This window comes from Folsomia candida, unplaced genomic scaffold, assembly GCF_002217175.1.
Source record: "Folsomia candida strain VU population unplaced genomic scaffold, ASM221717v1 Fcan01_Sc006, whole genome shotgun sequence".
Taxonomy (NCBI): domain Eukaryota; kingdom Metazoa; phylum Arthropoda; class Collembola; order Entomobryomorpha; family Isotomidae; genus Folsomia; species Folsomia candida.
Window position 1 is genome coordinate 8,263,336 of NW_019091198.1, and position 231,894 is coordinate 8,495,229.

Consider the following 231,894-nt stretch of genomic DNA (forward strand, 5'->3'; position numbering starts at 1 on the left):
TTTTTTGATTTATTACAACTTGTCAAACACAAACTCCCCCGACCGCAGCACAACTTGTGTGGTGGTGTGGGCACACAAGTTGTCTCCCTCATCCTCCTCCCTATTTATTGCCGAATGCTAAGGAGGAGGTGACAGGTGAGTGACTTATCTAACTTGGCTCTCAACTTTTGATTCAAAACGTGTAGGCTGCACAAACGCATATTTTGCTACGGTGTGAGATGTAAGTACGACAAATCAGAACGACCGTCTTTAATTTTTGACTTGTTGATGCTGCGTGATATGGAAAAGGCATGCACAAACTTTCACTAGTAAATGATAAGAAAAAGTGAATTTTGGAGGAATGTGAGACAACATACTAATTTCTTCAAGTATGCAAAAATATATAAACTGTTGTATACGAGTATGTTCCCAATGTCCTCTACGCATTGCACCTCTCTTTCTAGGTGGGTGTTGATGACAACATAAATTTACACAGTTATTCTCCTGTCCTACATGTATTTGTATTAGTACCCGGATTTTGGTGTTAATAACGTCATGAGAAACTAAGCTGCATTATGTTTATCTGATAACATGTGGACGGATGAATGAAGCCAATTCGTAAAGTAGACATTCATATTCGTTTCCCCTGCATAAAATTAGCCATGTTTGGACAATAATAAATAGTACGCAATAAATGACTCAGGATGATATAAACCAAACAGTGGTGTAGATCATTCCTTGGGTTCGATTTGGAGGGTGTTAGGTGGAGATAAGGAGAGTTAATGTTTGCCTTTGGTAAGCTAAGCTTGTGTGAAATGTTATGCATATTCCGGTTGTAGATTCAGATAACACACTACTTTCAGTTCTAACACCACTACGACCAAGATACTGGGTGGACGTGCCTTAATGAGCTTCTGGCTAACTGTACTACAACGTTAACCAACTTTGTCCTACGACCACCGGTAGCTTTGTTCTTCCTCGTTCTGCACTTCCCTCCTTCCTTCCTCACACTTTCACAACAACCACCCTGCTTACACCTTGAGGCAGTATCTTGTTATTAAGCTATTGCATTCCTGCTGTTGCTTTTGGGTGTAAAAGTGAAAGCAGTTGAGTGAGGCCGACAGAGTGATGATAGCGAACAGAAAAGAAGCATATGAATTCACGTTTAGATATGTTTGCAATGATATAATTACATTGGAAAACCTGCGAGTTGAAGAAGTGGTAGAATGCCCACGTTTTGTCTTGAGGGGAAACTGTATCAAGTGCGAATGGATGTAATAATGATGACGTGCAAGACATCAGCGTCAGCGTCATCAGAATAATGTTAGTATATTTATTATTCCAAAATTGGAGCAACTAAATATTTGCAATCCATTTTTGATACACTTTAATTATTTAGTGAGACAGTTCTTTTTTTGGTGTTCATATTTTAGTAAGGGTCGCTTTCTCCAAAGAGATAGATATGTACATTCACGAGTTCAAATTAATATTCGTTTTACTTTTCCGGAATAATGAAAGAAAGTGATATTGACGTTGTTCATCTTTCCAACAAGCCTCGTCTCATCAATTGTCTGATTATTAAAAAATGGTAAACTGATGACAACTTTCTCCCAAATTAAACATTTCTTTTTTAGTAGACACGTTGCACGCAAAATAGCGTCCTCCCACCAGCAGTAGTCACCTATTTATATACGTATGTATACGTATAAGTAATATCGTTTCCTTCTTCCTACTTTGATCCATCCATGCAAAATCCTTCTCGCCCACTCGATGAAATCCAAACATTATTGAATTAAAAGTTCAAGTTGAGCAAATAACAGGAAAAGCCAAGATCTCGGGACGACGCAAGGGAAAAATTAGGGATGGGTAGGTCCGTCGTGCGACATGAATCGCATATACAAAGTAAGGCTGCTTCTCCTTTCAGTCGGCGATTTATCGAGTGAGTGGGCACAAATCAAATCAAATCTTAGAAACCCATTAAGAGTTGACAATATTTTATGTTATTCTAATCCTCATAAATCACATAGTGGCGAAACTGACGAACTCGGTGGGGTATAAAGTTCACAAGTTTCGGTGGGAATTTTGAATTTTTTTGCAAAAAACTGCAAATATCATCTGGCATTGTTTATGTTTTTAGTGGTTTCCAGTGGGAAGAGTATGTGTGGTGGTGGCTTCCCACCACGCATACTCAAATTACGCATATGACAAATTGAGACGAATCAGGAAAAAATGCAATTTTTTGAGCTTCTCAATCTTATACCGAGATTAAATGTGCACTCAAAAATGTGAAATTTGTTGAATTACAACTATTGATAGTTGGGCAACAAGGGAGCATGCCCTTTAAGGAATTGATATGCTACTTTTATTTATATTAAATGACCAATATCAATTTCCATCAAAATTTTGTTTTCCTCGAGATTAATTGATTAATATAAATAAAAGTAGCACATCAATTCCTTAAAGGGCATGCTCCCTTGTTGCGCAACTATCAATAGTTGTAATACATCAAGTCTCACATTTTTGAGTGCACATTTAATCTCGGTTTTCGAATTACAAGATCAAAAACCTGTGCAAAAAATAATGCATGGGGTAACATACGGGAGAAATATTGAGCGAGAGACTGTATTGGCTGATAGAGCGGCCAGAGCAAACTATTACGCCCCGTTAACACCCCGATGCACACTCGCACCTTCGTCATCGTCGAAGGTAATGGATTTCATTAAATACAAGTATTAATTCGCCACGAGGGAAATTCTGTTGGTTCCGCGAGCAACCAAGAGGCAAACTTCCAAAAGTTGTAGATGTACATATTTATAAATATAAAACGGTTATTTAATTATTTTTGAATAATATTCCACTCTCAACTTGCAGTTGAATTTGGATTCCACATGTATTTGTATCTCTTTTCGACAACTGTCTTATTCGGAACGACGAGGTGTTTTAGAACAAGAAGAAGAAACCATCGTTGCTAAAAAGATCCCGTGGGTGTTCGTGTCAATTGTTAAATTTGGAAAGATACAGAACGCCCGAAATAAAATATATCCCTCAAAACAAGTCTCACCGGAGGAGGACAAGTGACAAGTGAAAATCTTTGAATTTCAGAATATTTTATTTTTTCTTTATGCAATGACGGCAACGAGAAGACGTCTGCATATTTTATGGTACGTCATATCATAATGAGCGTTACTTGACATAGTCGACATTGTTTTGCAGATTGCTTTATTTACAGGCTGAACTTATTTATGTATGTATGTGCGAATTTGATGATGGGGTAATCAGCAGACGAAGTAGACTTAATTCTTGTGGGCGAGGATGATGGTGAGGAAATGCGACACACACATGCAATGCCAACATATGATGATATTTTGTAGATCAGACAAATCTATGAAGACATATTTAGTTCCGTCGTCGTGAGAAGCAATTTTCTAGAGTTTCAACCTTGGAATGAGAAATTTATTGAATCGAGGAGAAAGTAGTCAACACTTTCTCGCATGACAGCCAGTTTCAGTAGGGATGAGAAACCCACCTCTTGAGAAATAAGAATTATGATTACGAATCCGAGTTGTTCGAATGCGAAACTTGTCAACCCAGAATTTTCTCAGCTTTGTTGTGAGAACATGTCAAATATAAAGAAGGAAATAAATTGACCAATTGTGCATTGGGAGTATTTTCTCGTAGAATGCTCGCCTGCTTTCACCGGATGCCCCACCTTCTCACCATCTCCGTAGGTGAAAATAATAAATGGGAAAACAAAAAAACTATCAAGTCAGCCGACAGTATGTCGGATGATACTACTTGGAAATTTAAAATTCAAATGGTTCCCATTCGTCATCATCAGAATGGATGTGCCGGTGTCTTGGAGGAATAATTTGTGTGCGAGTTTACAAGGCTTCCCCAGAGGTTCCGTTTGACGCATCTTTTGGAAATTTCTCTGCTTTGAAGGTCACCAATGTTCATATTCGTATGTACGTACGTAAGTAAATGCAATATATCCATCTGCATATGTATGTATGTCTCAATATACAACATAATCTAATTTTAGACGCTTCTTAATTGCTCTTTTCTCAAGAGCGCATAGATAATTTAACACTACGCAAACAGTAAATATGTAATGACTTGAAATCAATCCTACCCTTACATCACCGCAAATTTAAATTGCCCGAACGGAGAACCAGACAGATTGCATTGCTCGTACATACACATTATTATTGGCACCATGTATGTATTAAGTAGTCACCGTCGTCGATATCGAATGAACATGTCGCCTGACGTCAAGCCAACTTAACTCTGCTTCCTCACCCCTCCCACCTTAAGCCTCCTGCAACATGGTTGATACACTTGCAACTAGTCATCGAGAGCAGATCACGACCGTTCTTCTCGCTTGATTTGATATTCCATCCGTGTTTGGTCATACGACTGACTACGTGTTTGTATGTATGTAGGTTATCCCACAAAGTAACTGCCATTGGCCAACATCATCATTCTTCTTCATCATCAAACAGTTGGTTGGTTGGTTGGTTGGGGTGCAAATATATAAAGCAATGTGGGGTACGTTTGAGGCGCACAGTGCTCAAAAGCGACGCTCTCTCAACCACCACTGACTCAGGCGATCGAGGTACAAAAATTGGGATAGCTTTCTCTCTCAGAGTTACTTAAACTTGGAGACTGACGGGGATCGGACGGAGCTTTCTCTTTCACTCTCGAACCCGCTTTCACTCCACCACCACCACCACCACCACCACCACCGACCACCACAGCCAAACATCAACGACCCACCGACCACCACCCAGAGACAGCAAAGCCAGACAACCCTAGCTAATATCACAAATCACAGGTCGCCCCAAACCCTCAATCATCTCATCTCATCTTGTCTCAATTTGCCTCATTTCATCCCCATCTTGATCCTCTCTTCTTCACTTTCTCTACTCTTGTTCATCTTGTAAACGACAAATTCAGGTGAGTCTTAAGTTTTTGATAAATTATTTGGTAAGATTTATAAAATGGTACAAATTAGTAGGGTTTTTTACGTATAAGTAAAAGTGCAGAATTATATTTGACAATTGCCTGTATTTTTAATATGTTGAATCATATTAGACAAGCATAAGTAACATGATGAATAGTTTCAAGAATTTAATCATAAAATACAGCAAAACTCTACAATTTGATCATAGTTCGATTATAAAATCATACATATGTGTAAAACAATTCATAGTTTCTCGACCTGTGACCAGTTTCATATGCATAACTCGCTATTTCACGTTTACTATGAGTCCTTTAGGGGAACAACGTCTAAAACTTTGACATTCAGGATCGGCGGAGAAATTTTGTGACGGATAAATGACAGCGGTTTTGTTTGATGTATGTAATCAAAAGGTATTTCCTCATAAATAAATGAACTAAGATTGTGGTTGAAGGTTCCCTGTGAAGAACGACATATACTGAATGAACGAGTTTCAGACCAAATACGTACTATGACATATTTAGTCTGAACTAATTGATTATTTTGAGGTCTTTGGTCGACAAAACCAAATGTTTGTGTGGGTGGGAATTGGGAAAGTCTGATTAACTCAAAAGTTTAATCCTTCATCTTGTCTATTTATTTCAACAAATCAATCTAAACTTCCCAAAATAGTAAATTAAGAAGAAATGAAGTCATTGCATGCATTGAATATGTGGGCGTACATAGCAGGACGATTCAACAGGTAACCAAATACGGTCCCACTTGATGAGGCAACTTGAGAATTCCTTTGATCTTGTCCCAAAATATACCCGTCGCATAAATTCCTTTAAGTTATTATATATCAAACCAATGATCAATTGGCTTAGCAAAAGGTTATTCCATATTGTCACCAACCAGAGAAATAGCGAATTATCATACATACGAATATGAGACATACAAATGTATAAATATTCCGTTCTGGCACCCCCAGTGCCCACTTTACTTACACTATTCTGGAGTCCATACGTACATATGCACTGTACATTTTCTCATGCAGTCATCCTGATGACGACGACAAAAATGAACACTGAAGCAAAAATAAGTAAACTCATACCAGTGGGACAATCGGGTTCTAAAACACTTTAGATGTAACGTAAAACGTATCACGGGAGTAGGCGTGCATAATGTTCTGCTCATTATATCATTTATTTCCGAAACTTGTTCAACAACTAAAATAATAACACAACAACAACCATCGTTCTATGTGCTTCACCCAACAAGCAACAATTCATTGCATTGTGCCATCAAAAACTTTTACTGCCCTTTCTATTCAAAACTTTCCCTTTAGAGCACGAAAGGAAGTGAATTTGGGACAGGAAAGTTTTTGATGGTTTTTCTTGGGCGGATTATTTCTTAAGAAAATCTGCTCATCTTAAATAAGTGCAATGCAATGCGAAACAAAATTGTATCTGGACCTGCGGTGCGGTGGTTGGGGATATAGATTCAATTGCTGTCGTGCTGTGTGTGTGGGACTATTATTTTTTATGCTCAAAATTTCCCACTTTACTGGTCAAATATAAAATAAAGAAGTGACCGGGTGCGACCTTCTTTTTCTGAGCAGCGTCATGAAATGATCTATGCCAACGTAAATTCACGAGAGAGTTCAAATAAGGCCGTATCTGTATCTGGCTAGATTCACGACCGAGATAGGTCACGAACCAACGGTTTGCTCAAGTTGGTACAGTTAATTGAAAAAGATAATCGCGTGTAAGTTGATAATTCGGTGGAAAAGGGGAAGTAGTAACGAACGAAGAAAAAAAAGCTTTCATTTTCACTTCGTCCTAGTTTTTATAAAATACAAAAAACAAATTTTTTCACAGTTCATCAATCCCTGACCACGCATATGTAGCAAACTTAAATTGTTAATACTAATATGCAGGATTTCTGCATTTATTTATCCAGCATGAACATGAATGATCTTAAAATGCATTTTACGATTGTCTCGGATTGTGAGGGATTGCTTCATAATAATTCTATGTCATAACCCTGCAACACGGCATCTGACAAATATTAATTACATGCTATCATCCTCCATCACAGAATATCGCAGCTTCTTGCTAGTTATGTCGCTCTAGGCTTGTTTGGCAGCATCAAGTAGTCCTCTCTTCAAATTATCACGGGAGAAGGGTTTCCTCTTTCGCTCTCCTTGAGGATGAAGTGACAGTCGATTGTACATACAATACCATTTTGACTAGCTCATTAACGAAATCACTAAAAATAACTTGAACAAATTTTCCGAATATGTCAAATGACGTGTTTTCATCATGACAAATTGGCGAAATATTATTCTGTTAGTAAAATTGTGTCGCATTGCACACAAGTCGGGAACGCAATATTTCACTGCAAATTTATATACATACACGCGTTTAGGTATGTTAGGAAATGCTGACTAAAAAGTTTTTGTTTGTGGTAAAATTTTCAGTCATGCGAGTACAAAAATGTGTTGTTTTTCCTGCTTCTAAAAATATGCAATTTCCTCGCCCGAAAGACGCAATTGTATGAAATATGTAATGAAATCCTGGTGAGCGTCAAATGTCAACCAGGAGACGTTATTTAGTGTCAAATCAAATTGAATTAGCTCAAGCTTATCACTCACTCTCAAATTGAAAGGTCAAAAGCAACGAGGATTGCAAAATTCAATAAAAAGAGGAGAAAGAAGCGTGATTATGCAAATTCAATCAATCTTTCTTTCTCGCTCTCCTCATCTCAATAAAAAATCCACAGGTGGATGATTTATTATTTGGCGTGTGACACCATTACACACGTGTAGTACATACTTTCAAATAAATAAAATTGGAGAGTCTTTTATCAAATTAATCAAGAAGGGGACGTTGGTTGAAAGGAAATCAGACTTGTCTCGGCACATGCTAATTTGATAACGCTATTACAGCGTTACCCTCCAAAGAAACTGTGTGGCGTCTGACAATAAAATAGCAGGTGTGGATTTTCTCTAAAACTAGAAGTTTTATACATAGGTCCGACACATATGGATGCATACATAGCTTCAGTTACCATATGTAACACTTTGCTTTTTTTAAGTAATCTCTTTGTATCTAATCTCATAGTACGTTATGCGTCATTTGTGTATGACGCATAATTGTAAAGTATTATGCTTTTACTTTTCTGACAAATGAGTTTGACGTGGCTGACATATCAGAAGAATTAATTTTATCCTTCTAATGAAGAATGAGTCAATTGCTACAATCTTAACAATAGTTAATTGAGTTAACAGAAAATCTGGCAGTTGAAAGCAGTTTGCATTTCCGGCTCATGGCATTCGTGACATTTCCAAACAAAGTTTGACACATTAATTCCCAAATGAGATTTCGCATCAAAATCTTTCGAGAAAACATTTCAGTTTTGAAGTTCAATACCATGAAATATTGTCGACGTAGATGTTGCATAGCACTCTTCTCGAGTGTGGAGAAAGCATTATTTAGCAGAATAAATGTAGAAACAGCCGTTTCCGTCGCTTTACTACTTTTGTTTGAAATTTTATTATGATAATGACATCAAAGCTTAAACTGTTTACAGAGTTTGGTAGTTTGCACGAGTGGAAAATATTATATAAAGTGAAAATTGCTGACATTTTAGGTAGCTACGTAAGTACTTACTTTCACTTATCGTTGAGTCGATAATGTAGTTATCTGGCACAAACAATATTGGACTCAAATCTTGTTTGGCTATAATTCTGGGTACGTGTGAAGTTTTCAATGTCATTGTTTTTGAAAATACTTGAAATTTAGTATCATAAACGTGCAGGGATTGGTTGATGCTACAAATTAAACTAAAACCTTGGGTAGAGGTGTGTCGAGCCAATATTGTAAATCCCAAAATATACATAAATTCGAAATGTTCGTAAAATACTGGCATGTGTAACTTTCAAAAAAGTTTGAAAAGCCATTATTTTACTCTCCTTGTGTAGAATTTTCCGATTGATGGATAAAATCAAATTGTACATTCGCATGTGTGCATAATTATGTTTACTAATTCGGTTTATCAAAACTTTAGGGAAACATTAGTTCTGACGTACTGTTTTTGTTTGTCGAGTTCATTTTGTTCCATTTTTCGAAATAATTTCTTACTTGGTCATTCTGGATTACAATCTTCCTTGGGTCATATAGTTCCTTACAAATAAAAACATTTAGAAAATTACAGACTTGTACCTGTCCAGAACTGAATCCTACATTCACATATGTCCAAATTCTGCGTGTTTATCCTAATTTCATGGCATACATATGTGCAGAAATTTAATGAATGATTCCACATTTCTAGATCACTCACTATTAATTCAATTATTCTGGTATGTAAACAGTTTAGTAGCCGGACGTACTTAAATTATTAAGTATAATGACAAAAGGAAAGAAGAATTATAGGAAACTTGATCCACAGTAAAATTACTCTGTTTTGAAGTTCATTGCAACTTTCCCCAATGAAACTTATCAATTGGATTTTGGAATTGACGTAAATTTTTAATATGCAATTCTATATGATGTATAAATATATATATTGCACCTTTTTATGCATGGAATCAAAATCAAGTGGGCAAATGTAAAATGAATGTCACGACATGAAGCTCGATCGACCAGGACTAATCCTGCTCTCATGGATTGGTTTTGTCTTTCTGCTAATTAAACATCAATTTCCGTTGCATAACTTAGTGTCTCTTTTGCCCTTTTCTTTCCAAAGGTGAGAGTGCATTATGCTCAACCAGTCTGCCATGCTTGAAAATTATTACTTTGTCCGCGTACGTAATTACTCCATTGGCATATCCAACAGCACAAAATTCCACCAATGTGGACAAAATAAAACTAATTGTAAGCAACTCAAATAATTTAGTAGTTTCAACTTGGCACTACTAGGCAGCAACAGGAGTTCCGTTTACCAACGCAGCTTTCACATTTAGTTTAGCCGACTTATTTATCGAGAGGTTTACTCGCAAAGTTTACTACTTACGCAAGAAGTTGAAATGTTTTTGGGTTGGTGGGAGTTTCTGGAAATACTTTTATATACGACCTGATTTAATTAGTATTAGTTTCATTCATGACATGGCAGGATTGAAAGCTGGTTGATACATGCATTACTACTAAACGTGCGGCATGTGCTGGAGAAATGTGTGATCTTTCACTTCCCCCCACTCATTTTCACACCAAATGCTAAACAGAATAATAGAAAGTGTCATTTCTATTTCTGTTCTGCTATGAATTTTCCACAACTTTCACCCACCAACTTTTGCAAGAGTCAACATTAAATGAAAGTTCAGCATTGGATGGAGGGAGGATAGCCCAAGAATTTTCCGATTTAATGTAGCTCGACATATTTAAATGAAATTGAGGCAGTAAAGTGGAACATGGTTGAAATTTGGGGACGTGAATATTAAGGCTTTGGTAAATATCATGGTAAAACAGTTGCAAACTTTCTACTTTAGTATGCTAATTTTTCCCGATGTGTACTTTTCTTAACTTTAAGATTTGGTCGATTCTGCATGCGTTCTTTTGTACTTTGGGAATGAAACGCGGAGATAATTGAGAAACAGTGTTTGTTCTAAAGTGCTTACGTAGATATTGTAAATATGTACATACGTATTCATGTGTAAGTTGGACAAGTAATTTAAAGTTTTCATGTCGTCATTTTATTATGGAATGTCTTCTTACATGGAAAATTATTCTGAAAGTGGATCGTTCTATAATATTGCGCTGTTCAGCCAAAACTAAATATTCCAAGTGATAGGTTTTTATGAATGCATTTTATGAACCTTTTTAAGCAGCTTATTAAATAGCACCTGTGCACACGTAGATAATTATAGTTGTATCTATCTACATACATACTTGGGATTGTAAATACTACTGTAGGATGCGAGGGCTAATGGCCGTAATGCAATGAGTTATCTACCTAGTAAATTACTATCTAGCTATATATCCGTACTTGCCTGGGATTTGAATTAGTAGAAATTCCAACTCATTATAGTTTTGCATACAATAGTCACGGATTGAGCGAAATGTGTTATGGTTGGTGTAGCATTGCCAACTTTCACAACCCGGTTTTTGATTGAGACATGGACAGAGAACAATAAAGGAGGGCAGTATTTATTAAACAATTTATCTAGCCATGAATCATCCCGGTTATGCAGTAGCGAACAAAAGTACTTGTTGCAAAGTTGATATTACATCGTTTTTAGGTATAAAGTACGATATGAAACCATTTCCTTTCTGGTTGATTGCCCGTTTTCCTTTGCTGACAGTGAGGTGTGTTATATACAGTCATCCATTGCAGGACAGGTTGCATATTAGTATCATCCGGACAATGTGGTTATGGTTGGCTGAAAACAATTGAATTCGTCACTCTCCAGCAATATATCCCTCTTTTCGTGATGGATTGAGAACCGAATCAAAGCTAGTCGCTCTTTTATGATGGTTAGAGATAAACTCAAAGTCGGATTTAGAACTAAACCAGTAGAACCTTATCACCTGGCTTTCGGCTCATGAAATATTAGTTTTTAACCGGAGCCACCTGGTAAGACTCTGATATTGCCGACTTTATAGCGACCACCAATGTCAATAATAATTTGATAGCTGTTTGCCACCATGCACTTTGTGACTGTATGTCCATATGTACGTTCATACATATAACTTAGCCAAGCAGTGCGACTTAATGGCGGAATCACAACTTCTGCGTGGGTGACTCCGTGGTTGATGGAAAGAGTGAAAACAATTTTTATAAAATGAAAGCCACTTCATAAACTCAGAGTGTTGTTCTTCCTCCGCTTATTATGAGAGATAAGTGCAATAATAAATAGATTTCTGACAGGCAAATTATGCACAACTAAGTACGTATCAGCTATGTAATACGAGGACGTATGTATGTATGCATGGTTGAATCCTTTACCCGCATAATTTCTGCCGTCAAGTTGGTTCTGATCGTTATAGACTTTCTCCAATCATTATCACCACAAGTACACCATTATTATGGAATCGTGGGGGATCTCAATTTCCCTCTCGCTCTCTCTAATAAAATAAAAGCATACTTTCAACTACTTTCCAAACCAAGTTTGTCAATTAATACCTTTAGTGTGCTATGTGCTAGAAATGTATATATTTTAAATGTGTTGCACAACTTTTGAGGTTTTGCGGCATCGTCGTAAAAGGAAAATTACTGCCACAAAAGACAGTCATTATATGTACATACATAATATGCAAGCTAAACGTACTTATAAATGGTTTGGAAGTTGCCTGATAAAATCCCAACATTTATTCGATGCAGCCTTATATACAGCATGAAAATATGTGCAGGATATTTCACAGAAACATATTGTTTGCATCAACAATTGAGGGCAAACCAAGTCTTTCGCAAACATTATCGTTTAGAAACAGGCTTAAAAGTCTAGACCAATGAATGAGACAAATCAGGAAGTAAAGGGTTGACACTTTCCTCAGCAGCAGAATAAATGGTAATGACCAGTGAACAGCGATGCAATGCATGTGCAATTGTGCATGCAGTCAGTTGGTGATGCAGAGTTAAAGAAAGTCGTGAGTCGGGCAGTCTGAGAATTTGAGACGTTTCCATTACACGCCGTCGTCCCATACGGCTGCCCATGACTAAACCCTTGAGATGCTAACAGCAACACTCAACACTGTCTCAAGTTTCAGTTCAAATTTTAAGAGTTGAGACGGATCTTGATGCTGCTGGAAGTAATTATGTTTGAACTCGATCCATTCGTCCCAATTTGATTGTGCAACTGGACTGGAGTGTGTTGACATTGTTACAATGGGGCGATCGGGTGACGTGGAAAAATTGCCTTGGATCGACAGATATTTAAGACAGTTAAGTTAGATCGCGATTTGTCAGTTGTCAGTTGTCTAATGACTCAAAAGAACCTTTGGCGGCAATTATTCCTCTGCAAAATGGCAGTAAATTTGATCTAGCATTTTTTTATCTTGTAATAAATTTGCAAAAGTTTTTGCCTTGCCAAATTTTTCTACTGCCACTACTTTTCCAACGGTAAAACATTTCACGAAAGAACGAAAGAATTTTAATAAAAATGAGTATGTAGATAAAGTCAAAAGTGGAATGAGTGACGTAGACGGACAATTATTTGCACACACAATTGACGTTACTTACAATTCCATCCTGAACAAAGTTGCATATTCAGAACACTCCGTTTAATTCTGTCTGCAGAGAGAAAAGAATAAAACTGAAATAACTTTCCTCATTCATCTCCCACTTTGAAGTCCAGGGCAGAATTTTATCTCGGACTTGGAAAGATAAACCAAACGTCAGTCATTCATTTAAAGAAAGGAAAACTGCGAGGAAATAAGATGAGTAATTGGGGAGGAATAACATGAATGTGGAAATGAGACGTGGGAATTAGCAGTCTAATATCTAAAATTGTATGTAAAAGCGTAAACAAATTTTCTAAATTTCCTTTTCCTCTTTTTATGTCCTCCCTGCAGACTTTAAACGATGAAGATGAAACGCTCAGGCAATATGACGACGGCTGCCCCCCAAGTAATCCTCCTCGTCTTGGCCTCTTGTGCCTGTGTGTGGGCTGCCCAAATGTCAGACAACTATGAAAAGATGAGGTTGCTCTACAACTACCCCTCTGGCTTCAAACGACTCCCTTCTTACGACTTTGGGTTGGGGAAACGGTCCTTCGGTGAGTCGGACTTGGCATCAGCCTCGTCGTCATCATACGAGGAGCAGCTGTCCCCACTGGACGCTCTGCTAGAACAGCAGCAGCAACAACAGCAAGGGGGTGGTCAACAGCTCGCTTACGTGTACCCCAACGCCTTCGGGAAAAGGACCCGAGCTTACGGATTCGGACTTGGCAAAAGGTTAACCCAGAATGAGAATTGGAAATTGGGTGGCTCTTCTTTCGCTGCGCCCACATATCGGTTTGCATTATTCGCTTTCTTCTCCCTTGTCGATTATCTTCCTTCCTCTCCTTCTTCGTATCTGGCCACTACTGCTTTTACCAGTGAATTGAGACACATGTCATGCCATTGAATTTCAATTTGCGAAGCTTTTCATCAGCAGGGACTAATATCTATGTGGACGATGTTGAGACACTACATAATCTCGACCCAAGTAGCAACAGCGTATCAGATATATTAGCAGAGTTAGTTTTATCGAGATGATGATGAAACATCACAAGTTTTCTATCCCAACTTATTTCACAATCTAATACCAACCATGAACCAATCAACTTTCACTTTTCTCACCGGGACATACACGAATGCACGTATTTCCATCTTCTGTATGTAGTGAGAGCAACAGGCTTGCTAAAGTATTATATTTTTTGCCTCATGCATGCAGTTCTTTTGACACGCATGCATTCTCATAATGGTTCTGAGGTGATTTTAATACAATTCTGGCGATAAATAAATATGATAAGCAAATATAAAATGAAAGCGTGTATCAGTGAAAACCATGCTGAAAGTATTCTTTAGCAGTATTTTCTATCTCTGTCTGTGGCTTTCACTCGTCATCATTTCCTCCAGAATTTGCAATTGGAAAAAGTCATTTTCGATGTAGAGTAAAGTGAGACAAGAGCATAACAGTCATAAAAAAGCTCATTGTTGCCTCTGTTTCTGCTTTCCAGGCAAGAAAGGCGTTCAAAGATTTATTCCTTTGGGCTGGGGAAAAGACAAAGTCATGACGGGATGGAGGATTACGATGGAAATGCGAGTCCACCGACGGCAGAAAGGAGAGCAAGTTCTCAACGACAATTTGCCTTTGGACTCGGGAAACGGGATCTCAATGCTGCAAAGGAATGAGGAAAAATTGTAGGAAGTTGGCAATTTGAGTCCAAAACTTTCACCATCACCAAACCACAAGAAATATCTTCAATCCCACCAATACCATTACTACTACCATTACCATCACCAACTACTACCAACAACATCGCCACTACAGTACCATCGCCAACGCCAGTCCGTACTGGTATCATGCACATCAAAAATATCAGCCATGACAAAGAATGACGACGGTCGACAACGACGACGACGACAACAACGATGATATTTGGCTACAAAACAGCAACACCACACTTTCTCCAGTATAAATTTAAATATGTACCTATTTATAATTCTTTAGTCGACTAACAATTATGTAGATTTGTACAATCCTCATCCTTTTATCTCGATAATCTCAAGTTGAGATTCTCAACCACTATTTTCCCCATCCGTTCGTTCCTTCCTACGGCTTCTGCAACATCTAATTATTGGATCCCGAATAAAAGCTTGTTCCTTTGCTCTGTAAGTAAGTGTCGAGTAATCATCAAATGTTACCAAATATTGTTGCACTTCCGGTTCCATGCACCTTCTAAACATGTAATTCTTTATCTGTATCGTCAGAATCGTGTACTTTAAAACTACTAGTTTAGCAACGTTTCCACCAAAATTGTCCATCCTGTAAGATATCCACTTGTAATAAAGGAAAATGAAAATGTAGAAATTTAAATCCTAAAAAAATGTCAATCAAATCTATGTACTCATTCGCCTGCTACCTTAATTTGCATAATTATCATGACTTGTTGTTATTCCCATTGTTGTAATCTTTCTAAATAGCTGGCTTGGTGGCTTATTCTTACGCAGTATTTGCAGCAGAAGTATTTCATGTTCTATGTCCTCCGGTAGTGTATAAGTTTTGTGATTTCAGCATGTAATTGTTATGTATAATATTGTATATGGAAATATGTTAGTTGTATATGTAGGCTGTAGTTTTAGACTGGTTATCATATTCCCTTATTTTTGTCGTCCTATCGCTACTATGCTGTAAATAGTTTTAGTACAACAATTAGCAGAAAATTGTATAAAATATCAAATGAAAGTAGATATTCGGAGTATATTAGTTGTTGTTGTTTGCACCTGTAATTCACGAAATTCAGTTTGTATTATTAATTCATAACATTTACATGAGCAGTGTAAAGTGCACATTATTCTCATGAAATCCATATTATTAATCAATCAATCGATCGATTAAAGAAATCGGAATGCAGCAGAAGCAGAAGCAGCAGCAGCTACATTAGACTAAACTGCAACTATAAAATTTAATTGTGCAACCTTATCCAATATGAGTCATAAAAAGATTTAATTAATGTATGAAATTTTTGCTTGGGTCTAAATAAAAATGACCGAATGGTTACCTTGTTAAGATGTCTATATGAATTAAATATATGGGACATTGTGCATCATATCTAAACTTAGTTGTTGGCTATTATTCCGTGAGTGTGATTAGAATAGTTCATGAATGAAGGGAGGGCCTGGCAATAGGATGACTGAATTGCATACGCGAATAGATGGAGTATTGCTAATAACTAAAATGATGATTTTTTGTCGAGGTTGAAAGAAAAAGAAAACAAACAAAAACTTATTGAACAAATAGCAAAAATTATAATTACAATTGCAATAGAATTACAAAGTTCAAGTAGTTCATTTTTTTCTCCTTTAATATCAAAACAACTTTTTATTAAGAATACTTCTCCTGGTACTTAATTGAAAGTAGTGGAAATCGGCTATACTAAAGAAAATGCTAGCAAACATTCCGTATGCTAACATTACCTAATATAGTTTAATATATAGGAAATGCTACTTTTAAGGATTAATGTACGCGTGAAGAAAGTTGTTCGGGACGGTGGGTCGCTCCTCCAGCTTGTCGTACTCCAGGATGAACTCCTTGGGAATTTTTCGGAAACTGATCGGATCAAAAAAGTAATACATTCCCCTTTCAAAACTTCCTCCCTTCTCCACCGTGCTCAGCCCTGGGGCCCTCGTGATCCAAATCTTCTCTTCCTTGTGGTAACGCCAGTCTCGGTTGAAGAGTTCTCCTGCAGCAAGGATTTGTAAAACATCACCAGTATACGTGTAAAACATGTAGAATAAGAGCTCTTCCTTGTATCTGTTCATTTTCAGAGGTGCCAACTTCTCTCTGCAAAGATGACAATAATTATTTATAATCCATAATCCATCGTTATTTTGATCCAATTAAAATTTAAAGTTGGGCTTACCGAACAGATGAGACAAATTCGTGTCCATAGCGTAGCTGATCACTAATGTTGTACTCTTGAGGAACTGGAAATTCGACATCCTCTGCCCTGACAGGACCTTCGCCCCATGGTCCCCCGAAACTAGGATACAAGCTGTCAGTCGCGTTCAGATTCAGTCCTAATGCCGTCAAGTCGAACCCCAGGGCGAGTGATACCAAGTTAGGGTCCGTTTCAGCAACTCTTATGAATGTCAATAGCCCAACCATTCCAAATTGGTCGTTCACCATACTTGCCGGAATATTTGTGACCTTCCCTGTAAGCACCACAAGCAAAAACAAAAAGATGAGAAAGTTTACAAGCTAGTTGTTTTTAGACAAGACATTTACATTTTAAGTTTTGTCTATAATTCGATTTTATAATTATTATGTATATTACCATCTGGAGATGTGACGATTCCCCGTTTTTGCAATGAGTCCACCGTTTGATTGTTGATTCTGGGCTCGGAAGAAGAAGGATCAATTGGTTGAGATGCGTTGGGTGCTTGAACTTGAGCTCCTGGGTCATTGCTAGCTCCACCTGCCCCCGTAGGAGCAGTGCCAGGAAGTGCAGGGAAATCTTCCGAACTCATAGTGAAGGCGCTCGTTTCTGAAACAGGTTGCTTGACCATACCTTTAATAAGAAAGACACAATTTATAGGATTATTTTCATTACTGCTAAACGAAGAGATCACTTTGATTCCTATCAAGAAAATATAGAGCCTTATTTCTTTAAAAACCATATCGCTTCCTCCACCCAGAGTACAACAAAAAAACTTCTAAATGTTTGAGTGTTCACGAAAATATAAAAAATGAATACTCACCATAAGGCTTGGCCGGTAAATTTTGATGATAGCCATCCGCCCCCTGGCCGAGATTTCGATTTGTCAAAGATGGGAATTCAGATGGGTCCAGAATGGGTGGGTAGTGGTCCGAATTCCCCGGATACCCTCCAGGAACTTGCTGCCTCCCCAGGCCCAAGACCGACATCCCACCCGCACCACCTTGCAAAGGTCTACGAAAAAAAGTATCCCCCATTAATTCCCATCCTACCAAAAACATCCCATCAAAAGCCAACTTACCCCATTCCAAGCCCCATCATTCCGCCTCCACCCCTCCTCCCCCCGTGTTGGGGAGCAGAGATGTACGACGAGGACGAAGGGGGCCTCTGGTTCATGGAAGCAGCCACCGCATTGTTATTCCCACTTTGTACAGGATTCATTCGATTCGGACTTAAGGGTGGTCCTTGCATGTTACTCGCGGCCACCACCACGGGGATGACCGAACGGGGGGGTGGTTCCTGTCGAAAAAAGGGGGCCAGAATTTTTTATTCCTTCCTTCGACTCGCACTCGCTCTTGTCTTGTGTCGTGCTCTTCTTGGTTTGTTGTTTGCTTGGCTGCAGTATAGGTTTCCCGCACACCACCACGTCCACGAGAGCCACCTACTTGCCCAACTGGGGCACCAGCCTCGAACACTGGGCACGTTGTGACTCGCTTGCTTACTCTTTCTCTCTCCTTCCTCCAGCACAAAACCACTCGCTCACTCACTCACTCACCCACCACGGCCGAGGCAGCGAGGAATTAGTGCTCTTCTCTTCCCTCCTCCTCCTCTCTACTTTGGATCCGGTAATCGCTCAGTACCATCGCCCTTCTCTCTTATCTTGCTCCTCTTATCATCGAGACTTATCATCATCCTCACCCCTCCTGCCCGCCCACTACTCTGCAACAGCAGCAGGAAGAAGGCGCACTTACCCACCGATTGTGATTTCACTACTTCGACTTCTTCTCGTAAGTTCTAAACGATTTTTTCCATTTCTTTTTTTTTGCATTTTGAGGAGAAAAAAGTTACAAGTTGGATAAGTAATTACTTACCGGTGCACCCACCCATCTAATATATAGTAAATGGTTACGTTGGAAAGGGGCGTTAGAGGAAATAAATGTTTTGGATGTGACAATAAAAAAAAGTATTATTTTCTGACGAAAAACGTGACAATTTTTGCATTGCTGATTGATATAAACCGCACCTGTTCCTCCCCTCGAATCTAATCATACTTGATCGCGAAAGATAGGAATAAAGTAGGATTGTCAGGTAAGGTCTATCATGGTGTGGGCGGGTGATCAGTTTTCGAGAGGGTGGGTGGTGGGGGTGGATAATATAGAGCTAATGATAAAACTCTATGTGTAGAAAAATGCCATCAGCAAACTTGCAAGCTGAAAAGCTTGCGGAAAAGCCTAATGACTTGGATTACGTTAACCAACCTATGAAGCCTGCAATGACGATCGTTGAACACAAAATCCGGAACCTGGAAAAAAGAAAGGTAGGTGTTATCCAGTGCATCAAAGGTACATTAGTCAGAGATTGGGTTTAATGTACAGTTGGCTAATGTATTAATTGTGTAAAATTTTAAGGCGAAGTTGGATTATTACAAAGCCAAACAGGATTCGGGAGAAGTACTCAATGCAGATCAGTTAGTTGCAGCTGCCAAGTACGATGAAGTGGTTCAGCAGTTAGAACTCTCTAAGGATTTAATGAAACAAATCACCCAAGCCAATGATGATACGAGGAAGGAGATTAAGAAACATCGAAAGGCTGAACTTGCTGAAAGAGCGGTGCAAGAGACTGAGAAACTACGAATGCTGTTCCTTTTTCATTTGGTTGTCAAAGACTTGGTACGGTATTAATTTGACACTTTATTCGCAAGTAAGAAAAAGTATTGTAAGTTTTAATTTGTTTAAATAAACTAACAGGAGAACTGTGACTTGAGTAACGAAACTGATGACACCGCTGATCTCAACAATGCCGTCCTCGTCATTAAGAAACACGAGTTTGTTCGCTACTCGGAACTTTTGAAACTTCACGACCCCAACTTTCAGGCCACAGTGGAGATGTTGGCAACAAACTGGTCGCAAGTATTGGGTAATTTAAATGCTAACCTATTCATTCATTTCAATCCGTTTTTTGTATTTTGTAAACTCATCATAATATATAATGTAAATGTAGATGGAAGTAAAAAGTCTGTGGGCGCTCAATCTGGAAAGGACCGCACGACTTTTAAAAATATTCGAGATAATCTGCTCACTGTTGCCAATTCGGAGTTTTTTGCTAATCGACAACGCAAGGAGCCGGTGGTTGAGGAAGAGGAGCAATTGCAACAAGACGTTATTGGGGAAGCTCCCATTTCCGAATCTGAGTCCATTCCGTCCTTAGCCCAAAACATTGAAAACTCGGCCTCCACACCCCAACAAGAAGAGACTCCTCGAGTGGAACAAGTCATCCCGACGCCGCCAGTGGCCCAGCAACAACCACTTACTGTTTGCCAAATGATGGTTCGTACCATTCACCCAATTTTGTATACCAATGTCATACACATCCTAATGTCCTGACTTACTGTAGGATTCGACCTACAGTTTTTTGCAGGAGTCTCAGATTGACTTGGAATCGCCACATTTCGACCCAGCCGTCGTAGCCGTCTCATCATGCCTTCCTGGACCAATAAGTGCGCACATTGATCATCGTCAGCAACCAATTAGGGACGGTTACACTACTTCTTCGGCTTCTGTTCCACCGTACCAGCAACTGACGTTGTCTATGTCAAATGGAATGAATGAGGGCACATCAGAAGACTACTGTAATAAGCCGATGCCCTTGATTGATGATAAGCTAAAAATCACTGAGTGGAATTCCTCCGAGTCAAAACTCGTTGAAGGAAACCCCAGTGACGACAATGAACTAGGTAACGAAATGAACCACACAATTGAGATAGCATATGTCGTGTGTATGTATGTCGCCAATTACGTGTCATTATTCTGTCTTTTATGTGTTTGTTCGTAAATTGATAGTTAAATGTAAATCCTTAAATGTTCTACGACGGTGACGGTAACATTAAGTGTATCAAGTGCTGTACTTGAGTATTTCCCAAAATCTGTTTTACGAATCTATGAAGATGTTAAAGATAATCCGGAATTTAAACCAACTCAATATTTGTATATCAAACTGCATGACGTTCTTCCTATTCCCGTTAAGTTACAGACCTAGAGCATGCTTTCTTTCTATTCTATATTTTGTTTCGTTATATTCAGCTTGCTTATTTTCTTGTATGCATGCAACAACAACATTTCGTCACTGTTTTGCTTTACTACATTTTGGACGGAATCAATGTTACAAGTCTTCTAATTGCATGGCTGGTAAGAAGTTTCTTTGCATGATACTTTTATTATATTTTAAGTTTATTTTATTCAAGTAATTGGGCGGTTTTTTTATTCTTTATGCATGATCTTGTGGGTGGGTTGAATTAATTTTTGTCTGGTGGTGGACACATTTTTTCTTGTGGATTTTAACAAATTTCGTATGACTGATGCTGATGGTGTTTAGCTGTATTTACTTATGCATAATATTATGTGGGTACCCTAGCTCGTTTGATTAAAGATTTCAAAAAGTTCCCCCGAACATCTGTTCTATGTGAAAAAAAGTTTGAGGGCTACTAACATTAAAAATCTTTAACCAAATAAGCTGAGAGGTACCCCTGATTGTATCGCCAAATAATAAGAAACTTGCTTAGCTTGAAAGTAAATCACCAGGTTTAGCGCTGGTTAATCACTGATTGCAATTTTGTTATGAATGAGTAGAATGAAAGGTATGCTTGCGACTTAGTTAGTTTACTAAAAATGCCTTGGAATAATTTTCGTCTGTTTGGTCCGTAACTAAATTGCACACCTTTTGTTTTGCTATGCTGAATAGGGATTTTTTCCCAAACTCCGTATAGGGATATTCCCAGTTATTTGTTGAGTTGCGTTGAGCCGTACCGTAACCCGTATTTATTCTCGCCGCAACATAGTTTGTACTCTTCACAAGACAGCTTGTTTTTGGGTATGTGAAAGCTGTAACCGTTCGTAAGACAGACCACAATCCCTCCCTTATCTCTCAGGGGATCAGATCTCAACAGTAGGTGTGGTGTTTTTTCAGGCGGGACTCAACAGTATGGAATGAATAATAATAATAATAACAACAACAACAACAACCGAGCAGGACGGGGGGCCCGAGGAAATTTCCGTCGTGGATCCTCTAATGGCTTCATTCCTCGGGGTAGTTCCCGAGGACGAGGGGGATTTTCTGGGAACCGCATTGGATATTTCCGCAGCGATCAACAGCATCAAGACTATGGCTTTGAAAACCCCCGAGGTATTTTGAATATAAATATGTATAAATTGTGTCCTTGTTTGCTAAAAGTTTTATTGTCAATATTAATTGTAATATATGTAATGATAATTGTATTGCTTAGACTTCCGAATTGGAGGCGGGTATGGCAATACTGATCGGAGCAACTCTGCCGAACGGAACGGAATAGGTTACGGGATCAGTGGTAATGGATTTGTCAACTCAGGGGGTGAGAGAGTTGGGAACGTTTACGACCGGAGCGGGAATGGATTCAATAACAGTGATCCTTTCTACAACAACGGTCGTGGGGGCTATCGTGGGCGTAATGTTTCATCTCAAGGAAACAACGGCAATGGAAATAACTATGGTGGTGGTGGTGGAGGCTACCGTGGGGCTGTTCGTGGAAACAAGGCCTCGTCTCCTCGTTCTAGTGAAAATGGTCTCATGGCCAAATGCTATTAATGTCATCATCTCGGTTAACAAATCTTGCTTTTTATACCAAACTATGTTAGGTAACTGTAACGGGACCCCGCTATTAGTAAATTTAAGGTCAGTATGAGTCATACAGAATGAATGTGAATTAAGAGCGAGTATTGTTATCCATTTCTTACTAGCGATGTCAGCAACGAAACGTTTTCAATAAAGAATTTTTCATACAGCATAATTCTCCACTTTGTATGTTGTAAACCATTCATTCTTTCACAAATTCTGACTGACGAAATATCAAAGAAATTCAAAATTTTATTCCACAGTTATCATTAGCACAGAGATTCATCAAACACAATGAAATGAAATTAATGCAACGACGTCATGTTTATAATTTTAGTAACATTATAATATTTAGAATTCCATATTTACCATTAGATGAGTATATGTAGGTTTTGGCTTCTTCTCTTCAGTATGCCAGTTATACAATTAGTACACTTGTGGAATGTTTTTTACAGCGTTAAAAATCTTATAAAATGAGTATTTCTGAGTTGAGTAAAAAAGATTGGCATTTTATGTCTAACCTCGACCTAATCTGTATCATGGAAATGTTGACAACTATTTGATAATGAGTATTTTTGCGATTTAATTAACAATATCCGGCATGGCAGGACAACAATTGGGTTGTCTAATGGTGATAAATAAGGATTAAATTTTAGATATTTAACCTTTATCCAAGAGATCAGAGAGAGAGAGAGAGTTGTTTAGAAATATGATGAGAACAAGTAGAGCACAAGTACTGGCCAGGATGGAGGTGACATTGCCGATCTTCCACCAAGATCTTAATAGCACTTTATAATTATAATTACTTTGGATAAGTTCACATATTTTACGATAACTATGGATTCTGTGAATGTGATTTCCTAGTAGAAAATTTCTACACTCACAAATTTTCAAACCAGAACATTAAACAATTAACAACCTTGTATATAGAATAGGAATGCAAAGCTTCTTAATTTCACACATCGAAAGTACTTACATATATTCCTCATGGTTCTACTTTACATGTACATAAGTTTATAATTATATTATTTTTTGTTTGTTTTTGTATTTGGTAGTTTATGTAGTTTGTGCACCTTTAATTGTTTCCATTATTCTGAGAGTGAACACTGGACACTGGGGATTGGCTAGTTGTCGCATAGCTGTAGTGGGGTGTAGACTGATCCTCCCTCCCGTACTCTTGCTGACTTGCAAAACTGGGATAAACCGGACTGTACTGACCATCACTGTCCCCTTCTCCTCTCCCCCCTCGCCGACTGCTTCCTTGTTGGTGGGTTGGAACTTGTTTTCTATTTCGCCCAAACCCATCTTCACTTTTTACCGGTGAAGATGCATCGGAACCTCTTGGACTTGGGTGACCCTCGTCGTCTTCTTCCTCTTCTTCATAGGCGAATTCTCCACCGCCTGCATTGTCCTCTTCCTCTTCGTCACCCTCTGCAAATTGTTCTTGGAAACCACCCATGGCCATGCCGTGACCGAATTCGACGTCATGTTGTTCCAAGTAGGAGTGTTCAGGTAGCATTTCATCCCCCGTCGGAGTCTGGTCGGCATCTGGTTGTGGGTCGAAATCTGGGTTGGAAGCGTAGAATTCTTGTTGATCTTGTTGTTGGCTGTGGTGCCCATTGTTGTTGTTTCTCGTGTCATAATTTCCGTTCGTCTGCTTTGTCAGGGTGGTCTCGTCGGTGGTATCTTGTGGCGGAGGGCTATCTTTGCTGCTCCCATTTAACGTTCCGTAAGGATTTAGCAGATTTTTGGTGCCTTTCCCCTCTGGGTAAACACAGCTTAAGCTGCGCTGATGCGATTTGCCATTCCATTCGTTGAGAGTTTCAAAGCCGTTCTCTCTACCATTTCCGTTCCCATTGCTCTCATGAACACGAAGGCTCAGGTTTTTACCAAGTTTTAGCTTAGTAAGAGGTGACCTATCTCGTATGATGAAACTTGCTCTTGAACTCATACTGCTGATGTCGGACCTGGAAAAAAATCATGATTGGAGTTATGACCTCCCTTTCTCATTCGTTTCTTTAGCTAATTCATACCCAAGCGTTTCCGAACTGGCCAGAGGCACTGTGCATTCATATAGTTTAATTGGGCCGAAAATCTCCTTCATCGTGGTGCCAAGCTCGGAACAGGTGGAGCTCCCGGAACTGGAAGTGCGAGTATGGGAATTCTTCCTCGAAAGTTTTAACGGGTGCTTGCCAAGCTCTTTGAATATGTCCCAGTTGATTTTGAGAGAGAAGAGTGTTTCCGTCGAGTGAGAGCCAGCCACCGAAATGTACTCGTCGACATCTTCGTCCGCGGGGAGAACGTCGTCCTCCAACATCATCTGCTTTTGGGAGGATGACCTTGCTGGTGGGGATGGTTTTGATACTGAGACGATGGCTGCTGTCGTGGTGGTGGTGGATGTCATGGCTTTGATTGGGGGTTCGTCATGCCTGGCGCAAGAGCCGGACGCCTCACTGGCGAAACTAGCCCCGGAATGTTGTTTGGAAGAATGCTCAATGAAATCACCACCGCCACCAAGAGAGGATTCGTTGATCATGGGCGATGCACTGTTGGTCATGGCTCGGTGGGGTTTAGCTGGACCCAGGCTTGTGGTGACCTATTAAGATAGGTTACAGTATGAGACATTAATTTCCTACCTTAATTTTCTTAATTAAATGGTTAATCATGTATAAATACCCGATTCAACGCCTTGAGTACTTTGTCCGGCAAGTGATCCTGAATCATTCCGGGAGAAATCAGAACCTCGTCATAGTCGGTGTTGTCGGTCCAGATGGCCTGAAAGACTGGCTCTCCCTTCCCAACGATCCTTCTGTGAAAAATGAATTTAAAAATGAGATCTAGCCACATAACGTCACAAATAAGGCACAACATATATAAATATATATTTATTTTGTGAACAACATATATACGTGAGTGTACAGCAGGATAATAACTTACCTCCAAACTGACTCGTACTTTATCCTGCGTAAGACGAGTGCAGTTACAGTAACAGTGATAACAATTAGTTAGCCATACATCGTCAACAATGAAAAGCAAGCTGAAGCAAGGGTGCCTCGATATCTCGACTCAATTACGTGTTTTGCATGAGAAATTAACATGTTCTAGAAAAGTATACTTGAAAGTAAAAGCTTGAACAAAGCAGATAATTGTTCCATATTTGTAAATTGAGTAATTTTAAGTCCAAGTATATCGAGACACTTAATTTTTTCACAACAGAAGTACAACACAATAATTTTGTATGGCAATTACTCTACGTGCTCACAAAAGCGGTCACTTACTCGTCTTTCTTGGGATGGTGGCGGATCCAGCATTCGAGCGAGATCCTACACTTCAACAGGCAATTTTTTATGGAATTTCCAATTTTGCTATATATTGCGATAAGATAATTTGGTCACATTACGGAGAGGTACAAGATATACAAAAATTGGAAATTTCATAAAAAAATTGCCTGTTGAAGTGTAGGATCTCGCTCGAATGCTGGAATAGGGTTGATGGTGGCGGAGAATAAATATATGCATATTAACAGTCCCCGGGTCAAGCGGGAATTCAGCACAACCTCTGACCTCATCCCCGTTTTCACTCTCACCACTCCACACTCAAGCTTATTTTTAACTTCATTTCTCATAATTAAAATTTCTATTTTTAAATTATTATGGAGGAGGAGGGACACTCATCAGGCGAAGATTTTGTAGTGAGGAGACCACCCGTTGCTCCAATGATGGAGGGGGAGGAGGAAGTGGCCGGTCCGTCTTCCAACAAGCGGTTAGTTTTTTTTTAATTCCTCCTCCTTCCAGTAATTAATTATTTAATTAATGTACGTTGCAGATCAAAGCGACAGTCTTCCCCTACTCACCAGACCCCATCTGTCAAATTGTTGCCAGTGGAGAAGAAAAAGCACCCCCTCGCTCCCACTGGTTATCTCAACCCTCCCGGGACAAAAGATACGGAAAAGAGAAAGTCGGTCACATCAACAAGTTCAGCTAGGGAGGATGACGATTTCGAGCCAATCCCATGGTACTACTTCCCAGAAGAGGAGGGTGAGATACAGGACGAGGGCAGTGGGGGGATCTACATTCGAACGGGAGAATTAGCTGAAGAATTTGAAGTCAGATATTCGGGAGGAGCGTCTGAATCGAGAATTGGAAAAATAAAGACAGGTAAATGATGAATCATTTCTTTAGCCAATCAAACTAAAATGACACAGTATAATAATAAAACTGTTATTATTATGCTATGTAGAAGAAGGTGTAGATCTCATTAGGAAGACGATTCTACAATTAGTTGGTAAAGACTCTCCCTCCGCACCTGAGCTGGATATAGAGGAATCATCCCCCGAACTAATTTTCACCCAAAAAGAAGAGGGTTTAACTGATGACGAGAGAGAGCTGCTCTTTACAAAGATTTTCGAAGCAGGAGGACGAGTTCCCGTCGTCGATAAGCCGGACTGGAATCTTATCATCCATAAGGCACCAACCACTGGAATAATTCACTTGTGTATAGAGTCGATGAGACGACAAGCGGGGGGAGACTCCGAGTATAGAGCTTATAGGTTATGCACAAAAGAAAGTAAGAATATTTTAACATTGTTTCTATTTATAACCTGCGATATGTGTCTACCAATGTTGCTTGACTTTAATTATCATATTAATTAATACGTTACTATTATAGACTGTTATCAATACCAACGTACAACGGCGAGTGCTGTATTGCCGAAATGTTTATCGCACAAGGAGACGCTAATAAACACAGTAATGGGAGTGACTCCCTATGAAGAAAGAAACACTCTCGTTCGTATACACGTGAAGTTTCTGAACTCCGTTCGGCTGAATTCATCAGATTCGGAGACAAAACATGAAACAAAGTTGCATATGTCCAAGACAATTTCTACTTATCAAACATGGAAGGATTACTGTGCCACAAAAGAAGTCCACCCCATACCAAAAGAGATTTCCATGCACCACTACGACAACGAACAGGATGCGTTAAAACGACTGGCACTAGAGTCGGTTAGTTAATCTAATTCTAAACTGTATATTGTATTTATTGAGACTTGTCAATTGAGCATTATTATTATTTATTAGACGATCGGCATGATGATGAAATTGGCCCCAGGGACTATGCCCTTCATAAACTTGGATGCTGTCATTCCATTCAGCTACGGGATGGAGGACGAGATCGATACGCGCCTTAAGGAACTGGGCATGCATCTCAAAATCCTTCGTAAGTTGAAACCGGAAGAGAACGTGGCTTATCCATTCCCCGGACAATATTTACTAGGAACTCCGGCAGCAGATACACAAAAGCCTGAGAAAGGGACGGCGTTTTTATACACCATAACATCACGTGAAATGTGGTATTTTGGGTGGAGTGACACCCCCGACTTCAAGATTCGACTAGATGGAAGAAGGACTGACGGTGCTAGTGAGTATAAGCGGATTACGGAAGCTAGGACTTATCCACCAGGGATCAACGCCCCCACTCTGACATGCTCTCTCCTCGCTAAATGTGCCGACAAGGATAAGGAGACGATTGAGGCGAAAATGATCATTTCCGGTTATATTGCCTATTTACTAGGACTTCGAAATCCACTTCGCCCTCAAAATCGTTCTGCTCGTTGTTACTCGACCAATAAATGTGTCCTTCTGAGCCTTATTGGCCCTGGTGCATGGAGTGAGATATGTCAGTTTATCAAATTATTTTGGAGAGTCGAGCCAATGTTGGGAAAGTTCGAGAAGCAGCTTCGTTCCAAGAACCGTGTCAAAATGGTAAACTTGATTTGCAGATATCTCGCTTTAATTTACTAAAGTTTTTGCCTCTTTTTCTTAGGACGAGGCTGAAGAACAGAGTGACGGTGAGGACGAGTCTTCCGAGGATGAAGATTACAATCCAGCCAAGGATATGCACAATCAGAATGAGAGCAGGTATTATAAAAATATCTTTGCATTTTGTAATTAAGCATACATTAATCCAAAGCTATGTCTAGTGAAAGTGATGTCGGTCTCTTCACTGATGCGGAATCAGTTGCGAGCGGAAGTAATGGGAGCGGATCTGACAGCTACTGAACAACACAACCTATTCTCCAATCCCCACCCCTGTCCACCTACTTTATTTATTTAAGAGTTATTATTGATCACTTATTGTTAAAACTTAAGGGTCAGGTCAAATCAATTATTTGCCATTGAAAATAAGCTTCGGCTAACAAACAATACATTTTTAAATCAGGGAAATTGTTATCATCATCATTTTTAGGCCTTTTAAGATCTTTTAGATCCTTTTAAGATCCTTTATAAAGATCTATGACATGCTACTGGAATGCTATTCAAACCTGTCATTGGGAACATGGTGGCGGACCACGTGCATGATGCGGCCGGGTGGGTAGAGGGGTCGGTGCATCATCATCGACACGATCGAGTCGTTCGGACCCAGAAGATCTTCATTAAAGGAGGCTGACGAGTTTTCGTTCCCACCAGCAGGAGAAGAGTTTCGGTCGTTGGGTGTGGCAAATTCCGACTTTCCGAAGCATCTGCAACACTTGACTCCAGCCATTATGGTTCTCCACTATTAATTAGAAACACGTAAAAACATGATTAAAAAATATGATTAAAAAACCATAATTTCAGAAATTAAAGATTTTAACCTTTGGAGTATGACTCTTTTTAATGGCGTTGAGTAGATCGGCTCGAAGCGCTTCCATTTGTGAGAGACCAATACGAGGGACCACTGCAAATGGGGAGCAAGTGATTTAATGATGCTGTTGTTATTTTTGGTCAACTTTCATCTAACTTACGGTCTTTCCCGACAATTACAGAAGTCACAAACTCCTTGGTGTACTCGACAGCAGGCATGCTGTACAAGTTTATTTGACACGTTTATTAATCATATTTTTTCTCAACCTGTTGACATACATGTCAGATTATTACTGACCTTAGAAGACCTCCAGGTGGAGAGTAGGCGTAGCAAACCAAATCAGGGAATTGTTCCCGGAGCAAAATTGCTAAAATTGCGGCTGCCCCACCCCCAAGGGAATGTCCGACAATAACCACATTGAAAATCTCATTTGAACGTGCTTGACACATTTCGAAAGCTCTTTCCAAAATGTTTTCTCCAATAAGTTTGGACTTTAAATAGGCAGCAGCTTGCACCATGCCCTGAATAATAGGACAAATTATACCACGTTGTTAATCACCACAATGATTATTTTATGCTATACCTTGTGGCCTAGCCAGTCTTCTTTCACTGGATGAAGGGGCAGAGGCTCAGCTTCGGCATTCAGGTCGGTCATCAAGTCCTGATAATCCAATAGTTTTGAGAAATAGAGTTCAAGAAGAGAATCATATATAAAAAAATCCTCACCTTTAAGGACAACGTCCCTCTAATGGACACCACAATGGCTTGTTTCTCATAGTCTACGACAACAAAAAATGGAGTTTCCCCAACGTCAACGTGGTATGTTGCATAGACAATTTCGAATGACGAGGGGTCGAACATGGTTGGAATCACAGCAACCTTTCCAAACGCATATGTATTAAGTAAGTATGTACTCCTGATATTCACTTTAATGTATATGTACAAGTAAAAAAGTCTTTAGCAAATATTCTGTACTCACGTTACAAAAGCAACAATTGTCCTCCACGACTCTCTCCGATAGCTCCTGCCCCAGAGAATTGCACAGGTATCGATGAAAACAGCATCTAAAATGTCATTTATTGACACATTAAACACCGAGTCATTACTAAAAAGAAGAGCTCATATAATTCTTCGAATCCCACACTTACTTTACGTTTGAGCACAAGTTGAACAACCCCCTGAAGCCGTTGGGGATCACATACCTAATGTAAAAGTGCATAAGAAAGCTCTAAATATGAGACACAAGATCGTCATTGGATTCACTGGTTGCATTAGAATTTACCAAAGCCATCCATAAGCTGCAGAGGAATATCTCATGTAATAAACGACGTTGTGATAAGCCTCCAAATCCTGAGCATCATTCATTGCTGTAGAAGAAAAGAGGGTTATTGAGCAATTTATGTACAGGGTTGATATCCATACTCGTTACCTTACCCACAAATTTTGTGTTTGGCGTTATTGCGATTCCAGATAGAAACTCGTACGTGTTATTTCGCTTCTGAAATTGCATAGGTTCAAAGAAATAATAAGTGCTTGTAGTTACGTATAAGACCAGCTCCAATCCGATGATGATGACGAGAGCCCATACAGAATGGATAATACAAAAGGCGTCATAAAACCAAGTTTAGTGCATAGCATACGAGTTGTAATGCTAGAGAAGGAGTTAGCATTGCTGTACCAATCTCTTGCCAGAACACAAGAGCGAACTTTCACTACTCGTTCAGTTATGAGTAGCAGTAAATATATAGAAAGCGACAAGACGTCATATATAATTTACCTCATTTATTATAGACACTTGCTCCAAACGTTGCAATTTTCTGAGCAACAAAAGTCCCACAATTATATCTGATGGCACCACATCTGCAAAAAATAAACAGAATTGAGACCAAGAAAAAACCATGTAAAAGTGTCCTGTTCATTCTCCTCTTAGAAATCGCCGGCTATAGAATCTGAAACCTGAAAGAAGTACATTCTTACGTACCAAGGTCACGAAAAAACTCGGAAAGCAGCTTCGCCAAGTCACCGAACGAGTCCTGTAATTCAGATAAAATAGAAATCATCATCATCATCACCAGAGTCAGAGGTAAATCTGACTCAGCAAAAGAGTTTGTTAGTTGTCCTGCTTTTATTATAAATTGTCTTACACGATTGCTTTCCGAATTGTGAACACAACAAAAGAGAAATCTGCACCGATTGTTCCAACTGCTTTCATACTGTCGCATCACTTTTCTGTTGGTCACAAAAGAACCCAATTAGAGAAAATTATTTGCATATTCACAAGTAAAAAAGTTTTCTCAGATGCGTCCAACTTTTCCCAAGCTGTAAGTAATTAAGGAATAATAATGACTTTCTCTCCACTCGACACCCACCAACCTTTGTCTCCAGTTTCGTTGTGTACTTCCAGACCGTTTGAAGGATGGGTGGCGATGCTCCTGTTCCTTCACGTTGGCCTGATAGCGTTTCATTTTGACCCAGGACCTCCCAGCCACGTCGTACACACACCACGCCGTCATCAACACGGACCCCAGAACAAACCACACCCAAATTGTCAGTCCTGCACAAAGCGTCAAGAGTTAAAATACTTATCAGTGTTCCTACGCATAATGTCACCTAGCTTCCGTGTATAAATGCATAATATGCAAATTAGTTATAAATATTATAATAGTAAATGATGATTTAAAGGAGGATTATTAAAGGGGCAAAGCAAAGTTTGTATTTGTATTTCTTCATTAGTTTCCAATAAGAAAGATTCACTCGATCAGATTAATAAAAAAATTACGAGTCATGCATTTGTGTCACAGTCATTAAACTACTCGCGACAATTTAGTTAAGCAGGGGAAAGTTTGTATGTGTTTTTTTATCAAAAAGTTTTCGGGGTAGCGGACTGACATAAAAATGGGAGGATAAATTTCGTACCAATCATAACTTGCTTGGTTAAAACAAGATCGCACGAGAAGTAGAATTTTCGACTCCAAATCAGTGCTACAACCGACCATACGATCTCCAGGATCAAGGCAACTGCAAAGTCAAACGGTAAAAAAATTGGCTGAAACGTGGTTGATACTTTCCTTCATAAAATGGCATGCAGTCCTCATTCAGTATCAATATAGCAAAATTGATTCCAATCACATTCAATTCATTTGAACCACCACAAATCACACACTTATGAAAAATATGTCTGGACATAGATAAAGAGTAAAGTGAAAAAGAGAAATAGATTTGCATTGCATAAAAAGATTTCTTATATTGAAAATCACATTCAATCAAAATCACACACAGAATTTTTTCACAGTTACATAGACATTGACATTTTTGGCACGACAATATTTCCAAAAAGGAGAAAAAGGGGGTAAAACGGGAGGAAATTGGGGACGCACAAAGTCTGACGTAGAGGAGGTAAGGGACGCCATTCCTGGGCGCGTCGTTGAGAATGGATCCTCGGAGGGAGACGATGGCGAGGGCGATCTCCAGAGTCCCCGATAGCAGCACCAGGCTAAACATGGTACACAGAATTCCCAGTCCTTGGATTTTGCAGTCAAACTGCGACCATTTAGACTTCTCCCCAAAGTCCAACACAATGGCCACCACGATAAAGATTATCCTGCAATTTAAAAAAAGTTCTCCCTCTAATAAAATACCTTCTCACAGTTGCCGACAAGTGTGGTGAAAGGTCGTAAAAGTGTGGTATTAAAAAACCAGAGCCTTGCCCAACTATATATTTGAGGAGACGAAATTGCCTACCAGCTCGTAAAGAAAGGGTAAAAAACAACACAAAGCTGGCATCATCGTGATCGTCTCAATTTATCAGCAACCCAATTTTCATACGCATCAAATCCACTGTCGTCTCTCGTTACAAAGAACCATTTAGATTAGAAAAGGAGAGAGAAAGCGCAAAGTTGTTGTCTCGTGTGGTTTCTCCTCTTGGTCTTGTTGCACAAATGCTTCCTATCTTTTATCGTGTGGTAAGTATGATGATATGCACCATCTCACTCACGCAACCATCAATTCCATGCTTATTGTACTGTGCGGATTTGTGGATGCGGGCCAAAATGAGGTGAAAACAGAAGAGAAAGTTGGTGGCAATAATGGAGAGAAAATCCTTGTTTACTTGAGAAATGAATAGTCGAAGCATGAATCTAAATCACCTTGGGTGAAATTGGAAGATTGGAAGAACGTGTAAAGCGATTAATGAGGTCGGAAATTTGAATGTGGGGCAACTCAATTGATGCCCCAAGAATGATGGGTGGTTTGTCCATAAGGTGTGCATGTAGGCATGCTGGATGGATGATGAATGTGATGTGGAAATCTATCCAGCCCTATTTTTAGAAATTGTCTCTACCTTTCGTTTCGCCCACCTTGGTCGGGTGGGTATAGATATCTACATTTGTACGTCGAGTTTGATTATAAGGACGAGCAGGGAAGGATTGATTTAAAGTGGCACTAATGCATTCCGCTCCGATATTCCAATTAATCAAGGAGGAATATTGAGTGGTTGGTTCGCTGGGAGAGAGGCAATATTATTCATCCACTAACTATAATTGACAGAGAGCGGAGCGTGTGCAGGGCTGAGGATGAGTGCTGTGATTGAAGCTTATTTATTACATTTTGGATTCATGGCTCATTTCCTAAGTGGATCAAATCAAGTTGAGATTAGGTATTATTATTTTGCCCTATTTCCATCTGCCAAAATGGAAAATAAATTGATTTATACGGAAACAGGATCCAATCTCACTTTGAACATTTATCAGATAATAGCAAAGTAATGGAGTTTAATTAAAATTATGAACTTTTCCATGCTTTCTATTTAGGGCTTGATATATGTACAAGTTGTTATACATATGTACATACACATGTGTCTCAATTGATGCGATATCTAATTACAGGGTTGGTCACCCACCATATGCAAATTGCAGATAATTTGGGGTGATTCAGCTCAAAGGGAATAATTTTGGGTCAATTTCGTCAAGGATGCAAATTAGAAGACAAGTATCTAGTAGTCAGACATGTTAATTTAAAGCATTCATACCAGATAATGTGGACGGTGAAGAGTATAAAGCTTGGGATTAAAAGGTCATCACCTGAAAAAACATATGAAACGTGTTATCCATCTGTGCTCTACAACTGCACAACGTGACCACACACACAATGGCCATCGAAACTAAAAATATTTAGCATAGAACAAACCAGGAAAAAAAAGAACTTACTTCCTATGCTCCACCGTCGCCCGAAAGCGACTAGACCAGGCATCTCGGAGACAGCGTTTAGTTGACCGTGCCACCAAACACCATAAATCTCCCTCCTCTCCTCCCCTCTCGATTATTTCTACTATAATGTCCGCTTAATATTATTACTTATATGAAGCACCACTTGGCAAATGGTATCACGCTCTGTTCGGTAAGTGTCAGTAGTGGAGGAGAAAGTTTAGAAGTTGTGAGTTTTGCCTTCACATCTTGGTCAAAGGAGGTGATGATAAGTCAAAGCTCGACCTGTGGGGACAGCCCCCTCGTCGTCCTTCTCCTGCTTCCTTCCCCACCGGTGGTGGTGCCAATGTCATGCCGCTCCTGGCGAGGGTGGCGACTATCCTCTCACTAAGTGGGCTTCATCGGAAAGACTGGTTATTTTATGAGAGATGAGGGCCACCAAGTTTTAGAAGGGGGGCCGAGTGGAGGAAAGAAAGACGTGAATGCGACAGTGCAGTTGGATGGGGATCTTTCTCCTCGCTCTCCTCCTTCGTTGTGGTGCTGCTGGCTGATGCTCCTCTCTGCTTCTGCTGTCTCCGGAGGAAGATGAGAGAAAGCAAATCCGGTGGCATGGGAAAGAAGACTTTAAATCTGTTCAATACATAGGACTTCATGTTCCTTTCTCTCTCCGCTTTCTCTCCCATCCAGCAGCATGAAAGGCTCTCTCCTCCGACGACACGGGTTCCGAGTCGACTCCTCTCTCAAGAAGGAGCAGTAGTCGTCGTCGTAGTAGTAATACTTGGTCGTCTCGTAGTAGTGGTATTATGCCAGGAGGAGAGTGTTGAAACTCGGTAAATCCGGTGGTGGTTTGTAGGCCTAGTAGATATTTGGCTCAACATCCTATTATGTTCCTCATCTCTCTTTCTCCCCCCTTTAGCAACCATGCGCTTCAATTTCAATCATCAGAGAGGAGGCTGAAGGAGACAATGAGCAGAACCACAAACACCTTTCTACTTCCCCACACACTGCCACCACAATGATGATGAAAATGAAATATCATCAGAGACGAGATGAACGATTCAATCCGCATAAGTCCAAATCTCTCGAAACTTAATCTCACTGTGTGTGTGTGGATGTGTGGGCGAGTAGTCAAGTAGATTGGAAAGATGTAGGAAAACTATAGATGAGATGAGAGAGACCACCCCAGAACCGTGTCAGGATTATTATGTGGGTATGGAGATGACGCTTTTGGATGGAATAATGGAGAAAGTTGTCTCCCCCCTCACACCACCACCACTTGAATATTGGGTGGTAGTGCTGGTGAAGAATCGAATTTTAAACACTTGGATGCGTCCGGTATTGGATTTACGTAATTGAAAAACACTACAAAGTCACCTTGGAGAGGGAATCTGATCTGATATATTGGCTTTCCTCACTCGTACTTTTTCCATCTCTGACTCTCAATCTTAGGTTTTAGGTTGGATTGTGTAATTCACTGAAATTTAAACTTTTGAGCTTGTGAAATCCCGTATCACCACACCACCGAGACACGGAAACTTTTGCAATCGCCGGTTGCTACACGCGCATTCTAAAAATAGAGTAGTAGAAAGCAATAAAGTTATTGCACAGGATGTTTATTTACGCGGAATTGTTTGTTGCAAAAACACGGACATTAGTGAATCACGGAAGATGAGTATCACCCATGTAGATTAATTGTATAGTAATCAAAATCACCTATAACTAGTCTGAAGTATGTAAATGTATGCAAATCATGCAATAAGAAAGTCTCATCTCCAGCAGGGAACTCTATCTTATTAACGATTTTTTATTTAGTTTATTTAGTTTATACAGCTTTTATAAATTTTACAACCTTAATATGTCATGGTTTTCAAACCAATTTTGTAAACTGATATCCATTAACACTCGAATAAACGTTGAATTGAATTGAGCAGTGATTTGTCTGGGCTGAAAATTCATGTAAAATGGTGTAATGCAAACCAATTGATTATTCCAACCATCTCATTATTTATCTTTGTACATGATTAACTTAACTTATTGTCTTCTTGACAAACTAAAGAACAGATAAAACCTTGGGTGACAATATTTGACTTAATGCATAATTAGATAGTAAAATTAATATCCTCTTCACATTCAAACTAAAAACATGATCCATTTTTATTACATGGAGAGATTGAACCGAGTGCATTTGATCCATGTCGTGAATCCATAATGATCACACCAGAGTCAGTCGTAACTCGTGCATTACAAGAGATCGACACACATAAAACCGGATACGATGCTTTCTCAGTGATCCCATTTTCTCGGGCATGTTTCGACATTTGCATCCTATATGCAAACACATGGTGCTTTACTTTTATCGCCATAGGGCCAACTATTCTCATCATTCTTATGTCTATAACATCAGTAGTAGTTTCTCGCATGAATCCTCTCGTCCGTACGACAGGACGCATCCTCTCATTAATTACATCTCATGAATTGCGAATTACTATTAAAAAGAGGTTCGTGATTCTGAATACGACTTGATTAAACAGGAAGAAGAAGAAGAAGACGGAGTTGCAAAATCTGTAGCTGAATTTTTATCAGACTTTCAGACACTATTGTATCCATTCAACAAGGCTCAATCCCTTTCTTGTCCTCCAAGAACATTTTCATTCGCCGGATTCGCTGGCTGGCTGGGGATCGATCGTAAAAATTCGGGGTGTTTTACAGAAACCCGTGCTACGTTTCCAGAGTCAAAGTATGAAAATATTTCTATACCACGGAACTCTGGATTTCTCCAGGTTCCTGTAATATTAAAGGAAAGGCAGGGTTTTTGAACTCGTGAATGCACCAGATGATCTTAAAAGCAACTCTTTCTCTATACTTTCCCCTCTTGTACATGCAGAACTGTGATGTTTTTCCTGACATCCGATCATCTTTATCATTAACTCATCCAACCAACTTTCCCGACAGGACGAGTCGTCATCATGCTTTCGTAATCTCGTCACGAATACACCAGCTGCCAATTTCTTAACATCTTCATCATAAATATTTTCGTGTACGTAATCCACCCACAAAAAAAAACACCTTATTATACCACCGAGTCACCGTCATCCTTAAATTCATTCATTCATTCATTGATGAAGCATGAGGAATCAGTGTGTGTGATACTATTATTAATCGCCATGTGCCACTCTGTCCCACCACAGCAACAGGAATTCATTGTTACGCCAGCTAATTTCATGTGACGCAGTGGTCATGGTCAATTCGTTGTTGGTGGATTTCATCCCATCTTTTACACATTTATTGCGTCGATCTCTAAACAAACTCTGACTTTGTTCCACCACAAATTTTGGCGAGATTATTTTATTGGTGCGTTTTCGTTGACAATCAGGAAGTGAGGACAGTGAGGAGTGGAGGATTTTGTGTAAAAGTGAATCATCATCGCAATATCATCATCATCGTCAACCAAATGCACGGGAGAGTATTATTATTACATCAACTCTTTCCCACAACCCTTTACTTTTAACACGTTAACATACTATTCATTCTCAACTTTTTACCAGTCACCAACAACTTTGTATTCTTTTTTGTACTACTGCTCCGTATTATTATTAGCTGATTCAATCCGACCCACCTGAATCACGTGCTCTCTCACGTAAAATCAGTTGTTCGAAATGTTGCTAATTACTAAATGTGTTCTAGTTGACCGTTAATATCTACAAGGAAATATATAAATATTGGGAAAGGAAAACTTAAAATAACTACATGTTAAGCAAATTGCGTTGCACAGCATCATTTTAAGGTCACGGTTTCACCTAATAATATTTAACTTTTCCTGAGGGAGGAGATCAGTGGTGGTGGAAATGCCATTGACATATAAAAGTGACAGAAGATTAGGTGAATTCTTCTCTGGAAACGTGCTAAAATATCGAGAGGCTAAAATTTCGCCAAACTTTGGCATTTAATAATACTCCACCCTTCCCTGTTATCAAAAGGAGTAAAAAATTTTGACTCAAAATGGAGCACAGGAAGGAGGCGGAAGCTGTCTACTTTGCACAAGAAGACTCGCATATAGTCATGTCGGAAAAGGTAAATAAGTAATTGATATGTTTTTTTTTGTAAATATTAAATTGCAGTACAGGTATCATAGTTTATTTACAATGTTATGGATGTCGTTTTGATTTGCGTAGGTGCAAGCCTTGGCAGGAAGCATTTACCAAGAGTTTGAGCGGATGATTGGCAAGTATGACGAGGAGGTGGTGAAGGACTTGATGCCTTTGGTGGTCAACGTGTTGGAATGTCTGGACCTGAGCTACACAGAAAACCAGGAACACGAGGTGGAGGTGGAACTGCTCAGAGAGGATAATGAACAATTGGTCACACAGTATGAAAGAGAAAAGGCCTTGCGTAAAACTTCAGAACAGGTTAGAAAAATCATGATCATAAGTAACGCATAGTTTGTTAAATTTGAAATTTATGAAAATTTCAGAAATTATTAGAACTAGAAGATCACTCGGAGGAGACAAATAAAGATCTAACTAGCAAAATTGAGAGCCTAGAAGCAATTTTGCGCATGTTGGAACTTAGATCGAGAAATGGGGCAGACCATGGTATGAAAATTTCGAACAAAACGAGCCAGCAGTGAATAAATCTATAATCATTTATATTATGTTCTGTACAGTTTCACGCCTTGAGGAGAAAGAGAACGAAATGAAAAAAGAATACTCCAAGTTACATGACCGATACACCGAGTTGTTCAAGACTCACATGGATTACATGGAGCGTACTAAAATTTTAATGGGAACTGATCGCCTTGAAAATTTCGGCATATCCGGAATGAATAGAAAGTTAAACAACCTAATGACAAGGTCGGCTGGTCCGATGTCATACGGTTTTGAATCACTTGCAAATAATTCTTCAATGATGAAGTCATATACTAGTCCAGATGGGTCAAGTGGCTCAATTCCTTATCAGTCTGGCAACATGCGGCCTCCAAATATACAGGAAGAAATGAGTATGGACGACGTCTCGGAAGCTTTGCCCGACAGCGAAGTTCCTAATGGGACTGATGACGATTTTGATGGTATAGATTTTTTTAAGTAATTAGTTTTCTAGTAAGCACTAAAGTTTGGATTAAGACATGGTCTGTAATTTTATAATCGACAGAGTTATCAGAAAGCAGTATCCAACAACTTCAACCAGCCAAAAGTAAAACTAAAAAGTAAGCCAAAACCATGATTCAGTATTATATACCGTTTTTCATTTTGATTAGTCAGTTAGTCAATTGGATTTTTGTATCTGTTTTCAGGGAGGAAAGAACAAGTAACACACGTGAGTAGATGACTATTTTCATTAAAAGTTTGATGGAAAATCATAACGATTTGAGAGTAACTGATTCCACTTGGTGAAAATGAAGCTTTTCGTCATCATTTCATTGTTATTCAATGGCAATCGTTTTTGAACCATAGAATACCAAATAAAATTAAGTACTAATTAATTTAATTTAGATGGGACTGATCGAGGGCGTTCAAATATCCTGTATCAAGAATGCATTTTCCAAGATCCAGAACTTGCAGAAGAATCAAGTGAAATCACAGGCATGGATATTACATTACTGAAATATTACATATTTCTTCATTTCCTTGCGTAACAATAAGTGGTCTTCTTTTACAGGAAGCTGGGTACACCCTGGAGAATATGCATCGAGCGGTAAGAAGTTCCATTATTCTTGTTTGCATAATATTAATGAGGAACCTCATATCATTCCTTGGAGTTTTAAGAACAAGTCTAAACTGTTGTACAGTATTTGTTAATCATGATAATAGTAATAATGTACATACATATAGCAAATTTAATGTACTAACGTCTGCTATTAATTGTTTTTCGGTGACCGCTATTTCTTAACACTAATCCTACTTTACTGGTGGCCTTCCCGTGTTTAGTCAACGACAACTTTTTTGGTGAGTGTGTGGCTGATCTACTAATTATTTCCTTCCTTCCTTTTACTAATAATGTGTCCAAACAATGTGTGTGTCTAAACCTGATTATACTTAAAACTAGTCTTGCACGTACCATAAACCTTCTGAATCCTTTTAACATTATTCTTATTGACGTTGTAATATATTTAGTATGAAAATGAAATGAGTTAAATTTTGACAATGACATTATTTCAGGAATGGGAAAAGAGGTGGAGAACCTGATTTTAGAAAATAGCGAGCTTTTAGCAACAAAAAACGCTCTCAATATAGTAAAAGATGACCTAATCGCAAAAGTTGATGAATTGACAAGGTTATTTTTCAAATGTTCTTGAAACGTATTAACGTGTCTAGATTTGTGAACTAATTGTAGTAATAATGTTGCAGTGAACATGAAATACTACGGGAAGAAATTACATCTATAAATGCATTAAAAGCCAGAATGAAATTGCGTAACACAGAGCTAGAAGACGAAATAAAAAAGATCAAGGAGGAGTATGAAAAGAAGTCACAAAACAAATCTGATGACGAGGACGATGTCCCACTTGCCCAGAGGAAGCGATTTACTCGTGTGGAAATGGCCAGAGTTTTAATGGAGAGGAATCAGTACAAGGAACGCTACATGGAACTGCAAGATGCTGTCAGATGGACAGAAATGCTTCGAGCTGCAAAACAAGACCCCTCTTTGGAAAAGCGAAACAATCGGGGGATTTTTAACTTGTGAGATAATTTCAAAATCTATATAGTTTTATTCGACCACATTCTAGTCATGACTTTTTTTACAATTACAATTCATCTTGATTATTTTAGCTTCAGCAACTTATTTAGCAAGGGAGCCTCCCCTGCCGGCCCCATTACGACGGATCGACTAGTGTCCACCGGTGGGATGGTGCCTCACGTGTCTCCCACGCGCAACCCTACCACCATGAATCAACCCGGTTCCGACACTTTTCGACCAAACCGTACCTCGGAACTGTAAGTTTGTTTCTTGGACCTGATAAACATGTGATTCAGCAATACGTGCGTGTATACCTACATATGTATTACAAGTAGTTTTCTTCCATCCCCTTTGTCCGGGTATTTTTGGAGGCCTTTTCTTGGCTTGTATTGCTTTTTTGGTTTTAAAAACGACTTATTGTTTTACTTATTATTTAGTTGTTATTGTTCTCGACTGCTGTTAAGAAAGCGTAATGTTCAGTTACAAGGTTGTGACCTACTTTCAGTATTTCTGTATTATTTTCCAAAGTTTACGAATGTATGAATGGGGGGATTACGAACGCATTAAAGATTACGCAATAAGTTATCGCATTATGTTACGTTTTATTTTGTTTGTTTCTTATTTATTCGTCATTCGCTTAAATCCTACTTAAATACCTAAGTTGCCAATTTCAACATCTTGGTGGATTTGTCTCAAGAGGGAGAGCTTATTAATTCTTTCCATCACATTATTCATACAGTAATTAGACCTTGTAGAAAATGAATTTAGAATGAGACCTCCATTTTTGTTTATCTGGCGTAGCTCTGCCGATAAATTGCAACTGCGTCGATTGGGGGAACCACAACAGCGGCGTGATACTGCGACCTACAACAAAATCAAGGCCCATGTGCGGAAGGACGATGGGAGAATGCAGGTATACTGGCATTCTAGATCAATGAAATTATAGGATTTCCGTTTAAATATTTCTTACTCCTTTAAAAAATCGTCACGTGGTATACATATTTTGTACCCAGATTTTAATTTTTGGCCGCTTTTAGTCATTACACAGGGCGAATTTCCTATATAAAAACGGCAACCAATCAGTATGAATCTAATTTAGGCTTACGGATGGAGCTTACCTGCAAAATCCAACCCACCCAACTTATCCAATGCAAGCGGTTCGGACAGCTCTCAACACTCGAGAAGTCAATCTTCAGACAGTCAAGCTGGACGTCATTTACCAGTACCAGTCCCAATTTACTGTAGGCCTTTCATGGAACAAAGTCCTGGGATGCGAGTCAGTAACACACAGAGATCCGTGATTAATTAATCGTGATTAACGGATTAAGGATTGGGATTAAGGATTAATAATCCTTAATGCTTAATCCCAACAAAAAAATGTGTGAAATCAATCCTTAATCCTTAATCCCGACGAAATATTTTTGCTCCATTAATCCTTAATGCTTAATCCCGACGAAGCATGCCCAAATTATTAATCCTTAATCGTGATTAGGATTAATTCTCACGAGAGATTAATACTGCGAATGAGCAAGGTAACAGTTATTCTCAACCATGTGATATTTTTCCATTCTTTCTACTTTCCTCTCCTGAAATTATCTAGCATGCATTATATTTTGTAACTTTATATTGTTGCTTCCATAAAAGTACTGATTCAATCGTTAATCATGGCGAACAGGAATCTAACTGAACTGAAAGGTTTGCCATTCGTTTTGACCGGCACATTTTTTGATGTCGAAGAACTTGACAAGTCTTGTGGCTCTGTAAAGGCCAGGGGCATAGCTTGTGCACCAAAACTTGCCGTAATTGGCGGGGATATTATTCCAACATTGATTTTTATTACGTACTTAACGCAACACTACTATATATTGCACGTTTTGTAAGTATTTGAGATTTGACACATTAATATCGCTGTGTCGATAATTCTGTGCAGGAAAATAAAAATTATATTAATCCTTAATCATGAATTAATCAGGATTAATTAATCCTTAATCCTTAATCCCGAATTCAAAAGCATTGTGAATTAATCCTTAATCCTTAATCCCAGCAAATTGAATTATTTAATTAATCCTGGACTAATCTAATCCCGGAATAACATTAATCCTTAATCCTTAATCCCACAAAAAAATTCATTAATCACGGATCTCTGGTAACACACATACTTAATACGTGGAAAGTACTATATATGAATATTCACCTGGCGTATGCTGACAATTGTACACATGGATTGCAGATCTTTTGTGCATCCGGAGTCAATTTATGTCCTCCTGCAACTGGGGACAGACCGAGTTACTTGTCCCATGTTTGGGTTTGCACAGCTACCCATTCGACCAGTAGAGTCAGTATCATAGATGCCAATCGACCTGCAGAAATTTTGTTAAGTTTCGAAGTCTGCTCATCTCATCTTTTATGCATTTCTTCGGTACCTGGTACGTACGAGAAAATATATAACCAATCCATCTCGATATGTATATTATGATAACTAAGCTGAATAACCTTAAGTACTGTCCCATCTCGATTTCCTTTCGGATGGTCCTTAATTGCCTTAGTTCCTTAATTGATAGATAATTTAGTGTAACTTAAACTTTGTCATAGAACGTACGGTGCAAAATCACGTTTTCGAGAAAAATTTAGCGAAAGCTGCACCAAAACGTGCCAGTTTTTCAATGCTAGATAACAGCCTTCGGAATGATGAAATGAAGTTTATAAATTATATGCCTGTCCATAATTTCATGCTGATCACCAATATGCAAAAAACGATGCAAGCATTTGCCAATTTTTTTTCGAATTTAGAAAATTTGCAAAATTTTCTAAATTTGAATTTCGTCATTATTTTAAATTTCGACAAAATTTTATGTGAAACTTCGTTTAAGTATTACAAAAAAGTTTTCAAGAAGGACTTTTTTCTTATTGCAACAAGATGGACGAAAATTTTCAAAGATTGAAATTCACAATTTTTCATGAAAAAGATAACATGCCAAATGCTAGTCTATTTTACGTATTTTTCAAAAATTGTTGGCGATATTTAATTTTTGCATTGGAAAACTGGCACGTTTTGGTGCAGCTTTCGTCAAATTTTTCTCGAAAACGTGATTTTGCACCGTACGTTCTATGACAAAGTTTAAGTTACACTAAATTATCTATCAATTAAGACCATCCGAAAGGAAATCGAGATGGGACAGTACTTACGCCCTTGCGAGGCCTTAATATGGATTGATGTTTATCAGGAGCGACAACAGGGGACTTTCACGGGGATGAAGGGATCTCTTCCGCAGTTGCAGCTGCAATGGTGGATGGGGTAGTACCGGATGGAATAAATCTAGATTACAAGACCGTTATTGCAGAGACTGATAGCAAAAGTCGGCCTGAGGAGGTTGGGGGTAATAGTGATTCTCCGGAAGATGCAGAAGGTGCTTCTTTAGCTGTTGAAGCTACTGCTGAAAACTTATCAGCTGAAAACCAAGATGAGTTGAATTCAGAGTTAGAACCAAGATCGACGAGTCAATTTGCGACAATGTGGCTTGGTAAGGATACCGAGTATCCGATACTCGTTTTTTGATTGCAGCAAAGTTGTAAATAACTCCCCTCTTTATAGGAGCTCAAAATGGATATCTCTACATCTATTCTGCAGTATCTCAGCGAAATGTATGCCTTCACAAAGTTAAGTAGTTTACTTTATTGACATATGTACTTGAAAAAGTCTAAACCTTCACATTATGTATGTATGAAAAGATGAGAAGCCGGTTTATAACCATTATTTTATTTTTCATAAGCTATATTTTAAATTTACAGTTAGACTTCCGGATTCTATACTTGCCATATCGTAAGTTTGTCATGTCAAACTTTTCAACTCAATGAAGTTATTTTTTTAAACATTGTTCTAAATTAATGATTTATGATAGGCATCATCGTGGTCGCACTTTTGTTTCGATGGCAAATGGAACAGTTGCCATATTTAAGAGAGGTACAGACGAATCATGGGACGTGTCAGGTTATCATCTTGTCGACTGGGGCCAACCACACCATTCCATCAGATGTCTTTCTGTGGTGCATGAAGAAATATGGTGTGGTTTCAGGAACAAAATTTATGCCATTGATGTCTTGACGTTGCAACCGAAGGTATATTCTCGTGTATTGCATTCACATCTGAAATATCATTATAGCTCGTCTCTTACTCATTTCTGGTATAATTGTTTCGCACAGAAAACATTTGAAGCTCATCCCCGCAAGGAGAGTCAAGTCAGACAGACGGCCTGGTGTGGGGATGGCGTCTGGATCTCAATTCGGCTTGACTCAACCCTACGCTTATACCATGCTAGAACCTATGAACACTTGCAAGATGTCGATATTGAGCCATACGTTTCCAAAATGCTGGGTAAACAAATTTAGCCTGAAAGTTACTTTGGACTCGCACTCGACGCTTGATATATGTACAACTTTTAATTTTTTTACAGGGACTGGAAAGTTAGGATTTTCATATGCCAGAATCACAGCGTTATTAATTGCTAGTCAGAGGCTTTGGATAGGAACCGGGAACGGAGTCATCATCTCCGTTCCCCTCTCCGAAACCAGCTTTACGAGAACAAATCCATTTAGTAGTCAAAAGACACCTGGGACAGTGATCCGATTCACTGGAGATGACAACTCTAGAAACATTCCCTACTGTTCCATGCCCCAGGCTCAGTTGTCCTTTCACGGCCACAGAGATGCAGTCAAATTTTTCGTGGCCGTACCTGGTGGTAAGTTGGTCAAAATACTAATTTACTTAGAATATAAAATTTGTCTAATGTATGCACATACGCATATTTGTAAATGCCAATACATAATTTGATCCAGGTGGTAACACGAGCGTCGATCCTGTACCGGATGGAGAAGTCGATCTTGCAATTCGCACCTTATCAGACTCCATGCTGGTCATTTCGGGGGGTGATGGATATGTCGATTTCCGTGTCGGTAAGCACTTCCAGACCGTTAATTTTTTTAAAATTAATCAGGGGGTGAAGCGGGGCGAAATCCCTTTAAGGAAATGTCTTGTCTGTCCGTTTGTCTGTCTGTATCCACGATAACTTTAGAACGGATCCGAATTTCCACATGCGGTTTTCGCCAACGTGTTTCTAATTTTTGAAGTACTGATGAGTTCGAAGATGGGCATTGTAGGTCATAAGGTCACGGCGCTACGGGGATGAGACCAATGGTCAAACGTGTCGAATTTTTGGTTTCAATCGTTTTAGATATAGTTTGGGGCGAGGATTTCAGAAATCTATATAGTTTTGACGTGCCATGACCGCATGACCGTGTAGGCGACGCCAAAGTCGAAAATGTCGAATTTTTTGCCTGGATCGTTTTAGACGTAGTTTGGGACGAGGATTTCAAAAATCAACATGGTTTTGATGTAAGATGATCGCGTGACCGTGTCGCTTCACCCCTTTGCTACATTTCGTTTGCAACGGTTACACGATGCTTGTTTCTGAGAAATATGCAGCAGCAACATTCATTTCCACCTTCTATCGTTCATTCCTCTTATTCACTTTTAAGATGATAATGCACAAATTAGGATAGCAGTAACGCCACGAGACATGACTTCCCCATAAACTGCACAATTATTTACCCAAATATTGTAGGGTCGGTTATGAATGTGGTCACCCAGGAGAAAACAATCTGGTGTCTTCTTATCAAATTTTTTGTCTCAATTTTACAAACACTTCCACCACACCCTTTTTCTGTCCCTTCACCCATTACTTGCTTCTTGATGAAAGTGTTTGTCTGAAATTTGCAATTGTCCAAATTCCATTCCGGCAATCCTCCTTTTTTGTAATTGTATTACTCTCTTTGTCTGTCTATTATTCCATTTTTTGGTTTAATACTTGGTCATCTTATGGTGTTTTGTGTTTGCAATTGTGTACGAATGCTGCAGTTGACGAGACCGAAGGGGACACGGCCAGTCATCTCATAGTGTGGAAGCTACCCTGCTCTGTAGACGCATCTCCCCACAAGACCACCACTTTCACCACCGACCGTCCCAGCATTTCACCAAGTCAAGAGGACTTGTAACTTAATTTCACTCCATACAATCCTTGGCTATCACACGTCACTAATTTAAATGGTATATAACAAAAGGAGTCATTTCCAAGTTGTGAGTCAAAAATGCTCTTTCGTAATTATTTTCGTAACATTTGTGCTTATAAATTGCCTTTCAATAACAAGACCGAAATTATAAATGTCGGGTCAGCATTTCAGCAATAATAAAAGATTAAAACAGACTTGCAGCTTTTGATTTATTTTCATTTTTTGCTCCTGCAATTTAGTCGAAGTGATGCATAAGTACGAATACATTTTGTTTGTATGGCTTTTGTGTAGTATGGCGTGTGACATTTCTTTTTTCAACGGTATTGAAAAACTTCTTGCCATCGTGTGCCAGAAAAATCTGAACAAATGACACTACTCGTTCTGCCATAAATATAGCAGCATCCGAAATTCATAATTCCGGATTGGTTTGTGTGCATGAATCATAACCACTTATGTACAACTTTGTAGAGTGCATATGTACATAAGTAATGTAGCATTTTCTTGATATGACTATGAGCTGCTGTTGAGTTGAGACAAAACTAATATAACAAGCATCTCGTTTTGTTTGTTGGATTCCAAAACATCAAGTTAATTAATTATAAATGACAATTTTCAGGTGATGGTGACGACTCTTCAATGAATTTGAAATCAATGTCGGACCCCAACCAGCCAGGGGATAAGCCACACATCATCATTTGGCAAATACCGTCTCTCACGCCTTCCCCACAACCCCAACAACAAGAACCCACGAAGTAAAATTAATTATTACTTGTCTAAATTAATACTAATTTCATTGGGTTAAATGAAGAAACAAAGTTGCTTCAATGCTACATATTCACTACTGGATGGATGATGTAAAAAGTATTGAAATTTGATTTGAACCAGTCTAACAAAACCCATGGCCTTTTATTTAGTGGCACGATTATAGAGGGACTGATACCATTAAGACACTTCTTGACACTTGACACTGCTTGACCAAAGTGAACGATTGAAAGTCGTACATATAAGTACTGACTTCAGCGAGGTGATAATTTTACGCAAATGCAAATAGCAACAATTTTATTATTTTTCAACTAAATTCCCTTAAGACATGAGAAATTGCAATTATTATTACAACGAGAGATTCTTGATACTAATAGTTTCGTACATGTTACGGATGGATTGTATGGAATCGTGACAGCTTGTTTGTAATATTTATTGTATTTAGTTAGCCGATAACTAATTGCGAATGCGTAACAAGTAAAATCAAAACCAAAGTGTAGAATGCAAATTCAACAAACCAAAGAAAGAAATAAGTGACTTGTGGTATTATACGAACTCGCCTAACTAAAAGTAAGATAACATAAAATTAGGATTTAGTATGACATGCAATGCTTAAACTATTGCATATTATTCGTAGAGAACGCTAATAATGTACAGCTGAAATTTTATCGCAATTATGTAAGAACAATTTGTGATCATTGTTGCATTATGATTTCTTAATTAGGATTAACTTATTGACACTGCAATTTGTATGAGTTTAAAAATTACAAAATATTGTTTTATTAATTAAACTGACCAGAAATAACTGATTGATGGCTCCACCTTCTTCCGCAATCGAAATTTAAAACGAAATGAAAAACAGACTGATTGATTCAAGAATAAATATTTACGTACTTTTTATTTGTACGTGAAAACAAACATTGACGTTGGATATCTGTTGATTTATTGTCATTTTTGAGTATCTCAGGACAAATTAATTAACTAATCCTAGTAATACATAGTTAGTTGCATTCATTCATTCAATAAAATACTCGAGGAGCAGATATAAAAAAGACAAAGAAAGACGGCTCAAAATAATTTTCTACACAGACAAATAGCCGTCGCTAGCGTGGCCATTTGTAGGAGAAGAAGCGTCAGTCCCATCCCCACCAAGGTCAACGTTTGCTTCCTGAACCACTGGTCAATTGGAGAAAGGCAGCCCTGGAAAAGTTATTAATTTAAAATTAGGCAATTTTTTACATGCACATTCCGAAAATATTTAATTTCGCCACGCACCTCTCTGTATCTGTGTCGGAGAGGAATACTTGACGGGGATTGGCAACTGGACAGGTTGAGGGGAACAGGATTGAGGAAGGTGGGCGGGTCGCTCAGCTTGTCGTCTAAGGGACAACATGTCAACGGGTACAAGAGATCCTTGCCCAACCGCTTTGTTCTCCACTCGGATCTGTCGTAATCGACATCGGACTCAACACCGCAGCAATTGAACTGCAAAAGGAGGACGAGGAGGATTACGTAATCATACAAAGTGTTTTTGTGGCTTGCTTTGACAGCATCATGAATGACACGGAGTATTAGATTATGTGTAACGAAATCATGAGCACGGACAAGTTTGGGCGTAATAGGCTTACCCGAGATTGTGCAAAGTCAAAGGATTTGGTGAAGGATTGCTCAAGCCCGTACTGCGTTTGAAGTGTTGCTGTCAATTTCGTGTTTTCAATTTCACTCCCAAAGTTGTTGTGGTACATGAGAAATAAAACCCCCAGCCCGAGTTCTGCCAGAAGGACTAAACATATGCAGGCGATGTACTAAATAAAACACGAGAGTAAATTATTAAGTGACGCATAAAAGCTTTCCAGGAAATCTATCCTTTTCTTTTACAATACGATTTTCTGAAATGTCAACCAAATTTGTGGATACTAAAGTATTTATAAATCGTATAAATAACGCACCCATCCAATGGAACACCTTCTGGCTGCCACAGAACATCCGATGATCGAGCTGCCAATGACAGAAACTCCGATCCCGAGCATGGAACTTGCAATCTGAGTCAAAATAGCGGACCCAGGAGAGATCAGTCGAAAGAGGAGGTAGCGTCCCGTGTCCTCAACGACGTACACGCCCAGAATGAACACTCCTATGCCACATGCCTAACACGAAGATTAAATTATTTAGCAAACTTCAGAGAGAAATACTTAGCAGTGCTATTTATGAATGATTGATAGTTTTACTGCAAATATCAAGTTGATGCAGAAAAGCATGGACCCTCCAGAATTCTTTGTCCGCTCGGGCCTCCGGTGGTAATCATTGGCCATTGTAATTACAAGTTATTGATAAAACTGACCGATTCGTCACAAAACTTCCACATCACCACAATTAAAGATTATTACTTATTAAACACTCGAATTAAACAGTATGATTCGTAGAAGCATGACTACGGTCAAAACGGTGTATACGATGTTTCAAAGAAAAAAGTCACATTTGCGTAGCCATAAAAAAAGGACACCTTGAACAAACTAATATTTTTGATTACATGATTAGTTTAGTTTTATAATTTCTTGTTAAAAGTGGTCGTAATTTTAGAGGTATTCGCATATGAAACGAGGAGGTTTTTGCAAGTATGTAGCCCAGTTGTGGTTAGCACACAAAGGTGCTTATTATTATTACACCGTGAGAAATTCAACCTCATTCAATCAACCCCTCATTCGTCTTCTTCACCATACATCACATCGGGGCGTCTTTAATATCTTCAATTAGGGAAACAATAATTGGGGTCACTTTTTTGCACTGCAACCACGTTCAAGAATAACAAATTCTATACGAATTTCCCCAGTCCAGCACTTATATGCATATTCCAGGAATACTGTCGAAAGAGAAATGAGCAGAGTTAGATGGGCTTCCGATTACATGCGCATTTTTGTAACTGCAAAGTTTCAACAATTTTAGCAACCAAATTATTCGTCAAATTTGCTCTTGCGTCACTTCACTTCAGTTCACTCAGAATGAAACGTTAACATAAACGCTTCACATTTTAGCTTCTGGACCAGGAGACGAACTCGTATAATTTCTCCAGTGGTGGTGTCACTGTCCTGGCTATTCTGCTCTGGAGTTAAACAAAGACTAGCCAAACAGACGCTGGGAATCATTGTGGCAATAAAAATGCATTGAACTTATTTAGACTACGATCAAATTATAACTGCACCTTGGTGATTGTTGTGCTAAACCTGTAGCGTTGAATGCTAGATTTAACACCCATAATCCGCATTACGTCTGCAAACAGGAGCGCAGCCTAATAACTTGCCAATGGGCTCGTGATGTTGTTTAGTGAACCTAATGAAATAGCAATGGTACTTATGCATGCTATTTGAGATACTATGTACAGCGTCGTAGGTAAATACGTACGTTTGTATAATATCTGTTGTGTAGAAGCTTCACCATAGTCAAACAAACACAAAGGGCGAGGGTAATATTTCCGGTCAAAAATCAGGATATTCGCTCTGATGAGTATTTTACATCACGCCGTCTCCTCCTACATACAAACCTGTGAGACAGATACTTTCATAGGCATTTGCTGTAATAGCTGATTCATCTCGCTCAATTTTTTGGGTGTAAAATCCGCTTACGTCATAATAATGGACACTGTGTAGTAATCGTGTATGAGTATAAAATGGGATATTATTATGTTGCAGGCAGGAGTTATTTTCTCTCGGGCCTCTCACCTTATCGACAATGTGGGTTGGTTGTTGGTCGAGGTTTTTTGGCTTCTCGTTTCATGCGGGACCATGTGTAGGCAGGTATTACTTATTATTGTTGTATTTTTTCTGCGATTTTTCCAGGTGATATGCGTTTTTAGTGTAAAATTGTAGCGTTGCTGATGCTAAATTATATTGATTTGTAAGGCCATGGACCTGCGGACTTTGGAGTACATGAATATGTATTTATTTATATGGTACATGCCTACGTATGCAATTACTAATACGGTATTACATATTAGCAATACTGTTAGTAATGGGAGTAAAATGGAAGGGTTACATTTATTGACTCACCCGACTCACCCCTTGATATATACCTGTGCATATATAATAATTTTAATAAATAGTGGTTATCATAATTTGCATATAAATCTATCCGATTATAAATTATAAACATGAAATTATGCTGCATAATTTACCATGCGTTATATGAATCATATTCATAAAATAGCCTTTGATTAATTACCGATTATACAATTGTCATTACTTGAAGGAGTGGATAAGAGTGGATCACACACGCTGTTGTTTTACCGTATGCACCAGCATAAAGATTTATTAGCGCATGCATCCATATGTACACTCCTTGCATCAAGATGCGAATTGTTTTATTATACAAGCTAATCCCTCTAAAACAGTTGTGAGTGATAGCAATCCTTTCCTCCTCCTGCTGGAATCCAATTACTGAATCAACTCAACGAAATAATAATTGGATCCTAGCATAAACTATTTATTTGACTCGACTGTTATTGCTACTTGAAATGAACTAACTTTTGCCCAACCAGCCACCCGAGTACCATTCCTCCATTTAAATAATCTCTCATTTTCATTCTTCCCCGGAAATAATTCCACTTGTCGGGTTTTATGTCAAATTGTGACATTTCCACTCCGCCATGAAAAGAGAGACGAATGGAAGTCAACTGGAAAGTTTCCTCGTTAAACCGCACTCCTACAGATTCGTAGCATAAAATCATGTACATGAAACCACGCCGAGGCCACCGCCACCCACTCAATTTCCTGAAAGAAGAACGAATCCATACATTTAACAAACAAACCTCAGCTTGGACCAAATTTCTCCAATACTTGGACCACAACTCATTACTTTTGGATAGATATACGTACAAAACGGCCTCAGGAGTAGTACATACATAGAACTAATACGTACTTAATAATGTGACGGGCTGACGTTTTGTTGAAAGTTGTGCTATTCCCCGTCCTGAGAGAAAGCATGAGAAGTGAAAGGTAATTTGAGTCGCAAGGGGGATGAGCTAACCTAATAACTAAAAGTCTGTCTCCCGGCGATGGAGGATTACATCTCAACTCTCCTCCTTATTACCAACCACCACGTCCGCCTATCCTATTCTGTGTCCTTTTCCCGTCTCATCTTCTCCATCTCATCTCTCCTCCGCATCCATCACTCATATTCAATTATGCACCATGCAAAAAGCCATATAGCCGCTTGACATTTAAGTCAACTTTTACTTTGTAAAGCTAAACAAGGCTTCTTCCTCCTGACGGGAGAAGAAAAGTTGCGGAGAAAGTTTTTTTATGCATATAAAATGCATCCTTCCATCCATCCATCCATCCAGTGGCTGCTGCTGCCTTGGACTTTGGAAAAGCAATTAAATCTCCAAGGAGGACCGGGAGCCTGGGAAGACATAAAAGGACCCAGTCAACCGACCAGTCCTCCTACTTTGATGATTATCATTCATACTCCAACCCTATATATGATTCCATTAGTGTTGATGAAGCATGGATGACAAGTTTGTCGGATGGATGGATGGATGAATTCCCTCTTCTTGTTGACTAGATAGAAGAACTCGTCCGTTTTCGTAATTGCATTTCCCTTCAGAATCAGCATGATCTGTTCTGTTGAGCTACGTTGTTATGCCGTTGGAAACCAGAGCGATGAGACGACGAACATGAAGGAAGACGACCAAAAGGAAAGAAGAAGAAGAAGAAGAGGAGCACGGGAAAGTTGGATATTTTAGTATAACAAACTCATCGTTTGAATGTGAATATCTCTCTCCGGACGACTTTCTCTCTCTCACTATTTAACTCGCTCAGCACTCGCTCGCTTGTTGCAGTCTGCTCGTGAACAAGGTTCAAGTTAGTTGCATGTTGGCTCTTCTTGGAGAGGATTGCTTTGTGTGTGAGATACATTGATGATAATATTTAGCAGTGCTTCATACTCACTACTCATATATACTCACAGAGAGTTTTATAAAGCAACTATTTCATTGCGTTCGCTTTATGGTGGAGAAGGAGGCGGAATTGTGGTGAACATCTGGGGACTTTTCCCACTAGAAGTAGGTGAAGAAGGGTCTCTCTGTGTCAAAAAAGTAGCAGTGTCAAAGTACAAGTGGTGCTAGTGAAGCACGACGGGGGCATTAAAGGCCTCGGTGTTGTGGTGTCCATCTCCGGCGTAAAGGATGGAGGATATTAAAACACCAAAGGTACAAAAAAAATTAAAGATAACAAAGTAGTTAGAGGGGGTTTTAATGTAGAGCAAAAGAATTTAGGTAAAAAAACATATTTTCGGTAATATACACCCACTCGTTACACAAGAAGAAGGTCGTTTAAGCCGTTATGTACATACTTATTTCATTTTACAATGTGCAGTAGAAATTCTAAATGGCGTTAAAGGATTGCAATTGAGATTGTGTTTTTTTTACTGTCATTTCATTACGTGACGTGTTTAAACATTATTCAAGGAATTTAGCTGGAAATATAAAAATGGTGTGACATTGAATTTAACTGCTGTTTTTTAATTCATGTTGAACTCCCATCATCAGCTTAATGGAATTGCTTATCAGATTTGTACATATATTCAATAAACAAATGTTATCAACAAACAACAAGTGATAAACAAGTACTTATTGCACAGTCTTTAAGTTCATTCATTCATGTGTGGACTAAATGTAGGTTCATTCACTATTACCCGATTTATACCATTATGTCCCATTATGTGCCATTATGTACATATGGGCAACACACATTTTTCTCATGGGTAGAGTGGGTAGTAGGACTTTAAAAGTTATTTATGTGTATACCTACTCTAATAACACAACACAATGTGTCTTGTTAGCTGCGTCAGAAACACAATTTCACAGAAATATGAGTTCCCAGCGGATTCCATTACGGATTCTAAAGTGACAGCGGCGCACAGTCTTTAAAGATCTCCAAACTTGGAGTTTTCACCAGATTATTATACTCACATTCATATTTCATTGCAGTATTATTGCATGTTTCTCTGCTGGTGGTAAGAAATGCAATAATCCCAAGGAGAGAATATATGCACACACATTTATAAATCACAAAGTATGCAATTTAAATATGCATGTCTCGTATAAATCAGAGAAATTGTATTTATTCCTCGCACAACACACAGCCTGTTGCTACATATTCCGAGGGCAACGGAGAAAAGTTGTCAATTATCCAGTAATGAAGAGAAATATTTCTGTTTCATGTTTTTTTGCCGGGTTGCCCCCTGGCTTTTCCACGAAAAGCGTTAAGCCCTCGATCTCCTGTACTTCATTGTGAGATGAGAAGGCCTGCTGAATTTTTCAGACGGGAAGCAAGAAACACACACCTCCGACTTTCCCTCGACAACTTACGAGTAAGAGACGTGCATAAACTTTCTTCGCAAAAACCAGCCAATGGAACCAACTCTGTTCATGTTTCACACACAATGCACCATTTCTCCCGTCAGACCGTGCCACCCATCTAATCCACGCACTGGTTCACTTATCATGTCGCTAGACCCCCCTTGAACGGTGAACCTGGTAGATTGGCATCTGGTCACAAAATATGTATGCTTTTTTCTGGGTGGCACTACTACATATTTTTTTTGCCAATTAACACGCTCAAGTTTTTGCGAATTTTTCCACTGCTGGTCATCATAAATGCCCACTCCGAGCAATTATCTCTCGTTGTGCAGCAGCAGCAGCAGCATGACATTTTACTCATGAATGATACTTGCTTCCAAGCAATTCACACACAGCAGCATTTCGTTTAATGTGAAGTGAGCCGAGTTTTCGGTTGACAACGAGCCACAAAGGTTTCCACTTGATTAAAATCAACGAGATAGGAGGAGGACAACCCACCCAGGCAGGCAGTAATATAGTCGGGCAGCTTTCTTTCTTTCCTCCCTCTGAGAATGGTGAAAGGCATTTGTGCCCGTGGGTGGAGAAAGTTTTGAGCAACAAGGATTTATTCGTCTTTATGGCCCGGGATAGGCTCATGTCCCACTTTGCGTCTTACTTACTCCTAGTCAATCTCTTCTACCTCTGGCAGAACTACTGCGCCTTTTCTGCTCGACTTGTTCACGAAATTCGACGGCCTTACATCACTTTTTTTAAAAATAGTAGACTAGTTTGGTAGCTAGCTAGATATATAGAGCATTCTACCACTACGGACTATTAGTCTTAATTTTTGGGGTTGTTCAGACGACGCTTATTAATGATTTCGACGAATCCGCCTCAATTTACTGAGCTGGACAATACATTTAAAACCAGGAGCCTATCTCAGTTAGCTGACGATAGAAGAATGCATACGGCTAGTGGAGTCTACTCCCTTTTTCGGGGATGGTTTTCTCTGGACCATGGGGTCCACAGGATACACGACATTCCCTTCCAAATGAAGGCAAATTAAGACAGTTCTAGTTCAAATTTTTGTTCATAGTTATAATTTTTCTAATTTTTGTAAAAGTGAAACAGGAGCATTTGTGCTAAAGGGTTTTCTCCTTGTTTTGAATTTCAGGTGGACAATGTGAGTTTGGTGGAACGCTTCAGCTCCCGTCGGAACGCGGTGGGGTCCCTGTACTTGACTGCGACCCACCTTATCTATGTAAGCAACTGTCCTTAAGCTAATCGTATCATGCTTATTTAGTCAAAATTACCAGAAATCAACATCATACATTTTGTGAAATTTCAGGTCGACCATGATAATAAGAGGGAAACATGGGTAAGTTTGAGATTCCTCTGGGATTAATTTGAGAAATTTTTTATTAAATAAGTTTTTTTAATGCCTGGATTTTTCAGATTCTTCACTCTCACATTTCCAGTGTGGGGAAACTCCCTTTGTCCACGACCGGCTCACCGTTACAAATCCGCACAAAAACGTTCATTTCGATGACGTTCATTGTGCCCAAGGAGAGAGACGCACACGATCTGTTCACATCGCTTAATAAGATGTGCCAACCTGGTGAGTTGCAAACATTAGCAGTGAAAGTTATTAATTCCACTTAACTCACCGACTCCATTTTCAATTCGCTCAGAAAACATTGAAGATCTGTACTGCTTCCGATACAATATTGGACCGGATGAAATGGAAAAGTCGTATGGCTGGTCATTTTTCAATATTCGGGAAGATTTCGAGCGCATGAATGTGCCTCCTGAGTCGTGGACCATGACCACTCTTAACAAAGATTATGATGTAAGTGAGCAGCAATTTAAATGGGGAATATGCAAATTATTACAGCAACGAATAAATCCTAAATTAACTAATTTCATAATTATTTTATAGCTCTGTGATACTTATCCGCGGCACCTGTTCGTACCAACAGGTCAGCATTTATTTAAATCATTAGAAAATACGAGTACTTGACATACGTTAAAACAATTTAACAGCTGCAGCCACGTCAGTCCTCATCGGGTCGTCGCGATTTCGCAGTCGGGGTCGACTCCCCGTCATGACTTACATGCATTCCAACAAGGTACGCATTACATAATAGTTTTACGTCATGTCATAAACTCCAGTTGACACTGTTCCGGGACTAATTTTCTTGGTCCACCTCAGGCCGCACTATGTCGATGCAGTCAACCTCTCTCCGGATTTAGCGCACGTTGCGTGGAAGACGAAAACCTGTTCATGTGCATTCAAAAAGCGAATCCGAATACCGCCCAGTTAGTCGTCGTCGACACGAGGCCGAGAATTAACGCCATGGCGAATCGAGCAGCTGGAAAAGGTTACGAGAGTGAGGCCAACTATGAAAACACGCGATTTATGTTCACCGGAATTGATAACATTCACGTTATGCGATCCAGCTTGGCAAAAGTGGTGGAAAGTGAGTCGTTTCCTTTGTAGTAATAACATATAAATAAATAATGTCCACTACCGCCCAATCTTTCTACGATAAGCATGCCAATAAATGCATGCACATAGCTGCACGTTCATTCAAGGACAATAAAAAATATTGACTGGATTGCACGCATGCAGATAGTGCTCCATAAAATGAGAGAGCGACTTTCATTTGGCCGAGCACTTTTTACTAGCACTAAAAGTTGTTCTAATATGAAAAAGAGAAATGTTTTTTAATGGCGAGCAGTTTACTGTGTTCACGCTTAACGTGACGGAATAAATCTGCTTGATGCCTTCGTTCTCTCTGGTCTGTTGGTCTTTATAGATCGGTTGAGTAGCAAATTGTGAGGAATAATTGATTATTTTATGTTTTCTTTCCCTCTCTCAGCTTGCGACCTCAAGTCTCAGATGATGTCCGCATTTCTTAACGGATTGGAAGGAAGCGGGTGGTTGAGACACACAAAGTCGGTCATAGATGCTGCCTTATCTGTTGCCAGGTTCGTGGATTGGTTTTTATGTACATGACGTAAACAGTTTGATGGATTGTGATGGGATGAAAAGAAGAATATTAATGGGTTTACGATTTGAATTATGTATGTAGAACGTTGGAGGAGGGCTCATCAGTTCTGGTCCATTGCTCTGATGGTTAGTCCTTCATTCATTATGCATTTAATCCTTCCTTGTTGAGTTAATTTTATAAGTTTGATAATTTGTTTTCGGAACAGGATGGGACCGAACAGCACAAGTTTGTGGACTTGCTCAAATAATGCTAGATCCTTACTATCGTACCTTTGATGGGTTCCAAGCGCTCATTTGTAAAGAGTGGTTGGAATTTGGTCATAAATTCAGTGATCGAAGTGGACATATTCAGGTCGATCCGAAAGAAGTTTCTCCAGTCTTTACGCAATGGTTGGAATCTGTTTGGCAACTGATTCAACTCTATCCTTTCGTTTTCGAATTTAATGAACGTCTCCTGCTCACAATTCATGACCATTTACACTCGTGTCAGTTTGGAACCTTTATTGGAAACTGTGAAAAGGACAGGATTGATCTTAGGTGGGGTTTTCTTTAGAATGAAATAATCTGTTTAATGATACTTAATTACTATTTATTATCAGAGTGTCAGAAAAGACCTATTCTCTGTGGGGATATTTAGCAACTCATAAAACCGAATTCTTGAACCCACTCTATCAACTAGAAGAAAATAAAAAGTGTGTCTTCACCAAACCACAACCTACTTTACAGCTTCCACAATCAACTTCACAACCTCCACAATCACCTTCACAACCTCCACAAACTTTTAAGTAAGATAACTAGGAAGGCGCCAACTGTCACTGCATATCTTAATTATTTGGTGAATCATGTAGATTTTGGAGAGGAATGTACTGCCGATGGGAGAATGGGCTGCACCCAAGAGAGTCATTGATGGACTTGGCAACGTCCTACAAGGACCACATGCACTCCCTGAATGACCACATAAAACTCCTCAAAAAGCGAATCAGACACCTCGAGAAGAAGAGCAGTGATGACGCCGATATCCCGTACATTAACGGAAATAACACAGAATTGCAACTGGACGACAATCGTCTCAACTACAAGAAAGGGTTAAATGAGCAGGTTAGATTTGATTGCGACTAGACTCACGCATTTTGTAGGAAATCAAGAAGTACCTTAATTCACAAAGGAACATTTGTAATCAGGTTAATCTAAAAGTACAACTTCAGGAGAAGGATGTTAATGAGCACCCATTGATCGACGGGGAGAATGCTTGGAGTAAGAAAGAGGCAGTAGTCAGCAAGCCTAGCCATCCCCTGGAATTTGCATCCGAACAATTTTACCCAGGGCTTTCCGAGGCCGATATTACGATAGAAGATTTAACGGAAGAACTCGAATCCATCGCATTAGATTGGAAATCTGTCAGGACGGCGACAGAGTGTCCTTGTTCTACACCACTCGACTTTTCCTCCTTCAAGGTAAGTTCGTATGACAGCAACGGTAAAGTAATGTGGAATTATTGCCATCATTACTACGCGTTATGTGAAAACCTATAAAGTTATTATGACAAAATCCATATCTTCTCCTCTCCTTCAGAGACATTGCTCCAGATGTGGTGGGATCTTCTGTTCTCGCTGTCTCGAGAAATTGGTGTCACTCCCTGGACACGTTACGCTTCAACAGTCTCGTGTTTGCATGGTTTGCTACAAGGCGTGTTTTCCAAAATCCATGGAGTCGCCGGAATGATTCCTTCACTGCATCATAATCTGTGATTGATTATCTTTTCATGAAAATGTGGAAGCTTAGCCAGCTCAAGGATACACTTTTCGTTAATTTGCCAACAAGAAAAAATGTGATTATAATATTTCAAATTTTTCAGTTGGACTTAAATTATGTATGTGTGGTTTATATGAGCAGCAAGTTAATTGCCAGTTTTTATGAATTCCCTAGTGCTTAGTTCGTATTAATTAAATATTTTGCATTCAAAACTAAGTAAATTTTTTCAATAATATTCTTCCCTTTATTCCTCTTTGTTTATCAGAATTTTCGTAAATTTGTCATAATTTATATAAAATGAACAAGTATTCCATTCAAAAAGATAATAATAAGTAAGATATTTTAATGTCCACTTTATAACATAGTAATAATGATCAGCAATGACTAAATATGTAATAATGCTGCTAAGACTTGCAAATCGCTATATTGAGCATTCGCTACAAGAAATAAAGGGCAAATCAAAAACTAACCTGGGTCTTATTAAATACAGTAATTCTCAGTTGCTATATTAAATGCATAGTTTTTTGTATTTTGATGATTATTTGTTCCAATACGGGCTGAATATTATGCGTATCTTTTCCGTCAAGCCTATCCAGGGCTTAGGAGGGGAGCTTCACCACCTGCCCTTCACAGATCTCGATGCCCTTTGGATATGTGGTAGGGTCCCATGAGTGTACTAAAACCCTGAAGTGGTTTGACTCCATGGCCACATTTGCGCCCGCCACACCCACTCAAAGGCGCCAAAAACACGAAAAAAACCCTGTTTTCATGTGCTTTAAATGTCACCAAAAATCCAATTTTGCTCGGCTTTGATAAAATTTACATTTTTGTGATCCCAGATACTTGTGTGATCATATCCAGTAGATATCTCAACTTTTTTGAAATTTTGAATTTTTTCGAGTAATTGATCAGCTCGAAAATTTCGAAAATTTCGAAAAAGTTGAGATTGCTACTGGATTTTATCACACAAGTATCTGGAATCACAAAAACGTAAATTTTATCAAAATCCGAGCAAAATTGAATTTTTGGTAGATTTTTGAAGTTGGTAACTTTTGTGGTTTTCATCCCTTTGAGTGGGTGTGGGGGACGCAAATGTGGCCATGGAGTCAAACCACTTCAGAGTTTTAGTACACTCATAGGACCCTACCACATATCCAAAGGCCATCGAGATCTGTGAAGGGCAGGTGGTGAAGCTCTCCTCCTTAGTTTAATATCTAACAATATTTGCATGATATTCCTCACCCGCAGTGTTAACACACAAGAAGAAAGCCTCGAAATTGCCTCACTTACATAAATATAAAAATCCAGCCATGTGCATTTCAGGATTGCACAACTTCTTAATATCAAATTAGATCGATGATGCGTCACTTTACTTCATATCATCAGAGCCATATACATATTTACATAGTGCAGTGCAGAATCAGTAGCAGCGATGGCATGATAATTTGACACTGTGACAATTACACACACAGTCGTAATTCCAATTAGTACAACGGTAACGATTATCTCATCTTATGCACCCTGTAACTTATTGATAGTGATTTCCATTATCAAGATGTGAATAAATTTTCAGAATTACAATACGTAGAATTTGCATCAGCGTGAGATAACACTAACACAACATAAACATGTAATACGCGTTAATTAAGATTTCCTCATAATCATACGCAGACAACTGCACTGAAGACAAGTTTTCTTGTTAGCGCATTCCTAACCTAGGTACATTTACCTACCACAAATTCCGCACTAACCACCATACAGTAAACAGAGTGAGATTGAATGAATGACGAAGGCGATGACAATTAAGGTGCAACCTATGTACATATATATGTACATACATTCTTCCGTTTGGACTGTAGTTTAGGTAAGAGTACCCTTTCAACGAGTTTTATATGTCACAGAGCATAATATTACTGTTATTGTGCGTACTACAAATATGTGGATATCGCTTGCACTTGTATAGAATTGGTATTCTGGTCAAAATAATAAATGTTGGAAAAGTACTGGGACAATCTAAAATTGTAACAGATGCATTGTACGCATTCTCCTCTGCGAATCATTATTTTTAACTTAATGTGTTATGACAAAGTACCCAAAATGTATATCACCCCAAAATTTGTCATGTTGCAGATTCTTATTAACAAATTGGGAAATATGCACATATTTATGCGTATATTTCCACTGATTTCCACACAATTCCGCAAATCATTTCAAACACTTGATCATTCACGGCAGCAATAAGAGCCCTTGGGGTCAACATGAACTATTCCAACATTTCAGAAATGTCTCGGTTACTACAATTTGACGGAAAATTGTCCCTTGACACTCACAACTGAATTCTTCCTTGTATCCCAGCAATTAACCTTTAATGCCCTTCCTCTACCGTACGTTTAACGAGTAATCCTATTAGAGACGACCCCACAAAGTACAACGACGTGAACATAGCAACTACATAGTAAAATATGACGATATTCCCTAATCATGCATGATGGTCACAAGCAAAAGTATGGGAACAATACGTTATACGATGCATGAAAAAGTTGTTTTACTAGCCCCAGCGCTAGTTTTAAGAGCACATATCAGGTGAAATCTGTCTCTCTTAATAAAGAAATGTATGAATGTTATGTGTATAACATAACTTCTTTGAGAGCTGTGATGTCGAAATACAAAAATCGTTACTGCAATACAATACAAAACTACTGCGACTACTCCTTTCCTAACCTTTTACTTGTTTATCCCTTATTACGAGTAAGGAAATCATAGAAATATTCTACCATTTAGTTGTGAGAATGCTCTGTAAGTCAAAAGGTGTAGATCATGCAGTGAACGACGGACAGTACACTTTAATAAAGATTCTACTTTTACATGAATGTGTGTTACAAACTGTATTTCAGTTCAAATTAAATTTCACTTTCGGTGCTAAGTGCCTTTAATTGAATGTGACAAGTATGCTGTTTAACCTTTGAAATCCAAACCAAGTTCAAATAATTTTAAGAGGTGCATAAAGCAAGTTGTTAAATTTCAACCATTTCGTCTTGGAAAAATAATTAAGCTACGAATTAAGTTCGCATATAAGGCAATAATAATATTTCTCTTGTGACAATGCTGTCAAATTCCTGATAGCGGCATTAGTTTAATAAGGTAAGTCAATATGTTGATACATATGTCACTAGGTTAAATTTATGGATTCCTTAAGAATAATTATTATAAAAGAAGTACGGACCAAAATGAGAAGACAAATATATCTTAAAAATATATTGCAAGAGACTTGTTTACGGTAAATTTGGTACAAATCTTAAGACACGAATGGAGCCCATAATTGATTGATGTGGAACTTGAGTATGTACCATTTATGTTATGACTCTCGTGAATAACCGTGGGAAAAGACACATTAATTGACACCGTGAAACAATGGCCTATAAATTCCGGAATCGAATTACCACAACATAAAAGTATTTAGTAAATGGAACGCTGGGAAAATTTAAATAAATTGTTGTGTCTACGCAATAACACGCATGGACATAACCAAGACAATTTTGTTACGTATTTATAAATATTGCACTTTTTCTATGAGTGACACAAGGACTTAAATTACACGAAAAACCGTTCCAATTTTTCCAGGAGGACATTGTACCGAATTATTCACTGACAAATTATTTAGTTTTATATACTATGAATTTATGAAGTGGGTCTGGTACGAATTTACTCAAAATATGTACATTAGATTGTCCACACACTAATTGCAAGATCAAATCTCTTCAGTGAGGACCTGATGCTGAGTGTGACAAAGTTGCACAGCTCTTTTAGCATATAAAGTATCATTGGCATTGTTGCCAGTCAATTGTATGTACATATGCTGGCTCAGCATGAAAAAAAAACTATTTAAAATTATCTGCCTTATGCTCACACCTTGCATCTCCTTTAAAGCTTCTAACACGTGTAAATCATCTTGCACTTGTCACAATTGCACACACACACACACATAAATACATAATCATAAGTAGCAGATTATCTCAATTATACTTGCAATGAAATCATCCATCGATTACATAACATGCAGGCAGTGTAAGGTTGGTGGTTGGATAATGCTTATTACGTATGTACGTATGTATATATGTATGTATGCATATATGTATATAAGCATGTTGGAACTATATATAGGCCACTTCAATTTGCCAGGATCATGAAAGCATGTGGACAAGCAATGCAACTTACATATTAACTTGTCACGGATATTTTGCTATAAAATATTTCGCAAAGATATTATTTCTCAAATCCTTATTCATTATTAGCCATCTCACTTTAGCTTGATTGGAATTACCCAAGTTAATCGAGTCAATTCTACGAGAATATAGTGTTCGTAGGGGAATCACGTAGAAGCGAATTTTCCTTGATGACTGGGCACATCTTCCTTCTTCATCTTCTTCATGGTACTCGGCTACTGGTACATAGGTAACGCCGCAGCTGCAACGAAAAATGGCGTGCTGGAGGAATCATCTTCTTCTCGTAGCAGGAGTTTGGACATTTTTTTGCAACCTGGCGAAAGAAAGGATTCCTATGATTAAGAGGAAGCCATAGGAAGGCTGCATTAAAAGAAACTCACTAAATTTATCAAACTCATCCTCGCACGCATAACTTTACAATAAGAATGGGCACCCCGACTTCTACGCCAAAAGAAGTTACATGGCCTGACTTGGCTGCAGCAAATCAAAAAGCCAAGTTAATTGAGCCTCGCATGGCACGATGGAAAGTAAGCGAGGTCGACCTTTTCACGTAAGAGCAGCATGTTGGATGCTGAAGATATTTACTTGGCGATTATTTGAGTGGATCATGATATTACCATGCATCGGGTGGTGTGGTGGGTGTACCAGCACTATCATGGACAGCAGCACCAGTAAGTTAGGTAAGTACGTAAGGATATGAAAACAGGTTGTTGAGGAGGATTCATATTCATCCACGAATAAAACAACCAGACTTAAAGCCACCAACATGTATAGCAGCATAATAGCTGGCATAAGCAGCATCACACTTATGTACACTCATATATGCATGCATCCATGGGATTGATTCAAGATCATGGTCAGTCGGTTAAACGAATCCCCGGTTGAATTATTTAAGTTCTTTTTAACGGCGTTTAATCAAAAGTTTTCAGTCAGTTGGTTGTTAAGAGTCGTCAGTGGTTGTACGTAAGGAAAAAAGTGGTGAATAGTTTATGTGGTGCTGGTGGTGCATGGAGTAAAAGTGGCAATTCTTCTTGAGGTACAGACTCCATGCTTGTGCTTCTTCTACTTGTGGGGTTTTTTGTCGGAACTTTGGGGATCTACTTAAGTTGGTCCGTGTGACGGGTTCCGCTACCAATTTCCAGTTGTAGTCAGTCGTAACATGTACTCACTTTTATCTAGGTGGCTTAACAAAGTGAAAACAAACGAAGAAAGTGAAATGGCCGGTGTAGAACAAATTAACAATAATGAACAGCCAGGTAGTTACACGTAAATATCTTAACACATGCTTTCATCACGTAACAAGGTCGTATTTCTTGACTCTCCGGACTATTAATGGACATACGTTTATTTACTAAATTAACAAACTTACTCGCCTTGTTTCAAGGCTAAATTAATGAAAAATAGTTAAATATTATACATATTTACATATTATGTTGTTATTTCCTAAATACATAACCCCATAAGTTACAAATTGACTGAATTTGTAAAATTATTTCAGGTGAGGTGGAAGGAGAAGATCGAGTGAGCTTCATCGTAGGGGATGAGGACGACAGCCTAAGTTTGGTCGAGGAATCGTCCGACAAGGCCGACGTCCCCCACGACAAATTCGGTGGTTCCTTCAATTTGATGGACGGAGGGGGATCCACTGGAGGCAAACACAACATGGAACCTGCCGGGTTTACCGATCGTCGGAGGAGGCTCAGGTACAAAATTACCTATTGGAGACTATGCATTTATCACCACCGCTTACAAGATCATTATTTCATACTACATATGTACATCCGCTCATATGCTTCTTCATCCTTTTGGGGAATGCAGTTTATCCATAATAAATAGTAATAACCCCTCTCGTCTACGTCATCACCGTTGAGACGATTAACTTTTGTACACCTGAGTAGCAATAATTCAGTTAATACTTCTCCCATAATTAAAGCAATGGATTATTTCGGAGCTGGTATGAAAACTTGCTGTACGCATATGATGCGGGAAATTCTTTAGCCTTTTTGGGGATTATATGTACATATTATGACGGGTAATTGTGCTATTAAATGCATGCTTGGGTTCCCATTTTCCCATATTAAAAACAAATAAATTTTCAGTTCTCACCATATTTTTTAGTCTGAAAACGGAAATATTTTTCACCATTTTTCACATTTACATTAGACTTGAAATCTCTCTGTATTAGTTATTATTTCCTTCACTATTACGTATGTAGCTACATATGATGATAATTATTCTGCTCTCTGCTTATCACACTTTCTACTAAAAACCATCTGTTTATAAAAGACTGAGTGTTTCATCGTAGATAACGCGACACTCTTTAACAAACAAATCCTCGTTAACATGCACCACGCCACGTGAAGCCGGCATTAGTTTTGCATAATAATAATGTCGAGTTAATAATAATTTGACCGATGGCACGAGGCAGGTTGCGAATACTTGGCGTGTGAAATCTCACACACCACAACCACCTCCTCTCACACTCTTTGAGATTTTTGCCTCCACCAAAATAATAATGTTTGACAGGGTAGCAATTTCCTTCCATGCATTACTTTACTTATTATTATTTGGCTTAGTGTCATCCATCACACGATGTACGTTTTGTTACTTGATTTTTTGTTGCTAGAGGAGAAATGTCATCTCATATTTAGTGAAAGATGTTGCTAACGAGTGACGCTCAGTTAAGTATAAATAGTTGACAGAAGCTCGTCCTTGTCCAGTACTATTGGTTAGATAAATATCGAGTAAAACTAGCTTAACCGAGAAGCTGTTCCGTCATCCACTACGTAACAGAATGAAGCAATAACCACCACGCTTTTACTTGTTACTTAATCTGCAAAGATTTGGCCATGACTTTTGGCAAATATGATTTCACTCGTTGACGACGACGAAAATTATATGAATTGACGAGATAAGAAGGAGCAGCTATGACCAAGTTGGTTGATAGATAAGAGGGAATTAATAAAATTGATTTGCTATTGCACCACTTTGCTAATAGTAAGAGCAGCTTGGATACAGGAAGGTCGCCAGTGCAAATTCTTGAGACAAAAAATATATCTGACCCCATTATTATTGCGAGACGATGACATTTAAGATAATTTCTGTATAGGTCTGTGCAATTCGAACCATAAAAATGCTTAATTCATTTTGTGAAAATAAAAACCGAGGCCAAAAATCTAGATTCAACTAGAGAGAGAGACACGTCAGAAAATTGGCAAACTTATGCAAAAGCGTGTATTGAATATTGACATTTTGAAGATACACATACCTATTATGTCATTGTTATTATTTAAAAGTCCGCCTGACACCTGGTGGTGGTATAATTTGATTAAGAATTTTAGCAAAAAAATGATAACTTACCAAAATTCGCACGACCTCTCCATGACAATAATATTAATAATTCGGTCGCACAGCCGGTCGGTCCATTTCCCTTCGCACTCGACTCTTTTGACTCCTACCGACTGATCTTATTCTTTTACCATGTCCGACTGATTATTAGATTAATTAATAATTACTATAATTGGAAACAAGTGTTAAATAAATTTTTAGTCAAAATAGTAAAATTGTTAGTGTTTTTACCGTAACAAGATTTCTCTCTAGTTTTAAACATGTCCATAAATTTTAGTGTAATAATTCCTGTGATTTGACGGCACTGGGGAAAGGAGAGATAGGTGAGAGCTATTGTGTTGTTGGACTTTAATTGATAATAATTTGATGAGAGTGACTTATCTTATTAATGATTACGTATGATAAGTTTTCACGTGGTGAGGGTCATCACCATCATGTGGTTCTAGTTGCATGTTTAAATGCACATTATCGGCAATTAGCGATCTAGTTATAGCGAATTAGTTCATGTCAAAGGTGGACTTAATTTTTCTGCTGCACCCACACACACCACCAACCAACACGCCACAAATAGTTTCAAAATCACTTTAGGAGGTGATGATAACAATTTAGCATAAGTTTCAATACCTTTCACAACATGGTGCACGAAGGGGACACGGGATCATTGGGAAGGTTATTATGTTTTCCATTATTCATTATCCTGCACAAAACCCAGCCTGCTTTTTAGATAGTTCGGAATCATTGACCACAAGTCAAAGTCGTGGTTGCATTTGACACCTTCTCAGATTTTACATATCAGCAACAGAACTCGGGTTTTGTTGCTCGGTTGAGACGGGAACTTTTTACAAAAGACATTTCATTATGCGAATAGCGTGATGACGACGTGCACATAAACTAGATTCGAAACATGATACTGGTTAATACTTCGTATTTAATTATTTATTTATTTATTTATATGTACTTTGTCCCTCCTATCACCAACCCCATTATTTTTCACCCGTATTATTTATTTATTTATTTTTATGCCTTAATTTAATTGCTGTTATCCAACTGCTTCTCTATTTTGCTCTCTGCTTTACTTTTTGCAGTCCACTAGCAGTGAAGTGGTGAGACTCCCAGGAGAGATATTTGGACAGGAAAAAGGGGGCGAGTTAAGGGAGCAACACCACCACGCACGTACCCACTTCCGGAAAGGTTGGACATTTGCTTTTCACTTTTCTTTCTCTTCTTCTTGGTAGCTTTCTCTCTTAGCTTGTAGGAATATGTGGTAGAGGAAAGTTAAATAAGGGGGGATTTATGTTACTACTACTACGTATGCATTGATATTATGCGGATGTTTTACAATTTGTTGGCTCCGCTTGATGAAAGAGAGGTGTTGATGTAAGTAATACAATCAAGGAAATCATTTCCATACAGGCCGAGCATGTCGTACGGCACAATGCTGAACAAAGATGGACGACTCGTTGATGGGCCAGGAATGACTGTGGCCTCGACTGAAGAGCTGGTAAAGAAACTTGGGGGCACGAGGAATATTAATAGGGTGAGTTTTTAATAAGTAATCATATCATGTACGTAGGATTAATAGAGTATGTAATTTATAATGATTTGTGCTGCATACTTATTGTCTCGGTTATGTTATGTGTAGGTTCTTATTGCCAATAATGGAATTGCTGCCGTCAAATGTATGCGATCAATCCGTCGCTGGGCATACGAAGTTTTCCGCAACGACCGTGCCATTCGATTCGTGGTGATGGTCACGCCCGAGGATTTGAAAGCCAATGCAGAATACGTGAAGATGGCAGATCACTATGTACCTGTCCCGGGAGGAACGAACAACAACAATTATGCAAATGTAGAGCTGATTGTCGACATAGCGAAAAAAATGCAAGTTCAGGCAGTTTGGGCTGGATGGGGACACGCTTCAGAAAATCCCAAACTTCCCGAACTCTTGTTAAAAAACAATATTGCTTTCATCGGACCACCAGGTAATTAAGGAGAGCATTTTATGTGGTAGCACCAGTCCACAAGAGGTTAACAAATTGGAATTTGTGGTTTCTTTACAGAGAAAGCTATGTGGGCCCTTGGGGACAAGATTGCTTCAAGTATCGTCGCACAAACGGCGAAAGTACCCACCCTGCCATGGTCGGGAGATGGTCTTATTGCGACTTCAGTTGGGAAGGACAAGAGAATCAAGATTTCCAACGAGTTGTTTAAAAAGGGATGCGTCGAAACTGCGGAGGAAGGATTCATCTGTGCACAAAAAATTGGATTCCCAGTCATGATCAAGGCCAGTGAAGGTGGTGGTGGAAAAGGAATCAGAAAAGCGGACGCCGGAGACGACTTTACCAGTTTGTTTAGACAGGTTCAAGCCGAAATTCCAGGGTCCCCCATTTTCATCATGAAACTTGCCAAGTGTGCTCGTCATTTAGAAGTGCAGCTTTTGGCTGATCAGTACGGAAATGCCATTTCCCTCTTTGGAAGAGATTGCTCAATCCAGAGGCGTCATCAAAAAATTATTGAAGAAGCCCCTGCTGTCATTGCACAACCGGAGGTGTTTGAAGAGATGGAAAAGGCTGCCGTACGATTGGCGAAGATGGTTGGTTACGTAAGTGCAGGGACGGTCGAGTACTTGTACGACAACGATGGCAACTTTTTCTTCCTCGAGTTGAACCCACGTCTCCAAGTGGAACATCCCTGCACAGAAATGGTAGCTGATGTCAACCTTCCTGCGTGTCAACTTCAAATCGCGATGGGAATTCCTCTAAATCGAATCAAATGTATCCGAATGTTGTATGGCGAGAATCCTTGGGGAGATAGTGCTATCGACTTTGAAAACCCGAAGCGTAAACCTCAACCATGGGGACATGTCATTGCTGCTCGAATCACAAGTGAAAATCCAGACGAGGGTTTCAAACCTAGTGGAGGGACTCTTCAAGAACTGACTTTCCGATCGTCCAAAAATGTGTGGGGATATTTCAGCGTGGCAGCGTCTGGTGGACTCCATGAGTTTGCAGACTCCCAGTTTGGTCATTGCTTCTCTTGGGGAGAGGATAGAGAGCAGGCAAGAGAGAATTTGGTGATTGCTCTAAAGGAACTCTCAATCCGAGGCGACTTCAGAACCACGGTCGAGTACTTGATCACCCTCCTTGAGACGAGAGCATTCCAAGAAAATACGATCGACACGAGCTGGCTGGACGCCCTAATTGCGGAAAGAGTTCAAGCGGATAAACCCGATATCATGTTGGGCGTGATTTGTGGAGGTGAGTAATAATTGTATGACCATGACATCAGAGGTTTTGTTTTTCTATTGTATTTTAAGTTCCCACCTGCATATCATTAATTCCACATTCCCACATTTGTACAAGAATAATATTAGAATGTTTCGGTTTTCAGCCCTTCATGTTGCGGATCTAGCCATTGTGAATGCTTTTCAAAATTTCCAATCCTCGCTGGAACGAGGTCAGATCCTTCCGGCCAACACCTTGAAGAACATTGTGAGTGTGGAACTAATCAACGAAGGAGTAAAGTACAAGATCGAAGCCTGTAAAAGCGGACCCAATCAGTATTTCTTGGTTATGAATGACTCTTACAAGGAAGTGGATGTTCACCGCATGTCGGACGGAGGTCTTCTCATTTCAGTGGACACCCAGAGTTACAACACCTTCATGAAAGAAGAGGTGGATCGGTACCGGGTCGTGATTGGGAATCAAACTTGCATCTTTGAGAAAGAGAACGATCCAACACTATTGAGATCTCCATCCGCTGGTAAACTGTTAGGATATCTGGTTGAAGATGGTGGTCACGTCTATGCAGGACAGGCATTTGCTGAAATTGAAGTCATGAAAATGGTGATGACATTGACCTGCTCTGAGTCTGGATGTATCCAATACTGTAAACGACCCGGTGCTGTTCTCGATGGTGGTGCCTTAATTGCTCGCCTAGAACTTGATGACGCTTCAAAAGTCACAACTGCTCAAACCTTTACTGGCAAGTTTTCCATCAGCGAAGACACCGTCGTCTACGCTGGAGACAAACTCAACCAAGTTTATCAATCATGCAAATCTAGTTTGGAACACATTCTCGCCGGGTATTGTCTTCCTGATCCACACTTTGCCATCAAGTCGAAGGAAGTAATTGAACAATTTATGAAAGCTCTTCGAGATCCCAACCTTCCCCTGCTAGAGTTGCAAGAAGTCATTTCATCAATTTCTGGCCGGATTCCACAACTGGTGGAGAAGAAAATACGAAAACTTATGATGCTCTATGCCAGTAATATTACGTCTGTCCTTGCTCAATTCCCCAGCCAGCAAATCGCCAGCGTTATTGATAGTCATGCGGCTACCTTGCAAAAGCGGGCGGATCGTGACGTCTTCTTCATGACCACGCAAGGAATCGTCCAACTCGTTCAACGATACCGGAACGGGATCCGTGGACGAATGAAGTCTGCCGTGCAAGAACTTTTGCGCAATTACTTAGCTGTCGAGACACAATTCCAACACGGACATTACGACAAGTGTGTATCCGCCCTGAGGGAAAGACATAAGGACGACATGGCCTCCGTCACCTCAGCCATATTTTCACACTACCAAGTTGCCAAGAAAAATGCCTTGGTCACCGTTTTGGTGGATCATGTCTGGAGCAATGAAGCTGGACTCACTGATGAACTCGCCCCTATTTTGAATGAACTGACGACACTCAACCGTTCTGAGAATTCTCGCGTGGCACTTCGAGCAAGACAAGTCCTCATCGCGGCTCACCAACCTGCGTACGAGTTACGACACAACCAAATGGAGTCCATCTTCCTCTCCGCTATAGACATGTACGGACACGACTTTCACCCGGAAAATCTACAAAAACTCATCATGTCGGAAACCTCCATTTTCGACGTGCTCCACGATTTTTTCTATCATCCCAACCAAGCCGTGAGAATGGCTGCTCTAGAGGTTTATGTTCGAAGGTAATTTCAATACAAAAATTGAACCTTGTTAAATTTCACTAAAAAAATTTCTTGGAATATTTATAAGTAAATATTTTACTATCCTAAAATTATGTCTTTTAGAGCCTACACCTCTTACGAACTGACGTGTCTTCAACACAAGGAACTCCCGTCGAGCATGTGCATCGTCCAGTTTCAATTCCTCCTCCCCTCTTCCCACCCCAACCGAATGCCCCACAACAAGGCTAGCTCCCAACTCCTGGCTCATGTGCCCTCCTTGGACGAGATGCAACTCGGAGAAATTCCACTCCAATTGGACGACTGTCAGAGAACAGGAATCATGATCGCTTTTACTAAGATGGATGAATTCGAAAATTATTTTGATGACCTCATGGACCTTTTCCTGAGTGACTCTAGACCCGACTCTCCCACCGGTGGTGGAGACGACGAAGTGTCAAAGGGAGGAATTTCATGCTCTATTAGTTCCAGTTTTAGCGATATGGGAATCAACATTAGCGACTACGACCTTAAACCAAGCGAACCCATCCATATTCTGAACGTCGCCCTCAAGTTAGAATCTGAAGTTGACGACAACATTTTAAGCGATAGATTTGGAGAATTTGTCATTAAGAATCGCGACACACTTTTGGAGCGAGGAATTCGAAGAGTGACGGTGATTGTCTTGAGCCGACGCCAATTTCCAAAATATTTTACGTACAGGGTAAGTTAAATAAATAAAACGTGGATATGTATTGGGGACAAAGGAGTCGAAAAATAAATAGGATTGAAGAGGACAATGTTATATTTATACTAAATTAATTTGGTGACTATTTTTTTTTGCAGTCGAGAGATAACTTCGTGGAGGATCGTATCTATCGTCATTTAGAACCCGCTCTCGCATTCCAGTTGGAGATCAATCGCATGCGAATGTATGACTTGGAAGCACTCCCAACTTCGAATCAGAAGATGCATTTGTATCTTGGGAAGGGCAAGGTACCCAAGGGCCAGGAAGTGACAGATTACCGGTTTTTCGTCCGTTCCATCATTCGTCACTCTGATCTCATTACGAAGGAAGCCTCATTCGAATATCTGCAAAATGAAGGGGAGCGTCTCCTTTTGGAAGCTATGGATGAGCTCGAAATTGCATTTTCTCATCCCAACAGCACAAAAACTGACTGCAACCACATCTTCCTTAACTTTGTCCCAACCGTTATCATGGATCCTGGCAAGATTGAGGAGAGTGTTCGGAATATGGTGATGCGGTATGGACCCAGGCTTTGGAAATTGAGAGTTCTTCAAGCCGAACTAAAAATGATCATCCGACAAACTCCAAACAGTAAAATTATCCCGATCCGTTTATGCCTCGCGAATGAAAGTGGCTATTACCTCAACATCCATCTCTACAAGGAAATCAATGATCCATCCTCCGGACTCATCAAGTTTGAATCTTTCGGATCCAAACATGGCCCACTTCACATGTACCCCGTCTCAACACCCTACAAAACCAAGAACTACCTGCAACAAAAGAGGTTCCAAGCTCAAAGCAATGGCACAACTTACGTCTATGACTTTCCCGACATGTTCAGACAAGTGTTGGAACGTATCTGGAAGGAATATTCTGATTCTCATGAACAAGTCGAAACTCCGGCTCAAATGTTGCAATACATCGAATTGGTACTAGACAGTCAGGGCAATCTCGTGGAGCAGAACAGGACGGAGGGAGAAAACGATGTGGGAATGGTGGCATGGCGAATGAAGCTTTTCACTCCAGAATTCCCCGGAGGCAGAGAAATCATCATCATTTCTAACGATATTACTCATTTTATCGGATCATTCAGCGTCCCAGAAGACATTCTATTTCAAAAGGCTTCCGAACTGGCGAGACACCTTAAAATTCCAAGGATTTACATCGCTGCCAACAGTGGAGCACGTATCGGGTTGGCTGAGGAAATCAAACCATTGTTCCGAGTGGCCTGGGAGGATGAAGCTGATCGAGAAAAAGGTTATCGTTATGTGTACCTGACCCCAGAAGATTACTCCAAAGTCGTCAACCTCAACTCGGTTCGCGTCCAACACATTGAGGACGAAGGAGAGTCTCGCTATAAAGTGACCACTATTGTTGGCGTGGAAGATGGCATCGGTGTCGAGAACTTGCGATATGCTGGAACAATTGCGAGTGAAACTTCACGAGCGTACAAGGAAATTGTCACAATGACCATGGTCACTTGTCGAGCTATTGGAATTGGAGCATATCTAGCCCGGTTGGGCCAACGAGTGGTACAAATTGAAAATTCGCATCTCATTTTGACCGGATATGGTGCTTTGAATAAATTGCTCGGAAGAGAAGTCTACACATCCAACAATCAACTTGGTGGCATTCAAATCATGTACAACAATGGAGTGTCTCACAAAACGGATCGGCATGACATGGAAGGGATTTACACAATGCTCAAGGTGAGAATCAAATTTATCCGCAAGACGTAGATCAGACATGCATACTCGTAAAATTATATGTACAGCATTATTACACACTTTAGAAATTGTTTTCCCTGTATTTATTCAATTTTTTCCCTTTTACAGTGGTTGTCTTACATTCCCGCACACAAAGGAGGTCCTTTGCCAATCATGACGCCAGTGGACTCAATAAACCGAGAAATTGGTTTCTACCCTACTAAGGCTGCATACGATCCGAGATGGATGCTGACTGGGCGACCAAGTCCAAGTATGTCAAAACCTTCGTAATTTTTTGAATACCCATTTATGCGATTATTTCTTTTTCTCACCTTAATTTTTTTTTCAAATCTTAGCAAATCCAAACGAATGGGAAACTGGATTTTTCGATTATGGAACTTTCGAAGAAATTCTTAAACCGTGGGGCCAGACCGTGGTGACTGGAAGGGCTCGACTTGGAGGAATTCCTGTCGGAGTTATTGTGGTTGAAACAAGAACAGTAGAACTTAACCTTCCTGCAGATCCTGCTAATTTGGACTCTGAAGCCAGGGTGAGCAGTCCAGACATTTTTAAACTTATTACGTTAAACACACATTGTAAATTTCGTACAATGTAATTTTATAAATCGGATTTTAGACCGTGTCACAAGCTGGGCAGGTGTGGTTCCCAGACTCGGCGTATAAAACTGCTCAAGCCATCAAAGATTTTGGCAATGAAGAACTCCCACTAATGATATTTGCCAATTGGAGAGGATTTTCTGGTGGAATGAAAGGTAATTTAATCGAATGAATCACTAATTAATATCAATTATATCTTTCAATGCATAAAATCATTATTTGTTATTTGTTTCAGATATGTACGAGCAAATCCTAAAGTTTGGTTCTTACATTGTTGACCATCTTCAAGATTACAGCCAACCAATCTTAGTTTACATTCCTCCATTTGGTGAACTTCGTGGAGGAGCATGGGTCGTCATCGACCCCACAATAAACCAACGCCAGATGGAAATGTATGCCGACACCGATGCTCGGGGTGGAATTTTAGAACCTGAAGGAGTCGTAGAAATTAAATTTAGGATGAAAGACTTGACCAAAGTTATGCACAGGTGAGATTTCCTTTAATTTGTAAAGCTACGAGTTTTGTAGCATACATACATATGTGTACTTACTCAATAATTTTGTTATCTAATGTCAGATTGGAGCCTCACCTTATCGACCTTAAGGCCAAAATCGCAGCAACTGACAAACCAGAAGAAAGATCTGCATTGGAGAAAAAAGTGCATGAGCATGAACAATTCCTACGCCCAATTTACCAACAGATTGCTATAGGATTTGCGGACTTGCATGATACACCTGAACGCATGTTGGAGAAGGGAGTGATTCAGGTTGGTTGTAATTCATTATAATAATGTTGGATAATAATTGTTAGATTTGTATTAATTTGTTTCATGTGTTTTTTTTAGGATATCGTGCCATGGCGTACCGCTCGTACCACTCTGTACTGGAGACTACGACGAAGACTTTTAGAGAATACGGTGATCACGAAAATACTAGAAATTCGTCCAGTTTTAGGATACGGACCTGCTGAAGCAATGTTGCGTCGCTGGTTTATGGAGGACAAAGGTGCTATGGCTGTGTGGGAAGATAATCAGACCGTCGTAAATTGGCTATCATCAGAATCCGTAATTGATGAGAACCTTAAGTCCATCTTCCAAGATGCGGCCGTTGATCAATTGAACAAATTATTGGAGGTATGCAATTTACTAAACACTATGATTGATTGATTTTTTATCACTATTGCAATTTGTATTTTTTCTTATCTTCCAGCGATATCCGGAACTCTATTCGGACCCCCGAGTGATTAAGTAACTGTTTGCTGTTGCTAAATGTTGCCAGTGCTTTAAATATACTATATGTACACATGGAATTAGTCCCAATATATCATGCCAATTATACAAATTATAATAATCGAAATCTGCTATATAGTTTGTTACAAAAAAGTGATAAATAGTCGTGATCAAATTGTCTATGCAATTATTTTTTTAATAAATCTCGCCATGTTTAATATCCGCACATGTTTTTATGTGAAAATCGGGTCTGATTCTTACTTATTTCATTATCATTACCAATCATTATCATAACAAAATCTAGTACCAACGTGCTAAAGTTGCATTCAATCTCCATTTCATAAGAAAAGAAAGCAAAGTTGCGTATAACTTTATATAGTTTGTACACTTTTTCACCAAATTGTAATTAAATAGTCCAGACTGTATGGTCTGGAAGTAGCATTGTTCAAGAAAATTGAAAATTCGAAATAAAAATGAGGATAAACTTTTAGAAATTAAAATACAGCAAAATTTCTCTCCGTAAATCATAGATTAAAGCACTAAATAACATTCAGTATTAATAAAATGAATGCATCGGCGAGTGCATATCTTTGTAGAGAATTGTCATTCCTCGTTTCTATTAATAGCTGGTTTATGATGACGCTTTCCTTTTGACGCGTCCCTTCTCCCAAGCCGCGGAGCCTATTGTTCTCCTTCACAGCGCGACCTGCCTGGAGCAAAGCGTCATCAGAGCCAAACGACGCTGCCTGCCAAACACTATGAAGACTAGACCAATTCCCTTCAAATTCGTCATTCTTCAACAGCGACTCGACCTGTGATCAAGTCTCTCTGGTCCTTCTCCCCCCATCGCTTCATGCAGAAGGATTTTCAGAATTTCAAAGCCATTGCCAAATTTTCTGTCATTTTACAAGTATCTACTAGTAGCAAGAATTTAAATTTTTCGAAAGTAAAAGAACATGGATCACAACTTCAATAAAAGATTCATCCAGCCAACACCATCAAATAGAGTTATTGAAACAAGTCCACTTTCTGATCAAACATTTCAAGAAATGTTGCAAGCGTTTGGACCAATTCTACCCCCTGCTCAAGCATTTCGCCAACTGGTGTCCATTCGAGCTTCCGAAATAAGTCCACTATCTAATTATTCATCATCTTCAAATACGCCGTCGGATGAATTCTCTGACACAAGTTCATTCTCTGATCAAGATCAACCATTCCTACGAATGCTGTCCATCGGAGTCTTCGGAACAAGTGAATTTGATCTCTCAGTTCCATCTACTTTGGAGAGTTCTTGGCCTACGACCAATGTCGAACTTCTTCAAACTTTAGACCTAAAGGCTGGAATGGAATTTGAGGACTTTGGCATTGACTCATTCGACAATTTCTCGATTACGATGGACGATTTAACGCTGGACGGAGGAATCAAGAAGCAAATGATGAAGGAAGGGACTGGGACTGACCTCATTCCCCCCGAGGGCTATATTTGGCTGCACTACATCAGCTTCGCGGAAGGAAACGACGAACCGATCGACGCTACAGGAAACATAGACGTCTTGAAATGCCACAAATTAGGCGATGGCGAACTCCTCCTTGGAGTAGAAATCGCTGTGAAGACGATGAGAGTGGGTGAAATATCTTCATTTCTGTTCGAGCCTGAATATGCCTATGGAGAAATAGGAAGTCCACCTAGCATTCCGCCAAGTAAGTCGCAAAAGTTTCGGATCACCATTTTTCAAATCATATTTTTTTCTAATCTAACTTCTCATATCGTATTATAAATATTTCAATTCATTTGATCGTTTCAGACGCTAGAATTCTGATGGCGATTGAAATGGTTAAAGCCTCCATTGAGCCCTTGAATATGCTAGTTTTCCACAATCTACAACTGGTCGTGGAGCAGAGCTATGAAGAAATATACAAATCTGTTGTCGAGTTGGAAGAACTTGGGAATTTGAAAGTCAAATTGGACATGTATCCTGAAGCTATTGAAATGTAAAATTTATATACCTCACTAGTTTCACACTTCTTAATTTTAGCAATAGATTTCTAATAGATTTCCCGTGCAAACTCAAGGCTCGTACTAAAAATTGACTTTCTTTCTCCACAGATATGAGAAAGGGTTGGAACTTTTGGAAGAGGCGACTGTATTCGAAAAGGCCCAGGACGACGCGCGCCATGAACTGATGTACAAGCTGCTCTCGAACACTGCTCTCTGTCACCTTCGCATTGACCAACCTGCTCAAGCCGCTGTCGCCTGCAAAGCAGCCTTGATGCCAAACATGCCGTCGCCACAAAATGGAAAAGTGTACATTGAGTGCGTATGAAATCCAAAATAATTACATAACAGAAGATATAATGCTCCAAATTTTGTGACTTGCCCTCTAAAGTAACCATAATTTCTCATTTGAATATTCCAGATATGCAGAAGCAAATTATCAATTGAAGAAATACGAAGAAGCTTTAAAATACATCAAACTTGCTCTTCAATTTGACTCCAATAATTTCGCCCTCTTCACCTTCTACCAACAGGTAGCAAACAAAACGACATAATATTTTTATACCATACAAATATTTTATGCCAGAACAATGCATAGACAGTTTTGGATTAAAATTTTTCAATTTAATTTTCAGGTGAAAGAACACATCCGTGAAGACCAGAATGAATTGGACAAGTTATACTGGGTGTATCCGACTTTTCAGTAGTTCTACAACGTTTGATAGTTGTAATAGTTTTTATTTTATTTGATAGCCAGCCGGTCTGAATCTAATAGTTTATGTGTATTTGTCGTGATATTTATGTGATTTGTTAATTTTTAAATGAGTATATATCTTGAACTTGACGTCGTGAGAAATAAATATGAGGTATTTATATAGCAAAAAAATTCTTTAGTTGTGCACAAAATTTATAGCATGAGTTTAAAGAGCGTTATTGTCGTGACGGACCGAGGCCATATGCTCTGACTCTTGTCAGAGCGTCGTATTCCATGACGCATGAAAGCTACTCCAGACTTTACCATTTCCCAAATCTTCATATTTCCACAAATTATATGGTCAATAAATACCAGTCGAGATCTTGACTATTTTGTGCATATTTTATTATTTTTAGAAACATTGATATCAAAGTGATATATAAAACGCTGGAAATATATATAATAGGTTCAAAAATCAATTGAGCAACAATTCAGTCGAATTATTTAATTACTCAACCCCACTATCTCCCCGATCTCTCTCATCATCGTTGCCGGTCTTCATATTTCCACCCCTATTGACCCTGCCACGACCATAGTCGCCTTCCTCATATTCAATGCATTGAAGGTCTGTTGAATCAGGGATTCTCCCATAAACTAAAATTTTCATCTTTAATCTATATACAGTTGCCTCAATTTTGATCACACTTGCTCTCATCACGCTCATCTTGTTGCGAAATAATCTATTTTCTGCACAAATCCCAGCAAATTCTGTAAACAGAAACAATGCTTTATAATATACTATGAATATATGAATATGTATGTATATTTGCATCAGGTGAACTTACGAGCGTATATTTCACGAACAAGAGCAAAGACCTGATAAAGGAACGAATGCCATTTAGGTTTGGTCAACGTGGGAATTGCAGCTTTCATCAGTTCTCCCGTAAAATCACAAATTCCGAGCATGTAGTCTGTGAGGGATAATGGTACGGTCAAGGTTCTGCTGCTAGTAGTAGTAGTACTTATTTCTTGTGGCTTGTCGCTTCCATCATCATCATTTGCATCCTTCTCGGTAGCAGAGGGGTCTGTGTTGCACTTTTCATCCTTGATCACCCAAACAAGAAAGGATTTTACATCTTCGTAGGTTGGAATTTTTCGATGCTCTATAAAATGAAGGAACATCATTGCTTCGATGCATTCTTGTACACCTAAACCGTAAAAGAAACAAATGTTGACACAACAAAATAAAATAAAAATTACAATATGATAGATAAGACAACAATTACAGTGTGTGTAACGTCGATAATGCAAACTCATGTCTTCGCCTTCCAAAGCTTTTGCCAGTCCAAGAAAATACCTGTCGCTGTCCAGCAACATGTTCAACTTTCGTTTCGCATCTCTGCAAGCGTCATCATATCTGAAATTTAAGGAATTATTTGTACATCAATACTCTGGATATGGCTTTTAACTGACAAATTTTAGTCTTACATGAAAAAACGATGCAGCACGAAAATAATTCGCTTGGATTCATACGTTATGTCCTTTGTTAGGTGAAAGATTTCGTCATCTTTGTTCCTTTTCACGTCCAGGTAAGCTTTCGCCTTATCAAACATTTCTGCAACTTCTGTCGTGTACAGGACAGGAACGGGAGCCGCTTCAGGATTTGACGACTCCATCATCATCATGTTGAATTTTATTTAATACAAAGAACGATTTAAATCTTAGAATGTAGTGAAAATTCAGCTTTTGATTTATACTGAGTGAAATAGATTTGTTGGCAGGTTATTTAATCAACAATATTCTGTTTCTAATGAAATCAAGATAAATTAGTTAAATATTAAATAGTGAACAGCATTTTATGATTTTACAGCTTTAAATGGATTCTCTCTGAAAGTGGACCCGCCGGTAACCCGTTCAAAAAATGGACCGACCAAGTCTTACGCCTCATTCATGCATTTTCTATGCAACTTACAATTTGATAATAAAAATGTCTGAATTGAGGCCATTTGATCTATTTAATAAGATTTCCGTTAAAATTGCTTGTATGTTCCTGGTCTTAAACATGGAAATTTTCAAAATTTCTTACGTAGTATGCGTATCTATGCTTTTATGCAGAGCTAATGGAGAAAGCTCAGAAAGCCCAAATGTTAAAGGAGAAGTGATGGAAAATAGTTGAGGCGAATCTCTAAATATATTTTATTACTTTTGAATGTGAAACATTATAAATTTTTCATCAACACACACGATGGTTGATGTAACGATTAAGGCAGGGTTATGATAATAATAACAATATAAATATCTAGTTTTTTATGGGGTGACTGTCAAGTTCCCCAAAATAAACGTCTCAGTAGTCTCTTTCTCGAGAGGAAATCCTTTTAATGGGATGGATACGCCCCCCAGGAAACTGTTTTCTTGCAGTGGGTCGTGATGCCATACGGATAACTGGAGAATTCTCCGAAGCACTACATCCAATGGCAGTCTGTACTCGATCTGGGGTATGAAAATAATTGTTCGTTTCAAAAAATTGACAAAATAATAATCCATCAAAATTTGTTACCATTTCCATAAATGTTGGATGTTGAGTACGTTTTATAACGCGAGTTTTGCGTTTCGTAAGTCGTGAAGTGTCTGGTTGTAAGTAGCTTTTAACGTAAGCAGATGGTGGCTGTCCGTTTGGACACGCCAAGTCGAAGGCGTGAAGTACTAGCACCAACAGAGCGCCTTTTGAATACTGAATACATGCCTTGATCCGACCGTGGATTTTGACGGGACTAAGTAAACTTTCCGCTACATTTCAATAAAAAATGTCATCAGCCTACATAAAAGTCATACAGGGTTTTATATTGTGCATTTACCGGCTAGAATATCTCGCTCTTCTTGGCCGTGATATTCTTCATCTTTAAGTAAAGGATGGAAAAAAGTGTATACTAGATCAGAATGAGCAATTTCGTCAGCTAGTAAAAAGAGAGACTCGAGGAAGGATTGTAAGAGTGCCGTCCGTTTCTCTGCAACTTGTTTTACGTTTGACCTTCCAATCCCTGAACTTCTTGGAAGAACGGTGAGAGAACGCATGGCCATGGGGAAATTCATGCACAGTTTCGAATACAGTTCCAGGAATTGTTTATAAGTTCTATTGACAAATGATGGCTGATTTATATCCTTTCTTTTGACCTGTTTTTATACGAGAATATAGTTACAATTTTATCCGTAATAAATCTATGAAAATTCGGAGTAAATATTAATGAAGTTGATCTATACCTTAACCGAGTATGAATAGTATTTTTCTGGATCGTATTTTTTCTCAAAGTCTACAATCGTCACTGACTCAATCCGGCCTTCACTATCAATGTTATACATTTTTGGCATAAACGTGAGTGTTGCAGGATTATCTGTACTGTCAGAGGCAAATCGTAACTGGGCAAGGCTGTGGATGAAGAAGTTCACAGAAGTGAACCAGTTTCTACAACCAAAATCAATGTCAGCATAAATGTCGTAAATAAATTCAAAGAAACATAAGCTTGAGTAAATCTTTTATGTACGAACTTGGAAGAATCCTCGATAAATCGTGTAAATCTTGCAGCAGCCTCGACATTTGAACAATCAGGTAAGAGTGCATTCTGGATGTAAGCGACGGATTTGATGTCCACGCCAGGAATTCCTGCAAACCAATTTTTTAAATATACGGGTCAAAATCGAACTAACAAGGAGAAACAATAAAATGATCGCCCATTTTTTTAGAGGAATGTACCTGCAGTTGCCATCATTGCAAATAGATTCATCAATACGTCCCCATTTTGTCGCACTATCTTGAAGGCTTGACAGCATAGTTCCACAAATTTGTGGAATCTTTGTGACACCTTTTCTCCATCGTTGATAACAAATAACATGTCTGATGTAAGCACAAATGGTGCTCTATCTCGTTTAAAACTTCCAAACATTTGTGCATCGCCTAAGAATTTCCCAAAGTCGATATGAAAGAGGTGGCCTTTGGTTGTCAGCATGATGTTGTCGTTGTGTCGATCACATATTCCTAGAATGTATGTGAGGACACAATATGCAGCACACGAGCGGGTGAAGTTTTCAACGGCTCTTCGGTAATCCAAAGTAGAAGGATTCATTTTTGCAAGCCATTCTAAAAAATTTTGTAAAAGAAAGAGACTAAATTACTCCATCCCTCACGCACCTAACAAATATTCAACCTTAACAATGCTTAATTTAAACAACATCTTATCTACATACCTGAAATCGGACGATTTCTGAAAGCTCCGGTAACACCATAGTCGGCTTGAATTTTGCACAATGTTTCAGCATTTGACACAATCTCGACAACACCTGTCACCGAAAATATCATTTGTGTATAATGTCCTTGGTTTGTATATATTAGCGAATTTACAATGCGTATTTGATTGATTGTTTTTATCCTTAGTATAAGATTGGAATATTTTAAGAGTACCTTGCTTAAACCCTGTTGGGACGCAGGTAAAAGTAACTACTCGTAGATCGAGTCCTTCTTTGAGCCACCAAGTTTCAATCATACTAAAAAATATTAGCAGTTTATGTAACCTTATGTATTTCATATTGTATTTAAGAAATTTATTCAAAATAAAATAAACTGTTACCGTATAACTTGGATGGTCAACATATCTTGTCGAATATCATCTCCTTGCTATAAAGGCAAAAGGCATATTGGTAAAAGATTTCCCTATAATTCAGCAATTAATTCTTTATTACAAGTACCTTAAATAAGACTGGGATAATGCCACCTTCTGGAAGTGCACTTTTAAAATTTATTTTGAGCGGTACGGAAGCTGAATTATAGCAGATGCAAGTCTCTACGTCCATGGAAGTGACCATGTAGGTAGGAGAAAGTGGGAGAGAGTATGTCGTCTGGCCCCCAAATAATTGTACGTCCATCCGTTTTAACTCTTGCAACATGGTGCAACTTCGTTGAGAAGGTTGGGCCAATTTAACCAAGTGGGTGACGTCACACAGCCCCTGTTAAACATTGATACTAAATTAATTTTTGAATGAAATGCTTTAGGAAGTACCCAGTAGTGATTCACATAAAGTCAAAATACAAGCATTGGAATTTTAGTATCAGTTTTACATAGGATAGTTTCTACAAAGAACAAGAAGGTGTGTACCTGGAAATAAATTATCAACAATGCAGCAGCAAAGCTCGAAATTTGTCATCAATGTTTACAAGCAACATAAACCACCACCCAGACCAAAAGTCGAGAAATTATAGCGAAAACAACCTTTGGAATAGAAAATAAATAAATAACTTATGGAAATAACATTTAAATGCGTGCATAGCATGAAGAAGCTACAGAAATGACATAAATTGTATAATTCTATGAATTACATCATTCATTATCATTATGTGGAGATGGTTGAATATATAAGTATAAAATACCTGCATAAGTTTAAATTCCGAAATCAAAGCCGACCTCCATTTGTGGTAAGAAATTGTCATCAGCGAATTTCTCATCAGTTCTAGTCGTCTCCTTCTTGGATCCGTGTCATCATCAGAGTGACGAGGGTTTATAAATTGCACTGTAAAAACTTCAGAATCCACGCCCCATTTACCCAATCCGACTTCAGAGACCAAGTTCCAAAAGAGAGAATGAGCTATTTCAAACCGGAAGAGGGATTTTTTCAAAACAAATTCTGCCAAGGGAGACAAGTCAAACGTTTCGTAGGATAGGGCCTCGACTAGTTGGGGGAGAACAGTGATCAAATCTTCATCGGACATTTCGTTTATCCATTTGATTGCAGTATGTCTCACTTTTGCATCTGGAAAACTACACACGACATTGGTTGGTTTTGATTAATTCATACCCAGACTTAAATATGGAGAGAAATAATAAAATTTGAATAGTTTATTTTACCACGGCAGAAGAAGTTGTAGTGCTTCTAATGGTGACAAAGGAGCCCAGTTTTCCATCATTCTATGCAGTTCACTCAAACTGGCAAAGTCCCAAAATTGTGCAGATAAAAGAACTTTGGGAAGAGCTGTGGGATAAGTTTGCAAATAGTGCCGTTTCTCCCACAATACTTCCCTCTCGTCTGCTGGAAACTTTGTGAATGTCGTTGTCTCAATAATATCCTTGAGTTGAAGTTGCGTGTTGATGTCGAGTGACTGGAAATCTCTGGTGACATGATTTGATGATGGAATTTCTGGAAATTTTAGACTGCGGCCAAAATCAGGGAATTCAATTGCTGAAATAGTTAAAAGAACAATAAGCAAATCAGACCATGGCAAATCATAGATAAATTTATACTAAATCAACATTTAAAAATCATATTAATTACTTATTAGAGGAACGTTGAGATCATAAGAGAATGCAGAATTCGGAGCAGGACCTAGAGGAACAAAATTCAAGCAAAGTTAATTAGATAAACTTTAAGCATTTTTACTTGATTCATACCCAAGCGTTTTTGAGGCATTCCAACAGGCCAAAGTGGTAACAGTTGATTTCCTCTGATTAGAAAACTACAAAACCAGATAAAATATATAAGGTCCCTTATTGACAAAAATATCCATTTCCATATCTTATCTTCTTTTTAAAAAATGGTAGTAAAATTCTCACCCTTGGAAATCAAAACATTGGATACTTGCCCATCCCAACTCTTTCGTTTCATGTATATCCCCACTTTCGTTCATATGTCTCCCGTACACTGTGAACACTAATCTGCACTCTCTTGGTAAAATACAAATAGGCAAATGTTCGAAATCCACCCAAACATCAAATATCACAGTGGTAAAAAACAAATGATCGTCAACATTGGTCAAAGTAGAAATTGGCGAGGTTTGCTTTCCCATAAGACGCGTTCCATGAAAGACTTCAATACCGACAAAGAAATCCAAGTAGGTTGAACACCATTCAGGCTTGACTCGATGGAGCGTACTAATGCGAATTAAGAATGGTTCCAGCATTTCTGACATTGTCTTAGGACCTGATGAAGAAATCCAGCAATCTCGTTAGAAAACGAATCAACAAATACAAAATATGTTGGTTACTGACCACAATCTGCCCCAGGAGTTGACGACTCTAACAAAGAGTTCATCTTAAAACTGACTGGAAAGGATTTTGAGTACATTTCCACCAACATCCTCACTGAATCTATAACGGTTTCTTTGGTACTATGGACGGATTCTTTCCGAGTCTCTAATGGCGTTTTCTCTTCCCTCACTATTTCTACGTAGGAATGGCGAGAACTTAAATCGTTTCCTATCACCGTTCGTCGATTGGATTGCAGCGTTGGACCTGCACTGAGTTTTTGAACCTCTGCATTTAAATTATCACATGCAGAGATGAAAGCCTCTAAACTTCTTCGTATTTCAACTGTTTGTACATCCCCGAGTAGAACACAAATTCCTTTTACTGTTTGCATCAATGGCGTTGGGTTAACGACGGGTCCCGTGACGCACTCGTTCACTTTATCGTTCAATTTTTCCGATTCTCTATCAATAACTTCTAAAAACTTGGCAATTTCTGTAAAAGTAATGACTTTGGAGTTGCACGTGGGCATGATTTCTTCCGGTAAGATGATAGTTTCCACGCTGTCGTCCACCTTCTGCAACAATTAGTCAAAAAATTAGCATGGCGTAAGAGGTGTATGTACGGTGGATAGCCTTAATTAGGCCACTTACTGGACGAGCCCAAACTCCTTTCGCCAACGAAGATTTTTTTACCAGCACCAATCGGACATCTTCATCAAATTTTATGCATTCTTGGATATATCGGAAATCGATGAGGTAATGTCCTGAATCTAAATATTCGTCGAATCCCTTCACACGAAAGACATGATTCACTCCGCCGCAGTCTTCTTCGATTTGCATTTTTGTGAGCGCTTGAACCACAACGACTTCTACCAAGGCGGAAACCACGTCGCACGTGAAAGTGACGGGCTCCGTTGTGAAAGTCTCGTTCCATACGACGATTTTCAAGCTGAGACCTTCAGCCCAACATTGAGATGGGGCTGTAGGGGATTTGATATAAGAGTGTCTATCCTTTGTTCGAGCCATTCTTACAGATACTGCAGCATATCAAATGGATTAATTAATTAATTTTGTATAGAACCTATTTTTCTTTATGACTGGTATCACTTTTGCTGTTACATTTTAAGCGTTGGAGCATGTCGACAAATGCAATGAGTTCCCCATCGTTTTGAGCTATTTTCTTTAAACTTGTAATATCTTCGTACAACTTGCTGCATCTTCCTTTAACCTAAAAATAAATGCGCATTATTTTTACTCCAATTTTAGCTCTTGGGTGACATTAAAAATTTGTGCATATATTAATGAAATGTTAATTACACTATCACTAGAGCGTCTCCCAGCCTTGGCGGCCCTTACTGACTGCGAGGACACATAATCGGAGGGTCTTGAGGGGGACGGAGGGGCCCCACTTGAATAGGGGGATGCATCATTAGGATGCCAGTAGAAACTTGAGCTTTCGGAGGAAATGGAAACTTGGTACAGGTACTCAAACTGATTGTAAGCGTCATATAGGATTGAAGCGGCGTCTCCAGCATCAGACCCCACCCTGGAGGACTGGAGTGTGTCATACGAGGTGGGAGTGGATAAACTCGGGTAGAGCGAAATGTCCGATTTCCACCCATACATTGATTTCGTCGACATAAGGCTGCTAGGTCCACCACTTTGGTCGGTTTCAGGAGTAGTGGTTGAAGTCGTTTCAGCTAACACGTTACTACTTCTGGTAGTCATATCATCTCGTATACTGGTCGTCCCTTTGTTGGCGGTGGGAGGTTGTTGTTGTTGGGTGGTGGATGAAGGTGGTAGTGGTGGTGACAATTCAGGGACAATTTGTGGCTGTTCTTCATGGTACTGTTGTTGTTGCTGCTGCTGCAGACTTGGTTTGTCAAACAATGGATCGAAAGCTTCCAAAACATTTCTTCCATCATCTTGCCCTAAATCAATGAGATCGCGAATTTCATCCTCCAAATTTTTGTACAAATTCCCATTTCTTTGTCCACCCTTCTTGTATGAGGGCAGTTCCACTGGAACAGCAGGAGAGAAGGATGAGGAGGAGGATGAGCAACTATTTCGTCTACTGACATTATCATTATTCTTAAAATATGAAACTGGCGGAGGGGGAGGAGATTGGTATTTTTGCTGATGATTGTTTTGGTGAGGCAATGTAGGTGGTGGTCTGAAGGTGGAAATGAAATTAAACCCCACATTGTTACTACTCATTGAACTAAAAGGTAACTGCTGTTGACTCGGTGGGATCTGCTGTTGTGGTTGATGGAAATGATTAACATGTTTGACGGTCGTCGTTGTCGCATTATTCTGCAGCGTTGAAATGGGCGGATATAACCCATAAGTTGGAACTACACTATTATTGTTTGCCGGTATCTGAGGAAACCCCAGATTTTGTTGCACTCCCCCAAATTGTCCAAATGGATAAGACTGGCTTCTAGTCACAGTAGATTGCTGCGGAACGTCAGTACCAATGTTGTTCCCGTTATTTGCTAAAACTTTGAGACATTGCGGCACCATGAATCCGATGGGCGGTGGGTGGAGGGCAGGAGGTGTGTAAGGCTTCGACATCACGGAAAATGGCCCTATCACAAAATTTCAAAATATTAATAATCAGCTGGTGATGAACACGTGGTTATCATCGTGACATCTAAAACTTTGCATTTCCATTTATTCTGAGAATATCTTCAAAAAAGACTAATATTCGACCACCCATGACGATACTTCCGAAACGAACATGTGATTTTTTTACACCTGCTGATCATTACTCACCTGCCGCAGGAGGAGTGTGATCCTTTGGGGATGACCACCTTTGCACCTCGGTGCTGAAAGAGTCCAGACTTCGTCGTTTCGCTTCCTCCAAATCCTTGAGGAATTGAATGTCGTCGTCCTCCTCTGGGGCGACCTCCCCCGTTCCTCCCCTGCTCATCCTGCACAACAGAACCTTCAGTCCTGTGGCTGATTATGTATTAAGTGGATCGGATGTTGTGTATTTCTTCTCTCTTATTACATACTTTTTACATACTCTTCTCTTACTAAATTTACGACGAGGAAAACCTAAAGTCTGCGCATAACAACAAGTAGTAAGTAGATTGGATGATTATTATGTCACGTAAATTCCCATTCTTCGCAATGAATGGTACTGCTCCGTTGGGGGCAGAATGATCCCAAGTTCTAGCCCCACCTGGTGGGGGCACAGGATGCTGACTTTTTGTCATCAGCCGGCTCCTTGATGTTTTGAGGGGGAGGAGTCTGCGCGCAGAGAGTGGAATCAGCACCCTCACTCACCCTCTCTCTCTCACATTTCATTATGAGATAGGAAATAGAGAGTAGTGAGCAATATTATGAGTAAGAATCGTAGTATCTTTAGCATAGAGAAATTGTGAATTGTACAAAACTTATCGCGATGACAAGCAACAACATCCCTTCTTTCTAGTGCTAGTCGGTGGTGGTGAAGTAATACCAAAAGACTATATTGAATGAAGTAAACTACTTGTGCTCTGTCCCACTACTGACTGACTTAACTTTGAATTGCATAATATTTGTTCTCTGCTGTGTGTGCATGGGGATTGTTGCAATAAGAGGAGTGCGTAAGTGGCTTCCCTTCTTGGTGGTGCAGTCGTGGTGGTGGTGTTTCGAGTCGTAAAGGGAATGCACAGGGAGCATAGGAGGCCTGCTACGAGACCAAATTCGCTTCCTCTTCCTCTTCTCCATCACTTTCTCTCTCCTCGCATCCCAGGTCAGTCCGTCACTCGTGTCACTCCTCCATGTCACTTGAGGAATCGCTGGGTCTCAAAAAACCACTTCTTTCCCCCCACAGCGACCCCACTTCCCCCTCGAAATACTGGGTCCTCTACGCCCCGCAACAACGCCCCGTGAACAATAGGGGGGTCAACGTACGTCCCCGTCTGCTGAGGGGTGGTGATAAGTTAGTGACATAACCATCAGCCTCATCATCATGAGCTCGTCACCAACCCCCTCGAACGAGTCGCTGGGTGGGGGCAGTGGTGGTGGAGGTCACCACCTCCCTGTGGGAGTTTTGTTGGGGTCACTCATGGTGGAGCCGGAGGTGGGAGGAGGTTTGCTACAGTCCAGCTCCAGCTCGTCGACTTGCAGTTCGTCCATCGCCGCGGTGATGCGGCCTGCGGGGTTGTCATCGTCATTTTTGGGCCCGATTGGAGGACCTCCAAGCAGTCAGTGTAGTGGGGGCAGCAGTGGAGATTCTAACAGGCCGCTGTCACCTCCAGCTGGAGTGGGTGTTGGGGTCATCAAGTGTAAGGTTTGTGATGAGACGTTCCAGAGGCCGAAAGTTCTCCCATGTTTGCACACCTTTTGTGAGGATTGTCTTGAAAAGAGTTTTGAGGATGACCATATTACTTGTCCTACGTGCCGGATGGAGTGTCAACTCAGTGCACAGGTAAAATTCAACCTAAAGTAAAAAAAACAAATATAATGGTTGTGATAGTGAATTTACTTGAGGTGTGTGTGTTTTTTTGCAGGGGGTGGCAGGCTTGCTTCCAGATTATGGGGTGAGCAACTTGATTGAGGTGACTCAGATTGGAGAGGATGAAAATGGAAACAAATGTACTGGATGCAAGTCAGGAGAGTCCATGGCCGTGGCTCGGTGCTACGATTGTTCCAATTATTTGTGCTCTAACTGCGTTATGGCTCATCAATTTATGCACTGTTTCGAAGGTCATCGCTTGATTTTCAACAGCACTGAGGTAGCGCGTTCATAATTATCTCTATTATTTTGTAGTCATCTTTTAGTCCAGCGAAGCATTGTTGAAAAATGTAACAGTATTTGACTTATTTATTTTTTCCATAGGCGTACCCAGAGCCGGTGGTCAAAACCCATGTGCCTTGCACCCAGCACACTGAGGAAACTTTACAGTTTTATTGCCGAACTTGTGCAATTCCAACTTGTATTGAATGTATTGATGCAGAACATCCAAAATCGCATCATGAACTTGAAGTATTATCTGACTGTGAAACCAATTATGTAAAGAACTTGGCCCAATATGTACATGAGGTACAGTAGAAATTAAATTCAGATTGTATGCTAGTTTGCATACCAAGATATAGTAATTATAAGAATACATACATTGTAAATTTTGACACAGTTCCGTCTCCGCTCTCTGGATCTACACGAAGTTTTAAAGTCGTTTGAGTCTGCCAACTTTAGGCTGCAAAATCAATATGCAAAAGCACAAACAGAGGTAAATACATCTTAGCCCAGAATGGCAGCAGCAATATTTAAATATTAACTTTACACTTATTCTAATTTTGATACTCTTGGTAGATTTCTGAAGCATTTACATTCTACCAAAATGTGTTGAACGAACGAAAAAATGAACTGACCAGGGAGTTGGAAAGCATATACATTTCACGTCAGGTAATAGAACTCATTTCTGTTCATACATAGGTAGGTACCCAATATGTAATGCATATAATTGCAATTTTCCTTCTTATTATTGCTTGCACAGGTCGCTTTGTCAGTTATCACTCAACGAGTTCAAGAGACATTGGATCGTATGTATCAGACGATTGATTTTAGCGATCGTCTACTCCGTCATGCATCACCTCCACAAATTCTGGTATTCAAAACCCTTTTGGAGACACGATTCCAGGCGTTGTGGGGAACCGTTCCTGACCCCAATTTGGCCAAAACTGCTGCCAGTGGTGGTGATGTGGAGTTTAGTTCAAACTACTCTGCAATGCAGGTAAGACGACGGGTTTAAAAAAGTGTAGAGGTTGCTTTTTTCTATTGCCACATGAAAATATTTTCACGAGTGTGTTTTATTATGACTCCATCATATTTCTATGAAATTGACTTCTTCATCTGTCCTCCTATCAGACTGCTGTGCGCAATACATTAGGATACATAAGGTCTTCATCTGCATCTGAAATCGTTTCTTCCTTCAACAAATCTGCAATAACTCGTCCGTCTGTGAACAAACCAAATTCTATGTCCCTCTCTGGTCAGGACGCTAATCTAAACTCGTGCAATGCTGTTCTTCACAATTCTGCTGGTATAAATAACCATGTTGAGTTGTGTCAACCCATCAACAAAGTCGTGGACATCAATGGTGGACCTACGCTGGGCCCTGGATTCAACTCGGGTGGCATTTTATCCTATGAGAAATGGTCAAGTGCAGGGGATGGGATTTCACTCTCAGGTATTAATACTATATCATGCTAAACAAGTCACAAAAGTTTACGAGATTTGTCGTTTCTCCTTCGACTTGTTCTACTTTGCCTGTATTTTTTCAAATCCAAATGCTTTTTTCGCTTAATTTTTAAAACTTTATTATGTGATTTACAACATGATTGATTTTATATGAATTTGATGGATGAAATTATTGATGATGCATGGGTGATTGATTGTGAATCGTTATTGATTGACGCCTTGGATTTTTAAGGGCAAACTGATTTCATGCTGGATAACACCAATGACTTTTTCTCTACAAAATCCTTGGTCACTTCGGACTCTGTCTTAGAACAACTCACGTCAAAGTTGATGACTCCACTCAATATAAAAGGACCCACCATTAAGCGTCACAAGATGATTTATCACTGCAAATTTGGAGAGTTTGGGACGGGAGAGGCCCAGTTTACTGAACCTTCAGGAGTATCCGTTTCAGGAAATAATGAAATAGTTGTCGCGGACACTAATAACCACCGTATTCAGGTATTTATTAATTGTAGTGATAGTTGTTTCTTCACACAATCTGCGATGTAATCCGTTTTGAATCTATATAATTTTATATATATGTATTTCAATCAATTTAGATATTTGACCAAGAAGGCCGCTTTAAATTTCAATTTGGCGAATGCGGAAAACGAGATGGCCAATTATTGTATCCTAACCGAGTTTCAGTAGTAAAATTAACTGGTGACATCGTGGTTACAGAACGCTCTCCAACACACCAAATCCAGATTTACAATCAGTATGGCCAATTTGTACGCAAATTTGGAGCAAATGTACTGCAACACCCTCGCGGCGTCACAGTGGACAACAAAGGACGTGTTGTTGTTGTAGAGTGCAAGGTATGGCTTATTATTGTTGCGTACATAACTGAATTTTGGACTAAATTATCCGTTTTTGGAATATTCTAGGTTATGCGAGTCGTAATATTTGATCAACTTGGATCTGTTCTTAATAAATTTGGATGTTCAAAGCATTTGGAATTTCCAAACGGAGTGGTTGTGAATGATCGAGAGGAAATATTCATATCAGACAACCGTGCTCATTGTGTCAAAGTTTTTAACTATGAAGGTGTTTTTCTACGGCAAATTGGCGGAGAAGGAATTACCAACTACCCGATCGGAGTTGGGATAAATTCTAAGGGAGAAATTTTGGTTGCAGACAACCACAATAATTTCAATTTAACCATATTTACTCAAGTGAGTTTACAATTTTCATTTCTTTGTGATTGAAAATTTTGATAAAATGGATAAATTGCTAATTTTTATATACATTTTCTAGGATGGACAATTAGTGTCCGCATTGGAATCGAAAGTTAAGCATGCCCAATGCTTTGATGTTGCGTTGATGGATGATGGTTCCGTAGTGTTAGCTTCAAAGGTATGTGTTTATTATTTTTTTAACTAGATAAATTATTTTATTTTACACCATTTATTACAAAGAACTTGTTACTAATCTGACTTTTTTTATAAATATTATTTGCAGGATTATCGTCTCTACGTTTATCGTTATACTCAGACTGCACTTGGACTCTAGTTTATACCCCTCGTAATAATAATATTTCCTATACAGTATATATAGTGTGCTCGTGATATCCAATTTTTATTAAAAACTCGTCATTGTCCAAAGTTTTTTCTTGTCTCTTGCGTCTTCGTGGCAATCTAAAATATATAAATACTCGATTAATCCTCCTCCTCAAATAATAAATGTTCCGAAAACAATAGTAATTTAGAAAGTAATATTTTTATACCAAATACTCGTACGAGGTTTATTTTTTATTTTTATACAGTGTTTGTTATGTCAAAGTTCGTTGATAGAATAAAGATCGTGCCTGTTACTTGAATCTCATAATGAAACAAAAAAACCATTTTTGTACCTATATAATAATAATATAATAATAATAATAGATTTACTCAGCACTCGAATTAGTCAATGATTTACAAGAATGATCAAACCCTATCTGGTAGGAAATAACTTGATCATCTACGCTATTCAGAATTACCATGCTCATCGTAAGTAAATACAAAAATATTGTTCTACAAATATTTCTTAGACTGTTCAAATTATTGCATCAGTAAATAGTCCCTTAACTTATTTTTGCACATAACCTAACTTATTGTTAGCTCATCCTAAATGTCATTAGGCACTGCATTCCATAACAATATTCCCTTAAAAAAAGGTAAAAATATTAACTCAATAATTCATGATTCCTCTCCTGCTGCTGCCATTGCACATGTTTTTTTGTAAAGATTCTCAAGATATTGTCATGTCAAGACGATGACGACATTGTTTTTGAAACGCGAGGATGAAGGGGTACAAAAAAAGTGGCGAATGTTCTCTTTGACGTGCTACCACTTTTTTCCTCCGTTAACTTCGCAACGCTTGGCCACGAGCTTGGAGTGTGTGTGTGTGTGGGCGACCTGTGACGTGAGCTTTCTCTGGCTCATTCCTTATGAGGAGAAAGGCACGACTTTCCACTCGCTTTATTTACTACTTAGAAAAACTGGAGGATAAAAGCTTTGTCGCAAAAAAGATGCTTCTTCTTCCGTTTACTTCCTCCATTTCCTCATCTGCATTAATTCATTGGGACTTTTGCGAGATTGGCAAATATCCAATTGCCAACAACGTCAAACTTAAACGGATTTTGGCCTTGTATGTAGTCCGCCATAAAGCAATGCAACTCTGATTTAGAGGTTGGTTGTTCTAAATGGTGCAGTGTTTGTGATGTACAAGTGCTCTCAACCCCATAAACAAGCTATCATCACATGCCATCCATGCTCTCTTATGCAACTATCCAGAAGTTTGAATTATTTTATTCTGAAACTCCTGCAAAAAAGTAGTGAAAGGAATCATGGATAATTTAGACTGACACCCACATTGGCCTTTGCGTCAATCCGAAGAACAATCAAGGGCTAACTGTCAACCATTTTTTTAAGTTTATCAGTTGACATAAGACAAGAAACGACTAACTAAGTACTTCGTCTCTGATTTATTATGCTGGATCGTAACATTCGCTTGCCCGATGCAGTATTAAAATTTGTGTACACACTCTGTACACACGTACACAGAGATTTACATCATTTCGAGCATTGTAAAAACCGTACTTGCAATAAAGTAAATGGTGAAATCTTGTTTGATGCGGAACAATTTGCTGGATATTCAAAGTAGTTTTGCAAGAAGGAGCATTTTCAATTTTCTTATTTCTTCTCCCTCTTTGTTCGTTTCATGTCGTTTGTGCCAAAAAGCGGAAGGCATAGTATTCTTGGGATTTGTGTGTTTTGCGAAGCAGCAAACTATCACAAACAAAAAGGGAAAATACGAAGAATTGTTGTTGCTGGAAGTATTTAGGAGTAGAGCAGAGTAGTAAATAATGATGAATTAGTTTGATTAACCAAGTGAAAGAATTTGAGAGACAACATCATTGTCAAATGCAAATTGATATCGGAAACATTAAAGTCCCACAATGGAAAGGGTTTGACCTTGTTAAACTACGATGGGATGACTGCTCTCATTCATATGAAGCATGAAAACGGTATGTTGTTCTCAAACTTTGACAAATTTTCTACGTTCGAAGTCATGGACATGAAAATAATGAAAAACAAGGAACAATGTTTTCAAATTAATTTGAATACTGATCATTTGAAACAAAATAGGTAGCCTTGCATCATTACATTTTTCGCTTATTTCGTTTAAGATTCACATGAATGCAAGTTTTTCGCAAGAAAACACAAGAAAACGGTTCAAGTTCATATACAACCGGTCAATTAGTTGAGATGGTAAAACTTTGATAAAAACTTTTCATGCCGCAAAACAAGAAAAAACAATACCTGTAAAGTCTCATTCTCTCGAGGTGAAGGTGAAATTCTTTGCCAACCCAATTTTGCGTTATTCGATCTGGATACAGAAAAAAAAACGGAGAAAAGGAATTTCACAGATTTGGTCGGGGTAACAAAAACCAATGGAAAAAGTTGTAGAAATGAACTCCTTGTATCTGACAGAGCAACTCTAATGTTGCGTGACGAGGGAGCTGCCGAGATTTCGAAAATGCTCATCTTGATGGAGGCAACAAGCAAGCAAGCAGAGAAGAAAAGTGTGAATTTCTTCGATATGATACATAAAACATTTCGTGCTACAAGGACGTAACGAGCACGAAATCGGATCATTTTATCCGAGAATTGCAAAAAGTTTGACAGAGTCAACACATTCATCAGTTGCCTACACGCAATTATACACCGTTAGCTGCATGCTCATCCATGCATGTAATTTTCTTTACACGAACCACCCATACATTTGCAGCTACAAGCAAAAGTACTCCAATCGGATTATGCACACTTGGTTTCAGGGAATGTGTGGGATGTGCGAGTCTCAACTTGCCTCATTGCTTTCCCTTCCTCACTAAATTTCTCACTTTTCATCCCTCCCCTTTCCAGGCCTTGCATGTCGCTATAATTAAATTATGTTTATTCTCAGTTCTATCTATTATTTCATGGTTTAGGAAATTTTTAAAAGAAATTTATATGACTCATCCAAAATTTTTTAATCTCGATGAATTTTTCCATGCATGAAATAAAAATCCTACATATGTAGATCTTGTATAAATAACCGTAAACTTTTCTTCACCAGCCATGCAAAAGTGCAGTCAGACAGAGAAGAGACATAAAAGATTTCCCAAAGTTCCAAAGTCCTCTGCGACTTCCTTGACATCCTGATTTATCTACGTTGACGAAGATAAGGCTGATATCAGTTGTAGCATCTTGTACTAAAAGCTCAGGAAATATTTATGGTTGTAACATTACAATGACATATCAATTAAATCTGTCTAACGTCCACTTACAATGTCTTAACGTTAAGCGTAAGTGCATCTATGTATGTACGAGAAACAATAATAACGTTGTTTGCCTTCTGGTAACTACACATTTCACGTCTACGCCGTCCTTTAAATTGAGAATTGATTCCTTAACGAAACCGTTTCCTCGTCCATCCAGCCAGCCAGGAAACTACGATTTGTTCCAAATGCAGTAAGAAATGGGGGGAAAAGGATGAAAGTATTATTCTTATAGCACTGCACAAAGGGGATTTAATGCATATGAGACCGAGGACTGATGATATGTCCCATTTTGCCTTCTTTATTTCATTAGGTCACTAGCCTGCCTCCTGCCTGCCTTTCTGCATCACACTTTCTCCCTCGTCCGTCTTGTGGAAGTTTTGCCAAACGATTTAACCAGAAATCTCTTAAGGGAGAAGTTAAAGAGTCGAGAGTCACTATTACGACTATCGTCTAAATCACAATTTAGTATAAAAGAGACAAATAACTACGTAGATTCAGTTTTCATTTGCTCAATTCATTTCCCTCATTGTTCTGTCCGGCGACTTGTGTGATGTGATTTCATGGTACCTCCTCCCACACAATTTGCGACAAATAGGGTGGAACGACTACGACGACCACGACGATGACGATGACCACCACAAAAAATAATCATGGTGGCTGGGTATGGGACCCAAACATAACTAACGAACGTGTCATAATTCTCTTCGAGACCCATGTATTGAAACCTGATGGCTAAAAATTGGAATAGTGTAATTCACTCATTATGCACGATTACTTGTCATTATTGTTATTCTTTTCCATTTCCTTATCACACGAATAATTCGAGACAACTTAGAAATTCGTAAATACGTTTAAATAGTTTAAATAGTGGTTGGTAAATACGTTTAAATAGTTTAAATAGTTCTTGTGAATTTCAAGTGGCGTGGTTTCTATTCTACCCCTTCACAATTTTCCTGTAAGATTTAACTTGATAGTTTGAATTGTGAATGTCATTTTTTCTTAGGAAAGCGTTTCCCATGTTGATCCAGTAAAGCAGCACATCTTGAATTAATTTCTTTCTGACCCGTCCACTCGCTTAGTGCGGTTGAGCTGGCAACATTATTCCCCTGACACACCCCGACTGATAGGGATGACAAAGAAAATGGAACGACGTCTCAGGCTTCAAGAGGCATTTGCTTAGTGGTTGTTCGTATCAGTCGTGCAGCAAACTTGAGGATTTTTAAGGATTTCATTTCGTTTTACTGACCTCAAATTCCAACGGCAAACTACTTTTTCTCCTTCAAGATTGCTCAAGAGTACTGATTGCAGGCTTGGGAGGGAAATTAATGGCTCGAAAGAGAAATTTAAGTTTCTAAATGTTTCTGAACAATGCATATAAAAAGATTCGAGTGCTATTACCCTACAATAAGTTTCTCGTTTGATGTTGTGCGTACTCTAAAAGGACAACTGTCATGCCGCATCTCGTGGCAGTGACATTTGTTTCACTCTTTTAAGTTGAACTAATTTGTCCCCCAAAAAATCAGGACGGCACCAACAAATAATCTGGCCCACATTACACAAATGGCTTCTCTAACTCCTGTGTAATGTGTGTACATACATATGTACATACATAGACAATGGTTATTATTGGGCATGATGCCCACCCCGCGACTAATGATGTAGGCTTTAAAAGTGATAACCACCACCAATGCCCCTTTGATGACGCAACCACTGGTGGGCATTCCTCGACAGACGTCACGTACTTGTATCGTTTTGAGTTGAAGTAAGCACTGAAGCATACAAACATATGCTTCCTTAGACTTTTTAAGTGCAGACATATGTACATAAGCAAGTGCAGTGCATGTAACCGGAAAGTTTAGACTTTTTAAAAATTTTGCATGAATTTCACCAGCAAAATATCTCTAAAGTCAATTAAATTTAGAATATGTATGTTTTAATTGCTCGTCCCACCCCACAAACAAGTCTTTCGTGCACATGACATGGAATTGTGTTACGGGTTGGAACGAAAATGAATCCACCTACGATTAAGGGGAACAAGGGGACGATAAAGATTTTTTCTACGTCTTGATCTTAAAGTGGGTGAAAGCAACGTTGGGTTAGACAATTATTTAGTATCTGGCAACCCACTTCTTCCATCCATGGGTACGTAGTTTACTTTCCTGTGGATGAGCTGGTTTGAATCTGGTTGATCTTTGTAGTCCTTTCTCGTCTCGTATGCACAGCGACTCGATGGGAGAAAACAAGAAGAACATTATGGAAGCCAGGTCCGTGCGCATCTCATTCAACAGATAGATAGGAGAAGAGGAGTCTCGAAGAAAGAGTATAAAAGTGCAGAGTTTCCACTGCGAGGAATAACAGTGAGACGGTTGCTTTCACCCCTTAAACCCAACTACTTCTGGACGACGACAACGCCGACGACGACCACGACGACTCATCATTATCTCCACTTCTCGAACCGCTCACTCTCTGAATAACTATTTATACTATTTCATTTAAGCGAAGCACTTTCTGTAGAATATTCTGGACTCCATTTTGCGACTGCAGTACAGGAAAATTATTTCTCAATTCTCTCATTTATCTGCTGTTGGGAAGGTTGAGACATCGTCATCAGTACTACCTCTTGAAGGTAAGAGACGAGTTTTATTTTGCTTTTTTTGATAGTTGAAAGCTTGAAATGAATCATTTTAGAAATACCAATATGTATTTGCATACCTTGTTGTTAAATCATGAAAATGCGACAAGAGGGACACATTCTATTCTTCCACATAGTCCAACCCAATCTAAGGACTGGTCTCATCTTTCATGTGAATTTTATGGGGTTATGAGACTGCAAAAATTCCCCCTGACTTTCACCAGCAGCATGACGTAGAGTCAGGGGAGCAGATTACAGTTGTTTCCTGCTGGCGCACTGGCGAGAATGGTTGTGGGACAATATCTCAAACATCCTTCTAATGGACCGCTTTAGAAATTGCATTGTACTGAGAACACACCACCACACTCACAAAGAGCCAATAAGTCAGCATGCTTTTACGTTGTACGAAACGGACAATGTCGCAATGTGGGAAAGGAGGGTCGGGTGGTTACACAACTTCCGGTCTCAGATTCGTCGCCTCTTAAATCGTGGTGCTGGTGTGAAGGGTTAATGTCTCCCTCTCTCTGCATGTGCACTTTGCTTGGTAGATTAGGTCAGGAGATGCTTTTTTCATCTCTTTCTTGCATCGAGGTGAACCTGATATCTTTCCTGTTCATGTAAGAACGAGGTCATTTCTCGTTATTGTTAGCACTTTCACGTAGCCCATTTTATGCAATACGTAAGGTTTACTGTGTACTTGTGTCTGATAATTAGATCAAAGGAATTGATCAGCCTGTTGTGTCGTAATAATAATGCGGTTAAAATTAATACCCGTGTTATGAAACTTTGATTGAAATTGTATCTGACAGACTCCCATTTGAGATTCTCATTTGCCCCCGTGCTTTCAAATCCTAGTTCATGTTTGCATAATTTGTTTGTAAATGAAACTAAATTGGTACATAAGTCAATGCATTACATAAAGTTCGTGCTAAGTAATTTTAAACCGTTATTTGTTTCGTTTATGGCATAATTGTATAATTGTGACTCGCTTAATAAGAGCGAAATTTAGACGTGTTGCATACGTAAATGGTCGCATTCATGTGTGTCATTGGCTCTCGTTTATATGGCGAATAACAACCTTTGTTCGATTCCTATTTGTCAAAAGCATTGATCACGAATGAAAGGAATATTCATAGTAATGAGGAAAGTCCTCCAAAACCTAATGATTCCTCCTCTGGTAGCACCAAAGTCGTTTAGAAAATTTGCAAATTCTTTCAAATGCAAGTATTCAAAAATTAATGGTTACATGAAAGCCAAGCATATGTATTCGTCCAATAATGGGCTTCCTCCTTTGCAAATCGAATCTTAATGATTATTACTTTGAACTCTGATGATGCAAAGTGCGAATTGAGAGCATGAATTCTATTGAATAAAAGATAAGCTGGGAGAATATCAGATTCTGAAAATGTCGCCTTTTATTTGCTAAGCCATATTAATTGACTCTCATACTGCACACTTCGTCAAATGTTTGTATGGAGAAATTTGAAGGAGACGTCGCAGTAGGGCACTTCCTTACTTGAGTTGTACATATGATGTTTATTTTATTTTATATTGAAAATGTGATTTTAAGCTCACATTAGCAATTAAATCTAATTAAAATGGCAAAAAGCTGTTTTTGAGTTTCCACCAACCTGCACTTGAACCACATTTTCGCCCTGGCCTACCATTTTCCATTTAAGTAATTAGTAATTAGGATTAGGAGAGAAGAAGGGCTGCATACTTACCTGAAATAACAAGTTTGGCTGTTTATCCAACTTATTTAAGTTTAATAAACACTTATGGGGAGGAAAAGTGTTTTTGTGTAAAAAGTGTTCTTGAAACGGAGAAGAAGGTCTCATTTTCTCATTTTCTCAAAATGCCCATCCTAGATAAATCTTTCCTCTTGAGAGTTGAGTACAATGCTGCTGAGCACTTTATTTGCCACTCATTTCTTCTCCAGAGGACATGAGAGCTTAATTAAGGAAAAGCTTCATTATGAGTTGAGACCATGGAATTAGATATGTGTAGACTGCATATAGATACGTGGTCGTGACAATGTGTCATGTCAGGCATAAGTTGTCTTGAGCCTACTTATCTCATCCGCACGGCTATACAACGTATATCTGTATAAATATGGTGTCAATTTTATTAATGTTGGTTGATTTTTATATGCCTTAACTGTGGCTCATCTCCTTCTCTTCGGCTATGTACTTGCATGTCTTGTACGAGTGGGTATGAAAAACTGACTGACATTTTTCAGATGAAAGTAGATATACGTGACTCACCAGAAATTGTTATGTTGCTAAGATTTTAGAAATGGACAACATTAACAATCGGATAATGCTGCCAGTGATCGACTTTTTCCATTTTATTTCATGTGCGCATATATGTACATGAGCACACAAGTAACTTTCTCTGACCAGCAGACATTGTCAAGGTTAATTGTCCAAGGGCAGACGCTGCATTACATGTATGTACATAAATATATCAGATTACGACCAAAGTCAGCTAATCCTAAGATTAACTTACTCTCTTTTAAGATGCACGTTTGCATGCACATCGTGATAGATTTCTCATCAACTTCTACGATGACAATTGAGATATTCGTGGGATTATTGATAATAACGATAAGTGAAAGTAATTACAGGAATCTATCGACTAGGATTACAGTACTTAGAAAAAATAGATCATGTGATTGCATCTAGTTCAGAATGTAATGTCATCATCGCGTGGAACCATGCCACATATTCTTCGCAATTCAAAGCACTTATCTTGCAGGAAATGTCTCAGGATTTGAGGCAATGTTGTTTTTCGCTCTTTGAGTATCCATTGCTTTTCCCAGCAGTACGAATTGGCTGCGGCCTTATACACGTCGTCCAAGTAGAGGACAGACAACCTTCTTTTTTTACCATCTACCAACGTTGACTCGTTCCAGTGTTCATTCTACTTACTTCTTGTTCCCCAGTTGCATCTAAGGTTTCCTTAGCTGCTTCTTGTGACAAAGGAAGAAAAGTTCTCTCGAGTAGTGTGGGTGTCAGTCCGACCAGAAATGTGGAGATGATCCTTTTATCTCATCAAAACCATAAGTGGAGTGGACAGCAGGAAGCGGGGAAAGTGCCAAAAACAAGTCGAAACAATATAAAACATCAAGAAAATTCTTGAGCAAATAATGCGACAAATTAGCACGCAACACTGATTCGTTCATATATAAATTGGCTAAGTGATAAAGCATCACTTGTGACAAGTGGTTTGTCTCACATTTCAAAAACTGATTTATAATTTCCAGGTGACGAAATCCTCCAGTGTCAAAACTGAAGTGTGGTCAAAAGCATCAGTGAACAGGAAGGAATTGGGTTAACCTATTCAGTCATCAATGTAAGTTTATTAGTCTAATTTACCCTTGTAGACCTTCCAGAATAAGCACGCTACACGAATAGATTAACAAATACATGCTCAACTGGATTAGTTTGCTTTCATTCTTATCAAACATGACTCTCTGAGGATTTGGCAAAACGGTTTGATTGTATAACAATGACGCAAAAGAATCAAAATTCCACATGAGTCGTCCTTTGCAAAATTTATGTTACTTGTTCCATTGAATGCACAAAAAGTAAAAAAAAAGCTGCTTCCTTTTAAAATTTAGATATAAATATATTTAGAAAACATGGTTGCAAAATATTCAGAAATCGCGATTCCGGAAATTCTGACTTTCCCAACAGCATTTCCCCTTAAATTTGAGACAGGAACCTGAAAACAACACCCACCACCAGCACCACTTTCAATCATCAAATATGCTTTGTTGAGCTTTCTCCTTCATGTTGGTCGGCGTGTGTGTAATGAATACATAAATATGTAAGCGATACGAGTGTGATACCTCCCAAGATAAATATGCAGAGATGACTTTGATGAGTGACATATCTGAAAAATGCGGAGGGTCATGTTCGTAAAAGTCATAGCTTCACACAACATCTCATCTCATTATCCATATTTTGGTGGATCTCTCAAGTCAGCAATAATATTTCGAATAAGGCACGAGTAATATATCCATTTCAAAACGGATATCTCCTCATGCCCACGACTCCTGCCAACAAGTCGTTCAAAATGAAGTAAACTGTATTCCAACCACGAAGCTGGCCTTGTCAAAAATATGCAAAACAGCAACTTTGGTCATATTTGAGCATATACCGTACAACTGCTGAAACGCATTTGTTGTTCAAAGTGCAAAATTATATATAAACTGCTTACTCCGTTATGCTTGGTGGACATGCAATTAAGAATGAGTCAGTCATGAAAGTAAGAGAGAAAGTTATTATTATTTCAGATGCATAAGACGTCAATGTGGATGATTGTGGGCTGCATTTCAGTAATGGCTTTCCTACGGGTAGCGTTTGCCTATCCAAACTACCAACCAGCACCCGAAGGGTTCAGGTACTTACGTATTTAATGAATGTTTTTAGCACACGTCGCAAGAATAAAATAAATATTTTCAACGGAACGCGTGTTTGACATACTTTTTTAAAAAATGATGAAATAATGTGTAGAGAAAAATGAAAAAATTGACCATCCAATTTCTGGAGATGTCATTTAGACCATAAATGTCTCAGCCTCACGGTTTTATTCGTTTAGATAACGATAACAAATGAAGATCGTAATGCACGATATAAAAAAGGGTAAAAATATAAATGGACGCTATTTGATACATTTTTGCAGGCCAATGGTGGAAGTGGAAGATCCAGAAGCAGTTCTTGAAATGCTGGCTCGACTTGGACAGAGCATTTTGAGAGCGAAGCATGACGGCTCAAAGTAATTGTCTTTTTGATTTCATTTCCCACGCCCCCTTATTTTCTGCTCTGATTTCATAATCATCAATTATGCAACTTGCCTTGATTGTTCCAAATTAAATCTTATCAACCCCTCATTCAGCAGACCTTTCAATGAAGCTTTCAATAAACTGGGAGCCTCAATACATAAACCACGCCACGAAACAAGCGACCAATGAGGAGAGATGCGTTGTGGTTGTTGGCAGTTTGGGGGAAAAAGCCACTTGAAGCAATTTTGTGGTCATTGAAACAGATTTGAGTTGGTTGCTCTTTCCGTTCGGCATTTACAATTCTATAAATATTAGATGAACTCGATTTTAAATTTTCTATCAACTACAAACCGCAGATGTGCACACACAGTCAGATTCTACTCATGTACATAAATCTTCAATTGGAACCTATCTACGTCACTTGTCCATCTCATCATCATCCTTGACGACTGACATTTGGAAAACATTGAGCAAATGTTTGTTGGTCTTTAATGTGATTTCCATGTTGAGTCTTATCGTATTATTCGTAATGATGGGGTCGCAAAAAGGGAGCTGACTTTAGTGTACTTTGAACGAATCGCTTTGACAGGAGATAGAATCACAGAAATTCTGGGAAACCATTGAGTGTGTGGGAACGTGGAAGATTTTGTAACTTGACATCATCACGGTCATTCTTCCACTATTTATGCTCAGCTCTGAAAGCTATTACATATTTAATCTCCAATTCGATAGGTAAAAGGCATATGCACATCCATTAAAGTAACTGATGCGTAGTTTCACATATATATGTATCTACAGGGTTGTTATGCATTTTAGTATTTGATCAGATCTAAAATTGGAAGCACTACCAAAGTGTTTTTCTCCTTGGAACTTATAAGATTTCAATTTAAGGTTGGAGGATACATAGATTCAAACGTTGAGTTATGTAGCAGAAAAATGGGAGAAATATCAAGTATCCGAGTGACACTTGAGAAACAATTCTGAGAATGCATTTTGTGTCCTCTTTCTCTCGAGAAGTAAAATGAATTCAAAATGTGACATGAAAACTGAAACTAAATTCGAAAAGCTGTAACGTTTTGTGCATATTCGAGTATACTTACGACGTAGGTACTTGGGACTTGATACCTTGTAGGAGAATAAGCTGAAAACCTCTTCCACCCACTCGAAGTGGGTACATGCATGCAAAAACCACTAAATTAGTAATTAAAACGCTACGTGTATAGAATTGGGCTAATTGAACAAATTAAATTTACACAAGATCTGCATGAACTTTATTAAATCAAATTCATTAACAAAGAGTACTCATTATGAGATATTTTATGCTGTGAGCACACAAAATTTAATATCATAATGAATAAGAAAACCATGAAATCTCCCCAACTTTCTCCGCCTCCGTCTCAACTAATGAATATAATTTCCCTACTCAAGTTCCTAAGTGCGCATTTTAATTGCAAAGTTGACCAAGCATTTTGAAACAATTTTGCACGAATCTGCCCAGGCATTAATAGGAAGGAACTGTTTTTCTTCGCACAATTAACTGATGCCAAATAGTGTGTGTAGCCTCTAAGAAAGGCTCATTTTTGAGGACTTGAGCACGATTTCCTTGTTGAGAGTGAGAAAAAGAAAATATCCAGAGATACGATTCCAGTACTTGACTACTTCTCGGATTGGTGTTGGGTTACTAAACGAAGCTCTCTGTTGTTGTACATCCGTGGGCGGTGTATCACACGTAATAAATAGATTTCGGTATAAATGGTTAAAAAACCATACATTTTATAGTAGAAGTGAACTTGTATGCTTGTCGTTTATTTGGTTCATGTCCCTGAATTTTGTAAACTATATTGATGACCCAATTATCACAAGAATAAACAATTTGTTCACAATTCACTCTTACTTTTTCGTACAGTGCCAAACGTGGGCTGGATCTTGGTAAGTAAAAATAAACTGTTTATTAACAAACAAAAAATAGATACTAGTTGAACAAGTCGGCTTTCTCGAACTATTTCAACTCTTCCCTCCAAAAACCTCCCACCAAGATAACCCCTTCTTATCAGTAGTTCGTAGTATTTATCACACTTCCGAACCTCTCTCCAACCAAAGGAGGAGAAGACCCGAGGAAAAACTCTGGCACAAAACAGCATGACTGTCAATCACATAACAAACCGACTCACCGGGACCATTGACCTCTACCAGTTTTTAATTTTTCAGGACTTGGTCGTGGATTTTCTGGAAGCCAGGCTGCTAAGCACATCATGGGTAACTACACAATTTTAATAATGCCGAATAAACTGAATGATCACATAGTTATGACTGGATTATACTTTGCCATCTTAACAATCAGTTGCAAAGATGAAAAAGAAGTTTTTCGAAAAACTCAAAGCAAACTCGCCAATCGTTAAAACTTTATTGTGATGACGCAGATCAATCGCGACTTTCACTTTTCATTCAACTAGTCGAACAAAACTGCGCAGTTTATACTCTGGTCATAACGAAGGCAACATGCCTGACTTGTTCAGGGTAATGACCAATTACTCGTAAATAGGAATGACTAAAATATAAAAAATTTCAGGCTTGGCTGCCGCAAACTTTGCATCTGGTCCAGGCAAGAGGAAGCGGATGGAGGGAGCCTTAGATTACCCAGTGAGCTCTTCAGGCCTCGACGTCCCCCCACTTTCTGGATCAGAGTGGTACAACAAGAGTTAATTTTCCTTCATGTCCATGCACAAAGCATTATTCTGGACCTGCTAAATCATTTATATGGTTGGAGGAGAAGACAGAAAAAGAAGAAAAATATGAAAACTCTGTTGATACAGACATCCAAAATCTTACCAAGTCAACAATTTCACCGCATTTAGTAGTACGAGATGTTAATACTATTGTTATTATTATTATTATTAGATTAGTGGATATAGTAATCATCAATTAATGTATGTATTAGTCCTATCAAAATTATTAATACACTAAATACTACATGTAACAGTAGACTTTCACCGTAATATGAAATCGCTGAGAGTGAGTTCAGTATTCCTGCAATATAAATACATACACCAGCCAACCATAACTAACCAACCAACCAATAAATTGCAAATAAAATGCTTGTAAAAAGGTCTCGTGGAAATATATAAGCACAGTTCTTCTACATCTATGTACCTTCCTTACTAGGGCTACAGTTGAGATTGGAATATCATGAATGTGTAATGCACACATGTTATGTAATAATTTAATATATTGCCATCTAATAAACTGTTGTAGTCCTGTTAGTTGCACATTTAAACTTTCAAATATGTCCATAGATCTAGTATTTTAAATGTCCACAGATATAATCCACGTCAATCAGCTATCAACTAATTACTACTATAACTGACTAACTATGTATTTGATTATTTTATTGGAATCTGAAAATGAAAAGTTGTATTATGCATGCAAACATACATACTTATTCTATATAATCATCACTCTAACAAATTGATACAGGTAAATTACAGGAGGATTTCCAGCGTAGAACTTGAATTTCTTTATATATCTATGAACAGATTGATAATTCTTCTCAATAAAATTCACCCACTGTAGCGTTACGTAGTTACTAGTTGTGCATTCAAATTCATGCATTTCCTTTTTATTAACAGCAATGACACGATGTTCCTCTCATATATTTCCTACAAGAAAATTATGCCCGAACATATTACAGTCAAGGACGAAAAATCTTTCCTTGAACAAACATGAGGACTATTTTCGCGAATCATTAAACTTACATTACATACAAATCAGTAAATTCTTTATGTACATGTATGTATGACAGGTCCACTGCTTTTACTGCATGGCACGTTTGGAGATATGCCCGAAAATTTGGCCAATCCTAATGAAAACTTAAAATTATCATACAAATTTAGTACTTGCTTTGCATACCCCAAATGAAGTTATCATCTGTGTAAAGTCAATTTTTTAAGCTTATGAAATTTCCCCAAATTTAAGAAAATCTCGAAAACTTTGACCTTTAATTTATCTGAAGCAGATTGGAGTAGTTAGATTTTTGTGTAATCTAGATACTATTCTGAATATTTTGAGCTATCAACCTACCCAGAGAACCAGGAGAAAGTTTCCAACAGAATTTGCCAAATTTTTCGCAATATCTCCCAATGTGCACTGCCGGATTCCAAAAATATGTCAAAGGCCAGATCTGATCGTGCTTACTAATGTGTAGTTCGTTTACACTTGGTTGAGCTGGGCTCAACACCTCTGATTGTACTTCTGTACTTACACGAGGCTGTGTATAGTTATGCTGAACAGAAATCCTGCATGTGCAGCGCAGGCAGCGTCTTTCTTCTTCCTCTAATCTAAATTATATCCAAAGATGTGCTCATGTACTTATTTTGAAGACGGGCAACAGGTATGTACATGGATGCGAAAATGTGTTAGATTGCTCTACAAGCCATGCACGTCGGTATGATGGAAGGTATGGATATAAAGGAGACATTTGGTGGTAGTGGTTTCCCCCCGGAACGAGAGGAGAGAACATTAACGGGATCTCTGTATTGAGTATTGATTATATTTTACACGCATGTAAATCCCTCGGTGAAAGCCAATTTTGGATAAGTCAGTTTTGGATCGTTTCACAGCCAGGAACAACGCACAGAAAGGTGAGTCCAAAATTCATCCCCCAAGACCCTTACTTTCCTAGTCTCAAATGCACCCCTTACCACGGTAATCAATCAGGTCTTCTCATAGCACAGCCAAAGATAGCACTACATAATATATTCATCGCATTTTTAAAAGCAGGCTGATGAATCAATGTAAAGAGAATTTGAATTTCTAGCCAGTTCAGCTTTTTAACGCCCCCACACTATACTTACTTTAGGCAATAACTATCACATATAAAAATAACACTTAAATTCTCTCTCACCCAAATTTTCCATACAAAGTTTAAAGGTGAAAGTATTTAGAAAACTTTCCCCAACATGAAACCCACCCCACCACCACCACGTCAAACCCTCATGCAACCCCCACGTCTTTAATGTGCATATGCACCTACTTAACTGTGCACAAACATATGCACATCATTCTTATCAAAACCATACCACTTCATCCACCCCCTGTCGATCTCTGCCTCCCTTCCCAGCGGGACAACACACTTCTCTGAGTGGGTGGGTGGGTAGGTGGGCGAAGGTCTCTTCAGGAGAAAGTTGCAGGCAAGTAACGAGAGGCATGCTCATAGAATTGGCTGGTGGCCGTGGTGAAAGTAGCAGCAGTAAGCAGATCCTCTCTCCTACCATCCATCACGCACACGCTTTTACAGCCTTTTTGAACTAACTTAACTGGGGAGAGAGAAAGCCCAAGGAGAGATTGTGCCGTGCTCTTCCATCCGATGAGTACTCAAGGCCTCCTCAACTAACATTCCATCCACTACTCTCGCCTAGAAATGGGTTATGTGTCCCACTGCGTTACTTTGATAGGTATGCAGAACAACCCATGCACATTTATGATGGAGAAAGTCGTGTAGGAAAAGCAATCCAACAAAACTCAGTGGTGGTGGTGGTGATGATGCTGCGGGGTTTCAGTCTACTTTTTTGTCCTACTCTTCTCTGGAGCGAAATTCGTACATGTTTCTTTTCCAATTAGTTAACTGCTCTTCTTCTTCTCCACTCGCTGTAGGATTAACTAAACTATATTTACTATAAACTAACTAACCAACTAGTTGGGTTGGGGTGATAGACGACAGGAGAGGTTAAATAGCTCGAGTCTTGTGTTTATCAACACCACCACGTAAAAAAAATTGTGCCGTGGGTGGCTTTTCAGTTAGGAGGAGGATTGAAGTTGTAATCGTTGAATGAAGGAATTGTGGGAATTCAACAATCAATCTCTCGTGTAACGTGACAGATAAATAATTCAACAACAATCCACCCGTTGCAGTAGATAGAAGTGGTTGTAAACTAACGGCTTAGGATTGAACAGTGGCTCAAGGCAACCTCAACAGGTAAAGTTGACAATCTGCTCTCTGTGTTTAAAATACAATGATATAAATTCTTGGTGCACTACTCTTTGAGTCGTTATCATCATTATTATCATTCATTACATTACTGTGATAGGGTTAAAGAGGTAGAAAAGGTTCAAGTAGAAGAGTTGGCCAAAAGAGAGGAGACGACGAGACTAGAATGTTTAATTAGCTGCGAAATTATTTTCAATTTATTCGCTTTGCTCTTCTATTCTCTACTCGTCGTTGTCTCGCTTTTTACCATAAATTATTAAGGGATCGTTCAGGTAGACAAGGAAACAAGTGTTTCGGTGGATTGGTTATTGGGTTTATCAGTCGCGTACGTTCATATTTTTCAAGTAGTATACAATAGAAGAAGGTAAGCAGCACGAGAATTCTTGTATTTTTATTTTAGGAAGTTACATTTATTTAGTAAACTGATGGCAAAAGGTGATTGAGTTTATGTAGTAATTAGTATAAAGGTGAAATGACAACAATGCATAATAAGATTCGAGAGGAGAATCAAGACCGGTTATTTATTTAGTTCCTTCGTCGGTATTGTACTGTACGGTTTGCCACTGTTAATTGTTTTTTTTAAATATGTTTTTTTTTACTTTTCAGTATAAGAAAGAATCGTTAAAGATGAAGATAACAGAGAAGGAGAACAGTGGTTGTAATAATCAGCAATCATCATGATTCGTGTAAAATTCAATCCAGATGCTCCACTACTGTTCTTCACATTAGAAACTTGGACTCATCATCATCGCGTCTGGGAAAGTAGTCCTTGAATTTGGCATTTTTTGAGACTGTGCAACTAGGAAAATTGACTGATTTTATCTTATTCACTTATTTACACCGTCGTCCTCCTCAAATATATTTTCTATTGGATCGCTACAATTTTTAATTGGATGAACAAACCGTCTTTGTAAACTCAGGCCTGATATTTTACTTTCCGAATTTCTGCAATTAATCAAAAATCATCATCGTCTCTGGAAAATGGACTACAGGAATAAGTATAATTGTGGATGTCAAACGCACAACAACGACGACCGGCTGGTCTATATTAATTCAGTCAAAATTTAATGATCAGAGGTATTGCAGGATATTCTTATCACAATTAAGTACAATCTTGAAGTTTAAATATATATCTAAATACCTAAATTTATATTTACATGTAGAGGAAAAAATACTTGTACGTAGTTGCTACTACTTTTACTGCGTCCTGTACCGAAACACTGCACACATAGACTGATTGACACTCAATTGCAATATTTCTGTTAAACGCACCACTAGGATATATAATTATGGGCGATGTTGATGACTGGGTTGACAAAGCTGAGGAAGAAAGGTTGGGAATAATCGGTAAATACGACAAAGGCCGAGAAGAAGGAGCAGAGATAGAACCATGGGACGACCCTGCGTTTGAAATTTATCATGTAACCGACCACTATGGATTCATTCAGTAAGAATAATAATACACAACCTAATTCCTATTAAAATATTTGTACAAGATGAAGATATTATTAACTCTATAGAATACACACAACATGACTTATTGATGTTATTATATTGCTTTTAGTGACCAACGTTTCCCTCTTAAATTCAACCCTGAAGAAAACAAGTTTAGATTCGTTGAAGCAGAGAGAGCAGACAAGTGGGTGAAGATGCATGCGAGCTGGGATAAGTACAAAAGCAGTGACAAGTTGAGAAACAGAACGTTTAAAGGAATTCCGAATAAAGTTCGTGGCTTCTTCTGGGGATTATTTCTAGACTTGCCAACAATTAAGGAACAGCAGAAAGGAAAATATGAGGTAGTTAATGAATTGAGATCTAATTGCGAGTTCATTTGGGATTAATTTTTTGGTTGGTCCGTAGGAAATGTACCAGCTAGCAAGACAACATTCCTTAGATGTGCGTCAAATCGACCTGGATGTCAATCGAACTTATAGAGATAACATAATGTTCCGAGAGAGATATGGAGTCAAACAGCGTTCTTTGTTCAACATCCTTTGTGCATATTCAATATACAATTCCGAAGTCGGGTACTGCCAAGGAATGTCGCAGGTAGCCGCACTGCTCCTGATGTACATGGACGAAGAAGATGCATTTTGGGGGCTCTCTCAGCTTATGACACATCACAAATATGGAATGCACGGTAAGCCAAAACAAAAGCGACAAATTTCAGCTAAATTAATATCTTTCATTGGTTTTGTTTTTGTTAAATAGGATTTTTCATTGCGGGTTTTCCGAAGTTAGTGCGTTTTCAAAAACACCATGATAAAGTGTTAAAATCAATGATACCCAAGTTGAAGAAACACTTTGACAAGCACGGAGTCGATGTAGGCTTATACACATTGAAATGGTTTTTCCAGTGCTTTTTGGACAGAGTTCCTTTCGAACTTGGCCTCCGCTTGTGGGACATATTTTTAATGGATGGTGATAGAGTCTTAACGTGTGGAGCGTATTCAATACTCAAAATGCACCACAAACAATTGCTGGCAAAAAAGAATATGGACGACCTGCTCGACTATTTGCAATCGTCAATTCCGAACGACCTAACTATCAGCAACGACAAAGCAATTGAAATCTATCAACGCTGCTTAGAGGATTTGCAAAGAAAGAAACTTGACGTTGCAGGAGACGTGGGCGAGGATGAATTACCAAAAAAGCCGTTTGGATTGATTGAGAACATTGTCAAGCCCATCCCAGTCAGAAAAGAGCAGCGAATTTCTATGCGATTGAATCGAACCCCACCCATGGCACAGAAGGAGCTTACTGACAACAGTGAATGCGAAAGTCGCGAAGAAGAGGATGAGGATGCATCGTCAGAGAAAGCTTCTGCATCTCGAGTGACGGTCACATCCGCTGCTTCTTCTTCAATGGCAAACTCTCCTAGAAATATTAGTCGTCCACTCTCTAGTATTTCCAACTTCTCCTATGCTTCTGCTATTGAAGATTACAACTCTTCAAACAAGTCAACCCCATTGAAGATGAATGGAGTATCATCGTCATCTAATAAATCCAAAAGCAGCACTGTCCACAACTCGGATTACAAGGTGACATCCGTCGGATACGGCTGGTATGAGTCTAAACCGGAGCGAGAGGAGGAAGAAGACGAAGAGGGATCAATGGAAAATGGGTCTGTGGAAACAGTCGAGTCAGTAGAGTTGATGGACACCCAGATAATTAGCGTGCATCAAGGTCCTCAAGGAGACTACTCTACCGGATACTCTGAAGATTATAAAGTTTCTTTTAAGACTGGGAAGGGCGTACGGATAAATAATGAAAGGAGTGGTCGGACGCCTCCGCCCCCTCCAGCACGATCTCTAGACCCCAAACCACACCCACCACTTTCAAGCATAATTCATTCGACCACCATTCCAGTGGTGGAAAGTAGTAGTAGTATGGGCAGCAGTAGTCACAACGGTGATAAAAGTATTATTAATAGACGGGAAACAGCGGTCGTGTCGTCGGCTAGGCTTTCATCATCATCATCATCTAGGTCAGCCGTCAAGGAGCACTCAAAAATTTCCCCCATATCAGACGCACCCTCGTGGTCGTCATCTTCAATAAGCATTCCAAGTGGTGGAGAAGCTGTTAGAATACATGTGCCATATAGCAACTCCAATGACATTTCAACTATCCCTGTTTCAACAACTCCTGTTCCTGTCACCCCAAGAAGCAACTTTGATACTCTAAAAAACGACCCTAACCGTATCAAAATAGACATATCTTCGAAATAAATAGATCTATATACTCCGAAACATACATACATAATAACAATATGTAGACCGTACAATAACCAATATGTAAATCTATCATGCTAAATACATTTTACCTCAAACCTGAAGTCTATGACCTAAATTCCTATTTCATATTCCAAATGGCATCCTGCTATTACCTAAAATACTTACTTAAATTTAATCCAACCAATGCTTATGCTTAATTAAAAACATTCGACATATCGTGATTGAAACTTACATAAGGGCCTCGTCCGTTTTATGTTAATTTCTATAAGACTAGGAGCTATCTCAATTTTATGTAAATTTCCCAAGGAACCATATCTTTTTATGTGAACTCCTCAAGGAGACACTTCAACTTTTAACGCAATAAGTTATACTCAGGGTCCTTTGACTGTTTCCTTGGAGGATTTCTAGACAGGGTCATGTCAGTTCAAAAATTCTCCAAATTTTTTTTTGCAGATTTTAAAGTTTGGGAATATGCGCTATTTTTGCTGGGAGAGTTTGGTTGTCAAGAAAAATAAAATATTTTATAAACCGTCGTAAAATGACAACGATTTAATTTAATTGCAAATTAAAATAGTTATAAAATAATTGAACTAGAATCGGTATCAAAAATGGTACCTATCAATTTTTCACATGCACTTATGACGTTTTATAGAATATTTTATTTTTCTTGACAACCAAGCTCTCCCAGCAAAAATTGCCGTATTCTCAAACTTTAAAATCTGCAAAAAAAATTTTGGAGAATTTTTGAACTGACATGACCCTGTCTAGAAATCCTCCAAGGAAACAGTCAAAGGACCCTGGTTATACTGATATAGAGAATTGGACCGAATAAAATTGTCTGTATCGGCGTAATTATAATCTTGCGCTTAATTAAATTATTCTGTTTGTTACTTTCCTGAAAAATTGTTGGTTTTTGAGAGATGTCCCGAATTAGAAATTAAATTACACCAAATGAACGAGGCACCTATGGAAGCCTCAGTAACGATACATTTCTATTGATGAACTACTAACTAGACTTCTTGATGATGATAAATCTATTTACTATTAAATACAAGACGCAAAACTACCTGGATTACATGATAGAATGAATAGCTTAAAATTTATATAGTATATAAATTTAACAAGGTGCTCGCAATCGTGTAGATCCAAATTTACTATTATTATTATGATTCATGTTAATAAGTACTTGAGTGTGTAGAAACAAAGAATTATGTACCAGTCATATTGCAATAAGTATGATTACACATTTATTTCAAAACACTTTGTATTATTTATTGATTTTATAGCAATAAAATACACCACAATATCAATAACGAACAATATATTTCTGTACGTTTTCATATCATTGTAATAATAATAGTACAAAAAATCAATATTCGTTAAATTATTATAAGAACTTGAAAAATGAAAGAAAATTCGAAAAAAAAACTTGGAACAGAAATTTTAAAACTATCTGAATCAATCAACGGATAACTCGGACTCAAGGGATGGGATCGGCATACACTCGATCTCTTCACATATTACATTGTCTACAAACTCAACAACATGAGCAGTAGGCTCACAATTTTCATCAAATATTAACAAAATATATACACAATCTTTATCATCAGTCCTGAAACAAGTCGAAAATGCATCGTAATAATATCAGCCGTAAAATATTATAATTTTTTCGTTTTGGAAACCAGCGCAGATAATATGATAAGCTGCACCAATTGCGTCTTTTCGGAGTTATGTAGACTGCTCTGCTGACCTACTATGTGAAGGAAATTAAATATTCCTTCCAATGGTTACAAGAGTTTTTTTTATTAAGTTAAGGACCCTAATAAATCCAGTGGTTCAATTATAGGAAGGGGATATTGTGGGGGCAAGGCATTTGTAAACATGGTAGTAGATTAATAATTTGCTCTATAAAGTTTACGGAATCATTACAGTTGTTGAAGCTCCAAAATAAAATTATCCTTACACCGTTGGGGGTGTGTTACTGGGTGACTTGGTAGAATGTCTGTGTGTAAGGAGAATGTTATCCAAGACCTTCAACCAACGTCTTATGATTCTTTTTCTGTATTACAAAAGGAGTCTGGCAAAGGTATAAAAAATTTAATTTCAGCAGCGTACGTAATTTAGCGTTTTTGATTGATCAATCTCGATAAAAATAACGAACCCGGGTTTCGTTAAAAATGTACACGGAAAAAATACAGGACGGAAAATATTATAGATATATGTGTATATATATACGAAATAATAAAAAATTACATAAGTGACCCCTCTGTTGGATCGCTACTGGCGTGATGTCCGCTGAGATCATCCTCCTCATCGTATCCTTCCCCTTTGACAGATCCTGAATGAAATCTTCCACCATCCCCTCGAACTCGATTCATGGCATGCTTGTGGCGAGATTCGTGAAGGTATTTCTACAAAGGTTGGCATAAAATTATTTACTCTCCAAAGCTTGCACATTATCTTGTATAATATTAAACAAGGTGACTAGCTTACTGGTCGCTCCTTTGGAATTCTTCCCTCCTGCTCCAGTCTTGCTCTGGCCTGGCGTCTTTTTAGTATTCTATGATACTGTTTCGCATTCACATACAAAGGCTCCTCTTCCAGTAATTCTGTAGGAGTTTGAATAGGCATCCGCGCAATGGGCATTCCTCCCGTCGATTGTACCATCTACAAGATTCATCATCATTTCTTGACTTAATTGTTCAAGTTGTTGTTATTATTATTCTGAGGATAGTTATTTCTTACAATATTTGAGCCGCCAACCATCGAGGTTGGTAATGTTATCGTAGACTGACCCCCACCACTTGACGTATTGATTGGAATCATAGATCCGTTAATTCCAAGTAAGGTATTTTGTGTCGCTTGTTGACTATTTGACCCATCAACATTTACCGGCTGATAGATATAAGCTTGTCCGTCCGCCGTTTGAATAATTTGTGCTCCCTGCAATTAAGCAATGAATCATAAAACAGTCTTGACAAGATTTCCTTCAAATATCAAATAACAAACCTGTATATTCGTAAAATTTCCAATCGGTAAAACTTGAATAGCTTGAGCTAAACCCGGCTGACCAATTGTTTGGACCATTATCGGCTGCTGTGACTGACCAGTCGAATTAACCATCTACACACACACCATTATTTGAATGCTAATTATTACACATAGTTCCTCAACATAACCACAATCTAACAAAAATCACAATCAACTCTAAATATTACGCTTATTCTCTCCAAACATCACCATCAAAACCCTGTACCTGTACTTGCGGCGACGTCTGAACCACGGTCAACTGCTGACCGTGCTGCTGTTGCTGCTGCCCATCCACGACATGACTAGTTGTCGTCGTCGTGTGTATATTATTAGTCGTCGACGCCATTTAACTTACTTCTAAAGTATTTTAAATAGAAGAAAACGGATTGTTTTGGAACAATGAAGAAGCACACGGAGGAAAAATCGGACATTTGCTCAGCAGATATTATTCAACAATTCCCTTCTATCGTTAGTTGTCAATCACTCGACTGCAAATACCAAAACATACCACGACCGACCGACTTTTTGGAACCCGGTTCAAGAGAAAACCCAGCACCACCACCGCTTCTACAACAACCCGCTTTCCCAACTTTCACTGCTTTCTAATTCACTCGGACAATCGGACGAGGTTCTTCTTCTTTCAACTAAAAACCGTCGTGGGGCAAGAAACTACTAAAAATGCTGCTGCCACTTGGGACCATCCATCCATTCCGTGTGGTTCCCCCGGGTCCAAGGTTATCATGCCCAAATGCGACCAAGATTTAAGGAAGGTTAGATTTCGACCAGGCCGTGGGTGTGGCGGAGGGTGCGTGTGAGCCCTTGGGAGACAGTGGCGAGGTTGAAATAGGCGGAGAGGCGCACCACGTGAACTGCAGTCAGAGGATCTGGAGGCAATTTTACAGTGTGATATGTTTATTTCACTTGGGCAGCAGCAGGAGCAGCAGCAGCTCTTCTGTCTGTGAGAGTAGTGTGTGATTGGGATGGAGTTTTAATTTTCAGTGTGAGACCGAGAGAGAGGTCTCCGTCAAGAAATCATCAACATCCATCCAACATCCGTCCAAGGGGATGGATTCATCAATAAATAATTATAATAAGAATAGTAAAAGTGTAAATTTGCCGTGTGTGTGTGTATGTGGACGGAAAATAAGATAAATTTTAGTATTAAAGACTAGGTAAAAGTGGGTGGACTTAAAGACGGAATTATGACACTTGGTGGCCAGCACTCCCAGTCAGAGTCCGTCATGTTGGCTTACAACAAACGGAAAGCGCAGTTGGACCGATGGAAGGAATCGGAAACGGATAAGGAGAGTCATGAAATCAAAAATCGACCTAAACGGGTCAAGTTCGCGGATAAGTGTATTTTCCAAGCGGCATGTGCAGCCAATGATAAGTTGCAAGTGGCTAAAATGATCAAAGATGGGTATGATATCAATGCCGTGGATGAGGATGGGATCACTGCGCTTCATCAGGTAAATTATGCCATTTATTTCCTCTCTACGGATCCCATATACTGCATATATTATCGTTATGAATAAGTGTGTGAGATCCTCCGGAGAAACTTGTGAGAGCGGAAAGGAAATATTATTCTATCAATAGGGAAATGTGCTTGAAGAACAGACGTCTCTAAATTTAGAGTTCATGTTTAAACTACAGACTCCTTTTTCTCATTCCTCCTTCCACAGCCAAGAAAGAGAGAGAGAGAGAGCGATGATGTTATCCTATCTTGGTGGCATAGAAAAGTAGGAGCAATAGTTTTCGAACTTTCTGATGGTGAAAAGTGTGACAGTTTAGTGGTTGCTCGTCATCGTTGAAAGAAGAACAGATGTATGTACTCGGCGTCGAATGCGTTTGGCACATTTTTTAGCGTAGGATTTTTATATGCATAAATTCTGCAATTTTAAAAGAGGACCTGAAAGTTAGAGTGGTACCCTCCGAGTATCTGGTCACAGTTTGATTTTTTTCTTGCGAAATACTTATTTTTCATTAAAAAATTATTTTATTTACTTATTCATTTTCTACAGCGAGCAAAATAAATTCAATAAAACAATGCATAAAAAAACCTCTACTGCTTTTTTATGGGTCAAAAAAAGTTTTTTAGGGGCCTCCTCACAAATTCGGATTTGACGGGTGACTCTCGGATAGTATGTACATTAAATGTACATCTCTAGACTCTCCGAGAGTATCTGCACATTGCAATTTATTGGTCCACTCCTCTACAAGAGAGCAGACAAGTGTGATTCTATGCAAATGTGGTGGGCCTGTTGTGTTGTTATCTCATCATGTTGGCAAGGAATTATTCAGAATTAGCAACAAATATGCAAAACTAAAAGTGTGCTGAATGCATGGTTCTTATTTGTTGGCGAGTGATGATGTACCCGGGCAATCACCGTAAGCAAGAGCTGGAGTCGGAAACCGGAAAAGCATTTCTGCATTGAGCACTCTGAAATTCAGTCGGACAGACTTTCATTCATTCTGGTGTTGCATTGCACTGCGTCTCCTCAACTCGCCTCCTTTGCACATACACGGTACGCAACATGGCGTGAAAGAAGCTTTGAGGTTGAGCCTCAGTGAACTCTTGGCTATCCCTTTGTATGCCAACCAAGATAATGTGTCGATGATAAGCACTTGCCAAAATTGCATGTACGACTAGCCATTTCTCCCCGAAAGACGACTCCGTGTACACAATCCTTGAGGCTGGTTTGTCATTGGCAATTAGTAGATTCGTGATTGATTACTTTAGATGCAAGTTTAAATGGAATGAGTAATGAATCTAGAACTATGTGTCTAGTTTGAGACGAGAGTAAATATATTGCTCTTTTTCCATTTTCTAACTTTTATTCGGAATTAGGAAATCTTTGAATGATACCGTTTCACCGAATGATCCAAGTTTATCGTCATCACGAACCTTGAAGGAACTGACGCACGGCTTCATTCTGATTGATATTAAAAACCCGAATGTCATGTTTATTAGAAAGCAGCTGCGTCTTCGTCGTCAATAAGAAGACAGAGGCGACGTACGAAATCTAAGCTTGGTGTACATTCGTTTTTGAGACTTGATTTGATAGGATCTTTTAAATGCCAATTACAATAAGAAAGTTAAAACACGGAGCACATATTTACTGTTCCTCTGTACTTATCTTGCATGGGCGGAACCGTTTGATGTGATTCAGCGAAAGAGTAATTGACACCTCCCGATCGCAATGTGATAAGAAAATGTTTTCTTGTCCTTCTCACCACTGCATTTGCATCTTATGATAAGCGATACATAAATAACAGTCAACTTTACGATATCCCCAATGATTTCAACCTTCGATTCATGTTGTCAAAGCACATTAAAAAAATGACATGGGTGTGAAATATGGCAATATTTTTTATTGCGAAATTATTGCAAACAGTTGTACATTATTTTACAGCAAACTTTACAAGTAAACAAAAATGCACATGTCCTTTTTGACTGTGCCTTTCAGAATTACATAAAACTTGGTGTACCGCGAAGCAGCCTGGTTATCAGTTTGTAATCTTTTCTAAAGCCAGTTTAATTTTTATACGTAGGCCTGTATTGAGGACAACTTGGAAATGGTTGAGTTTTTGCTCAAGCATGGTTCCGACGTCAATATAAGTGACAACGAAGGCTGGACTCCTCTCCATGCTGTGGCTACCTGCTGTTACGTCTCTATCGCCAAGTATGCAAATTTATTTATTTGACCGATAAGCCACATTTCCATTGAGGTTCATGTTTACTAAATACAATATCTTATCTATTAATCAACAGAGTGCTACTTGAACATGGCGCGAATGTCACTGCGCTAAACAACGACTGCAGTATACCGCTAGATATTTGTAAAAGCGACGAAATTAGAGAAATATTCATCCAGGACATCAACGCCAAAGGTATGAAGCAGGGTCAATATTTTCAATGTTGTATTGGTAATGTTCAATAGTGTATGTTTAGTATCGCAATAAAAATATTTATTATTGTGTCGTAATATACAGGAATCGATTTGAAGGAGGCCAGACGAGGTGAAGAACTGCGAATGGTAGAAGACGTCAAGCGCTGGTCCAGCAATGGTTATTCCGAAGAACCCCATCCAATTACTGGTGCGACGGCGCTTCACGTTGCCGCATGCAAAGGTTACATCAAAGTTCTAGAGTGAGTTATTTAATTGAAAACAAAATTGCAGATTGAACAATATTTAACAATAAATTTCTTATGTTTTTTTAAAATTTTGCACAGTCAAATTATCAAAGCCGGTGCGAATATCAATGTAACAGATGTCGATGGTTGGACTGCATTACACGCTGCGGCACACTGGGGTCAGAAAGAAGCATGTGAAATTTTATTAGAAAATAACTGCGACACTTCAATTAAAGATAGCTGTGTAAGTAGCAAGGAATGTGTTGAGTTGGCATTCATGCACCATAAAATTTTCTAATGAAACACAAACAGAAATTATTCTCATTACTACAATACAGGATCAAACAGCGCTAGAGATTGCTGATAGTAGTGTCCTTCCAGTGTTTGAACAGTTCAAAAGAAAGCGTGACATTAATAAAAACTTGGAAAAAACTACGACCAATATCCACTTAGTCGGCCCAGTGATTCAAATCCAACGGTAATATTTAATTGGCTTAACAAATTGGTACGATGGCATCTGTTTATTCACGAGAGATTCCTGTCTGTCTGTTTTAGAAAACCAACCGAGAAAGACAAACTTCGAAAGGAAGAGCCTGTAAAAATCATCCAAAGCGATACGGAAATGACCGAGTCAAATCAAGGTAGTATATTAATCTTACGATAAATATGTTAACCTCGATTTGCCTAATGCTGATTATATATCTTCTTTCTTTCTCTACGTAACATTAAACTTTAATATTTCATTCTTATAAATTTAAAATTAATTTCAACTAAGCGCATGAGTGAACTATAGAGTGAAAAAGCTAACCTCCTTTTTGCGGTTTGTTCTGTTAGCCCTTCTACCAGAACATAAATCTGCTGCTGATTTTGGAGAAAAATCGAAACCTCTAGCAGCCAATTTATTGCCTCCTTCCCCGATTTCAACCTCAACAGCCCAAATAATACCAACGACGTCGTCATCAACTGATACATTCGTTACCACTGCGCTTCAAACGTACCCTACTGGACAAGGAGAGGAGAGTATGATGACATCAGAAGAAAATTCTCCATCCTGGCGACGCACTAGTTCGCTGCGTAGTAAAACTATAACTGGTAAGGTTTAATTATTTGTAGAGATTTGTAGCGGTGGAGTTGCATTGATTGGAAGTTGATTTGTTGTTTTGAATGTGTTGTTTCTGAAATTCAAAAATATCAATCTATTATGAGTGACTCGGATCAAGTGTTGTATTTATTGAGAAATTATTATGATTCACTGTTAATACTTAGCATCAACAAAATATTTGTAAATGATTACAGTCCCCGGTGAAGAAGTTGTAAAGGAGAAACTACCTGTGCGGCGAACGAAAGCGGAATTAATTTCCACGACTGATACCAGTTTAAGACGGGCGTACAGCTTTGAGTCTGATCCCAAGTACGTTGACATTTCAATTTTATTTTCTAATCTCTTAACGTATATATGTACCATTCTAATAATATATTGCGTTATGGTGGCTTTTATCATGTGGGAGGCGTTTAATACTACTATCGTACTTATTGTTTGTGTGGTATTGCTGTTGCTTGATAATTCAGTGATTTTTAATTCCGCATTAATTAATTTGACATAGATTCTATACAAGACTGCGAGATGCGCGGAATCGAATTAAGGCTAGCAATTCCTCTGCATTGTCTACTAATACAGCGATTCTCGAGCACATTCCAACCGTAACCTCTCCCACTACTGCTAGTCGCATCCTTCCACCAACAATCCCTACTCATCCGAGTTCCCCACTACTACCAACGTCTTTTAACGAAATAACCTCATCAACTGATCTTTGTACTACGAACAATAATAACCAGTGTGCTCTAATTACCTCCAAATTGCAAGAAGGGTTCGAGGGGGGAACTGTGCCCACTCGCTTTACTCAAAACAGGTACTATTACCCTAATCAAGCAAGAAAATTTTCTTGTGTGCTCACCCCTTCGGCTGAATTAAACATGATATTTAATTACGCATTTTTTAATATCACGAGTTATTTAACCTTGCTTATTTATTATGTGTTGCCATTAAATTTGGACATTACATTTTATTTTATGATCCTCTTGCTTTTATAACAGGACTAAGGACGCAGATACTGTCAATGCAACGACTACCGGCTCGCCAAGTCTGCCAAATCGTGGATCTCAGCAAGATGTGAAAGTCAGAAGGTACACATATTTACATACTTGTAATAAGTACAATATATACTATTTCTTTAAGTTCAAAGTTGCAAAGATTTTGTCGACGTTGGCGACATTATATTATAGATACATAAGTAAATATGTGTTGACATACGTATGGGTATTAATATGCACACATCATCATAATTTGCTAACGTTTTCTTCTGCTATTTTGTTGTACAGCAGCAATGATGGGCATATTGTATATGGAAGTGCCAAAGTTCCTGGTCCAGTTTCCAAATTCAAGCAGTTTCTATTCAAGTTCGTCGGTTGTTTTAGAACTTATTTCTGTGAAATGCTTGTGGTAGTTTTGTAGAAAAATGTCGCCAGACAAATTTGACATGGGTTAATTTTTCTTGTTATCAAATTAATCTATTTAGTGATTTGTTTGACATGTTCACCTCTTGTTTTATACACCTATGGCGATTCGACAACGCTGATATATGAAATGAAATAGGTTGGGCGATTGGGATGACTTAAGTCAAAACCAAAATCTAATTCTCGTATCAGGGTACGCATTTTCATGCTCAATATAAAAATTGTGTACGTGATTACCGTAATGCAATCGACCCCCATGTCATGTTTTCTTGCGTTGTACATTTCTGTCTTGTGTCTCGACAACTTCTTCACCGGCCCTGTTTCTAGACTAAAACAAGTAGGTGCAAGTTCGTAACCTATCCATCCAAAAACAACAGTGTGTTACTGTGTGGCGTGTGCTTGGTGGTAATGGTAACTGATTTGACAACGAGGAGGAGGAGAGAGATTTCTGAAACTAATCTTGTGCATCTAATTAATTAATTAATTTTGATATGATAATAACATTTTGATGTGCCGTGTCATGCACGACGTGGGAAGCATCAAGTTATGGAATTGATTTGTGTTTGTGTGTTTGCAGATCGTTTGTTCCTCCTACTCGTGACGAAGAATCAGAAACACAGCGAAAAGCCCATGCAAAACGTGTTAGAGAAACAAGAAGGTCGACCCAGGGCGTTACGCTGGAGGAATTAAAGTAAGTCCATCATGAATTGATGTTTTTGTTTGCGGTGATATAATGTCCGTCTTATGATAACCGAATTTTATTACCAATTGATCAGATCTGCCGAACAGTATGTTAAAAACAGCTTATTAGGAACCGCCGCCGTAGCATCGACGGAGCAGGTAAGTTTCGAAGCACCACGAAATACCTGTACCGAGTTTTGCTTTTAACCAAATATGCACCTGTTATTAGGCTACAACTCCTGTTCCTACACCAGTACCTGCAATTGTACCCACTTCTCGTAAAGAGGATGAAGCCAGCGTTGAAAGACGCCCGTCCTGGCGATTACGAATTGACGAAACGGATCCCAGTAAATTTTCTCTCGAGGACACGAGAAGTTTGCCCCCTACTAAAAACAGTGGCTCTGGTCCTGATATGGCCGTCCAACGCAGTTCCTCTCTGAGAAATAGAGTGGCGAGTAACCGAAGTGAACACGGCGTTCATGGCAAACCTCCAAAGCCTCCGGAAGGCACTGAAATGCAAACCAACAAGAACGTGACGGAGGATGAGAAAGAGAAAGACATGAAAAACTCTGGGGCTCAAGGGGCAATCCTTCGAAAGAAGAAGACAAAGCGACGTTCGACCGGAATTGTTCAATATAATCAGGATGTAAGTGTTTTAATTCACTATTTAAAAATATGAAATTTGTTACACAATGTCCTCATGCCGCATGTCGTCAACACAGGGGACCGAGATCTCTCAGGCAATATCTAGCAGTGACATTGAGGTTTGTAGCATAATTTCTGCACTTGCTTATGCACATATTCCATTTTGCTTCTACATATTGCTTAAATGGGTCAATGCACAATAGCTAATGATGGAAGTAGATGATATATATGGATATATATGGTGGTATGACTGACTTATTAGGAGGCGTCGGAGTGTAGTATGGTTTTTTCTGCGTTTATTCCAAATCCAGCAGTAATCCATGAAAATGATGAGGAAGGAATGCATACTAAATAACAGCGTGTGCGTGACGGGCGCTAGAAGCAAGACAGGCATGCTTCTCTTGTCATTTATTGCTGGCTATTTTAGTTCAGTTTAGGAGATTATTATTATGCTTCTGTTGAATGTTTAGCAGATTTGAGCATGTTTGGTTGTCTAGCAGTAAAAGAAGAAGAGAGAGTCGTCAATTTTCAAAAGAAAGCCCCTCCGCTCTCGGACATGTGTATTCTTTTGTTGCTGGCGTTCGAGGGTAACATCAAGCAAGTGATGATGATACCAAAATAGACATTCATACACACACGGGAGTTCTTATGTGTATCAGTATTATCTGTACGTGTATGATCCTCCTCTGGCTCTCTCTCACCGGAAACCCCTATAACGTTACGTAAGCAAATACGAGAAGAAGTTGTCTGACTTTCCTTGAGTCCCAATATAGAATACTGGCTGATGATTCCCCCACGGTCATATCCAAGTTGTTAATAGAGATAGGTGGGTAGGTGGTAGGTCTGACATTAGACACCACGGTAATTGTTCACATTGAGAATGCAGCACTGTTTTTCTTCATCTTTCGCCTATTCATTCCTCGCTGCAGTTTTCGCCTCCTCTCAAAATTTCCTTGAAAATCTCGGTTGCTCTTTATTATCGAAGGCGGTTGTGAGTTACGGGGTAGACGGTAGCGCATGTAAGTAGAAAGCTCCAATGCTCATCGGGGTGACCAAGAGGCTGCACAGTCTGTGATGCTGTCTTGAATATCATCACAAGTGGTGCAGCAGCCTTTCATAATTGCTTCTGATGTACACACATATATAAACTTTGTGTCGCTATTTATATCGTGGGTTAAGTTATATTTGTGCCGTTGTTGAGTACGAGCCTCTTTACATTATGATATTCGAACACATCTCTTGATCTAACGGAGAACGGCAATATGTCAAATCGGACAGACAATTTTCTCAAAGGAGTGCAAAGTTGTTGGGGACGGGTTTCTAAGTTCATATGTGACGCCACGATTCTAGTGATCAAGTGTTTGGGGCCTGCATAGCTCTGTGTGGTGTTGCTGGCGCTGGTGCACTTCAAAAAATTATTTAGTGGTGATCATATACTAGTCCACATTCAAAATGTCATACTCTGGGAGTAATTGGTCCAGATATTCGTCGTCATCGTCTCCGTCGTCCTTTCCGTTCATTTTTTCTTCTGATCGCAATTCTTCCTCTTCAAATCACAGCAGCCGAGATCAAGACAGTCGAGTTATCCGAGACACTCGAGGTGCTCATGACCTATCTGCATATAATCGGCACCATCGAGTGTCGGGGTCATCTAATTCATCCAACTCCCCCTCAACATCATCCAGCTACTCAAGCTTAAAGTCACATCCAGCCTCCTCATCTTCTGCATACTCATCAAGAACGAGTCCTGCCAGTTCTTCATCTGGCTACTCGTCCTCCTCTGGAAATGGGTACATGATGGGTCATTATGTCGTGTCCCCCATGAAATCCTCTGGAAGAGACAGTAGTTCATCTGGTAGGGACGCTACTGACTACCGTTCCAACAGGGCAACCAAACCAAATGGGTCCTTGCCATCCCAATACTCTCGGCTTACCAGCCATCAAAGAACATTCAGTGGTACATTTGATAGAAAACCAACATCATCTCGCCCTTCTTCACTGTACGACACTAGAGCTATGCGCTCTTTTGATTCCGAGTACAGTCAAACCCCCTCTGGTCAGCACGCTGTTGTTCATCAATTGACCATTCGGCCGAATGTGGACGACTCTCGCAATAATAAGTCATCAAAACCCATTGGTTCAGCCTCAGCCCGAATAGAGCGCCAAGGGAGTATTTCCAGTATGAAGAGTTTAAGTACGAGCAACGGTACTGCTCGTAGTAGCCCCAAAATGTCCTCTAACGCCTCCCAAACTCCGAAAGAGAAGAAGGGGTTGTTTAACCTCAAGAAACGGCTCTCGGCAAGTTTGAGTTCTTTGGTCTCTTCGCTGGGCTCCTTGTCCTACTCGATGCAGGATCTTTCCACCTCTTCGGCTGATATCAGGGGGATATCCACGCCTTCCCCTTCCATGCAAAAAATTAATTGTCCTTTTGACAACGACGATGATGATGCTGAATATTCCGATAGTGTAAGTTATAAGTGGAGTGCACATTCACACATATCATGTATAACTGCGTGCATGCATTTGTGGTGTAATGGTAACATGGCCATGTAGCAGAATTCTATAAAAGCATAGTAGTTTTTAATTAAATACAATATTGCATGTATGAAACTATAATAATCTCGTAATATTTTGTTGTTGCAGGTTGGGTCCGGACCTTCCAGTGACCTTGATCAGCCACAGGATTCTTCGAAAAGTGAGAACGGCGTCAACAGCGCTATCAATTACAGAAAGGTATAGTACATTAGTATGTCTGTATGTATGGTTAAGTTGATTACACCAGTATTAATTTTATACTATTTCAGTTATACGAAGAGGTTCTGAAGGAAAATCAGTTGCTAAAAGGCCGTCTTACCAAAGCAGAGGAAGACATGACAGATTTAAAAGTAAAAATGGAACGCGTATCTCTCGTGAGTTTAAATGCATACATTCTTGTGGTTGTGTGGAACAAGTGGAAGCCTCGCAAACAAGTGGAAGCCTCGCACATATTTAGTATTATTACTAACTATTTGTTCATTGTTTTCTTATAGACACCCCGAATTACATCCGAAGATGCTGATCGAAGAGAAAAAAGGGCGTTGGAACGTAAATTATCCGAAATGGAAGAAGAACTCAAGGTACGTATAGGTGCATCATTATAATCCTGTTGTATGAATAACTCATCTTGCCCATGATACTGACGGATAGAACTTGTAGTCCATAACTATCTTATATATTGCGTGTGCACATTAAACATAATTAAAAATATATCATTAACCCACCATATTTAGAAAACTAGACATTTTTATAATCCAAACAATAATCCAGCCCTTCACGTTTGTAGTTATGCACAAATAACTCACTTATTGTGTTCAGTTATTAAAGTGACTTTCACATGATCGTAACTTAACTTGTGAAATGAAAAAAAAGACATTACATTGGGTTAACTGTAAATTGTTATTTGTACTTGAAGCAAATTCAAAAGTTGAAGTTGGACAATGAGAAGTTGAAAGCAGAGAATCGGGCCTTAACCCGAGTAGTTTCCAAGTTGAGTGGTGCTAGCGCTGGCGCTCGACTCAACTCCGACTCCGCTACTCCTACAGGAAATGGTCCAAAGGGATGAGATTTTGCAGCGCTGTTAACTTATTACTATCTTCAACAGGATTGCATTATGTCCAATATCCAATAGGTATCCATCCATTTATCTGTTTAAATTGGTGTGATAATCCTTCCCCTTCATCCGTGTAGTACTGACTCGTGTGGTGTGCGTTGATCATTAGAACTTTAGGAACTATGTATGTATAGTGTGCACAATGTCTCAGTGAATATTAAGTTATGTAAAACAGTTGTAAAATGCATTGCATAAACTAATTAAGTACTTATGTTTTGAATTTTCAGGAATCCAGAATTTTCAGGACAGAAAACCAGAAGCTTCGAGATGAGAACGGAGCACTGATTCGAGTCATTAGTAAACTATCAAAGTAACCTATCCCTGTATTGCGAATGTGTTAGATAAACGTATCACGAAGTAACCTTTAGGAAGGAGGAGAGATGGCACAAAATTTATTGTGAGATTTACCCAACAACCAACCAATGATCTACCTTGTATTACTTAAACTAAACCTAACTAACGGTATTATCAGGTTTTTATCCATGTTTGCCAATTTCAGGATCAATTTCATGAATGCAACTGTTTTTAAGTAAATTAAACAAATTTTAGTCCGTGATTGCGATCTGCGAGTGTTTTATTGTGAATGAAATATGAAATGAAATAATTTTTGAATGTGGTAGACTGATTTTAATTTATCTCCAGTTCTTCCATATATAGTCCATGTCCACACATGCACACACATATATATACATGATGTGGATGTATGGTTTTTATAATAGAGACAGAATACCAAAAGCCTTCAATATGTGTGCCTACCTACAAGCAAAATGGGGCCCAGTAACGCATTCTTCGTGTCTTCGTATTTTAAAAAAATCACTGATCTTAATATTAGTTCTTTTATGCAAAAGAATGTCAACTTTTGTACAATATTGGCTAGTAGGATATTTATGTTTTTAAACCACCGAGTACTAATTTTAGCAAATCAAAGTTTCAAACCGCAATAAAAAAAACTTTGAATAAATAGTTTACAGTAACTCCACGAACATAAAAATGAATTATTTTTTACTATAAGTAAATGCACCGAGCATTTATATGTATGTATGTACCATTTAGGTGTAGGTATGTATGCACCACTATGTAATAGTGCCGTCACACATTGCGCTAATTGAACGCAAATGCTAATGAACTATTTAGTGCAAATACGTTAATTGAGGCAGTACACACATTACTGTGGTGTTTTTAAATTAGGAATTACAAACTTCTCTTGTCAAACATATTCCACATGCCATAACGATTCTTAACACACTTTTATGGTAAACCGGTCTCCTGAACCTCATATTCATCCTGCTTGGCTAGCTTTGTGTAACCAACGTAATCAGAGAATGAATACAGTATCCATATTTAGTACTTTCATGTGCTTCTGTTTATAACCAAGTTTAATTAAATGTTACATCGTGACTACAATTGTCCAACCTCCACAAGTGATAGCGACACTGAAATTTGATTGGCTGGAATTGTAGGATGGTCATGAATGCCATCACGCCGTCTGCCTGTGACTGTGTTTGTGTTCCAGTGGAAAGTTATTAAAGTCAAAGGTTGCATAATCATTCGGATGATGATCAGACGCTCGTCGTCGTGGTCGTCGTCACCCACTTCACTTATCAATATTAACATCCTCCTCTCCTCCCGTCTCATACATTCATATTACGTGAGAATTAGTCAGACACACTCATCTCGTCTTACACCACTACGACAGATTACAAGAAAAAAGCTGTAACAACAGATGCAGTGTATGACGTTGAGCAATGAAAGTCAACATTTCTCAACACCAAGAACATTATTGTCACATTGTACGCGAAACAATGGTCAGACACTGAGGATAATACATATTCCTGAGAATACTCCTGAGATAATATTCACCGTAATGTTTACATGAAATAGGAATAATTTGTAAAATACTTGTTTTTACATTTCGGTTTACATAACTCGGTTCCATAAAAACCTTCCATATAAAAAAATTGTATACAATACGAGTGGAGCTTTTGTACATGGAAAAGCTTTTTCGAGGGGACATTTTGATATTTTGTTGACACTGATTCAATTTTTCATGTACATATATTTCATCACGTATGTACATACGTAGCTGAGATTTACGATAGAATTATGACAAATCCGTCCTAATCAGATTGAGTGATTTGACTGCTTATTAAAGGAAAGAGAATGGTGAAATATGAGACTCGATGTAAGTTTATTGGAAAGAAGTAACATTCACGGGACAAAAAGTCATTAAAGCGATATTACACTTAACCCTTTACCTCTTATCTTAAGATGCGTCATCATTAGGCTAAAGTCCTTCCAAATTGGTTGAGAAATCAGCATTGAACCAGAAGCAGAAAAACAAGTGCAAGCACAAGACTTCCAGAGCTGAAGATGAAGAGGATGAGAGAAAAAAGAAAGCAAATAAACACTTACTTATTGATTGAATAATATTTTTCTTGTCTTTTTGTCCCACAATCCGCAACATCTCGACAGCATTGCTTCATTATCCTATCCTTTCCCTTGGGGGAATTCTCCAGATGGATTTTGGAGCTGTGTATGCAATTCCCAGGCCCAATTTACGGCGGAGGACATAAAATGAGATCACTCAATTTTATAAGATGCTCTCCAATTTCTTGTCACTCCATAAATTTGTTGAGTATTATTAAACCTGGCTAAAACCTATCTTATTTTGCACAAGGATGTAGCACTCAAATATCCAAAACGTGTATCATTTCATCCATTGTGTTTAATTTTATTGCTTTCGTGTCGATTTGTTATTATAGCTTACATTCATATTATTGTTGATGAGATTCATGCTGAGAAACCGTCAACAAGATTATGAAATTGAATAACTGCACATCCAATGACATATCCAGGACTAAAATTTTCATGGGAATTTGGCAAAGCATGATTCACACGGATCCACATGCATTTTAATTACATACATTAAGTCGTAGATACCTTAAAATTTCACCTCTAGTCTTCTGTAATTTGAGGACACATAAACTTTATGTTCATCCAATTAGCCTGCATCCTGATGGATACATGGCATGGGCCTCACATTCCACTGTAATCCACAGGATGGGAAAAATGAGACCGAACGCCAAACGACTTTACATACATGCCTAAAGACATGAGAAAGTTGCGCTTTAAAAAGTCATCATTCCAAGAAAAACAAATAAAATTATCCCTATTTTTGAAATTTTACCAAAATTAGCACTTCCATAATTCCTACCTGCCCCATTTGCAATACTCACAAGTAGATTATATTAAGCACGGTATGCAACTAATGACACGACAAACCTATAACTAAATACAAATTCTATTTATACCCGACTTTTGGGAGTAAGCATACGAAAAATGTAAGCATATAGTCGTCGTCGCAGTTTGCGAGATCATGTGTCATATGTCATACAAACTTCTTCTTCCACTATATACGCCGACACATGGACCATGAGAGAGGCACCAAAGACGTGTAAATAGTGGCAGTTGGCGGAGGAAGAAGGAGCAGGAAAGAAACCAAACAGTAGATTTCTAAAGGTTCCAAGTAAGTAAGTCTCCAGAAAAGAAAAGGTTTTCAAGTCCGTGGTGGCGTGGCGTCGTTTTCCTATTGTTGAGTGGCTCCTTTTCGTCACAATTGCGGCTACCTGGCTCGCAATTAGGTCAACCTGGTGCATATTTTTTGAGGAATTTCTCGGATTAGTGTGGGTGTGGTGGTGGTGTTGGTGTGAGAAAAGGGCTCGTGATGGAGCCTACCAATGTCGGAGGTACTGGACGAGGACTGGAGGCGACTGGCAGTGGTGAAGCTATCGTCGGTGGTGGAGGTGGTGGTGGTGAGGATGAAAAGGAGCAGGATGGCTGGAGATTTGAGTCAGTAATGCCCCGACCAGATCCCATTAGAGCACGGAGTCTGTGCAGCAAACTTGAAACTCCGGCTGTGTTTGTAAAACGTGGTGGAGGAGGCAGTGGAAAAATGCCCAACATCAAAGTTTTCTCGGGAACCTCCCACCCTGGTTTGGCCCAGAAGATCGTCGACAGGCTGGGGATCGACCTGGGGAAGGTGGTCACGAAAAAGTTCTCCAATCTTGAGACATGGTAAGTCTTCCAAACCCTCATTTTTAAGGAGCCAGGCACGTGGTGGGTTTTTGCAAATAATTATCACTTGCGCGCCTTCATATATTAATTGTCATGTCGCGTCATGGTTAGTAGGGACCTTTGAAGATAAGGTGTGACCCCATCCATTGAACTCGCACTGATATTTGATAAGCTTCTCTTATCGGGGACTTTTATTTATGATGATACGGTAGTAATCTGGTGTGAAAAAATAGTGACTTGACTTTCACTGTGGGTTGATTGATTGAGTGATGATTAATTGTATGAAATGAAATTTGACCGATATTTGGGATGAAAATTACAGCGTGGAAATCGGGGAGAGCGTTCGGGGGGAGGACGTGTACATCGTGCAAAGTGGGAGTGGCGAGGTTAACGATAACCTCATGGAGCTTCTCATCATGATCAACGCTTGCAAAATTGCGTCCGCCTCCAGAGTCACGGCCGTCATTCCCTGTTTCCCATATGCCCGACAGGACAAGAAAGACAAGGTAATGTCCAATATTTCCTCCTCCTCAATGTTCCCACTATGTCCGCCGCTATTTTTTAAGCTACATCTCCTCTTCTTTGTACATTTATTCCTGTCGGTCAAACCGAACTACGAACCCTTTGTTCTTCTTCTTCATTCTTCTTGTGTGGGGTGCATGACGCATAGCATGTTTTTTTGTTCTAATACATTATATTTCTTTGTGACATAAAAAATAATAATATTGACGACAACACAACAGTCGTTGGCATCGTCCCATCTCTTGGTTTCAATAATGCGTCGTTTTTGGGCTTCGCCCCAACAAAAGCAATACTACTGGGACTGGATGGACGATGTTTCAGATGTTTGCACAATTTTTCATTCATTTCTTTCTTGATTTAGTTACGCAGTCTGTCTACATATGATGTCTTTTCTTTCATCTTGTTCGACTTTGTCCATCCATCCTGTTAGAATAGGAGTGTGACTTGATGTGGGGTTCCTTTGTGTGAGGATGATGATGGGTTGACTCATTGGTCGTAAAAATACAATATTTTTTCAAGATATTTTGAGAATGTTTTTTTGCTATATTTGAGTGTGTGCCTCGTACTGTTACTCTTTGTTGCGAAATGGGATTAATTGTTGATTGTGTGGAGTACTTATGTATTTACTTACATCACATCAATAAATTGCTTATCAAACTGTTCTACCTACTTTGGTTGGTGCGAGTTACATGAAAAGATGGGTCAAGGTAGTTTATCATTGATTTGACTTTATAACGATAGTAGTTCGTATGTGATCGAATGTAGTAATTTTCACCTATTTTGAATTCTATTATTATAATAATTTACTTGTGAAATGCTTTAGAGACTATTATAACCCTTTACTTATAACCCTTTGTTGTGATGCGAAAATTAAGAATATTGATTTTTAAGCATATTGGGCTAAGCCAACGGAGAAGGGTTTCGCCTTTCAAGTTCTCGAATTGTAAGCAGTTACAACTGGTTTTTATATTTTTATACAAAAACCCTACCTACTTACTATCAAAAACAACTCTTGGAAAAGGGTCCTCATTGTTATTGGTTCGTAATGATGATGAATATTATGCGTCTTTCTTCTTTGGGGACTCGGTGGAAAGAGTCAAGTAAACAAATGACGGCTTGCATTAGATTTTGGTGGTTACAAATATTTGGTTATTCTTTGCCACTCCTCTTTAGTACTATGTAATAAGTCATACTAAATTCTTCAGTATGGAACAAGTTAGATGCGTATAAGCATGTGTTCTGATTTTTTTAATAAATCGAGTAGCAACAATATATTACTGGATAACTTCCACATGTTAATAAGGACAATTTTGAAGTTAAAGTGACGCTGAATGGTCACACACTTTCTGGACCTTGCTGCTGCTTTTGGTTACGTGCTGTCATTCATGGCACTAATAAGAGGATGGTGTTCTTATCAGATGACTTTTGGCTTACCACACTACTTCTGATCCAATATCCAGAAAGTAATCAATAATAAATTGAAGGAAAATAATCCTAGATTAGTTAACCAGCTCTTATGTAGCTGTTTGTTTGCCTCTCATGACGAATGGCTCGTTAAAATCATGTTGACTGTTGGGACAACTTGAAATACCTCTCATTTACAAACTGTAGAACTTGTAAATTATAAGTTATATCATACACAAGTAGACTCTCATGCAATCGTGGTTCCCTATTTGCTTGCTTATTATTTATACATATTCACAAAAAATATGCAATGGTGAAAGTGGAAAGAACATGGTCAGTTAAATTAAATGTTCAAATTTGAGATATTCTATTCCTTTGTGCTATTTTTTATTTGGGTGCTATCTTAAAATTAATGACAACCATGTATGTGTGGCCTGATGATTGTTATATGTTGTGGGTTGCTCAGGTAAATCATAGTAGTGCAACTAGTTGCAACTGGTTTTTTCATGTGTAATAATAACTTACTGCAGCAATGTAATAACTCGGGCAAAAAAACCTGACTTTCAAATATGAAATATACTTTTTTCTTAAATAATGAACTTATTTTTTGAAAGGTTGGGTAGTGTAATTGTGTAAATTCGATACTGCTCCTCGGTTTTCGACCGTCTCTTTGTTACCAGATTCTTGGAACTGGTTCATTTAGAAAGAAGGTTAAGGTCGGGGCCACTGGTTTGTAATAAAAGTTAAAATTTTAGGATGAAAAGAAGAAGAAAATATTCTTAAAAAGGAAGGAATTTCTACCTTTCGATTTGGTGAAGTAAACACGTAGTCATTCATTCCAAGGTGGTTATTTATTACTCCACATTTTATTTTCTGCCTTTGTGTAAAAAGTCACGTATGTATTTACTCATTGACTTTTGCTACCCTGTTGACCACTCATCAATACTACTTTTATACATACATCCGGCAGGCCTACGTGGTTTGTGGCGAGTTTAATAGGACGAGTAATAAGAGGGACCAACTACTCAAAGTCCAATATAAATATATATATTCCAGGATATCGACGTTCTTTTTAGATTAAACAGAGAATCGAATTCTAGATCGGTTTGTGCATGGCACCGATCAAAATTTTGTATAAGATATAAGACTCCTGTTACCCGGGCACGACGACGATGCATGCATGGAAAGTAGGGTGGCTTAGGTTGGGCCCACTGCTCCGACCGCTCTCTTCCATCCCATGCTTTCTCCATCCACATCGGCGGTGGAGACAGAGAGAGAGGCCTCGTTCGACTGGAATTGATGTAGTGAAAGCGGTGGGGTGAGATAGCGGTGAGAAAAATGAGGTTAACAATAGAATTAGATGAACAGCATGGTCATAATGCTTATTATGACGTCGTCGTAACTGGTACGGGCAATAGTAAGTAGTTTGCCATGCGGTGAAAATACTGTTTGCATGGCTTTTCTAATTTACAGATATCCAGATTATTAAGAATATGACGCAGAATTATTACTTAATCTTCTGAGTGCTTTTAGTTAAATTTGTCATTCCAACATTGGAATCCATTATTTTTGTACAATATGCATACAAACATCAACTAACCCTCTAAACCAAATCCTTGCTTATTGGTGTAAGATGGCTTAGCTTCTTCATTGATAATGATTTTTGATGCTGTATGATTTTGAAAACCAACACCTGGTTTTACGTTTTTATTCCACAGAAGCACGGACTTATCATGGCGGTACGTACGTATCACTTTTCTTGAGTGATCTCTGCTGATCAATTGTTCTTGGCATGTCTCACACCCATCCATCCACCACCCACTCACACCCTCTGAGGGAGTCTGATTAGAGTTGTCCTCCCTCCCTCCTCCCCCTCTATCTCTCAGCCAACACTGCGAGAAAAAAGCTTTGTTTATTTTTTTATAATTCTTTAATCTCACGTTCACATTATTCACGTGTATCTTAACGTTCACGTTTTACATTTTTGTTTAGTAGTATATAGCTTTAACCTAACGATCCAAACTGCTCCAAAAAAGCAAAGCCAGCCACCACACGGAAACATAACATTACACCTATTGCACTTATGGCCAAGTAGAATGAACGACCTTTCATTTTCTTCTCCCTCCTCCCATCACACACGTTGACAGCAGTTAACTGGAAAATTGAGGTTAAATATTTTCTGTTAATTGTTTTTAGAGCCGGGCTCCAATTTCTGCCAAGCTTGTAGCAAACATGCTGAGGTAAGTTATGCAACATGATTATTTACTTTAAAATTTCTAATTTAGCTAATTTTATGAGTGACAAATTTTGCTTGTTCCAATAGCGTTGCTGGAGCCGACCATATAATTACGATGGACCTCCATGCCTCTCAAATTCAAGGGTTCTTTGACATCCCTGTTGACAATCTCTATGCCGAGCCAGCAGTCCTCAAGTGGATTAAGGAGAACATACCAGAGTGGAGGAATGGTATTATCGTCTCGCCAGATGCTGGTGGCGCTAAGCGGTAAGACGAAGTAGATCTGCATAGTACTTTCTGCGTCAATGTGAACGCATCTGCATTAGTGAAATGCCTTTGAATCATTTATGATATACACTCATATGTATTATTATTATTTTACAGGGTTACGTCCATCGCGGATCGCTTAAACGTAGAATTTGCCCTGATTCACAAAGAGCGTAAAAAGGCTAATGAAGTTGCATCAATGGTCTTGGTTGGTGATGTGAAGGACAGGGTTACTATACTAGTAGATGATATGGCAGATACATGTGGAACGATTTGTCATGCTGCAGAAAAGTTAGTATGCATAAATTATCGGCACATGATATATCATAATTGTGTGGCTAAATTTTGTCGTGGGACTCATTTTAAAGTTGATTTTATTTTATTACAGGCTTTTGGAAGCTGGCTCTACAAAAGTCTATGCAATACTGACTCATGGAATATTTTCTGGACCTGCTATCTCAAGAATTAATAATGCGTGTTTTGAGGCCGTAGTAGTAACTAATACTATTCCTCAAGAAAAACATATGAATGAGTGTCCTAAGATTCAGGTTGGTTGGAATTTTATATTTTCAAGCTATATTATTAGCATTGGGGTAGGGATTTGTTAATACTAAATTCTTTTTTTGCTCTTGCAGTGTATCGACATATCCCTCATTATTGCAGAAGCGATTCGCAGAACCCACAACGGAGAATCTGTGTCATTCCTCTTTGCCAACGTTCCTATGTAATAAAGACACCTACACTACCATGCACATTATTGGAGAGAACATCTTGATTTTGGGTTATCATCATCTGGGTGTGTCTATCCTTCTCTCAATTCGACCAAATTAATGGAGTGTACCCTTCGGAATTTTTAAACAAGTTTTTTGTAGCGCTTCCAATTGTTTATTTATAACCGAAATAAAAAACCTTATATGTCAAGACGAAGCTCAGATATGATTGAAGAACAGTAGTTTTATTATCTAGTATACAATTCTTACGGGCATACATATACTCACTCCCTGCAATCTGCATGGTGCATACTTTTTGTAATTATTATTACATGCATTTTTCAACAACATTACGGAAATGGCTCAATGTCACCCCAAATCTCTAAAAGTATGCATTAGATGCATCGGCAGGGCCAATTATGCAGGAATAAAAAGACCACTTCAACAATAACAGCATAATATAAGTTGCAATAGTAATTAATGTTGCATGTGCTGCATATTTATTCAGAGAACGAATAGTCAATTCAATTGGACAAATGTTTGTTTTACAAGTTTCAATTTCTACTGCGCGTTTTCCTGAAGAGACGAGAACAATAAGATATCGACGTGTCATTTTGATATAAAATTTATACAGGTGAGAGACATTTATCGTTTAGTGTAGACTAATGAATTTCACTGGATAGCTGACTCGACAAGAACAAGAAACGTTTACTAATTTTTTGACGATTCATGATTGGTTTTTCACAATTTGATTCATTTATAGTTATAGATCAGTTTAGAGACGTGATGATTATGCGACGAGTTTAAAATGACAAAATGAAATAAATTCCCTAACATACATACATGTAACAGTCGACTAATAGTGAACAATAATAATAATAATAATATAATATTAGGCATTGTTGTTATTTAAAAGAAATTTCTCGTCACGAGGCGTAATAGTTGATCACTACTGGACTCACTTAAATATAATATAATAACCGAGCATAAGTGTAAATATTGACTAAATTTACTAGACTCATATATGAACGTCAGTAATTTTCACATATATGTTGATAAGTGAGGATGCGATCTACTTGAGTACACTACAACTACAACTGCGCGTATGTCTATAGTTTTAGTGTTACAAAGAATTTTTGGTTAATTGGCAACTTCACCCAAAGTTTTTTAAGCATTTCATAGATTTCATAGATTATATTTTGAGGCAGGAGGAGGAGGAAAGATATCATCAGACTCACAGACACCAGGAGGTGGTGATGGTGGTGTGTAATTAATTGTAGAAATTGTAGAAATTGGAAACATCTGAGACTACGACTAACTACACATCACTTATCAACTCGTTACTTATTCGCATTATACGCTGCATCATCTTTTATAGATATTTCTACATACAACGCCAACGCCGACTACTAACACTTTCGCTACCATTTTCTCTACAGCTTTTCAACTATGTATACGGCGGCGGCGGCGGTGATGGTGGCAGTTTACTAACCATTTCCTGTGATGGCATATATCATACTAAACCTTAGCTTATTACTTTATTAAGTATACAAGTATTGTTTATTACATGGTGTATAACGACGCTATCATGATACGGTAACAGAATAGAGATGATGGACACCGAGAGCAGTCTATTCGATTGAATTTTTTCATAGAACTTATAGAATCAGTGGCATAAAGGTACTTGTACAAACGCTGCTCCTTCCTTAATAGTAGTAGTAGCCCCTTCATACATTTAACTAACGAGAACTACACCGTCTTCAATTACATAATATGATAATATTTGATAGCCTGTTGAATGGTCGAGAAATGTTCAAGTAGTAGAAAATGCTGCGAATAACAATCTACAAGTTGCAGGAAATGTATTATTTTGACCAATTTTGTCCATTTTCTCAATTTCCTCATCTAAAAATCTAGGCCACTTTCGTGTGCTAACCAACTACATGCGAGAGAACTTGCATGCTTTCTCCGCTCCTCCGCCGTCTCCGCTCTCTCTACCCTTAAATATTATCTATTTACGTGTCTAAATATCTATGTAATGCGACGGTAAGAACGATGAAGAATTTTTTAAAAGAATTATTTCTAATTTCTGAGAACTATTTCTTTGAAAACAAACAACCGCTCCTACTACTGATAAGTTACACGATAAGTTATTATCCTACTACCTATTCCAGCCTGGAGTTAATAATAATAATAATGGAATCATGTTAGAATGCTCAAGTTGTCATAAATACGGATAAGGAAGCCTGCAACCAACAACACCTTACATAACGGACCAAGCTTCAAGTTATTGTTAGTTTTAGTGGAACTTTATCTCTCTCTCTTTCTCTCTATTATCGCCTCCCTGCCAATTAATAATATGTAACAACACTTGTTCAATTGCTTAAAACGTTCATCATCACAAAATTGTATAATATATAAATCCATCCTTTGATGTAAGATTAAAATACAGAATCTAAATTTTCTCCTCTCTTTCTCCTACGCTATAAAGTCTGTGTGTGTATAAGCAAGAGAAATCTTGGTAGTTAAAAGTGTGATGATGCCATTCATTAAATATCATAGTTAAAATTATCAAGAGTATAATAATAGTGAATGTGATGATCAGTTTCAAATAGTCATCATCAACAATAACAAAAAACAGTCCTTGTTGTATTTAAGCATACAGTAATATTAAATGTGAAACTTTCTCTGAGATTTTGATTTTAAATAACCAATAATCCTCCTCCTGCGGCACACTGCGATGTATGTAACTAATTCATTAACTATTATTCCGGTGGAAGTCGTATCATCACGATTGTATTGGTAGTGGTAGTAGTAATAATAATGTCCTTACACAAATAATCGATTGGTAAATGTATATAAATTTATAGTGTTGAATTATTATTTCTTAAATGTTATTGCAAGGTCAATTGCAACATCAAGTCATACAGCGTACATTTACAGTTCGGAACTCGTTATATAATACACACGGTGACACAAAATTAAATGTAATAAAGAAATTAGCAGATCACAGTTATTGGCTCTCGTCGCACTACGTTTAAATAGTTTTTTTTTTTACTTGAACTCTTTGAACCAAAACTGGTTGCCTTGCCTTGTCGTATTAAGACTGAAATAGAGAACGGGAAAAAGTATGATAACAACAAGTGGAAGTATAATGGAGAGAATGCATGCATATATATATTTGCATAGTGTTCGCAGTATTTCAAAAACTAGACTTGCATAGTATACTATAGCAGCGGAGTGTGTAAAATGGTTCACCTCCAACTCTATTGCGTCACAATAGACGAGAAGTTATTACATGATCATCACCTTATTATTCATTGCGGATAAATACGATCCAACGTAATAGGAGTTATTTACTAATGACCTACATACATGCATGCTTATCATCGTTGCTAAACATTTCCTTCATTATCTCTCTTTCTACTTGTACCGAAATATTAAACATTTATCACGTTGTCGAACTAATGGAACTGCGATAGTAACTACTTATTAACACATAATGCGAATCTTGTACCCCTATCTCTATATATCTAACAATAGTTTAGCTTCATTAGTACACTTATTGGTCAAAGTTTATTATTATTGGTGAGAAAGTTGAATAACGGAGCAGCTAATAACAACTATATAGGCATTTTGCATAATATGATTCTCAAAACCTCAAAAGTTTTCATTATTATAGTTTGTTGCGACTTGTTCATCTTATCCAGATGGGAGTGTGGCCCAAGTATTCAAGATTAACTAAACAAGTGCAAGTCGTTGTTAGTATTCACAACCTTAAAATATTATGAAGGATAAAGAGGTAAGGGATTCCTACCTCTTATTCCTACTACACGCTCAGTATTCTGGGGGATATGTATGGAAAAGTGAACAAGTCGAGTGAAGAAGCACTTAAATATTATTATTAATTTTGTGTGATGCAACTAGCAAATGTCGTCGGTATAAATTGATTTGACGTAATCTTCAGTATTTCATTAACATTATTATGATCAGTCCTGCGAAGCATTTGATGCGATGCTACATGCATATGAAATAATATTAAAGCACAAATAATGTATACAGATAAAACAATGTTTCATCAACACAACGATAATTACCGGAGGGGTTTTAAATATTAAATAGTACATAATATCGTCAACTAATCTATTCAAATGGTAAGTCCTTAATCCTGAGCCTCTTTCCTTCTAAAACATAATATACAAGCAAAAATTCAAACACATGCAACAAGGAACGGCTATGTTGACATGCAAGTCAATTAATACGTAATTACTATGGGGTAGATATATCAAAAATGTTCTTAGTGCACAAACAGCACCAACAATTTAAACGAGAATTTAAGGGATTAAGTTGTTTCACATTAGTCAACTCCAACAGTCACTTAAATCCACAATTAAATTCTAAAAAAACCAACGACTTGAGAGTCATATAAGATAATGTTGTTGTATGTATAATATATCTATTCAGATTCATAAATCAACCCAAATTTGTCTGAATCCTTGCAAGCAGAGGTGGTAGTAGCAATGACTGAGTTAACTACTCGGCGAACCACAAAGGTTGGTAAGTGGCCTTTGCAGGGCTCAGAGGACCAAATGCCATTGCCATTGGTGGATGTGTACTAAACACAGGTGGCAAGTGTGCCGGCGGTGGTAACGTATGGGGATTGTGTCCATGATGAGACGCGTGGGCGTGCGCGGCATGAGCTGCCAAAACAGACCTTGCGCTCCCGTGATGTGCTGGAGGAGGCAGAGCCCTGAAAAATAAACATCAATTATTGTCAATTATCAAAGTATTTACAATTAATTTTTACACTAATGTTAAGGTTGTAGTTAATTCATAATTGCTTGAAATCGAAACTTTAAACTTACCCTGATGCAAACGGATTCAATTGATACGGGCCAGCGGGTTGACCGCTTGTCATGTATACTGCATTAGCTCCGTCTAACAAAAAAAAACATCAAGTTATTACAATGAAGACTATGCATCATAATTTCTCATCAAAAAGTTCAAATCGGTACATACTATGATTTCCTCTACGGAATAACTCCTGTGTAGATGCGGCATACAAACCCGGTGGCGGTGCCGGCGGTGGATGAGGAGACAAACCTCTACCAATTAAAATCTGTCGTGGCGTTTGTGGAGACAGATGCCGACTTCCACTGAAAAAATTCAGTAAACAGAGATAGTTAATAATCACTGGACTAAATACTCAGTCATTCATTTTTAATGTTTTATGAGATTTGAGGTACTCACTTTAAGTCTTGCCTGTATGAATGAGGCTGAAGTGTTCCTGGCCAATTAGTGCACTTAAGATTTTGATTATGAGCTTCTCGCAATAAATGTGCATGAGCCACCATATCTTGTCCAGTCATGTTGTCATTTCTATGAGCCGGTGGTGGGAAATGACCCCCATGCCCGTGCAGATGAACGTGATATTCCCCATTGTTCACCATTCCATTTTGAATGCTAGAAGATGACGATGACGATGATCCACAATTGCCATTCATGCCACTTCCATTGGGCACATTTCCATTCTGAGCTGAAGAGCCATGGTAATATTCTCTGTAAATTTTTTGGAACAACGTAAGTTATTAGAAACTCAAACATATGTTTCCATCATCTACGTCTTCGAAGTATATATTCCACTCTATCTGAAACATGTTTAAACAATTAAAATTTCGTACCCATTGTGATAACCCTTGATTGACTTTGGTGTGTCGTGATTGCTCATGTTATTTGAATGGATGTCATGCAAGCCTGGCTCCTGCTTCATCCCAATGAGACATTCTGACTGCGCCTTTGCTAGTAATCGTTTCTTCTGAGAGGCGTATGATGTTATCACTTCAGGTTTTACGTCACGCATGATGGGTCCATTTCCATTTGTTATTTGACCCATTGCAGAGTATGGATGAAGAGCAGCGTGATACTGATTATTCTCAATATGTTGATTTTGATTGTTGTTGTTGTAGTTGGTGCCATTTGGAATTGTACAATTCTGGGAGGCGTTATGACGTTGGGAAGATTTAGCAGGGCTTCTATGTTCCTCGTCACTATCCCCAACAGTTACGCATGAAACAACGTTACGTCGCCGTCCAGAATTATTATTATTATTGTGCCTCGGAGATGGTCTATGGCTATAAATGGATAGATCAAAAATAGAATATAGTGAAATTTAAGCTTTTGGCACTATTAGCAATAAGAGTAACAACAGAGTTTAAAAAAAATAAAATACCTTCTGTAAGATTGCTCATCTTGCTGTGGAGTGACTACCACAGAAGAGCAGTGAGTTCCCAATGTGCATTGTGGAACTTTCGAGTCTACACAAGCGCTGCAAGTCCGATCTCGACAACTAATTAAAAGAATCATAAATTACCATCTAGATCTTCTAGTAAATGTTATGAAAATTTAAATAATAAAACTAGAAACGATAGTAAATTCCAAACTTAGAGTATTGAAGTATTAAACTATTAGTACCTTGCTCCTTCATCGTCACTATCGGAGATCGTAATGACGGAGACGGCAGGAGACGGTGTGTCTCGAATTGTAATGGTGGGCTGTCGGAGCGACCCTCGAGAAGCATTTTGGTTAGAACTAGAAATGGAAGGTCCTTCAGTTCCTTTCATTTGATGATTCCCATTTTCTACGTTTTCTTGGAAATTTTGATTGTATACAATATTTCCAGGAACTTCTAATTTTGGTTGGTGACTTGTATAAGGAACGTGTCGGGAAGACGACGAAGATGATGAATGCGCCGGTTGATTGTTGTTCCATCCTGATAAACCAAACCGAACCAAATAATATATAAATCCATTTATATATATTTTATAATGCTTCTTTAAGCAGACAAAAGTAATTCACAAATGAACTTACCGTGATTGTTATTACTTGGACTGCTTTCCTTAATTCGTTTCTTGACAGGGCTCAATTGAGTCGCATTTTCTTTTTTGACATGGCCCCCCTCATAATGGTGGCCAATGTGGGAAGAACTATTACCGTGGTAGTGATGCACTTTCGAATGTGCGGGTATAGAATTCCCAATGTTGTTATTTCTATTCCTGTTGTTCCCATTCCCAACCACATTGTTCCCAGGTCCATAGTTGAGGGAGGAATACGTCGTTTGATGGGCCAGTGGGGGTTGAATTGAATGCTGAGGATGCCCTGGAGCAAGAACCATGTGTGATGGTTTCAAAGATGCTGCTGCTGCATTCGAATTGACTCCAAGTCCACCGTTGCGCTTACCCCATGGGCCATCAATTAGACCCTGAGGTTCGTACATCTCAGCCAGTTCAACAGGAAATACGTGCCGCTGGTCCTACATCAAAATTTCGTTTGTTTAAAAATGAAGCTATAAATAATATTAACAATTGGCTTATTGCATGATGCTAAAGTTACCCGGTAAGAATTATTCATTTGGATGATTGCAGCAGAATCAACCAGCAATGGTCGTCCCCACTCGGCGGACTCTGGAATCAACGGTTGTTGAAGTTGTGGTGCAGGAGGATGCGGGCCAGGCCAAGTTGATGGAATAACTGCAACTTGGCGCCCACCAGCCCATGAAGTCTGTACACCTGTTACAAGCATCTGTCGGCTGGCTTGGTCCACCATTGACACTGGAACATATTGCTGCTGCGCTGCGGCCACCTGAAGTGCAATTAGTTTAAAATTGTCTTCATTAGTTAAACAATTAACCATACAAAATCTAAATGGATATCATCGTTTAGCAAATTCTTACATTCGAATAGTTTCCATGATACGGCGGGCACAACAGGGGAGGTACGAGTTGTGGTGGAAAATCGCCACGCCCCCCATGTGAGGAATACTGACGATGATGATTGGCCCTGCCGTACAACTGATATTGGTTTGCAAGTGAGGGAGGAAACGCCAGCGTCACATTTGCACCCGAAGATGGGACTAAATTAGCCACAAGAGAGGCTGAAGGGCCCTGGTTGGACGCGGACACAAATGTATTACTTCCTCGACGGCAAACCTGGTCAATTAATTAAAATTATTGAATGTTCACATTCTCGTCTATACTCTCTCGCATCTATTTTTAGTCTTGTTCAAGTGCATACCTCCATCATTTGTACACTGGCCTTGACGTTGGAACAGTGTGCGTACTCGGCAAGATGTGCGAGAGTTACGAATGAGTGGTTCAATGCTTCGCCAGGTGTGATGCGACGCTCCTGATCCATTGTTAACATCCTTTTTAATAAATCAATAAACTCTCGCCGATCAGCCTTTTCTGCCAAAAGTTCACCACCCTCGAGGTCTGTGGGCACGTTTACTTGACCAATGTCATCCACACAGTTGAAAATATATTTTCTAGCTTCTTTAGACTTGATGTTAGTTTCTGCTTCATGTTCCTCCGGAGTCTATAGCATAATAATTAATTTAATTACTTAATAAATAATTATTACCTCTGTGAACTCCCCATACCAAACAACTACTTATTCGCAATTACCTTTAGTCTCCAGAAAGGATATGTACTATCCAGATCCCTGTAGAAAAACTTTGTAGTTTTCGATGCAGAATTTAGCATATGTTCAGTAGGCAGCCCTTGTGTTTGGCTAATGTAACGAATTTGATCATATTCCGAGGACCCAGGATAAAGAGGCCATCCAAGGAATAATTCTGCTACGACACAACCAAGTGACCACATATCAATTGCTTCGCAAAACGGCAGACCTGCAATAAAACAATTAATTCAATGCATCACAACTGCATTATACAAGCGTCACCTCGCCCAATATTAGCACTTGTTCGTACTTACCCAATATAATTTCGGGGGCTCTGTAGTATCTTGACTGTAGGTAAGTATTACAGACAGCCTTAGAGACATGTGAAGCCGATCCAAAGTCGATAACTTTGACCCTGTACGGTTGCCTAACGGGATCGACAAGCATAATGTTTTCTGGTTTCAGGTCAGCATGAATCAATCCAAGTTGCTAAAAGGTGCATTTATTAACAGCAATTAATTAACTTGAACTCGTCACTTTTATGCTGACCACAATTAATTAAATGTACCTTGAGTTTCAGCAACGCAGTCAAGACTTGTTGCAAGATGGGGCGAATATATTTCAACGGAAGTGGTGAAAATTTGTTCTGCTTGAGAAAGTCGTACAGGTTTTGCTCCAACATCTCAAACACCAGGCAAGTGTGATTGCGATGGTGGAAGCACTCGAAAGCTCGAACAAAATTAAATTCGTCGGCATCTTCTTGACAAAGTCGTGAAAGGATGCTCACCTAAAAAGTTAGTAATTGATGCAATTCTATGCCACTCATGAAGACATTCTATAATCAATTTTATAAAAGAAGTCCTTACTTCAATCTGGCCCTGGCGAGCATACGATGGATGATTCTTGAGGATTTTAATGGCAACGATTTCATTTGTTCCTTGTTTCCAGCACTTGACCACCTACGTAAAAAAACACAGCAATGAGTTCCATTCATCTATCCTCATATTCTCAAACGAACTCCTTTTTCTATCTCGCTCATCATCTCTACTCCCAATTATCACAATATTTAATTTAGTTAAATTTTAGTCAACTAAAGCAATAATTCCACTGATAAAAAAAATCAGTGGAGTTTGAAAAGTTTTTTGTCGTGAAAAGTCCATGGAAAGAAGGTATAATAATAAAATAAAATAATAATAACCTGGCCAAAAGTGCCGCGACCCAGAAATTCCAAGACCTCATAGTGGGTCTGCGAGGTCCTAAAACAAAGAAACAAAGCATTTCGTGAGCTCAATCTGCATTAATAATGAAAGACTTGGTAATACTTATTCACTTACATGGAAAAAAGAACCTCATGTTGAACAAGTTGATAGTCGCCATCGCCACCCCCACTACTGACCCCGATGGCTGCTGCTTTACTTTGTACCGCCGTGGTGGCTGTTGTGTTGCAATTTGTTGTGTGAGATACTCCAACTCCACTCTCCGCAATACCATGCCCACCACCCAGCCCTCCTTCGGCGTCTAAACACTTGCGCTGTACAAAATCATAATGATTTAGCATTCGAACTCCAAAAAATTCTTAAATCTCCATCTCACCTTTCGATTACACCGGTGATAGCTTGACGACGACGATGAAGAGTCGTGATGTAGTTTGTTCGCGGAAGACTGGTTGTGTATGTGTGCTGCTGGAGGTTGGGGTGACACCCCTCTCTCTGACACATCTAGAAAATTATTAAAATTAATTTAACTATGAGTCCTTGACTTTAACGGTGCTTGCTCTTCTTATCTCTTATTTGGAAGCAAGGGTTAAAGATAAAGTTTAGTCTTGAGACAAAGAAAGAAGGAAATCATCATTTAAAGGAACTGTTCAGCTTAAGTGTGGTTGAGACAAAGTAGAAGAAATTAGATCTTTAATACAGACTATTTTTTAAATACTCTGCCTAATTGCTGGACAATCAAAAAACCGCAACTCGAAAACCAGCATTATGCATAACTACATATTAAATTCAGGGGTTTACACTTACTTGGAGCTTGTGACACCCGCCCACCACACAGATGATGCCTCCCCTGACGACACTTTGAGTTACACCGACACTCCCCCAACCAACAACCACCCCCACTACCGCTACTGCTATCAGCTACAGCAGTCACGCAATCAATAGGTGCCTGCAAATCGTACAAAAACACATGAGTTTATAGCACCACAAGCATTTAATTGTATCATTTAATCACACATAACAATCATAATTATGAGATGCCTGCTACTTGTTAACAACTTATCACACCTTATTCCTTACTACCTACCGAATTTGGCCCTCCCCCTCCCCCATTTCGAACGTCGGATACGACTACATTCCTCTGGCTATAATAAAGCGGCGGACCTTGATAATATGAAACGACATCGACGATGGGACAACTAATCAGCCAAATTCCTCCCACGGTTGGAACCACACACCAAATTGTACCCGTTGTTACAGGCAACAAGGAATATAAGTTGTTGCTGAAATATCGGAATACAGGGTGGCGAGGAGGCGGCGCAGGACCAAATGGAAAAAAGTCATCGCCCCAGTGAACCATTTTTTATTCGAATTTTGTGACTATTTTATTTAATAAGATTCAAAAATGCCCAAAAAACGAAGGTCAGCAGTGCAACTGGTAGAAGGAGGGATGAAAGAAGAAACTGCCTCTGCTGCTGCATGCTCTCTCCGACCGCCAGACCGCCAGAACAGAGAAGCCTTGATTTTTTCACTCTATTCCGCGGAGGCGTGGATGCCTTTGAATTTTTGCTGACTTTTTATTAATTAAGTACAATGTAATACTTTGTGTCAATAGTTCATTCAATTTTCCACCAATATTCGAGTCAATTCAACATTTTAATTTCAATTACAAACCGTTGCTATTGTTTTGTACTTTTGTAGGTAATTTTTAATCTGTAGTTTGTTTAAATGGGGTAAATAATTCAACTTAAATTGATGGTGGATGAGTTTGTAGCAAAGTTTTGGCAATTACTAATTTCAAGTACCCACAAAAGACAAGTTGAAAGTCCTTTTCAACTTGTATTGATTTCCAAATCTTTTGACTCATGTTTATACTAAATTTTCGTAAGTAGAATCAAAAGTAGCATTGCGATTCACAATTTGCGAATCACTAGTAAATTAGAGAAATTGGAGTCTAACTTAGACTGTCTAAGTTAAGTTTCAAATAAGAAAGCATAGGAATTAAGAGATGCAAATGCGCAGTGTCTTTGTTTACAAAATATCACTTAGAAAGGTTCAAAATACCACTTAGGACTGTCCGTATAGTGCAGTAAGTATACAATTCTTTGGAATAGCAGCCAAGTGATTGCCTTCCAGCAAGTCATGACTTGTTTGAAGTATGGGTGTATCGATTTTAGTGACCTAACCTCATATTTAGATGTGGTATTTGGTTATGTGTTTTATGGGGGAGGGCGTTTAATGTCGAATTAAAGTTTAATGGCGAATGCATGTATGACATTGCTTGATGATGATAACTAATCATTAGGTTTATTTGTAAATGGCTTACAGTGTGTTCGACCTTCCTCTTTTTTGAAGAGTGTGCTGGCTGGGGGACTTGGTAGCTGTGATGGTGACTTTGGTAGGAGGATGAGGACAAGTTGAGGGTTTTGACACCACCGTTTCCAGAAGAGACTGCTTGATGAAAAACTCCGCCGCCAACTGATGTCGAAGAGAGGAACATGTCATTCTCGACCTACAAATAATAAAAAAACAAGGTCAGACTCAACCCTCGGCGGTGCGGAGCTTACTTTTATGCTCAACGAACATCAAACGGTTTAAAGAAAAAATCCGGAATACGGTGACGCATGATACTTATTACTATTAATATTACGTGAGTTGTTATCAATTATTATTTTCACTTATACTTATTATGGATAATGTATAAACTCTTACACTACAGTGCAAGTGTGTGAGTTTTAATCTAGAAATGTTCAGAAACTTGCTGATTTTCTAATTCCCCACCGAGTACACGAAACAAATCTATGGCTTGGAACTTAAACAAATCCTCCCCTCATCATCATCACCATTGTTCCTGGCTAATTGTACAAGGTTATCATGTTTTTCTTAAATTTTATCTGATTCACGGTGAATGACGTGAGCACAATTTTATTAGCTATTATGCTGAGGTACGACTGATGATGACTGAATAGCTTTACACAATGCGAATGTCAACTTGCGAAACTGGATGATTTATGTTTCGATTTTGTTTTAAATTGCAGACTATTAAACAAATATTTGGACAATTCTGTGGTTATAAAATATTTACCAAGAAGAACCTCCCTACCCCGTAGAAAAAGACCAAGGTATTTACAAACCTCTAAGCTTGTAAACTCTAAACTGGAGCAGCAGACTAAGAAAATACACCTTAAAGCTACAGCTAAGTTTTACATATTTAGTTAAGATTGGATGGATGGATAGATAGATGAATGAATGAAGGGTAAAGTATTAATGGGTTCCATGAAGAAGATAGGTAAATGATATTTTAACCAAATGAACTGCTTGGACACTTACCCTGTGCGAAATTGTACACAGAGATCCGAATGTTCTCGCTCGTCACTATTCTCTTCATAAAATTAACTCATCCCTTACAACCATATGGATGAAAATTAACTTATTTCCTCAGCAAAACTGCCAAGAAGCTAACGTTAGGTCGTTGGATGAACCTCCACTGTTTCACTTCAGGTCAAGTGCATGTTACTACTCGACGGCTGGTGGTTATCTTTAATTTTTGAAACAAAACGGGAGAATAGCAGTCGCAGAGACTTTACTTGGCGCAGAGCTTGCCACTGCTATTGAAGAGAAGAGAGACTTCACTTGCTGGGAGATGATGAAGTAAAAATCAAAAGAGAGAAACCTTGTGCAATATCGTCGAATACAGCAGGATCCCACAGAAAGTAAGTACAAAAAGTAAGCAAGAGTTGTGTGAATGGATGAAAGGCCTCCTCCTGCAAATCCAATGCTTATTGTATATACGGATAGAACCACAAAGGAGGACATCGCCATTCGGCAACAGCGCAACCTCCGACCCCTCTCTCTCGCTCTATGTGGATCGCCATGATATTGTCGCTCATATGGAAGATTATTCGACTACAACAAGTTCATGCAGTCCCAGTGGACCCTCAGTTATAAGGCCTCAATTTCAACCAGAACAGGGCGTCTTATCTCGGGGTCACTTGAATGGCGTTCTTCATGAGGACTTCAAGCTATGCCAAACCTCACAACTTCAGCCTCGCCGCCCCTGATTGGGTTTATTTCGACATTTTGAGCTCGGAGGAGAATTTTCCCATGTAGTTCTGACCCAGTGAGAGAGCTATGTTGCAAGTTTTCGTTCAAAAGTGGTGAACGAAGCATTCATATTACGTTTTTTGGTAGCCAAATGAGATGGCGGAGAATACTCCTCCTTTTCTTCACCTGTGAGAGGACTAATTAACAAAATAAGTAGAATTACTATTGGGGATCCCCAAACCCAGGGCGACGATCCACACCACACTCATATACATACGTATTACACATTCTATTCTAAACCATGGTGGAGGAATATAAAGGTTATACAGGAATGAGAGGAGAGTGAAATAGATAGATGAAGGATTCCCCTCATGTTGAAGTCCAATGTTTAGGAGTAAAAGATAATAATAATGTGAGTTGCCTGGAGCAGTTGGTTGGTTAATTTCTTCTTCCTCCTCTCTTTCGACCACCCTCTGCTATACAAATCCTACTAGTTTGTAGGTTGCACACAAGACCAGTGACTTTATGAGTGATGAGTGGAAAATTTGTTGGAATTTCATATAATATTCTTCTTCACTGGCCTTATCTTCATCACTTGAATTTTTGACATATCCACACCTCGCAGCAGGAGAAAGGCTCTTCATTCATGTCTCCTCATCCTATTAGTACGACAAAGTATTTTTAGTTGCGAAGAAAGAAGCGAGAAATATCATCATCATCATCACGTCGACATTAGCTCTGACGAATGTGATGCAAGTTCTAGACTGAATACCCGGAAGTGAACTTGAGTGTGTGTGAGTAGTGTGTGTGTTTGTGTCGCAGTCGCAATTAATTGGTAAAATTTGAATTCTTCAACAAGGACGAGTTTAATTGAGCTACAGAATTTAGTAATGTACGTTGTTTCTATTTCACCCTTTTGCTGTGAAATTTATTACTCAAAGAGAGTGTGGACCTTTTCCCTTCCACTTTAGCTGATTTGCTGACCTATTGTTTTATTTTGTGTTTCATACAGGGCAAGAAATGGCGACAAACAAGGATCGTCAAGGAGGTTCGTATGAAAGAGATAGCAGCTCAGACACTGAAGATTACCACAACGTTGACGAAAGAAGGAAGCGTGTTTTCAAGTCTCGACTCAGGTTTGTGAAAAGAAAACTACTTCGCAGTTTGCAATTATGTATGATAACATAAACAATGCAGTATTGTTTTGCTTTATGCCACGTTTTGTTTACATTTACAGTTACGCAAACAGCTCCAAACCAAAACCATGTCTGGTTCAAAAGTCGAGCATGACTGCGAGTAGTGGTAACAATACGTCAACACCAAACAGTCCTTCCAGCAGCGTCGAGTTAAGAACTGATCCTCCCGGTTCCACAAACAATAACACCGTGCCATCAAAAAACTCCCCCAAGCACCACACGGGATCACGACACAGGTAACACATCATCAAGGAATTTGTTTTTATTTGTTTTTATTTTCTGCTTCTGGTAGTGTGTAGCTGTGCAAAGCTTGTTTTATTTTGTTTTCTAAAATGAGTGAAAATATAAAGTAGTAGAATGGATAGAAGTAGAGGAAGTCAGAACATATTTAGACCCCATGGACCGCATGTTCATGATACCAACAGGGACGGTGGTGGGGTCGGTGCAGGTGGCGGTGCAGGCGCCACAAACATGTCCAATTTTTTCATGGAGGACAGAATTACGCTTGTTGTGGATAACACTCGTTTCGTCGTGGATCCCAACATTTTCACACAATTTCCAAACACCATGCTAGGAAGGTACGTTTGCATATTATAATGATATATTTTTTCCGAAAGTGTTTGGAAATGTTTGTTTAACATTTGGCGTATTGGATGATTTTTTAGAATGTTCAGCTCTGGAATGGAATTCGTCCACCCAAACGAACGTGGCGAATTTGTTGTGGCTGATGGCTTATCAGCCACTGTTTTCCGTGCTATTTTGGAGTATTATCGCGGTGGAGTAATTCGTTGCCCTCCTGCCGTCAGTGTTCAAGAATTACGCGAGGCGTGTGACTATCTGCTAATACCCTTTGATGCCAGTACTATCAAATGCCAAAATTTAAGTAGGTCATTTTTTCAATTTACTTGTGTAATGTTTTTGTTTTTATTGTATCATTTTTCCATGGTGGGGTCAGTAATTGAGTAATATTTATACAGGAGGCCTTTTACATGAACTTTCAAATGAAGGAGCTCGACACCAATTCGAAGCCTTCCTCGAAAAATTGATCCTTCCTCTCATGGTGAATTCAGCGGACAGAGGAGATCGTGAGTGTCATATCGTAGTTCTACTTGATGATGACACCGTGGACTGGGACGAAGAGTATCCTCCGCAGGTATTGTGGGGTTTAATTGGACAATAATTGAGAGTCTAGCTAACTTCATTTTGTAAAATAGCTTTTTAGTTTGGCAAACTGAACCTAAATAAATTTTCATAACAATTTTGAAATTCAACTAAAACTTTACCTTAATAACCTGTTATTGTTTATTTCAGATGGGAGAGGAGTACTCGCAAAGTAATTGATAAATATTTAATATTTTAAGTATATTATTATATAAAATCTCAAGAGTTAATTACTTTATAAAATGTGTGTATATTGTTTGTTATTTGTAGCTGTGAATAGCACGGCGTTATATCGATTCTTCAAGTATATTGAAAACAGAGATGTTGCCAAACAAGTGTTGAAAGAAAGGGGTCTAAAAAAGATTCGACTTGGAATTGAAGGATATCCAACCTACAAGGAGAAGGTATTTTATGGATCTATTCGTTGTTAACATGTTAAATGTTAACAAAAAACTTTTCTAATAATTAATCGGTTTATTTGCGTTATCCAGATTAAGAAACGCCCTGGTGGACGAGCAGAAGTGATTTATAATTACGTCCAGAGGCCTTTCATTCGAATGTCTTGGGAAAAAGAGGAAGCAAAAAGTCGTCACGTTGATTTTCAAGTAAACCGTACTTTCATTATAAAAACTGAATTTGATTTCTAATTTACTCAACAAGCAACTGATTCATTTTAAACCTTTTTTAGTGTGTCAAATCAAAGTCCGTGACAAACTTGGCCGAAGCAACTGCAGATCCTGATCCTGCCAACGGTCTAAATCAAATAGAAGTTCATCCACTGGCAGATGGTCCCATCCTGAATATGAACAATGACGGGATACGAAACTTTGGAGGTGCTCTTGACCTGCACGCTCCCGCACAAAACATACATCACCACAACCCTCCTGGATCACCATTGTTACGAATGAATTTACATGACCCAGACCCAGGAGGCCCTCCAGACGAGGTCCCATAAAGAATCCGGACACTTCGTCTTACCAACAAAATAATGAGCGACTACGCATCTTATGCGCTTCCACACTCCTATTCCACACTCCTATTCCAATGTGTTTGGCTTTTCAAATAATTCGCAATTGTTGTTAAGAATATTAATTATTAATTTTACTGCATTTAAACTAGTCAACGTATGAAATAATGTGATGTTCGACCGATTACTTTTAAAGCAACGCTGCTCAGAGAACCCAACCCCATATTGCAACATATGTAAATATCAGGGTCACACTTCATGATTTTCTTGATTCAATCATCAACTTACACATACAAGCTCAGTTTTAAAGGTATTATATTCGAAAAAGGGCCACACATACAGCGCATAATTGTTTTATTTCTTCAAATAATAATAACGCTATTACCCGAAAAAGTGTCTGTCTATATATATTTACTCGCTATACATATAACGCAGTAGGGAAGAAGTGTAACTTACCAACAATTAAAACAGATGAAATAATACAGAAGTTATTCAACAGACGGACTTGTGCGTATTATCATGACGTGCGTTTGTGCTAGTTTATAAGAATATCTTTCTATTATAAAAATGTTTGAATTGTGCTGCTTAACAAGGTAATCACAGCTCGAATATGTGTATTTATAAGATTGCAATTTAATGCTACTCATTTTATAACGTTGGTGCAAATAAATTCTGCATCAGTCATCAATCCGATGAATGTGCGAAGTTTTTATTAAATAAAACGAACAATTTTGTTTCAATTTCTTACATGAAGTTACATCAATCTGCTTGGGCACTATTAAGTACATTATGGCAACCTGGTAAAACACAAAAAATGCATTGATGCATGTGATATGACTAAATTGAAACCCATTTGGTAACAAAATAAGCGTAATTACTATTTAACCGGAACACAAAAAAAGTATAAAGGTAAGAAGTTATTATCGTTGAGAGAAAGACAGCCGAACAAGTTATTAGTAGTCCGTCCACATGTATGAATAAGTGTTTTGCCACTCGGGAATGGCTTGAGCAAGAATTCCGGCAATGTTTCCGAGCAGAGGGATTCTTTCAGAGAACATGACCAGGATGCCGAGAAGGCGTTTCTTGGTGCAGGTGTCATAGAATGGCGACCTCATCAAGTAGTAACACAGGGCATACGTTCTTCGCGTCAATTCTTGCTTCTCCTCTCTCTTCAAGGTTCTGGAATTACTATGAAGTCGGAGACTAGCAATGTCCATGGCGAAACTGACCACCCATGGTTTCCATGACCTGGTTCCCCACAATCCCATGCAAGCCAGGTGAGTCACTGGGCGAAGTAAATGCATCATCTAAAAGAAAAGCAGTATAATTATTAAAGATCAAGCTAAATAAGTACCACATTCACTGATTAAAAATTATCATATAAAAATTACTTCTGCAATCTTTCGAACTCCGGTCAATTCTTGCGGAGTGCTTATTGAATCTGTGGTTATTGGGCCAGTCCAATCTCGTGATCTGACGGGTGGAGCTGAAGAAAAGTTTATTTGTTGATATTTAATTAACGAATTTCCCACATAACTCATAATAAAACCCAATAAAACTCCCACCTGAATTTATCTTCCTTACAGTCCTCCCAGAATGTTTCAAAACAAATGTCACATTAGGATGCATCTGGGTCAACGTTTTACGACTGGATCGTCTCTGGTACAGGGTGGACGAGCCGATAAGACCCACTTTAAAATGAAGCAACAATGCAGCCCTCAAACCGGTCCTGTTTAAAGAAAAACATTAATCAGCCCCTTTCTCTCGCCCATTATTAATCACCAATATAACAAATACTTACTTGATCGACTGAATCATGATGATAACCACCCAACGACCAACATCCCCCCACAACTGTCTCGCGCTAACTTCCAGGAAAACTTCCAAATAGTCGATGACCGTGAGCATGGTTCGAATCCGCTGAATGTGGCGTTCACGTCCCTCCCTCTGCCTGGAATGTAACTCCGCAGAGCGGGCAGGACCATCCTCCGCTGGTAAAGGAGAGGAGACCCCTCCTCCTCCAATTATGACACCATTAGTGTGACGACCGTTGACGACTCCATTGCCATTCGATGACGATGATGACTCCTGTTGCTGCTCTCGGTGCTTCTGGATGAGACGGTCATGCCAAAAAGAGAGAATGTTCGCACTGCAATACAACAGTTCGGGGAGGATGGTGGAGGACTGTTTGAGACGACCGTGAAGGAGATAAGATACCAATTTGATGCCAGACTCAGTGTCACTAGCTCGGCTTGGATGTTTCACGATCCATGTTACGTAATCCCGTTTCACGGATGACACCAACTCACCCAACTTCCCCACTGACTCCTGCACTTTGTCCATGACATAAAATAATTTGGGCGATAATTGGTGGACCAATTATGAATTAATTTGGAATTTGTAAACCCAAGTTGACTAGAAAAAAACTTCACGGATAGAAATAAAAACCCGACTACCGTGCTTGTAAATAGACAATAGAGATGGACTTTATGATTATGCTCGAATTTCCTGCAGTCTCAATTTCCCCAATACAACTCAATACTGTATTCAATATACTCCATTTATTTTATGGATTTCAGCAGTTACAATTATGATAACAAGGAAAAATGATACTTTAGACATCTGAACTTCCCTAATCTAGTAACGTGTCAAGTTTTCCTAGACTTTCAGCAATGGTTTGGTATGGTGGTATAGTGTGCGGGTCTTGGTAATTAGGGATCACATAAGCATCGTCAAGTTCCTTGAGATCCGCAGCAAATTTCATGATTTGACTTCTTAACACCTTCACCTCCCTCCACTGTTGAAGTATAAAGGCCAGATTTGGATGCTCTAAAAAGTCTAATTAATTACACGCAGGAACATTGTAAACTTAGTGTAATAAATGATACCAAATTATAACACTGCAACATGTCGAAACTACCTTCAATGTCTATATCATCAATGTATGCTTTATGAAGCGCATTCCATCGGTTCATCAATATTCCGATAAGAAATGGGACAGCTTCCTGTTTTTCTGCATGTTCATCATAGAGCATGGCTAAAATATTCTAGTATGTCACATAACTTATAATATTTACGAAATAGATGTATTCAACATCATTAATTTATATATTCTTATCTCACCACTTCGTCGAACATGCTCCGAATTCATCTTGATTTCCTAAAGAATAATTTTTTTTAGAGAAATTTGTGGGTCTCACTTGAATAAGAATGCATCTTATGAAAAAAATGATATCAGGAAACAGTGTCTAGTGACAAGATATGAGAAATACTACATTAACTAGTATATTGAAAAGTAATACAATGATACTCGTCATTAATTTTAATTACCAAGCTTGTTGGTCGTTTGAGGCCCATTTCTTTTATTTGTCTTTGTTTCTTCTGCTTTTAATACTTGGATGGATAGATTGTTGTAATCTTCAAGGAGATTCGATTACAACTGACCATTCATGAGAAAGTTATGCTGATTCGTGTAGTGCGTTTAAAGTATAATGTAGCAAGGTACATTTGTCTTGAAGGGTCTCAAGCCTATTTATAATTAGCCGTTAGGTGTGCAGTTCACTATGCAAGGTCAAGAAATGCATTGGTCGAGTTAGGTAAACATGAATCCAGTAAGCATTTTACTGAATGCCTTTGAAACTCAGGGACTTAAAGGGGTTACCCTCTGAGTACACACGTCAGTAAGGCTTTTGCTGAGGCGAGAGGTCCGTACTTTTTCATATCTGCTTCTAGCGTGCTATTGGTAGGTTTATATTGGCCCATCTTTTTGCATAACCAAGCAGGCATGAAAATTTTAGTAGTTATACACAAAATCATTAGTTTTTCCATTACTTGAACATCTCTACATGATGGAGAAAGGTGGTCAGCCTTCACTCAAAATTTGGCATATATACATAATAAATGTTAGTTGAAGCATAATTGTCAACAGCATGAGTTGATTCACTTTGATCTGATTCTCCAACGTCCAACCAGGTACGCAATCATGCATTTCTCCCGTGCTGGTGTGGTGCCCTATATTTATGCAACTATATGAATATAGAGCTACTCCATGCATAAATATTGACAAGATGTCAGTATGGCATATGACATTACTCTCCCAGCGAAGAAGATGAAAGTCCTTGACTTGGCTGGAAATAACTTTGGATCGTTACTTTACTTTTAGCTGGCATACATACATTGCACCACACACTAGATATTCTACAGAGAAAGTAGTCACACAGAGTTATCCTCTACACATTTTTGCAACAAAACATTTCTCCAATTGTCAGTCCCAATCAGCAACAAAGAATTGCATAGTGAAACCTGACTTCCACAGAACACAACCGGCATGTGAATAAATGAAAGGCAAAACGAAAATTAACAGGTAACTCAAGTACTGGACGATTGCATGAAAATACTGATGAGACGACAGCCCTACGTCATCCAAATTACCATCCATTTGTCATTTATACTACCTCCATTAAATGCCCTTGAGGTTAAAAATTTATCCGGCAAAATTATCCACAAGAAGAGATATTTAGCCTCACCACCACAAGTATTTCCACCAATTTCCTTGTTTCGTCGGGCTGTGAAATGCATGCGTGCTCTTCGCTACCCACCCTTCATCCCGATCCGAAATCTCGGTCTAGCTCTCGGTCTTTCGGCCTTCCCATTACTCCCGTCCATCCATGCACCGTGTAAGTATATTTATAAGGCTGCTCTCTACTTTCTCCACCACGTTTAGTGGCATGTCCTCATAACGTGGAGAAAGGCTGGTGATGGTGGCAGTGAGAGAACCGGAGAAAAGATCAATAGTCCAACATGCCAGTGAGTATGGGTCGGTAGGTATCAAGAAGTGCACTGTGGTAAAGGGAGGAATGGTATAGCTTTCACAACCACTCACTCTTTCACCACCAGGCTAAAAGTAATGCAAACTACTCCCTGTGTGCAACGGGTGAAATTTCTAATTTGCTCCCGTCAAAAAAATATGTGTTTCCCACTTGGTCAAAATTTTGCCGTGTTGAGGATTCTTTAAGCTGAAAAGTTTGCTACACTTTTTAAAAAGTTGTACCTTCCGGTGATATCAATTACGGGTATTACTTTGTTCGAGGAGTGTTCCCACGCCTAGTTAAATTTGGTTTATCGGCGATATTAGCTAAATAAACTGTTCACATTTTGTTGCATACCGGAGATATCGTTTTGGATCCTCGTGTAGCTCAATACCATATCCGACATGTCATTTTTATGGATTTTGTCGACCCATAATTAGTGCTTTACCAGTTCCTTAATTACCATAGTTCTTGATAGTATAATTCATCCAGTAATTCGTACCACGTGTTATTGTTGAATGTGTCAAGTAGTTTCATAGTTATTGGATTCAGAGATAATAAAATTAGTCCGCCAAGAAAATGCAGCCGCCGCCGATGAGAAAGGTGAAAGAATTTATTCTGTTCTCTTACATAAATGAGGTTTTATTGCAATTTAATACGTATGCAATTGATAGAAATGATATATTTTCGTGTGTGGGGAGCCTAAGGTATTTCATGAATCGTAACATACATAACATAGCATGCATATCACTCATTGATTGATTTTATTGAATGGTTTAAGAATTTCGCAATTTTTTAAGAGTTGAAAGTCCAGTTTTTATTCCATCCGACTTTGCATTGTTTATTTGTTTGCATTGAATTATTGACAACAAGTATTTCATACATTCAATTGTTATCCATCCATTGTTTTCAATTTGGTCGGTTGGGATATGAAATTTCTACGGCTAGCTGGGTCAAGCCATTGAAACCTGTAACAATTATCGCATTAATAAATAACAGACTTGATATTAGCGTTTGCGATATATGTACATAAACATATGCAAGAGGCGTTTTGCATTATAACGAATCCGAACATAAGTAAATTTGAGTCCATTGAATGTGAATGGGTGGTTTTCCATGTCTCAACTTTCATCCATGCCTCAAATTACATACTTATGTTCCTCTCATTTGTTAAATTCCGGATAAATTCCTTGAGTTGATGAATATGTAGAAGTTCACATTTTTGCAATAACTTAAAAGAATTGTGTACACACAACAGCGAGGAATGAGAAATCTCAACATTGTCCTTTTCAAAAGTGCATATTACCAATGGAAAAATGGTGCGATCTAATAGGGCTTCGTGTGAGATGACGAAACAATTTATTTTTACAGTACGAAATCATACTTTTCATGCACCTTTTCAACGATAAACCTGTCTTTCCCAGGGCCCCTACCTGAAGGTTCTGACAAATGTTCATAAGGAACAAATCGCTCGACTTCAAGCCAAAAATCAGCATGAGTGCGACTTGTTGGAAGACATCAGGTATGACGCTACTCGTCGCATTCTCTTAAATTTAAAACTTACACTCTTAACTCTATTTGGTCAGGAGTTTTACAAAGCAACGATCTGCCATTGAAAAAAGCTACGCAGAAGTAAGTTCCCATAATCAAGAAAATGTTGATCAGTCGAAAATGAAAATAAGAAACTAAGTTGACATTGCTCCTTTTTCAGGCTCTTTTAAAAATTTCCAATGCCTACCTCAATAAGAAAATTCCATCAATTCCCGACCTGCGGGACGACGATGGCGATGAGCAATGGTACTATAAATATCATAATCACGTAAAAATATTCATGTCAGATTTGAACAATTTGCAAATTGGACGAACAGGAATGTCTGGAACGTTTGGCGAACCGTTCTTGAGGAGAATGAAAAGTTGGGAAAGGCTCGCTTGGCCGCAGTGGAAGTATTTCAACAGCAAATCACGGACGATGCCAAAGCAGTCCGACAAGTAAAGTTGTCCTCAAGCAGAAAGTGTTTGGACCAGCTTTCCGTGATTCAGAAAGAAGTGCAATACTCGGTGGCGGAGCTGGACAGAAATAAAAAGCTGTATTTCGAAGAAGAGCATCTCGCACATGATGTCAGAGACAGGTAATTTTAGAGACACGCGATGTCCTGGAAAAGTATGTGCTGGAGAGAATTGGCTCAATATATTTTTATCTATCATTCATGGTCAGCCAGAAGCTGTTGTCTAGAGAGAGACAGACACACAGAGAGAGAGAGTTTTCCAATATCTGAGATTGAGGTCGTATGTGATACATATAGTTTAGTTTACCACAACCCACCAAATAACCCATTTATCATTGCAACCTCATCCCATTTGCGAATTCTCGCATAAAAAAGTTGGAATTTTATTCAGGGAATAATGATCCCTTTTAACGAAATTAGTCCTTGGAGTTTTATTTTTAAGAGTATTAGATTTTTTTACACGACTCCGACGTGTAAACTTGCTCTACAGGTTTTAACACATTTCGAACCCAATTTAATAGCTCAAAGCGTGAGAATACCAACTATAAAAGCTTTCACCACCATATAAAATCGTATATGATGATCACGGGGTCTCTTACTTACGTACGAGCACCATACATTATTTATTTATGTAATGACCCACCGATACTGCTGGGGCAATAAGTATAAAATATCACTTCTTCCCCAGGATGAAGAAGAAGAAGGGGTCCATCTTCTCTTCCCTCACATCCCTGAAGAGAGAAAGCGTCAAGGTATGTCTGACCAACAAAGCAGAAATTATTCCTCCAACCGTGAAAAAATTACATGGCAGCCAAGAAAAATATGCATATCGTTGCTTTCTTTATACATAAATACAATTTTGTCATCATCGATCCATTGTTTCCTTTCACTTTCTCCACCACTATTTTTCCCATCGCCCACATCACCACCACCTCAGCTAAACCACTGATCTCACTCATCCCACTTTTACCGATACTCACTCTTCTCTTTGTCCAATGATAAGCTACTCCTGCTGCAATTAGGAAGAACATATATCTAAATATACACACAATCTGTTCCCCCGGTGCTGCTGTTTGGCTGCTCGTTTTCCTCACTGTGTTTTCTCTACGTGGCCTGATTTTATTCCAATCATATCTAAATATATATATATTTATACGCTCTTTTACGTACTACATACACACCAATGCTGCCGCTATTTCCGGAATGACTAAATTCATGTTGTTGATTATGTATATGAGATGTTGTAAATATGTACATACATATTTGTGTCATTTTGTGTGAATGAAATTGAATGACTTTCACTGACAGAGAGCCAAGGGGAAGGAAGATCAAAAAGTACTTAATCCAAATTTTTATCACACTTTTGCTTCTTGATGTTGTTGGTTTGGTATGGTTTGCATGCTTTTGGTCGTTAATTGTTCTTTTTTCACTCACTCCTCTTTCCATCACCACTTTGCAAAGTATTGCGACTTGGTGTCTGTGTAATATTGTTTTTTTGTGAAGGAAAACCAATGCACGATAAGAAATGGGGGGATGTAAATGTTGTTTCTGTAAATCTGTGAAATGGATGGATACGTACACATTACGGCGTGTATGGAGCTTCATAATTTATAAATATTTATGTTTTTTCATATATCCAAGTGAGCTTTTAGCCTTTATGTTCCAATATATGTACGTATTTATAGGCTGCACAGTGACGTGCAGAGAAAAGTAGTGGTTATTACTTAATTTTCACTCAACTCCCTGATGTAGAAAAATACATGGCAAACTTATGAATGTATGATTCAGATCGAAAATCAATAATTCAGAGGGTTGATTGCAAATTGCCTGCATTTTATGATAAGTTCGTACTGTAGATCGTAAAACACTGAGATGCCTTTGTTTTCAAAATCCGACATAAAAACGTAATTTTCCTGTTGAAAAGGTGTCCTCAAAGAAGGACGCGTGCGAAGAAAAGTCGACTGGGGCGAGGAATGACTACTTGATAGCTCTCGCCATCGCGAATGCGCATCAAGATCACTATTACAACGTGGACTTGGATGGAACTCTGAAAGTAATAACGATTTTTAAAGACGTCGTTAACTAATAATTGCTCAATATTAACCTTTGTCTTAAATACAGAGTTTGGAGGCCGAGGTGTACAGCAAGTTGAAGGAATATTTGACTGTGCTCAGTCGAACTGAGCTTTTAACTTGCTCCGCCGCCCAGAACTCCTTTTCGAAAATCCGTGACCAAGCTCAAAGGGTGAAAAACATTTACATGGGTTTATCATTGCTTATAGAGTGCGATGGACTTATGATATGTCTTTTTCTATAGTTATCAAGGGAGTACAATGTCATGTGCTGTGTGCAGTATTATCCAGTTCTCAAGCAGCATATCCGCTACCCTTTCGAACCCTGTGACGGGGATAGTTGTACAAAAATTACTTGCGATCATGGTGCAGGGGCCATTTTATCACGTGAAGCGAAACGCTGGGCAACCAAGATAGGAAAAGAGGTCAAAACAGCGAAAGAAAGTCAAAAGAAGCTGAACTCTCTTCAACAAATGAGGGATGCGGGCAATAAGGCGAGTCTTATATAGCGATTGAAGTGATGAAATAAGTAAATATGCAAAAATTTAACGCATTTGTTCTTCTACAGGCGGATCCGGATGATCCAAATGGGCCCGACTTGGAAACAAAGATAGAAGAATTACGCGACATTATTCGTAGAGCACTGGCGGAGAAAGCGAAGGCGGAAGGTGTAATTGAATGTCTTCGAGATGGTGACGTAAATGTGGACGAATGGATGCAAGATATTGAAAATTTGACCATCGACATGGCTAGATCTGCGAGTTCTACCTCAATTAAGACGGAGGATGGGTCTAGAGTCTGCTTTATGAAAGTCGGAGGGGTAAGCGATTTCTACTCTAGACGAGATTTGAATCTGTATCTGCTTAATAATTATAAGTCTCCGTTTGGTGTCCAGGAACGAGTTGAAGCCTCGTTCGATAGCGACCTCAACGATACATCAGAGAATAGGGAAGGCGAGACCTCATCGGCAGAACCACCCGAGAGAGAAGAGGATATTGAAGGTTAGTAGAAGCGTTTTCATTTCTACTTGCAAAGTTTTAAACTTGAGTTTGAATTCATATTATGACTGTCAACAGCACAATTTGAGATGGAGAGGAAAAAGATCGAAGCGTTATCCGCCATGACGTGGGACGATCCCATCGCTGTGGACTGGGGTGATGCTGCCGCAGAAGAACCTGAGCCAACCCCACCACCAAATGTGGAAATTAGTCAAGATCATAGCCACCCACATTACGAAATCACTCAGGATGTGGCTGGCATAAAATGTGTTGCAATATACACATACGAGGTACATATAATTGATCTCAATTTCTGTGTGTGACGTTAAAAATACGTACATATTTAGAACGCATATTTATCTCCATGTTTTGTGGCGCAATTCCGCTAGGCTGCCAATCCGGATGAGCTGAGCATCGTGGAGAACGAGCACTTGGAGCTGATGGGTGATCCTGGTGACGAGGAGAGTGGCTGGGTCCGGGCTCGAAATTACAAAGGCGAGGAGGGCTACGTGCCCCAAAATTATGTCGAGGTCGAAGCTGAAGGTGAGGGAAGTACCACTGCGTCAGGTTTCCCTCTCCAACCCCAAATTTCCTTTTCCTCAGTGGACTATCACGTGCAAGAGAAGGCCGTGCCAACGACGGAGGATGTCACAGAGGAAGGCAGGATGAAGGCGAGCGGTGCCATTTCAAACGGCTACATGATGGATCAGAATGAGGATGAGAATCAAAACTTGCCCCAAGACGGTACCCCAACTGTTCCTACGTCCGTCTCTTCAGGATTGACCACCCCCTTCATTAACGAACTTCGACATGGAGGTGCATAGCTAATCGTCACCTATTATGCAAATATTTGTAGGTGAAAATCATAATCTCTACTCTTGTCTATAGACGTTGGAGAATTTTGCCGAGCGTTATACGACTATGAGGCCACAGCCCCAGAGGAAATCTCATTTAGCGAGGGCCAGATAGTAAAAATATTGAGACGAGTAAGCCACTCGATATTCAAGTGTTATCATTAGGATACAAATTTGCACAAAATCAAAACTTTTTCAAAATGACAGGATTACGACGGATGGTGGGAAGGAGAGTACGACGGAATGACTGGAGTTTTCCCTGAAATTGTAGTTGAAGAATGCCGTTGGGATGGGGAACCACTTTCACCAATGGCAAGAATCCAGTCTATCTCACATTGAATTTGGAACTGTTTTTAAATAAAATTACCAATTTCAGGACGAGGATGATGAGATTGACGAGGACGATATTTCCGACTCTGGAATTTTACCTCCTTGCTACACTCCACCCGAAATTCCGTCTCATCTGCTTCCTCCGGAAAAAGTAGTGGTGACCCAGCCCACCCCAGAGATTGAACGTTCCGATGAGCATCAACCTCATTCTGAGGATGACATGGTCGAACCACCTCGGCAAAGAGAACTAGGTGAGGACACGGACGAGGAGGAGGATCAAATTAAGCAACCTGTGGAAAAATCGGCATCCTCGACAAGTACTCAAGCCGCTCCACCCCCTCCTGTCATAGGTAAATATTTGACTAATTAATTTACCTCCTGATCATCATGAGCTAGTGAAAGGTTGGCCTCGTAGAAAAAGTGAGAGAGAAAGAGAAAGGCTTTTTATGACTTGTTGCTGCGTGTAGAACCGCCAGCCATTGCAGTAGAGAGCTCGTCTTCGTCCTCTTTTGGCTTTGAAATGGAACTGAGTGGGGACCGACAGCGACAATACCAGGCCAATTTTACCTCTGACTCGACCAGAGATCCAGAAATTGTCGTGACTGAAATGCCAGGTGATTATTCCTTCCGGATGTTGGGCACTACTCACCTTCTTAACCCTTCTGCACTACACACTTCTCACAAATGATTTAATAATGACACTAGCTTTTGCATTTCTGCTATATGCAAATTAGTACTAATTCCGCTTTGCTTCGTAGTTAATAGTGTTTCGTGAATTACTAATGGTATTAACCAGTTATTAGAATACTGATTATCTAAACCTTACTTTTCCTTAGATTGTAACTAATTGTTCGTGCCTACTAATTGTTCATGTTTGTGTGTGCGTACCACAGGTCACTAACTTATTTGACTACATTTATACAGGGATCATGGTGACGATGGAACCTGACGACCCTGACCATGAGGAGGAGGCTCAGGTAATACTGGCACTTAATATACATTTGTAAGTACTGTTTTAAGTGACCAAAAGTAATATTCATGTTTCAATTTTTCCATGCAAAGGGAGGTGACTCAGGTTTAGACGTTGCTCAAATCGTGATAACGGCCGCAACGCCCATGACCGACGATCATGTCCCACTTCCCGGCGAGTCCTCTGACAAAGGAGTCGAAGGTGAAGGAGCAGATCCACCCACGGCAGAGGAGGATGTCGTTGACCATGCCACGGCCCCGGCAACCACCGCTGCTGAACCTGTCCAAGCAGACCAAAGTAAAAATTCACCCTCCGATGAAAGCAACGAGGAAGAAGAGGTTCCCGACTATTTCCCCCGAGTTCCAACCCAACCACCACCACCTCCTCCTCAAAAGGAAGCAACTCCCGAAGAAGAGGAGGAAGACGGTGGTGGCGGGGGAGGCGGATGGGCCGCGTTTGACGACAACTTTCCAAAAGATCCGATCTCCTCAGTCCCTCGAGTTGTTGAGGTTGAGGTTAAAGAAACAAAAATTGAGCCAAAGAAAGCCAGTCTTGACATCGACGAGAAAGAAAAGGCTCGAATTTCTTTAGGAGAAAGTAACGAAAGTCCAGTAACACCGGAAGAATTGGATGTTCAAAACCTTGCAAAGTTGGAATCTCTCAAGGAATCCGATGCTTGAAGATGCACCCTCGTAAAAATCTATGTAGTATTTATCATCACAATCACATCATTGATGGCAAAGTAGAATGCGGAGGAGAGTGAAAGCTGCGCTAATGACGACGAACACGACGAATATCAAGAGTAGAAAGTAGTGGCTGCATATAAATAGCTCACATATTAGCAGACATACCTAGAAGTCATCCATAAATTAGCTTACGCCCTAAATTATTATCCGCGTGTCTTACTATGGAGAGAAGAAATTAACCGTTGTATTAATAAATGCATTATGGGCCAGCGAATACGAGTACGAGTATAATAAATACAAACATTAGCTGAAAACAACATCAGCAGAGACATATGTAGCTGCAACCCTTCAGTAGATTAAGATTATACACAAATTTACTTTTGTATATGGTGACCAGAGAAAATTAAGGTACATAGAACCGTATAACTAATGGTACATATGTAACTAATTTACTACTAGTAAGCGACATGGGAAGCAGAAATGACATAGTATTCCTGATACTTAAAAATATCCAAGGAATCTAGATTTCTGTTGAATGTCTAAGATTTATCTCGATAAGGAATTAGCTGTTTGGTTGTCGTTTCTTGAATTGACTTTTGATGGAGATCATACCAAATCTTGTGTGCTTCCAAGATTTTAGGTGGTTGCGACCACTGGATAGTTCACATTTTCTCATTTTTCTTCCTTCCTTCATTCCAATAATATTTATTGCTCGCCAAAAAGGGAAAAATCAGGCAGGAAGAGAGAGTTCCTTCATAATCATAATCAGATCATTTATGGTGCAAAGAAGTTCGACAAAGCGAGTTGGCAACTGAATGTTCAAGCAAATATGTATTTACATAAATACGATACGTTCATATTTTTATTAATCATGTACTAGTTAATGCACAATATTTACGCCTTTATTCCCATCGATAATCAATCAAATCACTTTGTGGTTGATTTTCACAATAACTTTTTCCAATTGTGAATCAGACCTGTGTTCGAAAAAAATCTCAACCATTATCACAGTTCAACCATTGTCACCTTATATTGCTTGACATTAATGAATATGTACATACATTTTCCCATTCTTAACTTAATTATCTTATCTCAATTTAATAGAGAGATTATTAAGATTGTCTCATAATTTGCATCACAAGTAACTGAAACAATCATTCATAATAAAGCACAGTCTTATTGTTCTTAGTCAAACTCCAAAGACAAAAACTCAACAAGTCCCTGGCAATAGTCTGCATAATACATAAAGCCTTCCGAATTATCATCGGATTGATAATTCACCTTTTCAACCTAGCCAGACAACTCGGTAACCAGTACCAGACATAGCAAATAAATAAATCTATATATATGTATACATAGCCCTAAAATAAGATAAATTTCCTTTACGTACAGTAACATTGTCGTTGCACAAACAAATTTAATGATATACGAGCCTTTGGAAGTATGTAAATGAATATATTTAACATAAAAAGAGGCTGCGGTCGGACGACTTATTTTTAAAAGTCGTCTTTACAAGACATCAAAAAATTAATCGCAACCACCAACAACACCAAAATCCATCTCTATTTACCTAGAAAATAAAAAAATAAATTTGTGTACTACTCATCCTTACAAATTTAGTGGCATTAAAAAAAGTAATTCACAACAAATTAGACTGGTTCATGTAATACTAGACACGTGTATAAAGTGGTGAATGTATAACCTTGTAAAAAGTATGCAATGATGATTACCATGAAATACTACATTTATTGAGAATATTTAAACCATTACTTAGAAAAGTGCTTAGTTGGTAAATTTAAATTGTCATCCATTGTCTTATCGTTGGTCGATACGCTTCGTCAAGCTGGAAATATATTTTTGATGAATGGTGTCATTGCATTACTTGTGAGTTACTAAATTGCAATTTTATTCCTTCAACCTATTATAAAATTATATTATAAGTCAGACATACTTACATACCTGTAATGTTAATTGAGGCAATATATACATACATATGTACATCGCCACAAACTAGTTATATTGATACAACTGCAATACATATGTAAAGAGGTATCTGCATTAAAAGACTAACCATTAATATTACAAGAAGTAAAGTGGACTCGCATTTTTATTGACATACATATTTAACACGCTGCATGAGTATTATAATTTAATTTTTACTATATATGTACATATGTACATGCATTGCATTTGTGCATGGGTGAGAAATTTGAAAAATTACGTAGAGCTGAATCTACGTTTTTGACGTATTCCTAACCTAGGAGAAGAAATGTACTTGTGATTAAACCACAGTTTAATCAGCCCTCACTGTAAATTCAGTGCTTTTACTATGCAAACTCCAAACATTCTGCCCACGTATGTACATAGATATTTTATTTCAAGACTTGAATTTTGCCTTTCACATGGTTCATCCTTTCCCGACGGGTGTGAAATAGTTGCAAATTTTAGATCAGTTAAATGTTAAACGGTTATCTCCTTGTGTGCGTCATTTGATTAGGAACTTGATATTTTGCGCAATGATGCCTTGCTGATGGTTTTTCTCACTGGAATTTTGCGACACTTGGAATTGAATACAATTCAATACCCGTGGCCTCTCATTGCATAAATAAGTAGCTGTGTAAGGTAGTTGGCTTTGTAGGCTGGCAGCATTACAAAAAGTTATACAAATAGATGGGCATTGGTATGCGCAAGCAGACCCCCAATAATTGTGAACCACGATTGAATTTGTATCAAATAAGGAGTATTGGTTATATTGTAACATGAAAAACTCAGAAATGGACAGCTTGGTAGAACTGGAACTGGAGCATTGTCATGTCACACTTATCAGTCTTGGAGCACGCCATCATCATCCCCATCTCCACGCAGTCCTTCTCGACGCTTTGGTCTGTTACGAGGTGACGACGTACGCCTTCGCCTACGACCACGACAAATCTTCGGTTTTTCAATTTCAGGAATTTTCTCAATATTTCCAACTACTTTGTTCAGCTTGTCTCACTTTGCATGAAAAATTTGAACTGAAAGATTACAATAATGGGAGGACGGGGGACATTCCCTTTTCTGAAGGGTTTGTCAGAGTTTCTGACTTCGTTCGGATTTTTCTTACTGTTGCCGCAGATTTTGAAAATTTCGTCCGTTTCTGGACAAGAACTGCAAAATGTGAACATCGGTAAGTAATTCTTGCACAAGTTGTCTCAAGTCGAGTTACGATGGGAAAAATGGGAATTTTTCAAATTGCCCCGTCATAAAAATTCTCTTCAACTTTCCTTAGCTATACATAACTATGCTAAACTATTTACATCATTAAGCCCGTGGCATTGAGCACTTGAAACCAGCTTCATCGTCCTGCATGCCCCGTTTCATAGATAATTCGGTACCATAATTTCATCTACATAAAAATATTTTCATTACTGTCCATTCATTTTCATGGCAGTGCTGCATCATTTTATTTATTACGCATCCTTACACTCGACTATTTTATGGAATAATGTCCAGCTTGTCGAAATTTCATCAGATAATCCACATTAAATTCGCGACAGTGTAAAAACGTCACGCCTCTTTTCACTTACATAAGGCGTTGTCTTTATCTATCGAATCGCAACTCCAATTTAAAGCCAGAGGTGATCAATACCCGAATAATTTATGTTGACAAGAAACTTTTTAGTGGAACAGGGAAATTAGACTTGGGCTGGAACTTTATTGTAGCGTGGCAACTGATAACGAACAACATTAGACTTCAAACCCGAGAAAGAAAGAACGCTACAATGCATGAATTGTTTATGAGTTCGTGAATCGAGACGATAAAGCGATCGAAATGAATGTTCACAAAGTAAAACGAACGAATAAGCTATTTTGCACTTAAGATAGTTCTTTTTCTTCGCTATGGTTTGGCACAAGTGGTTCCTTTCCTTCCTGTCACGTCCGTCCAGCGGAGCAGCAGCACCTTTAGAAAGTGCTTGACATTGAAGGAAGTAAAAATACGTAGACATGCCAGGCGAATCGAACTTCTGAGACAATAAAATATCATAATGTGTGCTACATGCATGACGATAAATGTAATGATGGAAGGTTTTGAGACTGGTCGTTGTGCTAATTAGCATATATGTATCTACACCGGAAGTGGGATGGATTGGTGGGATTAAGAGTTTTAAACGACATTATTTTAAATAACGTTTGAACAGTCTCATATTCCTTACAAATTGGCTATTTGTTCCAAACACTGGCCTGCATGCGTAGTAATTAATGCATATTCTCATTCATCCCAAGGCGCATTTGGGAAATTGTGTGATGGCAGAATAAATTAGGTGCACGAGACGGCAATATATCTCGTTCACTAAATTGGAACAAGCTTATGGATCCCTATATTATTCAAGATGTTGTTTGAGAAGTTGCAATTTTTGGCAGAATTCGCGAATATTGCAAACTTTGAGGTAGGAATCAATGTGTATGTATATGTATTATTGTCCTAACCAATCGACTAACTAGGTAGCCTACACATCATTAGCGTAATTGCCATCGATGTGCATTTCATGAGCATTGAGCTCTCTAATATTCATGTCGACCTTTTTATTGCAGTGTTTTTCTATGAAGAATCGGAAACTGTCAAACATTTTGATGCGGCTGTTGACTACATCAATAAAAATCCTGTGGCTGGTGTAAAACTGGGAAAAGTTCATCGGATATTTTCAAATGGATCGGATGCCAAAAATTTAGTGACGGATAGTATGAAAAGCTATATTCATTTTATGAAAGCAATCATAATTTTAATTGCTTCAAAATTTTGACCTTTCTAAAATTTTATTTGTAATTTCTAAAATTCCTACGTATGCAAATGAACTAAAATATTTAAAATGTGTATGTATAATTAGTATGCATGCAAATGGATGAGATCAGAGCAGGCCCAGATAAGCCGGACATTGCCATCGACTTTACCAGACATGGAGTTCCATCGGAGGCTGTCAAGCTGGTGGTGAAAGTCATCAACTTGCCCACCGTGGCTGCAACGTTCGGTCAGGAGGGCGATATTCGGTACTTTCTGTGAACATTGTTGGCTAAAAATGTATCTAGGTATTTTCTAACGATACTTCCCCATTGTAGGAGTTGGCGTGATCACGCTAAAACAAATTGGGATGGCTACTTGGTCCAGGTTTCTCCCCCGGCAGACCTCTTGGTACAATCGGTGCGATCAATTGTGGGCAAGCAGGACATGACCAGTGCCGTTCTTCTGTTTGATGAACAACAATACGGTGAGCAGTGGCATATCATTTCAAGCGGTCATATACAAATATCTCACTCATTAGCATAATTAAAATTTACTCACTGCACAGAAATGTACCACAAGTACAAATCCCTCCTGCAAAATATGCCGACTAGACATCTTCTCACAAAATTGGAAAAAGATAGTGCCGGAATTCGCAAACAAATTGATAGATTGGTCCATGTCGACATTGTCAACTTTTTCATCGCTGCTACTCCCAATGAAATTTCTAGCGTCCTTGCCGAAGCCTCCGACAAAGATATGAAGGATGGGCCGTACTTTAGTGATGAATATGCTTGGCACTCCATGTCCCTGGTACATATGTATTCTCACAATTATTATGGCATTTAAATCGGAAATTTATTTACTAACTAACCGGTACGCATATTACTTTGATCATGAAGGAAGAAGGAGTTCCAAGATGTAATGCTTGTCGGAGTAACGTAACGGTGATCCATCTAAGTCCTGATTTTACCGAAGTTGGAGAAAAGCGAAGAAGTTTCCTCGCGTCCAGAGGAACGGTAAAGGCGAACAGGTTGACGGACATGTTCTATTTTGACATCACGATCAACACGATCTTGGCAGTAAGGTGTGTACCCTCAATTAACAAATGGAATATTTAAATAAGAGTGAAGAGTATTGTGTATCATTTATCATGAAAGATTTGCCTTTGTAATGTGTATTTTTACTTGCCCGAAAGGAAAATGAAGGCCGACGGTAACTGGATACCCCCACCGATGGATACTAAATGCGTCAACACAGATAATTTCACCGACACTTATAAATTGGACTTGTATGATGCCCTAAAAACAGAGGGGACGGACAACATTCTAAAGAATTTTAACTGGGGCAGAAACGGAAACAACTATCCCATTTTTACAATGAAGATTGAAAGATTCGTTTTCAAGGAGCATCAAGCAGAGTCTGAGACGAAAGAAAAATTAGGGGTTTGGAGGACTGGTTTCACCGAGCATCAATTGATCACACCCGAACCTGGCAAGGACGCCTTGTGGAAAGTTCATCAGGCCCTGACCGTCTTTCGAATCGTCACTGTCGTGGTGAGTTTGTGTATGCATTTCAAAATCTCACCGTAACTAGAAACTCTCTAACAATTCCTGTTAACCCTCATCAGCAACCTCCCTTCGTGTATAAAACGCCTGGCTGCGTTGAATCGGCTGAGAATAAGTACAGCCGATGCTTCACCGGGTACTGCATCGACCTTCTCGAACGGATTCAACAAGATCTCAAGTTCAACTACACCATCCGAAACGTTTCCGACTATGGCTACATGGGCAAAGAGGAGCCCCACGAGTGGACTGGCATGGTCAAAGAACTGAAGGACAGGGTACACAATATTCACTCGAAGGCCAACTAAAATATTTGACAAAGATGATTGAGTAATAATTTAATTCACAGAAAGCTGACATCGCTCTCGGAGCAATGTCGGTCATGGCGGAACGAGAAAGTGTTGTTGACTTCACGGTGCCATACTACGATCTTGTCGGGATTTCGATTTTAATGCGAAAACCAAAAACAACAACGTCTCTCTTCAAGTTTCTTACTGTGTTGGAAAACGATGTGTGGATGTGCATCTTGGGTGCTTATTTTTTCACCAGGTAACAATAATCTCTCTGACAAATGTATATATCTTTGTCGACAATTAGACTTTAATGTGCTGGTCTGGCTGTCTCCATTAATGAGTCTGGCCACCCTATAAAGTACATATTGTATCTTTTGAGAGATCGCAATTCAAATAAAAATTCATGTGTCACCTTATAATTTTTAGCATTCTGATGTGGATATTTGACCGATGGAGCCCATACAGTTATCAAAACAACCGAGAGAAATACGAGGACGATGAAGAGAAGCGAGAATTCAATCTCAAAGAGTGCTTATGGTTCTGCATGACGTCTCTGACCCCACAAGTTAGTGACTGAAACAAGTTTTCGGTCAAATACCCAGGCAAATCATGGTCTTTCTTATTATTTTTTATCCCATTTTCTCACCAGGGTGGTGGGGAAGCTCCTAAAAATCTATCTGGTCGTCTCGTCGCTGCAACTTGGTGGTTGTTTGGGTTCATCATCATCGCCTCATATACCGCAAACTTGGCCGCTTTCCTGACCGTGTCTCGATTGGACGCTCCCGTCGAATCCTTGGAGGACTTGAGCAAACAATACAAAATTCAGTATGCCCCCCAAAGGGATAGTGCAGCTTGGATCTATTTTGACCGGATGGCTCACATTGAGCACAAGTTTTACGAGTAAAAATTGGCATCCATAAAAATTTCTATTACTTTCAGTTTCATTCCTCACTAATTGCTATCATCTACATGCATTAAAACTAATTCAGGATTTGGAAGGACATGAGCTTGAACGACAGCATGTCTGACTATGACCGTTCTCAACTCGCCGTGTGGGACTATCCTGTGAGTGACAAGTACACCAAAATGTGGCAAGCGATGCAAGAAAATACTCCTCCACTCACATTCGAAGAAGCAGTGGTTCGTGTTCGGGGGAAGGAAGAAGTGAATGCGCAGGATGGTTTCGCATTCTTAGGTATGCGTCTTACCCATGATTGTAGAAACAATTCCCAAAGATTTTCTATAAAAAAATATGAAACGGTACTAATTTCGTAAATTCCGTGATAATCTAAGTTGAAATTCAGTTGGTTAAGATTAGTCCGAGCCGAAAGCTCCTCCGCATTTCCAATAAAGTTTACTTTTGTGTTGATATAAATGAATATGAATATCTGGCCAACAACAGGAGAAGCCACGGATATAAAGTACCAATACAAAACACATTGTGAATTTCAACAAGTCGGGGAAGAATTTTCGAGGAAACCGTACGCCCTTGCCGTCCAGAAGGGTTCGCCTCTCAAAGAGTCGTTTTCTCATATGTATGTAAGGCTAGCGGACTCAATAAGTTGAGACAAAGTTAAATACTCCACAGTTACGCATGAAGGATTTTTTAATTTCTTAAATGCTACCAATGTCCTGATGGTACTTGGGCAGATACATGAATGTTGTGGCATGGTTTGGTTTCCGTATAAATTAATTGGGATGCCAACTCTATTGGTCCAATGCTTAAATACAATTGCGCAATAAGGCCATTTTAAAATTGGTACTAGTACGAATAATTACGACTTTTCGTATCATTTACATGTGGCTGCTTGTTATAATTACTTATTAGGCGATGCCACCGATATCAGGTACGAGGTTTTGACAAGCTGTGATGTTCAAATGGTGGGAGAAGAGTTCTCACGAAAGCCTTACGCTCTTGCGGTTCAGTGAGTATTAAATTCCTCAATTTTTCTGTGTTGAGTTGGAGATATTTTTTGTTACTTGAGAAATTATAACAAGAATTAAAACCATCTCGAATTGTTCTTTTCGCATTTTTCCAGACAGGGATCTCCATTAAAAGATCAGCTCAATGATGCGTAAGAATGCCTGATCTACATCATTTTTATACGGAATGATGCCGCTTTACATGTTGTGGTTTTAGCTGTCTGCACAAATTGCTTACATATTGATTAATGATGGTCATATCTACTTTGGTGTTAAGTGATTTCACTGCACGTCTCGTGCTGCACAAAAATTAACAATCTAACTAAATTAAAATTATGTTGAGTATGTATGACATTAAAAAATACGCACTAATTCCTTAATATCTCACAAATGATGCTCAGGATCTTAAAACTGTTGAATCAACGCCACTTGGAACAATTGAAGGAACGTTGGTGGAATGAGAACCAGTTTGCCAAGAAAGATTGTCCCAAAGACGACAACCAGTCTGACGGGATCAGTATTCACAACATTGGTTAGTTTCTTATTGCCTCGCATCCCATTCCATTCGTATACTTATTATCGTCCACAACTTGTAAAATGTTATGCCATGTTGTGCTAATGATGATGGAATTCTTGCAATTAGGTGGAGTGTTCATTGTTATTTTCGTGGGAATAGTGATGGCTTGCTTCACCCTCATCTTTGAGTACTGGTGGTACAGGAAGAGAAATATTGCCGAGGAAATGGCAGAAATGGCATTACCAGCACCCAAAGAATTCGGGTCTACATTTGGAGCCGCGTCCACGGACAAGACCAATTTCAACACCCAATACAACAAGTATGCACGGCTCAATTTTCACCATCCACTAACTAAACAACTCGTGTCCACTTAAATTACAATTCCACTTTTGTTTCACAGACCACCAGGGGCTCGAGCTGAGTTGCCGTCGATTGAAAACTCGTGGTAGTAACGGGACCGAGGAAATGCGGAATATTTAGCTAACTAATAATATTTAAATAAATAAATAGCATTTAAATCTTGGATCATGAAATGATGATGATGTGCACAAATCTAGCGTGTAATATCATGTAGATCTTGTGATATCTTGTGATATCGAAGGCATGTATTATATGTATCATAGGATAGGGATAGCGCCCATTATTGTGCTTATCGCTTACTCTTTCACAGTTATTTGATCTTAAATGATTTATATATGCTGCTATTAAACAATAATTTTAATTAAGTGGGAGTTAAAGTGCACCCAAGGAAGAAGGGTGGTCGAAAGAAATAAGGGTTGCAAAATGATCTCTACTTTCCAACTAAAAACTTACATTGCTCTATTCGAAATCAATAATAAATATATATCTATACATCTCACAAGATTATTTAAATATGTGCATTAAAATGTTTCCTTGTAGCAAAACTATGCATATCGCATAGCATCAACACCACTTGCTGTCGTGTCTCCCCATTTTTTTCATCTGTCTGCTTAAAAGGATACGATGGGAAAGAAGACGACTCGTCTTCTCCTTAATCCGGGTGAATTTCGAAGGAAAACATTCGAGTCGAATGCTACAAAAGTCTCCAGTTCTAAGGGGCATTGATTTTAAAAAAGATTTGAACGTGAGTGACTTATGGTCCCTTTGGTCTATTTAAAAATGTTTCACTCGGTTTGTTTGTAGAAGCAAAGGTTACACTCGGGTTGGATTGTTTACAAATACATGTTGAGACGACAATCAGTATTTTGTAGTATGCGTTAGGGTTTCTGTATCTCGGAAAATGAATATAAATTCGTCATCGTCATCATCATAAAGTAAATTCAGTTTGCATAATTTTGATAATTTTATCAAACTCTAGGTGCGCATTTCTCATAAATTAGTTGTATCAATCTTCTTGAAACAACATTTGCCTTGTGGACTTCATGCGCGTAGGTGTCTGTACGTATGATGATGGGAGCCCTTTCTCAGTTTTAGAAGAAGTAGGAAAAAAACTTTCAATATCTGAAATGAAAACTAAAAAGCTTAATTCCTTCCCTGCCACGCTGTCGTCTCCTTCAATTGAGTTAATGTAAACAAAAACGAAGCTAAAGAAATAAACAGAGAACGAGATGAGTAACTCTTTGAAAGTATTTTAACATTTTTTTACCCCATCACATTCACAACTCGCGTTTCCCAAACAGTGACACTTAAACAAACTGTTTCTTGTATTTCACTCACTTTTCATACATGATGCCAGCAAAGGAGGAGGACTGAAGTACAACATTTCCGTTGATCTTTATACGTATGAAAAATTCTATCAAAATTTCATAAATCACTCTGAAAAAACTTGTATCTGTTTCAATACCTGCTGAAATTGCGTGGTATTTTTTGTATTACATACATTATTACGGTTTCATGTGGTTCACCGGAATTCGGATTTTTCATAAACATTGATATTTTACATCCGTTCCTGGTTTAATTTTATTGAGTTCTGTTCCGAGTCTCTAATGGATTCCGTTGCTTTTATCATTTTCCAAGTCAAAAATGAGTTATTGCGTTGAGTCAACAAGGATAGTAATAATAATTTTACACGAGACAACAGAAGTAAAGTAAAGTAAGTAGACGAGTAGTGATCTGTTTTTCAAGTTGGATGCTCTTTTGCAGGCAGGTCTTTCGGTTCTGGGAGCAAATCCAAAGTTGAAGATGAGTCTAGAAGGAGGAGTCGATGAATCCCTTAATCCGCCCTTTGTACGGATCTCGTTTGCAACATATGAGGAAAAATCATCCCAATTGAATCTCTGTGAAATGCACGCATGGAATCTCTCTCTCTGCCTGCACGAACCAAGATTATCTCTTCTTTTCTGCTGCGCCATCCTCCCAAGTAACGAAAATACTCATGCTTTTGATGATATCTCTTCCGCAAATTATGAGAAGTGCAATTGGGACGTTCAAGTGTGTAAATTTGATGCAGTATGTATGTACGAGCTCTCGAAGGCGAAGTCGAAGTCTCTGGCATTTTACTACGATTTGAAATCTGAGCCGTGCAGGTCACTACGAATTGGTCCTAGTCTTGTTTGCAACTAATTGAAGGTTTCCCAACCCGTTACGCAATAGAATAAAGTATACAATGCGAACTTGAGACAGTTTTAATAGTTGGGTGTCAATATCAAAGCTAAAAAATCGTTTAAAGGGATGGTTTACATTTGTGAAGAAAAATGGGTGGAAATGAGAACACAACAACCAGTGAAGTTCAAGTTTCAAGTCCAAATACCGGAGGAATACTACATCATAATAATTTGGAATAACTTGAGACTGTTGTTACCCAAAAAGTATGCAACTTGGTGATAATTTTAGCGTGATTATACTGACTATTTAAAAGTAGCTACACACACAGGGTGTTTATAATATTTGAGGAAATTGTTCGTAGTGGAATTAGTAGTGAAATCGACGGCTACAAAAACATAGTCCATCTTTATATCACAATGTATCCCTTATCAAACGTGCTGGGAAATAGTTTGACTGACAATTATGGTGAAGCTTATCACTACGAAGTGGTCGATGGGCCTTTCCCTTCAAGAGTCACATCCATCGGCGTGTGTGGGGACTTGGAGCCCGAACGACCAATGCACCTCGCCTACAACGACATCACTGACCACTACACCACCCAGAATCAGCCACTAATAAATAAAGAGTTTTCAGTAGACCACCCAAATTTGGAAGAGTTTGTCCCCTCCACCGCCCTCGTGTGGGACTGCATCCTCTGCGGACTGGGGAAGGTGGAGGAGGGAACGGGTTGTACGACTTCCGGGTGCGAAGGGTCTCGACGGCCGGTCAAGAGACGAAACACGGCGAACAAGAAGGAGCGACGGAGGACGCAGTCCATCAATAATGCCTTCACCGAACTTCGAGACTGCATCCCCAACGTCCCTGCGGACACCAAACTGAGTAATTTTTACTTTGTTTCTAAAATTGTGTTAACACTTTGACCCGTGAGAACTATTCTCACAGCGAGGAATAAGGACTGACAAGATCAAACTTGCATAATATGCTAATTTTATTTACAATATAATTACGCAATTAAGCCCGTAAATACTACTACAGCCAGCTGTATTTTCTACAATACATTCCTATTTTACAAGTTTGTTGGCTGAGCATGACTATGTGACACCACTTATTTACTAATGTGTAGCAAGTACGTAAGGTATAATTTTCTCGTTTAACTAATATTTACCATCTCAATTGTAACTGTCCCCCCACGGAACGAATAAGCATCATTATTACATTCCCCGTCTTGTCAACTGACTGTGACAAGTAATCATTCTAAGCCGACTCTTTTTTTCTCCCATGTCGAGATTTTCCCATTGTTTCCTCGTCCTCGATTCAATCAAGGGATACATAAGTTTGCATCTAAAAGTCGTCTGTCTTCGTATTGCGTGCGATGATGGACACCTACTCGAATTTCGGTAGATCATGTCAGGATGTCACGGCCCTGTCACTCACAACCATTTATTCACATTCTTGGCTATATACCGTCTCATTTAACACTGTTTGATTTTGCGTCTCGTTCTGGTCCTTTTGCTCTCTTTTTTGAGATTATTTGAGGCATTATAATTCATTATTTTGACTATTTCCGTTTTGTGATTTTCAGGTAAAATAAAAACCTTGCGTCTTGCCACGTCCTACATTTCCCACTTGTCCAGCATTCTGACCAGCGATGACCCTCTCCGAACCCCACCCCCGTTCAATGCAGACTTATCAAGGAGGATGACGAGAGGAGGAGGTGGTAATAATGGCGAAGATAAGAGGAAGGAGATCATGGAGGTGAGTTTTGTACGTGGAAAAACAAATTCTCTGAAAAAAAATCCTCAATTCTTTTCTCTTGACACGAATTACTCATGCCCTTGTTCAAATTAGGATGGATTTTATTTTACGTCGGAATAAAAAGTTGCATGGCTAGAATAATGGGAAGAATGGGGTGAGAAATTAGGTCTCCCCCACTCTGTTTTGGCACGATAAATCTCGCTAATGAACATGAAGGATGTGCTGTTGTGACTCGGGCTGACCTCACACTCGGAAAATGAGACCTTTCACTCCCGTCCTCCAAACTAAACCAACTGCTTTCCAAAACATCCTTATTAACCAAACAATGCGACAACGTATCCCTTTCCGACTTGAATTTATTCTGCACATTTCAGTCACGTTACTCGATAGCATAATATATTCTAATGCATTATATATACTTATCTGGTAGAAATATTTTTAAATAATTCTCTCCTGACAAAATGAAATCAATCAGTCGTGCGTTAATGGGCATGTGAAAATTGTGAGGAATTTGTACTTAATTTAAAATATGACTGCTCATAATTATTCTCACAGTGCAAAATAATGGGTTGAATATGAGACGAAATGCAACGAGTCGAGTGCCTGCCTGCCACACACTTATTAAGTTTTATGTAAAAGTCTCAACCTGCCTCACTGCACGTGCAAAGGAGCCCAATCGAGTTAGACGTTATTGGGCTGCAAAAGTCTGGTTTCTCCCTTTCTCTGAAACATGGAAAGTCTATTTTCTAAATTAGATCCCGATGATTTTATCACCACAAACGACACACTTGCCTCGATTCCTGGAGGGGCTTGATGATTGTTTATGTGGCTTGATTTCAAATGTTGGATGTAGTTGAAGTTTCATTATTGCATTACGTGACCTAAATGAGTCCCTAATTTTGGACACTTTTCCATCTATATTTGATGCTCGTGTTTGGTGGGTTTTCTCACCAGGAAAAGTACAATTTAATTGGAAGGGGTGACTTGGAAAATGAGATTTTATTATTATTATTATCACCATTATTATCGCGATCTCGAATAATACAATTATACGATAATGATGAGATAAGTAGTTTGATAACTGTGGTGGGAAGTGTTTATGAAATTTTTAATTGTATTTTTGCTAGATTGGAGAATCTGTTCCTCGAACCAACATGCGGATGGACTCTCGACGAGGGAAAGGAAGGACCGGATGGCCGCAAACTTGTTGGGCGATGGAACTACAAAAATGAAACAAGTGACTTCCAAATATTGCTAAAAGATAATTTTACTCGAGCAGTATTTTCGGAAAATATGATATCACACTCTCTCTCTCTACCTCTACGGTATTTCATCTACGTTCCTTCTCTCTCACTCTCTCTCCTTTTCTCTATTTTTGAAAATGTCTCAATTTTCACAAATTTTCACCTCGATTAATGGTCAAAGTATTTACACATCTCTCTGTATTCATACATGCCTACATAAATACAAGGACTCTGTCAAAATGTAAAAGTATTCTACTCGTATTACTACCTCTCGTAGATAGATTTCACTGGATAACCCGTTGATTAATGTCGTCAGCTAAAACTTATTATTGATTTTTATAAGCAATCTGCGTCGTGCATGTATCAGTATTGATTGTTAAGTCTCGTAAAATGTATGTAGCGTCGTAAAACAGTAATAATATTTAATAGTGTACCGTACAACTCAAGCGTTGATATGTCATATGTATTAATTGTAATTTTAACGAGTGTGCCAAAGATATACGTAAAATAAATACATAATTATACACAAGACACACCACAAGATATCATTTCATCACGTTTATTATATATGTTCACTCATTTGATTCCAGTTCTAATAACTTAACATTGACATTTATTTGTGGATGATGGTAGGTTGAGGTTTGTATTTCTCTCTCGAAATTAGTGGACATTTAGTCATCACTATATATTTGTATAAGTATATATTTATATATATTAGTTTGCGACAAAGAGCTTTCTTTTTATACTCAATCGATCGATGCGTCACGTGATAACTGTGCTAGGTCATTTTTAAAAAGATACAGAGTTGTTATCATAATCATCGTCATCATCATTTTATAGCGTCTGGACTTTTTTTTTGAAAAGGCTGCTTTCTAGCTGGGGCAGTTGCTCCTCATTATATCCTTCTTCTTGGTAGATTTTGATTCAATAACTTTAAAAAAATTTTCCAGAGGAGGTAATAAAAGATATAGTGTGGTAATAATGATTTTTTTTACAAGAAAGCAATCACAAGCTAGATGAATATGTTACATGTTTTTTATCCAGTTGAATATATACGCAATATTATAATAGGCACATATTGTTCTGCTAGCCTCTGCTTCTTACTTAGTAATAGTAAAGATTGCCTGCCCATCCACAACAACACTTAACTCCGCATGCATGATAGGATGACTCTGTCTGTACAACCAAGGAACGAATGACGACAAATTGCTACAATACAACTTATTACATTTATTAGAAACAAATCAACCCTCACGACAAAAAACTGAGAATTAAAAAAAATCCGAATCCTGATGATGATGGAACTATAACTGGTAAATTGCAAGCTGCAATAATACAGGCGGCTCATAAATTTGGGAGCAATTAACGGTGCAACGTCAACTCCATGGATGATGGTGTAACATGACGTGTCGCAAAGGTTATCAGGTACGCACAATTTCTACATCACGATACTATGAAAATATTTTTTGGTTATTTTTTTAAACCATTAAAAGTTAAGTCGTCGTCTACTCAGAGGAAACATAATTATAATATTAACATCATCCCTCTCTCCCCAACAGGAAGTTTTAACAATATAGAGATTTAGGTGTGTTTGTCAATTAATTATAATACTCACACAAAAGTGATTTATGTATGTATGTACAGTATTCGCCTCTGGAGAGTAAATACTGCGTGACCAGAAAGAATTACAGCAATAAGCTTTATGGGAACAGAGAACCTTTTTTCATTATCTTCTTTTGTATCTCCGCCAATAGTCTTGATTATTTATAAATGCTCCGAATCATCTGAATTGATTAAGGCAGTTGGTTTGATAAGTGAACCTTCTGTAATGGAATCAAATCCCGATCCCGAAGATGACGTGACAGCGTCGGGCAATCCTTGACTCGAGTTTGCGGAAGGTTGTGTTACACTAATATTTTCTTTGTTAGAGTCGTTCGGAACATCACTTCTGCTTAGCCTCATTGCTAATGAGAGATCCTGTAAGAAAAAAAGCATTGGTTAGTAATTTATCAAAACAAAGGCACTCAATAACATAAGCCATAAAAATTGTGTTAGGTGCCAGTCATTAAAGTTAGTCAAGGCAAACTATACCTGTAATATTTCAGTTTCTTTGTCTTCAACTAGTTTAAAGGTTTCGTTAAATAACGTGAAATGCGCAAACACCAAGTGAATCAGGGGTGCTGGGAGTGGATCTTGATTGTCCTCCATTGAGGTGGTAGCGGTGGCGGAAGGACTATACCCGTATCCACCCTGAAAGATCATTTATTTATCATAAAGTCAATATCAAGAGATAAGAAAAAGGGGAAATGGTAAACGTTAAAACTAGTGAGTAATTTACAAACCTTAAGGTTAAGGTGAGCGTGAAGGCTGAGAAGAACGACTTCTTTAAAGTGACAATGGTATATGTGTGCTATGACATGAAAAAGTAATCGACAAATCTTTTTCACGATCGGTTTGAAGGATGGAGGAAACGCATTGGCTACAAATATAAAAAATAGATGATGTTAAATAAATTTTAAGTGCCATCAGCTCGTATAAGTTCGTATATGGCATTGCAAATTATATATTGACTTACTAGTCTTTGTGGGGAATACGCACTCATCTGCAAATTGAATAACACACAATAATAACAAGAATACTTACAATTAATTAGAGGAATAATTAGCACAGTAAAAATGCTTATGTATATATATTTGTTTGGAATACCGTTGATTGTTTTCTGAATAAAAGTCATCACATAGTCGACTATGAATAATAATAAAAAATAATAATAAAACATACCATTGCTAATATACCACTTATATGTAAAACTATATAACTTACTATACTGCGGAGCGGCTACTTTCACTTTCTTTCCTTTTTCATCAAACCACAGATACGTTCTGTAAGCAATTCGGCAAAGAATTAGAAGATTCATTTATCCATTTTAAATTGTTCAAAAATTTCATCACATAACACTAATTTAACACAATTCTCACTACACTCACCTCATGCACGGACCATTCATATCAGGACAGCTTGTTGACGTACAAAACTCTGATATGGTTCCGTAAATCAAGTTAACGTGCTCAAACAAAGCTATAGCTGTAAATTAAAATTTTACAAAAACATGATTAACACTACAGTGTCATGACAGATTATTATTTAGTATTGATTAAAAGAACAAAAAAGTTTATCTGTACTGTGAGAAGCCATCCACTCATTTTCTTCTAATCCCGTCGGCATTTCGACCAGATGCTTTAAATCAGTCTCATTCAGATGTCTTTCCAAGAGTGCAGTTTCGAGGTACAGCTTCCCCAGTTTTCCGTCCTCATTGCTCCCAAACCCACCTACACCCCCATATCCAACTCCTGACACGGGAGGCCCGCCAGTTGAATCCTTCTCTTTTCGACGAGCTTTCCTATTTATTAAAATATAATAAACAATCATCAATAAAAATAATTCATGACCGCAATATAGCATCATCACCCCCATTCATTTAATTGTGGGTTGCCAACTTTATTTGAGACAGTGATTGATGTAACTCAGTCAGAGTGAGAAATGAAAAAAATGACTGACCATCGTCCATCAATAAACCCAACACTTAACTCGTCTCAAGGCTTATTGAGCATCCCTCACATTTTATTCCGCAACAACATGCATGAATATAAATGTTGTCATCAGTCAATGGAATTATTTCATAATACAGACAGACCAAGAAAATTTCTAATTCAGGAGCAAGTCAGTTGACAAAGGAAAATACCATCATCTAACACTCCCCTACTACAAACTTATTGATATCATTGATTTTCAATGCCCCTTTCTTCCTGTCATGGATTACATATGTATGGCTATGCTATGTCATAGAAATTGCAAGTCAAGCAAAGCAATGAACAAGTCTATTGATTAATTCTTCCTCCATGCGACATACTACTCCTCAATTACGAAATCCAATAATCTTATGGTAAAGTCAAGCAAAGAAACAATATCACCTCTCTCGCTCTCTCTGATACGCACTTATATATAATATATACGAAATGAATGATGGCCCATCCCCACGAGTTCAATTTACTGTCAAATTGGTGGGGAAAAAATTTGTATGAAAAAAAAATTGGCTCACCCCATAAACCAATCCACGGTGTCGCGGAGGTATTCTGGTAACCTATCCAGCTTGAAGCGATTTTCGTAAGACGACGATTCACAACTTAAAATGAATTCCGACGACGACGGCGACGACGAAAGTATTCGGATGATGTGGTGACGGAAGGAAGAAACAAAAAGTCATGATCCTCCTCCCCCTCTCCCCTCCGTGCGTGTCGCCCTCAAACTATTTCCCCCTTAAGTTATCCTACTATACGATTTCCTTAGTTTAATAACTATGTTATCCACCGAGACCGTAAAATAAACGACAACCTTGGCGTCAGCTTTATATCTGACTTCTTCTTCACGCCAAAAAAGAGATTTTGTTTCTTATTAAGAAGAAAATTAATTATTATAATTACATATCACACAAAAACCTTACTATACTTAACTGATTGTTTCACTTTTTCCTTGTACACTTGATTCAATGCTCCACCCTTTGCCTTTCAAAATAATCACTCTCTTTGCTTATTTTCTTAGGACTAACAAAAAATTAGATTAGATTAAAAGCAGTAAATAAATGCTTATCGTGTATTTTTAGATAGACAGATTGAACTGACTGACGAACGGGTGACAGGCTGGCTGGTAAATATTTTTTACAAGATTGTTATTTAAAAAAAGTAACTAGACAACTAGAATGACTGCGAAGTTTTCGATGTGTTACGTTGTAATAATTAAAATAATAATAATGAGATAAAAACTTGGAGCAATAAGTAAGATATTATAAATTCAAGATGATGACGACCCAAGCAATGATATTGATTCGGAATAAAAATCCATACGAAAATGCTGTGTCGTTGGTTGACAAGAAGTTAAGATCAATAAAAGTTTACGAAAACGATGACGGTAAAATGGTAATAATAATAATAATAAGAGTAATAAATTAATTAATACTGCTGACCAAGCAAAAAGACAACATAGATTTTTAAAAAAGTTGCTCAGTCAGAATTTTAGTGGTGGATTGAACTGGATTACTAAATTTTTTCCTCACTAATAACTTATCAGTTGTATAAAAAGAAAAAAATACGAAATGCACAAATAAATTAGGACCTTGTTTTTGTCAAGGTCGTAGCGGATCACACTATTGTTACGATAAAAGCCCAGAGGTCACCACTCCGTTGCGACCTCCTCCTCCACACCCGTAATTCGACCAAACCCACCCCACTCACAAAGAAGTTAATTGAAAGTTTAATAATTCAAATTGTGTCTTGCAGCAGTTTTAGTTGTGTGTGTGTGTGTGGCTGTGCTCTATTATCTGACCACTTTTTACCAGAGTTGAGTCATTCTTTCTGCTGCTGGTGAGTGTGCTTTCACCACGAATCTCTCTACTACTACTCACACACCACTACTGTAATACCGTTCTCGATTACTTGTACAGTACACATAGAACTTTACAAAAGCCACACAGGAACTACGGCTAGTCGTGGATATAAGAGAACAACAGAGTGGCTGGGTGATGATCAGATGTTGCAGCAGCAGCAGCAGCAGCAGTCGAACCACTCACTCTTTTCTCCCTTTTTGCTGCTCACTTGCTTTCTACTTTCACTCGTCGTCCTTCTTCTGCGTCTGTGACAAGTAGCTGACAGGAGCGATACCGATCAGAGGAAGATGACGGCTGAGATTCACATCTTGCCTTTGTAGATTGCGAGTTTTGTTGGCTACTCATTCAATACGAGGATGATCATGATGAGAAGGAAAAAGCTTAAATTATTATTATTCCGCTCCTCCTGCTTCTCCTGCTGCTTCTTTTTGGGAAAGACTTCTCCTGTTATTATTATTGGCTCCTCCATTCGAGAGGAAGATGAAGCAAGTAAAAAGTGATGATCAAGTCAAGCTCAAGATTCTAATAGCTTCAAGATGAAGAAAAACTCTTTCCACCACCACCACCACGAACCATGAGTACCGCTGGTTGCCTTTTTTAATACTACTACGCTTCCTTTTTATATGTATTCTGCGACTGGCGTAGGTTTCTTGGTCTGCTGCTGGTGACTGATGGGGCTTATTACACACAGGTAAAAGGAGGTAGGTAAGCAGTGGATATTATTATACCCCATGTGAGTGTTATATGGGAGAGAGTAGAGTTCTCGTCAACTTGCTACTTCCTTCTCTGGACGGGATGGATGGAGCATTTGATATTATTATTACGTTACGTTACGTGGTGGGTATCTCAGTAGTTGGCTCATATGAGAGAGTCGTCGTCAGAGCAGTTTTATCGTGGCGTGGCCTTGTTCTTACGGCAGGAGGAAATTCGAGATTCGTTCGTCGGCCTTTATGCAGAACATACACATGCGCTAGTTTAGTCGCTCTCTCTCCGACGTAAAGTCGTCACCAAGAACAACTCACTCACTTGCTTTCTCCGGCAAGAAGAACCCACCCAAAAACTGGAACAACCTGGCTGCTAAACCGACTCATACATACAGAGTAGCCGTAATAATAATACATCACGATCATCATCATCATCTTGCCGTTAGAAAAAGGGAACAAAATGTAGAAGAGAGAGGAAAGAAAATGATGAGATGACAAGAAAGGGAGAAAAGATTCATGAAAGGGTGTTCGGATGTGGACTAATAATAAGGGGCAGTGAGGGATAAGAGAAGCGTATGTATGAGAGCTTCACTATTATTAGGGCTCATCATCTATCACCAAAAATGAGAATTTGGGACAGGAAACACTTTTGCATACTTGGGTGGTGTATGGAGTAGATTGACGATGGGATGGTAATGATGGTGATGATGATGATGCGAATGTGAAGGCTCAAGTGTTGCGAAATGAGAAATAAATTAAGTTACGTCGTATCATATTTCCCGTTGAAATTAGGGCAATCAAATTAAACACACCTGTGTGAGTATTGCAAATATGAGATGATGCGCCTGCTGCTCCTTGAGTTGGGAGGATTTGTGAAAGCCGTGTTCAAATATTCATATGCAGAATTGAATTATGTATTCTCCATGGATGGATCGGGAGGATGTGTACATATGTATTAATGAAGAGTGTGTGGAGCCTGTTGTTCCACATAATCAAGGTTGCGTTGTTCTACTAAACACCTCGTGATAATGTTTCAGATTCTATTTATTCCCTTATTTATTTATTATCAAAGTGATCTGTCGATTTCAAAATTTCGAGCGATGAACATTACACATGGTACAGTAATAATAACGTAGTAGTAGTAGTAATAATAATAATATAATCGTAGTAGTAGTGTAGTAGTAGTAGTCGTAGTATAGTAGTCAATTATTCATCGTCAGATTCTGCCTCAGATTCGTTTGCTTCTTGGAGGAGGAGGAGCCACTGGTTTACTTGAAAGAGAGCTTGTCCTTTGCCTGGAAAGTCGTCTCTAATGTCTTCCTTCCATTTTAAGAATGCGTCCTCTTCAATGATGTCCAGTTCATAGAGGTTCATAAACCATCGCAAAAGAACCACTGAAAAAATTCAAGCATTTCATGGCATCAAGCTTATATAAAATTCATTTCATGGCCATGATTAAATCCTAGCCGTCGTGCTACATTATTTATTTTAAAAGGCACTCTTTAATGGGATGGATTTTTTTCTTTACCTTTTGGAGACTTCAAAGCGAACCAAGCAGCTTGTAGAGCATAAATGGAAATCACTTGCAGATCAACGTGATCGTGCAAGTATTTGTAGAAAATGGGTTTGAAGTTTTGCAACAGCTCCAGCTCCTTCTCCTTTACAAGCTTCTCGTTCACTTGATCTTCTGTTCCGACCGTCTCGGCTGTTTCCTATATACATTATGTTAACGTTTAGTGATTTTCTATCAACTAGTTTAATTTCAAGTTGATTTGTGAAATACATGTATATAAATATGTATATACATGTACACATATATATATGCTTACCCCATATACGTATTTGAAAATCACGGTCATTAAAGCACTGATGAACCCATGGGAGGAATGATATGTCGGATCAACGTGTTCGTTAATCCAATCGGCAAATTTGTCAGCGTCAGTGCTCACCTAAAATAAGTTATATTCATGTATTCATAACTCGAATAGCTAATATTATAGTAATAACTAAGTAATTAATGTGGTGCGTACTTGAAGTTGTTTTGCCATATCTTGTTGAATTTTCATTAAGGGAAATAAGAACGACAATTCTCGTTCTTCCAGGATCTCCGTCAACCTATCCTTGCTACGATCTGCCTTGGGCAACATATTCAGAAGATTCACCTGCAATCACATGAATTAACAATATACGAATGAACATATATAAAAAGTTCAAAGATTCTCAATATCAATCAATTATGGCTTACCTTGCTATCTTCAAAAAGACGGCACAGTTTTGGTTTTTCCATTTGTTTTCCCAGTTGTTGAAACACTAAAAGCAAAAACGGGTAATGTCTCCCATTTTCAGTACATTCAGCTACTTCTCCCAGAGTCATCACATCTTCACAGATGGACCCTGCAGTAAATGCGGCTACGTAAGTCTTAACGCGTGGGATTCCCGCTTCCAGGTCACCCATAACGTCCAACGTATTGCGGAAGCAGTCCAAGAAATGAGCATGAGAAAAGACTTCCTCTTTCACCAGTTGCATAATCAGAGAATACAAAATCATTCGTTGGGATTCTGATTGATCCATGGCCTTATTTAGGATGGAAGAAAGGACATCAATGTAATACTTTTCCTGAATTTTCATCTCCTTCAAAGAGTTGATTGCGACTTCCAAGTCATTTGCGCCCTCAATTTTGTCGGTCACTTCAGCCACAGCTTTCAGGACCGTATCCTTGTTCACTCCCTGTAAATATTTTCAAGAAATAACATTTTTTTAAAAACAATCTCATTTTGATTAACAGTATGTTAATTATTATTCTTTGTTATTATTAGTCTTACCTTGTCTTTCTTATTTTTCTCCAGACTATTTTTGTTATAATCGGAGGATGAGCTTTCCATTTGTGGTGGTGGAATAGGCTGAGGTGGTGAGCGTTGATTGAGTCTATTAGGTTCGTTCATCGTTGGACCAAATGTAGGCCCTTTGAATGGAGCAGGAGGCATTCGTTTCATGATCGAGCTGGGTGGAGGCCGAAGGGACAACTCCTCGTTAACTTGGTTATTTTGTTGGTGAGGTCCAGTAGTGGGTGGAGGATACATGCTTGTCTGTTTCATAAATCGTGGTGCAACTGGTGCTTTCTCATAGCCATTGTTTGCATTCACTGGAGTCACATGATTTCCTCGGTTTTGAGGGTGATGCAGCTGTTGATTTGGATATTCGTAGTGTAGTGGAGCATGGTTAATCTTTGAATTCTTCTGGTGATGGATAAGAGGACCATTTCCATGAGGCTGCATGTGATTTTGCCCGTTGTTGAAATTGCGAATACCTCCAGATGGGCGGTAGTGATTATTATGGTTGTTGTAATGATTGTGCGGATTCATATTCATGTGGTGATGATATCCATTATTGTCGACTCCCATTTGCTTTTCTCCGCCGGGAGTGATAACACCGGGACCAGTGCCTAAGCTGGTCATTGAAAAGGGAACTGGAGCGAAGACTTCTTCCATCCCTTTTCGATTTTTCTTTAGACCTTGCATCCGGCCATTCCGTTTGGGATCCGCGCCGAACTGAAGAAAATTGAAATCTTCTCCACCTTTCGGATCCACAATTCCCAACTCATCACTTGCCTCCCTCCGAATTTCCCCAATAGGTTTCGGACTCTCCTAGGATGACAAAAAAAAACACTTTGTTCGCTTTTGGTTGTTCATAACTGTTAGTTATGTACTAAAAAAGATAACAAACTGACCTTGGATGACGTGTTTTGGCGAGGAACCCAACTGTTTTCTCGCAACTCAATCACGTCCTGGTATGCAAAGTAAATATTATATTATTATAGCTGCCCATTTACCTCTGTTTACCTTTTACATTGCATTAAATCAATTCCATTTCATTTACCTGCAACATAAATCGGATTCTTGCCGGAAGGTTGTCACACTGCGTCAATTCTTTCATTCGTGTGAAATATTGGTCCTGTGAAGAAACAATGAACATGTTAATTCTTGTAAACTTTTATTAATTTACCAGAAAAAATTATAATTCACTAACCATCAGGTATTTCCCCTTGTCGTTGTCTAGAAAAATAATTAAAGCTGATTAATGATTTAATTTAGGATCAGTCTACTAGTATACATCAGAAATGGGTAATTTAAGGGACAAAATTATTAACATTAATATGGTATCAGGTACAATTGATCTAAATGGGATGCATTTATGGAAAATTTGCTTCTACTTTTAATAAACAATTTGATGTGATTGCTTTATAATTGTTTTACTAACCTAATAAATGACCACATGATCTCATTATCTGACTGAGGCACTCCAAATCTTCCGCCTTCGTTTTCTTGACTGTAAACAAAGAGCAGGTCATTACTCCCTTCTTCTCGCATTTTCACTCGGGTAATTTTATAAATATAAATATATAGATAAATTTAAAATATTAAAATTCATGTTACCTGTCCGAGTTTGGCGACACAACAGTTCCTCGCAGCATTTGTGCAGGATCGAATGCGTGAGCATCTACCAAAGGACAACAAATAATTAGTTCCAGTTCCAATTTTAACACTACGTTGACAGCAGATGAATAAAAATTGTTTTACCTCCAATTTGCCAAGTTCACCGATAAACTGAATATTGCCAAGCATCTTGCGCTTTGTAATGTGCTTCTCCTCTTCTTCCTCTGGAGTGAGGCGATCAGTTCTTTGATCATACATGGCAGAGGCTATAGTCAAAATAAAATAAAATAAAATACAAGTTCATTTCAGAGTGAAGAAAATTTAGTATATTTTTCCAAAGGTAATGGATGCATACCTCGAGCTCTGTTAGTGTACTCATCTTGACACTTTAAAGTAAAAACATAAAAATGTTACACTTATGGTAGAAGAATTAGCATAATATCTAATATGTGCATATATTATTATTACCTTGTTAAGAAGAAGTCGGCGAAAAGTGGTTGCACTGTCTGTATTTCAAGGAAAAAAATGAGTTAATAAATGCACTTTCTTCAAGAACCTATGCACATAGACTATGTGCCAAATGACAACCACACCACAGAAACAAGGATCAATGAAGGAAGGAGGAATTAAGATTTAGGTAAATTAAAATCATAAGGAGTGTTATAGCTTATTGCAGTTTACGATATTTGATTCTTTTTGTCAAATTATATATACAAACATAAGCAATTACAAAAGGTTATGACAATAAAAGCATACCTGGATTGGGAGGGTCAAAATTCGGAACTTTCTTCGATAGTTTCTTACATAGCTGTGATATAAAAAAAAGTCAATAGTAAAGGTCATTGTACTCCCCAGTGCAAGAGAGAAATAATTATAACTTATTTTTTAAATACTATAAGTATTTGCATTTTAATATTCATCGTAAAGATAACATGAGGCGTTCGAGGTATATTTATAAATAAAGCAATAAATGATTATTGAGATTCATTTACCTGTGCGTACATAGACACGTACTTGGGTTCTGCAAGAAAAATGGCATATGACAATTAGCATTGTTTGTTATCTCCAGAAATAACGGTTAGTATTTTTTTCAAGCATTATCTTACCTTGCAGGGCTTTTTCGAAGATCTAGGCACCAAAAATATACAAATCAGATAATGAAGCATAAATATTAGATTTCCTTAAAACAACTATTACTCACCAAGAGGATAACACCTTTCAGAAGTGCAGGTGAGTCCAATCCAACCCCGATGAGTTCATCGCTATGATTAATTAAAAAGACATACATTGAGTGAAACATTACATACTAATAAACAAAAAAGCTCTATGAACCCGAGTTGAGTTAATAAAATACCTTAGTCTGTCGAAAGTCTGGGGAGTAAGTTTGTTGAGAATGCCGCGGACCTAAGCAAAAATAAACGAACAAATCAATAAATCTGGTATTTACAGTTCATTAGAAAAATACGTTATTATTTATCTATCCTCCCGTACTTTTCTGAATTTAACATCGTCGCAGTTTTCTGGAAGTGCATCTCGTTTAAAAGCAGAAGGAGGAATCCATTTATCCTTGCTGGATTGGGAACGTTGCTCGTCCCTGCAAAATATAATATCAAAATAAGTAAGAATTGTGATTGTTGATAAGTACGTGTTGTCCATCATCGACAATTATTGAGTTCAGAGTGTTTATATCATGTTTTACGAGCGACACTACATACCTGCCTCCTAAACCACGAGAAGCACCTCCTAATGCTTTCGGCCCTTCCGTTGTTATTTTCGAGGTAGAAAATTTGGGAGGATCAAATGGGCGGTACACTCTTTCTCTTTCAGGAGAATGTTTTATTATGTTGGAGCGGTGTATACTCGTTCCTTTACTGTCTCGAAGCAGTTCTGTGAATCATAAATAAAATGACTAGTTTGCAAGTTTTATTCACCACATGCCCGACAAGCTACAAAGAGAAAACCTGGCTTACCTGCTGGTTTGGATTTTTCCACGAAATACACCATAAAACCGACTTTCGTAAACAGATTCCCAAAAAAATGTATATCTGAAAAGAAGGAACATTCAAAATATTCATTAATACATCGTAAAAACACGAGGACAGGCGAGTCTGCATATTTATACACGTGTAAGCAAATCAAACGATAGAATATATACATCTCTGTACTTTTAGCTTATTTGCATCACCATTGGTAAATATATATTCCGAAAGCAAGTCTGTCTTCTTGTCGCTCAATTATCATTTATTTCTACACAAAATATTTTTTAAATGCAAACTACTACGAAGACTATGCTAATAGTGGGGAATATGCAAACAGTGGTGTGTTTTCTTACTAAATTATGAGCTACACAAAAGTATGATCTGTCTCTATACTATTTCTTAGTGACTAAGGAAATCCATATGCATACTACTGCCCACATGTATCTATTTTGTAAACTTTTGCCTTTCCCTCTAATAAATCTGCATATTTGCTGGCAAATACTGTCAGTCTAAAATTATCATACCAACATCCGCTCAGTCCATGAATTAATCATAAACAATCATATTTCCATGCTCTGCATCCTAATTGTTTTGTCTAAATCCTGTCATAAAAATGCTGCGTCTGCCTGCCTGCATCATCATCGTCCGCATTTTTTCTCTTCTTGAGACACGGTCGGTGATGATGACGGTTATTAATTTGATTGTATCAGCCAGTAATGCGATACCGTGGTTGATGATGCAGTTGGTTGCAGCAGCAAACACTAAAACTGGTAAAACACTATACTGACTGAGCAGATTCCATATAACTAATTCTATTACTCATCCAATTATACAATAACTTCTTATTCATAACCTTGTGAGACATGACAAGCTCACACATACTCAATGAACATTCAACTAACTACCACTAAATACTCATCAAGTCATCAATCCAACATCCAATCCATTCAATGTAATCCAATCCTGCTAAATATACTGCTACACACACATTACATTGCTTCCCATCGTCATGCATATAATATGCACGGAATACTGCTATGAAATAGCGTGACACACTCGTTCACCCGAAATTATGATACGTTTATTAAGCCCTCCAATGACAATAAGCAAGAACAAAGGCAACTACTACTATATGTATAAAACAAAATGAAAACTCTCTAATTGCAAAATCATACAAAAAAAACTTACAGGTTTTTTGGGGGTGGGAGTGGTTGGCGTTGGTGGTCTTCTCTGTTTTTTCAAGACTGGTTTGGGCGACCTGTGTCTTTCTAATCTGCGATTTTATTCACAGAAGAAACTTTCACGAACAACGGATAGGGAACTTTACTACACGTAAACGTAAAACGGTCACTAGCGCTCTGATTTTTGCTGACCAAATCCCAAACTCACTGTCACACCGTAAAGGAGGAACAATCAGAAGGCGTTAAGAATGTGGCAACAATATCCTTATTATTTTTCAAACTAAACTCGGAGTGTTTTAGACGAAATATCTCGCCGTTTCTTGGTGACGTTTGTTTGCGATATATAAAATATCCTCTTCTTCCCCGTGAACTAAATCACTCTCCCTCAAAGAAGTTTCTGTAACCAACACGCAGTAGAGAAAGTTGATATTGGAAATGGTTGAGTGAAAACAAAACCTCAACACAACTAAGAACAATGAAGATAGAGAAGGATAGGTTTATAAATTCAGCAATAATAATCAATCAGTGAGGTGCCAAATTAACAATTATTTTTATCCCCTCTTCTTCAGTACTTTACTTACAGTTTTTTTTCGAGTCTCGCAATTGACGTGACTGACAAGCAAGGTGGACGTTGATGATGATGCTGATGACGACGACGATGCCTCTCTCGGGTTGAATAATTTTCCCTTTGGCCGAAAAAACGACGACGACGACGACGACAATTCCAACAAGCAAGTGAGTAAGGAGGGTTTGAAATTGCTTTCTTCTAGTAAAAAGTTAATGGTGGTGCAGTAGAAGTGAAGCAGGAGGAGGAGGAGGAAATGTACGTCGTTAGTTAGTAAATTGGGGTTGAGAGAATTGAGAATGGACTTGGTTGTTGGTTCCTCGTCTGGGCTGTGAGAGAAAAATGGAATGCTTGCTTGGGTCGCTCTTCTTGGTAATGATGATCAAGTTGGTGGTTGGTTCGTCGTAGCAGCGATACGTTACCATGTAGTTGGCAGTGGCGTAGTGCCGCGGTGGCGCTACAGTCCTCCTTTCTGACTCTATAGGAGGAAGTTAGGCCTAAATGGTTGGAAGGGAAGTTCAGAAGGGAATGCATTGCATAAAACAACAAACAACACCCACACGACCCTTCAAGGATGGTGGGCTGATTGGTAGGTTTTAAAAGTATGACTCATTGTTTGTGGTACTGGCAGAGGAAGATTTTGTAAATCTAAATGCATTTTGTAGAGTCAGTCATGAAGACTGGATGAAAAGGGCGTTGGTAGAATATAAGCATTTTCATGATAGTTGACTGTACTGCAAGATTTAATACATGGTAGAATTGAGCCTTGTACAAGTAGATGATACGGGAGAAAGTCGTAAAAAAATGAGATTTGTCCCAAGTACTTTCTTTAGGTGGAAAAGTTTTAAAGAGATTTTGAAAAAAGCCTGGTTACGCCAACCAGCCTGTTAAAACGCATTCTTCCCCCTCTTCGACTTCCTCGGCATATCTGTCTGTCTGTCTGTCTGTCTTTGTGTAAAAAGATCCATCTCGTTTAATAAAACTTTTGGTGGAAGAACGCAGCAGTAGTGTTATATGTTGAAGCTTTTCTATCCGTCCGTGGTCGTTGTTTTAGTGGTTAGAAAACCTCGGTGTAAAAAAAGTGGCCAAAATCTTCCTTGTATGAACAGTATTGGATGGCATGGGAGTGCAAAGTAAAAAGCATGTGGCTGACTAGGGTTAAAAAACAACGCGCATCCTCTTTGCCACCAGCAGTCATCTAAACTACCACCGACCGACTACTACTGGGATCAACGACTTTTCGGTCCTACTACTTTACACTGAGGTTCACACACAAAGGTCTTCCTCGATCCGACTGCACATTCCCGTTTGAGCAACAGGGTAGCCGTAGGAGTTTAACCCAACCAGGAAGAAGACTTGTAATCATAACATAATAAAATGATTTTTAAGTACCACTGACAGCCACAACATGCACACATCGTATGAAACTGAGCATGCTACATAAAACAAAGCTGAGAGATAAGCAGTCATCTACATGACACGTTTATTTGTAGGCACATTTTTCTGACTCACATGCATTTATCAGGATCCACTTGAACTCATTCATGAGATCGATTCGAGTATGAAACGATTTTAGGGACGTGGAAAGTGCAGATGAGACAAACAGATTTACATGTCCGGGTACTCTTTAACATGGAAATTTTGCTCAACAAAGTTTGCATATGCAGATTAGATGAGATTTGAAAGGCGTCAGTTTTGCTGGATTTGACTAATACTAGTAACTTATTCATTTCTTTTCGTACTCGCTAATTCACTAGTTTATGCAAATTAAGGCGTTTGTAGTTAGGAATGTGCATTAACATTTATAGCGATGTCAAGGTTTCACTTTTTTTCATTGCTGGACAGAAACAATAAAAATGTGAATCTTAAATAATTAGAGGCACCAACAGCAGTATGCAGTATTTTGTTATTTCGTGTAATAATTGTATTGCGACTTTCTCCATTGTACATAATGGATCTATTTATCAATTTTGTTGGCTTCGTGAGCCCTATTGTGCCCACTCAAGTTGGTTAAAGTCCAATATTGTTCGAAAAAAGTGGCATCAAAATCAAAGATCACGTTTACCGTCTTGCAAAAAAACAATATCGCAATGTCAGCATCGCTCAAATCTCAATTTGCACTGTACAGACAGCAAGTAGAAGAATACTGGAGTCGAGTCTCAACTTATTAGGATTAGAAGTCAGAAGACGAAATGGTGTGAAATGAGATTAATTCGTTTAAATTTGGGTGAAAGTTTTTGATAAAAATTTCAAATAAAGACACAAAAAATAGACCATTATCATTTTGGAAAAAGTCGTAATAATTGCAAAACCAACGATTTAAATTAGTTATTGAATTTAATAAATGCTGCCTAACCTAATATTTCTGAACAATAACGGAGCATTTCTATTTTATGTATGTACTTTCTCCTCTGAAAATGAGAGGGATGAAGTGAAAGTGTTTCACATGAAGTACCCCTCGTTACATATGCATAAAAAGCATACATATCCATACAGATTAGGAACCAACTAAGGAACGCGACACAAGAAATATGCAAAAATAATGCGAACAACGAGCAGAGCGTATTGTAGGAATTCAGTAGTCAAACAGTTTTTACTATTATTTTTGATTTTTCAAGACAAAATATTCCGTGAAAAAAAATGCAAACAATTCGTTAAATGTTACCCAATATTTGTCAAGTCCGGTAAAACTGGAGCACAAAATTTTATAAATATTGACAGCAATACCACAAACATGGTAGTGAGTGATATCGACCGAGGAACCAGGTCACTAATACTGACTGAAACTGAGAGATGACTTAAAATTTTCAGTAATTCAATTTTTCTTGTCTGTCATTATTTGGTTGAAAGCTGAGACTCTTCTTCTTCAATGGATTCACATCACCACATTTGCTTGACCCCACCGTGTTCTTTTTAGCGCAGGTGGTTGGGAGAAAGTGATATCTTTAGACGTCGTTCGTCCTTGATCCACCATGTGCTCAATTTTTAAGTCACATTAAACGTGTGACCAAAAAAGTCATTATTACGATTTCCCAACCATTTTATAGTTTTGAACTAATCATAACCGTCTTAATTTACTTTTTTAACTGTTACATAAGTATGACCCGTTCTAGAGTAGTATAAGAGGTGGGTTGGTTGTCGGGTAGTTTACTTATTACGGTAGGATTATCTCTCCCTTCTTTTTTCATCTTCTTTTACTTGTGGTGGTATTTGCAATCAAGGTTGTGATGTGTGTGTTTAAGGGAAAATGGTGTGCATTTTACTGGGCTGCCGTGTGAAAACACCTAATCATCAATTGTCGATATGATTATCGTCGTCATCTGCGTCGTCGTCGTAGTAGTTAGTAGTCTGCTTTCCAATTAGTGGAATCATTCAATCAAGTCAGTTTCGGTCCTTAGTAAATATCAATAATGATACAATATTATGTCCTATTCTTAGACTTAGAGACTTTCTCTTTGTTTTTTGGTGAGGTTGAAACGTTCACTGTTGAGTATTAAGTTACACCAGCTGCTTCGTATTGATTTGGTTTTATACTTCGAGAACCTTCATTGGTCAAGATGACATCTCTTGTGGCACGACTCCTCTTTCAGCCATGTTAAGTAGCCCTTGAAACTCATGTTCCAATACATGCCTTGCCTAAAAGGAACCAAGAGTAATCTCGTCAATTTCATGACCTCAGTCTCTGAGAAATTCTAGCGAACAATAATATAATATTCCAAACATACCTGAGTGTTTTGCGTCGGAATTTGCAAAGCCAAAGCCATTAGATTTGGATCAAAAGTGTCGTCAAGTGCAATTAGAGCTCCATGGACTCCAGATTCTTGAAGATTCATAGCGTATTCCTAGCAGACGAAAAAAAGAACCATTTACTTAGAATTAGTTTCTCTCACAAATATAAAATAATTAGATTCACGATTTCAACTCACTTTTAGACCGATTGATTGAACCCATTTCATAACCTGTAATGAAACAATTACATAAAAAATATTCCAAACTTGCATGTTCAATGATTGAGAAGAGATTAGAATGAAATTAAAAATCCAAAACATACCCTGTCATTCGACCACACTAAGAGATCAATAAATGAAAGTATTATTTTATCTGACTTTCTAATTATCGTTAAATTATTCAGTTTCAAAAGTAAATAAATTAACGTCTTTACCCAAGAGATCAATGTTTTCATTCTCACAAGCTCTGCGTCTTTCTTCCAGCATTTTGCGATCATAATTTAGTCGCTTTAAGCATATAATTCCAAAGTGGAGGCTCGTTCTGTCATTACACAAATAAAACAATAATATGTGTAATTAATGATTCAAGTAAATATTTCTTAAATTAGGTCATTAAAATATATTTTCTTCACCTGTGGGCACCGTCGTGCATTTTGAGTTGTGTTCTTAAATCTTTCTTTGTTAAATGATCTAGCATTCTGGCATCAACTAGACACTCCATGTACGTCGTTCTGTATTGCGGTAGGCCTAACGATGGTAACCAGTAATTCCCAACCCACTCATGGTTCATGTCTCCAAATGCTAAATGTGCAACTCTGGATGCCGTGGGGGCGGATGGGCTCGTCAATGAAACCATTTCCTGAATTGCTAGTCTCAATTTCAATCGGTGTAGAGGGTTGCTGCACAAATTCAGAGCATCCGTTATATTCAAATCCCAGTAATTCAGGAGATCAAATATAATAAATCCAATAGACTAAAACCAAATTAGTCACCTGATGCCAATTTCACGTTGAATTTCAGTATCGCTGAGTGCACTCATAATTGCTCCCGACTTGACGTTAGCACGACAGGCTGCAACATACCAGGCTGGCATCCCCACCCATTGTTCCAACCAGGCGTCAATGGTTGGTCCATTCCACAGGGCGAACGGCGTCCCCGCTTTCATGGCTTCCGACAAAAGTTTCGTCTTACGCTTTTTTCTCCTGTCGAAATCCGCCTTTGCTGACATGTTTGCCATATTTATTTGCTGTCCTGCTAGTGGTAGACTCATGCTACTGACTGATGTGGTAACTGTGGGTTCATTAGTTGCACTACTATCACTGTCAAAACCGCCGTGGTCATAAATTACGTCTTTGCCTTTGCCCTGTTTAAGAGAAAACAAGAAAAAATAAGTACAATTAAAATAAATTTGCGGAAAATTCTTTTAGTAATAAACACATAGTCAATCCGTACCTTTTCTTTCTTGCTAAATAATCGACCTAGAGAAGATTTAATGCCTTTCTTCTTCGCCGCAGCTGCCGCCATTTGCATGGCGGCGGATGAGGTGGAGTTCATCGTGCTCATTCCAGATCGTGGATCGTGGCCATAGGCACCTTGATTCATGAGAAGTGGAAGCGTTCCTGACATGTAATCCGAAGACCCGGCGTGTGACATCATGGACGCATTCCTCATTTCATCGTTGGACTGACCCAACATAGGTCCGGAAGCGCTGTTAATCAGAATCAGAATTAGAAACCACTTTATAACCTAATTTTTGTCTTTGAAACAAATAATTCGCAATAAATTAGTGGGAACTCTACCTGTTAATCAGTCGTAGTGATCTTGGCGTGGGAGGACTAGCATCGGATCTGTTTCCCATCATCATACTCATGTCTGAAAACAAACAAATATAAATTTGGCTTAAAACCTTAAAAGCATGGCACGAAAATATTAAGCAACGGCTGAAATATAAAAGTTGAATAATAATTTTAGCCCATACCTGGCATGGTAAGATTGCTCTGATGGTACATTTGGTTCATGGCTTCGTTTATGGACCCAGGGGATGAGTAATAATTACAGGGAGATAGTGATGCTGGGACCTACACAGCCAAGTATACATAGAAAATGCATATTATTTTTAGGTCGTGCGTACACTTAGAGTTAACATTTTAAAACAAAGGTGCATACCGTGTGGAATTTATGCAAATAATCCAACTGTGGCGACGGATTTGACGAACGTGGCGTAGACCGACCGCTTAATGGTGGTGATAAAGGCCGATCCAAACCACGACCCCCCATTTCAAGACTGCGCCCACTAAGAGGAGGCGACATTGCTCGATCATAGGGACCTCCCCTTCGAGATATGATGTTGACATGCTCTATTGATCCCACTCGCGACTCCAACTGCTCCGCCCTCGCCTCCGTGTTTTGCTTTTCTTCTTGAATCAACCGGATCTCGTTGTTTATTGCATCCAATTGTTCTTGAAGCATTAAAGCCAAGGTTTGTGCATCCGTTTGTTGCGAAGGGGACAAAACTTCAGCCACGGAAAATATGCTCTCGGAATCATCCGCCTCCGCATCACTAAGGTCAAATGCTTGCTGGACATTGGCGAGAACTTGGGCTTGTTCTACTGCATCCCACTCGGCGTCAACCTGAACCAAATCGTCGTTACTTTTCACTCATTTAAACGTATCATATATTATGCTTTTACCGAGTGTTTAACAAGCCTTCTAGGGAGCGAGTGGGTATCGAAGCTGGAATGACTACTTGTCCTTACAAAAGATGCTTCTGGGTTAGGGCTCAGACTTCTGGAAAAATTCAAACAAAAACCGAATGTCATCAGAAAACAAGTACACATTTTTTTAAATTTCATGTTCTTTCATAATTTTTTTCAAACCTGGTTAGGGCCTCAGTTTGCTGAATATTATACGCTATTTCTTGCTGATACTAAAATTACGAGGAAAATTACTTACAATTTTATCAACACAAATTCTACCATCATACATATGTACTACTACTAAATAATATACTTATCATTATGTTTAACTTACCAGCTGTCTTTTACAACTTTCCATTTCCAGTCTTGTCTTTGTCAATTCTTTCATTAGTTCCGTCTAGAACGAAATTCACCAATGTCAATTATATGTTCATTATCATAGTTGGGAATCTGAGTTTGCTCGTGGTTTTAGATAATCTCATCGTGCATACCTTATCAGTCTGAAGCTCCTCAAGTACTTTTCTAGTCTTGTCTAACTCCTGAGTTAACTTTTAAATAGGAAAATAAACAATATTAATAATAAATTAATGAGGAATTAATCCAGTGTTTAAATAATAAATACATACCGCATTCTTCTCGTCCAAGGCTTGCATCCTTTCTTGCAAATGAACTTGCAACCGCTCATTTGACTCTGCAAGAAGTTTATCGACGGTGGCAGATAGTCGAGAATTGTGATCCTCGTTAACACGCAGCCTCTGGTTTAATCTCACAGTTTCTGTGTTCTTCTCCTCAACTTGTGCTTCTAGTCGTGCAATCCGCTCTTCTGCCGATCCATGCCGTTCTTGAGCCTGCAATTTAAGTGGAACAATAAAGTATATGACGAAATATGCATTATGGGATAATTTATACATCCCAATTTATTTACTAACCTGTGTTAACGCTTGCAGTCTTTGTTTCAGTTCCTCTTCCATGTCTGGCATTTTAGAAAGTTGTGCTAATTTTTGATCTGAAAGTTCTAATTTTTCTTGCAGAGCTCGACTTTTTTCTTCCTGCAATTTCAACTGGGCTTCTTTGTGCTGCAACTCTTGCTCTAATTTGTCGTTGAGATCGTGCAAAGAGGTAGATTCACTAGAATTACAAAAATGAATGATTTATATTTTCAGATTATATTTTCGAAAAATTTCATAATTTTTGTTGTCGAAATACGTACCGCTGTGCGTTCAGATATCTTTTTTCTAATGTGGCAATGCGTTCCTCCTAAAAGAATTAAATGGTTTAATAGTTGATACAAGAAAATATAGTATAAACTTGTGAGCAAATAAGACGGCTTGGACGACGTACTTGATCTCCTTTTTGAGCGTCATTCTCTCTCAGATCCATTTGCAGCTTGGCATTGGCTTCTTGCATTCTAACAAAATCGCGTTGAGTTCTGGACAATGTTTCTTCAAGATCCGATATTCGACTAGAAAGCTCGGCCGATCTTCTTTGTGCTGAATTTAACTCAGACAACTGCCAATAAAAACAGAAATGTGGTTGATGACATATGTATACAACTGAACATTAATGTGTTAGAATTCCTCAATTTTTCACATACGTGTTTTTCAAGTGTGCTTTGTAATTCGGCTATTTTCGATTTCTCCATATCGGGGTCCGTTATACCGTTGGTAGCGCCCTGCAAATTCAAATTCAATTGAGTTCAAATATAGGATGGGTTCTGTTTGCACAAATCTGGTCCAATTATATTTTCACCGTTAGGTTAACCACTGAAGAACTGTTCTCCATTGTACCGTCCATGGTTCCGTTGATTTTCTCGACTTTCTTCCCACTCTTGTAATCGGTTAACTACAAAAATGTCAAATTACCCGTTATAATTATTATTCGGAGTGTATAGTCTAAGACTTCTTTTAGTAATTCAATCTGCGTACCTCATCTTTCGTTTGGGATAACTCATCTTCCAACTGGGACACACGTTCTAACGCAACTCTCAATCGCTCACGAACCTAGGGCAACCAGAAAAGAATATATTATAGCATGCTAGCAGATTTATTAGGCAACATGTAAAGGAACATCGCCCACGCCACCCACCTTCTCGTCTAATGCTTTGTGATGTTCGAATAAGGATTTCAAGGCCTTTAACACCTCCACTTCTGACGATACTCCCGATTGTGCGGCTGCTTGGCGTTTTACGACCGTCATTCTGAGCGACCGTTCGTGCCGTGAGACAAGACATTCCAAGTGTTCCAGAAGAAGCTATCGTTGCAACAAGTGAATAATTTTAGTCGGGGTTCATGCGATGAATTCATTTTTCTGCACTTACACGTGTGTTGTTCCTTTCTGCTTTTAATTCGCAGATTTCTTCCTCTCTTTCAAGAAGTTGTTCCCTTGCTTGGTTTAATTCCTTGTTTAACGTTGCAAGCTCCTAAAATAATGGTCATGATGTGGAGTGAGTGATACTTTTCCCACATAATATTCATGTAATAATACTGTGTTCTTCTACCTGAGGAAGACTAGCGGACAACTGCCTGGAGAGAGAGTCTCGTTCTTTTTGAGCGTCCGTAAGCTTCATTTCCGTGTCCGTGAGTCGTTCCTGATTCTCACGAAGACTGTCCATCAGCTTATCCCTCTCGTCCAACATGGTGACCATGAGCTGCTCAAAGTTGGCATCTTCAGCAAAAGACTGCAAGAACAAAAATTTCCAGGTTCACGATAAACCAAGAGTGCAAAAAAGTGCATAGGTACATAAAAATAATTCTATACGCATAATGCACAATTCAGAGAATTACATACATTTGATTTCCCGTCCTCCGAGATTGTTGGCATCACGTCGCAGAACATCATCATGATTTTAAGTATACGACAATTTGGAGAAAGTATCCTTTGTTTCCGTATTTTCTAAAAATTCATAAAATAAAAAGTTTGCTTTTATTTTATTTATATTGTCATCAATATTTTGTAAATATTTATACGATCATTATTTATGAACTTTGTTGTAAAGACGCATTTTTTGTGAGTAAATGAAGTATTGCACCACAATTTGTGTCCTCCTGACTAAATACATGATTTATGTACATACCTTTGTAATCTCCTATTCGATCATCTCCATCACGTTACACCTCGTTGATAATATTTCTAATAGACTCAATTAATCAGTCCGTCGTGGCACAAAATGTTCCACATTTTTTTGCATAGAACACCCGCACACCATGAATGAATTGATCCGATAGCCGGCTTAATTTTTGACTATTTTTATTTGTCTGTGTGTACGCTTTGTATGTATGTTACGGAAGTCTATTAGAATCTACACTGTGGGTTCGTAGTCATCATCATAATGAGAGTTCAATCAATCATCACTTCCAACTAGTTATCTTCGTCGTCTTGTATTTTTATCATTAATCGTTAATTATATTATTGTAGTGGCGTCTTCTGTCTTCTTTGTAATTTTTATTAATTGCTTGTTGAGGTCACTCAGGTTACTTATGTTTTTTATGTCTGGACACTATAATGATCGTGTCGTTTTTTAAATACAAAAAGCCGACGAGCTATTATGTACTTCCTACTTATTAAGCTTGACCTTAAGTGTTGTGCAATGTATAAAATTAATACAAAATGGTGAACACAAGACGTGAAGAAAAAACAAACTAGAATCGGGTTACTGGTTTAAGCAGTTACTTAGAAAACTTAATTCTTTGGGCACTTTTATGGCGACATGTTACTTTCTTTCGGTTACTCCTCTCCCCCTATTTTCAATAGTTTCCTACTTGTTACAGAGCCTACTTTACTATATTTTAATGACGATGAGCACCTACATAAATCTAGCTACGATTTAAAACTACCAATTTAAAAACTAGGACCAGGTCTGTACATTTATTATTGGTGTGCTAACTATTATTACGGATTATTATTATTATTGTTATTATGGCTTTTTAGGAGATCACTTGATGATGATGGTGATGAGGAAATGTATACTCGAATTATAATTTTGGGGACACACAGTCACATGATATAATATAATGGTCAAATGCGATGGTTGGTTATTGGTTGTGGTGTATAACTTTTTTGGCCTTCTCTTGGGTTAAAGTTAATTAAACCTGTGTTAAAACATCGGACAGGTTTTTTAGTTTCACGCATTTCCATCCACACTACTACACCACCACTGTGTTCATCCTTTTATGATGGACGATGATCTTTTACTGAGAATCGGAGCAACCCTTTCCATTTACACATTTTTCTTGTTCGTCTCTTTAATGGTTGTGACGATCCTGCATATTCCCGTGGCGAAGAGGATTATATTTGGAGTAAAATGCATGGAGGAAGCAGTGTCTCACTCGTGATTTATAGTCAGTTTGTCGAGTAAATCCCATTTCACTGCTCACGACTCGTTAAAAGAGTGAGTGGGTGTATGGATGGGTGTGTTAATATTACGGTTCCGGTTACTCCTGCCCAGTTGGTTTCGATATTGCTCGTCAATGACATGTCAAAGTGTCATTTCCTTCAAATTGATGGACACGTGAAGAGGAGATTTTTTCTGATATCTAGTAAAAAAAATAGTGGATTATTTAGCAATTTCTAGCACACAAATGAAATGAGTGTGTATTTTGAGTGGGCTCAATTTTCAACCACTAACACATCTCGTCTCGAAATATGCATAGATATCCATTGAATGACTAGGAGTGGAATCTGGAAGTGTGCACAATTGAGTAATAAAATATTTACCTCTTTAAACTAACGGAACTTTTCCTCTCGTCCTATTTGTCTCCTATCCTAATCTCATCCCGTAAAGTGTTGGGTGTTGTGATGATGCGGTACTCTGGATTATCGGGATATGTGGGAGAGGAGCCTAGCTCTGGGGAGTGGTGGGAGTGGGTGGTCCGGATTTAGGCTGGTTTGCCAGCAGCCGGGTCATTGTTTATTGGGACTAGACGGCAGAGTCGACGGCAGGGTTGCTGACAGGGTCGTCCGTGGGTCGGTATAGGCTGGATACACAAATCCATCCGTCCATGGGTGTAGTTGTGGTAATTACTTTTGCTCACATCTCCCTCTAAAATGAGGATCTAGCCGAGTCCTGGTGCCCGAGAACTGACATTTTCCGTCGGTACTTCTACTCACCCTATATTTCCTCGGAGCTGGAGACTGGAGAGATGGCAACACGGTACGTTCGCCCGTTCTTCTCTAAGGCAAAACTTGGCGACCTCACCACCACCAGCAGCATCACCACCACCCTGGCTGAACGGGAAGTACGATCCGCCTCCGGGAGAAAGTTCTCCCTGCAACCCTTTCCTCACCAGCAGCACCAGCCCAACCAAACCCACTCTCCAGCTAGAAAAACCCAGCCCAACCTTACTTCTACCAGCAGCAAGTCATAGCTGAACTTCTCCACTAATCATCCTGCTGCTTTCTCCAGCACGCCTACAAATTCTGTTAATGTGCACTCATTAAACGCATCCTCGAAAGTCTCACTTATCAGTAGGCAAAGAGACGATAATGCGCATATTTGCAATACGATATTGGATCATGATTACATTTACGCAAGCAATTTATGTTACGTTTTATACTAATGGAAATACGTAATGAAACAGAAATTGCATCGGATTTGATTGTGAATTTGTATGAAACTTCAAAAATTACAAATCTTGAGTGACCTTTTTCATAATTGTACATTTAAGCGAGTTGATACTGGACGAGAAGGAGTGTGCGGAGGCGAGATGAGACGCGACGAGAGAACACAGGATGCAGATTTCGTGTATGAGGAAGCGAGTCTGGAGAGAGCTGATTGATAACGGGGCATTCTGCGACAGTTCAGGACACGGGAGAGAAAGCATATCAACGTCACAGTTTCCGTCGTTAGCTAATCGATTCTGTAATTAAATAAACACAATATGGCTGTAATTGTTGAAACCTACTTTTTTATTGCGCATTTAAATAAACGCACCTCATCACTCATTCATTCATCGCCAACTTGATAAACCTTCATTTAAGACAACGACCCACATTATGCATGATAAGGAGCATGTGAAAGTGACAATAGAGCAAAATTCAGAGTAAATCCAATCACTCATAAAAAATGTGTCAGAAGGGTAGCTGTTAGTTCAACATGCAACAACCGACCAACTGACATGCCATGCACTGCTGCTCCTAGTAGCACATTAATAAATTATTTGGACTCATTCTTAAAATTATGATTTTGTTATCTTTAGCACAAGAACTTATGGTTACGTGACTGAGGAGAGGTAAATAAATGAAATCACAACCGCCATAACCTATTTTGGCTGACTGGGTAAAAGTGCAGGTCACTAGTGACCTGCACGATAAGAAGTAAACTCTTCCAACTACGACTTTAACCTTTCTCCATCCGGTGGGGCTTTCTGGTTTGGGAGTTGTGGGTAACCGATTGAACTTCAAAATGGGTCGTCCTCGTCTTAAACTAATAAACCTTTTGCACTCTGGTGGCCGTTAGTGGGAGTGGCATAAAAAATTTAAAGCGCGTGCTGACAGTATCTGAGACGAATGAAAAGCCAGATTTCCTTCTCAACCTTTACAACGATGATTGTTGGACACGTCAAATGAGAATCTTTGGACCACTCTTGTCTAAATAATTCATCTCCGCGTATACGTTCCGTCCTGGTTGATGCCGCTTTTTTCTTCGTAAATTAATCCACCCATCCATCTACGACACGGGAAGTGAAAGCTTTCTAATTCAACTCACCGCTCTTATGACAAATTTCAATCGCGGTTGGCCTTTCGAAAAGACGTGTTCCGGTGACGCATTCTGACATGAGTTCTGGATTAGCGATGAAGATTCGGAGAAAGTCCCAAAATTGTTGGTCTTCTTTGTAGGTCTTCTTCGTTGATTTGTCGGAATTATATAAGTGACAAAAAATACGGATCTATATGTATAATTACCGTTTATGAGCTACTGTACTTAATAATTCGTAACCTTCTCTTATAAACCTAACCGAATTTCTCAAATTTATAAAACATGAAAAATATAGAAATTATACATGCATACGAAACTCCTAGTCATTTGGTAAAAATAAAACCGGCACCTAAATATTTATATCATAACTTGCATGGCGTGGAACAAGTTTATGCTAAAGAAATAATGAGTATGACGCATGCATAGGCGACGGTGAAAGCGAAATTAATGTTATTCTTTGCCATTTCCCCATTTAATTAGAGGTACAACATTTGAACGCAAATATTGTCACTTAACTTGATGAACCCCTGAAATAAGACAGCAGCCGTGGCGTACAACATGGTGATCATATTGATCTCAGAGAATCAAGCTGGAAGCGAAAGGAGTGAAACAACCCGCTGACAAAACATACTGAAACATTTCTGCGTCACGGAATCACCAAATGCAAAAAGTATCTAAGGCCAAGAAGAATCCCACGCAAATTATTGCCAATGATGATGAGCTGGTTAGAATGGGTGAATTGATGGGGGTGAACACGTAGGCAAGATCGAATACACACACATGGCCGCAAATCTCCCGTTCGGATACCCTCTCTGCCTTTTTTAAGGGATCTGCGTCAACTTGGTAGCAGAATTGGCAGGCTGTTGGTAGATTTTTAGCAGACGAAGACCAGGGAGAGGAGAGTATAAAAGGGCAAATCCTCCCTCACCCATTCTCACATCACCTCTGATTTGAAACGGTTGCAGAGACAGATCAAGGATTTGGGACAAGTCGTCGTCGGGGTTGTTGAGACAATTCCAACTTTTTGTTTCACTTTTGCTGCAACCATCATCTGACGCGGAGACGACAGAGACGTTCCTCAAAAGAACAAAGCAACCACCAAGAAGCGTCATTATCATCGTCATCATGGTTGGTTGGCAATTGGTAAGAACCTTCTGATTCTTTTAAATACGAAAGATACGGGCATTAGCATAGCATATTTCTACTTCCTTGGTTTACTTCTTTTTTGGCTCAGCAAATATAGAAATAAGCGGGGGTTTCATTGCAATGTTTGACTGACCATTGTCCACAAAACTTACATAAAGGTTTCTGAACTCTGGTCTGTATTCATCGATCACCATGACTTTCCATTCTAGTATTTTCGAGTGTTTCTTTGTACAAACATTAAAAAAATCTAAAAGGCAACATCTCTCCGAGTATGTACATATGTAGGACAGGCAACAAGTCCCCAAAGACCGCAAAAAGACGACTCGTGATGCCTACGTCTCTTTCCAGACGTTTTTTCAGACTCAGTGAAAGAACGAAACAAAAAACAATTGATAGAATTCAACATTTAACGAAAAGGTTAACTCAATCCAAGTCGGAGAAAATTCGATTTGGTGCAGTGGATCTTGTATTTAAACGTGTTCTGATAATGTGATACAGACAGAACACGAGAGGGAAAGAAACTGTAAATAACTTTCTTTTATTGTAATTGAATCCAATTATTAAGGCATGATATGCATACAAGGCTTTTAGTTTCTTTTGCCCCCATGTGACTCTTATCCCCCGAGGTTGAGAATGGAGTAAATGTCATACGTCATTGGAGTCATTCCTCTCCTGTACAAGATTGATTCCACGCTGGTCTTTTCTTATTTTAAATGAATTTAGTCACTCTGCATGTCCACTGTCACGGGAATTTCCATCTGTTCAAACGGTTTCTAAAAATTTCACTTCCTCACAACCGTAAGACACACAACACACTTTTTTTCTAAGTACTGACTGACTGAAGAAAGAGTAAAACAAAAAATGTCAACTTGGAATTTATTTACTTGGTCTGGTTCCTTGTTCTTAAAAAGAAGCAGTTTTCAGGTTACGAGTTTATATGCAGATAAAGTTTGTCAGCTCAGGGGGAAGGGAAGCCCCCACAGAAATAATTCGGAGAAAGGCCTCACATCTCATCACCTGCTTTTGGTTTAAACTTGAGACGTCTCACATTTCTCGTCTTATTATGCAATCGGAAGCTTTTACGGATAAAATGTCACCTTAGTACTCCTACATAATTCTCAAATAACCACTGTTTATAATATTGTTTTTCCCTCTTTCGTAATCGGATTCAAACTAATTTCACAACCAGTCGAGCTTGTTATATGTTGGCATCGTTTCATAGGCTAAGAATCCAGTCATGCAATATTTTTGGTGTGAAAACTTTATCCTTTAATTAGGAAATAGTTGGGAAGATCAAGCACGCCCAAACAAGCACACGATTAACATTTCCTTTGTTTTGTTATGTCCACACAATGACGCGGAAAACAGAATCTGGGGGAGAAAGCATGTACATACAAAGCGTTTTATTGTCGAGTCGCCCATGCTTTTGTTGCCATTTTACAACATTCGAAAGGGCACGTAACATTTACTTTGTTAAAGTACTTACAAAGGCGAAATATGTATGTATATAAAAAGAATTATGACGGAGACAATTTGTGCGACACTTTTTTGAACCATTATAATAATCATCATTATTCATCAGTTTATGTATGTGTCTCAAAGTGGGAAAGTTTGACTTGTTTGATGACAACTGAGAATGTATTTTTTGCTGTTGGCGTTGACTGTCATTATAAAAGCTTAGGAATAAATAGCGTAATAAGAGTATTCAAATTTTGTCCGTTTTGTGCATGTATATTATCAAATCCACTTTGAAGAAAGGTCACAAAGTATTCAAAAGAATATAGAGTCACACGTTTTTGTTCTTAAAAATTCCGCATTAGTATTCTCCTCATCGTAAAATTGGCTTAGTTATTTATGGCTGTAGTTATGCCCCCAAGTCCTTGAAAGTTTGAAAGCTTTGCTGAAATTTAAATTCCTTGAGAGAATTACCAGGATATGATCTTGTAAAATGTAGCATCTTATTAGCGTCAAAAAATTTACATCCGGTGATTATGACTCGATCAACAAGATCAAAAGTTCGACCAGACTTGCCTCGTGTACACAGTTCGTAGTTCACACTTGTGTTTTCTCAATTTTATCCACCAAGATTTTATTTTTTTGGCCCACGCATATCAGGTAAAATCTCAATTGGTGACAGGAAATAGGACAGTTTTCAACTAAGCTTTCCACGACAAATTTTGCAACACCAATTAGTCCCACTAACGAAATTGCAATTTCATCAGCAAATAAATATTTGCATCAATCCGACATTTTATTATATCGCACGATTGTTTTATTCCTACTCCTCTAATCATATCAGCTAATTTGGCTGACATTCTTTATCGCGTGTTCATAATTTTGTGAATGTTACCTGTTGTTCGGAGAATTCGGAGCAATAATTCTCCGCTTAAATAATGATATGACGTGACTCTGGATTTTATTACGATTTGACACAAACATGCGACTAGGATGTGATTCCAATTATTTTTTAATCATAAACGTGGAAATTCTAATGCTGATGACGAAATGTCCTGGAAATTCTATTCTGCGTCTCTAAAAATGGCAGAAAGTGTGGAAATTTTTTTATGTAACTCATCAACTTTGTGCTAAATTTGTATAATTGCATACATGTAATGGACCCCTGTTGAGATTATTCATTTCCATAATAAAACAAACATACTTTCTACTTGTCGAATCAACAGTTTTTTTTGTTTGCGTAAATAATTTTTAGGTGTGTCTCTTCTGTATGACGTTGTGGAGGATGGAAGTTTGGGCTGGTCCTACAAATCGTCACTACGCCGAAGGAAGAATAATTTACAACCCCAGCCACCTTTTAGATTATCCACAAGCCCATGATAACACTGAAGCCCAAAACTCAACACAACAACTTCCTGTGGAAGAATCCGGATTCTCTGGTTTCCCCGAAAAAAGTGAGACACATTTGCATCGGGTTGTTTTATAGATATGTGCAAATTGTCATCCGCTCCCATTTCCTATTGACCCTTTATTATCGGGGGTACAAACAAGGCTATTGTTACAGTTCAGGGAAGGCCTAAATTGCAATTGCCAAGTTGTTTTTTAAACATATGCAGATGTGCCTTCGATCGACTAATCTGCTTGCACTGAAAATTTAAATCGCTTGATTAATTTATTTTGAAGTTGGGATGCAAACTCGCCTTTCAACTTTTGATTTTTTCTTTGTTTATTGCGTCTCGAATTAAAACTTATGTTGCCTTATTGCGTTTTCTTCACTAGATGAAAGCAAAAGAAAATCTGGAGCTATTAAAACGACTCGAATCAGAAGGACACCAACGGGATTTTCTGCTCGAGGATTTCATGAAGAAGTCTTTGATCGCGGTAGGGTTTTACGAAATACAAGCGTCTCTGTTTCATATTATGCGCTTATTTGCCATGCGAAATTATACATGCAACTGTTCTTCGATTCTAGACTTTGGTCACTTTTCTCCAGTCAAGCGAAGGCCAGAATCCGATGCTTCAGGATTTTATGGAGGTTAGTTTAGCATCCCTCTCGTGCAAAACTATGCTGCCAAACTTGAAACAAATTCAATATGTTCGCCTCACTGTTAACCGACCATGCGAAATAATTCTTACTTTTCTCTCTATTCCTTAATCAGATACTTTCTCTGGAGGATTCGGGGAATTTGAGACGATGAAGAGGAAAATGCCTTCATACGGATTCAAAGTGAGTACAATGGTTTTTTTCTGCTTCATTTTGTGGATAAAGTTTATAGACATAGGTAGGATCAAAAAATAGTTTGAAAAATTTCCAAAAATACATTTTCCTTATTAAATTACATGACTCACTTGGTTTCCAAAATTGTTTATCTAAAAATATTAGTCATTCGCCTACCCACCCACGCATAACACCCACTCAATAAAATTCTGCTTTCTTTCCCCTTGTAAAAAGACGGAGATTTGGTTTTCTCAAGATTTGCAACCCTTACTGTTTTCTTTACCTACCCATTTTCATTACTGGGGCTAAACCAATATTTATAACCAATCCGTGTTTGTGTTGCTCTCATTTCACAGGCCATGAGTAAAATGGATCAAGGCATGATGGATCCCAGATACCTTCTGATGCCCCAACAACGCCTCATGGACGGTAAGCGGAGCCCAGAAATGACAAAGTCAGGTTTCCACTCGGACGTTTTCAACAATGGTTTTGGGGAATTTCATCCCATGTAATTAGTTGAAATCAATTGCGTATAACGTACACACTTGTATTATCTTATCTTGTCTAATTAGTAGCGAAATTTGAAGTTGGGAGACGCAACTTGAGACGAAAAAGAATTGTTAAGTTACTGAATTAGCAGAGCAATGTGCGGCTGCTGCATTTATGTAGAATTATGGAATTAAAAAGTTTATTGATTAATTTATTAAAGAGTTGACTGTAGTTTCCTATATACATAAATATGTATAGAATATATATGTAGTTACGAGTACATGCTAATTATTACTGTTCTTATAGGATATGTACGTTCTTATAAATTATATAAAGTTAAGCTTACAGGCTCTACATTATTACGATGTCTTAAATCATTTATTAGCTTGAAAATAATGTCTCATAATTTCATTGTCACTTTCACTCGTTGCTTTTGAAAGCATGTGTGTCGCATTTGCTTAATTCTTCGCTTTCAAACTCCATATTTCCTTGACACATATGATGATTAGAAGTAAGTCAAATATTATACAGGTCCCATAGGTAAAATTGCATATATACATAATTATTATACTCACTAATAAATAATTCCGCCACGTCATTTAACATTTTAAAAGTATGTCAGTATGTGAAATATAGCTGATGACAGATGAAGAGAGATCCCCTAATCAATAATAAGGCATGTATTGTATGAAGTAGGTGAAAGAGGAGAAAGGTGGTTGGCTCATTATTAAGTTGTCGCGGTTTGACTATTGGAGCTGATGAGCAATACCTGCAAAATTGTTATTGGATTGATAATGATAACAATCTCCAGAAATTCTGTCTGTTAACCTTCGGCCTTTGTCAGTGTATGAAAACTGTTCTTGAACAAATTTGCGGTCATCAACCAGTTACAAAACCGACCGAATTCACCCACCCTTTCATTGGATTGATGCTATTTTATTATTACTAAATGTGTATGATCTTAATATGTATGTAATGTTTTGTGTCGCCTATTGATTAGGTTATGCGACTCCCTTATCTTCCTATCAATGTATATTCAATGTTGTAGATGTCTGATTCGTAACGTAGTAAATTTGCCAATAAAATCACTTCTTCGACTTTAATGGCTATCATGCAATGCACATTTTTGTCTCATTTGAAGCGAAACAAATAAATTAAGATGGTCATATACTTATCACCTTTCAAATTCTTATAACAATGCATCGTATAGCCTCAAAAAACATCGATATCCACTCAATCCAAACTAATGTAATAAGAGCCACATACTTGGATAATTTAGTTTGATCAATGTTTAATGTCACTTTTTAACTACGTTCTTAATTTAATAAGGCTCGCGTTTAATTTGTGGGCATTAAAGTCATAGTTATTCGGGATATATAGGCCAAAGCTTTTTTCATAATTATCTTACACGAAAGGATGCATGTAGATTGAGAGGAACTTTTCAGCCCGAGAAATAGATAGGTGAGACAATTGAGTAGATTTATATTCTACCAAATGTATTACCGCACCTAATTTATATGTGCACAATTAAATATGATTTCATCCGAGACATTAAAAAAGCTCAACAATCATGATTTAACAAATAATAGTACTAGATAACTCTGTCACGGTACATGATCATTGATCACCAGGACAAATGTGGACTTGTAGTTTCCAGTTTCATATTTGATATGAAAGACATTAGTGATCCCATGATTTATTTCGCTTATTTAATCAACCCATATCTCAATATTTTGATATTCTACCCCATCAAGCAAGCGGTGTGAGTTTCCTTCCATAAATTAACGACCTTTCGGGAATCAAAACTACATGCACATTCATTTTACGCGTTTATAATCCTTTGTTATTTTATGGTACAAACAAACTTGAGAACTTGCTATCTATCCATCAAATATGCAACATGAAATAAGAAACGTCACCAACTCGAGCATTAACCCACATGAGTCATGTGACATGACACAAGTAACAATTAATTTGCTAATGTACACCACTGAAAGTGAAAGCAGTCACAACTTTTACTCACATCAAAGTTGTCCAGAGTCCAACTCTTGCGCTGGGAAAATAAGTAAATCCCAAGAAACATGACCAACCAACCAACAAGAATTACTTTCTTCCGCCCAATCCTCCAAGGGTCACAACCTAAAGGTCTTCCATAATACCTGACACAACAAAACTAGCGAAAACCACCAACCCACCGCAATACCTGAGCGACTCTATTACTATTATTATTATACTTTCTCTTGTTCACCTACATTTTCCTCCAGATCACGTCATCTCATGTCATGATTGAAATCTCAACTTTCTCCAGAAAAGAAATAATTGAAGAAGCCATATTTCAATCTGCGCTGCTACTCTTTCCAACATTTTTTCCTCTTAATAACCTTATCCAATTATTTCCTGGTACGACACACTCTGACGAACTTTGTCCTCTCTGAACCTCCATTGCTCGAAGCATATAGCAAATGAGATGGCAAGTAAAAATCGAGCTGAATAATATTTGTTATCGCCAACAAACAAGGATGATGAGTTAGCATACGGGAAGAAGAAGGCGAAGATGGCCCAATTTCCTGCTCTACTCGCACGGCAACAACGCTCCCCATCATCTGTTTCATCAGCAGCAGCAAAGACCAAAACAAAGTACTCTTAAGCTCACCACCACCAAACCAACACCAAGAACCACGTATAACAAGTTCAACGTTATTATTATTATTATTAATTCTTCTCGCATATCCTCTCATGATAAGATAAGTTAGGTAACCCCACTGCTGACACCCCCTGGTCTCCTCTTCTTCCAGCCAACTAATTTTATAACCACCACCACCAGCAGTTTTGTTGTTATTGGGCAGTAAAGTGGCCACCTTAAAAAACGGACGACGTACTTAATGTTAAGCTTCAGTTTATTTATTTGTGCTGGGTAGTTAACCTCAAATATAATTATTTTGATGTGGGTGCAGTTTTATACGAGTTCTGAACAATTGTGTGAGGTGTAGTAAATGCGTGCAATGAGCTGTGTGGTTTAGCTGCAGATGATACAATACTCTTTGGTTTTTAACTACGTCGCAGTATAAATAAACGTTAAGGATTTATATTGTTATATTAGTTGGCTTATCCATTATTTTGCCCTCAGTCAGCTGCTGGAGAGGGAAGGATCGTTAGTAAATCTTGAATTGTTAAAGTATCAAAAAACTCTACCTATCACGCAAATCGTATTATTAGTAGGATTCTTTATTATTATTACGCGTTCCTTTGTGTCAGAGATTTCCACTGAAATTGTTTCAAGAGAAAACTTTGCATGTGGATTTCTCGATTTAATGTACAATATATAATTAACTGTAAGAAATATCGAGAGCCAGAAACGTATATTAAATTGTAATTTGACGTTTATCAATTTTCTTTAATTATACATTGAGCAATAACATTGTGATTGGTGCTAAAAGTATATATTATATATATAATACAAGCAAATAAGTAGTATAAATTTAGTAAGTTAGTTAGTTAGTTGTGGGGAACATTTTTGGTGCTGTTGGGGATCTTGGAAATTTGGGAAAGTAATAAAAGGGGTAAAAATGTCGGCGGACAGTTTGCGAAAGGGTGTTATCATCACGAACACGAAGGTGCCTGGGCACACGGTGAGGCCTCAGCCCGTGAGTGAGAAGACCTTCATGGAAAGTGTGGCTGGGCTTATCAACGAAGTCGGACTTACTCCCCAGGTAAGAAATTGTGGCGAGCGAGAGGAACTAATTAATTAGACTTTTGTGGGATGGGGTGGAAGTTTTGTTTGGGTTATACAGTCTGTTTTTATATTTTGCGTAGGTTTAATTGACAATGATAATGGTTGACTCATATGGAAATTACACTGCGTCGCAGAAGCTCTTAAACTAAACATTCATTGTCACATTAATTTGCAAAGTTTAAATATAAGAGCTGCCTAAATCTCTCCATGAATTAACAATTTGAGTACAATGAAGAATTCTAACTAAACAGTAAAATTGAATTTGTTTTCTAGCCATATGGTCATGCGGAGGACGCCGAGAACATGGTCACCTGGGCAAAGTTTGAAGTTCTCAAGGTATCGGATTTGAAAGGTCTTCATGGTGGACAATGGAAATCGGACAACCTTCAGCGCCAAGTGCCCCCTCTCCTCCTCGCGGTTGGGTATCCGAGTGGGGTTCAAATATGGACAATCAACGTGACTGGAGAGGCGAACGAGATCTTATCATGGAAACGACCCCAACTAAAGCAGTTTCAACTCCTTCCCACCCCGAAGAATGAAGAGAGAGATCATCACAAGAATTCCAGGCCGATAGCTGCAATTTGCGAAGGATCCAACTACCTCACCTTTTTCTCACTCAAAACCGGAGAGTCGATAAAGAGTTCCAAGTTTATTCAGTGTGTGCTGGACATTGTGGTCAACCCGGTTGCAATTGCGGTGTCATTCCTTGACAAGATCATCATAGTGGATCCCTACACGCTGGACACGAAGGTTACCATCTCACAGTTAGGAACAGTCCCCACTGCTCCCACGCATAACCCCATGTCACTAGGACCCACCTGGTTGGCTTACACGGATCGACGACTATTCCCCCGCTATCAATCCGGCGGAGGAATGGAAATGTCGGGAAGTTTGTCGTACACTGCATCCATGCTTTACGCAGCAAAGAGCTTGACCAAAGGTTTGAAAGGGTTGGGAGAAACTGTTGCGAGCAGCATTACGGGAAATCGACCTGCTGGACGGAACGAGAACGTGGCCCCAGAACCAGGAATTGTGACCATTATTAATTTAACAGAGTTGAAATCTGGAGAGTTTTGTTTGAGTGATACGTCAACAGGCAACTCGGCAATGCATGCTCCAGTTATTGCTCACTTTATTGCACATCGACAAAGTCCTGTAACCTCTTTGAGCTTTGATCCCTCAGGAATGCTCCTTGTGACAGCGGATAAGCAAGGCCATGACTTTAACGTCTTTCGAATTCACCCTCACCCACTAAGGTAACGAATTGCTTTAATTTTCTACTACTTTTACTACAATTCATAACCTATGTATTTGAATTTATATGTGGAAAATTAACAACCATACCCCATTATTTCTTACAGCTCAGCGCTTGGGAGTGTTCAACACTTGTACATTCTCCACCGAGGGGACACAGTGGCAAAAGTTCAAAATATTTCCTTCGCACCAGACTCCAGGTGGGTGGCTGTGAGCACGCTTCGTGGGACTACACATGTCTTTCCAATCACTCCCTACGGTGGTCCCATCAGTGCTCGCACTCACAACTCTCATAAGGTCGTGAATCGGCTGAGCAGATTCCACAGGACCGCGGGTCTAGACGATGCTGGAACGTCGGGACGACACAGCCCAGTTCCAGTTACTACCTTTGGAAGCAACCCATCTTCGACAACCGTGGTCACCGCAATTAAGACCACCGAGTTGTCACAATCCACAAATTCATTCTCACCCCCAACCAACCTGGCTCATCCCATAACGATTCCCCCCATGGCACAGTTACGACAAGACACCTCCGGCCTGACTTCCACCTCCTCACCAAGATCTTCTCCTCCAGTGTCAAAGGCAAAAACTTTTCTTCAGGAGGAACGGTCCATCGTGGTTTCAACATTCGCAGAGGCAAGAAGTCAACCACTCTTCAACCCAGCAGTCGTTCCGGGATGTGATAAACGGAAAAAGTCTGCTGTTGATTCTCTATTTGTGATGACGTGTTTTGGCAACATGATTGAATATTTGTTGGATCCCAAACCCTGCATAGGTATTTAAAAAGACATTGCACCCATTACATATAAAAAAATACTAACCAAATAACATTATTATTTTGAATTATCGTAATTGTTCATTGTTCTAATACGTACTTTCTACGTAGATGCCCTTCAACGTAATAGCTCACATGGGAAAATTTCCGATGATACGCCCATTGAGTTGACCGTTCATGCCAAAGCTCAGTGGAAGCTGAACAAACCATCCTTCATTAAAGAGCTTCAGCCCCCGCTTCAGGCGAATAACATGCTGATTGTCATGAAATCTGCGTCGGATCCTCATCTATCTGGCAAAAGTATTCCCAAGGATGAAAATATCGATGAGCGTTGGTTGTCTCAGGTTGAAATTACTACTCATCATGGTCCACATCGACGTCTCTGGATGGGACCTCAATTTACCTTTAAGGTTTTTAACCCCTCATTGTAAGCCAACAACCTATTTACCAAAAATATAATTTGACATACTACTTAATTGTAATCAGGACTTTGTGATTAATGCTTAAATGAATTTGTTGTTTTAGACTTCCTGGCATGACGAATAAAACAGGTGTCCATGATATTGAAACGGTAGAAGTCAATGTTACGAATCGGCCAGCTAGATCTAACCCTGTAAATATGCCCGTGTACTCATCTTTACTGCCATTCGTTATTGAAGATAGCTCAGGAAGTACGTATTTATGCATTATTTCTCATGTTAATTGATATTATAATTGACAAATACATGTTGCTCAAGTGTGTGTATATAATTAATCTCGATTGTGACATGCTTTTCAGGTAGTTTAGAGCAGTCTCCTCGCCTTGTTGATCCCTACTGTCAGTCCGATGCAGTGGTTGTGAACAATGATTCCCACATTAAAGAAAATATTGCCGAAGCAATGATGGAAAATGCAAACCTGAATTCACGTGAAAGCGGTGATTATAATTAATTACTTCAATTCTGAAAGTGTACATCAACATGTGCATCTTTTAACAATTCTACATAATCATTGTTTTTAGGAGGCTGTCAAAGTCAAGGCGGGTTGGTTGGGAGTTGTGACGACCTCAGTTCAGGAAGTAGTATTGATTCTTCGAGTCAAACCTCTGGTGACGCTCCATTAGCATCTTCATTCTGTATAGATGCTGGATTTCCATTTCCTGATTAAGAGTGATAACTTTACCTATTACTTTGTTTTTAGTTTAATCGATTTCTAAGATTTAATTAATCTATTTTATCATGCGCAAACATGTCAGCCGCAGTCCTTACTTTCGGTCAAAGTAATAATGTGAATTGCAATGTATATCTACATTACCAATTCTGTTTTAGCAAAAATAAGTCATGAAAAATACAGCAATGAAACAGTAAACCGTTGTGATTTGATTTGTTCATTATTGTAATCGTGCCTTGATTCATGTTGAGTCTATGCATGCATTATATATGGGACCAGTGCATATATTTTTTACCAAGTAAAAAGAAACATCCTAATTTCAAAACTACATTGTTTTATAGTTTGTTTTGCTGTAGTTTCTTATATATGTACGACTAGCTTTTGCAGCGTTCATCACATTTTTGCAAAAAACAGTCAACATTAATTTTCCGTACAAAGCATACATCTAAAATTTCACTGATAATTAAATTTCCAATTCCACTCTTACTCTTTGTATCAGTGTTAATTTTCTCCGATAAATAATTAATACTCTCTCCTCATGTTAATTTAGTGTTGATTTTCCACATATAATTCACGTTGAAACAGTTAATTTCAGGTTCCATAATAACCAAGCAAAAGGACAAGGACAAATTTTCTCATGTTTACAAAGTTTGATAGAGAAACCTTAGAATTTGGAAATAGCATAGCACCTCATAAAATATTTCGCGAACAAATGTAGTAATTTCCTCAATTTCTTCCTCCACTTCCACCTCCAAACAAACAAACACACATTTATCCACCCCACGTTCATGCAATCCGATCGTATATACTGGATAAATCAGAAAGTTTGTGAATTTCTGCAATACAAACTCTAAAACCAAAGTACATACAAGATTTTATGAGGCTTGACGTGTCCCAAAAGTGATCAATTTTCCCCAGTAAACCTGAACATGATACCGAAATATATATCAAAATGATATATCAAAATATGAAGAAAAATGGGTAGAAATATTTTCCTAATTTCAAACTCATTATACAAGAAGAAGGCGAAATTACTTAATTGTGTAGCAGCAGAAGCAAGCAAATCATATCGCACAAAGAGAGGAACGACGAGAGGAGAAAGAAACCACTGAGGCGACTGCGAGTGACTACTGTCATTCCATTTCCACTCACACAGAATTCCGCACACATACAATTCTCAAATTCCCATCGACTTTAAGCCAGCTTTCCCATTTTCTCATCAACATCATCTAATACTTTCCTCTCTTTGAGGTCTTTATTAACTCTGCTTTGAAATGTATGGTCTCAACACAAAAGCCACCTTTTACTTACCTTTTACTCCCTTTGTTACAATTCAAACCCTCATTTTGTACAAGATTCACCAATTGAAACAAGTGTCCTAAAATCTTTGATGAATGCAAATTTTAGCCAGCTACCTATTACATATTTGTTCGTATTTACATATTGTTTGCATCCTCACGGTCACTCACTATTCCATTTTCTCCTTCACAATATATTTATATTTGATGATGGAACAGGCCGACGTCATTGGACTTATTGTCACCTGACGACCATTGTGCTTTTTAGTCATCATGCTTAGTTATCCGCCTCGCTTTCATCAAAATGTGCTGAATGGAAGGATTTGCAGCTAAACATAACGGAATTCATATCCACTATTTTGGTACTCTTCGAGATTCACGGAATCATCGCATTTATGGAATTTTGCGACAAGAAGTTGATGGTTTGGTTGGGATTTGCATTTTATTTAGTTGAATGGTGAGTGTAGTTGGTTGGTGGGTGGTTCGATGATGAAGGATACGTGACAAAAAAGCCCATTATTGATGAAATGCGAGCGGATACAGAGATTAGATAGAGTATATTTGGTCGCCTGTGTGGAGGGAGGGAGGACAAGAGAGGTAAGCATGACTGACAATACTCCCGAGGTAGTAGCCTCTGCTGAACTAAACGGATGCAGGACATATCCTCCTCGACACTTCCGTCTAAATCTAAAATCCATAAACCATTGTTACCAATGTCCAATTACGAGTCTCATCAAATGACCTTTTGCGAGCATTCACTTCAAAATCTACTGATTATCATGAATGAATGGGACGACAGGTAGTAATAAATAAATATTTATTTCGCATGCAAAAGTAAATCTCTCTACACGATGCGAAATATCTAGGATACGTTGTCGTCGGCTGGTGTATGCTGTCCGTTGCCAGCTTATCATATTATCGAGCAGGGAAAGGTCTCCATCTGGAAAATCTTACGGGTTGATGCGAGACGTCTTTTTTTAGACTAAAATCGAATTCAGCCAAAGATTTGTCCAGGGTTTTCTCAACAACTGAACAAACAAGGTTTATTCCATTTCGTAACTACAAATATTTTCAATTGTGTGCTCTACGTGTTCTACGAAGAATGGTGGTCAATCTTCTTTTCTGCGTTCTCATCTCAATTGCAAAACTGAGTTAAAATGAAAGCATATTGTCAAAATCCATGGGATGGATCAAAAGCTCACACCAACAGCCTGGGACACGAACATACATGAAGCGTAATGTGGAATATAAACAGCAACATGCACCACTGAGTGTGCACAAAATTATTACAATGTAGACATACATACTCCCATTGAGTATGATAATGTGATGTCGTTGGCTATAAGCTGGAGCCTACTGAAGAGCTGTAAATGCACACATTCGTCTAAAATGCACTGGTCTGAGTGACCCTTTGCCTTCTTCCGGGAGCGAATCGCTCGACTGGATGACATGAATTGTATTTCTTTTTTTTCATAGCTAACACTCAGCAGTCGAATCCATGCATGCATTACAGGATACATTTCCTTCCCGTTTCTTCTTCCTCTGCTGAACCTCGTGATCAAATATGTGCTTGGTTGCGAAACTAAAATAATTTATTACAACAGGTTGAAGAGAATTGGATTGAATTGAAACAATGGTGTGGACGCATTTGTGCATAAATATGTACACATGCTCGTGTTTTATGATGCATTAAGGATTGATTTGACATTTGAAATTGTACATTTCCAAATTTTGTCAATACCAAAATTCGATCCGTTTTACACATGAAGAGACGCAATTACTAATCCATCCTCATCAAAAGATTAATGCGAATGTCATTTGAAGAGTAATCAAAAACCATATGCATTTCCATTTAATTTTCATGCGATATTGATATTTGAGTCGATTTTCTATTTACCAGTGAACAATTCCTTTCGATGGCTGACGGCGATGACGACTCGACGACTCTGATACATATTTACAATTCGCAAACGTAATCTATCCCAAGGACTAAGCTTTCTCTTTCAGTCGACAAAACTCAGCACATTACTACGTATTTGCTAACTGGAAAACCGTGTTGAATTCTGCTGCTTGATTACCTCCAAGCCACGCCACGAGGCGAAGAAACACTGCTGTTTCCTCCCATCTCATATTAGCACAAATCAATAGATTTTCACTCCGTGAAGGAGATTTCTCAAGCCCAAGCTACAAACAAAGGTGGCTGTGCTGATGTAAACAATAAAGTGCTTTCTCCGAGTATGACACAAATTCAGGTGCTGCAGGTCCAAAACCCAGTTTAATTTTGGAGGTAGCAGAGAGAGAAAGTAGGAAGAAATCAGTGATTGAGTGCATTGGGGAACATGTGGCCTGAAAAGCAGTGTGTGCACCATATTGGTGGGTGTTCCACCAAACAAGTTATTTGATTTTGAATCCATGTTGTGTACGCTTTATAAAAATCGTTCATCATTTTCTCTGTCTGATGGTGGTCTCACAGCCCACAAAGAATATCGTACAGCTTCTTCGTCGTTTTTCACCCTTCTCTCGCTCTCGTATACGTAAGAGTAGACTAGAATCTACGTGTGTCCTCATTTTTTTCAGCCGAAAGTAGCGTCGGGTGGGGTTAGTGATGGGGAAAAGGAGACCAAAAGGAACCAGAACTATAATTGTTTATGTTGTGGACAGATTCACAAATCAATATATGAAGTGGTGGTTCCCATCCCGTGGGTTCTACAAACTCGTAAATGCACACACGTAGCTCGCAGTTCATTCGTGCAACTAACTACGTACGTACGTACGTATATGACCCCTCAGCAATCTTCTCCGCTTGTTGGTGTGGTGAAAGAAATCTAAGTTGCGGAGACCGTGTAGCCCAATTTTCTTTTTCTTTTTGATGGTCGGTCGAGCCTTTCAGGTTGCTTGGTTGAATCTGTCGCTCTAAGGCGTCAGCCGCAATCAGATCTCACAACAGAGTTACTTGCTTAATGAATGCCGGAAGCTTATCGAGAACTGGGTTAGGCCTGCTTCTCTTTTGAACATATTAATGTTTTCCTCGTCATTTGCAATGGGAAGAAATAATGAGAATGGAATTATAATGATTCCCCTTTACCACGCAGGGCGCCTGTGGGTGCAAATAATAAATATGTATTGTATTCTTCTAGTTTGTAGGAAGAATGATGTTTTTATCGAGATAAAATCTGACCTGGTTGACATGAAGGAAATCATATTTATGAAAATGGTGGACATATTACTTTCACCATGTATGTTCACCAGTATGAAAAACGGGCGAGAAGATTGCGACGGAGATGACATTTCCGCTTTAGTATTTTCTAAAAATTTCACCTCATATCCGCCACAAGTGGAGTGGAAGGAATAGAGAAAGCTCGAGAGTGAAGGTCCAACAGGTGCATATGCTCTCCAACTTTTGAGGGAGAATTCCATGCCTTTTTCCATAAGTGTATTCGATTTGTGGCTTTTGCTTCACGCCAATGGAAACCCCTAGTTCAGAAGATTATAGAGAGTTTCATGCTTTCACTCGGATTTTATTCACACACCCACCAAAAACCGACCCGACTTTTCACCACACCTTTCTTTCACATTTATCACTTGTTGCTCCTGTTTACGCGATACACCTTTAACTTTAAATCCGACTGATCGACCCGGATGGAAATAAGTGCACGTGAAAAGGAAGGGCCACAATATGTAATGTATGTATAGGTACATATCAAATATTCCCCTGCTTAAATCTACCACATCGTCGTCACTCTTCCCTCAGCAGATTCAAGTCTGATCCATCCAACCAATTCCCAATTCCATAAACTTTTCAACTACATGGTACCCATTTCACCAGGTAAGCTGACGGATTCCATTTTATGTGTTGAGAAAACCTGAAATCTAACCGGATTAAGGTTTCAGTATTTTTAGCCAGATATTTCAAAGTGACATGTTTCCACTTTCAGAATTTGCAAGTCTTTATTCTCCCTTCAAATCGCACTTTTACCCAACAACCTTTCAAGTAGTATGTATCCAGTATATATAAAAAAGATGGGCAACATACATAGGACGGAAATTCTACATTTCCACTTTTATGGAATAATTCAGCTTAGCACCCCACTTGTATAAATTGTCATAATTTTGAACGTCGTCTTTCACCAACACGGTTGAGGATTAATAGGAGCAAATTTGTCGGTGATGATGACAGTGACAATCCAAGTAAATAATCACCGCACATTAAACCCTCAAAGTGGTGCGGTGGGGGTTACGACAGAGTGAAAGCTACCACCACCACCACCACCACTTACACTTTCCCTTTCGGTTCCGACATAACGAGAGGTACGTATCACGTAATAATGCGGAATGCATGCTGATGTGATGCCAAGTTAATTGCAGCCTTCAGGTAAGAAACGATTTTATTTTTCTCTCTTTTTCTACTTTAATTCTGCGACAAGATTAATAGTCTGTCATTCTGAGAAAGAGAGAGAGTGAAAATGCTGAGAGGAGAAGGTGATAAAATCCAAAGGTGCATTAATTTCTTCGGAGGGGCGATGCAAGGATCAAAATTTTTTACACTAGATATTGTCCTGCTCTTCATTGATAAAGAATCAAGTTCAAAGATTGTGAAAATCGGTCGAGTAGAATTTATAATGTACAAACAAATATTTATATTATAAAATTGTTTACATTTGCTGAATTTGAATTATAGAAATTTTAATAAAAATTCCACCAAGAAAAAAAGTTAACCCTCCCTGAAAAAAAAACCTCACCAAAATTCACCAGCAAAGGAAGGAAGGAAGGAAGGAAAGCAAACTCTCCTCTAGCCTGCCACCTTGGAAAACTCCACTTCATTTATCCCCATACCTTCTAGTATATGCAACACATGCATGCAACATTTCGTCTCATCCGTCCCTTTCATCCGAAAACAGAAAAGCAGTGGAAGAAAAATCAGCCTTTTTCACAGGAGCTCCGAACTCCTCCTAGAATTACTCCAATATTCGACGACGACGAACACAACTTTTCCTCCAAGTAGACCGAATTGACTCAAAAAAATAGAACCTAATTTGACGTTCATCAGCTTAATTTTTATAAAAAAATCATCTTCCCCTCCTTTTTCCCGTGCTCAATCAAAGGTTTATTTTCCTCATTAGATGTGGGAGCAGGATGGCGGAAAAGTGGCGGAAGTCGGAACCAATCTACTCGGGAGAAAGGAGAGAAGACGAGATAGAGATTGTCGTCTTGGTCTTGCTGTTGATTCGCTCCTTCTGATAATGCTCATGGTCTCCTTTATTTTTCCTGCCTCCTCGACTTGTTGGAGGACGAAAAGAGGAGAGTGAGATAGTCAAAGTAAAGCTTAAAAAGAAGACATGCACACTGTTACTGTTACGTCTTTGCAGAGGGTTCGCCATGATTTCCCAGAACGTGAACACACAACGCATCCAGATTACTGCTGTGTGTTCCGCGTGTGTATATATACATGGACGGATGGATAAATAAACATGAGTCACATGCGTTTGAGTTTCGATCGTTTTCAAACTCCTAGCAGGGTTTGGAGCAACCGTGTCTCAATAAGCGAAGGAAAGACGAAAAAGAAGAAGTGGAAGATGATGAAGGTATGATTCCCTGCTTGACAGTTTTTATGGACGACACATGTTTCATGTCACAAGAGTACGAAGGCTTGTCAGGATTCATAAGAAGAGGTTATGCCATGCACTTATCGGGGGTAAAACTTACTAATACTAAAAGTCGAGAAGGCTTATACAATATGCATACAATAAGATTTCGATATTGGTGGGAGTGGTGGTGGTGATGACGATGGTTCACCTATTTTTCACAGTGGTTGGATTTTGAACAAAAAATAAGAATATCTTCCACCTCACATCATCATTATCGCGGTGGCACATTTCTTGGATGAGGAAGAAGAAGAAAGTGAAAGCTTTCTCCCAAGTGCTCTCCGTCTTTCTCCACCACCACCTCTCGCTTTCTAGTGGTGTGTGTGATAGCAAACCTCTCTCATGAACCACATAATCTAACCACCACACTGACTTTATCACCCACCGTTCGTCTTCTCGACTTGTGTGGAGCAACTTGGGACTTTAGAAGACGAAGACGCAAGTGAGACACTTATTCCCTCCTATGCAGAACGGGTGGCGTTGCGTTGCCTGAGTTGCCTCCTCTCTCCGGATGTAATAAGTGTGAAAATTTCATCGTATGTCAGTGTATATTAAAACTTTCATCTCCTTGTCATACAATAACTTTCATCTCCTTGGGTAGTAGTGGCATTACGTATACGGAAGATTAGGCTGGGTGGCCTGGCCTGTGAGTTGTGTGATTCTCGAACCAAGCATTCGCAGGGAATAACTACTAGTTGCACCTCCAGGTAGGTAGTCGCCGTGGTGGAGAAGAGCAATGATGCGAATCATTTTAACTTGTATCTCTGCATCGTGGTGTGGCCAGTGATTATGATATGAGGTGAGTTGTTGGTCTCGGTCGTGTTGTTGGGAGGTGAGACATCCAGAGAGGCGCACGAGCAGCGACGACGAGATGAACCCAAAGACCAAGCAGCAGAAAACCAGCAACAGCAACATCATAAGCACAGACTAGAATTTAGAGCTTTCCTTCTTCCTTCGTCTTTCGGGAACTGACAGACACCCTGCCGACTTTCCCAGCTCTCTCTCTTTCTACCTCTGCCTCTGCCTCTCTCTGGCTGGCTGTGTCTCGGTCGGAGAAATATAAACTGTTGCTCACCCATCCATCCGGACATTCCACCACGACCACCAGTTCTCTCTTCTCCTACCTCAACCCAGCTATTGGAAAACAGCATGTGTAGCCAGCTCAGGAGAGAGAGAGAGACGAAAGACAAATAGTGTGGTTTCCAACCTGTGTGTGTGTGAACTTTGGTTCTTGGAGCATTGAAAACACAAAATAGAAATAAAGCATGGGACATCCCATCGAATCGATTATTTCACATGACGACCTCCCGCACTGTCTCTCTCTTTCGCCTCGTCTACTTTCTTGGTCGTCTTCGTTTTCTTCTTCCACCCTCTCGGCAAGCTGAGATGAGGCAACCAAGGACAAGAAGGATGGCGACCATCTAGGACTTGAGCAAGTGTAAGTTGAGATGTTGGAGTTTAAACTGATTAGCAGGCAGGAGAGAGAGAGAGACAACGCTTCCGACTGACTATTTGTCTATATGGCGTGGCTGGCTGCCTGCACTTTCTGCTCAGGTGAGTTGGTTAGGTTTTGGAAATTTGGTGGGATTTGGTTGAGATCTCGGCTTCCTGAAGTAGCAGTCGCACTGCTGCTACTTCATGCGGCGTAAGCCAGGAACGATTACAGAGAGAACAAGCAATATGTAAGAGTAGTAGTCGTTGTTTGTTCGTATGGCGTTGGTCGGCTTAGTATGGATTCGTCCGGCCAACGGAACGTCTGGTTTGGATTTTTCATGCATGACGGAGTCTATAAATGGAGAGGGTTTGGATTGGATTATTATCTCTGGGAAATTGTATAGAAAGTGCAACTAAAATAAACTTTATAAACCCATGCGACACCACCCTACTCGCTCCAATCCTACTGCTGCACCACCATCATCATCGTCATGATCATCATCCTCATCCCTCCATCCTTCGTAGATATTTAGCTTGGTTCGTGTGTGGTACGGACGGTGTGCATGTGAGAGGTGAGGCAGCTTCCTTCACTGTGAGGGAGTGACAGTCCACTGGCCAATCTCTAAAAGAATTCGCCAGCCTCAATCAGCTACTTCCGGGCAGCCTTTGTGTCCCGTTTTGCAGGAATCTCCTGAGTGAGTGAGTGAATGAGAGCCAGGCAGCTTGAGCTTGAGTGAGTCCAACAGGCAGATTTAGCTCTCAGTTGACGCCTGGAGTGACCCATGATCACATCGCTCTAGTACCACCACGACTACTTCCACCAGCCTTGTGACTTGCACCACTCTTTTGGCTATAATACTACTCGGGAAATAATATTATTGGTTTGGTTGGTCGACGTCGCTGGGGATTTACGAGCAGTTTTGTAAGCCAGCTCAC

The 231,894-nt window shown here is 38.8% G+C and overlaps 30 protein-coding genes and 4 long non-coding RNA genes across 81 annotated transcripts; 19 read left to right on the plus strand and 15 right to left on the minus strand.

Annotated features, from left to right (window-relative positions):
* Positions 1–1,992: 1,992 nt before the first annotated feature.
* LOC110851429 (helicostatins) lies at positions 1,993–16,137 on the plus strand. 10 transcript variants are annotated; one of them, XM_035852866.1, is made up of 7 exons: positions 1,993–2,250; positions 2,537–2,782; positions 2,851–3,140; positions 3,209–3,588; positions 3,658–4,935; positions 13,429–13,869; positions 14,577–16,137. In XM_035852866.1, the coding sequence occupies exons 6-7, from the start codon at positions 13,439–13,441 to the stop codon at positions 14,749–14,751; spliced, it is 606 nt and encodes a 201-aa protein (XP_035708759.1). In that variant the 5' UTR covers positions 1,993–2,250; positions 2,537–2,782; positions 2,851–3,140; positions 3,209–3,588; positions 3,658–4,935; positions 13,429–13,438; the 3' UTR covers positions 14,752–16,137. The 10 variants fall into 10 exon arrangements, with proteins under 10 accessions (XP_035708759.1, XP_035708763.1, XP_035708761.1 ...); XM_035852870.1 differs by lacking the exon at positions 1,993–2,250 and having other exon boundaries at positions 2,466–2,782; positions 3,658–3,952; positions 4,049–4,935; XM_035852868.1 differs by lacking the exon at positions 1,993–2,250 and having other exon boundaries at positions 2,466–2,782; positions 3,658–3,952; positions 4,422–4,935.
* A 252-nt stretch (positions 16,138–16,389) lies between these two features.
* On the minus strand, positions 16,390–18,399 carry LOC110851342 (CCR4-NOT transcription complex subunit 2). The gene is made up of 5 exons (XM_022099081.2): positions 18,079–18,399; positions 17,821–18,011; positions 17,397–17,630; positions 16,983–17,274; positions 16,390–16,903 (listed from the first exon to the last, which is right to left on the minus strand). Exons 1-5 carry the CDS (start codon positions 18,246–18,248, stop codon positions 16,570–16,572), a joined length of 1,221 nt encoding a protein of 406 aa, XP_021954773.1. The 5' UTR covers positions 18,249–18,399; the 3' UTR covers positions 16,390–16,569.
* Positions 18,400–18,525: 126 nt separating this feature from the next.
* LOC110851341 (caprin homolog) lies at positions 18,526–22,815 on the plus strand. 3 transcript variants are annotated; one of them, XM_035853143.1, is made up of 9 exons: positions 18,526–18,784; positions 19,182–19,314; positions 19,406–19,666; positions 19,745–19,913; positions 19,998–20,323; positions 20,391–20,730; positions 21,735–21,863; positions 21,960–22,175; positions 22,276–22,815. In XM_035853143.1, the coding sequence occupies exons 2-9, from the start codon at positions 19,186–19,188 to the stop codon at positions 22,611–22,613; spliced, it is 1,908 nt and encodes a 635-aa protein (XP_035709036.1). In that variant the 5' UTR covers positions 18,526–18,784; positions 19,182–19,185; the 3' UTR covers positions 22,614–22,815. The 3 variants fall into 3 exon arrangements, with proteins under 3 accessions (XP_035709036.1, XP_021954772.1, XP_035709037.1); XM_035853144.1 differs by lacking the exon at positions 18,526–18,784 and adding an exon at positions 19,067–19,085; XM_022099080.2 differs by lacking the exon at positions 21,735–21,863 and having other exon boundaries at positions 18,527–18,784.
* Positions 22,816–22,874: 59 nt separating this feature from the next.
* LOC110851059 (sn1-specific diacylglycerol lipase alpha) lies at positions 22,875–35,838 on the minus strand. Of its 3 annotated transcripts, XM_022098693.2 has the most exons (22): positions 34,472–35,837; positions 34,294–34,345; positions 32,645–32,868; positions 32,184–32,285; positions 31,641–31,821; positions 31,412–31,496; positions 31,249–31,300; positions 31,045–31,127; positions 30,702–30,765; positions 30,550–30,634; positions 30,416–30,469; positions 30,247–30,331; positions 29,994–30,146; positions 29,851–29,928; positions 29,565–29,788; positions 29,428–29,486; positions 29,278–29,360; positions 28,966–29,198; positions 25,578–25,601; positions 25,317–25,449; positions 24,674–25,236; positions 22,875–24,607 (listed from the first exon to the last, which is right to left on the minus strand). In XM_022098693.2, the coding sequence occupies exons 1-22, from the start codon at positions 34,512–34,514 to the stop codon at positions 23,716–23,718; spliced, it is 3,552 nt and encodes a 1,183-aa protein (XP_021954385.1). In that variant the 5' UTR covers positions 34,515–35,837; the 3' UTR covers positions 22,875–23,715. The 3 variants fall into 3 exon arrangements, with proteins under 3 accessions (XP_021954385.1, XP_035709034.1, XP_035709035.1); XM_035853141.1 differs by lacking the exon at positions 25,578–25,601 and having other exon boundaries at positions 34,472–35,838; XM_035853142.1 differs by lacking the exons at positions 32,184–32,285; positions 34,294–34,345; positions 34,472–35,837 and having other exon boundaries at positions 32,645–32,753.
* LOC110851340 lies at positions 25,907–28,879 on the plus strand. Its single transcript, XM_022099079.2, has 7 exons — positions 25,907–26,402; positions 26,466–26,797; positions 26,880–27,206; positions 27,309–27,646; positions 27,722–28,405; positions 28,467–28,561; positions 28,624–28,879. The coding sequence occupies exons 1-7, from the start codon at positions 26,293–26,295 to the stop codon at positions 28,700–28,702; spliced, it is 1,965 nt and encodes a 654-aa protein (XP_021954771.1). The 5' UTR covers positions 25,907–26,292; the 3' UTR covers positions 28,703–28,879.
* Positions 35,839–37,314: 1,476 nt separating the features above from the next.
* LOC110851061 (JNK-interacting protein 3) lies at positions 37,315–48,881 on the plus strand. Of its 4 annotated transcripts, none has more exons than XR_004835123.1 (24): positions 37,315–38,539; positions 38,641–38,874; positions 38,940–39,060; positions 39,132–39,533; positions 39,617–39,671; positions 39,759–39,781; positions 39,958–40,047; positions 40,124–40,159; positions 40,393–40,410; positions 40,624–40,738; positions 40,813–41,145; positions 41,236–41,400; positions 41,945–42,056; positions 42,243–42,419; positions 43,374–43,569; positions 44,368–44,664; positions 44,736–44,805; positions 44,937–44,963; positions 45,043–45,259; positions 45,344–45,515; positions 45,595–45,879; positions 45,977–46,093; positions 47,055–47,273; positions 47,823–47,956. XR_004835123.1 is itself a non-coding variant. In XM_022098697.2 (23 exons), the coding sequence occupies exons 1-23, from the start codon at positions 38,468–38,470 to the stop codon at positions 47,960–47,962; spliced, it is 3,474 nt and encodes a 1,157-aa protein (XP_021954389.1). In that variant the 5' UTR covers positions 37,315–38,467; the 3' UTR covers positions 47,963–48,881. The 4 variants fall into 4 exon arrangements, 2 of the variants coding, with proteins under 2 accessions (XP_021954389.1, XP_035708625.1); XR_004835124.1 differs by having other exon boundaries at positions 47,055–47,243; XM_022098697.2 differs by lacking the exon at positions 47,055–47,273 and having other exon boundaries at positions 47,823–48,881.
* On the minus strand, positions 41,940–42,394 carry LOC118436010. The gene is made up of 3 exons (XR_004835125.1): positions 42,262–42,394; positions 42,153–42,201; positions 41,940–42,069 (listed from the first exon to the last, which is right to left on the minus strand). It is a non-coding gene; the product is annotated as an uncharacterized LOC118436010 (long non-coding RNA).
* A 7-nt stretch (positions 48,882–48,888) lies between the features above and the next one.
* Positions 48,889–51,271, minus strand: LOC110851543 (CD82 antigen). The gene is made up of 5 exons (XM_022099364.2): positions 50,197–51,271; positions 49,918–50,115; positions 49,597–49,773; positions 49,244–49,453; positions 48,889–49,168 (listed from the first exon to the last, which is right to left on the minus strand). Exons 1-5 carry the CDS (start codon positions 50,278–50,280, stop codon positions 49,037–49,039), a joined length of 801 nt encoding a protein of 266 aa, XP_021955056.1. The 5' UTR covers positions 50,281–51,271; the 3' UTR covers positions 48,889–49,036.
* Positions 51,272–53,796: 2,525 nt separating this feature from the next.
* On the plus strand, positions 53,797–60,535 carry LOC110851299 (myotubularin-related protein 8). 3 transcript variants are annotated; one of them, XM_022099020.2, is made up of 15 exons: positions 53,797–54,170; positions 56,476–56,562; positions 56,650–56,679; positions 56,757–56,919; positions 56,993–57,150; positions 57,241–57,280; positions 57,345–57,430; positions 57,514–57,781; positions 58,184–58,292; positions 58,397–58,440; positions 58,521–58,851; positions 58,914–59,099; positions 59,163–59,412; positions 59,496–59,768; positions 59,887–60,535. In XM_022099020.2, the coding sequence occupies exons 1-15, from the start codon at positions 54,147–54,149 to the stop codon at positions 60,034–60,036; spliced, it is 2,199 nt and encodes a 732-aa protein (XP_021954712.1). In that variant the 5' UTR covers positions 53,797–54,146; the 3' UTR covers positions 60,037–60,535. The 3 variants fall into 3 exon arrangements, with proteins under 3 accessions (XP_021954712.1, XP_035708868.1, XP_035708867.1); XM_035852975.1 differs by lacking the exon at positions 53,797–54,170 and adding an exon at positions 55,781–56,358 and having other exon boundaries at positions 57,241–57,275; positions 57,340–57,430; XM_035852974.1 differs by lacking the exon at positions 53,797–54,170 and adding an exon at positions 55,784–56,358.
* Positions 60,536–62,730: 2,195 nt separating this feature from the next.
* Positions 62,731–77,111, plus strand: LOC110850598 (acetyl-CoA carboxylase). 3 transcript variants are annotated; one of them, XM_022098031.2, is made up of 16 exons: positions 65,183–65,398; positions 65,469–65,545; positions 65,788–65,992; positions 69,051–69,174; positions 69,280–69,619; positions 69,698–70,894; positions 71,028–72,591; positions 72,694–73,291; positions 73,414–75,024; positions 75,151–75,292; positions 75,378–75,571; positions 75,658–75,793; positions 75,874–76,126; positions 76,216–76,405; positions 76,484–76,771; positions 76,848–77,111. In XM_022098031.2, exons 1-16 carry the CDS (start codon positions 65,337–65,339, stop codon positions 76,887–76,889), a joined length of 7,023 nt encoding a protein of 2,340 aa, XP_021953723.1. In that variant the 5' UTR covers positions 65,183–65,336; the 3' UTR covers positions 76,890–77,111. The 3 variants fall into 3 exon arrangements, with proteins under 3 accessions (XP_021953725.1, XP_021953723.1, XP_021953724.1); XM_022098032.2 differs by having other exon boundaries at positions 65,183–65,325; XM_022098033.2 differs by lacking the exons at positions 65,183–65,398; positions 65,469–65,545 and adding an exon at positions 62,731–63,207.
* LOC118435989 lies at positions 64,330–65,178 on the minus strand. Its single transcript, XR_004835103.1, has 2 exons — positions 64,670–65,178; positions 64,330–64,602 (listed from the first exon to the last, which is right to left on the minus strand). It is a non-coding gene; the product is annotated as an uncharacterized LOC118435989 (long non-coding RNA).
* On the minus strand, positions 65,596–68,049 carry LOC118435988. Of its 4 annotated transcripts, none has more exons than XR_004835101.1 (3): positions 67,869–68,049; positions 67,650–67,777; positions 65,596–66,179 (listed from the first exon to the last, which is right to left on the minus strand). It is a non-coding gene; the product is annotated as an uncharacterized LOC118435988 (long non-coding RNA). The 4 variants fall into 4 exon arrangements; XR_004835100.1 differs by having other exon boundaries at positions 67,650–67,803; XR_004835102.1 differs by lacking the exon at positions 67,869–68,049 and having other exon boundaries at positions 65,596–66,004; positions 67,650–67,862.
* A 563-nt stretch (positions 77,112–77,674) lies between the features above and the next one.
* Positions 77,675–79,702, plus strand: LOC118436058 (inactive peptidyl-prolyl cis-trans isomerase FKBP6-like). The gene is made up of 5 exons (XM_035853102.1): positions 77,675–78,568; positions 78,673–78,859; positions 78,975–79,181; positions 79,285–79,396; positions 79,499–79,702. The coding sequence occupies exons 1-5, from the start codon at positions 77,824–77,826 to the stop codon at positions 79,568–79,570; spliced, it is 1,323 nt and encodes a 440-aa protein (XP_035708995.1). The 5' UTR covers positions 77,675–77,823; the 3' UTR covers positions 79,571–79,702.
* Positions 79,703–79,940: 238 nt separating this feature from the next.
* On the minus strand, positions 79,941–81,455 carry LOC110851217 (translin-associated protein X). The gene is made up of 4 exons (XM_022098906.2): positions 81,046–81,455; positions 80,844–80,974; positions 80,403–80,765; positions 79,941–80,325 (listed from the first exon to the last, which is right to left on the minus strand). Exons 1-4 carry the CDS (start codon positions 81,240–81,242, stop codon positions 80,066–80,068), a joined length of 951 nt encoding a protein of 316 aa, XP_021954598.1. The 5' UTR covers positions 81,243–81,455; the 3' UTR covers positions 79,941–80,065.
* A 273-nt stretch (positions 81,456–81,728) lies between these two features.
* LOC110850824 (phosphatidylinositol 4-phosphate 3-kinase C2 domain-containing subunit alpha) lies at positions 81,729–89,635 on the minus strand. The gene is made up of 20 exons (XM_022098399.2): positions 89,339–89,635; positions 87,881–89,151; positions 87,683–87,791; positions 87,215–87,600; positions 86,586–87,138; positions 86,151–86,517; positions 85,989–86,053; positions 85,873–85,923; positions 85,449–85,779; positions 84,974–85,361; positions 84,295–84,552; positions 84,177–84,223; positions 84,011–84,093; positions 83,797–83,889; positions 83,306–83,689; positions 83,101–83,215; positions 82,816–83,017; positions 82,413–82,728; positions 82,115–82,344; positions 81,729–82,047 (listed from the first exon to the last, which is right to left on the minus strand). Exons 1-20 carry the CDS (start codon positions 89,493–89,495, stop codon positions 81,865–81,867), a joined length of 5,589 nt encoding a protein of 1,862 aa, XP_021954091.1. The 5' UTR covers positions 89,496–89,635; the 3' UTR covers positions 81,729–81,864.
* Positions 89,636–90,008: 373 nt separating this feature from the next.
* On the plus strand, positions 90,009–94,819 carry LOC110850976 (brain tumor protein). Its single transcript, XM_022098591.2, has 13 exons — positions 90,009–90,305; positions 90,387–90,983; positions 91,066–91,290; positions 91,395–91,598; positions 91,690–91,785; positions 91,869–91,961; positions 92,053–92,289; positions 92,424–92,745; positions 92,989–93,257; positions 93,359–93,616; positions 93,686–93,973; positions 94,056–94,154; positions 94,260–94,819. The coding sequence occupies exons 2-13, from the start codon at positions 90,525–90,527 to the stop codon at positions 94,308–94,310; spliced, it is 2,601 nt and encodes an 866-aa protein (XP_021954283.1). The 5' UTR covers positions 90,009–90,305; positions 90,387–90,524; the 3' UTR covers positions 94,311–94,819.
* Positions 94,820–99,929: 5,110 nt separating this feature from the next.
* On the plus strand, positions 99,930–108,606 carry LOC110851095 (diuretic hormone class 2). Its single transcript, XM_022098731.2, has 7 exons — positions 99,930–100,228; positions 103,500–103,588; positions 104,535–104,641; positions 104,924–105,016; positions 106,930–106,952; positions 107,232–107,279; positions 107,593–108,606. The coding sequence occupies exons 3-7, from the start codon at positions 104,535–104,537 to the stop codon at positions 107,724–107,726; spliced, it is 405 nt and encodes a 134-aa protein (XP_021954423.1). The 5' UTR covers positions 99,930–100,228; positions 103,500–103,588; the 3' UTR covers positions 107,727–108,606.
* Positions 108,607–109,544: 938 nt separating this feature from the next.
* On the plus strand, positions 109,545–115,021 carry LOC110850688 (USP6 N-terminal-like protein). 3 transcript variants are annotated; one of them, XM_035853139.1, is made up of 6 exons: positions 109,545–109,660; positions 111,613–112,083; positions 112,170–112,453; positions 112,571–112,802; positions 112,867–113,146; positions 113,218–115,021. In XM_035853139.1, exons 3-6 carry the CDS (start codon positions 112,296–112,298, stop codon positions 114,732–114,734), a joined length of 2,187 nt encoding a protein of 728 aa, XP_035709032.1. In that variant the 5' UTR covers positions 109,545–109,660; positions 111,613–112,083; positions 112,170–112,295; the 3' UTR covers positions 114,735–115,021. The 3 variants fall into 3 exon arrangements, with proteins under 3 accessions (XP_035709032.1, XP_035709030.1, XP_035709031.1); XM_035853137.1 differs by lacking the exon at positions 109,545–109,660 and adding an exon at positions 110,607–110,994; XM_035853138.1 differs by lacking the exon at positions 109,545–109,660 and adding an exon at positions 111,151–111,370.
* Positions 115,022–116,398: 1,377 nt separating this feature from the next.
* LOC110850689 (nuclear transcription factor Y subunit alpha) lies at positions 116,399–118,563 on the minus strand. Its single transcript, XM_022098198.2, has 6 exons — positions 117,997–118,563; positions 117,750–117,863; positions 117,486–117,683; positions 117,234–117,407; positions 116,994–117,151; positions 116,399–116,817 (listed from the first exon to the last, which is right to left on the minus strand). The coding sequence occupies exons 1-6, from the start codon at positions 118,114–118,116 to the stop codon at positions 116,805–116,807; spliced, it is 777 nt and encodes a 258-aa protein (XP_021953890.1). The 5' UTR covers positions 118,117–118,563; the 3' UTR covers positions 116,399–116,804.
* A 175-nt stretch (positions 118,564–118,738) lies between these two features.
* Positions 118,739–130,368, plus strand: LOC110851499 (protein phosphatase 1 regulatory subunit 12B). 12 transcript variants are annotated; one of them, XM_022099295.2, is made up of 22 exons: positions 118,739–119,239; positions 121,323–121,453; positions 121,543–121,661; positions 121,764–121,920; positions 122,005–122,149; positions 122,244–122,383; positions 122,461–122,546; positions 122,740–122,997; positions 123,202–123,316; positions 123,510–123,815; positions 124,000–124,089; positions 124,285–124,362; positions 124,559–124,612; positions 124,997–125,110; positions 125,196–125,259; positions 125,330–125,746; positions 125,823–125,864; positions 128,389–128,478; positions 128,550–128,654; positions 128,775–128,861; positions 129,197–129,412; positions 129,622–130,368. In XM_022099295.2, exons 1-21 carry the CDS (start codon positions 118,973–118,975, stop codon positions 129,344–129,346), a joined length of 3,015 nt encoding a protein of 1,004 aa, XP_021954987.1. In that variant the 5' UTR covers positions 118,739–118,972; the 3' UTR covers positions 129,347–129,412; positions 129,622–130,368. The 12 variants fall into 12 exon arrangements, with proteins under 12 accessions (XP_021954987.1, XP_021954988.1, XP_021954991.1 ...); XM_022099296.2 differs by having other exon boundaries at positions 124,288–124,362; XM_022099299.2 differs by lacking the exon at positions 129,197–129,412.
* Positions 130,369–132,879: 2,511 nt separating this feature from the next.
* LOC110851501 (ribose-phosphate pyrophosphokinase 1) lies at positions 132,880–138,831 on the plus strand. Of its 2 annotated transcripts, XM_022099303.2 has the most exons (8): positions 132,880–133,468; positions 133,791–133,974; positions 137,113–137,133; positions 137,591–137,634; positions 137,718–137,897; positions 138,015–138,188; positions 138,286–138,445; positions 138,533–138,831. In XM_022099303.2, the coding sequence occupies exons 1-8, from the start codon at positions 133,119–133,121 to the stop codon at positions 138,623–138,625; spliced, it is 1,206 nt and encodes a 401-aa protein (XP_021954995.1). In that variant the 5' UTR covers positions 132,880–133,118; the 3' UTR covers positions 138,626–138,831. The 2 variants fall into 2 exon arrangements, with proteins under 2 accessions (XP_021954995.1, XP_021954996.1); XM_022099304.2 differs by lacking the exon at positions 137,113–137,133 and having other exon boundaries at positions 132,881–133,468.
* Positions 138,832–139,068: 237 nt separating this feature from the next.
* LOC110851468 (homeodomain-interacting protein kinase 3) lies at positions 139,069–151,977 on the minus strand. Of its 2 annotated transcripts, none has more exons than XM_022099246.2 (21): positions 151,605–151,977; positions 150,601–150,786; positions 149,082–149,223; positions 148,654–148,778; positions 148,395–148,591; positions 148,259–148,316; positions 147,927–148,019; positions 147,629–147,847; positions 147,375–147,549; positions 147,066–147,289; positions 146,677–146,976; positions 146,337–146,591; positions 145,997–146,245; positions 145,475–145,916; positions 145,079–145,376; positions 144,837–144,953; positions 144,289–144,738; positions 143,858–144,166; positions 143,627–143,763; positions 143,473–143,545; positions 139,069–143,357 (listed from the first exon to the last, which is right to left on the minus strand). In XM_022099246.2, exons 2-21 carry the CDS (start codon positions 150,772–150,774, stop codon positions 143,141–143,143), a joined length of 4,254 nt encoding a protein of 1,417 aa, XP_021954938.1. In that variant the 5' UTR covers positions 150,775–150,786; positions 151,605–151,977; the 3' UTR covers positions 139,069–143,140. The 2 variants fall into 2 exon arrangements, with proteins under 2 accessions (XP_021954938.1, XP_021954937.1); XM_022099245.2 differs by lacking the exon at positions 151,605–151,977 and adding an exon at positions 150,859–151,047.
* Positions 150,789–151,489, plus strand: LOC118436063. Its single transcript, XR_004835170.1, has 3 exons — positions 150,789–150,924; positions 150,994–151,142; positions 151,313–151,489. It is a non-coding gene; the product is annotated as an uncharacterized LOC118436063 (long non-coding RNA).
* A 481-nt stretch (positions 151,978–152,458) lies between the features above and the next one.
* LOC110851529 (BTB/POZ domain-containing protein 10) lies at positions 152,459–156,364 on the plus strand. Of its 3 annotated transcripts, none has more exons than XM_022099344.2 (10): positions 152,459–153,210; positions 153,331–153,454; positions 153,556–153,750; positions 153,865–154,092; positions 154,180–154,397; positions 154,492–154,667; positions 154,826–154,847; positions 154,946–155,079; positions 155,167–155,280; positions 155,364–156,364. In XM_022099344.2, the coding sequence occupies exons 2-10, from the start codon at positions 153,339–153,341 to the stop codon at positions 155,628–155,630; spliced, it is 1,470 nt and encodes a 489-aa protein (XP_021955036.1). In that variant the 5' UTR covers positions 152,459–153,210; positions 153,331–153,338; the 3' UTR covers positions 155,631–156,364. The 3 variants fall into 3 exon arrangements, with proteins under 3 accessions (XP_021955036.1, XP_021955037.1, XP_021955039.1); XM_022099345.2 differs by having other exon boundaries at positions 153,868–154,092; XM_022099347.2 differs by having other exon boundaries at positions 152,462–153,210; positions 153,940–154,092.
* Positions 156,331–158,122, minus strand: LOC110851531 (peroxisomal membrane protein PEX16). Its single transcript, XM_022099348.2, has 4 exons — positions 157,444–158,122; positions 157,208–157,371; positions 157,034–157,128; positions 156,331–156,949 (listed from the first exon to the last, which is right to left on the minus strand). The coding sequence occupies exons 1-4, from the start codon at positions 157,983–157,985 to the stop codon at positions 156,596–156,598; spliced, it is 1,155 nt and encodes a 384-aa protein (XP_021955040.1). The 5' UTR covers positions 157,986–158,122; the 3' UTR covers positions 156,331–156,595.
* A 59-nt stretch (positions 158,123–158,181) lies between these two features.
* On the minus strand, positions 158,182–159,123 carry LOC110851532. Of its 2 annotated transcripts, none has more exons than XM_035853140.1 (4): positions 158,973–159,123; positions 158,766–158,802; positions 158,563–158,655; positions 158,182–158,480 (listed from the first exon to the last, which is right to left on the minus strand). In XM_035853140.1, exons 1-4 carry the CDS (start codon positions 158,997–158,999, stop codon positions 158,275–158,277), a joined length of 363 nt encoding a protein of 120 aa, XP_035709033.1. In that variant the 5' UTR covers positions 159,000–159,123; the 3' UTR covers positions 158,182–158,274. The 2 variants fall into 2 exon arrangements, with proteins under 2 accessions (XP_035709033.1, XP_021955042.1); XM_022099350.2 differs by having other exon boundaries at positions 158,563–158,679.
* A 1,391-nt stretch (positions 159,124–160,514) lies between these two features.
* LOC110851064 (protein nervous wreck-like) lies at positions 160,515–170,450 on the plus strand. 4 transcript variants are annotated; one of them, XM_035853131.1, is made up of 21 exons: positions 160,515–161,053; positions 161,875–161,972; positions 162,037–162,082; positions 162,162–162,247; positions 162,319–162,579; positions 163,145–163,208; positions 163,765–163,791; positions 164,381–164,509; positions 164,578–164,700; positions 164,773–165,021; positions 165,096–165,347; positions 165,423–165,528; positions 165,604–165,815; positions 165,915–166,068; positions 166,129–166,341; positions 166,414–166,511; positions 166,587–166,691; positions 166,756–167,059; positions 167,177–167,323; positions 167,634–167,686; positions 167,772–170,450. In XM_035853131.1, the coding sequence occupies exons 1-21, from the start codon at positions 161,030–161,032 to the stop codon at positions 168,357–168,359; spliced, it is 3,339 nt and encodes a 1,112-aa protein (XP_035709024.1). In that variant the 5' UTR covers positions 160,515–161,029; the 3' UTR covers positions 168,360–170,450. The 4 variants fall into 4 exon arrangements, with proteins under 4 accessions (XP_035709024.1, XP_035709022.1, XP_035709025.1 ...); XM_035853129.1 differs by having other exon boundaries at positions 165,915–166,341; XM_035853132.1 differs by lacking the exon at positions 167,177–167,323 and having other exon boundaries at positions 165,915–166,341.
* Positions 170,451–171,207: 757 nt separating this feature from the next.
* LOC110850648 (ionotropic receptor 25a) lies at positions 171,208–178,286 on the plus strand. 3 transcript variants are annotated; one of them, XM_035853016.1, is made up of 17 exons: positions 171,213–171,531; positions 172,938–173,084; positions 173,231–173,390; positions 173,460–173,608; positions 173,690–173,934; positions 174,024–174,208; positions 174,320–174,677; positions 174,752–174,964; positions 175,036–175,235; positions 175,406–175,544; positions 175,629–175,879; positions 175,969–176,174; positions 176,808–176,904; positions 177,019–177,054; positions 177,304–177,434; positions 177,546–177,738; positions 177,820–178,286. In XM_035853016.1, the coding sequence occupies exons 1-17, from the start codon at positions 171,396–171,398 to the stop codon at positions 177,866–177,868; spliced, it is 2,895 nt and encodes a 964-aa protein (XP_035708909.1). In that variant the 5' UTR covers positions 171,213–171,395; the 3' UTR covers positions 177,869–178,286. The 3 variants fall into 3 exon arrangements, with proteins under 3 accessions (XP_035708910.1, XP_021953816.1, XP_035708909.1); XM_022098124.2 differs by lacking the exons at positions 176,808–176,904; positions 177,019–177,054 and adding an exon at positions 176,382–176,514 and having other exon boundaries at positions 171,212–171,531; XM_035853017.1 differs by lacking the exons at positions 176,808–176,904; positions 177,019–177,054; positions 177,304–177,434; positions 177,546–177,738; positions 177,820–178,286 and adding an exon at positions 176,382–176,735 and having other exon boundaries at positions 171,208–171,531.
* A 1,556-nt stretch (positions 178,287–179,842) lies between these two features.
* LOC110851039 (heart- and neural crest derivatives-expressed protein 2) lies at positions 179,843–183,473 on the plus strand. Of its 2 annotated transcripts, none has more exons than XM_035852814.1 (3): positions 179,843–180,824; positions 181,528–181,709; positions 182,828–183,473. In XM_035852814.1, exons 1-3 carry the CDS (start codon positions 180,362–180,364, stop codon positions 182,930–182,932), a joined length of 750 nt encoding a protein of 249 aa, XP_035708707.1. In that variant the 5' UTR covers positions 179,843–180,361; the 3' UTR covers positions 182,933–183,473. The 2 variants fall into 2 exon arrangements, with proteins under 2 accessions (XP_035708707.1, XP_021954357.1); XM_022098665.2 differs by having other exon boundaries at positions 179,844–180,824; positions 181,528–181,700.
* Positions 183,474–183,487: 14 nt separating this feature from the next.
* Positions 183,488–189,151, minus strand: LOC110851040 (MOB kinase activator-like 2). The gene is made up of 9 exons (XM_022098666.2): positions 187,044–189,151; positions 186,127–186,344; positions 185,932–186,028; positions 185,768–185,826; positions 185,651–185,689; positions 185,520–185,546; positions 185,287–185,423; positions 185,036–185,194; positions 183,488–184,921 (listed from the first exon to the last, which is right to left on the minus strand). The coding sequence occupies exons 1-9, from the start codon at positions 187,046–187,048 to the stop codon at positions 184,709–184,711; spliced, it is 954 nt and encodes a 317-aa protein (XP_021954358.1). The 5' UTR covers positions 187,049–189,151; the 3' UTR covers positions 183,488–184,708.
* A 963-nt stretch (positions 189,152–190,114) lies between these two features.
* Positions 190,115–197,620, minus strand: LOC110851451 (eukaryotic translation initiation factor 4 gamma 2). Its single transcript, XM_022099227.2, has 24 exons — positions 197,264–197,620; positions 196,690–197,079; positions 195,493–195,567; positions 195,238–195,409; positions 195,014–195,116; positions 194,877–194,926; positions 194,724–194,784; positions 194,629–194,650; positions 194,515–194,543; positions 194,279–194,330; positions 193,991–194,028; positions 193,878–193,908; positions 193,667–193,788; positions 193,523–193,586; positions 193,347–193,415; positions 193,116–193,141; positions 192,966–193,040; positions 192,817–192,873; positions 191,912–192,733; positions 191,334–191,816; positions 191,119–191,250; positions 190,918–191,037; positions 190,617–190,800; positions 190,115–190,482 (listed from the first exon to the last, which is right to left on the minus strand). The coding sequence occupies exons 3-24, from the start codon at positions 195,524–195,526 to the stop codon at positions 190,295–190,297; spliced, it is 2,934 nt and encodes a 977-aa protein (XP_021954919.1). The 5' UTR covers positions 195,527–195,567; positions 196,690–197,079; positions 197,264–197,620; the 3' UTR covers positions 190,115–190,294.
* Positions 197,621–199,810: 2,190 nt separating this feature from the next.
* On the minus strand, positions 199,811–208,835 carry LOC110851452 (liprin-alpha-1). The gene is made up of 28 exons (XM_022099228.2): positions 208,385–208,835; positions 206,745–208,203; positions 206,459–206,563; positions 206,169–206,348; positions 205,989–206,090; positions 205,757–205,921; positions 205,597–205,671; positions 205,421–205,513; positions 205,266–205,343; positions 205,013–205,180; positions 204,882–204,928; positions 204,601–204,799; positions 204,298–204,519; positions 204,163–204,219; positions 204,006–204,068; positions 203,852–203,901; positions 203,666–203,762; positions 203,142–203,606; positions 202,954–203,053; positions 202,775–202,847; positions 202,428–202,683; positions 201,968–202,338; positions 201,608–201,874; positions 201,410–201,516; positions 201,299–201,315; positions 201,174–201,206; positions 200,973–201,089; positions 199,811–200,883 (listed from the first exon to the last, which is right to left on the minus strand). Exons 3-28 carry the CDS (start codon positions 206,510–206,512, stop codon positions 200,800–200,802), a joined length of 3,540 nt encoding a protein of 1,179 aa, XP_021954920.1. The 5' UTR covers positions 206,513–206,563; positions 206,745–208,203; positions 208,385–208,835; the 3' UTR covers positions 199,811–200,799.
* A 2,314-nt stretch (positions 208,836–211,149) lies between these two features.
* LOC110851193 lies at positions 211,150–216,794 on the plus strand. The gene is made up of 6 exons (XM_022098864.2): positions 211,150–211,508; positions 214,222–214,420; positions 214,746–214,847; positions 214,939–215,001; positions 215,126–215,193; positions 215,541–216,794. Exons 1-6 carry the CDS (start codon positions 211,491–211,493, stop codon positions 215,694–215,696), a joined length of 606 nt encoding a protein of 201 aa, XP_021954556.1. The 5' UTR covers positions 211,150–211,490; the 3' UTR covers positions 215,697–216,794.
* Positions 216,795–218,130: 1,336 nt separating this feature from the next.
* On the plus strand, positions 218,131–222,787 carry LOC110851252 (breast carcinoma-amplified sequence 3 homolog). The gene is made up of 7 exons (XM_022098955.2): positions 218,131–219,383; positions 219,680–220,662; positions 220,768–221,435; positions 221,547–221,862; positions 221,961–222,106; positions 222,214–222,351; positions 222,436–222,787. The coding sequence occupies exons 1-7, from the start codon at positions 219,240–219,242 to the stop codon at positions 222,579–222,581; spliced, it is 2,541 nt and encodes an 846-aa protein (XP_021954647.1). The 5' UTR covers positions 218,131–219,239; the 3' UTR covers positions 222,582–222,787.
* The last annotated feature ends 9,107 nt before the right edge of the window (positions 222,788–231,894 follow it).

What these genes read in the sequence shown, in the direction of transcription:
- LOC110851501 (XM_022099303.2), top strand. Translation starts at nt 133,119, where the DNA reads ATGGAGCCTACCAATGTCGGAGGTACTGGACGAGGACTGGAGGCGACT. An exon ending in GACAGGACAAGAAAGACAAG is followed by an intron (nt 133,975 to 137,112) that starts GTAATGTCCAAT and finishes TTTATTCCACAG; the next exon opens with AAGCACGGACTTATCATGGC. An exon ending in GATGCTGGTGGCGCTAAGCG is followed by an intron (nt 137,898 to 138,014) that starts GTAAGACGAAGT and finishes ATTATTTTACAG; the next exon opens with GGTTACGTCCATCGCGGATC.
- LOC110850648 (XM_022098124.2), top strand. Translation starts at nt 171,396, where the DNA reads ATGGGAGGACGGGGGACATTCCCTTTTCTGAAGGGTTTGTCAGAGTTT. An exon ending in CTTGGCACTCCATGTCCCTG is followed by an intron (nt 173,935 to 174,023) that starts GTACATATGTAT and finishes TTGATCATGAAG; the next exon opens with GAAGAAGGAGTTCCAAGATG. An exon ending in AACACGATCTTGGCAGTAAG is followed by an intron (nt 174,209 to 174,319) that starts GTGTGTACCCTC and finishes CTTGCCCGAAAG; the next exon opens with GAAAATGAAGGCCGACGGTA.
- LOC110850598 (XM_022098031.2), top strand. Translation starts at nt 65,337, where the DNA reads ATGCTTGTGCTTCTTCTACTTGTGGGGTTTTTTGTCGGAACTTTGGGG. An exon ending in GACTGGGCGACCAAGTCCAA is followed by an intron (nt 75,293 to 75,377) that starts GTATGTCAAAAC and finishes TTCAAATCTTAG; the next exon opens with CAAATCCAAACGAATGGGAA. An exon ending in TGGAGAAGGGAGTGATTCAG is followed by an intron (nt 76,406 to 76,483) that starts GTTGGTTGTAAT and finishes TGTTTTTTTTAG; the next exon opens with GATATCGTGCCATGGCGTAC.
- LOC110851193 (XM_022098864.2), top strand. An exon ending in CTCTGGTTTCCCCGAAAAAA is followed by an intron (nt 214,421 to 214,745) that starts GTGAGACACATT and finishes TTTCTTCACTAG; the next exon opens with ATGAAAGCAAAAGAAAATCT. An exon ending in TGCTTCAGGATTTTATGGAG is followed by an intron (nt 215,002 to 215,125) that starts GTTAGTTTAGCA and finishes TTCCTTAATCAG; the next exon opens with ATACTTTCTCTGGAGGATTC.
- LOC110851452 (XM_022099228.2), bottom strand. Translation starts at nt 206,512, where the DNA reads ATGATGATGTTCTGCGACGTGATGCCAACAATCTCGGAGGACGGGAAA. An exon ending in CCTTGGACGAGAAGAATGCG is followed by an intron (nt 204,220 to 204,297) that starts GTATGTATTTAT and finishes CCTATTTAAAAG; the next exon opens with TTAACTCAGGAGTTAGACAA. An exon ending in ATGCACGACGGTGCCCACAG is followed by an intron (nt 201,517 to 201,607) that starts GTGAAGAAAATA and finishes GTGTAATGACAG; the next exon opens with AACGAGCCTCCACTTTGGAA.
- LOC110851543 (XM_022099364.2), bottom strand. Translation starts at nt 50,280, where the DNA reads ATGGCCAATGATTACCACCGGAGGCCCGAGCGGACAAAGAATTCTGGA. An exon ending in TTGACTTTGCACAATCTCGG is followed by an intron (nt 49,454 to 49,596) that starts GTAAGCCTATTA and finishes CTCCTTTTGCAG; the next exon opens with TTCAATTGCTGCGGTGTTGA. An exon ending in TCCGACACAGATACAGAGAG is followed by an intron (nt 49,169 to 49,243) that starts GTGCGTGGCGAA and finishes TAACTTTTCCAG; the next exon opens with GGCTGCCTTTCTCCAATTGA.
- LOC110851531 (XM_022099348.2), bottom strand. Translation starts at nt 157,985, where the DNA reads ATGGACAAAGTGCAGGAGTCAGTGGGGAAGTTGGGTGAGTTGGTGTCA. An exon ending in TGTAAGGAAGATAAATTCAG is followed by an intron (nt 157,129 to 157,207) that starts GTGGGAGTTTTA and finishes ACTTTTCTTCAG; the next exon opens with CTCCACCCGTCAGATCACGA. An exon ending in GAGTTCGAAAGATTGCAGAA is followed by an intron (nt 156,950 to 157,033) that starts GTAATTTTTATA and finishes CTTTTCTTTTAG; the next exon opens with ATGATGCATTTACTTCGCCC.
- LOC110851095 (XM_022098731.2), top strand. Translation starts at nt 104,535, where the DNA reads ATGCATAAGACGTCAATGTGGATGATTGTGGGCTGCATTTCAGTAATG. An exon ending in CCAGCACCCGAAGGGTTCAG is followed by an intron (nt 104,642 to 104,923) that starts GTACTTACGTAT and finishes ACATTTTTGCAG; the next exon opens with GCCAATGGTGGAAGTGGAAG. An exon ending in GGCTGCTAAGCACATCATGG is followed by an intron (nt 107,280 to 107,592) that starts GTAACTACACAA and finishes AAAAAATTTCAG; the next exon opens with GCTTGGCTGCCGCAAACTTT.
- LOC110851059 (XM_022098693.2), bottom strand. Translation starts at nt 34,514, where the DNA reads ATGCCTGGTCTAGTCGCTTTCGGGCGACGGTGGAGCATAGGAA. An exon ending in GCGACGGTGGAGCATAGGAA is followed by an intron (nt 34,346 to 34,471) that starts GTAAGTTCTTTT and finishes ATGTTTTTTCAG; the next exon opens with GTGATGACCTTTTAATCCCA. An exon ending in CGAGTTTTTTCGTGACCTTG is followed by an intron (nt 31,128 to 31,248) that starts GTACGTAAGAAT and finishes TATTTTTTGCAG; the next exon opens with ATGTGGTGCCATCAGATATA.
- LOC110850824 (XM_022098399.2), bottom strand. Translation starts at nt 89,495, where the DNA reads ATGAGCAGGGGAGGAACGGGGGAGGTCGCCCCAGAGGAGGACGACGAC. An exon ending in TCACACTCCTCCTGCGGCAG is followed by an intron (nt 89,152 to 89,338) that starts GTGAGTAATGAT and finishes ATTTTGTGATAG; the next exon opens with GGCCATTTTCCGTGATGTCG. An exon ending in GGAGACGCTCTAGTGATAGT is followed by an intron (nt 87,792 to 87,880) that starts GTAATTAACATT and finishes ATTTATTTTTAG; the next exon opens with GTTAAAGGAAGATGCAGCAA.
- LOC110851429 (XM_035852866.1), top strand. Translation starts at nt 13,439, where the DNA reads ATGAAGATGAAACGCTCAGGCAATATGACGACGGCTGCCCCCCAAGTA. An exon ending in TTCGCTGCGCCCACATATCG is followed by an intron (nt 13,870 to 14,576) that starts GTTTGCATTATT and finishes TCTGCTTTCCAG; the next exon opens with GCAAGAAAGGCGTTCAAAGA.
- LOC110851217 (XM_022098906.2), bottom strand. Translation starts at nt 81,242, where the DNA reads ATGATGATGATGGAGTCGTCAAATCCTGAAGCGGCTCCCGTTCCTGTC. An exon ending in GTGCTGCATCGTTTTTTCAT is followed by an intron (nt 80,975 to 81,045) that starts GTAAGACTAAAA and finishes CTTAAATTTCAG; the next exon opens with ATATGATGACGCTTGCAGAG. An exon ending in TGTTCGTGAAATATACGCTC is followed by an intron (nt 80,326 to 80,402) that starts GTAAGTTCACCT and finishes TTCTGTTTACAG; the next exon opens with AATTTGCTGGGATTTGTGCA.
- LOC110851039 (XM_035852814.1), top strand. Translation starts at nt 180,362, where the DNA reads ATGTATCCCTTATCAAACGTGCTGGGAAATAGTTTGACTGACAATTAT. An exon ending in CCCTGCGGACACCAAACTGA is followed by an intron (nt 180,825 to 181,527) that starts GTAATTTTTACT and finishes TGTGATTTTCAG; the next exon opens with GTAAAATAAAAACCTTGCGT. An exon ending in AGATCATGGAGGTGAGTTTT is followed by an intron (nt 181,710 to 182,827) that starts GTACGTGGAAAA and finishes TATTTTTGCTAG; the next exon opens with ATTGGAGAATCTGTTCCTCG.
- LOC110851532 (XM_022099350.2), bottom strand. Translation starts at nt 158,999, where the DNA reads ATGGGCCTCAAACGACCAACAAGCTTG. An exon ending in TCAAACGACCAACAAGCTTG is followed by an intron (nt 158,803 to 158,972) that starts GTAATTAAAATT and finishes ATTATTCTTTAG; the next exon opens with GAAATCAAGATGAATTCGGA. An exon ending in GGAGCATGTTCGACGAAGTG is followed by an intron (nt 158,680 to 158,765) that starts GTGAGATAAGAA and finishes AGAATATTTTAG; the next exon opens with CCATGCTCTATGATGAACAT.
- LOC110851499 (XM_022099295.2), top strand. Translation starts at nt 118,973, where the DNA reads ATGACACTTGGTGGCCAGCACTCCCAGTCAGAGTCCGTCATGTTGGCT. An exon ending in GGTTACATCAAAGTTCTAGA is followed by an intron (nt 121,921 to 122,004) that starts GTGAGTTATTTA and finishes AATTTTGCACAG; the next exon opens with TCAAATTATCAAAGCCGGTG. An exon ending in AAATGGAACGCGTATCTCTC is followed by an intron (nt 128,655 to 128,774) that starts GTGAGTTTAAAT and finishes GTTTTCTTATAG; the next exon opens with ACACCCCGAATTACATCCGA.
- LOC110851064 (XM_035853129.1), top strand. Translation starts at nt 161,030, where the DNA reads ATGCAGCCGCCGCCGATGAGAAAG. An exon ending in TTGCAATATACACATACGAG is followed by an intron (nt 165,816 to 165,914) that starts GTACATATAATT and finishes CAATTCCGCTAG; the next exon opens with GCTGCCAATCCGGATGAGCT. An exon ending in TAACGAACTTCGACATGGAG is followed by an intron (nt 166,342 to 166,413) that starts GTGCATAGCTAA and finishes TCTTGTCTATAG; the next exon opens with ACGTTGGAGAATTTTGCCGA.
- LOC110851341 (XM_035853143.1), top strand. Translation starts at nt 19,186, where the DNA reads ATGCCATCAGCAAACTTGCAAGCTGAAAAGCTTGCGGAAAAGCCTAAT. An exon ending in ATTTGGTTGTCAAAGACTTG is followed by an intron (nt 19,667 to 19,744) that starts GTACGGTATTAA and finishes ATAAACTAACAG; the next exon opens with GAGAACTGTGACTTGAGTAA. An exon ending in CAGTGACGACAATGAACTAG is followed by an intron (nt 20,731 to 21,734) that starts GTAACGAAATGA and finishes TATGCTGAATAG; the next exon opens with GGATTTTTTCCCAAACTCCG.
- LOC110850689 (XM_022098198.2), bottom strand. Translation starts at nt 118,116, where the DNA reads ATGGCGTCGACGACTAATAATATACACACGACGACGACAACTAGTCAT. An exon ending in AGACGTCGCCGCAAGTACAG is followed by an intron (nt 117,864 to 117,996) that starts GTACAGGGTTTT and finishes GTGTGTGTGTAG; the next exon opens with ATGGTTAATTCGACTGGTCA. An exon ending in TGGTTGGCGGCTCAAATATT is followed by an intron (nt 117,408 to 117,485) that starts GTAAGAAATAAC and finishes TGAATCTTGTAG; the next exon opens with ATGGTACAATCGACGGGAGG.
- LOC118436058 (XM_035853102.1), top strand. Translation starts at nt 77,824, where the DNA reads ATGGATCACAACTTCAATAAAAGATTCATCCAGCCAACACCATCAAAT. An exon ending in TCCACCTAGCATTCCGCCAA is followed by an intron (nt 78,569 to 78,672) that starts GTAAGTCGCAAA and finishes TGATCGTTTCAG; the next exon opens with ACGCTAGAATTCTGATGGCG. An exon ending in AATGGAAAAGTGTACATTGA is followed by an intron (nt 79,182 to 79,284) that starts GTGCGTATGAAA and finishes TGAATATTCCAG; the next exon opens with ATATGCAGAAGCAAATTATC.
- LOC110851342 (XM_022099081.2), bottom strand. Translation starts at nt 18,248, where the DNA reads ATGCAAGGACCACCCTTAAGTCCGAATCGAATGAATCCTGTACAAAGT. An exon ending in TTTACCGGCCAAGCCTTATG is followed by an intron (nt 17,631 to 17,820) that starts GTGAGTATTCAT and finishes TTCTTATTAAAG; the next exon opens with GTATGGTCAAGCAACCTGTT. An exon ending in AATCGTCACATCTCCAGATG is followed by an intron (nt 17,275 to 17,396) that starts GTAATATACATA and finishes TGGTGCTTACAG; the next exon opens with GGAAGGTCACAAATATTCCG.
- LOC110851340 (XM_022099079.2), top strand. Translation starts at nt 26,293, where the DNA reads ATGGAGGAGGAGGGACACTCATCAGGCGAAGATTTTGTAGTGAGGAGA. An exon ending in GGTCCGTCTTCCAACAAGCG is followed by an intron (nt 26,403 to 26,465) that starts GTTAGTTTTTTT and finishes TGTACGTTGCAG; the next exon opens with ATCAAAGCGACAGTCTTCCC. An exon ending in TAGGTTATGCACAAAAGAAA is followed by an intron (nt 27,207 to 27,308) that starts GTAAGAATATTT and finishes TTACTATTATAG; the next exon opens with ACTGTTATCAATACCAACGT.
- LOC110851451 (XM_022099227.2), bottom strand. Translation starts at nt 195,526, where the DNA reads ATGGTGTATTTCGTGGAAAAATCCAAACCAGCAG. An exon ending in GCCGACTTCTTCTTAACAAG is followed by an intron (nt 193,909 to 193,990) that starts GTAATAATAATA and finishes TTTACTTTAAAG; the next exon opens with TGTCAAGATGAGTACACTAA. An exon ending in GTGTCGCCAAACTCGGACAG is followed by an intron (nt 193,416 to 193,522) that starts GTAACATGAATT and finishes CTTTGTTTACAG; the next exon opens with TCAAGAAAACGAAGGCGGAA.
- LOC110850976 (XM_022098591.2), top strand. Translation starts at nt 90,525, where the DNA reads ATGAGCTCGTCACCAACCCCCTCGAACGAGTCGCTGGGTGGGGGCAGT. An exon ending in AGTGTCAACTCAGTGCACAG is followed by an intron (nt 90,984 to 91,065) that starts GTAAAATTCAAC and finishes GTTTTTTTGCAG; the next exon opens with GGGGTGGCAGGCTTGCTTCC. An exon ending in TGGCCCAATATGTACATGAG is followed by an intron (nt 91,599 to 91,689) that starts GTACAGTAGAAA and finishes ATTTTGACACAG; the next exon opens with TTCCGTCTCCGCTCTCTGGA.
- LOC110851299 (XM_035852975.1), top strand. Translation starts at nt 56,176, where the DNA reads ATGATTTCGACGAATCCGCCTCAATTTACTGAGCTGGACAATACATTT. An exon ending in CAACCTCCACAAACTTTTAA is followed by an intron (nt 59,100 to 59,162) that starts GTAAGATAACTA and finishes TGAATCATGTAG; the next exon opens with ATTTTGGAGAGGAATGTACT. An exon ending in TCGACTTTTCCTCCTTCAAG is followed by an intron (nt 59,769 to 59,886) that starts GTAAGTTCGTAT and finishes CCTCTCCTTCAG; the next exon opens with AGACATTGCTCCAGATGTGG.
- LOC110850688 (XM_035853139.1), top strand. Translation starts at nt 112,296, where the DNA reads ATGGGCGATGTTGATGACTGGGTTGACAAAGCTGAGGAAGAAAGGTTG. An exon ending in GACCACTATGGATTCATTCA is followed by an intron (nt 112,454 to 112,570) that starts GTAAGAATAATA and finishes TATTGCTTTTAG; the next exon opens with TGACCAACGTTTCCCTCTTA. An exon ending in AGCAGAAAGGAAAATATGAG is followed by an intron (nt 112,803 to 112,866) that starts GTAGTTAATGAA and finishes GTTGGTCCGTAG; the next exon opens with GAAATGTACCAGCTAGCAAG.
- LOC110851252 (XM_022098955.2), top strand. Translation starts at nt 219,240, where the DNA reads ATGTCGGCGGACAGTTTGCGAAAGGGTGTTATCATCACGAACACGAAG. An exon ending in GGATCCCAAACCCTGCATAG is followed by an intron (nt 221,436 to 221,546) that starts GTATTTAAAAAG and finishes CTTTCTACGTAG; the next exon opens with ATGCCCTTCAACGTAATAGC. An exon ending in CCTGAATTCACGTGAAAGCG is followed by an intron (nt 222,352 to 222,435) that starts GTGATTATAATT and finishes CATTGTTTTTAG; the next exon opens with GAGGCTGTCAAAGTCAAGGC.
- LOC110851061 (XM_022098697.2), top strand. Translation starts at nt 38,468, where the DNA reads ATGGAGCACAGGAAGGAGGCGGAAGCTGTCTACTTTGCACAAGAAGAC. An exon ending in GAGAAATGGGGCAGACCATG is followed by an intron (nt 39,061 to 39,131) that starts GTATGAAAATTT and finishes TGTTCTGTACAG; the next exon opens with TTTCACGCCTTGAGGAGAAA. An exon ending in ATACGTTTCCAAAATGCTGG is followed by an intron (nt 45,516 to 45,594) that starts GTAAACAAATTT and finishes ATTTTTTTACAG; the next exon opens with GGACTGGAAAGTTAGGATTT.
- LOC110851468 (XM_022099245.2), bottom strand. Translation starts at nt 150,900, where the DNA reads ATGCGTCACCGTATTCCGGATTTTTTCTTTAAACCGTTTGAT. An exon ending in AGTGACGATGAAGGAGCAAG is followed by an intron (nt 144,954 to 145,078) that starts GTACTAATAGTT and finishes TCTTTTAATTAG; the next exon opens with TTGTCGAGATCGGACTTGCA. An exon ending in TTGAATCCGTTTGCATCAGG is followed by an intron (nt 143,358 to 143,472) that starts GTAAGTTTAAAG and finishes TTTATTTTTCAG; the next exon opens with GGCTCTGCCTCCTCCAGCAC.
- LOC110851040 (XM_022098666.2), bottom strand. An exon ending in ACGCTCACCTTAACCTTAAG is followed by an intron (nt 185,195 to 185,286) that starts GTTTGTAAATTA and finishes ATGATCTTTCAG; the next exon opens with GGTGGATACGGGTATAGTCC. An exon ending in AAGAAACTGAAATATTACAG is followed by an intron (nt 184,922 to 185,035) that starts GTATAGTTTGCC and finishes TTTTTCTTACAG; the next exon opens with GATCTCTCATTAGCAATGAG.
- LOC110851529 (XM_022099344.2), top strand. Translation starts at nt 153,339, where the DNA reads ATGGCGACAAACAAGGATCGTCAAGGAGGTTCGTATGAAAGAGATAGC. An exon ending in GTTTTCAAGTCTCGACTCAG is followed by an intron (nt 153,455 to 153,555) that starts GTTTGTGAAAAG and finishes TTACATTTACAG; the next exon opens with TTACGCAAACAGCTCCAAAC. An exon ending in GTCGTCACGTTGATTTTCAA is followed by an intron (nt 155,281 to 155,363) that starts GTAAACCGTACT and finishes AACCTTTTTTAG; the next exon opens with TGTGTCAAATCAAAGTCCGT.